General features: G+C 39.3%; 19 protein-coding genes and 1 pseudogene across 25 annotated transcripts; 9 read left to right on the plus strand and 11 right to left on the minus strand.

The window, feature by feature from the left end:
• Positions 1-3354: 3354 nt before the first annotated feature.
• On the minus strand, positions 3355-5588 carry LOC146483011 (actin-binding Rho-activating protein-like). The gene is made up of 2 exons (XM_085106213.1): positions 5475-5588; positions 3355-4796 (listed from the first exon to the last, which is right to left on the minus strand). The coding sequence occupies exon 2, from the start codon at positions 4790-4792 to the stop codon at positions 4418-4420; it is 375 nt and encodes a 124-aa protein (XP_084962339.1). The 5' UTR covers positions 4793-4796; positions 5475-5588; the 3' UTR covers positions 3355-4417.
• A 1001-nt stretch (positions 5589-6589) lies between these two features.
• LOC146483012 (kelch-like protein 12) lies at positions 6590-10780 on the minus strand. The gene has a single exon (XM_085106214.1). It carries the CDS (start codon positions 9170-9172, stop codon positions 7400-7402), a length of 1773 nt encoding a protein of 590 aa, XP_084962340.1. The 5' UTR covers positions 9173-10780; the 3' UTR covers positions 6590-7399.
• A 3741-nt stretch (positions 10781-14521) lies between these two features.
• LOC146483013 (homeobox protein HB1-like) lies at positions 14522-23287 on the plus strand. The gene is made up of 2 exons (XM_085106275.1): positions 14522-14799; positions 21639-23287. Exons 1-2 carry the CDS (start codon positions 14550-14552, stop codon positions 22067-22069), a joined length of 681 nt encoding a protein of 226 aa, XP_084962401.1. The 5' UTR covers positions 14522-14549; the 3' UTR covers positions 22070-23287.
• A 2205-nt stretch (positions 23288-25492) lies between these two features.
• Positions 25493-33163, plus strand: LOC146483014 (homeobox protein Hox-A9-like). Of its 2 annotated transcripts, none has more exons than XM_085106442.1 (2): positions 25493-25826; positions 32798-33163. In XM_085106442.1, exons 1-2 carry the CDS (start codon positions 25550-25552, stop codon positions 33136-33138), a joined length of 618 nt encoding a protein of 205 aa, XP_084962568.1. In that variant the 5' UTR covers positions 25493-25549; the 3' UTR covers positions 33139-33163. The 2 variants fall into 2 exon arrangements, with proteins under 2 accessions (XP_084962568.1, XP_084962569.1); XM_085106443.1 differs by having other exon boundaries at positions 32831-33163.
• Positions 33164-34577: 1414 nt separating this feature from the next.
• On the minus strand, positions 34578-60875 carry LOC146483015 (uncharacterized). Of its 2 annotated transcripts, XM_085106277.1 has the most exons (18): positions 60735-60875; positions 60496-60642; positions 53007-53111; positions 46835-47515; positions 45424-45548; positions 44839-44931; positions 44186-44252; positions 44021-44079; positions 43065-43348; positions 42254-42393; positions 41287-41418; positions 39831-40356; positions 38793-39662; positions 37955-38074; positions 37170-37272; positions 36545-36612; positions 36144-36294; positions 34578-35740 (listed from the first exon to the last, which is right to left on the minus strand). In XM_085106277.1, the coding sequence occupies exons 2-18, from the start codon at positions 60607-60609 to the stop codon at positions 35449-35451; spliced, it is 3930 nt and encodes a 1309-aa protein (XP_084962403.1). In that variant the 5' UTR covers positions 60610-60642; positions 60735-60875; the 3' UTR covers positions 34578-35448. The 2 variants fall into 2 exon arrangements, with proteins under 2 accessions (XP_084962403.1, XP_084962402.1); XM_085106276.1 differs by lacking the exons at positions 60496-60642; positions 60735-60875 and adding an exon at positions 54020-54263.
• Positions 60876-62456: 1581 nt separating this feature from the next.
• LOC146483016 (snRNA-activating protein complex subunit 1-like) lies at positions 62457-68699 on the plus strand. Of its 2 annotated transcripts, XM_085106278.1 has the most exons (11): positions 62457-62601; positions 63466-63496; positions 63954-64085; positions 64159-64224; positions 65041-65115; positions 65235-65342; positions 65660-65781; positions 65989-66034; positions 66619-66744; positions 66835-66903; positions 67710-68699. In XM_085106278.1, exons 1-11 carry the CDS (start codon positions 62480-62482, stop codon positions 67794-67796), a joined length of 984 nt encoding a protein of 327 aa, XP_084962404.1. In that variant the 5' UTR covers positions 62457-62479; the 3' UTR covers positions 67797-68699. The 2 variants fall into 2 exon arrangements, with proteins under 2 accessions (XP_084962404.1, XP_084962405.1); XM_085106279.1 differs by lacking the exon at positions 63954-64085.
• On the minus strand, positions 68552-75656 carry LOC146483017 (uncharacterized). The gene is made up of 4 exons (XM_085106280.1): positions 75504-75656; positions 74794-74825; positions 73519-73590; positions 68552-70589 (listed from the first exon to the last, which is right to left on the minus strand). The coding sequence occupies exons 1-4, from the start codon at positions 75591-75593 to the stop codon at positions 70268-70270; spliced, it is 516 nt and encodes a 171-aa protein (XP_084962406.1). The 5' UTR covers positions 75594-75656; the 3' UTR covers positions 68552-70267.
• Positions 75657-79416: 3760 nt separating this feature from the next.
• Positions 79417-89050, minus strand: LOC146483018 (TNF receptor-associated factor 4-like). 2 transcript variants are annotated; one of them, XR_014863908.1, is made up of 8 exons: positions 88180-89050; positions 87837-87891; positions 86906-87010; positions 83764-83928; positions 83193-83270; positions 82535-82609; positions 80964-82186; positions 79417-80924 (listed from the first exon to the last, which is right to left on the minus strand). XR_014863908.1 is itself a non-coding variant. In XM_085106282.1 (7 exons), exons 1-7 carry the CDS (start codon positions 88347-88349, stop codon positions 81605-81607), a joined length of 1230 nt encoding a protein of 409 aa, XP_084962408.1. In that variant the 5' UTR covers positions 88350-89050; the 3' UTR covers positions 79417-81604. The 2 variants fall into 2 exon arrangements, 1 of the variants encoding a protein (XP_084962408.1); XM_085106282.1 differs by having other exon boundaries at positions 79417-82186.
• A 120-nt stretch (positions 89051-89170) lies between these two features.
• On the minus strand, positions 89171-96861 carry LOC146483019 (uncharacterized). The gene is made up of 6 exons (XM_085106281.1): positions 96300-96861; positions 95439-95721; positions 94708-94868; positions 93750-93990; positions 92287-92360; positions 89171-91586 (listed from the first exon to the last, which is right to left on the minus strand). Exons 1-6 carry the CDS (start codon positions 96798-96800, stop codon positions 91368-91370), a joined length of 1479 nt encoding a protein of 492 aa, XP_084962407.1. The 5' UTR covers positions 96801-96861; the 3' UTR covers positions 89171-91367.
• Positions 96862-97974: 1113 nt separating this feature from the next.
• On the minus strand, positions 97975-102919 carry LOC146483020 (INO80 complex subunit C-like). Its single transcript, XM_085106284.1, has 5 exons — positions 102733-102919; positions 102526-102651; positions 100985-101084; positions 100729-100796; positions 97975-98207 (listed from the first exon to the last, which is right to left on the minus strand). The coding sequence occupies exons 1-5, from the start codon at positions 102823-102825 to the stop codon at positions 98082-98084; spliced, it is 513 nt and encodes a 170-aa protein (XP_084962410.1). The 5' UTR covers positions 102826-102919; the 3' UTR covers positions 97975-98081.
• LOC146483021 (coiled-coil domain-containing protein 148-like) lies at positions 102905-111901 on the plus strand. The gene is made up of 12 exons (XM_085106283.1): positions 102905-103044; positions 104512-104952; positions 105971-106289; positions 106876-107020; positions 107740-107946; positions 108410-108550; positions 108713-108831; positions 109086-109203; positions 109637-109687; positions 109902-109991; positions 110292-110431; positions 110690-111901. The coding sequence occupies exons 1-12, from the start codon at positions 102984-102986 to the stop codon at positions 110697-110699; spliced, it is 1842 nt and encodes a 613-aa protein (XP_084962409.1). The 5' UTR covers positions 102905-102983; the 3' UTR covers positions 110700-111901.
• Positions 111902-113499: 1598 nt separating this feature from the next.
• LOC146483022 (protein downstream neighbor of son homolog) lies at positions 113500-117423 on the minus strand. Its single transcript, XM_085106215.1, has 3 exons — positions 116412-117423; positions 114689-115137; positions 113500-114032 (listed from the first exon to the last, which is right to left on the minus strand). Exons 1-3 carry the CDS (start codon positions 117346-117348, stop codon positions 113730-113732), a joined length of 1689 nt encoding a protein of 562 aa, XP_084962341.1. The 5' UTR covers positions 117349-117423; the 3' UTR covers positions 113500-113729.
• Positions 117424-118663: 1240 nt separating this feature from the next.
• Positions 118664-145164, minus strand: LOC146483023 (uncharacterized). Its single transcript, XM_085106428.1, has 8 exons — positions 145055-145164; positions 143238-143518; positions 143040-143145; positions 142417-142489; positions 141922-142030; positions 141596-141740; positions 139763-139846; positions 118664-120603 (listed from the first exon to the last, which is right to left on the minus strand). The coding sequence occupies exons 2-8, from the start codon at positions 143516-143518 to the stop codon at positions 120457-120459; spliced, it is 945 nt and encodes a 314-aa protein (XP_084962554.1). The 5' UTR covers positions 145055-145164; the 3' UTR covers positions 118664-120456.
• Positions 145165-145242: 78 nt separating this feature from the next.
• LOC146483024 (sterile alpha motif domain-containing protein 9-like) lies at positions 145243-154535 on the plus strand. The gene is made up of 4 exons (XM_085106350.1): positions 145243-145538; positions 145741-145878; positions 148008-148438; positions 149929-154535. The coding sequence occupies exons 2-4, from the start codon at positions 145862-145864 to the stop codon at positions 153555-153557; spliced, it is 4077 nt and encodes a 1358-aa protein (XP_084962476.1). The 5' UTR covers positions 145243-145538; positions 145741-145861; the 3' UTR covers positions 153558-154535.
• A 2646-nt stretch (positions 154536-157181) lies between these two features.
• On the plus strand, positions 157182-165569 carry LOC146483025 (uncharacterized). Its single transcript, XM_085106285.1, has 4 exons — positions 157182-157466; positions 157671-158835; positions 159335-159765; positions 160924-165569. The coding sequence occupies exons 2-4, from the start codon at positions 157688-157690 to the stop codon at positions 164559-164561; spliced, it is 5217 nt and encodes a 1738-aa protein (XP_084962411.1). The 5' UTR covers positions 157182-157466; positions 157671-157687; the 3' UTR covers positions 164562-165569.
• A 4619-nt stretch (positions 165570-170188) lies between these two features.
• LOC146483026 (ribulose-phosphate 3-epimerase-like) lies at positions 170189-174273 on the plus strand. The gene is made up of 7 exons (XM_085106439.1): positions 170189-170345; positions 170478-170554; positions 171798-171829; positions 172113-172173; positions 172755-172936; positions 173447-173533; positions 173825-174273. The coding sequence occupies exons 1-7, from the start codon at positions 170212-170214 to the stop codon at positions 173948-173950; spliced, it is 699 nt and encodes a 232-aa protein (XP_084962565.1). The 5' UTR covers positions 170189-170211; the 3' UTR covers positions 173951-174273.
• Positions 174274-174612: 339 nt separating this feature from the next.
• Positions 174613-197319, minus strand: LOC146483027 (extended synaptotagmin-2-like). Of its 2 annotated transcripts, none has more exons than XM_085106382.1 (24): positions 197161-197319; positions 188187-188228; positions 187609-187746; positions 187067-187143; positions 186738-186804; positions 186526-186615; positions 185927-185982; positions 185461-185578; positions 184846-184945; positions 184384-184454; positions 183906-183991; positions 183037-183085; positions 182774-182863; positions 182496-182576; positions 182290-182364; positions 181821-181907; positions 181441-181590; positions 180568-180692; positions 179239-179286; positions 178583-178663; positions 177742-177876; positions 177256-177361; positions 176989-177038; positions 174613-175932 (listed from the first exon to the last, which is right to left on the minus strand). In XM_085106382.1, the coding sequence occupies exons 1-24, from the start codon at positions 197200-197202 to the stop codon at positions 175896-175898; spliced, it is 2001 nt and encodes a 666-aa protein (XP_084962508.1). In that variant the 5' UTR covers positions 197203-197319; the 3' UTR covers positions 174613-175895. The 2 variants fall into 2 exon arrangements, with proteins under 2 accessions (XP_084962508.1, XP_084962507.1); XM_085106381.1 differs by lacking the exon at positions 197161-197319 and adding an exon at positions 191213-191809.
• A 2073-nt stretch (positions 197320-199392) lies between these two features.
• Positions 199393-208246, minus strand: LOC146483028 (protein disulfide-isomerase A4-like). Its single transcript, XM_085106387.1, has 8 exons — positions 207909-208246; positions 206704-206909; positions 205363-205501; positions 204826-205031; positions 203627-203931; positions 202887-203046; positions 201504-201740; positions 199393-200191 (listed from the first exon to the last, which is right to left on the minus strand). The coding sequence occupies exons 1-8, from the start codon at positions 208205-208207 to the stop codon at positions 199779-199781; spliced, it is 1965 nt and encodes a 654-aa protein (XP_084962513.1). The 5' UTR covers positions 208208-208246; the 3' UTR covers positions 199393-199778.
• Positions 208247-214802: 6556 nt separating this feature from the next.
• On the plus strand, positions 214803-227951 carry LOC146483029 (hypoxanthine-guanine phosphoribosyltransferase-like). Of its 2 annotated transcripts, XM_085106286.1 has the most exons (11): positions 214803-214929; positions 216221-216327; positions 217174-217307; positions 217474-217523; positions 217778-217843; positions 224687-224704; positions 225506-225588; positions 226187-226233; positions 226640-226686; positions 226824-226853; positions 227852-227951. In XM_085106286.1, the coding sequence occupies exons 1-11, from the start codon at positions 214906-214908 to the stop codon at positions 227897-227899; spliced, it is 654 nt and encodes a 217-aa protein (XP_084962412.1). In that variant the 5' UTR covers positions 214803-214905; the 3' UTR covers positions 227900-227951. The 2 variants fall into 2 exon arrangements, with proteins under 2 accessions (XP_084962412.1, XP_084962413.1); XM_085106287.1 differs by lacking the exon at positions 224687-224704.
• On the plus strand, positions 218811-224215 carry LOC146483030 (uncharacterized; annotated as a pseudogene).
• Positions 227952-230000: the final 2049 nt, after the last annotated feature.

The following is a 230000-nucleotide window of genomic DNA, read 5'->3' on the forward strand; positions in this document are numbered from 1 at the left end:
ACATTTTACTGTAACGTTGGCCGGGACATAGAATATCGTTCGTTATATCGAGGACTTCGTTAAATAGAAGTTCGTTAAATCGAGGTTCCACTGTATAGTGGGGCCTCCCAACTCCGCTACCCTCCCCTCGGTAGTTTAGACACTCTCCCCAGATTGTGCTCGCTTTTACAAACCAAGATGGCGGCAGCTCCATCGAAGCGTACCAGTCTCGAAAATCCCACGGAAAAATAGGGGGACTGTGGACAGTCTATGCTTACCCCGCTTGGCTTGAAGGAAACGGAAACGACTGCTACGCTAACTGCTACGCAGGCTACTTTGCCATTTGAGACCATTCTCGTCCCCAGAGCCCCAACGTTTTTTTGAAATTGCAATTTCGTACTCAGAGTCCTCAGGCTTTTTGGTCAGCGGATGGGGGCCGGCCGGGAGCAGGAGAGGCTCTCAAAATTTTTTGATTGGCTGTTCCGTAACAGTTTCCTATGTTTTACCGCAGAAATCCTGCGGTAATAAAATTCTATGTCCCCAGAGTCCCTCCTGGTGAGTTCCTGGCGACTAACCGGCTGGGTACGAGATTGTTTAAATACGATCCAACCGGCTGATCAAAAGAACGAGGATGATTTGCCCTACGCCCAGGTTAAAAGAAAACGCTCTTGGTACAAGTATATGGCTGGTTGAGGGCCTATATATGTATTCACACATGTGTATAACCTTTGTCTTTTTGAAAATTCATAATCATCTGTAAAAAAGAGCTGTGTAGCCTGAATAGGCGAAACGAGCTAGCGAGTTCTTGCTCCCACAGAAAAAGATATGTACTGCAGAACTTTAGACTAACGCAACTAAGACACGATGCATCTATTACCTAGATACTCTACTGAATGTAACGCATCTCCATAGTAACCACCCATATTTTACTGCCAGCCTGCTATTTGAATAGTCAGTCGTTAAAAATTGCCTGATGAGTGTGGTCCGATAACTTCGAACCATACGAAACAGTATTGTCTCAGTAAACGATGAAAACTCCTGAAGCCTGAACTTCTGTGAAGAATTATGTATACACAACCCAATTTTCTGTAACTAGACTCAGTGCAAGAGGCAAATGTGACAATTGCTGAGTTCTGTGGTACGCGTTTGTTTCCTTGGCCGGGGAGACTCAGGCATGCGCAAAACTGTGGCTGGCAGCTCTGCGCATGCGGACAACAACTATCAAGGAACTTTCTATTGCCTGTACGGCTTTCTCCCAGGCCGCCACGATCAATTCGTTTTGATGACGTAACCGAGGTAAACGGCCAGGGTCCAGTTGCTCGAAGCATGGTTAGCGCTAACCCGGGTTAAATACCATGACAACCTATAGGTTTTAATACCTCTTGACCAATGGTTAGCGCTAACCATGCTTCGAGCAACTCAGCCCTGTGAGTGACCCAAAACGGAATGACCGAGATGACAGGCAGAGAGAGGCCTGGGGGCTAGGCAAGACTCTCTACAAGTTGACCGGAAGCTAATTTGGACTCTGATTCACACAGTAGTTTTTATAAACACCTTCAAAACTCTACAGATCTTTTCAATACCTTTGTTTTTGAGCCGTTCCTTCGTTTAAACCCACCCCGTTATGAACAACCAGCTGTGCAGTTCCGTCGGACAAAAATTGACCGGTTTAAACTCCCCACCCTACCCAGACAAAGTTCATATTCCCCATTCATGGAAGGAATTTTTGCGTCCAGTTTCGCTCCCTACTTGCCGGGCACGGAAAACAGTCAAACATCAGTAGCTTCTTTTTTCTTGCTGGATTATTTTTGGGACAAATTTGAATTTGAATAAATAATTGATCGGCGCATTATTTTCAAACTTTTCATGCCATTTACAAATAGATCACTCTGGCCGGTCAATACTAATCGTGACAGAAAAATATTGACTTACTGAAGCGCTCTTACTGTGAGTTCAAATCTACTCAGACACGGTTACGTTGGTAAGGCATTCTTTTACTCGCCATCGAAATCTGAAAACCAAACACTTTGACAAACTTAGTATTGACGTTCTAGAACACTGAAGCTTCCAACCTTTAAGGGTTTATAAATTTTCTCCTTTTCACTTATTTTTCGAAACAAGTCAGAGGCCTCCCGCGTGGAGAGTTTGTTTGTTTGTTTGTTCTCCAAACACAAAACAACAAAAGTTCAGTAAAAGTTCCATGCAAATGAAGAGAGTAATTCGACCACTTACCTTGGAATATTATATTCTGAAAGAGACAACGGCGTCTTCTAATCTTCTTTTGATCACATTGTTCTGAGTCCAGCTCCTCAAGTCCAAATTGCCTTTCACAATGCCAGCTAATATTAGTCAGCCTTTCGAATTAACGTAACTGAGTCTCGTTGAGAACTGTTCTAGGGAAGTTGATTTCTTTCTTTCAATATAACTCAGTTGAAGAAGAACAAAGGAACAGAAGAGGTCTCAGATGGTTCCAACAAGCTCAACGGGAACGGATCAAAGATGTATGCGAGATGTCTGAGAATTGTGATTAAGCGAAAAAGGGACATTTTGCCACCCGAGCCTTTGTTGAATTTCAAATTGGTACCCGTAAATTTTTTTCCATTACAATGCTTAATTGGACACCCACCAAGAAAAAAACCTGTACAAGTTTTGGTTTTCCTTTGGCTACCTTTAGTAGAAGTTTTCGCACGAGTTCGAAGATCTGTCCCTCTGCAGAGTACTCATTTCGAACCCGCTGTAGTGCGAACTGTCTGCTTTCTTATAGTTCGCTGTTTTGGTCCCGCTTTGAACAATTTTTCCACCCGGTTAGAAAAGGGATCACATTGCGATGCCCGTATCCCGAGCCAAAACTTCAAAGTCCCGTACACATCCCTCGGGCCACACCGATCCCCAACGTACTCCTGCGTAATTCTGCTGTATTTTCACGAGCCATCCTCGGAGATCCAGATAGACGGGGCGGGGGAAACACGCCAAAACGTAGGTTTGAAGCGCAATTGTTCAAATACGAGGGAGACCATATGAGACAAAGAAAAAAATCTTTGATATCGGCGGGAATCAAACCCACGACCTCCGGATCTGAACATCAGTTGCTCTACCAATTGAGCTACGAGGCCAAACGGTAACAAATCGTAGGTGATGATGATGGGAATTGCGGTATTGTGAATGTAACATAACACAACTTTGTTTCTTCGACATTCTAAATCGAATAACTGGAAAAATACATCGTTACACTCTTTTCTTTTTATGAGAATATTGTTTTTCCTGCCCAGGCTGAATATTCTTATTTTTCTGCCGATGTTAGGTTGTAAATATTCTTGCGAATATTCTTAGATTATAGCCATCGAACTTTCATTAGCATTGAACATTTCGCTAGTGCAGGTTTTTATCGTTTTATTGGCAAGTTTTGCTGTTTAGAGAAAGAAGAATTTTACACGGTTTAATTTAGTTAAAAACATATAATTGTATTGTATTTACAAATTTGCAACACGCAAAATTAGATTTTTTTTCAAAATCTTAGCCTCGGGTTTATTCTTAAAATGATCTTAAAATTTCGCAAATTTCAGCCTCGATATTCTTATAAAAAAAAATTCTTATAAAAAGGAAAGAGTGTATTTGGTCTTATTTAGGAATGCTCAAATTGATCGCATGCTATTGTATCCCGCGTAGGCAACTGCACACAGATAAAAGCTATATAAACAGTACTTGTTTTATCTCATAAAGGAAAAGAAAAACGGGATACAGTTTCACCTTTAAAAAAAGTGATGGAAATCCACCACTTTCGATACTCTGTCAATGCAAAAGTCTCAATTCAAAGGCAAGTCCACTAGATTTGAGTTTATGCAAGAAATTCCCCAGCACTGTGGTCAGTAGGGGTTTCCGTTCTGGAGTGAATTATCCTGAAGCCAAGTGTCTCTCAAGCCACTCACCTTCCCATCACTTAATGTTCTACATTCGGTTGCCTCACGTGATTTTTGAAAGTTCCATCGGCAAGCATGTGACGTAAGCACTTCCTTCATCAAACGTCATGCCCATTACTGAAAAGTCAATTTCTCAGTTGCTGAAGTAAAGAAGTACATTTCGTCCGACTTCTGTGCAATGTATGTTTTCATACAACACTCTTTCATACTGACAAATCTGAATCATTCATGGTTTTCTATAAACAGGTTGAAGTGACCCTTAGCACTGAGCTCTTTTGGAGTCAGTTTTTGGCCATTTTGAGATCTTTTAAAAACCTCTTTAGCGACCTTTTTGCCACTATCAACTAGCCAGTACTGTGGGAGATGATTGTGTAACAAATACATCATCTTGGAAATTTTCTGCACAACATGTTAATAGCTCTCTTAAGTGGGAATGGTATATCATATACCATGCAGCCCTGTATATTCATCAAATGTATCTGTCAATATATTAGCATCTGGTAAACTATATCACAGTACATTCACTTTGCACGGATGTTCCAGTATTCATCACTGTCATTTTGTACATCTTCAGGCATGCGCAGTAAAGTAATCATGACATCATCATCTCGTCTTTGGAACAACATTTCACCCTCAAAATCAACTAAGTTCTGTTTCCGAGCCCTGAGTAACATGCCAACAACTTTGTTAGAAATTCTGGTGTATCTTTCAAACAAACGACCAAACGTGACTACCACGGTACCGTCTGGCTGCACGTCGCCCATTTGCAAGATGACTCTACATAAGTTTTTGACTTCTTGGCTGATGTGAGCGCCAGCAAATTTCCCACGAGCTTCAGTTTTCGACCCTGCCTCTGGGCGGCCATATTCTTTGCTGTGCCTGTAAGGTGCTGCCATTTTTCTATAAATACAATTTTGTATTTAACTTTTGGAAATACAGTCAGGCCTTCTGTAATTGGTAAGTGGTCACCCATGGAACCAAGTATAGGTATCTGCTTACAAAAGGTGTTTGCTTACGGGAGGTTAGAAATCATCGGGCTCCGCTGATGGGAGGTGTCCGCAAATGTATTGTTGTTGTCGAGGTTGTTAAAATCTGGAAATGAACGAACCCCAGTCCCAAGCATTAAAAATTTGGGAAAACCTGATAAAATAATGCCACCAAAAGGGACTTCCTGCTCAATATTTTTCGTTTTGAATCGTCGCGTCGTGGTTTCTCGCGTCCGGTGGAGAAACAACTGCTCGCAGGGTACGTCGCAACTTTTAAGTAAGAGGATCAAAATGAATTCATATAGAGATTTGCTTGGAGTCTGAGAAAGTTCTAAAACATTAAACGCCACGTAAAACAAGAATCTACAGGAAACATTTAAACTCAAAGCATGCAATGAAGCTGTGGAACAGATCTTGAGCAACGTGGACCAGTATAGATTGAACTTTATCTACAAACAGCTGCCAGTTTAGTACAGCAACTGAATTTAGAAAACATCGCAACACCGACACAAGCACACTTAATGCTGTTTCTTCCTAAACGGGTTACATTACGACAAACACAATTATTCTAACTAACTTAAGGTTAACTCACCTCCCTTAGACTGTTTGGAATACTGAAGACTGAGGCTTTATTCTTTCAGGAATGGTGAACAGAGAAAAAGATTCAAGCAGTCCGCCATCTTTGTTGTAGTTCACGCGATCTGTCACGCGATGATATACGTCACGCAACTTTGGGAGCGGTGCCCGAGGAGAATTGGGAACTAGCTGAAACACCTCGCAAAAGGAAGCAAAAGGAAGCACGGAAAAATGCTTCCTTCGTTTGAAACAACGATCGTTTATCAACCAAAACTTGCAGTCGAAATGACTGAATTTATATAGGTTTAATATTACAGAATCACACAATAGGTGGTTTTCACCTCACACATCGTCACGCAAGTGAAAAAATAAAATCCTCAACCATTCAATAGATAAAGTCAAGAAATGATATGTTGTAGAAGAGTGATACATGAACAACGTGTGAAAGCCACAGGGCTGTGCGATATCTCCTAATCGAGTTATTCGAGAAAATGTACCACGGAAAATTACAGAGTTTAGTATGGGACGCCATGTTGGTGCCCTGTCTGATGGGCACCAACATGGCGGCGGGAAACCAGCAAAAACATCTGGAGTTTACCTTGGCTATTTCAAAGCCTTTCTTCTCTCTGCTGAACTTTCACACATTGACATTAACGCTTCTATTACATGTTAGCTGATCAGAACTAAAAAAAGCACGAGGCGAATCGATGTTTACATGTACTTGACATGTTTAGAGCTGCAATCCTTCTGCCACGCACTGCGCAGAAAGCTAAAATTCAAACTGCTCTATTTTCAAAACAAAGAATGCTATCCTGCTGAAAACAAGCAAGCCGATGGAAATTTAGATTTTCTTATATGTGATGAAGATAAAAACCCAAAATTGTGTCTAGTTATGAATTTCAGTTTTTTATGACGTCATGTGAAAACCAAGAATAGCTTCGTAAGAGGAAATTAATAAAAAATATATATATACAAAATATATAAATTTAAAAAACCATTTAAGCGATAGAAATTGTTGACTTTCAATACATCCAGCTGAACGATTTCTTAAAACCTATCACTGCGACAAGATGGCATAAGGGAACTGGTCATAACAGGGTGCTCGGAGAGGACCCCCCGCCCCACCCCCTTATCGAAGACACATCTCATGAACATTACCAACAAAATTTTATTGGCTTTAAAATTTGAGTTGACACAGAAATCTTCAGCTAGCAAGAGTCAGCACTGCCAGATAAATAAGCTAGAAAAGTGAGGTCTAAACCTCATTGTCATTTTTACTGCTGGATAGAGGGGTGGCTATGCAGTAAAGACACCATCTTTAGAGGTTGAGGAAGGGGGTGCAGGCAGAGACCACCATCTATTTTGTGGTTAAAAAAAAGCTTTTATCACTTCCCTAACATCACGATACTTCTTGAGTTCCTTAAATGGTATTTATTAAAGAGTTGGAAGACTATTGACTTGAAATATTGGCCCAAATAAATTGCCCTTTGCCGTAGTGTCAGCTCTGCAATCAGTTTGGTTTACTTACACGTAAAGTGACTTCTGGTATGTGCATTTGCTGTTTTGGGTCCATAGGCGCCTATGGACCCAGAACAGCACGGGTATGTCTTTACAAAAATTATGGCTACCTTACCACTTTTTAACGGGTCCGTACTATTTTTTGCCTGTCATGTAAACATACTTATTTTTTAGATGCTATTTCCCTTCACCGGCATTTCGTGTAGCTTTTTTCTTTAGTCCCAAGAGAAGAAAAGTAATCGAACTCGTGTTTCAGTGAGGCAGAACTGTACTTTATCTTACGTTTCGCGTTGAACAATTTCAGAGTCATGGGCTTTTGACAATTTGCCGAATTTTAACGGCATACCATTAATGCAAATTGTTTTAAAAGCAGCGACCGGCCCGCTATGATCACTTCGTGTTGCATTAATTCACTTTAACTCATCAGTTTTTCGTGATCGAGCTGTAGCTAGTTTGTAACACAGATTTTGGAATGCTGATCGATGAACACTGCATGTGCGTAGCGGCTCGAGGCATATCACTCTCCATTGTCCACTCATACTTTTCCATTGAGTAACTTTCCACACTGTTAAAATTCTCGCCAGCAGATCCTCCTCCAAACACATAAACTTTATCCCGAACCTTAGCTACACCCGCAGCGAATCTTGGGACATGCATGCTAGCAATTTGGGTCCAGACTCCTGTGTGTGTCTCATACATCTCACATGTGTTCAGCGCGTTCTCCCCAAGAACATCAGTGCTTCCGCCGATTATGAATATTTTAGTTTCCATAGCGACGCCGCAAGCGAAAGCTCTGGGAGTGCTCATGGGAGCTGCTTCACTCCATGCGTTTCTTTCCAAATCGTAAATCTCGGCTGTAGATAGAAAATCGCCGTTTTCTTGCAACCCGCCGATTGCGAAAACGTTGTCTTTGTTTGCGACTGCGCAAGGCGCACAACGGCAAGTACTAAGAGGCCCGACTAGTTCCCAAACGTCGTTTCCAGGATCGTATTTTTGAACGTCTTTCAAAGCCCCACTGTTACTGCCACCAACTACAAATAGACATTCATTGTAAACAGCAACTCCTGGTAACGAAGTCGCTTTCTTCAAACTCTTCACATCCGACCACGCGTTGGTTTTTGCGTCATACTTTTTACAAACAGACGTTGCGTCGCTGAAAATGTCCTTACAGTTGTCGCAGAATCCGCCCAGGATATAAACAAAGCCGTTGTGCGATGCCATACCTTGACCCCAGAAATTACGGTGATCCTCCGAACGAACAGGCGCAAGTTCATACCAACGGTGTTCCGTTGTGTCAAAGCCCAGCGTTGAAGAGCATGTGTCTTCTTCATAAAGCCCGCCACAGGCTATAACTACTTCCACCCGTTGCTGAAAGCATTTTCTTGGCCTGAAAGGTGGACTCGACGCTACACTTTCTGGAGGCATTAACGAAACCACTTTCATAGCATTGAGAAGAATTTCAATGCAGGGTCTGTTGACTTTGACAAGCTCCTCTCCGCCAACATTTGTATGTAAGTAATATTTAGACAAAGATGTCAACCGAATGTGCTGAAACAGCCTGGAAAAGTGGATGCTTCGAGATTTTATGTCATGTTTAACCCAGTTTAGGGTCGCTTCGTAGACATCTTCCTCTCTGTCAATCACAATATTGTCATCTGAGATAAACTCTTCTACTTGCACCGAGCTTAGAGTCAAGAAAGCGTCCTTCTTTGACACATACCTAAAGTATTTATTGATGAATTCCTTCGAGGCTCTTCTTAAGCTTGGGCACTTGTTTTTATCCGCAAAATGAAAAGTGTCGACACAGTTTTCTAAGTTGAGTTCGTTCAGTAAAAACTCGCAGCCAAGATCCTTGAGCCGTGCTAGTTCCAAGCTGTTGGCCGCTTGAATTAACCCTTTGACGTTTGAGATCGTAAGCTCTACAAAACCAGTGTATAAATACTGCAACAGTTCTTCAGTAATACTCAGCGAGATTTCAGGAAGCGCAACGCAACTGTGTGATTTCTTTTTCTTGGAATCACGCCGCGAAAACAGCTGATGGAAGAAGGGGCAGCTGGCAGACAGAATGTTGCGATGGGCGTAAAATTTCTTCCCTCCTACCACAAGCGTAGCGTCACAGTACAATTGATCTTTCCGAAAATTATGCAAGGTTTTAATCAATCCTTCCGAGTACGATTCCTTAGTTTCGTTCGCCATTTTGTCTCTGTTGATGCGCCACTTCACGTCAATTTAAAGCCAGTCTTCAGATCCTCTTTACACCGCTTGTTAACGAGTATAGGTTTGTTTTCTGCTAGTTCAGTGATAACCGCAGATAATGACACATTCGCGCGCAAATAGTTTCAAAAAGTCTAAAACAAAGTGCTTTCACAGATCAAACACATCGCCCGCAGGTTGGACTTTTTACAGCTTTTCACTCCAGCAAAAAAGCTATAATACGGCTTGTAAAATTCAGAGGACGCGTTAGGGACTACCTTCACAATTCAAAAATTCAGAAGTCGCGATAACCAGTCCTAGTCTTCACGGAGACAGTTTTTTGATTTCAGCAACTGAGGAATTGAATTCCAAGTGTCCTTTTGTTTCAACTTAGATTATTTATCTGCGCAAGTGGATTATGAAGAAACCTTTGTTTTACACAAGTTATTAGCCACCCTGTTTACCCAAGACTTAACTGCATTTAAGTATCGTGGACCACACAATGCGGGCATTAAACCCTGGCGTCTGTCTTTGACCAGAGTCAAGTTTGTATGTCTTGAACTGTGACTTTTATTGAGTCTCAAAATCGATTGTTAAGTCTTACATTCCGGCTAAAGAAAAGCCGGATAAAGCAATAGCTTTTGTGGTGCTGTTTATTATGCTGTGTAAGCCTGTTTCGCCTTTGGTCGCAAGCTGTCACGGACCGCTCGAAGGAAAGCTATCGGGCAGTACATTCTGTAGTTGTTTTTATGACACTTTCAAAGGTCTTTCTAGCTTTTAAATTTGTGGATAACACCCCGGTAACGCAAATTCATGATACCAGCTGTTAAGCAATGCTAAAAGGGTAGTTCTAATGATTTTATACTAGGATAGTCTTCAAGTTTGACTTTTCAAGCCGAGAGCTACTGAGCAGGACTCTCTTGTGTTCCCGCTTGACGTACTGTAGAACATGATTCCGGCTTTTGAGCCTGAGATGAACTGATATAGCTATTGCGACCATACTTTCTTTTAGATGGTGGTTAAAATTTAATTTAGTTTCATAAAAGAAACTGGGACTTTTTTTTATTCTTCTCTAACTTTGGTGTTAAATATTGCGGACCGACAGAGAGCAGTAGTAAATCCTTATTCAAAAAGCTGGGTGGCCCTTTCTGCTCTAGGGCAAACAAGAAGCGATAAACGCAACAGTTATCGCTCATTGAAAAGCCCTGATATGGGTCGTAATAAAATAAACATCTTGAAATGCGTGGCGAGCGCTGCGGCAAAAAAAAAGAAGAAGGTTTTTTTTGCCAATATTTCAACTCGAAGGCATGTGGATCCGCAGGGTCAGAGTCGTGCTGAGGAGCTTGCATTTCGACTGCATGAAGTTTATTATTTACATAAGTTGACAGATAACTCAAGCATGAAGAGAAAAACGTGACTACAAGTAATCCTGTATTAAAGGAAAGGCCAAAGGATGGACAATAATGCTTCAAAGTTTCATGAAGAAGGTCAGGACCCAAACCACAACAAAGCTGAACAACAAAGGACGCTTAGATAATGACACAGCTTTATTACCTTTATCATCAGTCTACGCGCACGATACCCAAAATTTATGGTCTGGTCGCTGTAGATATGCATGACATTAAATTTGGTTGCTCCGATCTACGAAATGTACTAAAAACTACTTTTGTCCGTCGTTCGTTGTCCAATGTAGGTCCGCAGTGCATGCAAATTCGAACATCCGATTTGCTATAAATAGAAGGATCAAACCCGATGCATACCGCAGTATTTTTACGATAATTTTTACATTTTCTCAAAAGAAGATGAAAGACGCGGCGTTTTATCATTTTTATCCTGATCGGCAACGGAAGTACTCAGAAAAAATGAAAATTTTGGTAGTCAAGATGAGAAAAAGAGATAAAGCACAGCAAAATATAGCTCTCGTTATTCCGTAATAAACTTCCCAACAAAAGAGTGATCAAGATATAAAAAAACCTCTGCAATCAAGAAGGAAAGTACCCCAGAAAATCGCAAAACGAAACGTGAGTGATTGAATATTTCAAAGAATTGAGGTTTTTTGCGCTAGGATAAACTTTCTAAAGCTTCGCCTCTTTTGTTTACACTGCGCTTCGATTCAAAACAGTTTTGTTCTTATTCTTGTCTTTTGTTATTCCTTGTTCTTTGAGAATCGTATAGACTGAGGTATCTATTTAACGGTAAACAAGGCATCTGAAGCTGAAAATAAACTTTCAGGATGACAAATTCTCCTTTGAATAAACAAGACTCGATACCAGTGTCAAATTAAAACAAGTTTAATCGCGGTGGAGGCGAATTGGCTTAGAGGTTGACGCGTCGGAGTTTCGCGGGAGTATCGAATTAAAGGGTCGGTGGTTTTATGCTGGCTAGCTTGGGTACTTTGTTGTTATATTGTGTCATTTGATTTTTACTCTGCATATTGTCTGTCTCCACACAATTAAGTGTATAATGCTTACAAAACGTTTGACGTAAACCTGGAATATGCAAGCATCACATCCAGCGGGAGTAGCATTACTCCTAGTTACTTCATGTTACAGAAACCGTGTTATGCTCCAGCCATCTGAGGCACCTTGGCCTAAATTGTTACGTTGCCTCAACTATTGTATCTTGAAACAGAATCCACCAAACTGAACCCAGCTGTTAAACGAAGAAGTGTGCGGGATCAGTCAGCGTTGCTGGTAGTATCTGTTTCAGCATAAGATAATTACTAAATCCTTAAGACAATAAAAAATGGCTCCTCCGTGAAAAAAGGATCCTCAAGACGGAGTGAAGACAGGTGAAAACAAAATATAAATATTGTTTTAGCCGCTGTTTTCGTCTGTCTCTTCGCTGCCGTAAGTTTAATCAGTCTGTGTCGTTTTCGGACGAAATTTTTTCTTCGCTTGTAATCATTTTGTTAAACTAACCGGGCATTCATCCTTCATGTAAATTGGGAGCAAGCGGACACGAGATCAGTGAATCCGGAAAAAGCTCTGCTGTAACAAGTCTCCGCCCCACAGAACATTCGGCTGAAAAGAGGGGGAAAATCTCGATCCAATCTCGATACAATAATTAACTTTTCACAAGAATTTCGTAACCTTAAAAGAGCATTATCAACAAGTAGGTTAAAAAAGCGACAGTGTCGTATTTTATTATAAAGCTGTCTCTTTACGGTTTAATTAAAGAATTTCGGGGTGTGTTAATGTGATATTGTTGTTTCTTGTTGTTGTTAAAGGAAAGGAATCAACATCCGTGAATATCAATCGCAGTATAACCACTTGAACAATTATTTTTATGAACTGAATGGCCGGGATAAAGGGTACAATATATTCAGACAAAGTTTCGTAACTTCACTGGGTCAGATTTTGTTTCTCGTGGTCGACAATAGAAGACCACTTGTCTAATTTTGTGTTTGCGTTGGCTGCCTGTGCAAATGCATGCGTTGGCGGCCATTTTGTTTCTCTGTCGCATAAATTTACTTCGTTTTGATGCAAGAATCTGGCCTCTTTTTCACGAGAAGATTCCACCCACACAAGTCCCTCTCTTCAACATACAAATTGGCATGTCGACTGCACTTTTTAATCTGTGAGTTTTTATTATAAAATCGCAAACTTACCAGCTCCCAGTTGGCTTGATAGCTCAGTTGGTTAAGCCGGGAGGCTCCGCCCCAAGGTCCATACCCTTACCCTTTTATATACCATTTTTGACAGGGAAGGTAACCTTTTCATACACCTACATTAGAAAATGGTACCCCTCAGTCTACATACATATGTAGAAACATTACAGCTCCCTTCGTTGTTCTGTTCTGTTCGTCTGTTCGAGATATTTTGACAGGTCATTCCTACCTTTGACACTTCAATTCATGAAATCCCTACCGTTTTATATACCTTTAACCTGAAAAAGGTACCCCTTTGGGCTGGAGCCTCCCTGTATAGTCCATTATAAGGAGTTCCCCCCCCCCCCCCACGCGCCTCAATCTTGTCTACTCAGTTCACGTGACTAGACATGCGTTCATGAATAATTAATTACCCACTCCGGTGGTCACAAACGTGGTGCTTGCAATTACACCAGCCGCGGTTTAGACGGTAGTAGAATAGTTTGTAGCCTCAAGCAAGCGTTTCTGTCAAGTTTTCCGCACTAATAAGTCGATTTCCGTATTTTGCATGCGCCCGAATGAAAGCAGCTTTTTGGTGCGGAAAACTCATTGGAAACTCTTACTACGCAGGTTTAAGAATTTGAAAACATTTCTGCGCTTAAAATGTCTTGAAAAGTACTGGAACGTGTAGCCTACGAACGCAGACGCATTTTCGGCTGTCGGCCAGAGAAGCGACAGCCGGAAATACGTTCGTTAATACGTTCGCAAGCTACGGAACGTGCGGTGCAAAATTAAAATGCAAAATTATTTGCTAATTTTATACTGAATTTTCTGGAAAATTGTTCGTCCGCCAATGGTGATGTCTGAGCAGATTTTATCAAACGCGTTCACAAGCACGCGATTTTTGGCTGCGAGTGTTTCTCTTTTTGACCTATATGATCGGCGTTTTGTGAGAAACGAAGCGTTCCTTTCCTAATGGGTGTATGGAGTTTGTCACATGCGCTGGAGACGTAGATGACAAAACGGCGCCGCCTTTATCAAACTTGAAATCAAAGGAGATGAACAGCTAGCTGTGTTTCTCTGCATATGTATGACCTGTTCGACGACTGAGAGAAGAGCTGTGAAGCACTTGAGTGAACAAACTACAAGGAAACGATAATTATGAGCAATGTTTTACAATTGATTGTTATCAAACGATGCTTGGGAGCCAAATTAGATTACATGAGCTCGCAGAAATTGGATGTCCTTGGGTTTATTGCGGCCAGGAGTGATTCTTCAACACCCAAATGTGATACTCATAAAATATGACCCTTTGAAAACATGAATAAAGTGGTTTTGATGTGATATTAACCAGACAAATTAGGGCCATCGATTGATTGAGCAGGGCGGATACAGGTGCTGGGATCCGCATGTTACATACGACAGGTTTCTGGGGAGCGACCTCTGTGTGGTAAAAAACACGCCACGCTGCGCCTTTTCGATGTAACAGTTGATTCAAATGGCAATTGTATTAAAATGAACGCGAGAAGGAGTCGATTTGTAGCAGTTTCCGACGCGCGTGTTACCTTCAACACGCTTGTCAAATCCGGTTATCGAGGCCGCATTTGGAATTCCCGTGACATAATAATAAAGACGTTAATATCCTCAAGCAGACGTTGATGCTGGAGATAAGAGGTATTTGCTGCCAATCTTAACTCGGCTTTATCTCGTAATATGGGAGGTCTGTAAGTAAAGTTATATGGTGTCAGCGTTGCCATGTCACTTGAGTTTCAAGCGCGCGTCCAACACACCATGTACAGCTCACCACACTTGATTTACTGTAACTGCGCTTCGCTGTCTGTAATGCACTGTTCAAGTGCGTACACACCATGGAGTTGTCCCGTTCCTTCTCCCTCATCCGGATATGGGACGTCTTTGAACGGTATGGCCACACACAGCGCGCTTAACAGCGAACAATTCAGTGAAAACAGCGAGCAAAGCACGAGTCGTAGACTTAAGTTTGGGATTGAAAATATACTGTACGGGACACCCTCGCAATCAGGTATGTGCCTTGCTAGTTGTTAATCACTGCCTATTGGTTTGTACAGGTTCAGCTGCTATTCGTCCAACGCCCAAATATCGTTGCATATGCAGTATGATGTTCCACGAACCGGATGGAATTCCTAAATGACTCATCACAATACCATTAAACTATCGCCTGATCAGGATGGTTTATTGTTATAGCGCTTTTTATTTAAATTGGATTGCGCACGGAATAAATGCGCTGCGTTTCCTTATTACAACTTACGCACTTCACTTGGTTAATTTATTGCCCGTTTTCACGGCGTTAATTCTGCGGTTTCAATGATTAGGTTTCTTCACGACCAGTTTTATGTCCGTTTTCCTTTATCCTTCGGTGAAACTCATAGCTCTGATGAGATAAGATAAACTTCTGTTTACCATTTGCTCTAAAATGTTATTCTTGTTGCATTTGATGACCATAAACGCTCGAATTGTTGGACGACCTAGCGAACACAAGAGAAACGATCAGCTTCGGAGCTAAGCGCACACATGACGATCCGCGCGGGGTCTAATTCTCTTGTCCGCAAGATAGAAAATTTAATTTGCTTTCCCCAGGAGTCTGACCAAAAATGTCGTCCCATTGAAAGCTTCGATCCCAAAAACCTTCAAGTTTGATGTTTTGTGGTGCAATTTTATTGCGTCCACTACAGATGGCCCGCATTAAATGCTCCACCGACAAGACTGAAAACGATCTGCGGTCACAAGAAGTGTTAATTGTTCGAGTGGTTGACAAATAACACACGATTCAAAATCTACAGGCATTTTATTATCTATCAAACTCACACTGGGCTCTTGCCGTCTGAGGTAACTTTCAGGAAACACTGGTAAATCATTGGGTTGTTGACAGTAATCTTTGTACTGAATGCAATAACACTTCGACCAACGTCCATAACGATATTGACTTCAACGCCATGTTGTCCGATCCTTCTCGCGGCGAAATTGCGCTTTATTGAGTTTGTTTTTATGGACAGGTGATAACCAAACGTATTGAGAACATAGATAATGGATTTCTTTGCTAGAATTAAGACAACAGGGACTTGGAGAAGAGCGAAGCAAGCTTGTAACAGCCTGCCATCACTTGTAGTCTTGAAAAGTGTTGGGATTGCTTTCAAAGAAACTCAAGAAATATGTTCTCTTTATTCCACTGTGCCTGTGTCATTGACTGAATGATACTTGATCACTCTCATCTATATGAATCTCTTTATTCTTGTCGAGCAGAAACTCCCATATGTTTTATCTGTTTTTCTTGTGTGTTTATCAACTTTTTATATTTTTAGTAAGTTGTAGAGATGAAAGTCAGACTCCTCGGCAAGTATGCTGCAAGTTCAATTTTTGTTTTGCAAATTCAACTCTGAATTAAAAATTTATGGCTTCGTTTGCATTCTGTTCCACTTTGAAAGCAGCCCACGATGTTAAAACAAGAAGATAATATATAAAAAGAACTAAAACACCTTGCCCAAAGTGCCGATGCAGGCAACACTGAGTTGTGGTTTATTGATGTCTTATGGAATTGGTAGTGTGTTGTGTTTTCCTGAACATTTGACTCTGTAGATAGTTAAACCAAAAACAATACTGTGACCATTCAAAGGAAAGCAGTTTGCTGAACACAGTGGTCCTAACTTTTGCATTTCAGTGTTGATGAAGAAGTCCAACAGGACCCAAATCATTGCAATGAATAAGAATACTTAATACTCTTCGTCTTCTGTTCGCCTATTCGATTGTGTACGAACTAACATTCAGTGAACATTTGTCATTTGTATAGTTGTACATGTACTAAGGCTTTTTCTTAGAAATTGAAAAAATATAAGTACAATAACCAGTTCGAATTCCAAACGCTTAGCTTGTGGACGAAAAGAAAGATTATTGACTACGGAAAAATGGGGGCCGGAAAATAACTGGGAGCTGGAGCAATCTAGCGAAGGATGATGCTGTTAACATCGTCTTTTCTTTCCGTTTCTCTCATTTCGTACCTCGAAATGTTTTTTCATCGCCCGCAATCTTTTCTCGTACCTAGTAATCTGCAAGCTTCAAACTATCTTTTGCGACGAAGGCATCTTGGCACCAAAACACATCCGCTGGTATTGCGGTTTCGTTGTGTAAACAGGGCGTGAAGTTTCATGTTCATTTTATTTGTCTTAATGCACTTAGACTAAAGACAATGCCATTTACAAGCAGAAGTTCAATATAACGTTTCGCGAAATCACATATCGCCTCGAAACAGAGGCTCAACTGAAGCAAGGGTACCTTTAAGCCAGCCATTTCGTGTGAATGTATCTAAATACCCCGTAAGCAATGAGTGTTTTATAATATTGAGCCACAAAATGTGCTAATAGTATTAGCAATTTTAAGTGCATTATAGCTATAAATCATAAACAGTATGTTCCCAAGAAATACAATCCGAGAAACCACGCAGAGATCACGACATAGTATTTTTATTCTCAATGTTATTCTCTATTATTTTAATGTCGGACCTCCAAATCTTCATCATCTGGTTGTAAGTACATTATTAGCATTCTCATAGGGTCGTAGTTCGCCTCGCTGCTAATTTCACAGGCGCATTAACTTTGTTGGTGGCAAGATTTCGTGAGTTACAAAGTAATTTGTTTTCTGTCTTGCGGGTTTTAACAGATTTATAGTTGGAGTGCTAGGCTTTCGTCAGAGTGAAATGACGAAACGCCGAACACAGAACACAACGTAAAAGTTTGACGACAAGACGTCTACGAAAGCGAGTGCTCTAACGTCTCCATGAGCCGTTGTTATTTGTACCGTTCTCCGGGTAAAATATAGCAAATTCTTAATGATATAGTTGGCAATCCATCCCACAGACACTCCGGCAAAGCAGGCGAATTAATTTAATGTCTGTTACGATCACAGAATGCTTTGCAGTTTACTTCACTGGACCCTGTACTTTAAATCGCGTGCATCATCCCATTTTTTAGAACTGATTTATAGGGTGTTTTACAGATTGCATGATTCCTACATTTGCGCTCAAGAATCTGAGGAAAAAGGGTCGACTGCGGTTATTTTAGGGAAACTAGCATCTATCTAATCACTTGTACTATTTTGGGATTTATCAAGCGTTTGTACACTCGTCTCTTTATAGAAAACACAAAACTCGTGATTCCGTTGATTTTCATTGTAGTCATGTGAGAGAGATATGATGTTATGGTACTCGAAAGAAGTAACTAAACAAAACTGCTTTACAAAAAGCCAGACTAGTCATCAAACATTACCCATTCTAACACCTATTGTAGCCTGTTCGAAGTGAAAAGACAAACAAACTATTATCATTGGCTGGTATTAGTTTCAGTTCAATTACAAAATAAAAAGCTCCCATTGTCTCAGCTAGATAGCCAGCCCTTTGGCTCGCTAATAACACTCGACCTTTTTTCATAGATCCGCAACCACGCCTAGTTTTATTTATTATTGCGTTTCAAAATGTTCCACAAGCGGAGATTCTCCGATAACGCAGTCACGATGCGTTTATTTGTCTTTAAACGCTGAGATTTTTCTCAATCGAACGTTAGAATGTTTCTTTTTCTAGCGATGATATCGTCGAATGACTTAAAATACTTGGCCGTGCGATGATGAGTGACTGAGTGCGAAGTTCCTTTCGATTACTGACACCGCGATGGATTTTAGATCAGATACGGGGAATAAACTTAACAAACGTCAGGAAAAGAATCTGGACTACGGCACGAAACAGATTTATAACCAAGATAAAGGACCACAGCTGAACGAAGGTTGTCTAAAACGTGAAACAGTACGCTTCTTGGAAGCAAGTCTCGCGTTTGGTAGAACGTTCACCACTTTAAAGCCCCGCCCCAATTTCGACAAGTCTTTCTCGCCCTGAAACAAAATTGCGTGTTAAAAACTCTTAGATATATACTGCAAAGTGATCCTTGATATAATCTGTCTTTAAAGCGAAATCTGTTTAAAACATTTAATGGTAATCGGAAAGATCCCCAGTTTTTAGGAAAATATATCTCATGTCATTTTATTTCTTCACGATATCAATAGATGGAATTCTCGCGTGTTTTTTGTCGACCGGCTATTTTGTTTCAAAACATCAAATTTATTTTTGTTTGTATACGTCGAACGTTAGAGATTGAGAGCAGGAAAGGCTATTGGTTTGTGCACTTTTTAACGAGTCCAAATAAAATAAAATGAATAGGAACATATTACTCCCCTCCGCTATTATCCTGATAAGTGCCCTGACCTTTGTGAAGAATTAATTAGTTGGCATAGGGCCTCGACCCCTCCTACAAAAACACTATTGTTTTTCTGGGCGACTTGTCAACTGAAAAGGCCAGCTTTATCTAAATCTCTCGTTGGAAAATGATTTTCGTCCTTTGAAATCGATAGCTATAAAATCCTTGGCAATATCAACAGATTGTTCCATTCTAGTAACGAATGAGTGTAAACTGAAAAGGAACGCATGATCGAGAGCTGGGTCTTCCAAGTTGTCCCTTTTGGTGTGCAGAAATTAATTCGTGGGACAGTTTATTCCATGTTATAATTAGCCACCACAAAGTGCTAAGGTTATCGCAAAAGAATTTTTATACCCTAATAAAGTCTTCGTTTAATTAACTCGCAATGATCTCAGGGTATAGAATCACAGTAAGCTTTAAACAAAAGTGGAGCATTGGCATTCGCTTATCACTAGAAGTCTATGTAGGTGAAAATTAGATTACATTGGCAACGCATATTAGCGAAGGGCGAGTTAATTTCATTGTAGAGGATTTTGACAAATTCAAATCTCTAAATACGGTGCGAACACTATTTTAATTAACAACAAGTTTGACTAAACTAGAGTTCAAATTATTCCAGTGTTTGTGTATTTCGTCTCTAACCTTTGAGTTTGTGGATAATATATTAAAACAAAAACGTGGGATGTATAGCTGTTTATTAGTTGTTTGTTTGTCTGTTTAATTTTTGCTATCATGCAAAGGATGAAATTTGAGATTTTTTTTTTCAATTTCAAACGTGGCCATTTTACAAGGAAAATTTTTTGCAATCATAATCCACTATGGCCGTCACCCAGACTGCTTTCAGCTCAAAGCAGTAAGAGTTTTCTTGAACAGACCACCTTTGAGGACTTAGGGGCTGTTTACATAGAGGGAGGAAGATCCTTGCACTAGGAAGATCTTAAAAGGCGGATCATCCCGTAACGCCATATGTTTTCTTTATTCAGTTTACATGCAAAAGGTTGTACTTGGTCCTTGTGTTAGGACCTTTTAAGCGATAGGATCTTCCTAGCTGAGAGATAGGCAGATACGGCTAGCACCACGTAAACTACATTCACTCAGAAGGTCTTATTACTTAAGGGACAAGAAAAAACAAACATGGCGGCGGCCGGGCGTTCAGCTGCTAAAGACCGACAACTTTTCTTCTGCGTATAAACCAAACGAAAAGTTGTTTCGTCTTCTAGGATCTTCCTAGTGCTAGGATCTTCCTTCTTCCATATCATAACAGGGCCTTAGTTGATCGACGAAGTGAATTCAGTTTTCCTGCATGACCAAGAAGTGATTCAAAAGGTGATCGCATGTTTGCCATTACCAGTACAAACACAGTTTATTGCACTTTACTGTTCTTTACGCTGACCCAATTACAATTATTCTTTGAACATTTGAACCGCTTTGGTCGTTAAAACGACCGTCGTTATACAAGAAATTCTAGATATTGTTGGACCCGCCTATAGACAACAGTGGGACAACCAACTGATTCAAGGTAGTCGATAGTGGCTCAAGTCTCTTCAGGGAGATTGGATTCAACTGGAAGTATCGCAGCCATTGCTTTGTGCCGTTGTTTCTCTCATTAATTGGAAACACGTCAAACATGGCTTTTTAGCACTGATTAAAAGGTCACTGTATTAAGTTAAATCGTTCAAGTCGCTTGTTTCCTTATTTAAGGAGGAGCCCGCTAAAAGCTTATGACATATACCAGAGCGGTTTTTCGTATTTTCGTTTGTTTGGTTTGCGGTTGTTTAAGCTCTATAATTTCTTCATAAAAATGAGCAATATTCGATGGGAGGAAACTAATCTAATCCTACATTAGTCGCAACAGGCGGTGAAGCGCAAACTGATGAAAACCGATCGACAATTTGCTAGTTTGTTGATATTCTGCGTTGGTACGCAACGCGTGCGACGCTTTGGACGCTTTGCGCTCGCTTTACTCCGTAAATTTCTAGGAGAGGAAACGACTGCTCCTCTCATGCGCATGGCAATGACGCATGTTTTCCTGCGCAATCACACAGGTTGCACGTTTTCCCGCAATTGGCACCGATCCCATATTTTCCCGCGCATGACACTTTGCATGACAGTTTTTGCAAGTTCTTCAGCGCATGGTACTGAGCTGGTTGCTTGATGCTCGTTGTGTTATTTGTATTGATAATGCTAAGCTAGAGAAGGGATCTTTAGTTGTGGTTAATTAGTCACTTCAAAGGAAAGTACTGCTCAGAAGCTTTCATTCGAATGGCAACACTTAAGGATTTCATCCACTGCGTCCAAAGTTAGAACCACCTTGTACATATTAAATACCATGACAGAAAAGTACTGCTAGTATACGCTAAGTACTACGGTTAACATCTTCGTGTAACTTGTCGTTGTGTTGGAAGTTGCGATTGCTTTTATGTTGCTACAGATGTTTTGCAACTGAAGAAAATTTGTTGCGCGCGAGGTGGTAAATACGCGCAAAAAACTATTCTCGCTCTTTATCGTGACTAAAACCTTTGGTGTAGTCCTGCCACCGTAGATTTCCCAAGCTCCAAACTAAATACGGCTAGCCCACTAACAGGCCACCTTTCTGATCTATTTTCAGATCACCATGTAGTACACAATCAATTCCCATGCAATCAAGAACTGAGTTTCCTTGCCCATCAGTCTTTCACTCCGCCCATGCGCACTTCCACCCGTCCTTGGTGTCGCCCAGTCTTCACGCAACTGCAGCGGAGAGGCCTGGAAAAGCGTTTCCAGGTGACAAAGTACGTCACAAAACGGGAGCGACTTCAGATCGGCGCCATGTTGGGCTTGTCCGAAACACAGGTCAAAGTTTGGTTTCAGAACAGAAGGACGAAATGGAGGCACGAGGCGGCGAGGAAAGAGGAAAAACAAAAAGAACAAGCCTTAAAAAAGGCTAAGAGTGATCAGGAACAGGAATCGAAAAGTATAAAAGAAGAGAATGAAGGGAACGATAAAATGTGCTCGCCTACAAAAAAAGACTCTGTAGAGGATGAGCCGCAGACGGAATGACTGAGACAAGAAGTACATGAAAAATGAACTTTTCAAGTTAATTCAACTTGCGGAGTAGATAATTAAATCTATACGACTATAATTTAAACTAATCCGTCACTCGTGATGAGTAAAGGATGGAATTCATGACAAACTCAGTGATGGACCAGCCACCGTCAGAATAAGATAAATGAAATTTTAAGAACATAGCTTTCTTCTCTAGCCGAAGTCTGTCCTCGGATCTTATTCAGTGGTTTGGGGCCCCATAGGACTCAGAATCCAACCTTGGAAACCCCTCTCTCTCGCTCCAGGGGACAGGAAGAGGGCAGACCCTGTGAATCAGAATCTTGTGGTGACCGAGTTTGGCTCGCTCCGCTCGCCCATTATTCTTTTTGCTCTATACCCCACGTAGGAGCCTGTTCACAGGCGAGGGCTGACTCTGTTTTAGATCGAATTGCATAACTCTTCCCGTACTTATCATACCCTATTTCAAACCCAAACTGTAGAAATCTATACCCAATCACAAACCATAGCAACGGCTTAAAAACTATACGCTTTGTGGGCGCACATGCCAATCTAACTCTGGAACAATCAAAACAAACGCACAATCGTGATTTAATATTGCCATAATATTTTAAAAGCCTCGAATCAAGCGACGTGGCTTCTTCCAGTCTAGCTGTTGGTCAGATCGCAGAGCACAAGGTGAAAAAATTGACGCGAAATGGAAGACTGCCGAACAATACGTAAGCTGAGGCGGGCTAAAAGCCAAGTTATAGGCCAGAACTTTCATGTTACTTGTTACGCAGGAAACGTTGCTTTGTTAGCTGCGTTTTTTTTTTTGTTGCGCTAATTATCACCTCCCTACACAACAAAATTTGTAGTTGGAAAAGGTAAACGTTTGTTTCAACATAACAAAAAATTGTTACTCGTGGATCTAAGGTGGTGATGGAATCTAGCGCCACAAACAGGGTCAACTTGCCCCGCAATATTTGTCGTGCGACAACTTCCAAGAAAATGTTGCCCGTGTTTCTTGGCCTTCGTTGTGCTGTTTCTTATCGCGCGCGCTTTAAACGCTTTTCATCCTCGCGTGAATTGCGTGGAGCGCGAAAAAACAAGGGAGCTCTTTCCCGATTTCTTGCATTTTCATGAATAGTATGCAACATATCAATCAGAGAATAAGGTAAATATTGTACGCTAAAGAAAATAAAGATTAAGGACGAATTTACGTATTGCAAATAACTATAAAAACAGCAATTTCGAATCATGTGAATATTTTTAATTAAAAAAACAACGATCAGTTGAACAGTTCGAAAAACAAATCCTGTTAAATTGAAACCTTCAAAAATTGCTTCTCACCTGTGTCCAAATTTTAATTATTTCGCTAGTTCTATGGTGAGAACTGTAATTTGTTTTAGCACTGTTTTTTTACTCACGTTCTTTTCATCAGTGGCCAAGTGGGTATAATGATAATAATAATAATAATAATAATAATAATAACAATAATAATAATAATAATAACTTATTAATTTATATTGCGCAGTTATCAATAAAAAAATTCAGCTGCGCATTGATACTCAGAAGAGAAAGAAAAGTACGAGAGACAATACATTTAAATGATATGAAAACTAATTTTTAAAAAAAATAAATAAAATATGTACAAATTATAAACAAATTGATGGTTATTAATTACAAGTTATTTTGGTATATATTTTTATGTGCAATTGAATCTCTTTATAATGACAACAAAGTGAAGCATCGACATTGTTGCGGTGTATTATGGGAAGGGATCTATGACCATTTAACCCCGTCCCCCAGTGTATTTCACCCATTCGCTCCTGACCCTTCCCTTATTTCGTTACCCAGCGGAGGGGGGGGGGGAGGGGGTTATATTCCTTGACGTTTTAGGTGAGGGTGTGCGGCTCAGCTCTCCAAACCCTGACCTTATTTCAGACAAGAATAGATAATTTTCTGGTACCCTTTTTTACACCTGACCTGTCAAATTCATTTCATACCCATTTTCAGACCTGGTCTCTAGAATCCATCTGCAAAATTCACACCCGTTTTCTGTCTTTCAGACCAAAATGGTTAAAATGTATACCCGATTTCAGATTAAAATGGCTCAAAAACCATACTCTTTGGGACAGCACATACCTACATAGCTTATGTAGGCGAGTACCCCGAGGCTCCCAGGGATTTTGTCTAGCCTAGCCTGCAGAACAGTAACCTGGGTGCCAGAGGCTACAACAAAGCTTCTCGTCGCAGTTTCTTCGCCGCTCGTGTCTTCGGCCGAACAAAGCTCCTCGTCGCACGCGAGGAAAAACCTCTGGTACCAAGGGCCCATTTGTTCAAAGCCCGATTAAGCTAATCCTGGATTAACGTGAACTTTGATTCGAGTTTAATTACTAATCAATAAAGATTCTTCAAAATGATTTTTGGCTCTCAGTTTTGACTTAGACTTTTCTTTACCTTTAGCTTGAAATTAGGCTTTGAAATCACTTTTAAAGTGCGAGATGAAAACCTTGATTAACTTTTAATCGTAGATTAGCGTTAATCGCCTTTCGAAGAAACCGCCCCAGGGTAGCAGAACAGGCGTTATTTTTTGCGTTTTTTTCAGGCGCGGAGGCGAGCACGAGGTGAACGTGGAGCGTGAATCGCGCTCCGCACTCGTCTCGTGCTTGCCTCCGCTCGCCTGAAAATAACGCAAAAAAATAACGCCTGTTCTGCAGGCTAGTCTAGCCGAACGGAACATATCAGAAATGCTAACAATTCTTTTAGATTACATGGTTTGTGCTACAGGAAACCATAACTTTTCATAGACTGATAGACTATAATAAATTTCGAGCAGGATACAAACAATAGAAGAAAAAACACTAATCAAACTTTCTTCCCCTCAGCGTGCACATCAACGCGTGGCCTGATCTTATCTTCAGTTGGGATCATAAGATAAATAGCATTGTGAAAGAAAAACAACATTTTAAAACTAACTTCTGGCGGTCACCCGCTGAAGGGAACAAATATATGAATGGCTGTTTGCACGGAATCCTTGTTCCAGGAAAATGGCGAGAAATTAAGAGCTATTCAGTAATACTGGCCTTCGAGGCTAACTCAATTATGGGAAAATGAATGCATAAATTCTTTCAGTTCATTTCATTAACGCAATCTAGAAATTGAGGTTTCCCTTGCTAACAGACTGGAACTCCTCCAAATTCAGTAACAAAGTTCTAAGCTAACTACTATTACAAATAACTGGTTTGAAATCTCTGTTTAAACTGAACTGGGTTGTTTTTGAACAAAATGCTGTATCACTATTTTGACACCCAGGTCGAGCAATAATTGTGGTTCCAGACTGCAGCATGATGCAGATGGAGATAACTTGATTGGTAACGACATGTGTCCGGTCGCGGTGAGTTCACACTTTAGAGCTGAATATTTATAGCTCTCGTATCTAATGCGTGGGAGGTCTGCAAAGCATTTCAACCAGGCTGTTTGGAAAGGACAAATATGAGCTCATCGATGATCTATTGCTCTTGTAGCTTCTGCGGAACACATCAACAGGCAAGACCTACTTTGAACAGCTTTTTAACAACAGCAGCGCCATGCTCTACCTCGCCGTTGCGTGCAAAAGGTTCCACTTCTTTCACGGCAGCCACAACTTCAGGTGACGCATTTATGCACAAAGAGCGGACTGGGCAGATAATGGTAACAGAAGCTAACCCGAGCAAATCAGAACAACTTAAGTTTGGAATCGAGAAAATCCTCTGTGGTTCTTCTAATGCAGGTGAGAAAGAAAGTGACTTTTTGCGTAATTTGAAAGGAGCTAAGGCCAAGTTCTTTTGTTAGATGTCATTGACCTGTTTATGTGTTTTTACATGGTTCTTTAATCCGGTCAGTTTTGCATGCAAGCTAACACGTGTTTACGTCTAATTTTCGGATATTTTCAACAACGTTAATGTGCTGGTGCACTCAAGAGAAATAATCCCTTATTGGCCACTCTTTCATGTCGTCTTACAGGTTTGCGAAGCGAGTTGAAGTGTTAACTTTTGCGTTTGCAAATGGTTAGGAAACGGGGTGTATTTCGAATTAGTTCTCGGTACGACAACTCACTGTTCAGAAAACTCGCTAACTTTTCTCTCGCTGATCTCTAAACTCGTTTTAAAAACGCAATGACTAGTGTTCCATTACACGGCGATGTTTTCTCAAAGATGTTTTGCCATTAACGGCTTATAAAAGCTCTTATAGTTTGGTTATAATTTGCTATAAAAACGGATCACTCAGACAACACAGAACGCCGATCGAAGACACCCACGAAGACTTCAACACGAGATAACTGGAAATTGTCAAGCACAAATCAACATGTATTTTTCTCGCTGCGCACATTGAATGTAACTTTTTAAAAATCTGGTGTTTTTTAAAATAGCCTGTCATTTCTTAGCCTGCCGTGAGTAGCAGTCGTCCTTTCCAAGCGAGCGCTTTCGGTTCTTCTGGGCGGAAGGAACAAAACGGAAATTAAATTTTAAAAAAATGGGGAAGGGGAGAGAAAGGAAAGTAACTACTTGCTTTGAAAGGCTATGGTTTTTTAGCTCTTTTGGTTTCAAAATGAAAAATTGGTGTAGATTTAACCTTTTTGTTTTTCAAGTCTGAAACTTGGTAAGGATTTCAGGTCTGAAAAGGGTATGAATTTTAGCGTCTAAAATAGAGTCAGGCTTTGACGAACCGGGTGGTAACAACTTTCGAGGGTACCCCCCCCCCCCTTCCTCCCTTGTTCCCCCGCGTGGAAAATCCTAAAGATGGAAGAAGTATATCAAAATAATATTACTAAAAAGGGGAGGGGGAATGTAGTACTTTCCTTTGATGCTGTTTGTTGAGCCATAAAAGGAGGCTTGAAATTTTGATTCTGGATGAATTTCCTATTCATTTGAAAACGATTGAAATACTGTAGGACCCTGTAGTTTCCTCAAAAGTACAAGAAAAGTACAAAATGATTCATTTTGACTTGAAATTACTGTACAGTGACTATGGTTGCCTTGTAGGTGCCGTTCTCATAATTTTTTATTATAACTATCTCTCCGAGATAATTTTCAGACTGATTACATGCTAATTAGGTATAGGCATTGTTCCGGTGTGTGTTCATTTATAATTAGAAATCTATCTTGTTTCGGACAAGTAGACGCATCAACTTCCGGCATCCTTATCATGCGTCTGACGTTATCAGACGTACATTACCCAGAACTAGTTTTCTTTAATCCTGCGCACATACGTCTTACTCAAAGGAAAGAGGGGACGTTTTGCGCGCAAGTAAAGTCACAAAGTACTGACGACAGTAAGAAAGGGTGACACTACGTAGAACTGAAAAACTTAACGCGATTATGACATGATAGAGTCCAAACTGAAAGCCAAGAAAGCAGACTCTGGATAGCTGTTTCGACCTGGGTTGAGTCTTGGAGCTGTCACTAGCTCCTACGTATGAACAGCTTGTCCGTTCACGGTCCTTTGCCACCAGTATTCACAAGTATTGAGTATGTTTTACGCGATTCTCTTGTGCAGGCTGATTCTTTCTGACAACAGGCTGGTTTTGTGAGATCTAAGTTTTGCGATTTCAACCCCGTTGAAACAAGGTACCTCGAATCGATACTTAGACGAGGACAAAGACTGCTACCGCGCAGGGCTTTCACCACCTTCACGAGCTTTCACGAACTGACACGAGCTTTCATCGCCTTCACGAGCTGACACCGGAACTTTCACCGCCTTCATCCCCTCTCCTCTCCCCAGGGACGGAAAAGGTGCCTGTTTCTGAAACGCCCTCAAGTGAACTTGCCGTAGTCGAAAATTATTTTTTGTACACAGTATTCCTCAAAGGAAATTCCATTTGTATCGAGTTTGAGTTTTTAAAACCCTTTTAGCCCCAATGGTAACCAGCGTGTGATATTTCCTTGGAACATCGCCACCTGTTCTAGCGTACAGCTAATGAGAATAAAGGAAGTGGTCACCAAAGATAAAATGTCTTTGTATTGAAACCAAATTCTCTCAAATAGTACCATAAGAAATATGCGGAGAATAGTGTGGAGAATTTGTATGTTGATCACTCTTCGAAGATCCGCCTTGGCGACCACCTTTGACAACGGATATCCCCCGACCACTGGTCTTCAGGAGTGCGGACTCTGGAAACGAGATTGGTAGCCAGCTGCCTAACAAAGGGTTGAGATATTTATGTCGTATGCGCGTCACCGGCGTGAACTTGGCACACGTAACCATCGAAGCATGCACACAGAATATGTCAAACGCTGGCTTCGTATGCGATAACAAAGGTTGCCCTTGCGCAAGGTCAAACTTAAAGCGGCTTTAATGTGCCTTTGTCTCTGTGTCAAAAGCATTTTAAGGTCTGCAAATGCGGTTTGCTCCTGGGCATAGCGATGAAGGTCTGCTTGTCAAAGATTCCATCATAAGTGTTCCTCATCTTTCACGCTGACTTTCAAAGAGCTCTTGAGCAAAATTCAGAGGTTCGTTAACTTAGAACAAAAGCGCTTATTCTCCAAGTGTTGGATCAAAAATTTGTTTGGAAAGAATGCTTGGAAAAATACATTCCACTCCTAGCCTAACTTTGTGGGATTCAGCAAGTCTTGTTCAAGGAGAAAGTTTGACTTGATAGTCGCGTGAGAATTTGACACGTGACTTCACCTTCGAACCTTTAAGCAAGGATTTTCATCATTATACCTCCTTTGAAATTATCTGCTTAAAAATTTTAATTAACGTTGAACTACTGACATCCACCTGTAATCCATGTTGCGTGTTCCGGAGTTATTTCATTGCCACGTAACTTTCAAGGGTTATTGCACGTCACATCACCATAAACGGATTTTAAAATTTTACTGTTGTTTAGACGTCCGTAAAGCTCTTTTTACAACGCTTATCTTCATGTTGATTCCTTTTATCGATATGTAGGGTTTGGAGATAAGGCCCTTTGAAAATTCTCATGTTTTCTCGGAAACGTCTAGAATGTTATTTTCCTAATCAACTTAAGTTTTAAAGACCCATGTTCACCCAAGACTGAGGCATTGCGGTATGTGGCACAAACGTTTGAACCCACAGCCTTTCACGGGATGTTTTCACCATCAGAATTGAATCGATTTAAATGCATGGAATACCATCCCAGTTAACAGCAGTCGCGAAAAGAAAGCCTGAAAAATATTAAGGCTTAAACGGGATTCGAACCCATGACCTCTACGATTCCGGTGCAGTGGTCTACTAACTGAGCTATCAAGCCAACTGGGAAGTGGGTATTTTTATAAGATCGTGACAAACGATATCTGAAAAGTTGAAATACGGTCATATATTCACTCTATATAATGTAATCGGTAGCATGCGATTCAACCTCCCTGCGTAACTTCAAGATGAGAACGACAACTCGAAGAATGTATGAAATTTGCTCGCAGACAATAAATCTCAAATTCCCAGGAAATAAGCACTTCATTTAAATATTTAATCTTAAAGCTTTCCGAGAGACTGAACGGCTATCTACGCTAAGCATTAATAAACACGTTTACTTTATCACCCAGCAAGGCTTTGGTCGTCTTGTCTTACTATGTAAGCTCCTAATTCGCAATTGACCTTTTTGTATGTATCTGAAAGTTAATGAAATGGAGAGGGAGTTTATGACGAAGTTAAACAAGGGAAAAAGACATGAACACGACCAGACAGTCCGCTAACCACGCCCAAAACAATAGGTTTAATTAGCAAAAACAATCGCTCTGCAGGTGCGTTTTAAATTTTGGTACATTTCTTAGCCCTCCTCTGCAAAACAACGGGGAGCAATATAGTCTTTATTTCATTTGTGCTACTTCGCGATTGTTTCAACTCGCTCAACTTTTACATAAATGGCGAACTATCCAAGAACCAAATTGGTAGGAGTGGCGTACAAGTTAAGGAAGAAAAATGAAAAATTCAACGTCGTGCTTTCACGTCCTCCACAAAACCTTGAATGTGGTCATTTCACGTTGTTGTTTTGCAGAGGACGGCAAAGAAATCTACCAAAATGTAAAACGCACGTGCAGAGCGATTGTTTTTGCTCATTAAACCTATTGTTTTTTCTGACACGTATTTGGGACTATTTGGGACAAAACTATAATGACATTTTTGGATTGTGTGAAATATTGAGAAGATGATTTTAAAAGGACAAAAAAAAAACCGTAGGATTGAGGTGTGTTGCTCCCACACACAGTTTTTGCCTCCTACTTTGAATGCTCGAATGCTTACTCTTGTTGAAAGAACAAACTACAGAATTAAGCCAATGATTCTAGCCCGGATGTGTATGATAGCCCACTAAGTCAAGTACAGTTACAGTAGTATAATTACTGGTGATTGGTTTTAAGGTCTCGAAGGCCGGGTGTACAAAGTATAGTAAGCTCGGCGCCTCGGCGGAGAGTTATTAACACTTAATGAGCATGGAATATGGTTCCAGAAACAACATCCCGTCTCCTCCAGACTTAAACTTTTTATTATTTATCTTTTGGCATTATAGAGATAGAGTCGGTGATCCGGTCCTGTTGTATAAAAACAAAGGTTATGTCCACAGTGTATCGTAATCAATGTTGCACGAATCCATCTGTGCTGGTACAGTTTAGATCAGTAGCCAAAACGTTTACTCTAACGATTCGGCAAGGTTTTCACGCATGTTCACAAAGGTGCCAGTGTGGATTTGAGAGAGGTTTGATGCAAAACTGCACTGCTTCTGAAACAGGTGCAAAGCTTACAAGGAATGGCGAGCCGGATCGGCAAGTTCAGTGTGAGCAAAATTGAGACCTATCCATGCAAGTTTTGTTTATGATCCAAAATGGATCCGCTAAAATGTCCTGGGGGGAGGGGTACTTCTCGTAAGTTTTAATAAGGGTGCCACCAGGTTGTCCAAACCCTGAACCTATTTCAGACAAAAATATGTAATTTTTCAATTCCCTTTTTCTTTTTTCTTTTTTTTTTATTATTGATTCGTCAATATATGACTTACAGCTTCACGAATTCCCTTTTTCATACCCGACCCACTTATTTTCAGACCAAATTGGTTAAACTCTGAACCTGTTTCCAGACCAAAACAAGCTGACAAAAACCACACCCCTTAAGGCGGCACCCACTGCAGTGTCAGCTGAGAAACGTTACGAAGACTGTTGACCGTGAGAAGGTTAAATTTTGCCTGAGTATAGTGTAATTTTTACTTGGAAATAACTTGCCAACAACTGTGTAGTTAAAGCCTGGAGGATAAATTGCTAACGAAGATTGCTCCGAGCTCCTCACAATTTGTTTCTAGAATATGTGTGGTCGTCAGAAGATGATAGGCAGTGTTTGTTAAGTCTCGAAAGAGATTGGAATCGGTCGAACGTTCTTCGGAATCTTCGGATGATACTCAACACTGTTCGGCGAAGTTAATGAGAGGAATAACTCAAATTTCCGCAAAGCTGATCGGACTGCGTAGAAAACTTAACACGACAGCGACATGATAGAGACCAAACCGAGAATCAACAGAATGCGGCAACCGTGGACAGCTGTTTCGAGCTGGTTGTCTCTCGTCAGCACGGTGTAGCACAGCAAAAAGTAGAACACCAACGCGAGTCGAGTGTTCTACCAAATGCTCGTGGTAGCCGATATCGGATGGACCCAAATTCAGACATCCGTCCACGTCATAGCGCGTGACTACGAACAATGAACAAAAGAACTGAAATATCATGTCGCTTTCGCAATAAGTTAAATAAGAAAAGCAAAACTTTCCTTCACAGGTACATGGCCAAACCAGGAACACCGCTGATACGATACAACACTGCAGAAACACATGAGAATTTCAAGTTAACTGAGTTCCGCCATAAAGAACAAATTCTCTTATCTTGCCCCCATACTTTTCTTATAAAAGTACTGGGGAGAAGTTGTTTAAATATCAAGAAAATTCACTTTGGGTGATCATAACCTTAAATCTCATGACCGCAGGGGTTGAATAAGCATTGATATTACAAGAAGAAATTTGATGCTGATCACTGTTAGGGCTTAAAGGGTTAAATTTTAACTTGGCATGACAGGTGAGAATCCAGCAGCCCCATGCAGACCCTCAGAAAGACATTAGTTAAAGAAAGAAATAATAATAATAATAATAATAATAATAATAATAATAATAATAATAATAATAATAATAATAATAATAACAATAATAATAATAATAATAATAAAAAAAAACGTTACTCATTAATTTGACAGTTGCAAACTTAGGCCCAGTTCAGACGCCGAACTTTTCATGAGCCGAACTTAATTCAAATTAAGGTCGGCCCAAATCACGAAAATCCCGCCTTTTGATTCAGACGTCGAACTTAATTAGCCGAACTTAATTTACTTGAAGCAAAACCAATCGAAATGTCAGCGTCTTTTTTTTTATTTATTTATTTTGTTTTATTTGAAATACGTTATAATAATTTATGCATTAGGTTCGGCTCATGAAAAGTTCGCCGTCTGAATCAAAGCCGTTCCAAAGCCGAAATTCCCGGCTGAGCCAGGCGGGAAGAACGGCTGAGCCGTTCCAAATTGAAACAGCCGTTCTCAAGTGATTCAGACGCCGAACTTTTCATGTACTTAATTCGAGGTATTAGGTTCGGGTCATGAAAAGTTCGGCGTCTGCAGCGGGCCTTAGGATGGGAAATATGCTACACATATCCCCTAGCCTAACCCAATACGATTTTAGCTTTTACAGTTTTTTTTTCTTTCCTTCTTTTTTCTTTTTAGAGTGTCCAGAGTCACAACGTTACCTTTTTTCAGACCAATCTGGCGCGCAGCTCAATGTTCCTAAACCTACCCCCCACAGAACCAACAAGCGGCGTTTATCCCTACCCTGGTCCCGTCCGGTGTTCACCTATCACCAACGCATGACGCTGGAAAGTCGCTTTCAACTTCACCACTACTTGAACAGACGAGAAAGATATCATTTGTCACTGTACCTCGGACTTACGGAACATCAAATTAAGATCTGGTTCCAAAACAGGAGAGTCAAGTTCAGACATCGGCAAACGGCGGAGAAACAGAGAACAAACCTGTCCCGTGGGAGAGCTAGTGCGGACATCAAGTGACATTTCAACTGGCCCCAACCCCCCCTCCCCCCACCAAAAAAAAAAAAAGAAAGAAAAAACAATTTCCAAGTAACGCCAAGAGAAAGGCTATGATTAACATGGAACATTGGCGGATGTTAATTGACTAATGCAACTTATTTTCAATGAATGGACAAGTTGCGTTAACATGTTCAGTTAAAACTTCAGTTTTGGGAATCGTGGGAAAGAAAAAATTTAAGTTAGACAAGGAAATAAAATTGTTGTTAATTTTCCACAAGAACTTTGTTGTCGTTTGCACACTGGCCCTGAACGTTCACGGTTTTCGTCATAAAAGTATTGTGATTGGAGAGTAACAGCTCCAAGATCTTCGCCATTTCGCAAATATATATCCAAGTGAAAAACAAACAGTTAGCCTGCAATGCAGGCGTATTTTTGGAGCGGGAGCGCTGAATAATCCTTCGTTGCTGTCATCTTGGGCGAGGAAGCGCGAGAGGGCTGGAGCGAGTCTGCCCCCCCCCCCCTCCCCCTCAGCCCCCTTCAAATACGCGAACTAAATTTATTATTCAGCGCTCGCCCATGAAAAACGCCTGCACTGCAGGCTAACAAACAGTTGGAGGAAATGTTAGAACAACCTTGTACAGTACTCAGTAGCTTTCATCAGAATGGTCATACTTCCAAGAGCTCATCCACAGGCTCAAAAGTTTGAGACACTTTGCACAAACGTAATAAACAGCATCAAAGGAGAGAATGGTCACAACCGAGTATTTTACCAGACTCAAAAGTTCGGCGAACCACCATTGTATATAATAATCGTGTATATACAAACGTCATGGTTTGGTATGGTATGGTATAAACAGTGAACCACACGTTTGTTTCGGAATGTTGAAGGGATAAGCAAGACTGTTCGTATTAAGCGGGTTATCAGAATAAATGTCACAGACACACAGAATGATGCTTAAGTTAACTTAACTTTAAACTGAAGAAACCTTACCCTCATTCAAATACGTATAGCCTCGAAACAAAATTAATGTTCTCTGCGTGCTTTGAACGCGACTGACAACGTAATTTTTTAAAATAGTGACTTTACTCTGTACTGACATTTTCAGTTTGTGGTTCAGCCAGCCAGGCTAAATATGAAATATTTGGCCAATTTCTACAGTGCGCAAAACCAGTGTTCGTAAAGCGAGGTTAATTTTGTACGAGTGCGTGTAACTCTGGTCACAGAAAAGCGTTGTCCCTATTAATTAACCGGTAAAAAAATATGAGTTTTTCGTCGGGACAAAAACAACCGTCTTAACAAGCGGGTGCCCGTTAAGCGGATTTTCACTGCAGTATACAAATAGCACCAAAGAAAAGATCTGCTTTGGCAGAAATAAGGGGTTACTGGAAAGTTTCGTTTGCGCACAGCGGATAAAGCAATGATATGAACGCAACCAATAATAAACCAAGAAACGACCAAGGATTAGAAAACTAGCGTTTATTGTTGGCACAAGTGATCGTTCAGAGGAAAAAAATGCGACCAACAGCGTCGAGAATGGGTCCTGAATGTGATCCAAAACTTAACCGCAAACAAAGTTATTATTATAAACCTACTAGCATAATCTACATATGATATCAATTGGTATAATTCTAACAAAAGCCTACTTATTCAATTACAGATTAATGACAGTGGTGGTATTTATATACAAAGTATAGATATAGATATGCTTTGGGGTTATTTTACAAAAATGCCACGCAAAATACGTCTTTTTATCCAAAAAAATAATAATCGATTATTTAGGAATTAACTCTACAATAGAAATACATCACTTAAATTTTAGCCATAATATACCGCCAGGGTATGGCATAACTATGTTATTTAATTACACAGGGATGGAAAATAACCCTCGTATTTTCATGGAGGTATAATGATTATTGTAATAATCTAAGATATGAGAGCATTTCCATCACTTGGATAATTATTTCTTTGTTGATATACAGCTAAATAAGGCCTGGTAGGTTAGCCGACGAGAACGCACGACCGTTGACGACGAGAATATACGACGAATTTACTCGACGGAAAGCACGAGTTCTCGGGGCTTGCTGTTCCAGCTTGAGCTGAGCTAAATATAAATGATACACTAAGAAATCGCTTCATTCCCCTTTCACAAGCGCTTTGCAACCCAAACGAATTGTAGCAGAGTTCTCCTGGTCAACGAAAATATAATCTTCAATCGCTATGCCCTTCCACAAATCACCATTTGTTGTTGCTACCAAAGACCCAGTGTTAAGTGACTTGAGAAACTGCCAATCTTCTGCAATTCTTCCGGGTCGGAGCAAATATCACGTGCATCAAACCCTCGTGGGCGCAGTTACAATTACTCTTCCAACTTTCATCATCGGAGGCGGCGGCGGCGCTCTTCTCTCTTCGTGTTCTTTCTCCCTGGCCTCGCGCTTCTTTCGGCTACGACTCGGAAGTGTATTTGCGCGATCCGAGGGCTTTTCTTGGCCGTAGTGATTGACAAGTTGACGGTATCGTTGCTCAGCAGGGAAGTCGATTAGTGCTTCTTTGTTGTACGTGTGTTTGAAGGCGGGACTGTCGTTGTTCGTAAGGCTGTAATCCCCGCGCCTGGCTTTTCCCATTCTAGAAAACACGGAACAAAAGAGTTAAAGGTGCTAGGTCCGCTGCATGTCTGCATCCTCGTTCCCACGGTCTCTCTGAACGGGAAGAGGAGAGACCCTGGGAACGAGTTTGACATGTTTGCCGTTACATCTATCCTTCTACTCTATTCTGATTGGCTGGGTACGTACGTTTATCATAAATTTGCAACGGAAGATTAGAGAACGAGTAAGTAATTATTGTTTAGTGATCAACACACACAGGAGGCAAGGGCAAACACCGCAGTTGTGTTAAAAACCGGCTTCTGTGGCAAGATATTAAACAACCCCTCCAAACCCCACCCCACCCCCGGACGAGATTCTCCCACAAGCTCCAGGGCATCACTCTTTTCTGAAGATAACAAAACGACAGCAAAATGAAGCCTTACTTGAACACGTTGCCGATTCCTTTGTAAAAAGGTTTCTTGACAGCAAGCTTCTGTTGTACTGCATTGAAGTCCGCGTTACTCCTCATCGTGATTGGGACCTCCTCCTCAGACTGACTAGTGCGTGCGTGACCATTTGCTACGTCACCAGTTGCTATCGAGTCACGCAAAGAAAACGTAAGTCACTCATCAAATGAGAAAAAGAAAAGCGTGTCACGCAAGCAGGGCGGGGCACTATTTTCTATTCTTTGGAAAACCCCGCGCAGTTTTTGGACTTATAAAGGAAAAACATACTGGTAAATGGCTGCAAGGGAAAAAATTTTCTATAAACTTGAACAAAGATAGGGGAATTACGTTTGGCTGAATTTCTTCAGTCGCACATAAACAACAGAACCCCGTCTTACCTGCTGCGTATGCGAGATTGGCGTTCTCCACAGTACTTGTGAAACTCAAGTTGTCGTTACTCTTCGACCTGAAAACATGGAGTTGAAACATGTGAGCGAAAAATGGGTTGTTTACCGTGGAGCCGGGTGCACCTATCCCAAGTTGCCGGTATCGAAGATATCAGCAAGCTACTGTTTTTCGTTTAGTGTCCGAATTTATCACGGTACCAAACCTCGATATACCACGTTGTAGCAAACACTTGTATATGATTGAGGTAAAAATGGGAAAGTGGAAAAGACTTTCTCAGGTGTGTTCGCAATTTAAGCAACTGCGAAAAGAAAGCCTGAAAAAAATTGGCCTTTGAACCTATGACCATTGGCTATTTCCGAGATGGTATGAAACTCATTATAAAGCGAGGCTAAGAAAATTAGTTTTGTTTGCATATGAATGGAACTAATTTTCATAATAAAAAACTTTGTACTTAGACTCGCTTTTATAACGAGGTTCAAAGCAACTTGGACATGGCCTATTTAGCTATCAAGCCAACCGGGAGCTGGTCATTATGTGAATTCGCAACATTACATGTATACCCGTAGCGGTAAAGCGATGAAAGTGAAAAAGATGAAAAGTGAAAACAATTGTTACCTTTTATTTTTAGCGCCCTTGATTCCGACAAGCTTCAGTTGGCCCGTTGATTTACTCTTGTGCATCCGGCTGTGCGGTAGTGATCGTCTTTCTTGTTTAGCACCTGATTAACAAGACAAGAACATTGTGATTACATTGAACATTGGCTTAACTCTGGAAATTGTGACGCTACTGGTTAGTAAATGAAATCCTAAGGTGTGACCAATTAAATGAAAGCTACTGAGCAGAACTTTCCTGTGGTGCTGTTTATCGTTTTGAACGTGATGGTTCTAACTTTTGAATCTGTGGATAAAATCTCAAAGTGACGCCAATCAAATGAAAGCTACTGAGCAACACTTGTATCTGGTACCGTTTATTTTGCTGTACAAGTTGGTTCTAACTTTTGAATATGTGGATGAATCCTAAAGTGTGACTATTCAAATGAAAGCTACTGAGCAGTACTTTGCTCTGGTACTGTTTTTTATGCTGTACAAGGTGGTTCTCACTTTTGAGTCTGTGGACGAATCCTAAAATGTGACCATTCAAATGAAAACTACTTTGCAAAATTATTTTTCTGTGGTGTTGTTTATTATGCTTAACAAGTTGATTCTAACAATCGAGCCAGTGGTAGAAGATCCTACGGCGTGACCATTCAAAACATAATTCTTTGGCCCACTTAACTGCATTTTTTTTTACCTTACAATATCTCTCAAAACGAAGTTGGCAGACGTTGTTAAGCCTCTTACTTAAGCGTTCTTGACGAAAAAAAAAAAGATTTAAACAAGAGAAATTATTTTCCAACTTACTTTTATCGAATTCTTGTCGTAGCAACTCTTCCGAGTCAGCTCTCCTAAGCGGGGGATGTGTATTTGTCGAATCTGGTAACTTCACTTCCACTTCACCCTCCTCTGAGCTGTCAACTTCATCTATAAACAACAAAAATAAGAGTTCAGCTAGGGCGTTTTCACTCGTTTCTCGGCATTTTCGATAACCGACTTGTTTAACGTTAAAAATCTGTAGGTCACAAGTAAAACACACCTCCTGTGGTGCTGTTTATTACGCTGTACAAAGTGGTTCTACCTTTTATATCTGTGTTAGTGGTTCTAACGTGTGACGATTCAAATGAAAGGTACTGAGCAGTACTTTCCTGTGATGCTGTTTGTAGTTCTGTACTTCCCAATGGTGCTGCTTTTTACGCTGTACGAGGTAGTTCTAACTTTTAAGTCTGTGTTAGAGATCCCAAAGTGTGACCATTCAAATAAAAGCAACTGAGCAGTACTTTCCTGTGGTGCTGTTTAGTCTTATACAACGTGGTTTAAGACTGTATGAAATCCTGAAGTGCGATCTTTCAAATTAGAGCAGTGCTTTCCTGTGGTGACACTTGTATTATGCAGCGCAGTGTGTCCCTAGATGAACCAATGTGTTTCTAATCCTAAAGTGGAACCATTCAAATGAAAGCTACTGAGCAGTACTTTCCTGTGGTGCTGTTTATTATGCTGTACAAGGTGGTTTTAACTTTTAAGACTGTGGATGAAATCCTAAAGTGAGACCATTCAAATGAAAGCTTCTGTACAGTACTTTCCTGTGATGATGTACAAGGTAGTTAATTTGTATGAGATCCTCAACATCTATGAACATCTTTACCTTCACTCCTATCTTGATCTCGTTTGCTGTAATACTCAGACTGCCTCGCGTCTAGGGTCGCTCTTCCTCTTTTCTCTGACATAGATATTCTTCCAAACCCATCTCTTTGAAACGGAGTTGTGTCATCCGTGGTAAACGGACTTGGCGGTCGGATAATAGGAGTGTCTCCATTCATATCCTCGCTCCACGACTTCCGCTCCTCTCTGCTGGGAGTCGTGGGTTCTGAGCTGACAGACGCATGAGGCGACCTTCCTAGCCGGGCAACCGCCTGATCGTAGGAAGGGGGATACTCTCTCGTGGGTGACTGATTCGAGAACTGTTCGGGCGGAGGGGGTGGGGTGGTGGGAGTAGCCCCCCTCTCCGGTGATCTTTGTCCGTCTGGCATTTTGAGCCGTAACTGGAGCCCTGAGGGCAATCCGTAATTAACCTTAGAAGAATCCGCTTCTGAGTCCCATCTCGGAGGGGGCTGAGGCGGAAGTGGTTTCGGAGGGGCCTGCGAAGGACTAGCAGGACCCGAAGGCCTCTCGTCAGTGCTTTCTAAAGGTGGCGTTGGCATGGCAACAGTGCTAGTGGGCCTGTCTGTGGGAAAATTTGGAGCCTCTCCGGATCGATTTTCCACTGGTGTTGACGTCATTGTCGGAGCACTGGAACCGAGGGTTTTCGCTCGGTTGTTTTCCATGGCTAAAGGACTGGGCCGATGAACTGGGCGTTGCCTGAAGGGACTGTAAAACGGGCCACCTGGACTTTGGCTCTTATTCACTGCCACGCAGTAAGAGTCGTTACGTTGCACGGCATTTCTTGCACGCAGAGGTGTTAAGTTCCTGCTGACGATCGATTCATTAAATTGATCCTCTCCGCTACTGGGAAGTCCTACGCAAAATTAAACAGCAAAACAGCATAAATTAGAGTTTCGAATATGACGGAGGTATTCAGGAAGCTGGCGCATTTAAAACACAGTGTGAACACGCTGAGAAATGACGAGCAAAGGAACATTTAATGCCAAAACCATGAGAAAGCCATAAAGTGTATCATACTTACTTCCTTTTTTCAGAAAACCACCGTCAGTCTCCGATGTTCCCTTCTGTGGTTCATCAACAGGTTTTTCCTCGGATCCAGCCTCTATCGGTCTCTCTTGATCAGGCGCGTTGAGCTTCTCAAGAGAGCTACTATGAAGTAACGCCCCAGGGGGAGGCAGAAAGTCCTCCTTTTCTCGCGCTATAGTGACGTCAATAAAAGCTTGATTAGGACGCGTGGACTGCATCGCGAGCCGTAGCGTTTCCATTGCTGATTGGTTGGTTAAACCAACCAATGATTTGCCATTCACGCGTAGTAGCTGGTCGTGAGGGCGAAGGCGGCCATCTTTTGCCGCCGCGCCGCCAGGAATTATGGACTTGCAAAAGATACCTTTGTCTTGTGGACTGTCCCTACCCTGGTCAGGAGTCCCACGGCACTTGCCTTTTACACTCACTCCCAGGCCAGCCGCGCCTGACATGTCTAAAGGAATTTTGAATGTGAGTACTTGAAGGCCCTCCTCTCTGAAGTGACGTAAACTGTCCTCGTTGACCTTGAACAAAAACAACCGCAGATAAAATTAGCAAAGGCTACGACTAAAAATAAAATCACTTTGCCTGGCCGATGGATAACAGAAGCTTTCAAATTGTCTTCGAAGTAACCAAAAGTTGAATAACAATTTTTGTCTCGTTTTGTTTTGTTTGTTTGCATTTGTGTATATGTGTGATTTGTTTTTCATTACTTGGTCCAGTCTAGAATGCTTTTCCGTGCGACATTTGACAAACCAAATCAAACGACAAGGAGCCAGCCCGAAAAAAGGTGCCAAGCGCTAAAAATGACGTCAAATAAAAATTGCCAGCCATTTTCGTGTTTTTCACTTTCCGTAAGGCACACGTGAATAACAAATAGAAAATAAAAAGGCAGACATTTTCTATCTCTGTCTTCTTTACGAAAAGTGAAAAATTGTGAATACGTAACAATCCTTTAATTTCTATCAGCTAGCGAATCCCTTTTTTTTGCGTCACTTGTTTGTTTACTACTTATTTCACTTTTATTTTAGTCAATTCAGTTGCAAACACCAAATGTATTTGTATTTAGTTAAGTATAAACATACCTACCCGCCTCAACTAGCTTCAGCTATTTGCAGGTAGGTATATAAACACCTTGTAACTGTCTATTTTTAATAAAGTGTTGTTGTTGTTGTTGCTGGCAATTGTAACTTTAAATAACACGTTTGACAAACGTCTAAATGCCAAATGCTATTTGCGATCCAACACTGCTTAAGACGCTGACGAGACTTATTATATTTCTTGACAAACGTTTGATAAAGAGAATTCTTCATCCGCGTCTCGCGCTTCAAGCTCACATCCCACCCCCCACACCCTTACCACACACACACCCACCTCCCCCTCCCCCGCCAATAACTTCCTTTCGCTTGCTATACAGCCTACTTTTGAAGGTGTATTGTGTAGACACCGCTTACCTCAATAGCTGGAGTCCGGGGCGACTGTATCATTTCCTCTCTTTGAACTAAAATCTTCACCTGACCCCGAGTACTTCGCAAAACATTCACAGCTTCAGCCTGGCTTTTACCGCCCATCTTCTGCCCGTTAACCTGGAAAAAAGAAAATAACACATTCAATATCAGCGAATTTATCACAAATCTTAAAGTACATCAATGACCATTAAATGATACCCATTGAATACTGTGGTCAGGTTCAATAGTTCGATTTAGTTCTCATTTCTCCCAAGTGGATGTTTCGCTAAAATACCAGGCCACTCCAGAACTCTACTTGAGTGGCAACGTAGCCATGTAGCTACATAGCCTAGCTTCGTTTGGTTCCAAGAATTTCGCCCGGAAAGCAAACCGGTATATGTCTACGTCTCGTTCTTAAAACGTGAGGAAAAGAAGATTCACAGGGTAGCCACTTATCAGGATAACAAAAGTTCCCCGACTTTTTACTGACCATAAACAAGTTTTCGAGGACCATAGAAGACAAATTCTTTGCCAATAAAGACAGCAATAAGGCCACAGAAACCAATTCCGTCATTAATGTCTTTTGAAACAACATTGCCTTTGCCTTTCCCAAACCTGGTGGTTAGCCAACAAATACAATTCCCTGACCTTTCACTGACTCTGAAGTACAATTTGGTATTTCCCTGACTTTTCAATGACCATGAAAAAAATTCTGTTTTTCCCTAACCGTGGCAACCCTGAAGATGCGGCACAAAACAATGCCTAAGTAGCTATTTATGCAACTTAAGCAGTTGAGAAAAGAAAGCCTGAAAAAAAATTCAGACTTGAACGGGATTCGAACCCATGACCTCTGCGATGCCGGTGTGCTTTACCAACTGAGCTATCAAGTCAACTGGGAGCTGGTCATATTGTGAGTTCGTAATATACCCGTGACGGATGAATAAATAAATATGAATTACTAGAGGAAACCCACCTCCACAATTTGATCTCCACTTCTCAACTGGCCTTCTTCAATAGCGGCGCCTTTTGGTAGAATACTCTTTACAAATATGGGCGTATTCCCTCCGGCTGGATTGTCGCGTGTTGTGATGCTAAACCCGAGACCATCATTACCTGGCAAAAAAGAATCTCGTGTTAAAAGGCTACAAAATTCGTATCACCGTAATGATTCGATTTAGCGCCCGGGTGCTTATCCGAGACAAGGGCGCTTATTCGGGATAGGGCGCTGCGTAAATATAAACAACCGAATGTACAAAACAAAACTTTAATATCTATTTAAAAAGGAACAATGACTGAAACTGTAACCGTGACAAACATACGGTGAATGTTCAGTTAATGCAAGGGAATTTTGAGAATCACTAGTCTATTCGACGTCGATAGTTTCAGAGTCACTTTCTGGTGCAGTTTCTGGCGCAGCATCTTATCTGAGCAGTTAAAGGAAGACGAACCACGGTTGATCTCAATGTAATCTGAGGGAATTTAAACAGAATAGGGGCGCTTACGTAATAGGGTCGCTTATTAACAAAAACACATTTGAATGGGGGCGCCAACTAAAAGGAGGGCGCTAAATCGAATCATTACGGTAAACCAAATGACGCGGGTCACCGTTACGTAATTTAAATTATATCTTAGGCCTACAGTAGCTAAACTAGGAAATAAGTGGCTAAGTGGCTAAACTGAGGAGTATTTCTAAGTTTAGATAAAAAATTGCGACAAGGAAGCAACGTTTACAAGTGACTTGCATCAAAAAACGATATGTTCATGTTTCAGAGATGCTTGCTAACCTTTCATCAATTCGATGAGAATTCTCTTGCTAACTTTCTTGAAGCTGGAGTCGGGTATGGAAGGTGATCCAATGAGCGATTGCGGCGTTGGTGGTAACATAATTTCCTTTTGTGGCTGTTCTTGTTGTTTTTCTAATTCATTATTTTCAGGTTTGGGTGTTGCCCGGATGACTTCCTCTTCAAGGGGTTCATCGTTCTTTTGTCCAGGTACAAACGAATGTGACCGGGATACGCCAATGTTGACCACTGGAGCTTTGATGGCTGCTGCAAAAAGCTCCTCAGCTCTAAACAAAAATAACCAAACAAACAAAAACTCTATAAAGAAGAAAAGATTCTCGCAGTTATTTACGCAACCAGACTGTTGTGAAAAAAATTTGAAAAAAAATTCAGGATTGAACGGGATTTGAACCCATGACCTCTGCGATGCCGGTACTGGGAGCTAGTCATGTTCTGAGGTTATAACATACCCGTGAAGAATAAATACAATGTGTAATATAAAATACATCACATAAAAAGGGCTAAAGAAGTCTAGGAAGGGAAAACGTGTGGGGCTTTTATTACAAACTGGGTACATTAGAGGGTGTGTGCATTTAAGGGAAGCATTTAATTGCGACAGTGTGTGCATTTTACACAATTTTTTAGGTTTTCAACATTGGGACACATTCTGTGTATTCTGAAAAAGGAAAACACTGAAAAATCTATGATATATCTGTTCAAACTGCACAAAATTGAACTGTTTCAGATTTTTCTGTAAAAAAATCATATCCAAATGTTTCAAGTGTTTGTTACTTTTGAAGGTGGTTCATTGTGGGGGGGGGGGGGGGGGGAGGGTTAATTCTTGAGGGGTGTTTGACTAAGCAATGGCATTTAAATGTTAAGTAAACATGCTCCTGACTCTAATATTTCGAAATATTATTGTTCACTATTTTGTTGACAGTCTCAATTCAGTAAGTTACCTTTCATTAGGCATGTCCATAAGACTCCAACCATTAACCTCGACAATCCTATCAGCAATCTATCAATTAAATTTTCACATTAATAATTTAATTAACACTGTTAAGAAAAACGATCAATTAAATTTAACAAAACAGCAAATGAAGTAAACAATGAGAAGTAATTACATCAAGTCTGCCGTCTTTTGCTGCACAGCCATCTGGTGAAATGTCTCGAACGATGAGACCAAGCTCCCTGTAGAAGAAACATTTTGATGTAAATTATTTAATGGAGCACTTGCTCTTCATTTGAGTGTTGCTGGACCAAAGAAATCACTCTGACTAACTAATCACAATAATTATTATTCAACACATTGTAACACTGCCCAAAGATGGTCATGGTGCACTGAATATTTGTCTGTAGTCAATTAACAGATATCCTGCGATATCCTTGTGTGAAAGAGAAAAATGAGAAAATAGAGATTATTTTCAGCTTTTCTGTGACAAAACTGTGCTTTTTTTATCAATGTGTTGAATAATAAAACAATTATCCTGCTCAACCTTTTGGAATATCGCCTGATTTTAGCCAACTCAGCCTACGGTCTCATCAGCTAAGTAACAGGTGATATTCCGCGCAATTTCAAAATTTCAAAAACAATTGTTAAATACATGTAAACAACACAAGGAACCAATCAGAACTCACGGTAAGCCAATATGTTTGGAGTCACTTCTGTCACTATTTACTAAAAAAATATTTTGATTGACGCTTTTAGGGGGTGATTACTAGTTCGGGAATTATGCAGTGACAGGGATGGGCATCATTCTAAATATCAAATACCCACCTGCCATCTGCTGTTCTGTATCCTGCTACAGTGAATCCTAAACCTTCTGAAGGATCATCTCGCTTTAACTCTATCATAAGCATATCAGGTTCCCTGAAAATATAATCAATACCAAAACATCAAACACATCAGTTAGAAGTGAATAGGGGAGAGAAGTAGACTTCAGACATTGCACAAGATTTAACTAAAAATACTGCTTTCTTAGTCCTGTGGCCCTCAGATTCTGGATCAAATTGGAAATGTTGGTTTTTTAGGAGAGGGGAAAACAGGAGTACCTGAAGAAAAACCTCTCGGAGCAAGGACGAGAACCAACAACAAACTCAACACTCTTATGACTCCACAACTGGGAATCGAACCCGGGCCACATTGGTGGGAGGCGAGTGCTCTCACCACTGTGCCATCCCTGCTCCCCTCAGTGAAAGTGCCTATTGTTATCCTATCAACAGTTACACCCACCTTTGTGCCATCTACAGTCATATGCATTCATAGTAATTACTTTAACACACTGAAAATTACATGACAGACAATGGTGGTAACTGTTGTTAATGTGTGACGCAGTATTGTGTGGCATGTATTTTATCTTACCCGCTGCTTTCAGAAGCATTGGAGTGTTGATCGTCGTGATATTTTACAGCAAAGTCAGGTTCGTTAGAGCTTGGCTCTGACGGCGATGTAACAGTACTCACTTGTCCCTGTCTGTGGTTATTTCCCTAAACAATAAATGGTGTTGAAATGAAATTACTTAATAATTACTGTAAACATTATAACATATTGACAGGCAGTTTGAGACTTTGAAAGCAGTTGGACAAAATCATGTGGCGAAACTTTGACAAAAAAGTTAATTTTCACTTAGCCGGCAGTGGTGTACAAAGCCTTGTCTACCTGGGAAAATAATCAACTACCACAAAATGGATAGTGCCTTATTTTTATGCATATTTCCTCCCAGATGAGTGTCTACTAAACAGACTCATAAATTACTTCCATTCTTTAGTAACAGCTGCTTTCATTTGGGGTCACATAGGAATTTCAAATCAGGAATGGTGCCTTTAAAGGGGAAGTATCACGGGAATTTGGTGTTATATCAAAAACTCCAAAACGTTTAATTATCAACAAAAACCGAAAAGTATTGCTCAAATTTGATGTAAATTAATACTCAGTGTACTAAGACTATCGATGAGTGTCTCTGACCACAGATGGACTGGGTTAGAATGGACTGCAACTTGAAAAAAGTTAGGCTAACTGTGTTCAAGTTCGCGCATTTTCGTTTCCAAAATACACCAGAGCAGGTCATGAGTTATTCCTTTCGAGAATTCAGTTGCTTTCTTTTTCTTGACATTCTTGAATTATTTTGTAACTAAGTGAAGATGTTGTCGCACCATTTTCACGATAAAAGGTCAAAATCCCCATGATATTTCCCCTTTAAACAAGTTATTTTGAAAAGATACCTTAAAGGCTTTACTTGAAGTAATTTCTAGGCAATAAGGTCCCTCCCCACAAACATCTGCTCTCTTCAGCAAACATTTGTGATGAAGAAATATGCGAGGAGCTGAGATGTCTGACTTGGCCATTGCAACAGCTTAATGCCTAACTTTTAATGAAACGCCAAGGCTGAGAAGTTTCATGTAGGAACTCAACTTGTACAATGTTAGGTGCTACTGACAGCAAAAAATTTAGGCACTAGAGCAATCCCTTGAGTGACCGACAGACTACAGGCTCCTGTAAGGCACCATACAATGCAAGTACTGTAATGCAACTTATCCTCTAGCATGCAAGCACTCCAATCTGGGGTCTCAAGTGAGGAAGTAAATAAATTGTCGTTGCTGTTGTTGTTGAAGTGAGCGGAGAGAGTAGCGAGCCGCAGGAGGATTGGGGCAGGGACAGGGCTCCTTTTCCTACCCCAATCCTCTCGCAGTTCACTCACCACTCGCACCCCAAATATACATCTCGTGCGAGACCCCAGTTTGAGAGCTTACTTGCAGACTACTCGTCCTCTCACCCCAAACATTCTTTCCTCCTGTAACTCCGCCCATCTGTCCAGTATTGGACTGTCCACAAACATAGATTTCCGCGTAGAGTTCCGTCCCAATGAAAATGTTTCCTCTTCTGCTTCGCTATGTTCATTATCAGCATGGTCAGAACTCGTAGACGAAAAACGTCTCCTGTCTCCATTTAAGTGGCCATTATACACTGGACTTTTGATAGGCCTCCCTATTGCTACAAATGTCGTTTCTCCTGTTTTACTACGGTAAATTGCAGGTTTGACGGACACATTCTCAGTTATTTCAGACTTTGATGAATCTGAACCAATTCGAAATCTGTCACGATCGTCATGCGTAGATATTCCAGAATCTTCTGAAGGTATAGATTCAATGTATGAAGACCTACTACCATTGGTACTAATTTGCCTGACAGTTCTGAAAGGTTTCGGTGCAACCGGAGGTGGTGGACTTTTTGTTGTCCTGGATAAATTTTTAACTTCTCCATTAGTGTTTTCAACTTTGTTGTTGATTGAGATAAACGGTTTTATTGGCTGTTGTTCCTCTATATATTTGGATGTTTCATCTTCATGTGCGGAGAGATCTGGGCTTGCTGTTCCAACTGACGATGTACTTGTTGCATATCCCCCATTTTGTGCTGGTCGGTGGATGGTAGAACCCTCTTGAAAAACAGCAAGTAACTGGGATAACAAAACATTCTCATTAGCAATGAGATTTTGAGGAACTATTAAAATAGCCCTTTAAGCCCTAAGAGTGATCAGCATCAAATTTCTCCTTGATATATCAATGCTTATTCAACCCCTAAGGTCACGAGAATTAAGGATATGATCACCCAAGGTGAATTTGTTTTTTGATATTAGGGGTTAAATGGTCAAGTCTGCTGCTGCTAGATCCTAGCCATCTACTCAGAACCTAATGAGTTGTTGTTTAAACATTTTCAGTAGTTTAAAAATATCACTTTCCTTTGCACCAGATTGTAGTAATGGCTCCAAGACAAAGATAAAATGCTATAATATTATTCATGTGGCTTGAAAATCTTACAACCAGAAACCAATTTAATAAAAACCACAAATCAAAATAATGTCTATTACATACTTTTCTTTCTTTTTTGTTTACCCAATTTTTATGTGATTAGGGTGGACTTGCTTGGAACAAAGAAATAAAATGTCTCTGTTAATACTATTGTATAAGATGAGTTACGGACTTGCTGACATCGATGTTAACCATTATCTTCTACCCCGTACTGGTGGGATCAGAACTCACATTAGCCATAGTTATTATAAATTATTCATGATAAAAAGTCCTACATGTACAAAGGACATTAATCATTTTATTTTTGTCCTAAAACTATTAGAGCATGAAGTAGCCTTCCAAAGCATGTAGTTGAAAGTAATTCCCTAGAGATTCTTAAATCTAAACTGTTGCAGTGCTTAGCTGATTAATTCTGTTAACTTTCTATTTTGAGTTTGTAATTGGTATGTGTTATGAATATTTACCGACTAAATAAATGTAGATTTCTGAAGATGTTACCACAATTTGCTGCTCTACGAGTTACATGTAAAGAAGGTAGATATAAAGCTATTTTGTATGAACCCATCAACATAAAAATCTTGAGAACGTATTTCCTGACAGTTCCAAGTTTTTTTTATATCTCACTGTATGTAAATACATTAATGGATGTTTGCAGAGGTTGAAAGTTGTATGCTTAACAATTTAAACATAATAGAAATAATTCTTGATCCCATTCAGTTACCATGGTAATGCAATATTCTCCAATATCATTTTGCAAATTATAAACAAGCTTAGTTATTAATTGTAAACAACTGTGAACAGATATCTGACATCTAAATGGCAGATTGTTTGCGCTGTCATAAATTACGATATAAGAGAATGGTTCTGACTTGCAAATTATTACAATCTGCATAATTTTGAACCTTTCAACCTCACAGACATTCATGGTTCTAACTAAATTGTTCTGCAGAAAGTGTGGCCATTCAGCACTTTCACAGTGTGCAGTTATTACAGTAACTGTACAAGAAAGTGTTCTAATCTATCTGTAGATAAAGATCATGTAATCATGAAGTCCTGTGATTAGAAGATCTAAAGGCTGATTTAGATGGTACAACTTTTGCTTACCGCTGTCACATGCGATTTCTAGAGCACGTGCTGCTCACATGCAAAAAATCACACACAACTCTCGTCATTCAACATTGCCTATACCTACGATTGTCGTAGGATTTTAAAACATGTTTAAACATGTTTAATCTGCTTTAAAACATGTTTTAAAATCCTACGACATTTATTGTGGCATACAAGACAGGCGTAAGTGAGTTATAGGTTTGATTTACATGAAACAATTCATGTTGTAGGCCTGTCGTAAGCTTGTCGCATGCGACAAAGTCGTACCATGTAAATCGCCCTTAAGAGTGATACAACAACCTTTTAAGCCAATGGTGATTAGTATCTAATTTCCTTTTACAGTACCTCTGCTGAATCCAACACGGAGGTCATGAGAATAAAGAGAATGATCACCAAAGACAGGTTCTCACCTGATCAATACATTTAAACAAATTTTTCCAAGTAGTACCCAGAGGTTTCATTAAGAGCCAGGCACTGAGCAAATTGACCGTCTGTAAACATGACTTCACTCAGCTGCATTAACATTATGTTAATCGATTTTTTTTTTCACAAAATAACATCATTATCCAAGTCAACTGTCTTGCCTGGGTGCACTAATCTCTTTCCTACCAGTTTAAAATCTATATGATACCCCTGAGTACCAAAAAAGAGAGACAGAAAACAGTGACAGCTGTAGGAAAAGATGCAGTTTGATGAACACCCTTCATCAGAGTGTGAACATACACAATGTACATCGTGAAGAAAAAGAATGAAGATGATGCATTACAAGACTTATTTTTTCAGTTAAAGTGACACAGGCATACTGAGACAAAGAAAATTATCTGAGTTGTTCCAACAGGAGTCAAACGTATGACCTTCAGACCTACCACTGAGCTACAGGAGACTCGTGGAAGCTAAGGCCATTAAACTTGATTCATGTGACAAACATCCTGCACACTGCTAGGATTTGAATATCAATGAATGGTATGTGAAATAAAATAATGTGTTTTAAGCCCGGTGAAAAAATAATACTAAGGCTTTTTTTTTTTAATCGGTGACGTAGGTATTCTCAAAAATGAAAGATACTGTATTTGCTGGAGAGCGGAATCTTGTAAATTTAGCCCTCAGGCTGCACACAAAGAAGAATGCTGAACTCACGTTAGCTTGAATTTGGTCCAATCTTTTATCTGCTGCTTTACGCTGCATTTTGTGATCAATAAAAACAGAAATCTTGCCCATAATCATAGGTTCTTATTGCAAACAAAGAGCAAAACAGCGGATTAAACATTGGAGGAATGTTTCCTGAAGGAATTTAAGGTCGCATGCAAAACCTCCAGTCAATCTGAGGTAAAACAACAAAATGCGATCTGAAATGTAATTAGAGAGGTTTCACAAAAATAAACTGTGACATCCAAAAATATCCAGACGTAAATTCATAATTTGTCCAATAGCTGAAGTAAATAACAGCTTTTTATCACATCTGACAAAGCAATTCTCTGTTTTGTTTCAGAGTCACTGATCAACAGATCATGACCCTCCTTCAGTGACACAGGCATACTCAAGAAATGACGATATTCACTGGACAGCAGAATCTCGTAAATTAAAATTAAGCACTCAGGCTGCACGCAATTGGAAAATTATGAACTCAGTCACATTCTTGAATTTCGATAAGAAAAACAAACAATTTACAGAGGCTTCAAAAAGATAAACTGTGACCTGAAAAAATACCATTACATTTGAGTTTGGTATGGTATCTCTGGTTTGTTTTGGAGTCACTGATTGACGGATCATGATCTTCTGGAATTATAAGAACATTATGATGATAATATTCCAATTAGCAAATTATGTAAAGAGATTAATAATTATCAACTTTGCAAGAGAGATTAAAGCAGCAGAAAATTATGTTGATGAGATGAGTTATAATAATGAAATTTTAATTAATAATAAAATTAAAGTGGCATCTTGGTTGGTAAGCATTGATATTAAAATTATCTAAAGGAGGAGCTGACAAATATGGGAGAAAACTGGCATTTGACTTTTGTGATCGCGAGAAAGCAAGAGAAAAGGGAAAAAGGACAACATAGGTGACGTTCCATAAATAATTTACTATGGAATAAGCTCAGATGTGGCTCTTTGGCACCAAAAAGAAGTTGGAAGAAGGAAGAAATGTAAATGGAATTGAAAGCAGGTTGTTCGGACACCACTAACTCCCTACATGTACATGCAAGGACACCTCTACTGCAGGCATCTCAGTTTGCCTTGAGACCATCTGCCTCAGCTATAACACAAACACATTCCTCAAGACTAAGCTGCAAAGACTAACAAAAATTTACAAGTGTGAGTTTCACGCCCATATCTCTGACGTCTTTCTATTCATGCAGTTCACATGGCCCTCAGAGGCTACATGTACATTGCAAATAACATGGATGCACATGCAGACGTCCATTCTCTTCTAGTCTGTGTATTATAGGAGGTCAACTGTTACTTTAAACATGTTTTGATTAACATTGCGAAAAGAATTGACAACAGAGATAAGCCTTTCAGGTGACGTAAACTTCAAGTCCATAGGTCACAGAGGAGCGACAATGGAAATGAGTTGCTGGAATGTGACATCCTCCAAGAATTTAATCTTGTCAGTCATTTGTGCATCATGCAAAAACTAAATAAATTTGAAAAATTCAACATGGTAGGGATCCTTGACTGAAAATCAGCTGTCGTACTGGATAATTTTAATTAAAGATCAAAGACTACAAAACAACAAATAGGCTTTCATAAAGTATAATTAATATATGTCTAGAAAATGAGCAAAAGCATTCATGGCCATCCTTGGCAAGAAGGCAAAATCATCTTGGGATAATGAGTTCTGATGAGAACAAAATTTCAAAGAGAACTTCCACAAAGTGTCTCAAAACAACCCAAAGACATGTAACACTTTGCTCTCTTTCTCGACCATTTTAGAACAATTTCTGTTAAGTGAAAGATCATTAAAAGCTTAGGACAACTATCAATTTGCTGATCAATGTTTTGTCTTATGTTAAGTGCCTAACCTGCCTCCTGTATCTAGTACAAACAACTTTGATTTTGGGAAAGCACTCAAGAAGCCTTGCCAAACATTCCATAGTTTTCAAGATATGACATTAATGACCTTCAAGTTTAACCAAGCTGTAAAGGCTGTGCAAGCTGCGCCAGCTGTCCTTGATATATTTATGCAAACGTTACATTTAATAGGCTGTACAAACATGCAAACATGTTCTAGAAAACATATACGTCCAGGCCAATATTACATTTTACACCTGAAGAGAGTAAATTTAACTTAACAAGTACAATCAATTAAAAACACCTTACTATTAATACCACATAACACGACTCAGACCAAGAATTTATTTTCCAGCTGAGTGACTTTTTCTTCAAATTTACAAAAACCCATTCATTATATGGAAATTACGAAACTAGAACCTTGCAAGACAAATGAAGGCAATTTCATAATATATGTTGGCAGAACGTTAGTAATAAAAGGAGAAACAAATTTAGAGGCTGAGAAAAATGTGTGCAATCCCACAAACATATCAACTCTGAGTTAACGGCAGGAAAAGATGCCCCAGTGAATTCTGGCAAAATTATTTGAAAAAGAATGAAATTTTCTCACGGTCTGTTCATACACGGACACACTGGAGCGCCCAACATACTTTAAATTCACTAAACAAACAACAAAGCTCAGTGATCTTCTTAAAACCGCAATGATTCTAAAATTCCAGGACAATACCGAATGCTTGAGACATGAATGTGCAGGAATGATTGCGAAATAACTGAGAAATAAAATAAACAAAAACGCACAGAGCAGTTCTCGTAGCTAGTTTTCATGACATGTCCAACATCACGCTATGCCAATCATATGTCCATTTCAATGTTGTAAGTTTCAATAAAAATAGAATACATGATCAAGACGAATTTTCTATCGGGAATATTAATCTCATCCGCGGTTATTAAATGTGTAGGGAAAACATTGATTTAGACATGAAATTGGAGATCTTAAAGGCAGGTATTAATTCATACCTTGTCTTTATCATCGACCACATCGGAGAGGACGTCGTCTGGGTCAAGTATGCCATGGTCGTCGCTTGTCTCCAAAAAGTGCACCTGAATAAATTCATCGGCGGACTGAAAAAAAGCGAAGTGAAGATTTGATTAAATGGATCTTTCTCTGCAATTATAAGTGTCAATTATAATTTGAACGCTTCTTGCCATGCCACGGATACCTTGTGTATACTATTAAGATCCTAGAAAACTTATCAACGTGAAGTTGGATAATTGCGGTTGAAATACAAAGTACTAAATTGACGTACACAAAACGCTGTATGATTGATCAATATTCCACGATGATAAGTAGATCACAAAAAAGAAAGCTTCAAACGGTACCTGAAACGTCATTTACCTTTACAAAAATCAGAAAGCAAGCAAGGGGAAGTCGTAGTTTTGCTATATTTATAAAATGCGTAGTATCTATGCTGCAAATGATTCATGACGCTTCATGAAATTTGTCGACATTTCGGCGACAAATTGTTCCCGCGGACACGCGAAATTTGCAGTTAAATTCCGTATTTCTTATTTATTCAAGGCTACTAGTGAAAAACAGGAAAACATAATCATTAAGAAACCGGTTTATAAATATTATTCGAAACCGCTGGTTCGATACACACTTGGAAACCTTGAATACATTTGAAATTGAACCACTAGTACTCGCCGTCGTGGGCCTGCCGGAAATCGAACGATTTAACACTACACGCTCTCCACAAAACAACTTCGAAAGAACGTGAATTCGATCAAATAGGAGTTGCAAATCCAGAAAGAAAACGGAAAGCTTGACTATCCAAACTAACATAGAAGGCAAAAAATCCGGCGATAGTAAAATGAGAAATAAATAAACCCGCAGGCAAATCCAAAACGCAATTACCATCTATTCAAGGTCACTGTCCGTGTTTGGATACAAGCTACTTTAAAACCTGAGATATTTTTATAACACCAATGTTTGAATGTCAAGATACAAGCTTAACAGAATTCACACTTGCCTTGTTGGTAGCTTTGCGATATCTTGAAACAGCGCGTTGTATAAGTTCGCTCACAGTTAGCTCGCCTTTGCCACAAGGAACGATGACACAAACAGTATCAAAACACACCGTAACCTTCATTCTGGGAGCCTTGATTTCAGCCCAAATCCGTTACCGAACACCACAATATTACAACACAACGAAAATTCATCCCCAACGACCAAAACTTCGACTTCCAAATAATTCTGTTATGAAGCTATGAATATAAATTGAGTTCATTTTGCGGTTACTGCCTCCCACGTGACCGAACATCCACCAATCACGAACCGTGATTCAGGAAACATTAAATTTAGGTCACGTGCACCTGACCCGGGAGGAGTGGGTGGGATTACATTCAATGACGTCACTACGGGAAATAGTTCACCTTTGAATGAGTCGCTAAGTGACTTCAGCATGCTAAACAATATATCTGAAAGAACTTTCATTCGAGACCTTTCCGGTTAACTTTTGAAGGCGCTTCTTCACAGTCAGTAACTAACAAATTTAATCTTTTGAATAAAACCGTCTGCCTTTGTTATTCATTGTTCTTCCATTTCCGTGATACATCCGTACAATTTTGGCTTCCAAAGCCGCCTTTTTCAAAAAATCTGATTTTAGAGTTGATGGATTGCATAAATTTATGACGTCATTTTATTGCTTAGCACATTCATTCACGCACACATACACTATCACAAAATCGTGCCATTAGAAAGATTCAACAAAAGCTGGGACATTCACTTTGTTTATTTTTTACATTTCCGGCAAAAAAAATGACAAGGCCATAACGTAATGTCTTAGAATCAGCCCAGCGCTGAGACGGAACAGCACGAAGCGCCAATAGCTTTTGGCATGGAAACGAAAAAGGCGTTTTCAGCGGTGGAAAAAAGTTCTTCCTATTTTTGGGAGGTTTTTTTTTTCAGAGAGAGAGTTGATAGCTAAGAAAAACTCGCTCTGCATTCAAGAGGGAGGGTTTTTTTTATTTAATTACTTTTTTCTTCCTGAACGTCTTTGATTATAAGGGACTTATCATAGAGCTGGTCAGTATGGCGGATTACTGACCCACCGGCATGCCCAATTTGATCTTTTCCGGTCACTTTAAAAGCTCAACAAACTGACTCAAGTTTTCACGGAAGTAGTTTGGGCTGTGATCCAAATCGCACACGGCTTACTATTGGTGAGTACTTCAAAGCCAATAGCCCTTGCAAAGATAACGCAAAGTATTAATGGATAAGTCATTATCCGGCTTGCAAAAGTTTCCCTGAATTCGCCATCAGATAAAACGAGTTTTTGGGGGTTGGGTGGGTGAGGGGGCTTTATACGCATGAGCATGCGGCATCAGTCCAGGGGCTTAAGGGTCCATCAACCACAGCGTGACTTCACCAAAGAAGGAAACCCGTTTCAAACAAAAAACGGCTGAAAGACTATCGTTTCCTCCGGAAAGAACCGCTTAATATATGGGTTCATTTGAATAGAACCTTAATTTACGATCTCATACAAGCTGAGAAGCTACTGAAAAGTGCTTGCACCTTAGCTTTTACTGCCAATGAACCGAGCAGCATTGGAAACAATCGCTTGACGGGTTCTAACTATTCCAGTTAAATCACACACCAAGTAACATGGTGTCCAGTTGAGCTTTTAGAAAGAAATTTTTTTCCGGTGCCCGTTTGTTTCAGTTATATCTGCGTGAGTTTTCAAGAATAAACAAAACAATAAAGAGGGAGTTCGATAATTTTGACGTTGACAAATTGCTTCATATAGAAAACTATCGATCACATCAAAGAGTTGCATATGATTAAGCGCGAGTTTTGCACGAGACAAAAAATTTGGGCCTCTTCTCCGAATCCTGACCTATTTAGAACAAATATATGTCACATTCCAGGAAACCTTTTCGGTTAACCCGACCATCGGTTAATTATAGAACATCACAGAAATGCATATGATTGAGCGCGAGTTTTGCACGAGACAAAAAAGTTGGGCCTCTTAGCTTCACCAAATCTGACCCTATTTTAGCCGGACCAAATATATGTCACATTCCAGACCTGACCTCATAAATCCATGCCCGTTTTCAGACATGGCTGCTAAAACCACTGATACCCGTTTACAATGAGACTTCAGACCAAAACTGGTTCAAATTTGTACCCATTTTCAGTGCAAAACGACTTAAACCTGTTTCCTTGGGGGCTGCACGTACCCCGGTTTTAATGCCAAGGTGAAGTTAAACCCAGCTGATAAGCTAGCAGGCGGAATACTATTAAAAACTGAATGCATAATCCAATCAAGTTTGTTATCCTAGACACAAGTCTCACGCCATAATGAATGGAAGCTTTCTTTGCATAGACAATCACTAATTGCGGCTTTTGAGCAGGTATAGAGCCATCCCAATAAAGCGCTTTGTTCAGTTTTCAACCGACTCTGTGCAGCGCGAAATAGGGGTTAGAGGTCTGGATAAATATAAAATAAAAAATAATAAATAATTCTAACTGGAGAACCCTGTACCATATGCCCACGCGACTGCAACTTTAAATTGAAGGTCTTTAAAACGAGGCGTTATCGCCTTAGAAGACGTGTGACGACCATTACAGGGCCGATGTACAAATGAGTTAAGTTCTAATTTGTTTTTTCTTAAAATAACTGAAAGAAAAACTAAGAAAGAAAGTGGAAAATGAATCAGGATTTTCTGTTTTGGCCACATTTTTCAAAAACAAACAAACAAACAAAACATTGAGTCGATTGGGCGATCACGGGTAATAAAACAAAAACGAAACTTGAACATTTTATTAAAATGGCCTAAAGGGCTGCTCAAATTTGAATAAGAAAAAGCTTTTGTAGTCGCTCACCATTACAAGATATTAACTAGAACGAAATTCACAATAACGTGAAGCAATGGTCATGGTGAAGCAATGTTTTAACTCTGACAGTCCAAAAAAAAAAATAATAAGCTGTTCACTCAGCTTTTATTGAATGCCGGTCCTTCTTTAGGATTTTATATCCACAGACTTAAAAGTGAGAACCATCAAGTACGCCTTGTATTATTTCATTTAGACACTCAAAGATTAGAACTTCCTTGTGCAACTAAATAGACAGCATCGAAATTTCTGCTCAAATAGTAACTTTTATTTTAATGGTTAGACTTAATGATTTCATATTCACACTCAAAAGTTTAATCACCTTGCACAACGCATGTGCGGTAAACAGCACATCCCAAGACAAGGTTTGGCGTTATAAATAGCTAGGCCGCCGGGGAAGAATTATTTGTTCACGGTCACGCGTCATACATCTTGATCCGTTTCCCTTCAAAACGTCTTTTCCTTTTTAGGTAAAAATCATCAATTCTTTTTTCTACGCCCAGCGACTTCATCGGCAGTCGTGCATGTAGGAATGAATGATCGTGAACTAACAGGGAAAAATAATCCGTAACCGGAGAAATTTTTAAAATAGAGAGACAATGTACAGGAAGTGATCCTTTTATTCCATCCATTTAGGTGGGAAATAGGACGCACATATTGCAAAAGACCACAAGCCGGACTATTTATAGTGTTCTCCGGTACAGGCCAACAATAGGCTGTCCTGCCGTTGTCAACTCTCCCGGATAATCCGGGAGTCTCCAGGTTTATGTTTTTAGTGTCCAGATTTTGAGCCGTATCTTCTGGTCTCCAGATTTATGTCTGTAATCTCCCGGATAATTGACAAAGTTTGTAATTTGTCGTATACTGGACTCTCTGACAAGAAAATGTGAAATGTTTAGAGTTGTTTCGGGTACTTTTTGACGTACGTCTTCCTCACTGAACCCGTGAATTTGGCCTAGATTCGACGCCTCTGTAAGGCGCTTTGTTTATATCGGCTGCGCGGGGAAGTCATATTCTTCATATTTGAAGACGTATGAGGTTGACAGCCCTACGACACATGACCAGTATCCTTTCATTTCAAGGGCACTCCCTTCTCACCACAAAAACGTAAAAACAAACAAACAAACAAACAAACAAGAAAAGTTAAACAGTTCGATCTGTTCTAAACTTCGTTATGACGTCAAACGTCGAGCCATCTGTAGACTGCTCAATCGGCCGCTGTGTAAGTAAATACTTGTGTTCGTCACGAGGCTAACTCTTTCCGATCGTTTTCTCTCTACGTCAGTAGCCTATTTATAAATAGATTACGTCTGCTCGCAGGCTGTGTGTGAAGGGAGCGAATGGAATTGAAGCGATGAGTGATCAGTTTAAAATCATAGATTATTGGAACAGAAAGTCGATGCTGTCAGTACTTTATAAACACTTGTCATCTATTTCTCTTCACTTGCTCGGTAGAAGGAGATAATAGCCTATATCACAAGACCGATAACGGGCTGTCGGCATCCACTAAGGACTTCTGTGCTGATCAGAAAACCATTTCCTCGCAGCGACCAGGCCCAGTTGCTGAAAGCCTGATTAAGCTAATCCTGGATTAACGAGAATTTTGATTCGAGTTTAATTACTAAACAATAAAGATTTTTCAAAAAGATTTTTGTCCCTCAGTTTTGACTTTGACATTTCTTTACCATTGGCTTAAAATTAGATTTTAAAAACATTTTGAACGAGCGAGCTGAAAACCTCGGTTAACTTTTAATCGTGGATTTCGAGCAACCGGGCCCAGTCGGAAAGACGTAGTTTCAATACTCTTGTAAATTTCAAGCAAACTTTGTGCTTACAGGGTTGTTGAAAGCAAAAACAAAAAATGCCTAAAATGCATAAAATTTTCATAGCAATTATATTGACCTGTCCCTAGCTAGCAAAAAGACACATTTCCCGTTGGTAAAAAAAGAAGAAGGTGTATTTGTAATTCCGGCCTTCGTCTGGAGTGTCACCTCATACGAATGGAAAGATCTTTCTCCGTTCTTCAACCAATATAGTTTATTTTACAAAGGGTGCTTTTTTTTTTACAAAGAGTTCAAAGAAGCTTAAACTTTGGCTTTCATTTTGCTAAAACTGAAGTCGAAAACATCAGTGAGCAAGTTATTTGAAGAAAATACTTTACACTCTGTGGCTAACTAACCAGCTTTAAGCCTTAAATTGAGCGGTTTACAACTGAGCGATGAGCAATTTTGCGTTTGCTCTTGTTTTGCTTTTCTATACTCTTTTTTCGACCAATAAGAAACAAGACCAAGTCCAATCTTCGTGACTTGCTTGCACGCGTTTTCCCGCGGTTGGCGCTGGTTACATGTATTTGGTTGGAGTTCTGATTGGTTCATTGCGCTGTTTAAGTCTGTTGTGATTGGCCAGAATAATTGTTTTGGTTCTGGTTTTGCGCTCTGACATTCATCCAACAAAACATGTTGAGCAAACATCGTCCAACAGCTGGTGAGATGCTAAAGTTTCAACATTGTTGAACCAAATATCGTACAACAATGCAACGGCGACTTATACTTTCTTATTTTACAAATTAATCTAAACTGAAACGTGTATTACAGCAGTTAGACCAAAACCAAAGTAATTACTCTGGCCGATCACGAGAGATGTTAACAGCGTATTGAACCAAAGTAACGTACCGGCGCCAAGCGCGGGAAATTAATTGCTGACAGACGCGTGTGAGCAAGCCATGATTGGCTCATTGGGTTGAGAAAGTAACGCGAGTTTTGCCAACCAATCACAGAGCGAACTAAAACAAAACCAAGGCAATTACCAATTAACAAATCGACGACAGCTTTCTGACTTTTCTATGGTCTATATTACTTTCGGCAGTCGATTGAAAACCGCTTTATTTGCCATTATTATTTACAGTGTTTTTAAGGCGTTGTACTTGTGCGAACTGTCATGACGTTTATCACGATACAAGCTCTCTCTGACCTTTTTGTAAGCGACCTTGTCTCCTGAATTAGCTAGTTTCCTCGTGATTGAAATTTTAAAGCACGGATAAGTCATTTCATGTCAAGCATCCGTTGAAAGAAATCAAAAATACCTGTGGCTTGCAAAGATTGTAAACAAGCTGTGCATTCAGTCGACCATAAACTATGGGCGAAAAATCAGATTTAAATGCTCAAAAATATAATATCAGATAAAAATTATGGCTTAAGTATACAGGACATTCCGTCTGCCACAATTCATCTGAAATATATCACATTTAAGCCACAATTTGACCCAAAAGTGGTTCCCATTTCCTCCAGTCAACGTCGTTTTAGTGGGAAACGATTCCTTTCGTCATTGACAATCGACAAATGTGTAGAATCACCTAAAATAGTTTCCTATGACATTTCTAAAAGCGCCATTTTAATTTGTTGTTCTCTGCTGAATCATTATGAGTAATTGTATATATAGATGTAGCTCGAACGACGTCTCGGTTGAATCAGATACGAACTCGCCGTTTTTAAACATGGCATAAAGGAAACGTCAAGTAGTTTCGAAGATATAGCTTCAGAATTATTCGCGTGTATCAACGGGGATTTCATAAGAATTAGTGGCGATTGATTTGCTGATGAAGGTAAAACGTACCTTTGTTTCAGACCCCTGGTCGCGGCTCAGTCTCCGTGGCTTTTCCTTGGACTCCAAGGACGATTCAAGCTTTTCAGCAATCATTCTGACCTGGCCCTTACACTGAGCAGCCATCGTTGTGGTTCACGCTTTTCAGCTGCAGGCAGCCTTTAACAAAACAATCGACACTTAAGAACGATAATAGCCCCAGGAATGTAAAATTGCTGAATTGCTTTCCGCCCGTCAACGGATTAGTTCACCTTCAGGCAATTGTGCCACTACTTCCTGCCAAAATCACGCTTTCTCTATTACTCTATCCCAGGAGAGCTATTCAAAGGTATTTACCATTGCGACATTTATGCCCCTCATCATGGCATTCTAATGTCCAGAAGTCCGCAGACAACGCAAGTCCAAATAATGTTATATTTGACTCCCGTAAATGAATGTGCTGAATTTGTAACCAATACGAACGTTAGATATATTGGTCATTATATTTGAAATGCATAGCATATTCGATAAAAATAGATGACCCCAATAAATTAAACGAAGCCCTGTTATTAAAGTTTGCTCGACTGTCAAAAGCACATTGGTTTGAGAAGATTCCAAACTATTTTTGTGCATTCGCTATATTTTTCTGTTTTTCAATTTTATTTTATTTTTCCGACGCAAGCGCGTAACCATAATGACATTTTTCGCCGTTTTTCAAGTCGGAAAAATTAAACGATGGATCAATGTTTCGCCACAACCGCCAGTACAATGTGCGACTTACTCTTACAACCGAGTCAGCAAGGCTTTCCTATCCACCCCTCTACCCTCACTTTTCAATTAGAGAGTACAACAACAACGACTACGTATACAATAGAATAATGATTGCTTTCTTGCTCATCCTTAATCACAAAAATTAGCCTGTTTCGCATGTTCCAAAGGACAAAGAAATCGGTTTACGGGCAGATGTTTTTCAGGGAGGCTAAAGTTATTTTTTCAACGTAAAACTTGTTGCCCGCTGGTGCACAGGCAAGGTGGCACCGGGGCCACGTGCCTCCTGTTCATGAGCAATAATTAGATAGAGCTTTTCTTGCACAGGTACATTGATCTTGACCCCTTGACTGTTCCTACATTTCAAATCCAGGCAGTGATAGTCCTGCACTACTCGCAGACTCGCCTTTCAACGGTTTGTTCCACAAAATCTCCTAATGAAACTACCAGAAGGGCATTTTAAATTTCCGGGCTCTCATCTAAGTAAACTTCCTCAAAGTCCTTTGTTTCTCATTTCTGCTCAAGTAGCTGTTGAGCCCTCACTGCCCAGTTTGCTCACACTTTGCAAGCGTGCCCCCAATGTAAGCTCAAAGTATAGAAAACGGTCTGCGACCTTCCCTATTATCTCCTCTGTATAACTGCGATATATCGGAGTAAACATCACGCGATAGAAAGCTTTCACTTCATGAAAGATGAACAATGAAAGTGCTGAAATAAGGGAGCAGTTCCTCTTCTTCCCAACTTGAATTCAACCAGTGACGTCACAACTCCGATTAAACTCGGTCCCAGTGGTCTCCAGTGCCGAGACATGTTTTTTCTGAGTCTAAACAGTTCGTTTCGGTGGGGAAAAATATTCTTCCTTGATAAGCACCTTTCAAACTATAAATTATGATAATAAAATGCGTATGAAAATTTCGTTTCAGAAGCACCCCGACTAGCGCTTTTCAATAGGCCATTTCCGAGCTGCTTTGAACCTCATTATGAAAGCGAGGCTATGTGCGAAGTTTTTGTTATGAAAATTAGTTTTCATTCATATGCAAACAAAACTAACTTTCACATGAAAAGTTTTGCACTTAGCCTCGCTTTTATAGCGAGGTTCACAGCAACTCGGAAATGGCCTCCGGGTCATAAGCTCCTGCCTACACTAGGTAAGAAAGGAATTTTACGAACGTCACGCACTGGTGACTAGTCTCATTTTGCGGGTACATTATAATTACCATATATGAAGTATCTACCAAAAGAAAACAAGATGGCGGAAGGATTGATCACAGATTGTCGTTTGTTGTTGTCACGTTTTGAAAACCACAAAAGTGTCCGTTTTGAGACATTTTGTGAAGTATGGAGAGAGATGAACTTTTCCTTGATACACTGGTATGTACGCATTTTCTTATGAGCTTTTTGTCATGATCAGAGGCCCTGGCAACGTGGTTGTTCATTTCTCCAATTCATGCATTTTTTTAGATAGTGTGGCACCAATACGGTACACGCGCGATTATCGTTCGCGCACTGACGTTGCGCGTTCACGTTATATTTAGTCAACTCAATTATGTTGCTGAAAAGAGCCGTTATAGATATCATTCAGAATATTAACTTCCCACTCTGACTACAAAAAAAATACGTAGTAAATAAAATAAAGAGTGCAACCCTACATAATAATTAAAATTATCTTAGAAATAAATAAATTCAAAATGGAGACAACGGAGAATACGGAAGAAAGACTATGATTCAGAGGACGTTATTAACATTTCTTTAGGATAAGTTGCAAAGATACAGATTGTGGTTGAAGATCTCCAACCTCCAGGCCTGGGAGTCTTGATCCAGATCAATCTCTTTGGCCAGCGGTTGGTCTCCAGGAGAGACTCTGGGAAAGTGAAAAAACTAAATTTTTTGATTCGTTGCCCTGCAACAGCTCTACATGAGAGTGTCTCCTGGCAACTTAAAACTGCTGGCCAAAGGGCCTGAGGACTCGGGGCAAGAGATTGTTTTTATACTGAAGTGTAGCAACCTGTACGCAGTGCATGTTAGCCTTTCCACCCATGAGATATTGTCAAGTTATGCGAGATTAATATGAATTGAAACATTCTCTCCATTCCTGATAATGATCTTGGATATATTGAAACGTCGAAATATCGTTACTTTTAATTTTTCTTGTATTTGTTTTTGCCATACTCTGCAGGCTGGTTGACAGTAAACTGTTTAGTGAGCTCAGTTTTATTCATTTCTCTTTTATTGTAGTGGTGGAAGGGACACCAACCTAAGAATTCAGGTTTGAAAATGGCTGTTAAGCTATCTTATTGATTTGTATTTATGCATCTGTGATTCCCTCCCTTCCCTGAGATTAATCTGAAAATGTTAGCTTTTATAAGTCAAGAATGAAGGTTTTCCCAGAAAAAAATCAACTTGTTTTTTAGAGGTGCCAATTGAGGCATTTGCTAATTTATTAAAAATAAAAATCCTTTTGTCTCAGTCTGGGGGTTTAAGTCTAGGGGTCAGTATTTCATCATTACAATATAAGAAAGTTGCTCCCCACCGTTACTGAGGACTGTTGACTAGTTCAACGTAATTATAGAGAATTGGTTGGTTCTCAAGCTTACAAAAGCTCTACTTCACACAACGACGTGGCATAGATTAAACACCCTATACTTCAACTTAAGATGGTTAATATGCTCTTAGTCTTTTAATAATTGACCAACAAATTTATTGCTTGTTTCTATTTGTTACAGCTTGTAGACTATCTCTTTCGCATCATAAGCACGTACCTTGACTCCACTCCATGTAGTTTTCAGTACCGCATTGGAGCCTTGTATGCACTATACGCCATCTATCAAACCCAGCTTAATCAACCGAAAGTGAAGGTAAATCTAATTGAAATTATTTCGGTGGAGTAGCACATTCCAGATGTTGATATTTGTTCTATTCTTATTGCAGATCCGTATGACACTGTCCATGATGAAAGATCTCAAAGAACTGCACAACCAGATTATTGAACAACAGGTAGTGTAAAATTATATGTTTGTAGAATACTGTTAGTAGATATACACCCAATGCAAAAATGGCTGACATTTTAATATAATTCTTTTGTCTGTATTCAAATTAGCCTCACTAGCCTCGTCCAAGGTACATGTAAAATATTCTTTTGATATTTGAACTCAAGAACGAGGTTAGTGAGGCCAATTTAAATGCAGACAAAAGAATATTAAAATATCAGCCATTTTTGCATTGGGTATATTTCAATGGTAGAATTACAGTCAATTACAGTTAATTAAATTAATTACAATTAATTAATAAGTGAATTACAGCAATTTGATGATAGATGAATTTTTCAGTGAGCGGCACAGGCATACTCGGAAAAAAGAATTCTGAGTGCTCCTATCAGGAGTCGAACCTAAGACCTTCCGATTACTAGTTCGGATGCTCTACCACTGAGCTACAGGAGACTCGTGGGAGCTAAGGCCATTTCCATGTAACAAGGTTCAAATGAATAGGAATATTTGAAACATTTATTAGAACTGCAGGTGAAAGATTAAATAGAAGAAGCAGTTGCAAAAAGAAAGCCTGAAAAAAACTCAGACTTGAATGGGATTCAAACCCATGACCTCTGCGCTGCTGGTGCAGTGCTCTACCAACTGAGCTATCAAGCCAACTGGGAGCTGGTCATAATTATTGTGAGTTCACTTCAGTTGTCAGGAAACCTAGTAATTACATTTGAACCTGTTATTCAATATTACATGTAGTCATACTTACTTTCAATCGTAAAATTTTGTTATTGAAAGACAGGAAGCTATCAGCAATATATTTCTTCCTTTGCAGCACCATGACGCAGACTACATTCTCAGACTTCTTCACAAAGAAAAGGCATTCTTGTTTGTTGCCATGCCGATACCGGTACGAAGATTGTTTTCCTGAATTAGTAAAATAATAACAATGTGAAATATGAAGCCCATTTCTGTGTTGTGCTACACTTATATATTCTAGTCTGTTTCCTGTTTTGTTTTTTCAATTAGCTTGCTTATGGATCAAAAGAAGCCATCACTAGCCAAGAAGAAGGCCAAAGTTCTGCTGTAATCGATGATGTTAATGACAATGTAGAGGAGAGGTTTAGAGCTCTTGAGGTAGAAATCGTTTTTGCTCAGCAAGTTCTATTTTGTGGTCAGTCAATAAGTTGAGGGTGAAAGTTAATAAGGGAAAGGGCTTTTTCGATTAATACGGTACTATTCTCACTAGCCTAGTATAGTTTAAAACTTTACAGTCAATCTACATCATGCGATTAATATTTTTGAAAGTTGAATGGAGTTTTGAAGTAACACATCAATTTTGAACATCACCAGCATTTCTTATGATGCCACAACTTAATATTATGAAATAATACTGTTGTTAGTACATTTGCTTTTTGGGTAACCTGCTTAATCTGTTTTTTTTTTTTTCACAGTATTTGGAAGAGGCTCACAAGAACTACATAGAGATGAAAACTAAGTTGCAAGAAACAGGGACCATTTCTTCTGATCGATCATTTAACGCCATCTCTAACGATCTTATCCCAGATATTGCTAGGTAAAATCACTCAGCCCATTTCTAGGACATTTGTATGGTTTGCAATACATCAAAGTCTATGTGAACCTTTGTGATAATAATGAACTTTTCTATTATTATTATTTTTTGTCTTTTTGTTGTTTTAAATCAGTGGACTTGCCCCATAAACATTGTTTGTTTGCATTTCTGAGTTAATTTAATTTTAATACTTTTTTGTACATAATTAAGTGAATTGCAGAAATTTGATGACTGGAAACGAACGCGATGTCAGAAGGTATGAGGGGTTTCTCCTAGTTATATAGTTAAATGCAATCTTATTTAATAATCAAAATGAATTTAGGAAGTCAATTTAAATAAAAAAAGCTTAGAAAATCAGGTGTGATGTGGAAGAGTTTTTTTTAGGGTATTAAAAAAGCCTTGATTTTGAGCAAAAAAAAATGAAATCAGTTTCGCTAAGGGCCTTCCTACTACAAGCCCTTCAAATAGTCTGACAGGCAGGGCTTGTTCAAGTTATTTCACATTCCAGGTCTGCTTTATGCCAAGCTACTCAGTGTCTTTCCACCTCCCCTACATGTATGTTATAACCCTCTTTATTTGGACGTCTCATTTAAAGACACCTCCTGTTTTGTAGTCTCCCTCACAGCCGTTTTAGTGCCATCACACAACACTCCTCCAGTGCATTGCTTGACGACACTAAAGCAGCTGCGAGGGAGACTTTACCTATTTTGATGCATATTTTCATTTCATGTGTAACTGAAGTCGCTATAAGTGCAGGCCTCACTTTACCGCTCTGCTAGTCTTGCTGAAATAAACCGTGTCACTATTAACATACTGCATTACTGATATTTACCTTCAAAGCATGTTTTGGAGAGAAAAACTGGAACATCGTTATCATTACCAGACACTGGCAGTGCTGTATCAGGAAACAACCAAACTGCGACAGATAAAGAAACAAGTGCGACTACAGCCACGACTGCCGATGAGGTACAAATGAACTTTTTCAGTTCTAGACTCTCTACCCACTGCAAAACAGTTCTCTTGTGTTTAACTTTGAGTGTCATTTGTGTCTTAAAGGGAAATACATCAACACCTGGGTCCAGAATAAAGGACATCAAGAAAAGATCATTTGCTTCAGTAACTAAGGTTTGTAATATGCAGTTCCAGAAAAAATCCATACTCACCCCATGGAAGGTCATTGGAAATTCCTAGGAGGAGGGGGGTCTTAAAAGTCAAAATTTTAGAAGCAAAGTGTAAAGGTAAACTGGAATTTCCTGGGGGGACGGGGGTGCAAAACAAAAAAACTTCCATGGGGGGAGTATGGATATTTTCTGGAACTGCACAAATGCTATTTAATATTAATATATAATCAGATCTATGACACCCAAGAAAGTCATGTGCTTTGTCAACACAGATTCCTACTGCTACTTTATCACAGTCAGTCAGCCTTTTTGGAAGGGCTGTTGAAAATAGGACATGGTACAATACCCTGTTTGATAAGGAATTTGGGGGATGTACTGTTATTACTTTCTAGGTTATTAAGTAATGTAATGATGACTGTCACAGATGGAAGGAACGGAGGGGATGGGGATGCAGAAAACTGAGAGAAAAGACAACAAGGCGACTATGGGTTTCCAGCGTTCCAGATAAGAGAGGGGTCCCAGGTCAATTGAAAACCCGAGAAAGCTTGCTTCCTGAGCAGACCAAATTAATGGTAAACTTAAGAAGATTAGAAAAGAATTATTAGAACTGTTGACTCTGCAAAATTCTTCATTAACTCCCCAACTTTGAAGGTTATCCGGAACATTGGCACTTTTAAGTAATGCCATGCACCGTATTCTTTCTGTTTTTTTACAGAGCAGATGGAAGACAAAATGAACCATATTAGTCCAGGCCAGGATCTTTGTTATAAATTTATACTAACTTTAATTTCCAAAATTATTTTTTCACAGGTTTCCAGGGGCATGAGGCATCTTCAACCAAGTAAAGATTCACCAGAAGAGGATAATAAAATAAAGAAAAAGCGTAAAAAGAAATAACAACTTACATCGAAACTGCCGTGCGTGTTGTATAGCCTCCTTTGCAGGATAAAAAGGTGTGATGGTCTTGCACTGAATGTAAATTCTGAAGGCCGATGGGTCTAAGCCTGGTTTGACAAGCCTTGTGTCAATACAGAGTGCCCTAGAAGATCCACGTTATGTTTCTTTGGATATCGGTAACATTAATGTTGGGGAATAACCTGCAATGCAGCCCTAGTTTCTCCAATGTGGAACAATTACACCATGAATATGACATATGACAGGCAAGTGAAACATTAAAGCTTTTGCCCTTCATAAGGGAGTGTTGGATTGACCCTGGTGTGATAAAAGCCATAATAAGATGTTCTGGTATACATATATGTAGCCTGCGAGAGTAAGGCACCTTTTTCAGGTGATACACCTGTAACGCGAAGCATCCATTGCCAAGCCAAACAAGACACTTTCAGGAACATATGTAGACTCAAAATTTCACCTCAAATACTGTTATTATAATATTCCTTGCTCTTTCATCAAATGCCCAGCCAAGTGAGACATAAATACTACAGACCTTAATGAGCAGAAGGTATTCCCAATTCAGCAAATTTTCAGATTTAATCTTGACTACTGTTGAGTTAAACTTTACTAAACAATACATTGAAAAAGTGGCCTCAAGTTCCAAAGTTCCTGTTGGCTTTTATTTTAAAGTAATTTTGGAATGGTATTAGGAAAACTAGAAATATTATATGTAAATTAAAAACAGTGAACACATTTTCAAGTATATTTGTAATTTTCCTTTATTTAACTTGCTGCCAAAACCCTACTGGGAAGATATTGACAACAATATTCATTTTTCTGGAAAAATTCTCTTTTGTTGTCTAAACCTGAGGAAAATACGTGTAGTTTCAATAAAATATATTGAAAGTACTCATTCTATCTGAATTACCTTTATTTATAAATTCTACAAATCTGCACCAGTAATTTAATAACTTCTTCTCTAAGAAAACTATGACATCTATTTTTATGAAATTCCTGATTCCAAGAAACCCCCAAAACACACTCCCATGTGAAGATCATTGGAAAACAAAAAATTAAATGGCTTAATTTTGAAGGAAAGGATTTGACATAAATTATGCCGCAAAATTAAAAGAAAAACATCATTTGTACATTCCCAGTCACTAATAGCTATATTCATTTGGTAAAAGCTCTTACCCTGCTTACTCAAAGAGTAGACAACATTTCTTTATCCAGCAGATAAATAGAGGATATAACATGACTGTGCAGAGATATGAAATTTCTCTTTGGGTGCTGAAAAATATCTTTCAACACTCGAAGAGAAATTTTGTATCTCCAAGCAGCCACGTAGTGTTCAGTTTATTATGTAAACACCAATGAAATACCAAATTATTGTAAAAGGAGCGATTTATTATGTAACCATAGCAACAGCGATCTTTTCACGTGTGAAGATAACATGTTTTTTTCACATGTGAAGATATCATGTTTTTGCGCTAAAGCTCACCTGGTAATTCATTGGTGTTTGTATAATAAAATACATTATTTGCAGACATGACAGTACATTTCATCCACTGAACAGGAATTTACTCATTGGATAAAATTATCTACTCTTTGATCAACCAAGCTCCCTGGAATATAACAAACTGCAAAGGAAAAATAAAAAGGATCGAGCTGATTCCGACCACTAATGCTGAACTCGCGTAATATTCTGATCAGTTTAAACTGCCAACTACACACCATACGGAATAGCAAACAATAACCAACAGTCTGGATTGTGCATTTAAGGATCTTGCTTCCTAGTACAGAGGTGTTTTTGCATAGTTTGTGATTCTGTGGGAAAAGCACATCTTATTAAAATACAAAACATACAATGGGGGCAACCATGCATTTTCCAGAACGAATATAAACTGTTTAGTAAACAGTTGTCTAATAACGAAGGATTTGGAAAAATGTATCAAAATAAAAAGTAGCGAGATAAAAACATGATGTTTCGGCGAACTTATAAGCAACAATTATTCTAAAAAGCTTGAAAATACATGACAATGTATAAAATTTTTCACCCAATTGAAGCTCAAAATTAATATCTCTAAAAAATTCTTGGTTAACCCCAATTTTCGTTTTGGATATTTCCAATAGCCCTTACTAAGATCTGCTTTTCCCTATAGTTGCAACCAGCGCAAAAGATACCTTTGTAAAATAGGCACTGTCCTTAAGAAACCCAAATGTCTATATACGGCAATTTGGAGATACACAGAATGTATGCGCAGTAGCAAGAGGAGACACTGAAGATTTCCGTAGATGTTGCATCACTGGCGGATCTAGAGAATATAAGACTAATAGGACCTGTGTGGCCCCACCTTGCGATTTTTCCGCACCAATAGATCTGCCACTGCAAATGAAATTCCCACTGTACACTCTCAAAATCACTAAATATATGACATTATCACAGAACAAACCAGCAGTGAATTAAGTGATATCGTTTAGGGCCCCTCAGGTGGGGCAGTTGGGGTTCTTCTTTCAATAAAGTTGTAAGGTGGGGGGTAGTATCTTGAACTCTCATGTTGTTGTTGAAATTCAAACTCTCTTGCCTCTGCGTACTTTGGAGGTTCTCGTGCAAATGGGACTTGTGGAGGTTGTTGATGAATGAAATACTCATCTCCATATGTAACCATTGCACCAGGTACAGGCATGTAACCTAATTTACAATTTCTAGCCTCCACGGATTCTACTGAATGGTATCTATGGTAACGCAACCAACAGCAAACCAGGATAAGCGAGAACACCAAAAGTCCTGTCATCAGCCTAGACAAAAAACATTATTTTCATTAACATCTTGTTCTTTGAGAATGGTGTATTTATTCAGTGAGTGACACAGGCATACTCGAAAAAAAAAAAAGAAATCCAAGTACTCCTATCAGGAGTCGAACCTAAGGGCGCGTTTTTTTATCCACAATTCTGGAATAGGAATTTTTGGTACGGAATGCTAGGAATAATTTGGATTGTCTGCATAAAAAAAACCCCGTCGGTCCTGGCCGAGTAAACGTTGCGTAACAAATATGTCGGCCGATGAAGAGGCTGCCATTGCAGCCGTTATCGCAGCAATTTTCCTTGTATTTTTGGTACAATCAAATTAGAAGCAATGTTTCATTTTGTCCAAAAGTGTTACCTAATTTTTTCCCTTGTAGAGACGTATTTGAATCTGCAGCACTCATCTCGCCGTCCGCCATCTTGGATTCTATTCGCAACATTCTGTTCATTCTGCCCCTGGGAGCAGAATGGATGGAATGGCATTCTGTCCATTCCGGAATAAGAATGCGGAATAGAAAAACGCGCGCATTTTACGTTCTGTTCATTCACATTCCAGAGTTGTGAATAAAAAAACGCGCCCTAAGACATCGCGATTACTAGTTCGGATGCTCTACCACTGAGCTGCAGGAGACTAGGTTTATGGGACAAAAATATGTAGTAAGCAACAAGTCTCCTGTTTTTCTTTTCAGTTATTAATTGCCACAAGAAAATTGAATACACTACACACACATAAAACAATAGTCAGTGAGGAATTCCAGTATTGGCTCACAAAAGGAACAATAAACATTGTTTTAAAGTAATTTTTTGTTTATTAATTATATTAAATGAGAGAGAAGAGGAAGAAGGCAAAATGGTACCATGACTATAATGAGAGGAAACAGAGTTGTTTTCTTTCTAGACTGTTCACAGTCCCCCTATTTTTCCGTGGGATTCTCGAGACCGGTACGCTTCGATGGAACCGGCACCATCTTGGTTTGTAGGAGCGAGCGCGATCTGGGAAGAGTCTCTAAACTACCGAGGGGAGCGGGGGTGAGTGTTAGTATAGTGATTGAGGGGAAGCGAAAAAATAGAGGGACTGTAACAACTTCTCACTGTCTCGCGTTCCAAAGGCCCGTTGCACCAGCAACGGCAACACCTCATTGGTCAATTAGACAATAGAAGTTCTGAAGCGTTGACAGCATGACTGACGTACCCTTCACCGCCAGTTCTAAAACTGGATACGGGCTGGCGTGTAATGCTGTGAAGATCGTGGGGAATATTTTGATTTTCATCGTTTGTCTCGTCGGCTTGGAGGCCTGATAGTTCTCAAGCATCCTCATCGCCGCTCTCATCTTCTAACAAAACGTTAGTGTAATATTCGTCTCGGTACGGGTCGATACGGTGGACGGAACTGTTTCAGAACGGCTGAAAATCAGCGGATGTTTGGCAGGCGGCAGACTGCAGTTTTCCGTCTCTTTGGACTGCTTTGAAGTAGATGGCGAACTGTGGGGACGACTTTTTTAACAATTCTCCGAGGCAGAACAACACACACAAAGCGCTTGAAACGTTGCTCATCGTGGCTTTCGTCGCAAGCGCTTTTGTAAACACGTGAAAATTTCCCATCTTGTGGATCCACTTCAACTTCAAGATGTGCTTTTTTAAAAAAGATCGGCTAGAGGAATGCTGGCAACTCCGGCTCTTTCTGGGATCTTAAACAAATTTTCTGTGGAAATGTACTTGTTTTTCTTCCCGAAATCGCCGACTGCTATTTTAAAATAAATGTTACAAATGCGGCATGCATCTGAAGGTTTCGCTTTTAGCTTCACTACATGTGTTCCGCTTGTATTGAAATTCACCTTGCAAAAAGCTGATGTACTGTACTGTATTTTCATGCCTATCCTCACTCGGAAGACTTTCGCAACCTTATTTTATTTCGCAATTGTACTTTGTTTCGAAATGGTACAGAAACTGTACTGTAACAAGGACTATCATATTTCCTTCAATTTGACATGTTTATCTCTGGGGAGCATATTTTTTAGTTGATTCAATTAGTCGAGGCGACAAAGTTTCGGCACGCCCATCGAACACGAGACAGTGAGAAGCTGTTACAGTCTCCCTATTTTTCCCGCCGCCTCCCAACTCCGCTCCCCTCCCCTCGGTAGTTTAGACACTCTCCCCAGATCGTACTCGCTTTTACAAACCAGGATGGCGGCAGCTCCATCGAACCGTACCGGTCTCGAGAATCCCACGGAAAAATAGGGGGACTGTGAACAGTCTATTTTCTTTCAATTTAATTATATTCAGTTTAGTTTTCAGCCTAAAATCCAATATATGAATGATCCAATTATTTCCCACCTTTGATAGTGTTACAGTGTATTTGGGTGCTGTACACAATATAAATAAATATTTATTAACAAAATACTTTATATTATACAGCTATTTCAAGTAACATTATATTGTCGGAAAGCTAGTATGTAATTTAAGCTATGACACACACCCACAGAAAACAAATGACAAAGGCATGTGTTTTTGCCATTAACTCCAATATTCTTGTGTTACTTAAACAACTGCAAAAATTACAACTGAATTATGAGATTAACAGTAACCCATACTTAACCTTTGTTCCATAATTAACCTTGTCAGGCTTCAAACTCTGACAGCATTAATTGAAAAAGCCATATCCAAAATTGAACTAAGGCACCCCCCCCTCCCTTTTAAGAAGTTCTTATACTGTGTGTAATATTGTTTTCCATTGCGACCATCCACTAGATTAGCCTCTGCTATTTCGATGATCCCAACTCACGCCCAAATATGTAGATGTCATAGTCTTTATTCTCTTTTTTTATAATTTATTTATTTGTATATGTATATTTCTAATCTGGTACTCTGTTAATTTAAGTTGAGTTAAATAAATTATCTGATTATCTGATCTTTGATGACTCACCATATATACCAGTAGCCTGTCAGATAATCACAGCAGATATCATCTCCACAGCAATACTCATTGTAATTGCACCTTTAGAAGAAAAAGTGACGTTCACGCCGTCTGACTGTTTCATTCATTTGATATGTTATTAAATGGGATGCAATCAGGGATCACAGACATGGGAATACAAACCCGTGACAACCTTCAGGATCATTTGAAGGGGTGCCTAGAAAAAAGCCTTAAGTGACTTCTGATAAATAACAATTATTGTTAGATTATCCTTCCAAATTGCCTTGTATTCGCTTGTGAAACGAAAGGAGAATTTGGCCTTACATCAAGGTCACTTAGGGCCTTGTTCCATGCACCCCTTCATTTGGAATCCACAGATCTCTTTAGGGATGAGAGACTGGGGATCAGAATTTTCTCTGCTTTAGGAATTAGGAAATACTTATATTGTTATCATTATAACAAGAGACCTATCCTGGGAGATTTGTATATGCAAGCATCCCTTACAGATATTTTAGGTCTTGTTGGTGAATGAGGTTAATTTACGCTTGTGAAATTAATGTTAGTTGACAGTACCTTCACCTATCCCACCTGTGATGGATTCATGAGTTCACCCTTCATTGATCCTGTCTATGTGGGAGGGCTAAAAATTACACACCTTTTAACACCCCTATCCTGCTTGATTTTTAAGTTAAGTTTAAAAATGTTGGGAGAGATAGCTCTATTAAAATGCGTTACCCTTGTTGGCATTCTGGGTTAGCTCGCTGCCATGTCTATACCCTTTTCTGCCCACGGTGGGCACTCCCCGAAAATTTGGGCGAGTGTGTGTGGCATGCAGTATGCTTCTTAAAACCCTGTGTTGCCCTAATTCAGACCAAAAATATGTGATTTCCTAGCTTCCCTCGCAGATGTCCTTAGGGGTTCGTCATGCGCCCCATGGGGCAGGAATGCGTGATGAACGGAACCCCTAAGGTCATTCTGCGGAGGAGGCTAGTGATTTCCCTACCCTACTTCAGACTATGCCAAAATCCTCCAAATCATCATGTTAACCTGCTACAAATATACAAGAAGCTGAAGACCTATATGGCTTGGAAGCCCCCCCCCCCCCCCCCCCTTCATCCTCCCAACACCAGGGCTTTTGGTATAATCCTTGGCCAAGTAGCCACCTTTATAAACACTGCTTCTGGCCCTAGGAGACTTGCAGCTGGAAGCAGCAACGAGAGGCAGATTTTTCACACCTAAGTATTAATTTTAATCCATGTTGCGAAAATATAACCATTTACTTACCAATCCTTTCGACAATAATATGAGCCTTCAACCTGTGTCAGAGGGGAACAGAGAATTAATACATCTAGGTCAATATTTGACCATACTCAATGATACGTCCTGCTTCAAGAATTCATAGCTGATATAACAACCAACTTGAATTTTAATGTTTTATTCCTTACAGCGCTATTGTTACTTTAACATTGTCTATGATCTCAGAATTTTTGGCGGGAGGGCGGTTGAATCAAGTGCATTTTTCTAGCGAAACCAGAAGGCTATAGCAACGGGTTAGGATGAACAGAACTGTCTCCTGAAGTAAAAATAGAAAACGACATTCATAGATCTTTACCGTCCGTCTTTATATTGACGATACTGTAGCAAAGCAAAAAAAATTCACAATTCTATACTAAAAAGAACGTACGTCGACTTTCAAACGCTCAAAGTTCAAGCGAAAGGACTTGGTTTAATTTACTTCCTTTCGTTTTTATTTTTTAGTTGTAATACGTAATAAAATATCCCTTACCTTCTCCTTGAGTTATTTAACGTAAAGATTACTAGACTGGCTAAAACTTACCAAGTAACTTACTACCATAAACTACGTTAAATTAACCTGTGTTAAAATTTAACAAACCGAACATGGCGTCGCTCTAACCAGTCAACTCCAACACGTCACAACATGATTATATTTTCAGGAGAGAACAGTAGATTACAACACGTTTTATAAACCTTACCCAAAATTTGGACATGGAGAATAGATTTACGGTCCAAATACACGAAGGAAGAAAGCGCAGTGAACGAAATATCCAAATGTCCCCAGCCATCAGATCTACATTGTCTCTTTGGCGGTGTGACGCTGAAAACTACTCGGTAGAAATTAATGCGCATATTTTAAAAACCAAACATGCAAATATAATGTCTTTCTTTCAAGTCACACATGGTTGCTAAGCGTTTTAGAGGGCTCTTGGGTGAACTTTTTTTAAATCGGACTATGCAGATTTGCAAACTTATTTCTGAAAAGGAAAAAATAGCTATTTACATTTTGCGTATACTGAGTAATAGAAGCATTGCCGTCGGTAGCTTTTTTACGAAACGGACTTTAAATTTTCTCGTGTGCGCATTGGTCGAAACGCGTCACGTGAGCTTGAGGACTTTTTTGGCCCAAACTATGTCCCCCGTGCACAGTCATCCGTTTTCACATTTTTACGCGGGATGCCCTGAGGGGGCATACCGTGTCTTAAAACGGGTCGATTTCTTTTTTACGCGGGATGCCCTGAGGGGGCATACCGTGTCTTAAAACGGGTCGATTTCTTTTTTTACGCGGGATGCCCTGAGGGGGCATACCGTGTCTAAAAACGGGACGATTTCTTTTTCTTCGTCGTAGCTTCAAATCGGTACATTAATTTATTCATTAAACTCTCCCCTCTCCTACTCGGGGTGTATTGTTCTGATTGTCTTCAACAGAAGCAGGCCAATCAAAATCCATTCTTGTCGCTTAGATCGCGAGGGAGGGGACCCACTCACCCCTACCTGTGTGACGTCAACGCATCATTTGATCTATTTATTAAAAAGGGATTAAATTTGGCACCATATTGTTTATAACATGTTCTGGACTCAAGTGTGCCGTTTTCAAACGGAAATTTCACCATTTTGAAGCGGCAAATCAAAAGAATAACTTCTAAGAAGCACTCGACATTTAAAACGGTAGAAATTGGTGAGTTCATGGTGAAGGAATCGTGCTTTGTTTGACAGTCCTTGACAACGACGCGAGACTAAAAAGAGGTCATTGAGGAGCTTACGTTATCGTAATGGAATTCCACACATTTCCGGTGAAAGTCTGAGTCGCGTAACACAAGGAAAGCAACGTAACGCGATCGTCGTGACTCAAACTATTCCATTAGCAAGGATAGATTTATCAATCGGCGAAGCATACAGTTGGAATAAATGAATGAGCCTCAGCATCACGCGTAATGCCAGTGTAGCAGGCATCTTGTTTTTTCTTCGTCGTATACACAAATCGGTACATTAATTTATTCATTAAACTCTCCCCTCTCCTACTCGGGATGTATTGTTTTGATTGTCTTCAACAAAAGCAGGCCAATCAAAATCCATTCTTGTCGCTTATATTGCGAGGGAGGGGACCCACTCACCCCTACCTGTGTGACGTCAATGCATCATTTGATATATTTATTAAAGACGGATTAAGTCGCGCCATATTGTTTTAACATGTTCTGGACTCAAGTGTGCCGTTTTCAAAGGGAAATTTCACCATTTTGAAGCCGTAAATCGAAAGAATAACTTCTAAGAAGCACCCGACACGTAAAACGGTGGAAATTGGTGAGTTCTTAGTGAAGGAATCGTGCTTTGTTTGACAGTCTTAGACCACGACGCGAGACTGAAAAGAGGTCATTGAGAAGCTTACGTTATCGTAATGGAATTCCACAAATTTCCGCTGATAGTCTGAGTCGCGTAACACACGGAAAACAACGTAACGCGATCGTCGTGACTCAAACTATTCCATTAGCAAGGATAGTTTTATCAATCGGCGAAGCATACAGTTCGAATAAATGAATCAGCCCCAGCATCTCGCGTAATGCCAGTATAGCAGGCATCTTGTTTTTTTCTTCGTCGTATACACAAATCGGTACATTAATTTATTCATTAAACTCTCCCCTCTCCTACTCGGGATGTATTGTTTTGATTGTCTTCAACAAAAGCAGGCCAATCAAAATCCATTCTTGTCGCTTATATTGCGAGGGAGGGGACCCACTCACCCCTACCTGTGTGACGTCAATGCATCATTTGATATATTTATTAAAGACGGATTAAGTCGCGCCATATTGTTTTAACATGTTCTGGACTCAAGTGTGCCGTTTTCAAAGGGAAATTTCACCATTTTGAAGCCGTAAATCGAAAGAATAACTTCTAAGAAGCACCCGACACGTAAAACGGTGGAAATTGGTGAGTTCTTAGTGAAGGAATCGTGCTTTGTTTGACAGTCTTAGACCACGACGCGAGACTGAAAAGAGGTCATTGAGAAGCTTACGTTATCGTAATGGAATTCCACAAATTTCCGCTGATAGTCTGAGTCGCGTAACACACGGAAAACAACGTAACGCGATCGTCGTGACTCAAACTATTCCATTAGCAAGGATAGTTTTATCAATCGGCGAAGCATACAGTTGGAATAAATGAATCAGCCCCAGCATCTCGCGTAATGCCAGTATAGCAGGCATCTTGTTTTTCTGTTTTTCCTTGCCGTCCAGACGAATCCGATGAAAAATGGTTACCAAAGCAGCCAAAGACGGAACTTTTCGAAAACTGATGGCCGTTGACGTCGTCTTTTTCGAAAAGTTCCGTTTTCTAGGGCGCTTTCAATTTGGCCGAAGTTTTACGAAAATTAAACGAAAACGGATACTGTGTACGAGGCCTTTGAGTTTGGTCGTTTCACGTTGTTGCTTTGCAGAGGACGGCTTCCAAAAGACGTTTTCGTCTGGTACACCAACTAAACATGCCGTCTCTGATTAATAGCTCGATCTTCAATGCGCGCTTGTTTCAAAAAGTTATTAAGTTCGACGCTAAACGTATTAACTTTGCTTTGCGGGTCTTTGCGAGACAAGAATAAATTTGTATCATCAGGGTGTCTCGATGCCCCCGAGATTCTCATTAATTCACCGCTGGGCGCACGGGTTTAAGGCTTCGTATGAGCAAGCGTTTTCAAAATTTCGATGAATTAAAGCTTGCACCGCCTTCATTATATTTACAATCATTGTTCAACGAGTATTGTCCTCCTTACATTCAGGAACTTTTTAAAAAAAATAAACTTGATTTTAACCTATTATAATCCCTAGGTTTAATAACGTTACATGTGGAAAGCACAGTTTTTAGGTATGTCGGCTATTTTCTATGGTCTAAGTTAAGCGATATTGCCTGAAATTCCAAAGATATATTTAAGAAACTTACGATTAAGGAAACTAAATCTTAAGAGACCTTATAACTGAAACATGTAATTTCTGCTTTTTTGTGCAACAGTTAATTGATTTTTTTACCACTTCTTGATTCAATCTTACTGTTCTTAGATAGACTTTGAAATAGATGTCCCTAATTATTTACTTCTATCGTAAACTAGATGTTATTGATACGTCATGCAATAAAGTTGTTGTTCTCAGAGAGGACCAATTGTGCATGTTGACATAACCTGAGTATCAGGCTTTTCGGGGAGGGAAGGGGGGGGGGGGGGGAGAGGGGGAAGAGAGGAAGGGGAAAGGGAAGACACAGACTTCAGAAAGGTTCTGTGTTAGACCTTCCTCTCTTCTTCTCCCCCTTCCCCTCCCCCTCCCCCTTCCCCCCTCCCCTTAGGAAGGCCTGATACTCAGGCTAATGTTGACACATTGGCCCAGACTCTTTCCCAGGCCTCAAGGCGCTTATCGAAGTAACCGAGTTTGTTTATGGAGACTTGGGCCCTATCATCTCAACCGGTGACGTCACATTTGATCGCGTGTAAAGGACGACGGGGGACGAGGCTGACATTGGCCAATGAAGTCACTCCTTTCCGTCAATTGCGCGAATTACCATACCGAAGCCCGATATGTAAGTCGTAACTTGAGTCGCGTCAAATCCAGAAAAACTGGCACAAATCACAGCAAATCAGCCCAAACGAGTAATATACTTTATTTTGCGAATTGAATGGCGTGAAACTCGAACAGAGTACATATTCCAATTTTATGTATAACTTAAAATCAAGAGTCTTGATTGCTCCTGATGAAAATATATTTCGTTGACAATGGAATGCGACGTAAAGTTCCAAACTGTCTTCTGCATTTCTTTTTATCCTTTTACGACGGAACAAGGCAATTTTACTTCCTGAAAGAGCGTGCACATGCAATTTTACTCACCGCGGTAAAAGGACTTTGTGTAACCGCGGCTAAGTCGTGTATACACACAACGCTTAGCTCAGTTTAAAGCAAGTACACCTCGCAGAGTACAAAGCAGGGCAGAACCTGTTTATGAGTTTGTATTAGCCCTTAGCGGCTTCTTTATAACATATTACTTTTTTTAGCTACAGAAAGAGAACTTGACGACAACAAAAACCTTGTATTTCTGCGTTGACTGAGTTAGATTGTACCCCTCATGCACCAGGCCAAAGCAATTCATTTCCTCGTTTAGACCGACCTAACCCAGTCAGTTACTTCATACAATTGATTGACGGAGAACAACTTGGCAGAGATGATTGGCAATTTTAACACGCAAGAATAAAATGTTTCGATTGAATGCCGATAAGCTTTGTCAGCTTTGAGTTCAAATTTTCCCATACAAGATACGCTCATGACCGATCTGATCACAATAAATACATACATTTTTTTACAACTACTAGGGCAAAACCAAGAGCAATGCTAACTTTTAAACCACCCATGTTTTCCCGGTCTTGATAACCGGTTTCATGCTTTCCTTGGACCTCTGGCCTCAGTTGTTTAAATCCCGATTAAACTAATCCTGGATTAACGTGAACGTTTATTTCAGTCTATTGACTAATCAATAATTAAAGATTATTCCGAAAGACTTTTGTCCCGCAGTTTTAACTTAGACTTTTTTTGTAACATAAGCTTAAAGTTAGCTTTTAAAACCACTTTTAACAAGCGAGATGAAAACCTCAGTTAACCTTTAATCGTGGATTAGCGTAAATCAGCTTTCGAACAACCGGGCCCAGGTCGAGTTCGACTGTACACGTTAGAGAGGTGCTAATCTAAGGGTGCTTTCCACTGATCAGAATTGGCTGGTAGGAACACCGAGGCGGTATGAACAGCGCCATTTTGAAGGTCGAGATCTACAAATTCTTCGAAATTGCCAACCTCGTCCCCAGGGATTTGGGGAAGTGAAATCCAAGATGGCGGCATTCTTCTTCGTACTGATTGCCATTTCAATATAGAGAAGATCCTGGAGATGAGGTAGCGAAATTGCAAAATGTGTCATTTTGAAGAAATTCCAAGGACTGACATATAAACCAGTCACTTCCAAATGGTTCACCCAGTCCGTGAAATGCCGGCCCGATCTGATTGGTAAGTTCTAGCAAATGGCACACGCCCTTAGACGAAGATGAAGCCAAGGTCGGACAAATTACATGAGGCACGTACGACAGGTTAACTCCACTTGTCCATCTCAAAGATGTGCCCTTATAAAGAAATTAAGTAATCGACTAAAGTGCAACTGGGACCAACTCCATGTGTCCATCTTGAAGAGGTACCCATAAAGAGAGATGAAATGAGGGACTGATGGGGTCCAACTTCACGTGTCCAGCTTAGCTCTATAGGAGTCCTTTTATAGAGAGTGAAAACGCGAAGGACAGCAGGGACCAACTTCATGTTTCCACCTAAGGACCAAAACCATGTGTCTGTCTTAGAGAGGTGTTCATCTTAGAGGAAGACCAAGCAATGGACTGGAGGTCGCCAGACACCAACTTCATGTACCCTTACTCCTGAGAGAGGTTTCAGTCTTGAGATGAAGTGGAAGAAAAACGTGTCCATGTTAAAGGAGGACTTCTTAGACAAAGACCAAGCAATAGACTGGAGCTCGCCAGGCACGAACGTACTTACCCTTACTCCTCACAGAAGTGTCAACATTGAGATGAAGTGGAAACTGAAAGACCAGGGGCAAACTCAGCGTCTCCATTTTGCTTCGCGCAGAGGAAAATAGTGCCAATGGGGACTAGCTCCTCGCGTTCTTCTTAAAGAGTGACAGTGTCCGCCGCGTATAAGAGCTGACCTTAGAGAGATTGATTTCGGTCTCAAACAGAGGATGACCTCCGATAGTGCACACCTTTAAGTTGGTTATCCAAAGGTTATGAAGAAGTCTTTGCTGGCTCGACGACCGCTTTAATGAACAACGCATCGTTCTTGATAAACTCCCCAGACTCTAGTGCCTCGTGAGGCACAAAACAAGGATTACCGATGCCAAGATTCTCTTTCATAGTGGGCCGATTGAACACGACTTTAATATTCGGTAACGAGCGGTTCGGGCTCAGCTGATGTGTTCGGTGATTCTTCTGCTCGCTCTGATCAATGAGGAAAAACGTAATCTTCTGCTTGAAGGGCCAGTCGAGAAGTGCGTCGAAATCTCCTTTCATTATAATGATGTACAGAGACAAATGCGTGGCCTTGCCGCGGTCACGACCTTGCAGATATGCTTTGAGTCGCATTTTATACCCGTACTGAGATGTATAGAAAGGCGGGCTAAAGATCGCAAGGTCCTCGGGTGAGGCTACGGCTTGTTCATACTGCTGTTTGTAACTGCTGATTTTCCAGATAAACACGCCGTTTGTACACGTGCTGCGACTTTCGTTCTCTCGGATCTTCTGCATAGCTAAGCTGAGATGCGTGTGAACCGCGGTTTTGGAGTGGTCCTCAAGTGTATCGCGTTTCCCCTGTAATTGAGAAAAAGAAACTGGGTGAGTTTGTTTGCCGTTTCGCAGTACCAGTGGTACGGTTCGGTGTTTGCTTTCTTGAAGTTAAAGATAGAAAACAATTTCGTTCGGCGTAGAAAGAACGCACTCCTAATACAGATTGAAGTCGAGATTGTATGGGACAATTAACGTTCATTCCGTGAGTGAATGGATTTTGGGACGCGTATCTGGCATCCCCCCGCAGATTTTGCAAGGGCGGATGACATCATCACCAACTTGGCAAAGGAGAGAGAGCTTGGGATCGAGAACATCGAACGCATTCCCTAATCTTTGATTATTTCTAGTTTATAAATTAAAGGAATCACTCACCTTAAAATTACAACCAATGTCTTGGTAACAGCAGGGGTGAATTGCCAACGGACACTCGGTTAAGTGAAAAGACAGCTATGAAAGGATGGAAGAAACAGGTATCAGAAGAGAACGACTTGTAAAACCCAAAGAATAATCGAGTCCAATCTACTTGAGGTAATTTGTCCCAATCGTTTTAATTGGGCAATTTTGAGGAGGATTTTCCGTGATCACGTCGGTTTTGACACCTTTTCCCATTTCATAAGCCAAACAAAACAAAATCGAGAGTTTCGCGTAAGGCTTCTTTACTATTTCGCTATTTTCTCCGCTATTTGAACACTGATTAAAAATAACAGACAACCTTCAGAGCAGACACTTTTGATGAAAGTCTTACCATGGAACGCGACACTCGGCAACAGGCACGTAAAATCAACTTTTTTATTAGCGAGGGTGGCACGTATGAAAACCAACAGCAAAAATCAACCCACATATGACGTGAGATCGGGAATCGAACCTGGGCCACTCTGGTGGAAGGCGAGTGCTCTCACCACTGCGCATCCCTGTTCCCCGGTGGCGGAATATCGGTGACGATATCGCAAGAATATTGTGTTCTATAAGCCTTCGCGAATGAAAACTAAAGTTTTGTTTATGAACATTAATCAGTTTAATTGCCACTCACCTCCTCACGGGGGATGTCTTTGGCGCCACATTTGTTCACGCATTCCAAAGGTATTCGCTTGCAAACTTTCATGTGAAGCTAAGTGATAAAGAGAAGGAACACTTTTCAGTGCAATACTCCCGGTGGCTCTCCTTATCTTCGTCTTCCACGGATTATGTTCATGCTTCAAAGGAGAAAGTTAAGAGAAAGAGGATTGCAACCTCCAACACACCATGATAATGCTGGACATGTTGATATCCCTGACTGCCCACTAGAGTTTCGCCTCGACTTCCAAAGCCCGCCTCCCATTAAAATCCCGAGTCTTGACTCCGTATTCCATACGAATGTTTTAATACAAAACTGAGCGATGGTTAGCGGTCATATGGAGATCAAACTAGAGAAAAGAATGCTATTTCGCTAATGAGCTTCCTATCACGTTTGTATACGATCACTCCCATTGCTGATCACATTTTTTTTTTTCAGTTTTCCGCGTCGGCTAAGAGAATCGAGCAGTCCTGGGAACAAAAACAAAAAAAAAGCCGCCATTTTGAAAATCGAGAAAAGCCTGGGCCCAAGGATTGCCAAACCTCACCTTACTATCCTTGTAGGTGTACATTTCGGCGCAAAAGTGACACGACACCACCCTCCAGCGGCATTTTGACACCAGATGGTACTGCAGGGTGCGGCGAGGCATGACTTCGGTACACTCGGGATTTGTACAGTGCACATCTTCATACACACAGTTTTTCATGTGCTCCTGTAGAAAAAAATGTTTTTTAAGCACCTAGTTGTCGTAAATGGTTTCCGTTGCGGTGAGTGTATCTAGTGAGTCATTTTTAGCCTGTCAGTTAGTTGATAAGTCAAAGAGTCAATCAGTCAGTCATCCAGTCAGTCGGTCAGTCAGTCAGTCAGTCAGTCAGTCAGTCAGTCAGTCAGTCAGTCAGTCAGTCAGTCAATCAATCAATCAATCAATCAATCAATCAGTCAGTTAGCTTAGTCAGGCGATCACTTGGTCAGTAGGCTAGGCGGCCTGTCAGTCAGTCTGTCGGCGAGTCAGTTGTTTGTTCGCCTTTCCGTCCACTCGTTCGTTTGATCTTTCAGTGAGTTCGTCAGTCAGTCAGGTAATCACTTCGTGAGTCAGTACGTTAGTTAGTAAGTCAGTCAGTCAGTCCGTCCGTCCGTTAGTCAGTCCATCTGTCAGTCAGCCAGTAAGTCAGTCAGGCGGTCAGTAAGTCAGTCAGTCAGTCCATCAGGAGGCCAGTCATTCAGTCAGGCGGTCAGTCAGTCAGTCAGTCAGTCAGTACGTCAGCCAGCACGGCCATCAGTCAGTCAGGCGGTCAGTCACTTAGTCAATTAGTCAGTCAGTCAGTCAGTCAGTCAATCAGTCAGTCAGTCAATCAGTCAGTCCGTCAGTCAGCCTGGCAGTCATTCCGTTATTCCATAGTCAATTGGTCATTCAGTCAGGACAGCCAGACAGACAGTCAAACAAATCGACAAACATATACTCAATCAGTAAAACAGTCAATGATTCAGCAATTGGACCAATCTCAATTAATAATTTGATTAATTTTTTTTCCGTCCTTCATGTCAACTGGAATACTCTACGAGTCCTATGAATGACTATAATTTCCACAAGTCGTTTGTTAAGGGAGCCAGTTAAAAAGGTAAGGCCGCGTAAAAGTTTCGTCAGTCTGATTTACGATGAATAAAAATGAACAAGTAACAAAGACAAAAGAAAGGCTTACCAAAACCTTTAACAAACAATAGTAGAACTTTTATTAATCTGTTCACTTGTTTGGCCCAATTTTCAGTAGTTGATAAGAGAAATCATTAAACTACAATGCCGATATTGTTGTTGATGAAAATATGTTTGCCAAGAAAGTAACTTGTAATTGAGTGAATTGACGTTTTTAAAACAATCCATTGAATCTTGGTCAGAGATTAAATGAATGCGATTAGCAAGATGAAATTAAATATAAACGTGGTAAGAAAACAGGCGCATTCATTCTTTTCTTCAAGTTTCTAGCGTTTTGATCGATGATGTTTTTTAGTTTACCAATTCTAAACTAAAGATTACATCCAACTAGAGCAGGAATCAATCTTCGGCTGGTCTGGCCACTGGGTTAAACCTTCCGCGTAAATAAATAAAAAAATAAAAGATAAAAACTTCCGGCGCGATTCAAATGAAAGCTGATGCATGAGCAGTAATGGTGTTGGAATCTATCCCAGTATATTTTCTTGTTTTGATGTCTAACGAATATATGAGCGAACCTTTTGACAAGAATCAACGCATTTTGAACGACTTACCAATACAAGATCTTGATGTAAACGGAGCATTAGAGAAATAATCGAGTCTTGTTCGGGGCAACTGCTTATATAAAGGAATGGTACGATTTTGGAGAAATTCCGACCGAGAAAACGAAAGACATTGAATCGAAAAGCCCATTCGTTCGTTCTCAAGTCATGGCAAATGCCAGATTTTAGTATCGGATTGCATGCACTCGGCTACTAGTCAAAGACATGTGTCCGGCGTTGATTAGAAGGAGTGATTGCAAAACAACTTTACGATTTTTCAGTTGGCAAATGAACGATTTCTTTTCTCAAGCTTTTAAAAATTGAGATCGGTAGATTTCTGTTGACTTTGTCGTTCATTTATAAATTATAAATAACAAAATGCCACAGCAGTCACGAATTTCGCAGTCACAACACGAGTCGTATAAAATATTAAAGTCCATTAACACCAGACGCGAATCGTGCAACAAGAAATTAATACTGCATTCACAGACAAAACTACACGTGTTTATGAAGCGAACAGATGGTGTTATCTCTTAAAATATGTGATCAGTGAAACTACAGCCAAACAAATCAAGGCACAACGTGGCTATATTGAGGAATTACATTTTACCTTCACCGTCTTGAAGAATCTTAAGCTCAGTTTTGTCCGGGACTTGTATTATGCAAAAACAGTTTCGTTTTTCGTTATTTCGTTCATATATATCAGTTGTTTGCTTTGCACAGGAATCGCAGCACTAAACTGACAATTAAAAAGAAAGGAAATCCATTTTTACGGGAGGCCATGTCAAAGGGGGAAAGAGATTTTGGCAAGAAATGTAAACAAAGGTCTTCTTTTTTCTGAAATAAGTTTTCTTACCCAGCAAAAACGAAAGAATTAGTGGAATTTCATCAAGTTCACGATTGGCTTCACAGGATGTTTTTTTCATATTTGTTTTGAATCTTTTTATCATTTATCCACGGTCTCGGACCAATTAAAAATTTCTGTAATCGTTGAATGAAATCAATGCCATGTGCTTGAGTGATGTGTTAACGCCAATTAAATTTATTGAAGCACAGGAACAGTTCATCATTTAGGTGTGTCGTTTACTTTGCTTTAGAAGAAACAAATGTCACATCGGTTTTGTTGATTTCTTTGAAAGTATAATACAATATTAATGCAAGTAAGGAAAAAGGAGGAAGGCCATGCTTTAGAAAGCCATTCAAAGCCGGCGGTCACGTGATTTCGATGCTAAGGCATCTGTCATATTAGCGAGAAGCAAATGAAATTGGCATGACTGCAAACGGCCGATTTTTATTCCAGAATGATTTTACAAGTACAATAACTCAAATTAAATAAAACAAAAGAACTGAATATTTTTTTTCTGAAGCTGGACTAGCATTTCAGGAAATTAGAGATGAAAATTCAAAAAAGAATCTCGTAGGGTTAACTTGCACCTTACCTCAACATAGCTTAAATCTCCTGTCCAATCGCACTTTCTTTTCCAGTTCACACATTTGACACTCAGAGATAAGACTGCGCGTTTGGCTGCCTTGTCAACGAAAACCTACATAAAAGACACTTTATATCAAATTACGAACTTTCAAGTTGAAACTGGAAATTAAACTGGCTTTCGGTAACTAGTATACAACAATTAATAAAGCGGCTTAGTATATATTCCTTTTTCCTCATAATAAAAAGCGGAGAAATCTCTTAGTTAGAATTATAATATTGAAACACCTTCCCTTCCGTGCAAGCAAATCGCTTTTTCGCGCAACCAAATCATGCATTTTGCCGTAACATTATTCAAAACGGCCTTAGTGATGGGGAAAGCAAGTGTTTCATTACATTCAGGTCTTTTCAGTTGTAATAAAATAAGCAAAAAATAAAGAGAGCTGAATCAGGAAGCTAGCGAGGGTCGACATTTTCTGTCGACGGCTTCCTTATTTTATTTTCAGCCACTAAGGAAACCTTTTTAAAAACAAAAAACGCATACATCTCATGATTTATTTCACAGTTTGAAACAAGAAATTGTCGGAAAGGTGATATAGAATGCCATTTGTGGTTTACATGTATACATAATTCGTTTAGCAGTATATTTATCCTTTTCTCGCTAGCGGCAGTTTATACGTTTGGTTATCTGGGGTTTAAGGTAAAAATGGGCCGAGTAAAATCGAGAAAATCAGATAACGAACGCTTATATCACTTTCATATAGATTAAAAAACAGAAGGATTGTCGTCATAAATTCAATATTTAATTCATTGTAAAAATATTTCGTCTGCAAGTTAATGTGACAGAAATACCAGAAGGGAATACGAAGTTCACAATGTATTTTTTAAATATACCTTTGGTAATAAAGAAAAATATCATAAATAGCAAAATTCATATTTACCTTTGAAGATGCAATGGGCTTTCTGTCCAACGGACATAAACAAGGGCTTCCTTGCCTTAATTGTTGTGAGCATAAAAATATTAATGGATTATTTCAGTATCAACGAACTTGTTTTACTGAAAACGGGAATAAGCTAGCTTAATCCAATTTTCACCATCTACAAACGCCTGAGGAAACGAATTTCCAACATATAGAATCATTTACTGGGTCAGAGAAAATACGTACGTCAAACTTTGCGCTGTTATTTACTACGCTGGACATGGCTGACTTCTGAATAATAAATACTCACACATTTTGCGAGTCATGTAAGCATTAATAACGAGGCATATTCTAAAACTAATACCTTCGCTTCAACTCCTGCAGACACGACTGGCAGAATCTGTGACCACAATCTTCGATTTGTACAGGATCGCGAAAAGCTAGCTGGCAAATTGGACATTCATATTCCTCAGGTAATGGCAGTACAAACTCAGCTTCAAATCCACCGGTTTCTCGATCAACACGATCGGCCATATTGTCAACTTCCCGTTTTAAAACAACCTTAGCAATGTCATTTCTTATCCAGAATTTTTTTCTCGGCCCTGCTTCGGAGGGGAAATTAAAATGACGCAAAATTGACGTGGGATTACAGATAAGCGCTCCAATGTTGGGGAAAACATATAAATGCTAATGAACTCTTGGCAGACAATAATTGTCAGTTATTACGTGCCGCGCATCTGTTTTGGCAGGAACAATTTTGCCTCACATCACTGGCGGTATCTCAATAAGTAACACTCGCTAACAAAACATGACATTTCAAGTTTATCATTGTAATATATTTGGTTTGAACTTGACAACAGATCAAAGCACTGAAATAAAAATGATTACGCGTTGCTAGGGAATTAAAAAAGAAAAAAGAAAATTTATTCATATAGGTTTTTCCTCCACCAGGTAAAATATATTGGGTTGAACAAGTTTCAAATTTAAAGAAAAAGGTGTTTTTTTAATTTTCAAAGGAAAAGAAGAATAGTTTTTTTGAATAATTTTGCTGTTGTACTCTGCCAAAAGCATACAAACGACTCACTGAGAGCTGAAAAAAGTAACAAATTATTATAATTTTACAATTTTGTGAAAGAAAATGAAAAAATCGGGCATTAAGTTTAATGTTTTCAAAACAAATGTTAAACGATAAAGACATTCAGAATAGCGGGGCTTTGTGGTGGCAAAAAATTTTGATCTTCGCAGGGATACAGCGATACGAAAAAGTATCCGAGGGAATAAAAATTGGAAAAAACAACATAAATAAGTGACAAACGCGTTCACATTAATTGGAAGGCGTTTTGGAATAAAGTAAGTTTGGTTCATAAACCAGTGCTTTAATATTTACACGGCAGAATAATATACATATTATTTACATATACAAAAAGCACGTACATTAAAAAGCAACACTACGAGGTTTCAGGTGAACTTTTTTTACTGCTGTATCCTCGAACGTTTTTGAAACTCGCAGTTTTTCCAAACAATATTACATTTAAGCCCTGACTCGTCCACGATTGGATTGTTTAGCGAAGTTCAATACAGGTCTTGTAGTTTTTAGGTCGTTCCCAGCGATTTGAAGATTTCGTTGAGCCAAGACGTTTTAGTTTTACAGAAAAAGCAATCACCATTGACCACTTTTTCCACGTTTTTTCTTGCTAAAACGTAAGATTAAGAACAAATTTAACTACGCCGTGGAGAGTTGGAAGACTTAAATAAAAGTTTACTCGGATTTGTTTTACATATGTCAGATTTAATCAGGCTCCATTTAAATGACAATGAAATCTTAAGCTTTTGGGGAAAACAAAGGTAAGTTGGTTAAGTCGCACTCGATCATAAGTGGCCCACACGGCCAAAGTTGAACCCGGTTCCTGTGCATGAAGCAACTAGGAATATTGCTACCCCCCCCCCCCCCCCTCCTCCGCTCCTGGATGGGAGGCTATAGTCCATCGTAGGATTACCCTCAGCAGTATGCCACCAGTATACATCTGGGTGAAGAGAGACAATGTGGAGCAAAGTGCCTTGTCTACAGCCTCGAACCAACGACTCTCCGATCCTCCGATCGAAAGAGCGAAGCGCTCACCACAACACCGCCGTTTCATCTCGTTGAGAAAGACCGCGAAGAGCTTGAAATAAACTTAATGAAATTAAGACAACATTTTACATTGATAATATCAATGACTATTTATGTGCTTTAAAAGACTGAAACTAAAGGGGGGAAATGTGAACGAGAATTAAGGAGAAAAATGAACTTGAAAGACATCTCCCTTTTGACAGCACATGAAAGTCGCTGACACCACATGACAGCTACGGGCAAACGAGAGCGCGACTTTCGATGCTAATCAATATTCAAACCCATTTTAAATATTTAAAAGAAAGAGTTTTACAGTGTACGAGTGTCACTCGAAAAGGTGATGTCGTTTAACATGTGCGTGCAGACGATGAACGCTGCTCGCACTTTGAAAAATTTGAAACTGGTTAAAAACTCGCAACATGCTAGCAGCGCAAAAGTTGCGCAGAAAATCGTGCGCCCTCTATGTTACACAGCATCAACTTTCCGTGCCACGTTATAGTGTAAAACTGTGCTGACAATCGTCGCAGCGATTTATCGCGTGTAACATCGGCTTAACGAGGATTTTCAGCGCAGTTTTCGTGTTGATAGTTGGACGTGCTGGTTGCGTGAAAATTGCGCTGGAAGGTGTCCATACGCCTTAACCGCGGTGAAACGTAAGGAAAAAAAATAAGAAAGGGCTGTTAAAAGTTAAGTTTTTTTACTTTGATAAGCTGACAAGTTTTTTGCACAGACCGAGTTTACTAAATCATTTAATAATTTACTAAAAACGTTCCAGGAACCGTCAGGTGAATCGCTTTTCCGTTTCAAACAGTAAATAAAGTCACACAGCGCCGATCAGTCTTCGCATACTTCACTTTTAAAAAAAAACCTGAAACTTTTTTAGTAAATCGTAAACTGATTTAGTCAGGAAACACACAAATTCACATAAAACTTACCATATTCGAGCTCCCAAAGAAAGAAAAATTAGCTTAATCAAGTTTTCTTACTTTTTAGGTTTGGTCGTGGTGAATTGCGCGCCCAAGTTACACGACATCATTTTTTTTCGCGAAACACTGTTTGCTTAAGCCGCCGTTACACGTTGAAACTTTTAGCTGAAACTTCAAGTGTGTGCAACGGCGTTGCGAAACAAGTTTCAGAAGGCGTTGTACCGTGTAACATGGTCGGTTTCGTGAAACTTTGTCGAAAATCCGTTGCGAGACAAGTTTCACGAAAAGTAGAACCGCTTTTCTACTTCTGCAACGGCTCGCAACGGTCGCAGTGGTGGAAAAAAAAAGAGTTTCACCTTGTAACACCACTTCGTGAAACTTGTTTCGCAGCGCCGTTGCACGCAAGTTTCAGCTAAAAAATTCAACGTGTAAAGGCGGCTTAAAAATAGTCGTTGCGAAGTGTCAGCACCGGGCATCGCCATGTTTGGCTCGGGAATTACATCTGTCGTTAATACATTAGTCAATACTGCCATAAAACAGCGATAAAATGTTTAACAGTTGACAGTTCTCAGGGCAGGTGACCACCACTTGGTTTTGTCGGAGAATCTCCTGGAGTCCTAGACTCTCCAGATAATTCCTTGTCCGCGAAGGCTGTTTCCATAAATCTGACAAAGGCTTTTCGCGTTGGTCAAGGATTTTCCAAGGCGAACAGATGCACGCCATCTGCGTGAAAAACTAAAAATAGAAACGTTAAGTACTAATTTGTACAGAGTTTGTTTACACGATTTTCAACGGATAAGCTTCCTGATTAATGTAAACACGCACCACGCAATTACGCAACGAGTCACTTAGAGCTAAACACAAAAATGTGCAACGCAATTGGTTAAAATGGCGTGTTTACGCTGATTGGATAGTCAGCACGTGGCACGTGCTTTTCGGAGAAAAAACGGCTGTGGAAATCTCCGAGGGTGGAGTTTACGGGGACGCAAGCACACTGTTAAATATCTGTTTTCGATCGTTTTTATTTGAAAACGGCGACTTTTTATCAGGTTAGACCTTCAGTGTATACGCGTACGGTCGAAAGCGATTGAAAACGTTTCGAAAACAGACATTTTTTCTGAACGCTAACGAAAGTGGAGATTTTTGAAAAAGGAGATTTATCGTTTAGGTTTGCCGGCGAAAACGATGAACTAACATCATTGATCGAGGTCGCTGGCAAATAGTGGTTTCAAATCTATCGAAGTTCGATGGTTTTAGAGAAAATGATTGAAAACGCACAAGTGAGAACAGGGCCTCAGATTTAAGCGATAACTGGACGTTTTAGACGTTTGCTCGGTGGCAGTACAAGCACGGATTTGCAAAGTTTTTCGAGTTCGAAAAGAAATTTTCCCACTTAAGTTTGCCGTTTACATCCATACATCATCTCCCTACATACCAGTTCTTGAAGCGAAACAACTTCCGTGGCTAGAAGCTGGGAAACGCTTTTTCCTTGCTGTTCGGTGATAACACCTGTAATTAAAAGGCGGCGCTATAAATATTAGGGGCTGTTTACATGAAGCGAGGAAGATCCTAGCACCAGGAAGATCCTAGAAGACGGATCATCCTAGTTTTCAGTTTACATACAAAGGGCTGTACTTGTCCTTAGTGCTAGGCTAGGATCTTCCTAGCTGAGAGATGGGAAGATCCTAGCACAAGGTAAACTACCTTCGCTTGGAAGGTCTTAGTACTGGGTGTTCAGTTGCTCAAACGCAAACAACTTTTCTTCTTTTTCTTCTCCACTTGGTAACTACCCTGAGCGAAATTTCTACATGTAACCAAACGAAAAGTTGTTTCGCCTTTTAGGATATTCCTTCCTCCATGTAAACAGGACCCGTAAGCTTAAGCTTAGTGCAGAATGTCTTGTGCAACTTGTCTTACACCGCTAACATTGCGAAACAAGTTTCACGAAAGAACATCCTCACTTTTTATTAATTTGGCTCTATCGGCACTGACAGAAAAAAACCCTACTATCTCTGGAAAGAGTACCCAGATAAAAGTAAAAGTTGTGAATTTGAGCGTCATATCTCGTCTACATCAGATGCACTCGATGGTTCTTTTACAACCAGCTAGTATCTTCGGGAATATTAGAGAACTGGTCATAACAAGTTTGTTCGAAGAAGGCCCACCTTGTCTGGGGTAGGGAGGTTATCAAAGACACCACCTATCTCATGAACATAACCAACAAAATTTTATTGGCTTTAGAATTTGAGTTGACACAGAAATATTCAGCCAGCAAGGTCAGCATTGCTAGGTAAACGAGGAAAGTGAGGTTTCAATCTCATTGCATTTTTACTGCTGAATAGAGGGGTGGCTATGCAATAAAGACACCCGCCAGCATCTATTCAGGTTGAGGAAAGGGGATGCAGGCAGAGACCACCATCTATTTTGTGGTTTGGTGGGTCCTGTTCGAGTATAGTAGTTTGACCACTTCCCTAATATCTTAAATTAAAAGGGCATAACATTTTGACGGAATGTTGGAGAAAAACATTGATGTTCCGTTGTGTGCCCCGGTGAATTCGATTTTTTTTTCATATGTTGGTGCATACGAAGCGACACTGCTCAAACTAATATCTTTGAAAACATTTCAAAATTCGCCTCCGACTTATTATTCGTCAAAATAAAAATGAAAATAAGTGTATGTCAGACGAGGTATTCCTTGAATAATGCATTTGGGCGAGTTTATATAAAACTTCCTGCAAGATATATAATCCGGCTTAAATACGACAATTTATAGTCGCTTTTATTGGCAACGCTGGTTTTTATATCCAAGTCAATGAAAATACGAAACTTCAGAAAACTGCAAAACGTTTATTAAACTATTGTGGACAAAAAATTGCCAGAAGATGGGATGATAAATACCTTTAACAAGAATTGTGAAAAGTGCTTCCAAAATCCGCAGGTTTTCTTGGCAATTTTCTGGTTGAAATACGATTTGTTCTTCATACCGCTCGCCATCATCAGCCAGTTCGGGCGCCGTCAGGATGATCCCAGCTCCGCGCAGAAAAGACGACAAGATTGACGGATTGGATGCCAAGCATGGAGGGGGGTTAGGAAATACAGACGAAAAGTCGACCAGTTGAATTTCACTCAAGTCTTCTGTCTAAAATAACATGATATGAGCAAACTGGATATTTAATCGTGATGATGAATATGCAAATGAAATTAAGTAAGAAGGCAGGTGTGGTGTGATTAGAGCACTGCAACCTTGGATGGAAGTCAGGGATTGGGTCACATGAAAAACTGATTGATGTAATGCTAGCTTACACATTTCTCTATCATAAAAAGTGATGACGATTATTATGACGATGATGAAATCGAAGATGACAATTGGAACCTTAAGCGACGACGACGACAGCAACGAGAACATCAGAAAACAACAGTTTCAATTAGCAAAACATTCGCTCTGCACGTGCGTTATAAACTTTGGTACATTTCTTTGTCGTTCTCTGCAAAACGACGTGAAATGACCAAACTCAAGGTTTTGTGGAGAACGTGAACACATGATGATTAATTTTCCTTTCTCTTTCTGAACTTCAAAGTCGCCTCTACAACGTTAGCTCCTGGATGGTTCAGCCACATTACACAAACTAAAAGACTAGAAATCATCTCAAATTTATTCAGAAAACGCGAATGTAATTTTTAAATTCCGTTTTCGTTGGCGTCGTCGTCGTCTCTGTTTAAAGTCCCTAATAACGATGACAACGTCAATGGTGATGGTGATTATGATGAGCTGCAGACTGCAAAATGAAATGAAGTAACGAGAGTACATTAATGAACACGATTTATGAAATAAGTTTATTTACAAATTACTACTGACCTGAAACTTTTTCATGGTTTCCAGTAAGAACTGTAGCACCGCTCGTCTGTCATCTGGAGAAGGAATACTAAAGAGCTTTCTCAGAGCAGGCTGCCAAAACCTCTTCGTTCTCGTACCTTGCACCTGTGACGTCAGCTCTTTTACAAAGTCAAAGTCAAGTTCTAAAAGACAAAAGAAATGTCTGAGCTATCGTGTGTTTTAATGAAACACAAACTTTGTTTCCTAAGTAGAGACATGGGATAATGAAAAGCGAAAAGTTGGAGACTAACAAAATTTTCCAGTTCTTTGATACATACACCGCCATCATGACTTTCACCATCATTTCATAATCATGATATAATAATGATGATGTTGATGATCATCATCGTCATCGTCATCATCACTACCACCATCACCATCATCATCATCATCCTTGTCACCATTACCGTCACCATATAGGTACCACTATGATAATCATCACCGCTGACACCACCATCACCATGGGTACAGTCACCATTATCATCATCATCATCATCGTCCCCTCTGATCATCCTCATCACCATCATCATCATCATCATTATCAACAGCACTGACAATTTGCCATCTTGTTCACAACCACCACCACCAATGCATTATTGAAGGATGAAGCACAGGGCTTTGATGGCACACTGCAAATACTTTAAGTTAAGGTTGTGATTTTAGTATTTGCATGTTGGTCATCATACTTAGGATTTAATTACAGGAAACTTTACCTTGAGCACAAAATGAGTTTTCATTGTCAGTTGTCCTGAAGGGATTTGTTGACACAAGCTTGACATTATAATTGGGTGTGTCAAGTGTTCCATCTGCAGACAGTGGAATGCGGCAAACGCTAAATGTTCTTGCATCCCTTCTGTCCAAATTAATGCAACATCTTTCCAGTGATTTCGTGCAAAGTTTGATTTGATTTTCTAAAGATGGTTTGTCATTGCCAAACCAAGCGTAAGACGTATATTCTTTTGATGAGTAGTAATGAAGCCTGTCAGAGTAGCATACCTGCAGAACAGCAACAAAGTCACATTTGGTAGTCTATTTGTTATGGAAGCAAAATGATTCTGATAAAATTCCAGAAATTAAGATGCAAATTTTGGTTTCACCTCAGCAATCAAGACAACAGTTGGTATAAAAACCTGATATTTTTTTGTCTTTTGTTACCTCGCACACTGTTTTGTTGACTGCATGCACACCTTTCAATAACATGTGTACTCTGAAGTTCAAGATTTAACTAACCGCTATGCTTTTCACTGCCGTCAATCACTGCACGAGACCTCTAAGAAAACAAAAACTTGGGCTGTGATTGGTGAACTTTGATCCACTTTGTTGGCTTCTGTATTTTTGCGGCAAGCCGGTAGTCGCCGTAATTATGATTGACAGCAGTAAAACACGCAAATCGTAAGCCACAAACGAGGAGACATTTCAGGAAAAGATCGAAATCAACAATTTTTCTCACCAACGTCTCTTCATTTGTGAGGGACTTTAGTAATCTTCGGCAATAATTGAAGTCCAATTAGATTAATTAGGCGTTACTTATAATCAATATAGAACGTATACTTATTAACCTTATAAATAACTACCTTGTAAACAACGTAAATGGAAGCTTTTCCGCAAAGATAAGGTGAATCTAGGTCAACTTTCAACTTGTTTATTCTTGCAGTAAGTTTAACAGGGTCCACATACTCAATCTGAGTCGTTCCTAAATCAATCCAGCTGTAAAATTTGCCTTCGGGGCGACCAACCAAATCTTCTACCAAAAACTCACTCACATGGCGCGAAAATGGAGACTTCTGAGCGATCAAATATCTGTCAACTTCCTTCTTTGAGCTACTGTGTAAATGTGGTCTTAAACTGTGTAACAGATCAATTGTATCGTCTGCTAAAACACCTCCATTCTTGCGTAAACTTCCAATGTATACGAAGGCGTCTTTGTCCTGTTTGACAAACACCGAGAGCAGTTCGAAGAACTCGTGGTCTGCTACGCGCGGAACTGCAAAAAATTCCCCGTAACCGGGATATATCTGTGAAGCGATGTTTCCCAGAGCGTTTCTTCGATACAATTCGTTTGATTTATCTTCCATTCCCTCAGTAAAACATCGTTTGATTTCTCTGTTTACTTCGTATGTATCACCAACGATGTTGTCACGGTGACGTGTTGCGTGACAGTCTATAATCCATAGTACGTGATGTCAAACTTCTATTTACAGGAGATTGAAACCACTTCTGACGAAAATCAAAATTTCCCTAGCTGAGGCAATCGTGGGCAGTTCTTTGGCCCTTGTTGTTGCTCGTTGGCACAGCATAGCTCATAAAGGACCATACAGTGAGAATCAGTGGCACTTATTGGTAACCAGTCATGTTGAAAGGCCAAAAATCACAAAAAATCAATCTGATCAGTGCCGTGTTAAGAATAAATGGGGGATAGCGGGATAGCGGAAACCATCCTCCTAGAGCAATTTTACTTCATTTTCTTTTGTTTCGTATATACCCTTTTTCAGACAAAAAATTGGCTAAAAACAATACTCTTTGGAACGGCTCATACTTATAACATATAGTTTATACAAGGTGGTGCCCACCCTCTTCTGTCACCTCAGTTAGTGCTGGACTTAACATCAATATCTTAGCAGTGTTCGCCTGAGGTTTGCCTGAATCCACCACTCCAATTTGTTAGTGGAAACACAGTGTTTTGAGGGCTAGGAGATGACTGAATTCTTATAATAGAATTAATGGAGAACAAACCCTTAAAATGTTTGGGTGAAGTCAAGGTTGCCACACTGCGTAGAGCCAGAGGTACTTTGCACTGAACACTGACCGAAACTACCTCTTTGCAAAAACATCCTGGTATGTTATTGAAATGCCAAATCTAATAAACCTTAAGCTAAAATAGCTGTCATTTTAACATTCTTTTGTTTGCATTCAAATTAGCCCTTCTTGTCTAGTTCAAGGTAAAATATTATTTTGATTTTTGAGCTTAGGAACGATGAAAGAAGGGCTAATTTAAATACGAAAAAAAGGATATTAAAAAGGTAGCCATTTTGGAATAAGCTCAATCATTGGCAAATTTAAGAATTGGTTCAAAGTTTACACTATGCAATTGTTAAACCTGGTATGTTCCCCTCAATTTTTGCATAGGGAAAACAAACTTGTTGGAGATTCCACTGATGATTGGGATTTACTACTAAAACATTTGGACTACTGTGTCGACTGTCCAGACTTTTTCATCTAACAAAGACACACACAATGCAGAAACAAGTCTCAAAATAAACTAAGGAATTTTAATATCTAATATTTACATAACTCTGTTTGAATTCATGATAAGTTTTGTTATTTACACATTCTGATTCAAGAACAAAGTGATAAATTTATGTAGGAGCTGCTTTTCTCAGTGCCAGGTAACCACTGATGATATCCATGGGAAGACTCCGAATTGAACCAAACTCCATTGAATTGTTGTATTGGATGCCAGTTCTTGGATCTTTGTACTTTGCCTGAAAAAAGAGAAGAAGTTTACATCTTGTTAACTATACAAAATTAATGTGGAGGTGTGACAGTGTAGAGGTTATCACATCAGACTTTTGATTGGAGGAGAAGGCAGCTTGGCCGAGAGGTTAAGGCATAGGACTTGTAAACTGGCGGTCCCGGGTTCAAGTCCCTCCCTTGCCGCTTGCTGGAGTTGTTTCACGGTAGCCCTGAATTCAACTCCTTGGCTGTGCTTGTAAATAGCCAGCTGGTCTGCCTCCTTCCAGCTGGGATTCCAAACCATGTTATGTTCTATTTGACATATTTGTTTCTGTTCAATTTGATTAATCATCCCTAAAAAGTCCCTCTCGGGGAGAGGATAATTAATTATATTACAGTGTATGAAATTAACTTTTTCCTAAGGGAGCCAACTGGCGACTAACCTAAAAATTTTGGTCGCCAGATGGAAGGGTTTGGTCACCAACAGCAAGTGTTATTGTTTTGGTTTTTTTTTTTGCTTCCTTTGCTTCCTTGCTTGCCACGCCACGATCATGCCTTCGCCTCTTAATTTGCCGCAAACTAAAGAAAACAATCTCTCTGGCCAGGGTATAATTTATCTTAATATATAGTAAAGCACAAAATTAAACCTTTCAAGAAAATGTTATCATTTAACACAATAATTTATACATACAGCTATAAAAGGAGACTCACAAAAGCCGTGTAACGGTACATCTCAAAAAGCGTGTTTGCCAATGTTCTTGCGAAGGCTTCGGATTTCTTTCTCTTATTATTTCCATTTAGTTGGAAGTATGCTGGTATCCTATCAAGTTCTATGTTCAACATACGGGGGCCCTCTTTCTATACCTAGACTCAACTAAGGCACCGTTTATATGAAGAAAAGTTGTCACAGGAAAGAGGGTCACCCTCCCAGCAGCCGAGTCAACTTCAGCGAGCGTTTATATGAGAAAAAGTTGACCCCTTTGCCCGAGCCAACAGCGCTCGCGCATGCTCTGATTGTTTCGCTTTCACGGAGTTGACCTGGTTAGGTGAGCCAAAGCGTTTATATGGAGAAAAGTTGGCCCGGCTAGGAGGGTGACCCTACCATCAAAAAAGGGTGACCCGGCTGGGCGGGTCACCCTTCCAGCCGAGCCAACTTTTGTTTCTCATGTAAACGGTTTGTCAAGTTTTGTAAGGAAATGTAGGAAAAGTTGGCTTGCCCAGGGTAGCTCGGGTACGCGAGTGACCCTTCTACCCGGGACAACTTTTCTCCATATAAGAGTGCAATTAAAGTATCTGTTCTTCCCCGAAACGGAACGAAAACGCAACGACGATCAATAAGCTAGTGCCAGACCCTCACACCTTTTTATTGCTCAAACCAGTCCCCCACTGGGCAGGCCTGTCACTATTTACAGTCATTTCAACTAACGTTGTCGGTTCAAAGCATGAAGCTAAAAGACAAGACCGAAAGTTTACGTGGGATTTTTACGAATAAATTCATCAAAATCAGTCATGCCTGGAGAAAACAATAGGTTGTAATTAGCAGTACAATGACCTGCACGTGCAGGGATGATTTTGATGAAATTATTCATAAAAAATAATCCCACAAAACATTGCAGTCTTGTCTTTTTGCTTGATTTTAATCCGACAACGTTAATTGAAATAGCTGTATATAATAAGGATTAAGCGCAGATGCTTTTGATCTTGCCGGATCTCGCCAGGTCATGCTTTCGCCTGCGATATCCGTATTGGGAGAAGCCGCTAAAACAATATGGCGCCAGGTAAATATGGCGGTCCTAAAATCGTCGCTTTGTTTTACTACAACTGTCCACGGGAGCTTTATGTTTTCTTTTAGAAAAAGCCCTTTTACCTTGGAGTGTCCAAGCCGATGGGAAGAAAGATTAGTCGCCTGCTGGTGACCAGTTCTTAATTTCTGGTCGCCAACACCTAATTTTTGGTCACATTGGCGACCAGTCAGTCGCAATTTCAGACCCTGTATTAGTACATGTATATCTCTCAGCTAGCACACATGGTGTGATTGGTCAATTTTGCATTCCATGTTTCACTGTACGGCCCGCTAGTTTCCTTTCCCGTGCTCCTGATTAACCTCAGAGATATAATAAGTATCTTACTAACCTCATTTTCTCGGTCCATACTGTAAGTGATGGATTCTCGTTTTTCCCATTTATGGCCATAAATCAACGGGGAAAAAAAACAAGAATCTGTAACTTATAGTACGGACCTCAAACTCGGTTAGTAAGAGGTATTTAATTATATCAGGTAAGGTTGGTCTCGCATTATCAAGCTGTTTCCTTAGACAAGAAACTTTAACCCCACACTGTCTCTCCATACTGAGGTGTATACACTGTACAAGGGTACTGCCGAGAATCCAAGGGGTAACTCCGTGACGGTTTAGGACCGGGTTGAAATCCAGCTGTATAGATCACCTAAGCATGAAGTGCAACTTAACCTTCCTTTCAAGAAGTGACATTTCTTGTAGAATGGGAGCTGCTTAAATCCTTGAAAATCAAGTTAAAAAAAGAGAAAACTTACTGGTAAACCAGACAGATCAGCATATTTTTTTGATGGTTTGAATGAAGGCGGAGCATCTATACTACTATCTGCAAGAAAGAAAAAGATGCCTTTAAATGCACAACTTAATACGGATGTGGCCTTTCCTCATGTTCTAAAACCTGTTATCATTTTGGTCCTGAATGTTTGTATGTTATGATAACAGTACCTAGGATCTGCTGTGGAGAATGACTGTATATATATTATTTAATACAAGCGAGAAATTATATTTCCTTACATGTTGGATCATCTTGTTTCCATGGCAACCCTCTTTCTAGGGTCATAATCTGCTTTAAATTTTTCCAGATTTTCTTCTTGCCTGCATTAACACCCGAGTGCTAGGTATGAAATAATGTTAACTCACATTAGTAAATGAAATTGAAATAGAGGAAATTCACACAAAAAACTTTCCCGTTTCTTCGATTTCCCCATGGTCTCTCCTGGTGGCAAACCGCTCGCCAAAGAGCTCCAAGACTCTGGGTATGAGATTGAGTTTTTAAGGAAGTTTTTAAAGGACAGGATTATGCCTTTGCAAGTGAATGGCTCATTCAAACGGCTTCAAAATAGTTTTTTGTTTTTGAAAATGTCAATAATAAATCCCTGTCTGCAAAACATGAAAAGTGATTGATTGAAGCTGAAAATTTATCCTCGAGGAGAGGCCTTGGAGCACTTGAGGGTAGGCCATTTGAACGGCCTTTTGACTCCGGTAGGCAGGCATTTGAACAAGCCAATCTTCAAAATCATCCACCCGTGGGTAGGGTGGGGGGTTTACGGTCGTTTCGCTACAAAGTCGTTTCGCTTCAAGTCGATTCGCTGCAAATATAAGTCGATTCGCTGCACAGGTTAAGTCGATTTGTTACAACCTCATGATACTCGAGGTCGTTTCGTTACAAAATACTATAACGTATATATTAGCTTAACAAACCTTTCATAATAACACGGCTTGACTGAACACAAACCTCCGTTGTAATTGTAATTGAAACGTACGTACCCAGACCTCCGTGAGAATGAAACGTACGTACCCAAACCTCCAGACTTTCTAAAAGTCGTTCGCTTCTCGTTTCCAGTTTGGTAGTAGAACAAGGCGATTTCATGTTGGTTTAGTTTATTTATCAAGACTAAAGAGACTATAAATACATGTGGGACTTCAACTACAACTCAAGCGCATATTATCCCTTCGATCAAGAAATACAAATACGATCAATAATGTCGTGTAACTCGATGTAACGGACCTATGAGGAAACAACAGTTCTTCTGGCGCGTGTAAATTATCATATCAATAGACGCGTAAACAAATTGTTTTTAAAAACTTGCTTAATTTACTCTATTGTTCAAGTGATAGCCTATAAACCAATCCTATTACTTTAAACTAACAGACATGATATTTCGATCCTCCTGATTGTATAAAACACACGAGAATCTGAAGATTGATCATTCGATCTTACGAGTTATCACGAGTAATCACGAGTTCTAACGATGGCGTCTGCGCAGATTTTTAACTGTATTGTCTGCAATGAACCTGTTAAGCCCCGATCGAGAACTTTGGGAAAACTCGAGTTTAATTCTGTAGCGAAACGACTTTGTAGTAAAACAACTTCACTGAAGCGAAACGACTTTACATGTGCAGCGAATCGACTTCTATTTGCAGCGAAACGACTTGTAGCGAAACGACTTTGTAGCGAAACGACCGGACTCCGGGTGGGGGAGGAGGAAGTTAAAGTATTAATAGACGCAGAAGACCTACAGCTACCACCTTGCTACAAATCAGAATTGACTTACTTCAAAATTAGTATCTTTGAAGGCAAATTGTCCATTCGTATTGACGCCTGCCTCGCTTACAACGCTGTACGAGGAAGGACTACTTCGACTGCTGGAATTCGACTCCACTTCGTCCGCTACACAAGGCTAAAACAGAAATAATTGTTACAGATACAGCGTAACTGCCGAATGCCCTGCTACAGTACTTACAAAACTGACTTAACTTACGGTTAATGGCCTTTTTCGTTTGCTCGGGACAGAGCAAGACGCCGAAGCCGGGCTTTGAGAACGTTTCGATTTCTTACTCCTGCTCGACGCCATTTTGGATGATATTGAAGTGAGGCTACATGCTTGAAAGCGAGGTTGCAAAATTTCAAGATGGCGCCTAAATGAAAAAAAATTGTTGTTTACTTTCAAGTTGGTTGTCAATGAGTTGTTATCGAGAAATGTAATGATGTAGCGCGATTTCTTTTGCTTGAATGAGTGGAAGGGATCTTAGGAAGTTCGTGAACTTCCACAGAACTGCCATTGGTGCCCCAGGTATGAATTTGTTGAAGTAAAAAGTCTAAAAAACATTTCATTGGGAGCGGAAAATAATCAACCTTGATGTACGTTTTGAGTAGGCTTGTGTCATCAGTGAAGAGTTTTCCAGTGCTTAAAACTGACCAGTTAATATTATTTCCCAATTATATTTGTTTTAAATGGTATTGCCGTCGAAATTAATCTCTGGAAACAAACCCATTCTGCGGCATATACTTCATGTTAGGGGACCATGTACCCTTTTGTAGAACTCCACAATAGACCTTATCACGGTTTTCGACGCCATTTTGACGAGTAGGCAAACATGTCTAAAATAACAGTGTTTGTATGGAAATCCGATGTCAAATAATTTTCAAACAACATCGCATCTGAAAAATTCATGAATTGGAAACTTTTGGCACTAGGAAAACGATTTTATGTAAAAAACTTTCCATACATTTGTCTGTATAGCGACCAGCCGTGAACTGCTACTAAAAATAGTTCGCGGGAAAAAAATACAGGGAAATGTATGGAAAGTTCAAAACACGACTGGACGCTTTCTGGCACAGCTAGATCCCTCCAATTTTTTTCTTAAAATCCTTTCCCTAGTTCCAAAAGTTTCCAATTCACGAATTTTTTAGAAGCGATGTTTTATGAAAATTATTTGACATCGGATTCCCATACAAACACTGTTATTTCATACGTGTTTGCCTACCCGTCAAAATGGCGTCGAAAACCATGATAAGGCCTATCTTCCCATGCTGCCCTCTCCACACTACTTAAGGTGATTTGCTTACTTAACTTGCGTGGCTTACTTGTGCTGCTTGAGTAAGTCAAGCATCTCAAGTAAACCAGGCACCTAAAGTCTGCCATCAAAATTAATCCCTGAGAACAAACCCGTTCCCCAGCTCGAAAATTCACGTCTGAGAACCCAAACAAGCCTACTACCCTGTGTTACTACGGAATGTTTTAAAGCTGGTTTTATTAAAGGAAGCTTTTTTAAATACAATTCTACTTTTTAACTAATAATGTTAAACATGTAAATATAGGTATGCAAGGTATGTATTTATACTTGTATATTCAAAAATTATGAAGATTCGAAGGGTTTGGGTAAGTTTTCAGAAACAAGGTAGTTTTTCCTGAGACTTGTAATGCAATGCCATTTCCAGACAAGCTGCAGATCAAATTGCCCATGTAACCCCTGTTGGCAGGCCTGGGGAGAGGGGAGGAGAGGGGAGAATTCATGATGCCTTCAAACACACCTGTTAATAGCAGTGGGATGGGGTGGAAAGTTTCTACGCTCCCAATGGTTTGTTGGAACATCCGCATTTTTCGAAAATTTCAAAGTCCAAGACGCATTGTTTGAAGTTATTGACAAGGAAATGACTGAGGTGAAAGGATTTTGATTTTAACAGAAGGATGTGGACAAATTTTTGAATGCCCCAACTTTGCATTCCTCATTAATTTTATAATTTGTTTTGTCTGCAGATAGTTCATTAGTGAATCGCTTGATTGAAGGAAAGGGCAGTAACAGATACAGACCAGCCGATTATGACAAACTTCAAGCCATTGCTCAACTCAGAAAAGCAGCTGGAAATAAAACCTTCCAGAAGGTCGAAAAGATCACCAAAGCCAGTAAGGAGAAAAAGGAACAAAACCTCCTTCAACAACACAAAGCTTGTTGGTCAAAGGAAAAAATAAGACTGCATAGTTTACAGCGTAAATTGCAGAGTGATATCGATGCCTTGAGGCCAGGGAGTCCATTAGACTATAGCTCTATTAAGGAGTTTTTCCAAGATCTGGAAATTTATGAGGAAATTCTCAGTGAAGACATGCAGGAGTTTAAGAAGAACACCATACAACCACTGTGGGATTTAAGGGAGGACTTACAGTTCTGGATTGGAGAAAACAGAGACAGAATCTTGATGGGTTAGTTGACAGGTTTAAATCTTTTAGCCATTTTTAAAATAGCCTCCTGGGCCCAGTTGTTCGAAAGCCGGTTAACTCTAATCCACAATTAAAAGTTAACCAAGGTTTTCATCTCGCTCATTAAAAATGATTTTAAAGGCTCATTTTAAGCTAAATGATAAAGAAAAGTCTAAGGCAAAACTTAGGCACAAAATTCTTTTGGATGAATCCTTATGGATTAGTTAATATACTCGAATCAAAGTTCACGTTAACCCAGGATTAGCTTAATCGGGCTTTGAACAACTCGGTCCTGGACATGACCGCTAGGATCGATTATCAGCCGCTGTTTGGGAAATGAACCTGTGCTCATCCTCGGGGAGAAAAACCAGACCCAAGGCAGTGGCGGAAATCAAGCCTATGACTGTGTGGGAAGTTATTTTCAAAATTACAGGACTTCAGAAGTTCATGACTAGATGTTCCAGAAATATTTTCCTTCCCTCTCTTTAAGCCTGCAAAGACTACATAGGCACTTGAATAACAATAACATTGAAGGGCTTGGAGCATACCTGATCTATATGTGATTACAGGTTTGAGCTTTCTACTTTTATTCAAAAACAGAGAACATTCTGTGGATGAGTTTGAAGGCCATATACAAAAAAAACTAGCAAATAATTGAGCCAAAACAACAAAAATAAATGAGTTAAAATACAAGTTAGTCAGTTATACACAAAGCCTTCAATTGGGGGAACGTGAGAAGCTCACTGAGAACATTGTGTCCTACGTGTATAATTAATCAATCACCTGGTATGCAGTCTATCTCCCATCCTTCAGCCATTTCTCACTAATGCACCTTCTGGCTTGTTCAGACTCGTGAATTAAACATGCACCTCTTGTTAAACATGAACAAGAATTGACTTGAAAGCTTGAATTGACACCCTTGTGTTATTGTGCAATGGGTGAGGTGTGATGTCATTACTTACCTTCACAAATTCCTGCATGTAGAACCTTTTCTGAAAATGATCTTGAATTCCCTCAATAGGTGTCGCTGAGAAAGAGCATGCAGATGTTCTGAAGGTGGTGGAATCAGTCAAGATGCAGCAGCGAGTCGTGATGGAAAAACTCCAAATAGAACAAGAGCAGCTTGAGCAAGAGCTTGACAGCATGGGCTTACATGAAATAATGGGACCAGGATTGGTGTCTGAGATTGTTACAGAGACGGGAATCCCAGAGGAAGCATATGAGCTGGAGTGTCCTGATGAACAACTAAGGATCTCTGTGTTGGAAGAATTTGTTCTGCTTGATAAGAAATACGAAGCTCAGCTGGAATTTCTGGATACCAAATATCAATATGTCAAACAGTGAGATTCTTTTTTGTATGTTAATTAATGATTCTTTATTGCCTTATTGATAAATACATAACATAACATACACACATTAGAGAGTCTGAAACTAACATAATTATTATAATTTAATTTATAGTAAAAAAAAATAACAAAACAAACAAGCAAAAGAATAAGACTATACACTTCATAACACTGTCTATACAAAAGAATAATACTTGTCAAAGAAAAGAAACTTAATATATAGCAATAAAGAAAACAAGACTAAATGTGATGCATGTTTTGAAGAAATCTTGAATGCTTAATGACCGATCACTATAATTTCTGTATGTACATGTACACATGTACTTGTCCCATTTAAAAGAGTGTGTAACTAATTTATTATTTGATTTTGCAATTTTAGTTTCAATTTCATAAACTGGTTGTTAGTTAAATACAGGTTTTTGATAACCCTCTTGAATACTATTAATATCTTTTTGAAAACTTTCTTACATTAATGTCAAGTGGTATAATTTAAATGGTAATTGGGGCAGCATTTAACTAGTAATTGTTATAAATGCTAACCATTGTAATACTGTTATTCTTGTTATGCCTTGTTTGTTAGATCCAGTTCAGGGGGATGGTCCAAACACGATCACTTTCACTTTGTATATTTGATGGAGCAATACCCGCCTGAGTTGCCCAACAGAAGAATGCTTTACATTGACAGAATGTTAAGAGAAATGCCACATAAAGCACGCTCCAATCTGGTAAGGAATGTTGGCACCTTGCTGTAAGTTCTAAGTTGAGGTACGCCATGACCTCAAGCTAACACAGTTTCTTGCTTAGCCCTAACAATGCTTCCCACCAGTTTTTAACTGAGAGAGGGATAGACTGTCCCTATTCCTGGGAAGCATTTGCAGTTAAATGTCAGACAGTAGCCAAAAAGAACAGGCACCATTTAGCTATCAGCCATTGAGTGTTGTTTAAGACCAAAACCAAGTGGATTTCTCTGGCAAGTCACAGCAAATAATAATAAATTAGATTAATATAGCGCTAAAATTATAAAATATTCTAAAGCATTTTACAATGTAAGCATGTATAAAAATAGAATAATTTAAAAAAATTAAAACATGTGATTAAGACGGATCAAACACTAATTTGAAAAAGGAAATCTTCAACTTTGATTTAAAAACAGTCAGAGTTGGACTTTGTCGTATTTCACAAGGGAGATTGTTCCAGAGAAAAGGGGCAGCGTCTGCAAAGGCGCGATCACCAAATGACTTGTGGTTAGATCTGGGAACAGCACGGAGGCTATCTACATGTAATGGTCATTTGGACACAGGCGATAAGTTGGGTTATTCTTCTTGTGTAAAAAGTCCTTGATATAGTCCGGTGCTTGAGCAAACGGTGGTGAATGGTAAATTTGAGACTGAGAATAGCATTTTTTTTTTTCTTCAAGCCCAAGCATTTTTGTTACCTATTTTAGGTTGAACATGAAGAGTGGTTTCTTGCTCACAAGTTTTACCAGGAGCAGTTTCACAGCACGCTTCGTGCCTGGGCCCATGACAGACAGGATTTGCTTGTCAAAGTGAAGGCAATATTTGTGGATGCTTGGACAGCTTACGAAGAAGCAGCCGAAAAAGCTAAAACAAGAAAGAAGCAAGAGAGCATTTGCCAAGAACTCTACAAGAAGGTTAATGTAGAATAACGTTTTATTCAGTGAGTGATGCGTGCAGGCATACTCGGAAAGTAAAGAAATCTGGGTTATCTCAACACGAGTGGAACCTATGGCCTTACAATAGGCCTTATCATGGTTTTTGACGCCATTTTGACAAGTAAACAAACACGTCTTGAAATGACAGTGTTTGTATGGAAATCCGATGTCAAATAATTTTAATAAAACATTGCTTTTGAAAAATCCATGAATAGAAAACTTTTGGCACTAGGAAAAGGATTTTAAGAAAAAAATGGAGGGATGTAGCTGTGCTAGAATAAAGCTTCCAGTCATGTTTAAGGCCTATTACTAGCCCAGCCACTCTACCACTGAGCTACTGGAGACTCACGGGAGCTAGTCCAGTAGGTTTATCTAGCTTTTCCTAGCTATAGAAACTGTTCTAAAGGATATTTACATTAACTGGAGTGCTTTTTATGTATAGGTGCTGGCGTTCCGTGAACAGAAACTTGAAGCTCTAAAGCTCCAAGCCACCATTGCCGCGAAACAGCAGGAAGAAGAGGAAAGAGAGCTGAGAGCTGCTGAGGAGAGGGAACGGAAACGCAGAGATCACCAACAAAAACAAGTATGCTTAGCAGTGTGAAGTCAACTTAAATTAACAAAACTGGGAATCTGAGAGAGAAGGGGAAGGAGGGACAAGACTCAGTGAGGAAGAAAGAAAGAAATTCAAAATGTTTGTTAATTAGTTTTGTGTAATTTAATCTCACTGTTAAAATGTAATCAATAGATCCAGGATTTCAGACAACAGAAAGAAAGAGAAAGAGAAATTTCAGCTGAGTCAGAAAGAAGAAGGTTGGCTGAACTACAAGAGCAAATGGCACAGCAAGCTGTCCTGGATCGTGAGAGGTAAAATGTCAACAACATTAATAATTGAATGCCTTACTTCCTGTAGGCAGTAATTTGTCAATACTCATCGTTTATTTGTAACAAATTTATTGACAATAGTTATAAACTAAGAGATAGTGTATCAAAGTAACTCCAGTTACAATGTGTTCTGAAAGTAGATGGTCATGTCCAACTAAAATTTTTATTCACATCGACTGCAAAGAAATGAAGGAAAAGGCAGTTCTAGTTTTGATTTGATGTTGACTTTTTCTCAGGGTAAAATATCGCGAGGAGCAGTTACAAGTACAACAGGAGGCAAAGCAAAAAGCCAAAGAACTGGCTCTTGAACAAGAACTTGAAAAAGAGCAAAGACTGAACAAACTTCGACAACAGGTACGTTCAAGCACATGACAACTACTTTGTTTGCCATTAAGATTTATCATATCTACCTTATGCAAAAATGGCTGACATTTTAATATTGTTGTTGGCATTCAAATTGAATAGCCCTGCTAACCTTGTGTTTGAGTTAAAAAATCAGAAGTCAATAGTTTATCCTGAACCAGGCTAGTGGAGCTAATTTGAATGCAGACGAAACATCTGAAGCTCCGTGGTTCAAGGCCTTGTTCCTTTGTGTTGTTTTTCCTTTGACAAACTTTGCTCCACATTGTCTTTCTTCACCCAGCCATGTGATGGAGTAGAATCACTGCATACAGATTACTCCAAAGTGTATTACGCAATTCTTCATGCTACGGGAATGGGTTAAGCTCGGGTCATCTATGCCACATGTTTCCTCCGATCATTTACGGTACCTCAATATGTTTTTAAGGTACAAGTTCATGTAGAGGATGACCCTGAGAGAATTTACAAAACCACGGAGGTGGGTATTACCAGTTCTTTTGTTAATCAAATCATAACTTCATTAATTATCCCTTAATTAACAAGTAAGCTCTAACACATTTACTTTGCAAAATGTAAACTATACCTGTCAGTGTTACCAGGAAATTGTAGTTACATTTGTATAGACACCATATTTAGTAAGACTGATTCCGAAACCAACTGTATCATATGGCTGTGAATATTTTGCTCCACAGGCATCCCAAGCACGCATGGCCAGCCTGTATGATGAAGAACTAGAGCTTCAGCACCCTCTCTTTGATGTTCATGGCTATGATGAAAAAAAGGTTAGTGGTTTGTTTGTTTCTTGTTTGTGAGATGGAGTACAGTTTGAGTAATAACAATAATATTATTATTGTTAAAAAAAAAACATTCAGACTACACTGTACAAGTATTGCACACTCAGGCCCCGTTGTTTGAGGCCCGATTAAGCTAATATTTCTGAGTTTATGTGAACTTCTTCAATTACAGTTTAATTGCTAACCAGCTGCAGTAAGGATGCTTCCCAAATATTTTTGTCCCCTCAGAAAATGATGAAATGATGCAATGAATTTTTACAACATTAATTTTGTAAATTTTTGTTGCAGATTGCAGGTGACAGGAGATTGAAAGTGGAAAAAGCTCTGAGAGATGCAGGAATGCATAATTCTGATTATGCAAGAAGGATAATGGCTTCTGTAAAACCACCACAGGAACCCAGGAAGGACCAACATTCAACTTTATTCAAGTATGATATTTATCATCAGCAATAATTAAAGTTAGCAATATTATGGTAAAACGAATTGTAATCTTTCGTACCAAACAGTGATAACAACATTACTTTAAAGTTATGCATTGCAGCTAGTTGTCAGGGACAAAAAATAATTTGATCATTCTCAGAATATATAGACAATATTTCTTGGTTGTTGTAATGAAGAACATCACTCTGAAAAACATTGTCAGGTTGAACATTTTCTGATTAAGTGCTTTGTTGTGTCTCTTGCAGATACGACTGATGATGCTTGGGTTTGCAGACCTTCTTGAAGCTTCAGATATTGTGATAGAGTGCCTCTATTCCGATATTATTAGTAAAGAACTTTAGAATGCTTAGGTCTTTTAACTCACAACAAATACATTTTTATAATTTTTCAGAAATACAACACAAGCTTCTTAAGCACTTATTTCAAGATAATAGATTCTTATTATTTTTTACTTTTCGTCATCAATAAAATGGCTTGAATTCTGGCTATAATAATAATATTCTAGAAAATATCCATCTTCCCACCCTCCACTGTAAAGCGCATGCATTTCAGAAAGTAATTGGAGGGGTTATAAAATAAACAAACCTCTTTCCAGCTTGCTGGTACACCTGTATTTTGGATGAAAATTGTGTAGTAATATGTGACTTCATGTATATGCATATTTATTGAAATGAGTATAAATGCAGGTAAGGTTGCCACTTACCAGAAAACTCACCACACCCTGACTATTCACTGACCACCAAAGACAAATCCTTAAGCAATAAACCAACAATGAAGCCGCAGAGATCAGCTCAGATAATTTTTGGAATGCCCTTACCTTTGCCAACAATGAAAATTGTTTGAAAACCAAGTGGCTCACTCCAAAAATCAAATTCACTTTGGGTTAAGATTTAGAAGTTCCCCCACTGGCAGGTAACTTAACTGGAAAAAAATTGTTTTTCCCTGACTGTGGCACCCTGGATAATGTTAACATCCCCTTGGTGCCATGGATAACATGGTGTGTACAATAATATTATTATTATGACTGTTATTCCTACCCCATTGTTTTAGCGAGGCTAATATATTAAGTTAGTGCAAGAAGGCATAAATTTATTTTAATGTGTAATATTATTTTTACTGCATGTAAATTTATGTTGTAATTTATGTACATAGTTATGTTCACTTCAATCTGTAAAAATGTTAATTTATTTTTAATAAACAGTTATGTCAATCTTATGAGATGGTCATTTCTCACCCTTTCATGTCTTGACCCTGAAAAAATTGATGTAAATCTACTGCACCACCTTTTTGGTTCAGTTGTGAAAATGGATAAGCCACAACCAGCCTCAATGTCTCATGCCTTCAGTGTAATGAACAAGTATAACAATACGATATAAGATATAACAGGTCCAAAATGAGTACAGTCAACTCCCTTTATTGCGGACACCTTTGGGACCGCGAGTTAGTGTCCTTAATTGCAAGAGTCCGAAATAGCAGGAATTTTTTTTCAGTCAAATGTCTGTAATTTATTTTTGCCTGGGTTTTAGCTGCTGTCCGTATTATCGGGGTGTCCAGAAGGCTAGAGTTGACTGTAATATGTAAATCTTATTCAGAAATTTTTTATATAGATAAAAAAAAACTTTAAATCCTCAAATTTCTTTCTTGTCACCTCAAACACTTCTGGATTTATGTGTCTACTGAATAACAGAAAAAACTCAGGCAAATGTCAGTTTGAATACAAGCACCATGCTTCCCTAATCTTGCACCCAGATCTTCTCACTCTTTGGGAGAGAACATCTGGTAAAATCTGTTTTCAGGAGTCAGGAATGTGACACATAGCACAACTGCACAGGCTCAACAGTTGAAGCAAAAAGACTGCTCATGAATTGCCTAAGATAGATTGTCACCATAATGTGGGTAATATGCCACCTAGACCGTATTCAGAAAAAAAATCAGTGATTTCAAGTTTCTGGGAAAGAAGAAAGCTGTCGCTAAAGTTTCATTAACAATGGTGCCCAACCTGCTTGCATTGTATTACATTACAAGTTAGTTGTACACCTCAGATTGCCAAGCTAAACTTTTCACAAACGTTTTGAGCAGAGACAACTATATAGAAAGTTTTGTTTCTTAAGAACTTGTTGCAGTTTAATGAAACATCAAGTTTCAATCGAAACAAGTAACCACTTTCACAGAAGGGCAGAAGTGTCTGCGCACGTGCAAAGCAAAGATCTGAAAAGTCATGTGCACCTGCCATTTTCAATCGCCAATCAGATTGAAGAATGTGGCTGACTTTACCAGATGCTTTCTCCAAAGACAACATCCGGGTACAAGATTAATGTTTCCATGCACCAGGTGTGTTCCAGGCCTGGTCACAGGTTGCTAGGTAACAAGACAACCTATATCTTAATATTTAGTGTCTCAGTAAAGACAGGCAAGGGCATATCATGAAAATGTTTTTAATATGTTGTACATAGATCAAAATTATTGGGCCTGTACAAAGTAATGTCACTAAAGAGTTGATTGATTATGTGGCACACAATTAAATATATTTTACAGTGCATGTACACATTTAATGCATTCTTTTTTTTTCAAGGTCCTTGTGGAAGCATTTCAAAAAAATTCTGTTACTAAAATTTGCAAGAAAAATGGAGTAACTAATAATAAGTAAAAAACTCCTCTGGATAAAATTATCATTAAATGATATATACATATTTCACAGTCCCTTGTTTTAAAATATCATTATGGTACAAAAATGGAGGGGTTCTAAAAGTGTTTGTTTGTGTAAAGTTGTAAAATTAGCATACCTTATGCCACAAATAATTTTAAGTGTGGGTTAAACATAGCCTGTGTGTAGTTGTACCCACCCCTGAGGAAAAATGGGAGGAGGGGGTGGGTAGGTTTGGGTAAACAAGGCACTCTCTGGTTTGCTGGGTTGCTTCCTCTTTTACTATGGAGCAAATTGATAAAATACAACTCAGAAATAATTGTGTTGGCAAGTGCAAAAAGATGATGTGCCTTGCTAGATGAATTTTGATGTCACCAATTGCTTGAACTTTTTTTTTGTCTCTTAACTTGCTGAATACTGTTGAAAAGAATAGAGGTTGGATCACTGACTCTGTTTTCAGTTTCACAACCTTCAACACAGTGAATGTCCTCTATGTATTTAAAAACATTCAGCACATTATATTGACCAGCAGTTGCAAAATTTTGGTGAAATGTGTGTCATTGCCTTTACTCATTCACTCCCAGTGTCTACAATCCATTCAAGAAGTATGGGGGTAAGTCTGGGTCTGTAATTTAATGTTTCTATGTCATCCAAGTGAAAAGGCCATCTTTGCAGCTTAGTTCTTTCAAACAGCTTCCTTTCAACTGCTCCGTTTCTTGGTAGTATTTCAACTGCCCTTGAGAAATGCTGTGCTCCAAACGAGATCCTCTAGGCATAAATTCGCTCCCTGATTCCATGTTCCTGCTTGGGACATTGAAGGCCACAGATGGTTGGTGTGCAGAAAAGGTGGCTTTAAAGTGCCCTTTCTGAGAGGCCTTCAGCAGCTCGGTCAGTTTATACACACACCCAGGCATTATAGGACCAGATATCTCCAGAGTGTACAACTGGAAACAAACAGATTCAACCTTTTAATGAAGGTGCTTCCTTTTAGTATTGAGCATATGTTCTGCATATCTAGGGATGGTTGGAGAACTATGATTTCATAAGGACAATGCCTACTGATTCAAAGGAATTTTGTGCAGCTTATGACTACAGTGTATGCAGGAAAAGAAGATCGTAGTACAGTGTAAGTGTTATTAAAATCTGAAAAGAAAATTGGGGGTAACCAGGTATTTTTTTTTTAAAGATAATTAAGCCCCAATTTTGAAAAATGCCATAAATTATATTGTTTTGTTGTTTATGATCTCTGAAAAATGCCAATTTTCTGTTTGTATTTAAAAGTCCCTTGCTAAAATTTACTTTTCCTTCATAGTCGCAAACTCCACAAAAAAACGTGAGTATCAGGAGGCACCATTCCAACACTGTACCAGATGTAGCTCATGGAATCATGAGTATTGACTTCTGTGCAAGTACAGTGTATAAGTTCTCCCTTGTTCACTAGGCGATTTGACATACAAAGATGAAACGGCTTCTTGATGCAAGGTATCTCTGACATCTTCCCTCCATTAATCAAATCCTTTATTGTTCTAATTTTCACACTATAACTTGTTACAGGAAAGTAAAGAGAACTTACAAATAAATCACTACTCCCATTATTTACCTGTGTCATTCCCTTAGCTTGTTGGTGTTTCAGTATCCCCTGATTCACTCTCAAACCTTTCAAAGCAGCACCATCAAATGCCACAGGAGCCAACAGAGTTGGCGGCACTTGTGCTAGCGGTCCTGTATTGGCGATCAGGCTCTTGCAGTTGAGTAGAAAATTAAACAGAGCATGCGTGTCAGCTCCTTTAACCAGCACAGTGGACGTTGGTTGCTGATCAATGGTTCTAAGGTTGTTTATTTGATCTGGTGTGATGGTTTTTGGGTTTAGCAGTGGAAACTGTTCTCTGTCAAGTCCCATACTTTCTAACCAATCCCGCTTGTCACCGTCATCATTATCATCATCAGAGTCTTCCCCAGGCTCTTCCTCATCAGATTCGTCATCTTGAGATTCAGTTCCAGACTCTTTCTTTCTCTTGTCTCCCAAATGCGGCATAGCAAAGTTGATTCCTGTAATTATTGTTGAGTTTTTAACATGTCAGTTCAGCCCTCCAAGTTGCAACCATTTAGGTGCCATAACAACTAAAATTTTGGTGCTGGTAACCATATAGTTGCCAACTTTGCTACCAAATGTAAAAAGTTACATTTGGTCCCAAAATGCAAATGGTTGCTTGGAAAATAATTAACTTAGAGATATTTATCTATTACACAATAAGGGGGAATTGATTTATAGTATTTTGCTGTTTTATTTGGATGCAAGGTAGGATATCCTAATTCTTGAACGACGATCCTGTTTGGTAGCCTCAGGGGCAAGATTTACAATTTACAATTTGTTTCTTACAATAGGCTATAGTTAGTCTAGCAATAGACTTTTGTCAAGGAACAATACTTAGGAATTAGGATACATCTAACCTTAGGAGGGCTTTGTGGCCTCCTCAGCCATGCTTGTAAATAGCCAGCCCTCCTACCAGCTGGAAATTTTAACCATGTTATGTTCTATTTAAATTATTTCTTTGCAAAGTTCAATGCTTGGCCCCACCAGCTTGTGCTATGAACACTACCACAGGGTCCGAAATTGCGCTTTTCTGGTCGCCAATGCGACTAAAAATTTTGCACTGGCAACCAGAATTTCACAACTGGTCGCCAGCGGGCGATTAACCATTTCATGCCATGATCATTGTACAAATAATAACTTTGATTTTCAGCCAAATCGATTAAAATAAAATTCAAAGCTGCCCGCCAATTGGTCCCTTTCTTTTTAACTTTTCTGCTGATTTTGAAGTAAAAAACCGATTTTCCTGTTGTTATAAATTTACCACAACGTTTCACAGCTACGATCAGTGTGTTTGTATTTAATCTTATTCGTTAGCAGAAAAATCGTCATTGTGGCCCCAAACGCATTCTCTTCGTTCTGATTCTTAAAAGAAAAATTAGCAACCAAAAAGTTTGGTTTTTGTTTCGCTGCGAAGGAAAAATGTTATTGACACTTTTTGGCGACCACATTTTTCCATATGGCGACTGATAAAAAATATTCAGTTGTCAGTTGGCTCCTGCCTAAAAAAGTTAATTTCGGATCCTGTACCAAGGGTAAAGAAAGGTTATATAATTTAATAAGAAAGATGTAGCAATCAGCAGGTTATGTACTTTGACTCCTGATGGGATTGATTATTCAAACCCTGTACTACAGAGGCCCAGTAGTGGGCAAAAGATATTTCTCTCTGCCCCATACTCTTGACATGCCTATTTTTGCCACATCTTTCTTTGGCTTATTTAAAGGTTTATACCTTCACTTCGCAATGCATCTCGAAAACCTTTGGTGGTTGGGGTGATTATAACTTGCATACATTCCTCTCTGTTCATTCCTGCTGCCTGGAAGAGCATCGTGTTTTGATTCGCCACCAGGTAAAAATAAGGACAAAAGCCGACTCGCGTCAGATTGAAAACAGAACGAAAACTTGACGCCCACTCTCGCTGAAGGCTGGAAGCCATTTCATTTGAGATTTGAACATCTCTTTTTGAACCAACCTTCCCATCCACAGATTTTCGTGGAAATAATTCGAGCCATGGTAGAGAAGGATGCATCCAAACTTTCGTAAAGGAACAGAATGGCGAGGGATAAGCGCTCGTTGCATTTTCAAGCGCATCATCAACACATTCGAACTCCTTTGCTTGGCAGCGGACAAAATTCGACAATCCTTCGGCTTCTTCCAAGGTTTTAAGTGTTCCACACCAATTAAACGACTTTAGCGATGTAAATCTAATTTTTGATTTTAAACTCCAGTCCAAAGGAAACGTTTCAGAACCCACGATTTCGTCTTTCGCAGTTTCAACATCCTCGGATAGTTCAGAATCATCATCGAAGGTTGTCGATTTCTTCTTGCTTTCATTTTGTAAGCCTACTTCCTTTGCTGTTTCAAGAGTTGTCGCCGGAGCATTTTGCATGTTTTCATCCAAGCCATCAAGAGCACTGAAAAGTCTGCATTCTAGAGTTTTCCCTTCTGAAGCAAGGTTTGCCTTTTTCCTTGGAGAACACCTAAAAGGATTCTTTCGTTTCAGTGCCGGTCCGCGGCCATCTTGAATCGGACCGTTGATAGGTTTCAGAGCGTTTGAACTCCGCAAAGACGGGCTCATTGTCGCCCTTTTCTTCTTAATCTTCAATTTTATAACACCCGAAGGTTTCACAAGTTGAATGAGTCCAGTTTTGGGGGAGTTTTGTGCCATTTTTCAACGATTTTATGGCGAAACTGATACCCAGCAACCAAGACTGCTCAACAAACAAAGTGAATAAATTTTATAAATTCCGCGCCAAGCCTGACGTCACTACTACTACTAGAGCCCAAGCCTCTGCTCAAAAGCCCTCGTCGCTCCCTTACCGGCACTTTTTGGCCTCTGAATGTTTGTTCCGTTTTTGTTTTCTTGTACAAAATCATTTCTTTTTTCTTCTTCCTTTTTTTCACTGCCCCGTATCTTTCTAGTTAATGAGTTTCCAAGGTGAAACTGGTGAAAGCCATTGAAGTCTGATCAGCCTACGTGTAGCCGTACCCATCCCCCGTAGGCTAGTCTGATCTTATCAAGGATAAAATATATATCGTCCAAGAAGGACATGGAAAATTAATATACCTTGAAGCCCTGCTCCCCTGTTTTTTTGGTTTTATGACAGAACGTCTGGGACAAGAAGAACAAGGAGACATGTGTACCTGGAAAAGAGGAATGGGCAGGAAGGAGCCCCCCCCCCCCCCCCCCACCTCTCAGCCCCTTCACCACAACCACCAACCTCATCTTTTACTCCCTCCTGCACAAAGAATCTAAGCGTCTTGCAAATAATTTTATGGTTGGACCTAGAATACTTACTTACACATGACACTGACCCAGCCCAACATATATGACCAGTCATTCCAAAGGGAAACAGTTACATTGGCATGTCTTAGCATGTAGGTTATGTATTAACACCCTCCAGTCTGCCCTATACTGGGTAGCCTGAGATCATCCATATAGCCTCTCTCTCTCTCTCTCTCTCTCTCTAGACAAGTCAACCTTCAATGCTTGACATTTTTTTTTAGTTCCCTACCAGCATTGTCACAAACTACAAAATCCATAAATAATGTGAAAAAAAAAGCAGACAACCTCAGGCCTTCAGGCAATAGAGAGGTTAAGAATAGTGTTTACGGCAAACGGCAAACATGAGATATGACCATGTGACCATGTTTATCGTATATTTGCCAATTGCTGTTTTCAGTTTCTCAGAAAAATTGAGAAGTTTGGCGTTAGCATCAAAGGTCAGAATTAGTTTGCACTTTTCTGATCTTTGTACTCTTTATTTCAAGAAAAAAACACGAATGCCACGTTTGTCGTTTGCCATAAACGCGATTCTTAATCTCTCTAATATCCAAGACAAGCTAAGCAGTCTCTCCCAAGGTGTACCTAAAGCTTTGCATTGAATGATCATCGCCATGTCATGATCCTAACTAGTCAAGTCATTGGCCTGCCAATCTTCGACCTTCCATGCCAACTTATTAGGACACAAAATTCCAAAACGTTTGCCAATTTAATTTATTTCTTAAAATTTTCAAATATACTTCTTTGATATGAAATCTTTACAGAACTTTGCAATTTTCATATATAATTAACAATATAAATTTGTCTTACAAATTAACTCTGAAATATATAAAACAGTAACAACAATAATATAAACATTTTCTTAACAATACATTAATTATTTACAGCAGGGTATAGACAAATTATCTAATAAAATATAATAATTATTATTATTTCAAGCACACAAATGTTATAACGCATTAAGTTAAATGTATACATGCATTAACTTAATTTACAAAAGGCTCTAAGATCATTTTAGTGGTTAAATCCTCCATGCCAACCTCTTGTGCGAAAATATTGGGATAAAGACACCACTAAATCTGAACAACAACATGAACTTGTAGAATAAATATATGAAAACCTTTTCTGGGGGAGGGAAGGCACTTTCTGGACATCAAATCTGCAGGTGGTGTTGAATATCAAGTTTACATAATTAACTGCTGTCAATATTAATTATTATAACCTATTTGCCAAAAGATAATGCATTGAGTAGAAATGTGATTGGTTTCCTGCTAAAGGCATATTAATAATGACAACTGATATACTGTCACTACTAAGCTTAATTGGAAAGCCACCACTTTGAAATGAAATAGAAAAATTGTACTTTCTCTTTCTAGTCTCGTTTACCCTTAGTTAATTGGTAGTTTTATCCTGTGGTTGAGCAATACATTAAAAATATATAATATATATTTAACAATAAATATTATTCCACGAGCATACGTTGGATATGAGATGATAGATAGCCAACAAAGCACTTAGTGCCAAGTTGGCAATAATCATCTCATATCCAACAAGCGCGAGTAGAATGATTGTTTTTAAGAAAATAATATTGCTAGATCTTGCTGATTTTGCTTAGCAAGAACAACCAGGACACAATTCAATGGTAGCTATTTCTCTGGCATGGTATAATGGCTCATATACCATGGCTGCTATATAAACCAATCAAATCCCAGGTGCATTATACAATGATCCAGTTTTTAAAAAACCATCATCATCTTCCCTCTTCATTTCCTCGGGAACATTACATGTCATAGGAGATACTGGAAAGAGATTGTAGAGGCTCTATGTGCCAGGTTTAGGCGTTATGAAGTCAAGGACTCTGGTTGTTCCAGCCTTGTTGATAAGGCTGGGGTTGCAAAAATTGTCATGGATGGACGGAATTTTTTTGTCAGAATGAAAGACAAAACATACACAATCCTTCAGCACTTGTTGTGGGGGCTTGGTTAGCCTGTGCCCCCCCCCCCCCCACCCCCCAAAACCTAGATTTGCCACTGTAGAGTTAGGAATGGTGATGGAACTGGAAGCGCACTCAGAATCGGAAGCATAAAGAACCTACCATTGCACTGTGAATCAAAAAATGGAGACGGAATCACAATTGGAAGCTCGATGGAATCGGAATCACAAGGATCAGAACATTTCCTTTTTCTTCCAATTCCGCTTCTGATTCTGTCACTTGTGATCAAGTGTGAACTGGTTGATCAGAATTGGAAATGCAAGCACAAGAATCAACCAATCACATAGCTTATTGCCAATCACTTTACACAAGATTTAGAATGGAAAAACATGGCAGCCTTCCACCATTTTGAACAAAAGTGAGGCTTCTGTTATTGCTTTCATTGCATTGATTCACAAAAGGTCAGAATATTCTTCTGATTCCAACTCCGATTCCCATTCTGCTTCTGTCACTTTTGTCGCTAGTGTGAACAAGGCAATAACAACCAATAACTTAATTATCTACTTGTTATTCAGGGAGATATGACTATGATCTTTTTTGACTGAGCAGGTGTGGGTGTTCCCTTCTTGTTGACTGTTTTCTTCTTTGGACTGATCTTTCTCTTCAGCTATTGACCGCAACTTGGCTATTCTTCTTTCTTGTATTTTCTACAAGAATTCAAATCAAAGAAGAATGCTTTTGCTTACCTGACAGCACCAGCATACAAGAGATTGCTTAAATTAAGGATGGTGCCTACTAATACCGAAGTATTTTTGTGCAGTTTGTGACTTTGTCGAAAAAGCAGATCTTAGCAAGGGCTATTGAAATCCAAAAAGAAAATTGGGGGTAACCGTGCATTTTTTGAAGATAATTAAGCAACAATCATTACTCTAACAATTAAGATGCCCGGCTAACGGCATTAACACGGAATGCTTAATGTAGCCCCAATTATTCCCCATTGTATGTTTCGCAGATATCTAAAAACTATCCTCCCTTGGCAATTGAAATAATTGTCTGAATGATTTTATTCAGATATATTGCGTGATACTTATCGTTGTGTTCCTAGGAATCATACCAGAAATAGCCCTGCAAGAACGTCATGACCCCGCTGAACTGGTCTGGCCTCCTATAGCTCTAATCCTTCGCGTTGATTATTCGATCTTTTTTTTGAAACGGAGTTTCTTTGCTGTGAACTCTCCCAATTTCCACCGTTTCAACTGTCAAGTACTACCTAGAAGTTATTATTTCGATTTACCGCTTGAAAAAGGTTTGTTTTCTCTCTGAAAACCGCAGATCAGTCTTAAATTCATAAATGTGGCCACCATTGAACAAAGACAACTTTTCGAAATGATGACTTGCTTTGACGTCACACAGGTAGAGATAAGTGGGTCCCCTCCCTCGTGATATACGAGCCGATAATAGATTTGGATTGGGCTGTTTTTGTTCAAGACAATCAGAACAATAAATCCCTTCTGGGAGAGGGTAGAATTTAATCAAGGTTTAATGAATAAATCAAATAATGATTTGACGTCACACAGGAAGGGATGAGTGGGTCCCCTCTCTCGTGATATGTGCCCGAATAATAGATTTTGATTGGCCTGCTTTTGTTGAAGACAATCAGAACAATACATCCCTACTAGGGGAGGACACATTTTAATACATAAATTAATTTGTCGATTTGTGACTACGACGAAGAAAAAACAAGATGCCTGCTATACTGGCATTACGCGTGATGCTGGGGCTGATTCATTTATTCCAACTATATGCTTCGCCGATTGATAAAACTATCCTTGCTAATGGAATAGTTTGAGTCACGACGATCGCGTTACGTTGTTTCCCTTGTGTTACGCGACTTAGACTTTCACCGGAAATGTGTGAAATTCCATTACGATAACGTAAGCTTCTCAATGACCTCTTTTCAGTCTCGCGTCGTGGTCTAAGACTGTCAAACAAAGCACGATTCCTTCGCCATGAACTCACCAATTTCCACCGTTTTAAATGTCGAGTGCTTCTTGGAAGTTATTCTTTCAATTTGCCACTTTAAAATGGTGAAATTTCCATTTGAAAACGGCACACTTGAGTCCAGAACATGTTATAAACAATATGGCGCCACAATTTAATGCAGTTTTAATGAAGAAATCAAATGATGCGCTGACGTCACACAGGTAAGGGTGAGTGGGTCCCCTCTCTAGCGATATAAGTGACAAGAATGGATTTAGTAGATAGATAAGGAGAGACCTGGGACAATAAACAAACTAGCCGTGGGGTGTCTTAAAATCCCAAGGTCACGAAAAAAAAAAAAAAATCCCAAGGTCACGGAAAAAATAAAAATCCCAAGGTCACGAAAAAAATAAAAAATCCCAAGGTCATGAAAAAAATTCCAAAAAAATTCAAAGGGACTTTCCCTCAGCCTTCGCGGAGGCCGGTTAATGAGAAAAAATCAAAGGGACTTTCCCTCGGCTTAAACTTCCGGTTATTAATGAGAAAAAATCAAAGGGACTTTCCCTCGGCAAGCCGAAATATTTTCACAGAAATTCTGTAAAAATAATTCATTCTCTTTTGAAATCATACTTAACTCCCTCTATAACTATTCCCCCATTTTTAATAGCATCAGCAACTCTATTAGCCGATATTTTCAGTTTCTCCAAGGCTTCCTTTCTTGTGTTGAACTCAAGCCTTTCATTTGAAGATTCAAAAACAAACTTTCTCAATTTTTTACCTTTGGAAGGAAATCCAAAAGCTTTTTTAAGCTCCTCATTAGTGTAGGCCATTTTGTTATGAATTCTTTTTTTCTTTGCCATTTTCAAAAGACTCGCATGAATTGGATAAACTGTGATTTCATCACTTTTTGAAATAATTTGGTTTAAATAATCAAGTGATGAACCATTGAAAGAAATTTGAAAAATATCTTTTCCACTCACTAAAATTTTTAATTCAATTTGTTCTTTTTCCATTTTATTTATTTTTTTAAAAAATTTATTTTTTCAAAAAAAAATTTAAAAAAAAATTTTAAAAAAATATATATAAAATGGCAAGTAAGACCTCAAATCCAAAAAACCAAACGCCTTTTTACTCTCGTTGGTGGGGAAACATAACCAATTATTTGGAAGGTTGGAAAAATTATTTTTGGGATATGTTTAATCCCTCCCCTTATCAAGAGACGCCAACAGAAATTAATGAACCAACAACAAGAGTCACAGAAACAGCAACAGCATTGAGTGGTTTTGCAAGACAATTTCGAATTCAAAGAGAAGGAAATTATGATGAAATAGAATTCATGCAAATTGTCAAACCAGATATTTTGAGAATAATGAGACAAAATCGACAAACAAGGATGAGACTCATTCTCAATTGCTATATGACAAGAACTGATTTGACCAACGGAAATATTATAGATGCGTACCCATATTTTCATTCTCAAACAATTGAAAATCTGGGCGCTATGCGCCCGATCCCTGGAGGGGATCATGAAGGGATAAATGAATCAGAAATCATTGACTCTATGATTGAAACAATCGAAGAAAGATTTCAAAATTTCACTAACAGAGGATCAAACTGGGTTCTTGAAAGAGTTCTGTCACTTGACGTTCAAATGGCACAATACATTCCACTCAGAGGGAGATCATACATCCCACTACCGAATGTTCTCAAAAACAAAAAAGCAATTATCAACATCAAAAATGAAGACAATGAGTGCTTCAAATGGTGCATCACCAGAGCTCTTTTTCCTGTCAATAAACATCCTGAAAGAATTGACAAAAATCTCAGGGAAAATTCAAAAAGACTCAATTGGAATGGCCTGAAATTTCCAATTGATTTGAAACAAATAACACATTTTGAAAAATCAAATCAAAACATTTCAATCAATGTCTTTGGTTATGAAAAAAAAGCTGTTTATCCTCTCAGGCGTTTCAAAGGAGAAGATTCCCGAAGGGGGAATCGGAGCGAAGCTCCAGAAAGACAACACCAAATCAATCTTCTTTTGATTGCTGAGGGTGAAAAAAAGCATTATTGCCTCATAAAAAACATGAGCAAACTATTGTCAAGTCAAATAACAAAACATAATGGATCAATTCATATTTGTTTAAGATGCTTGAATGCTTTTCAAACAAATGAAAAACTTGAAATTCACAGAGATTTGTCAAAGCAATGAATTCATCGAAATGCCAAAAGAGGGAACTTTCATCGAATTCAAGAATTACATTCGCTCGCAAAAAATACCATTTGTCATTTATGCTGATTTTGAGTCACTTGTGGAACCCATCAGCGGATGTCAACAAAATCCAGAAAAGTGCTTCACCAACCAGTTTCAAAAGCACAAACCTTGTGGGTTTTGTTATCACATCAAATGCTCTTTTGATGAAAAGCTTTCAAAAACAGTAACTTATCGAATGAAAAATGAAGATTCAGAAATCTCTCAAATCTTTGTTGAAATGATTGAAGATGATATCACAAGGATTCAAAATATTCCAAAAAAGCCCCTGATTATGACACAAAATGATTGGAAAGATTTCAACGAATCAACAAAATGTTGGATATGTCAAGAAGAATTTGAAAAAGACGAAAAAAAAGTCAGAGATCACTGTCACTTCACTGGAAAATTCCAAGGAGCAGCTCACAACTCATGCAATCTCCGATACAGAAAGCCATGGTTCACTCCAGTAATTTTTCGCAATCTTCAAAATTATGACGCTCATCTTTTCGTCAAAAATCTTGGAAAAACTGAAGGTGACATCAGATGCATTCCAAACAATGAGGAAAAATACATTTCATTCACAAAAAAGATAGTTGTTGGTTGTTACATTGACAAAGAAGGAAAAGAACATGAAGTCAAACACGACATCAGATTCGTTGACAGCTTCAAATTCATGGCATCTTCTCTTGATGCATTAGTCAAGAATCTGGAAAGAGACAAAAAGATTGAAACAAAAAAAAGTCTCCTAAAAGAAAAAATCAGGGAAAGAGGAAAAACCCTTAAGGAAGAAAAACTGACTCCAAAAGAAAAAGATGAACTCGGAGAAAAACTCAACCTTCTTTCAAAAAAAGGAGTTTATCCTTATGACTTTATGGACAACATCAAAAAATTTGAAAAAACAAATCTTCCCCCAAAAGAAAAATTTTATTCAAAACTCAATGATGAACACATCACACAACAAGACTTCGAGCATGCACAAAACGTTTGGAAAACTTTCAACTGCAAAAACATGGGAGATTATCACGATCTTTATCTCAAAACAGATGTTTTGTTGCTTTGTGATGTTTTCGAGGAATTCAGGAATGTTTGCCTTGAAAACTATGAGCTTGATCCAGCATGGTATTTCACCTCACCAGGTCTTGCATGGGATGCATCTTTGAAGAAAACACAAGTCAAACTCGAACTCCTAAATGACATTGACATGCTTCAAATGATTGAAAAAGGCACAAGAGGAGGTGTTTCAATGATTTCAAACAGATTTGGAAAAGCAAACAACAAATATATGGGAAAAGATTTTGATCCAGAAAAACCTTCAACATTTATCCCTTATCTTGACGCAAACAATCTTTATGGCTGGGCAATGTGTGAGCCTTTGCCTGTTGGAGGATTTGAATGGGTGGATGAAAAAGAATTTGAAAACTGGAGAAATTTTCCTTGTGACTCCGTCACCGCCCACTCCGTGGGTTGCATTCTTGAAGTTGACCTTGATTACCCAAAAGAACTTCATGACCCCCACAATGATCTCCCACTTGCTCCTGAGAGAATCATTGTCAACAATATTGAAAAACTAATTCCAACTCTCAACAACAAAGAAAAATACGTGATTCATCACAGAAATCTCAAGCAATATCTCCAAATGGGTCTCAAACTGAAAAAGATTCACAGAATCATCAAATTCAGAGAAGAACCTTGGTTGAAATCTTATATTGAACTCAACACAAAGCTCAGGGCAAACGGAAAGAATGATTTCGAAAAAGATTTTTTCAAACTCATGAACAATTCTGTTTTCGGAAAGACCATGGAAAACATCAGGAAAAGGGTGGACATCAAATTGGTTAACAACAGATTTTCAGCATTGCGATTCGCTGCAAAACCAAACTTTGAAAGTTGCACAATCTTTGATGAAAATCTTATTGCAATTCACATGAAAAGAGTGAAACTTCTTTTCGACAAACCAGTTTATTGTGGAATGGCAATTCTTGACATTTCCAAAACTCTCGTCTTCGACTTTCACTTCAATTACATCAAACAGAAATACCAAGAAAAAGCAAAACTGCTTTTCACTGACACTGATTCTCTTTGCTATGAGATCGAAACAGAAGACTTTTTCAAAGACATTTCAAATGATGTTCATGAAAAGTTTGACACATCAAATTTTGAAAAAAACCATCCATCAAACATTCCAACTGGATTAAACAAAAAAGTCATTGGAATGATGAAAGACGAAGCTGGGGGAAAAATCATCGAAGAGTTTGTTGGACTCAGGGCAAAACTTTATTCTGTGAAAATGCATGAAGGAAAGGAAGAAAAAAAGTGCAAAGGAATCAAAAAATCAGTCATCAAGATTACAAAGATTGTCTCATTTCAGGAAAAAAGCAAATGAGATCAATGAATATCATCAGATCACATAAACACGAAATTTTCACAGAAACAGTCAACAAGATTCCTCTTTCTGCAAATGATGACAAGAGAATCATCAGAGAGGATGGAATTCACACGTTTGCACATGGGCATTATAAAATAACAAAATGAATCCAGAAAACATTCCATTCAATGCTTTGATTGTTGGTCCAACAAATTCAGGAAAAACAACTTTTATTGTGAATCTTCTCAAAGAAACATTCAATAAAAAATTTGATTTCATTTTCCTCCTTTGTCCAACCTTCGTCAACAACAAAACCTGGGATAATTTTGCTAAGAATGACAAAGATTTTTTCATTACCATCCCAGAACACCATCACATCAATGACTGGCTCAAAATAATCTCCTTTGCCTTTGAAGGAACAAACACATTGATCATTCTTGATGATTGTGCCTTATCAAAAGATGTGAAAAAAAGGACGAATGAACTTGTGAAACTTGCTTTTTCTGCAAGACATTCAGGAATCAGCGTTTGGGTTCTCACTCAACAAATGTCAAGCATAGCAAAACCTTTCAGAGAAAACATTGCTTCTTTGATTCTTTTTTTCACCCCATCAGCAAAAGACATGAAAACAGTATTTGAAGAATTCGCAGGAGATTTGACAAAAGATGAAAAGGAAAAATACATGAAAGAGTTGAAAGAAGTCAAATTTTCTCATCTTGATTTTTCCCTCAGGCATCCTTTTGAAATTTCTTTGAACTGAAAAAAATTTCCATTTGATTTAAAATGGAAATCCAAGAACAAGAATCAATAAAAGAAGTCATGGCGCTTCTTGAAACTGAACCCCAACCGATTGAAACAGATCACAGAGAAAATCTTGCCATTTTGGCAGCAAGTGGCCAATGCAAGGAAATGATTGGAGTTGATCTCACACAAGATCAAATCAAAAGACTTTCAAAGAAAGATGTTGAAAAATATTTCAAAAGATATGAAGCTTCTTTGTCTTCGAAAACTTGTGGTGCAATTGTTGAAACATTTTTGCAAGCCAGTGCAAAAGCACTTTGTTTTTTTCTTCCTCTTGATGAAAAAAAGTTTATGAGTGGATTGAAAAATGATTTTATTGTGAACAGAGAACTCAATTTGATTGCTGGAAGTCTTTATTTGAAATACGAAAAATACATGGCTGCTGCGAGTGCAAGTCTTTTGGCAGCAAACAGTTTGAAACTTGAAGAAGGAGCGAAGAGAAGCGAAGAACCTGTGAAAGAACCTGTGAAAGAAATTGAAGAAGAACTTGATAAGAACCTTTGAAAGAAGCTGTGAAAGAAATTGAAGAAGAACTTGATAAGAACCTGAGAAATAACTTGAAAAAAATTCAAAAAAATTCAAAAAAAAGTTTTTTTTATTTTTAAATAAAATGGAAAGTCTTCAAACATTATCAGCCAGAGTTCTTGCAAAAAATGATTTCAACAAGAATTTTTTCCATAAAAAACTCATGTGTCATTGGGAAATCAGAAATGCAAAAAAACAAGAAATTTTCGATCAATTCAGTGTTTATGAAAATTTTTGTCTTGAAATTGAAAAAATCCTTGATAACACTTATGAAATTTCCGAAAAATATTATAGTTTTATTAATTCAGCAACAAATGGACAATATAATGATTTGTTTTATGAAATTGAAGAAATTTTAGAACCAAATTATGAAAAAAATTATCAAGATCCTGATGAAATCAGAGAATTTTTAAATGAGTCAATTGAAATTCTTGATTGGATAATAGAAAACGAAAAATCAATTCAAAAAAAAGTTCAAGAAAAAGAATCGAAGGAAAAAAAAATTGAAGAAATAATTTTGAAATTTGAGGAAGTTCACGATGATTATCAAGATTTTGATGAAGATGAAGATGGATACGACAAAAATATTGCAGCAAAAGAATCGATTGAAATTGAAGAAATTGAAATAATCAAAGATTCATTGGGTGATTATATTGGAAAAGATTATTTGGATGGAATTGAAACTATAAAAGAATTTTTGGAAAAAAAATTGTTTTTTATTTGAGTTTTTCCAAAAAACTGATTTCATTTGGAAACCAAATGAAATTAATCTTCAAGATCAAAAAATGACTCGATCTCTTCATTCGTCAAATCATTAATCAAAAATTCATTTACTTTGACTTGCTTTGCATTAAGGTTGAGAAGCACACCGTTCTTTGAAAATGATGAAAAACACGCCAGAACACAACCACGCATCTTGATTTCTCTGTTTTCATTGAAACATTTGCTTTGATCCATTCTTTTGTTGAACTCATCAAAAAATGGAGTATTTTTGTCCATCGAAATGCCGATGCCACCAAAACAAGTAACATTTTCTTTGCCAGCCAAACGATGGATCCGATCAAAAATCTCGTAATCGACAGGTTTCAGAAAAAGTTGCAGCCTTTGACCATATTTTGTGATGACAAAATCACCCTTGAGTTTTTGGAGAAGATCTTTGCCATCGTATTGAATTTTTTCGAAATTGTTGCCTTTGTAACTTGATGGTATCAATTTGAATTTTTCAGGTTCAAGAGTCATATTTTAAATAAAAAAAATAAAAAAATTATTTCATTATTATTTGCATTGATTTTAACAAAAGAAAAAGAGAAACGGAATAACCAAGAAACTTGTGAAATAAAGGAGTTTTTTTCTCATTTTTAACAAGTTCTTTAACATCCTTCAAGATATCCTTTTTCAACCTCATCTCGTGTTTGAGTCTGTCATTGAAGACTTGCATGAGTCTTGTCTTTGTTTCTCCCGTTTGGTTTCGAAAGAAATGAAATGTTGACTCATGATTTTCTTGAAGATTGTCTTTTTCAAGATATTGCCGATGTTTTTGTCTGTTTTCTTCTGATTCATTTTTGAAATATTCCAAAAGCACTTCAAGTTCTTCTCTGTTCAATTTTTCCATTTTAAATGAAATGACAAGAAATTGAAAAATCATTTAAAATGGAAACTCAAGAAGCTGAAAAAATCAAAGAACCTCAAACAAGTTCTGAAAAGAAAGAAAAACCTGATTCTGAACAAATCACAACAACAACAAAACAAACAGTTCCAAAAAATCCAGGAAGAATTGCGGCTGGAAAAAAACTTGCTGAACACAACAAAAAGCACGTGAAGCAAAGAAAAAAGCAAAAGAAGTCACTCTAAGCGACACTCAAGAACAAAAAGAAAACCCTATATCAACTGAAAATGAAAGCGAACAAAGCAGTTCATTTTCACTCACTCAAGTGCTTTCTGTTGCCAGCATTATTGTTTCACTTGCTGGATTGTATTACAAGAGGGAAGAATTGAAACATCTTTTCAAAAATAAAAGCAAAGTGGGAAGCGAAAAAGCACAAAAAGAATTGATTGATCACATGACGCCGCAGGCGTCGGTGCAAAGCACCATGGTCGAGGTTGAGAGGCAAAATATTGAAAGAAAAAAATCTCCAAAATTAAAACAAATGGATTAATTTGTTTTCTGAAATAAAATGTCAGACAATAAACTCGTGAAAACAATGACTGATGCTGCAACAATCACTGGATTGGCTGCAGGATTTGGGTGGATTGCAAAGAAAGTAATCAAAGAACCCATGACTTCTGATCCTTCCTCAAATCTCATGAATTATGTGAAATTCACTGTAATCATTGCTGCCTCATTGGCAACAAAAGATTATCTTAAAAAACAAAAAATATTGCCAAGTTAAAATGGCAAGCATCGCAATCATGATTGGAGGAGCAATAATCAATGCAACCGCCTTTGTTGGTGGATCTTATCTCGCAAAATTTCTTTCTGGAGATTCAGAATCAGCCTCACTCAAGGAAAAAAAGAGACACAACCTGGCAGTTGAAAAATATCAAAAAGAACTCGAAAAATATGAAGAAAATCGAGCAAAACTGAATGATTGGATTCAAACAAATGACAGAATAAAAGATGAAGCAAAACAAAATTTCGCAAACAATGACTTTGCTTTAAAACTTTATAACAAGGCTCATCAACAAAAAATTGATCATCTCAAAGAACCTCAATTTTCAGACTTTTACCAACCAAGCGAATCTCAAAAACAGGGAGAGTTGATCTTTGTTGGAACATCAGCTTTGGCTATTGGATTTGCAGCAAGTCATTTCCTTTAAAAATGTCAAACAAAAAATTGTCAAAAATTTATTACTCCCCAAAAGGATATTGGAAAGGCTTTCAAGCAGCGAAAAAACTTTCTCAAGAAGCCAATGTTCCAGAAGATGAAGCGAAACTTTGGTTGATGAAACAAGCAATCTGGCAAATCTACCTGCCTGTTCCAAAAAACATCCAAAGACCAACATTTGATGTTGAACTTCCCAATGCAGTTCATCAAGCTGATCTTCTCTTTCTTCCTCACGACAAACTCCCAAGAGGGAGAAAAATATTCAAATATGTCTTGACTGTTGTTGATGTTGCAAGCAGATTCAAAGCTGTTGAACCTCTCACTTCAAAAGATTCCTCTGAAGTTTCAAAGGCTTTTCAGAAAATTTACAAAGGACCTTTGAAATGGCCAAAAATTCTTCAAGTTGATCCAGGAAGAGAATTCATGGGTGAAGTCACAAGGGAAATGTTGAAACATGAAACAAGAATCAGAAGAGGAAATCCAAATGTCCACCGTGATCAAGGAATTGTCGAAAGATTCAATCGAACTTTGGGTGAAAGACTTTTCAGTTTTCAATATTCCCAAGAAATGAACTTTAAATCTGGGGAAAGATCCACGGAATGGGTGAAAAGGCTTCCTGAAGTTGTGAAAGCATTGAACAATGAAACAACTCTCGACTGACAGGAAAGAGGCCAATTGACGCAATCAAAGATAATGTGGTTGATTCGAAGAAACCAAATTATTCCAGACCTGTTGGGAAAAATGAAAAGAGGCTCGATTCTTCAGTGAATGTGAGGTTTCTTTTTGCTCCTGGTGAACTTGAAGGAGGCCAAAGAAGAGCAACTGATCCGAATTGGTCTCTGAAAGTTTTTTCAATTGACAGAGCAATTGTGAATGAGAAAGAACCGGTTCTTTATTATTTGAAAGATGGTCCAAAAAGAGGATTCGTCAGAGAAGAGTTGATGATTGTTCCTCCTGGAACTGAATTGCCTCTGGTTTGAAAGCGAGCGGAGCGAGCATGAGCGGAGCGAAAAATTTCTTTTGATTGATCAAAAAGAAATTCAGTATGCCACACTCTCAAGCTCTTTGTTCAAAATGCTGAATTGTGCATCAGCCAAGATGAACATGTGGCATTTGACATTTCCTGATCCACTTGCTGTTCTTTTGATTGACAAATAAACACCATCTTTTGTGTTCACCAATCTCATTCCACTTCCATGAAGATCATTGTCTTTCATGCTCCTGAGATCGATGAACAATGCAAACTTGTCTCCAGCAAAGAATTCAGTTGCGTTCATTGAAGAGTTTTCCTTTCCAAATCTTCTGAAAACTTCGTCAAACATGTCTCTCGTTTTCATGCCTTGACTGAAAATCTTGTTTGGAACTCCATTCACGTCAACTTTTACCTCTTTGATGTCAGGATTGAATGTTTTTTCTGAATCTCTTGCACCTGCAGTGTAAGGTTCGAAAAAAAGGAGGAGGATTCCCTTCATTGATCTTCTTGGAACATTGATTGACTCGTTGATGATTGAGTCTGTTCCCTTTGCAATTGTGATTGTCTTGTGATGAGTGACATGCTCAAACATGAAACGATCTCCGTTGAGAAGATTTGAATTGACTTCATCTGAAAGCTTTTTGCTTTGAATAACCTCATATTCAAGCTGAATGTTTGTCAATTCATATGCAAGTTTTGTTGCATCCGATCCCTTCACAACACCGCTTGCAGGAGCAAGGGTCAATTCAAAAACCTGTTCATCAGACAAGGCTCTTGGATAAAAAACTCCATGATCTTTCAAAATTTCGCGATCAAGTCTGATTCTGTATTTGCTTTTGAAGATATCATTGAGCTTGTTTTCCTTCACGACTGAAGAAGTTGGTTTGTCTCCAGAATTGGATCTGATTTTTGAGAGAGCCTCAGATTGAATTCCCTCACTCAACATGTTTTCTCGTTCGTGTTTTGTCAAAAAGAGATCTTCCCATAGCTTGAAAAGATCCCAACCGTCTGTGTCAACAAGAATTTCTCCAGCAAACTTGATTTTCAATCTGGAAACCAACGCTCTTGAAACATTGTTCACCAGAAAATTATTTGCATGACCACTCACATTCAAATAAAAAATCAACGCAAGTGAATCTGGAACCAAGACTGTTCCCTCATGAAGCTTTGGGACTGGAATCCTGAGTGTTTCACCTGGGGAAGCTTTGTTTGGATTGAATGTGACTCTGTGAACAGTTCTTTCTGCCTTGAGGGCGTTTGATGTTTTTTTCTCAAAATTCGGATTGATTTTTTCACTGACTTCCATTTTGATATAATATTTTTAAAATGACAGAATACATTCCTTTAGATGAATATGATCCTGATGAAGAAGATAAAAATGAAGATAAAGATGATGATGAAGATTCTGATCAAGAAATAAACAATCCCAGTGAAAGTACTCCAAAGACAACAATGAACAGAGATTATGGAAAAGAAGGAGCAAGACCAAAAACTGCAAAAACATCTTTCATTGAAGGTGAAACTCAAGGTCGAAAAACTTGGGGAAACTCGCAATCCCTCACAAAAGATGCATGGGATGATCTCAGTATATTATACCCAAATGCAAAAGATGATAAACTTGAAGCTTCGTTTTTCAAAGATAAGATAGAAGTCAGGATGAAAAAAAGTGGGAAAAAATTCTACCCATTAATGACCAAAGAGCAAACAACAGGAAAAGAAAGATTAAACCCACAATTGCCAAAAGAAATATTATCTGCTTTAAGAACTGATGCTGAATCTTTGATCGCTAAAGATAATTCTGAAATAAGAGAAAACCGGCAGAGACTGAGAGAAGCAGAAAAACAATTGAAACAAGCAGAAAAGAATGCTAAAGAACTCCAAAAAAATGCTCAAGAAATCAGAGATTATAGAAACGAACTCGAAAAAACGCAAGCAAAAATTGATGCACTGGAAGAAGAACATGGTTCGAATCTTGAAAATCAAACAGAATTGCAAAGACTGAAGCAAATGAAAAAGAATTTGCAAAACGATCTTGAAAATGCAAAAAAAGAAAATGTAGATTTGCAGAAACAAGTGAAAGCGAAAGAAAAAGAACAAGCAAAGGTTGACAAACTCAAATCTGATCTTGCAAAAAAACAAACAGAAGGAAACACTCTTGAAGAAAGGCTCAACACGACAAAAACCATTGATGAACTGAATGAAAGAGAGGCTGAGCTGAGGAAACAAATTGAAACTGACAAAGTAATCCTAGAAGATGAAAACACTTCTTCCCAACTGAGAGCAGAAGTTGAGGCACGAATTGCAGAAAATGAAGAGGAGCTTGCCAGGCTGGGAACACAAATTGAAGAAATAGAAAGAGAAATACCTCTTCGAGAGAAAATCAAAAACATTTTCAAGAGATATGGATTCACAGTTTTTGCTGTTTTCGTTGCTGTTGGTTCAACAATCGGTGTGATTGTGAATGCGCTCTCAAAAGGACTCAAATCTGTTGCCAAAGGAGTTGGAAATGCTTTGAAAGATCTTGGAAAAAAGCTTGGTCAACTTCTTCCTGGATTGATTGGTTCAATTGTCAGTTTCATCTTCAAAACTGCAGGACAAGTTGTTGGATTCCTTGGAAAAAACGCTTGGCTGTTGATTCTTGCTGTTGCAGTTTTCATGGTTGAAAGGATTCAAAAGAAATTTAAAAATTGAGTTAAATCCATTGGATTGGACTCAGCGAAAAATCCGATAAATGGCAAATGCTCCGAGTGATGCCGCAATGATGACTCCAGATTTCAAAGTTTCGTGGTTTGATTCTTCTTTTTCTTGGTTTTCACTCGCTTCCTTAAGTTTTTTTGTGACTTGTTGTGAATCCAAAGACGGTGGTTTTGTTTTTTTGTTTTCATTTTGTTTCTCTACTGTATTTGAAGGATGCGAAGTTGATCTGTTGGTTTTTGAAGACCCTCCATCCATCTTCCTGACTCCAACTTTTTTCAAGTCAACATTGACATCAGAGTTGACTCCGAGTTTCATGTTTCCAGTTGCTTTTTTCAGATTGTTGTTGTATCCAACTGTGCTTTGAGTGTTCATAACAAGATTTGAAGGCATCAACCATGTTCCTGGTGAGATTGCAAGATCAAGCCTGACTTTTGCCTCATCAATCGCAAGTTGAAATCTTTGGATGCTTTTTGACAAGTCAGGCTGTCTGATTGCATCTTCCATGAGGACGAGAAATTCTCTTTGAGCTTCCTTTGCGCCTCCAAATTCACCAAGGATTGATGATCTGACGTTGACTTGTGCTCCAAGAATGCAATAAACGAATGCTTCAATTGATTGATTGAGTCTTGCCATTCCTGCTTGAGAAAGTCCATTGAGAGGTCCGTTTGGCATGAAAAATTCAAACTGTTTGTCAGCTCCTTGATCATTTCTGATGAAATCAATTCTGTTTCCTTTTGCGTCAGTTCCGCCTTCATCGGAGAATCTTTGACTTGATGGGTTTTGAAGGGTTGCTGGAGGATAAGTCCAATGCTTTTGTGCATAGTCTCCTTCTCCTGGATAAAATATGTTAACATATCCAAGTCCAAAATTTTGACCAAAGGTGAATCTGAAATCTGCGGTTGGCGAGATTTGAAATTCTGCACAGATTCTCTTGTATGAAGGAATGTCGAATTTGTTTTCAGTTTGACTGAATGTGGGATCACCTGGGAGAGCAGATTCACTTTGAATTCCTCCCATTTCGAAGAGAATCCTTCTTGTTGTGAAATAAATGTGGAAAAGAAGAAAGGATTTGATTTGAGGTGGGAGTGAATTGACGAGATTTCTTGAAATGCCTGATGCTGTTGTTGCGCACCAAAAGGCAAAGTTGAGTTGTTGCAGCCAATGGTCAATGTTTGGTTGATTCAGCCATTTTCTTGATTCTTTTCCTGTTTTGTGAGAGATCTTTGTTTTCGTGAATATTTCTCGGAATTTTGTTGTGAAGCTTTCATTTGGTTTGACAAAAATTTTGACTGGTTGGTTGAGGATTTCCCCAAAAGATTCGGGGATTTTGGCTGAGAATGGAACAGCTGGAACTGGATTTGAAGGATTTGAATTGAGAATTAGCTCGATTGGAAAGCCTCCAAATCCAAGAGCTTTCTTCATTTCAACAGATCAATCTTTGAGATTGGGTGAAACAATTTGCCAATGTTGACCGGGAACAATAACCAAATTTATTTGGGCTGTTGCGTGTGTTTTGTCGGTCATATCCACTTGTGCAACGAATTTGCTGAGGTCAGCGTTGGGAAATTTGGCTTTGAAGTTTCGCCATGCTTTTTCTTCTGCTTGTTCGGAAAGTCGTTTTGCTTCTTTTGGGTGGGAATCTATCCATTTTAACAAGTTTTCCATTTTTTATCTTTTGAAAAGAAAATGGTTGTTTTGAATGTTTTGACAAATTCAAATGATCACACGGTTTACTTTGATGAACCAATCGAAAAATTTGAGTTCATCAGGTTGACCAGTTGCTCTTTTTATAATTCTTGGTTTAATTTGAAAGAAAGAGGAGAAATCAGCATATTTGATGACAAAAGCGTTAGTGCTGTCAATAGAATTTATCCTGGAAATTACACTCTTTACACAATCGGTAAAGATATAAAGAAAATACTTGAAAAAGAAAACATCAAAGTAAAACTTGATGACCAAAAAGGTCCAGTTGTGATTGAAAATCCTCTTGGGAGAAAAGTTATTTTTGATCGTGACCTGACTCATCTTCTTGGTCTGATTGATATCAGTCAGGACGTTTAGCCAAAAGCCCAACGACGGCACACTCTGAAAAGTGGAGATACCATCATCAATCGTTTGGCTTCATTCAACAACCTCTTCATCAACTGCGATCTCGTTGATAAAAACGAAAATTTTTTCAATGAAAAACCTTCAAATGTTTTGGCGTGTTTTGACATCAAAGGAAGGCCTTTCGAAAGAGTTGAATATTCATCAAAACATAGCCCGTTTCGGAAAATAGCAGGTGGGAAAAAGATTATCGATTCTTTGCGAATCACAGTGACGGAAGAAACTGGTGAGGTCATCGATTTTAATGGGCTTCCGTTGAGATTTGAATTTGAAATTATTTGAGATCTTTTAATAAAATGAGTGAACAAAATATTATTCCAAGTGCTCCTCAACTTTATCCTTCGCTTCAAAGCGAAGTGAACGAAGTTGGCACTGAGTTCAGATTGAAAAAGATTTGTGATTGTCAAAAACAACTCGAAGACGAAATTTCTCATCACAAACGAGTCAGCAAAAAATACAAGAGAGCAAAATCAGTCGCTTCGAAAATAACATCCATTTCAGTTTTTTTGACAACCGTGTTGGCATCAAGCAGTGTTGGAACTTCATTGAGTGGAATCGGGATTGCCGTCGGAGTTCCTTTGAGTTTGACGGCATTGGTGACGACTCTCATATCATCGGCTTCAATGGCCGGAAGTGCGAATTTTGAAAGAAAAGTTAGAAAACACGAGAAAACGGTTTCTCTCGCTGAATCGTCGCTTTTGTCAATGAATCGATTGATTTCAAAAGCATTGAAGGATGGATTTATTTCTGATGGTGAGTTTGACTCGCTTTTGCGAGAGGTTGAAAAATATTTTTCGATGAAAGAGCGTCTTCAAAATAAACAAAGGAAGGAAGTAAAAGCGGAAAGCGAACCGACGAAGCCAGTTGATGTTGATGCCTTGCCAAAAAAAACTCGGATCCCTTCTTGACGTAGCGAGTTAAGAGTTGAATTTGAGAAGAGATCGGGTGGTTTTTCGTTGTTTATTTCAAGAGATAAAACAATTCTGTGAAATGATGAAATGCTTTCCCGCTGACATGTCAAAACTTGGTTAAGCCTTCCATACCTCTGCGTCATTTTTACAAATTAACTCAATGTTCGCACAATTCTTTTGAAAAAAGTTAAGAGGAAGTTTACATTTCAATAGTCTTGGATATTCCAATATCAGTTTGTGAAGTTTCATTAAGAAGTAGGCATGCGACCTTGAGATGTTGATATTGTTTCGCAAAATCACAGTAAATGATTCACGACATAATTCTTTCAGCTCTGAAAGAATGTCGCCTTGCATTGAAGAATAAAACAAAATATCTCGATGTGCGTTTCCAACAGCTCTTGATAATGTGTTGATGGTTTCCACACAGTCTTCAGGGGAGTCCCTTTTTATCTCAATCTGATGGTAACACTTGCTTCTTTCCTCGTTGACTGAAGACTTCAATGTATATTCAATAACAGCAAAGTTACTTCGTCCTGATGAGGGATTAGATGATGTTCCAAGCTCAGGAAATTTCGTCAACATTTCTTTCTTTTCATTTTCAACAAAATCCTTGCCATCTGGAAAGCGAATAACAATCCTCTGTGTAAAAGCTTCGAGGTAATTCGCAAATTCGGCGAAACGCTTCTTGTTCATGTCTTTACTGAAATATTCCTTCCCCTTCAAAATCATCTTAAATAAAGAATCTGTCTGATGCATCAGGCAATTCCTGATTGGTTGATAGAATCGTACGACTGTCATATGACCTTGAACACAATGTAAATTTGCATTTTGATGAACGGCGTTTCCTGAAAAGCATATTTAATAAGATGCGAAATTTTCATTTTTGCAAAGCGGAACAAACTGTCAATATAAAGTCGCTTCGTGTGACAAACATTGTTCCTTTATTGGTTAAAAAAAACAAAGACCTGTCAAAAAAATTTAAAAAATATTTATTTAAAATGGAAAACGATTTTCTCGATTTGAAACTGAAAGTAAGAGGAAAAGGCCTCTTCGATTTGTTTCTCGCCAGAAAGACAAAGAATGATTTAATTGAATTAATCAAACAAAGCGATGAAATCATTGTGCAACCTGCTCGTTCTTCGCTTGTTGAAATAGCGAAAAAGAAGCAGATAAAAACAACGTAATTTTCACGAAGAATGAGTTGGAACAAGCGCTTGGTCTTTCTTCAAAAAAAGACAAAATGAAAAAGCCTTATGTTTTTTCAAACGCCAGAAGTCGATTTGAATTCGCCACAAGAAAGGAAGCGATGAACAGAATGAATCTTTGCGCGGTTGGAATTGCAAATGCTGCGAAAAATGGAAAAATAGTGATTGGCGATGTTAAGTATGATTTCAAAAGAGAATAAATTATTTTTACAGAATTTCTGTGAAAATGTTTCGGCTTGCCGAGGGAAAGTCCCTTTGATTTTTTCTCATAAACCGGCCTCCGCGTAAGCAGATGAAAAGTCCCTTTGAATTTTTTTGGAATTTTTTTCATGACCTTGGGAATTTTTTATTTTTTTCGTGACCTTGGGATTTTTATTTTTTCCGTGGCATTTTTTTTTTTCGTGACCTTGGGATTTTAAGACACCCCACGGCTAGTTTGTTTATTGTCCCAGGTCTCTCCTTATCTATCTACTGATTTTGATTGGCCTGCTGTTGTTGAAGACAATCAGAACAATACATCCCGAGTAGGAGAGGGGAGAGTTAAATGAATAAATTAATGTACCGATTTGTGGCTACGACGAAGAAAAAAAAAAACAACAAAGAAATCGACCCGTTTTTAGACACGGTATGCCTCCTCAGGGCATCCCGCGTAAAAAGATACCCCACCAAAACCTAGACACGGCCTGCCCAGCGGGCATTCCGTGGAAAAAGCGCTAAAATACAAAGCAATGTATGATTTTTTTCCAAATTGAAGCTTAATTATCTCTGAAAAATGCATGGTTACCCCCATTTTCTTTTTGGATACTAAAAGTACTTGCTAAGTTCTGCTTTCTCCACATAGTTTTAAGCTGCGCAAAAATATCCCTGTATTAGCAGGCACCACCTATTAGGAAAGCCGAGTATCTCAAGATGCGCAGAATGTATGCGCAGTAACAATAATAGGCACCGTCCTTAAATATTTATTTTTACCAAGGCAAATAAAAGAAATAACATGCATGATAGGCAAACGTTTGCAGATAGACACCAAGGGGACTGAGCTGAATGCTAACCTTAACAGGTGCTGAAATATACCAGCATAAAACAACTAGGTACTACTCCACCCTAGATAGGATGCAAGTCGGAATCGCAGGATAGCCATAATAAAATGACTAGGAGTGATACTACTTCCCCTGGTTGGGATGCTAGTTGATCACAGGGTACCCAGCATGACAGACTTGCACTCACCTCACGGTATTTAGAAATAGCGATGTCTTTAATCTGCAAGGGATTCAATGGCCCTTGTACACTGCTTTCTCGTCTGATGAACACCTTCAACATAAAAACAAAAGACATCTTTAATTAAAATGCCATGTTCTTACATTTTATAATTTAAAATTTAAAACGTTCTCTGGTTCCTGTTGTCTTCAGATAAAATAAGAAGAGAATATGAAATGAGGACTAATAAATACAAATAATGTACAATACAGGTGATAAGTGTGAAAAAATTATTTGTTAAGAAGAATAAGGTATTGATAAGGAAGTTAGCATGAGTTGTTGTCAGTGTCAACAGTTTTTGCGGTATGCCAGGACTTAATAGGGTCTTAAGGTAATAATTAGTCAATGATTGAGGCAATAATTTTTCATCAATCAATCATCAATTTTCAAATCAATCAATCCACCAATCAATCAATCAATCAATTTTCTTACATTAATTTTATTAAGTATTTGTTGTATATAGTTCTACACCATAGTTGTCTGACTTAAAAGAAATTCCCATCTAACTGGTATAAATATGATGTGAAGGGAAGACTTAAGTACAGTGGTTGAAGTGACAGCTGAGGAGGGGTTTATAGTCTCATACTGCCAAAATAATATTAATAAATTAATGATATCATCAAATAAGACCACACATCCCATATAGTTCCTGATGTACCATTCACACATTGGACCGAGTCTAAGCCAGCTCGGACAAAAAATCAACTTAGTTTATTTTTAATATTTTTTACCTGTGTTTTTATGGTGTGAATTAAACAACAGATTCAAAGATGGATGAAAGCCCATTCATTTGCGTCCTTGATGAGTTTTGGAATAAAATGGCTCCAGGAGCAAGTCTGGGTTCTAATTGAGGAGGTGAAGGCATCAAGGGCCTATGTTGAATTTTAGGTTGATGTTTGTTTCAGTCTTTATTGAGAATACAGCCAAACTACAGGGTCAACATGGACTTGAGGTTCTCGCATGAACTGTTGCAGTCCACATGCCAAAAATGATGGCAATTTAAAGGAAATACTTAGGAACAGACTAAAAAAGGAATTTTTCTTTCTGTTTTCTTTGCCAGATCCAAGACAGTTGATTCAAGAAACTCTGAGGCCCATTATTTTCCCAGAATATGGTGCCAGCGTATCTTTGATAAAAACCCAAAATTCAGCTATGATTCAACATAGGCTTCCCTTTACACCACTAACCCTTCAACTTTTAATCCAGTTAAATGCAATTTAACTAAGTTAACAACAAAGAAAAGCTGGCATTCATTGGGCGGTCAGCGGCTTTTGGTAGGTAGCGCATGTGCAGAGCACTGCTTTGTAGTGGCGTTTAAGCGTGGCGGTTCGTAGCGGTTTTGTGGATTTTGTTGGATTGTCATGGTTTTCTGCTACTCCCTCCCTCTCCCCTTGTTTCCCTTTTCCACTGCTTACGCAGTGTGACGGGTGTCCGGATGACTAGGCGTGGGGGCTCATGGCTGGGTTGCGGGGATTGCCAGCCATGGGTGCGTATTAATGTCTAGGGGCTGGCTGGTCACAGTGGAGGCCCCTGGGACTTCCCGGGCACCCTTCTTCCACTCAGCTTAATGCAGTTGTTAACCAACAGTTAGCAATATACTGTGAGCAGTCTCTCTTTTGCTCGAAAATCCATGAGGAAGAACGTAAAAAACTGAGCGAGCAGAGTATTCGAGGGGCAAGGCGCAAGTCAAATACACAAGTGGCAAAAGCTGTGAGTTTTCGTGTTTGCTCAGTTTTGTTTTTCGCTCTTCCCCACAGATTTTCCATCAAAAGAGAGACTGCTTATTAGGCATTTTTGTTCTACCTCATGTTTTCCTGTTTCATACAACTCTCCCTTCTCCCCAGCCTTGACTGCAATCTCTATAACATAGACATCGTTCATGTATGTAATGCGATCTTCTCTTCTTTCGCGAGAAGTTTGCCTGTAGATTACAGGGATAAACTTGACCCTGGAGGAAAGATAAAAGACCAATAAAAGACCTGATTTCATTACTCACAGTCATCACCATCATCATCACTGTAGAGTTTAATGATTTAAAGCTGATTTGAAATTACAACGGAAAAAGGCAAATGTGATATATTTTCCTTACTGACTGCCAGTCAATTTCCCTTATTGTATCACCAACCAACCTGTAAAGAGATGGAGAGACTTTTGGCAAAAAGGCAGCAAGTTCTCTGTCTATGGTATCTGTGATCCTCCTTCTCATATCAAGAGAGCAACGAATGCCACAGATTTTTCCTAGTAAAGATATCATAGAAATCAGTCACTGAGATGTAAGTTGTTTTTTTTTAACAACAGATGCAAGATCAACACTTAACACCAACAAAAAAAGTCCAGCCAGAAGCGTGTTGTATAGATTGAGGCTCAATGATCTCTTCATTGCATTGTTGTTTCCTTAGACAAGAAACTTTGCTCCACATTGTCTCTCTTCACCCAGGTGTATAAATGGGTACTGCGACATACTGCTGCGGGTACCAACCCTGCAATGGGCTAGTGTCCCATCCAGGGGGGAGTAGCAATACTCCTAGTTGCTTCATGCTTCATGCTACTGAAACCGGGTTAAACTCCGGCAGTGTGGGCCACTGAGGTTCATAGTGTGATTTTCCCTTTCATATATTACTTACCATTGTCCAATATTCCAGCCATCAAAACTCCACCATCAGAGTTTAGGAATGCACTGCCATACTTCCTAATGTGCTAAATTAAAATTAAACAGATATCACCATTCAATTCTGATATTGAAAATAATAAAGAATTGGAGCAGGGAGAAGGTAATATAATATTAGAACCTGTGGGGATTCTGCCAAAAAAATTTAAAAAGATATTCAAACATTGCTCAGTTTTTGCATAGTCAGTGAACTGTGTGCAGAAAAAGAAAAAATAATAATGCCAAATGCCCACAATCTACTCAGTTAGCAGACTTTTGTATAATATTAGCTAGTGACAGATAAATTGACAATTTTTAGCACATGAAATTCAACACAAGCTGCCTGCTAGTTGTACATCCATGTTCACACCCCTTTCTAGTTTAAACAACACAACACAGTGTCCAAGCAAGAGCTGCAACTTTCACTTTAAGTACGTCTGTGATTCATGGCTGTCTGTTTTCTAGCAATACCTTCTTGAGGGAGGGGTGGGAGTGGGCGAACGGGTTTTACCTTTTTTGCCAAGGGATATTTTTGTTGTTGTTTTTGTTTTGTTTTTTTTTTTTACAGAAAGGAAGCAAAAAATATAACATCCTTCATACCTCAGGCAAAATGGTGATGGGGTAGTTTCCACCCCCAGTTTTAAATTCATGATGCCGACTTTCCGTCACTGGTATGACACTGTCATACACGTAATAGGATTTTTGCCTGTGAGGAAGATCAAGAAAAATCGCATTAAAAAACACACACTCATATAAAAATGATCTCTGAAATGCTGTTTTCGCAATCCCCTAACATACCGCCATTCTAAGGAAGCCTTCTTTACACTGAAAGGTTCCAAAGGAGTCATGATGTATCTTGCTGATCTTAATGGACCAGCCGGTGTTGTGAATAAGGATGACGGCACTTCCTGTGTGTACGTTCTACTTGTGAGTGCCTTCACTGCCACTGCTATCTTGTTACGTATACCTTGGCCAACTTTCTTAACGAGCGACACCATCCTTGACTTCTTACTAGGCTGAGCAAGTTGGTTGCCCTCGCTATCATCTTCCTTTCTTTTCCTTTTGTTGAAAAAATTCATCTGTTGGTTTGAAAACAACAAGCAGAAAGAAAGAAAAACGTAATTATGCAAACTTTGATTTAAAGGTGCACTGATACCAGTTTTTTTTTAGTAACATATCAAACATTTAAGGAAGAGTGTTTTATCCCATTGCCAAACACTTAGACGGGGTTGAAAAACTGAGGCACACCTGAGTTTTTTTTTTTTTTTAATTAAAACCAACTCCAAGATGTTTGGAAATCATATGCGAGTGTTTGATATAGCTTCTCAAAACATTAATAATTCTTGGAAAAATTCAGAGCAAAAGTTCACCAAATTTTATGATAATATTAGATCATGTTAGATCACCTTTTCCACAGACTTAATTTCTGAATTTTACAATTTGGTTCCATTCGTCTATAAAAGCAACAGCCGCTAAATTATTCAAAATGGCCACCACACATAGAAATATCTGAGGATAATCAGCTTTTATTCATGTTTTATTCATAATGATCGATGTAAGGGAAGATTTAAATTTTATGACGGGTACAAGTACATTTATGTTGAATTTATTTCCTGGCATGCCAAGAACTTGATAGTGAAAATGAGCTGGATAACTCCTTTATAGCAGCATCCCACCAGTTTCATGGATTAAGGACGGTGCCTACTATTGTTACTGCGCATACATTCTGCGCATCGCGAGATACTCAGGTTTCCTATGGGTGGTGCCTACTAATACAGGAATATTTTTGCGCGGTTTAAAACTATACGGAGAAAACAGAACTTACCAAATGCCTTTTGTATCTCAAAAGAAAATTGGGGGTAACCATGCATTTTTCCGAGAAAATTAAGCTTCAATTTAGGAAAAAATCCCATACATTGCTTTATATTTTGGCGCTTTTTAGAGATATTGTTGCTTAATTATCTCTGAAAAATGCGTGGTTACCCCCAATTTTCGTTTTGGATTCCAATAGGCCTTGCTAAGATCTGCTTTTCCCGCATAGTCATAAACCGTACAAAAATACTTCGGTATTAGAAGGCACCGTCCTTAAATCAGTTATTTACCTGTTGACTGAAAATATTAAATATAACCTTTCTTGTGAGCCAACACAGCACTTATCCAGTGATCTCACGTCAATTAGTCTGTATTTTTTGTTACATATTTAGTAGTACTGCACTAATCTAATTGGGCGGTTGATTGACTGACTGACTGATTGATTTCAAGGGTAATCGATCAATCGATCGATCGATCAATATTGATTTATTCAATGATTCATGCAAATAGTAAGCACAGTTATCCGTATTATAAATAAGTAACAAACAAATAGACAATCTCTCTCCTCCGTCTACAAATATAACAGAATAAACGACAGCCTAAAAAAATGATTACGGTCCATTTTGATCGATGTGATGAAAGTGGAGGGGTATACGTACAGAACAAAAGACGATTAATTAAAGCACAATCGAAGAATCCGTGCATCCGTGCATATCATTATTTCACGGACTGCTTCCTTCCTTCTCTCTACTTGGTTGTTTTTGTAATTTGTCATATCCACGATAAGATGATTACGAGCTTACCTTGACGATCTTTCAGCATAAATATCAGTAAACTTTGAATATGTACACATTTGCTGCAGGGAATTGCTGTTCGGCTCAAATTTGACCGCGCACATTCGCACCTCGACTCCACGTGAGCCGAGAATCTCATACCCAGGACTTTCGGGCCACAGCAGATGTTTCGTGACCGCCCCGAGATAAAACCCGTGATACCGTGTTTGTGCATGATCCGTTTCCGTTGAGTCGAACAAAAATTTCAAGGCCTGATTTGATGCACTGTCTTTTCGGATCGAGTTCAAACGAAATCAAGATTGCTATGGTAACCGTTTCAGAAATTACCCTGCGATGAAATGATAATTGCTTCTAACAAGCTGGAGGACTGAGTGCAGATTACTTATCAAATAACATTCGAAGCCCGGGATTAAAGCCGAAAGTGAAAGCGAAAGAACTCATCTAATTACCTTCATGGAAGTGTGCATATAACAGAGGAACCTCCGCAAAAATCGTAAGCTGTTTCACTGAATTTTGTTTCTATTGTTTCGCTTAATTTTCTCAAACTTACGCTATCTTAAATTGTAAAAACCTGAAGAATAAACCAGTAAAAAATGTCAGTATTCATGTAAAAGCCTTTTCAAGGGTAGTTTTCTAAGGGTATTTAAATGTCTCAACTGAACGGTTTTGCACTGCATGTTATCGAAATCTTGCAGAGATAAAGTGACTGGCAACGAACACACTGATAATGATAATGAAGAACGACATTTCCGTCGAGGAACTGATGCAATGATGCTTGGATTTGAAAATGCCTTGACGCGGAACTGAGAACCAGACATGTCAGACAATGAAGGGTGAGTGTGCGTGTTACATATTTAATAACTTTCACAATTCGTGTTATTACAGCTCTAACAATTCGTACGATCGCCGCAAACGACGCTTTTTATTCGTATCAAAATGAAAGATAGGTTTGATTTGTGAAAATTAGCTAAAATTAGGTGAAAGTGACGTCAATAAATTCATTCCCTTCCATTAAATCGTAGCAACTTTTCTATGCCAACTGAGTCAAGGATTTACATAACTTCCTAAACTGAACCACTCATTATGGCTTCGTAAGTGTAAACAAGCTGCCATCAAGACTCCAAAATCAGACTTTACTTAAAGGGTCAGACGTCCTCGGGATTTAAAAACGAAAGTATTTATATGGTAACTTGATTCGATCTTTGGTGTGTGAACCTGAGAATAACAAAACTGAGTTCGCAGCATGAAAGTTAATTTAAATCAACAGGATGTCATAGAATTATCGCAAGCAGTCAATTTTGATATTCTTAGTATGCCTACAGCCAACTGTTTACAGTTTTCTTTCAAGGGACGTCTGACCATTCATAACGCGACAAGAAGCGATTCGAGAATACTGGAGAGTGTTTTCACAGCGATGAGATCAAGGGGCATTGAACTCCTAAAGCAGTGTATAAATGAAGTCCAGCTGCTCGATAAAATGCTAAAATATCTGTATGGGACCATTTTTCAGAATTCCGGGGCACTAAGAGCTGTCTGTTCCATGTTGTTGGTTATGTGTTGGCTGTTTACCCGTAGGTTGTGTTACTGACACGAATACACACATGATTTATCCACAAGGTCGCTGTCATGGGTTTGAATTCGAACCGCGGGATCTTTTTTTTTTCTGTAAGGTCTAGTATACGTGATATGATAATCACAATACATGTATGAAATTACCGGGTCAGGGGAAAGTAATTTTGTAGCTACAATCTTGGATTATTGAAATTAAAAATTAAGACACCCCCGCCCCCATTTCAGTGATGGAAAAATGGCGCATTTTGCCATGCGCGCGAATTTACCATTGATTTTGGGGGAGAGGGGTTAATTTAGCTTTAATTCTGTCCAAGATTGTACCTAATCTTAGAAATATCAACTATCAAAGTGACTGATAAGAATATAATACCACCCGTACCCGTCACGTTTGTCTTTGTTTTGTGGATGAGTTGTAAGGTGTAACCTGAGCTGGCATCAGGACTTTTGAGATAGGAACTAAGGAAGGGCAGATACTCAGGCTAATTGGGTGCGCTTCATACGTGCATTACTGGTAACTGAGAAACATGGGGCCACACTTTCCTTTCAGCCAAACGTTCCAATTTAAAGTTTCCAAAAATTTAGCGAAAGGAAATTTTTTTTTTTTCGGTTAACCGCAACCGACTTGAATTCAAACCTGTTCCATTCACGAATTATTTCACGTAAATCGAAATAACACAATCTACTTACGTCGGAGAACCTGACCCGGGTAGGACTGGCCAAATGGGACGGAATTCTCTGGTATTCTGGAGAATGTTAGGACAATCTTCGCGAAGTACACCCACAATTCCGAAATTTATTTCGGAAAATGTCTGTTTCAATCGATTCTACACCGGAAATTTCCGGTATTTTTTTGGACGAATAGCAAGCCCCATAATAATAGGGTTGCCCAGTGGTTGTGTTTACCGGTTTGTGAGGCTACGTTTAGTTTCCCAGATGTACTGCATAGTACATTTATGGCATTAAATCATGTAAATCACGTTTTTACTATCACACGGTAATATGAGATTTAAAACTTCCACCCCAATAGAATAAAAAGGGTACTGATTGCGGCCATGTTTCGTACAAATAACTTGTCACGTTGGTCACGTTTGATCGGACATGAACCTTGCAGTGATTTCTAAGGATTTAAAAGATAAAAAAAAAAGAACAAAGTCTTTGGCTGGCATCAAGCTTGGGGTTAGTGGATCCTTGAACAAGAACCATACTGCCACCCCTATTAAAAATTACCTTACGCCTTCACCTATGCACGAAACAAAGACAATTTTCAAAACAGGAGAGTTAATTTTCGCGAAAATTTCCTACCATAAGGTATTCCTCCCCGACGCAAATATCATCACCCCTATTAGAACCATGCTAATTTAGCCCTTTCATGCAAACTTTGTATTTCCAGAAGGAACATTCTGCGTATTTTTAAGTTGGTTTATGGAGTGGGTCTTCGAACACTCAGGAAGCTGTTCGTGGAAATAAATCCCACGTGGACCAATCAGCCTGCAGATGCAGCTGCATTTGAGAAGGGGAAGATGAAACTTAGCAAAGAAGAAGTAACCATTTTCAATAATGGCAACATTGAAGAATGGGACTTCTCATTATTGACGACGGCACTTCTGTTTTCTACGAGATGCGAACAGGAGATAGACAAGAGACCCGGCTTTGAAGTTGCCCTGCAAGAATTAAAAAAGTGTCGTAACAAATTGCTGGGACATCCCTCCTCAGACAAGATGTCTGATGCAGAATTTAATTACTTCTGGCCTCTTCTATCAGCCAACTTCATTAAACTTGGTGCTGATCCAAACGAAGTTGCCGAGCTCAAGCTCAAGTCTGGTAACCTATTATCCTTTTACGACAACGTAATCTAGAAAACTCGAAAAAAAAAAAAAACCCATAAAACTGCAGTTTGCCGTGATTTACTCTTCAGTAATGTTACCCCCAATATCTCATCTTTCAAAATATTTTTGGCCGCATTTTTTCCTTGACGGATCGAGTTATCGGCATTAATTCTACTCTACATGTAATATCTCCAAATCATCGCAGTTCATTTAACAGCCTTACAAACGTTTAAGTATAACCAGTACAACCATATTTGTGAGACTGTAATTACCTGAAACTTGGATTAATTTTCGACGTTGGAGTTGGGATTCTAATTTTATTTTTCTAGCGTTTTGCCACTTGTCTTATCCGCAGATGCATTCACTTTCGTAACTAATATAATACAAAAAATATAATTAACAGACAAGATTTAGGTAAATTTTCCAGCTTATATTTTGACTTTCTCAAGGCCATAATCGTGCTTGTACCGTCGAAAAATCGTTGATCGAATACAGTGTCCCAGATTCACTAGCGCGATTACGGCATGCAAAAAGCCAAAACATAACTTCGAAGATTTGCCCTATGTCAGGCCCGTAGCAGGGGGAGGGGCAGGGGGGGCTTGAGCCCCCCCAGAATTTTTGGAAGTTAAAAAACAATGTGCCAAAAAATGATAATTTATAACAGATTAATGTGCACTGATCAATCAGTCTTGAACTCTGATGCTGCAAGTCCCTTTTCACAACCTTCAATAATTTGTTTACTACCTCAGTGTCATTTTCTTTAGCTAACAGTTTGTTTTTATCTACAACGGCAACGAAGGTACTCCTACCTTGTGAATCGGAAATAAGAACCAAAATGGATCCAAATCAACCAATCTCAAACCGTGAAAGCTGTTGAAATCCGCTCATTGATAGCAATATAAATGCCCTTAGTTTTTAACAATTAAGTATTCGCGCGTTGTCGAAAGCCACATAAATACGTCCTCTCAAGAGCAAAATTTTCCTGCAGTCGGATTCTCACTGCCCAATTCCAAATTTAAAAAGAGAAAGAAAAATTTGTCCTCGTTTGTTTACGTCCTCCTTCAAACGTGAAATTAGGAAATTTCACGTGGTAGTCCGCGTAAAAAAAAAACGGCAAAGAAATGTACCAAAAAGTGTGACGCAGGTGCAAAGTTATTGATTTGCTTACTAAATCTACTCCTTTTTTATGTTCTCGTTGTATCTTAAACTCCCTAATCTGTTTGTCTTTTTGGGGTGACGGGCCCAGGGGGGGGGGGGGGGGAGAGTAGTTTTGTTTAACCATTTTGCTCCGCCCCCCTAGTTATTTTAGCCTTGTTACGGGCCTGCCTATGTCGTGCTTGAATGGAATCACACCTTGATTTGTTCAGGAAGAATATGCTTTTCGGTTCGTGGGGTCTGTGTTTCATGACTGTTAGGCTCACCTGGATTTCCTTGCATCACGATTTCTTCTATTATTCTTGTTGCAACTTACTTTCTGTTTTACAGATGAAGTCTTCATCAGAGAAGAGTCCTACAAGCAGGTCTTTCTTGCCGAGCAAGATAAATTCAAAAACCAACTAGATTCCATAGAGAAAAAACTGGATGCCCTAATTGCAAATCAACCAGGCAGTGGGACCTCTAAACCTCCTTCTAGTCGTGATGAACGTAGTGGTCCTCAGTGGGATGAATGGTTGAAGTTTCGTGATGTGGTTGGTGGCTTTGATACCCAGAAAAATCAGTACATACTTGTCACTGATGCTGTGCCGCATGAGAATCTCGAATGCTATTCCATGTTGAGAAGTGTTGCTTGGAAGATGATCTTAGATTTCGATCCTATGTCGGAAGAAGAAGGATTTTATCGAGAATTTACATCAAAAGAAGGGCAAAGTAATCTAGTGAGCATGTTTACACCCACAGAATTGAATCAGAGTACGATGAAGAGCTTGGTACGTCAGATTGATCCCAACAAAACTCAGTGGGTATTTGTAAATGGAAGGTCTGGTGACAACGATGGTGGCTCTAAGACGTTACAGGATTGGGAGGTCTCCGCGGTAAAGGGAATCAGCAGTTTGTTTCGATGTTGCTCTGATCCAGATACGTTTGATCAGCTGAAGCCAGTGATCTGTCTCATTCTTCCCTTCAGTGACAAGAGCATACCATACCTGCAGATCACGTTAAGTCGACTGACAGAAAACTTTAACAACCTGAACTTGAATTTTGTATCTGTCGACAACAACAATTGGCCAAGTGGTATTTCTGAAAGATTTAATGTTCAAGGGTTCGGTTTGTCTCCAAAGATTCTTAATCTGGGTTTCAAAGACATGCTTGACACGTCAGCAGATAAAAAGCTGCGAATGCCAACTTCCCATGCTGGGGTTCCGGTAATTCTCAGTGCAAGGCAGTACCTTTACATCAAGGAACACCTAGAGATCCTGTACATAGGGTGCGAAGATTTACCAGAGGACGCTGAAAACCCCTCCGAGTCTGAAAAACAGCAAGAGAGCTTCTTGGAACAACAGAGAAAGTCATTCCTTTCAGGAAATCAGATTTCGTTTGCCAGTCTCTTCGACAATCAAGATGCTAGAAGAGAGATTGAGAGAGATATTCAAATTCACGTTCAACGTCTTCTTGACCAAGGATTAGCAAAGCCCCTGATTGTTGAAATCAGGCATTCGCCAGGCTCCGGTGGCAGTACAATTGCTCGTCGAGTACTTTGGGATCTCCACAAAGAATACCCTTGTGCATTTATCGACATAAGCTCCTATCGTTACTCTGATGAGGACAAAACGTTTCCAAACGAACTAGCAGAGAGAATAGCGGCTCTTGAAGAAATCTGTAACACAGCACCGTTAATTTTGATCGACGGAAAACAATCTGGCGCCATTGAAGGGGTATCAAACAAGCTTTCCCGCATACTTCAGAACAAAGGAAAACGAGTCCTCTTATTGCGTTGTTTGCGAGGATCAAAGTCCTCCACAAAAGGAACTGTGGAGTCTTCTCAGGTTCACAAAGTTTTCCACGTCAATGTCAAGTTAGAAGAATCAGTCACTGACCTTCGTGAATTCAAATCAAAGTACAAGGAGTACATTGACACCATTGATGAATCATTGTCTAAGAAAAGTGTAATATCTGGCCTTTGTCGGGTATTTCACTTTCCGCTCCTTGCCATGGTGAAAGAGTTTCGCCCTAAACTTGAGAAGATCATAGAAGACACATTCAACGAACTGGGTGGAATTCAACAAGAAATTGCTGTAGTTGTGGCTTTCTTACAGAAGTACAGTAATCTTCCGACGCCAGCACTACTTCTGCATGAAGCGTTCAAACAGTACATTCGCGTGCCAGAGATGAAAAGTGCCACATACAATGACATCAAGCAACTGTTCTCAGAATTTTTGATGAATTTAATGATACCATCAAAACCGGCACGTTTGGGAAGAGAAAACCCACCAGAAAGATACACTTTTCAGCATCCTTTGGTTGCAGACCTGATCCTGAGGAGAGTCTATCAACTGCAAAAGCGTGATGTGTTTGGGATAGTAGACAAATTTCTTCAGTTCCCGATCTTTCAACAAGAAACACTACTTCCTCTCATCTTTGAACTCTTTGTCTACAACAAGAAAGGAGAGACGGAGAAGCTCAAGTTCTCTATTTTGTTTGAAGAACTGAAAGATATTGATTCAGATCGAGCAACAGAAATATTTTGTAAGGCAGCTGAGAAGCTAAACGATTCCTCGATGTATGCAAACGCAGCACGGTTTTGTGCCAGGAAGGAGCCTCCTTCGTTTCCAAAGGCAAAGGAGCTTATTCAACGTGCCCTTCAAGTTCATGGATCAACAACAAAATCTGGATACAAAAACGTGTGCCATACGAAAGGAGTCGTTCTGTACTTTGAACTGAAGTACATGATCAATCGTGGTGACATCGCAGATTTAGAAAGTCTTGAAGAAAAGGCCAGTAAAGTCCTTGAGGCACATCGAGAAGCACGCAATTTTCCCCCAACCTATCCCCATCCTTTGATTGGTGAGGTTGAGGTTTGGCTGGAATGTATTAAATGGATCATGAACAGCATCTGCAACGGTGACGCTGACGAGACCTTAACTTTCGTGACAAATCTTGCACCACCCTTCTTTAGGACTTGCATAAGTGACTCCTTCCATCTTCTTGACATTGTTGATGGCATAGTGCAAAGTGTAGCGCACCTCATCGATCCTGCCGAAACAAAACGGTTGTGCAATCATTTGAGGTTGGCCTTGATGAAGATATTTCGACGAAGGTATACCCCTCTTGGAAGACGCAAAGCTGACGAAGACGTAGTGCAAGCCTGCAGAGCAATTTGTACATCTAAGCATTTCCGCGAATCATCGCAGTTGGAGCTTAAACGGCTTCAGGCCCATTTTATCTTGAGTTCCAGTGAATCAATCGACAGCTTAAAAAAGGAAAATCTTGATTACTTACTGAAACTCCTGGAAGATCTGGTTTTGAAAGAAAACGAGTACCGCTTAGCTCAGCATTTGATGAAAGTCTGCATGCTTGTTTCTGGGCCACGATGTTATAGTCTTGAACAAGGCCTTCACGTGTGCGAGAAGTGGTTGGTGGCCTCAAGTCATGATTGCCTTCCAGAGTTTTACCAGATGGCCATTTGCTTTCTTCAAATTCTTGATGGCAATTCGCTGGAATATATGCCAAAGTATACCCAGGTCTTGGAGAAGTGCAAAGAGAAATCTCAAAATCATTTGCGATGTTTCTATGCTACCCATTTTGTAGGCAAGGAAGGACAGGGCATGTCTCGCCTTATCAGTCGCCACACTTTGTTCCGCGGGGAAACCGACTACTCCCCAGAAAATGTTGGTCGATTTTGGCGGGTTGATATCAGGAAGAAGTTGCGGGAATGCAAAGGAAGAATACGAATGAAGCAATCATCGGGCCGTACGAAGTCACATCCTTATATCGAATTGGTACAAGGAAATCTTGAGCTGTATTTTGGAAAGAACGCAGAGATCGGTAAAGTGGAGAGGGACTTTACGCCAGGTGCATTGGTGTATTTTGTTGTTAGTTTCAACTTGCAGGGCCCTGTGGCGAATGGCATAACCTTTTCGCCACAGGATCCATCAAATGATAAAGGAGAAACGGACTGAATCTTGTGCTACAAGCCAAAATTTTACTTTCTCATCTCCACTGCTAAAACTCAGTCTTCGACCCCAACGGCTTCAAGAAGAGGTACAGAGCCCGATGAATCATGAACTACGCTATCTGTCCCGTGAATGACCACCAAGGCAATCGCAAGTCTTCGCCAGTGCCTGCTGAGCTGCATTGTCTGACATTCAACCTGAAGACTGAAGAACTGAATTCGGTTAAAGCATTTCCCGTAGACATCAGAAGAAACGTTCCTACCAGAAGGAGACATTCTCCCAAAGGGTTCTTTCTCAATATACTTTTGAAGACTTCGTAACGTGACATATATTTCTCACAGATACGTGACACATTTAACTATTGCATGACTTTTATGATAACGCTGAGGTTGCCTTTGGTTGTTCGCGTGTTTTTTCGCTTTGTATAGCATTAAATTAATGTAAAAAATAACATAAGCAACTAAAAACAAAGCGAAACACTGTAGAAGAAGGAAGCAGCCCAGCTTTAAAACGCTTTTCCGGTTATAATGTAAAAGCAAGAGATCATGATTATTTGGTAAATAAGACTGAATTTGTTAAGCTTGCCCTGATCAGTTCTAGATGTAAATAGCGATCTACCAATGCTCACATCTTTTTATTGTGTAAGTTAAAACAACCAGATTCAAGGTATTTTACTATATAGCTTTTACCCTTTAAATGTGAATTTTAGCTTTGTTGAAACTACATGCTAGTAAGAATTTCAATGAGAATTATAACTGTCCACTCAGTTTGAATTTGGAAACTTTTTGAATGAACAGGTGTCAATTTAAGAAAGATCAGTGTGTATATCTAACTCCTTGCATCTTAATTGATTTTTCCCAAATGTTTACAATGGCGCTAGGGAGGTTAGCATCGGAAGAAAAATTGTAAGGCAAAGCTTATATTGTTATTTTAGTTGTTATCGGATATTCCTAATTAAATTTCACTCGAAGCACCATCACAATATCCACGTTTGTGCTCGTTTACTTAAAAGAGGAGAGAAAAAAGGGCGAAGAAATCCCACCGCCGACTGTAGTCTCATCGTTTATCTTGGCTACCCTAGATTGAAAACCCACTGAGCCCAATTACTGCGTATTTGAATTGGATTCATTTGGGTTATCCAACTTAAACATTGGAATCACTATATTACCGTGAAACCAGCCCTGCTCTTCTTTTTTTTTTTTTTTGTATTATTTGTTGTACAATTTGTTACTGATTAGATACTTCTCTACAGTGTCCGATACTTTTATTTTGTCGCGGTGTTCCTTAGAAACGATACTGGTTTTAAATACAGCTTAGCCATTGTTTGATAGTCGGGTCGACCCAGATAACGGTAACCAGTGGAATTAGCCGCTGATACACCCTCCCCTCCCGTCTAACCTCTGTTCAATGTTGGGGTAGTGCACAGTTGCTGAGGCAACGCTGCCCTGGTGGGATAGGAGGGAAATATCATTAAAACGACCGTCGTTCAACAGACTGTCACTTTATTATTGTACGTTGGAGATCATTTGAGAAATGATTGCCAAATGACCTTTATCAACTCAGTTGATAACAAAATCTATTCATTTTCGCTCCCATACCGGCGCAGCACCCAGTTTCTTTAATTAGACTCCAAGACTCGGTTCAGACACCGTACTTCACATGAGCCGAATCGAATTCGAATTTTGGCCCACCCAAACTCAGTACGTAATTAACTCGGCTAAAATGAATTCATTCAGACGCCTTACTGCACATGAACTTAATTCATTGACTTTGATTCGTCTCATGTGAAGTACTGCGCCTGAACCTAACCTAACCCCCTTATCTACCAGAAAACAGTCCTTTTGCAACTGCCAGCCACCATAGCAGAGTGCTGGTCAATGACCTTGAATTTTTAAATTAAAATAACCCTGTATGACAAAAACTACTACGAAATGAAGCCAGTAATCAAGGACACCTAATAAAAACCTTTAAGGGGGGACTTATCCTAAATTTGAATGAAATTTGAAGAGGTTTAAAGAAGGGATGAAAGAAAGAAAATGATTTTTGGAACACTAACAGACAGTCGATACCCACGCAAGAGTACCCCAGGTTTCTAGTGGACTAACTTGGTGTCCGTCTATTAATTATTGAAATTATTTAAAACTTCATCAATTCTTCAATATTTCTTATTTTTCTTAATTTTACCAATCCTTCTAGAAAAACTATCTCCTCCCAAATATACCCCCAAATCACCCAAAAATTCACAAAACACCCCACAACATAGATTCAAGGGATGAGTGTAGAGTTTTTGGATTGCTTGAAACGTGAACGAGATATTTCCATCAACGCCATGTCAAGTGCGGTAAAATGGCGTTTACGTTAAGTCCCCCTTTAAGGCTTGTACGCTTAAGTTCTCTCACAAGAAAAGACAGGATGAATAAATTTAGACAACGGATGTAGGAAACGTGTTAACAAGAACATTTGCAAAATATAATAGAATCAGCAATCGTTGACAATGGATTTTTAAAGCTTTTTTTTATCTTTTTACTTTTTTTTTCTGAAGGATGCAACAGATGAAGAGTTAGTACTCAGGGCCCAGTTGTTCAAAGCCCGTTAAGCTAATCCTGGGTAAATTAACGAGAACTTTGATTCGAGTTTAATGACTAATCAATAAAGATTCCTTAAAATTATCTTTGTTCCTCAGTTTAACTTTAGATTTTTCTTTACCATTAGCTTCAAATTAGCTTATAAAAACATTTTAACGAACGAGATCAAAACCTCGGTTAATCGGGGATTAGCTGTCGAACAACCGGGCTCAGAAGTAAGAGAGTTGAAAAACTACGATCCTGTTAAAAAACAGAAAATTGCCGGATATTTGTTCTACATACAGTTGAACCTCTCCACAACGGCCACTTTGGGGACAGAAGAAAGTGGCCGTTCTGGAGAGGTGGCCGTTATGGGGTGGGAGGGGTAAAATATGACACCTTTTTTTTTCGGGAAGTACAACATGTTTATTGTGCCAAGTTCAGGCTTACTGTAGCCTATAATGGCAATCCAATCTTAAATAATATATATAGATGAAATACACAATAAAACGTAAATAATGTTTTGAATCAAAATGTTAACAAGACGAAACGAGCAAAGTTCGCAACATTCGCTATATCATTGTAGACAATTTATACTTACTGCAGCATATAAATGGAACACAATCAAAATACGTATACCATTAAAATTGATACAGAAACGTAATGTTCCGAAGACAAATGTCGATTACTGCATCAGCTTATAAAAAAAGAGTTTTTACAAAAAAGAACTGTATACTGGCCGTTGTCGAGAGGTTATTTTGGCAGTTGGGGACGCACTTTAGTGGCCGTTGCCGTTGTAGAGAGGTGGCCGGTGTAGAGAGGTTTAAACAAGAGCTAATGTATGGACTGTCCGCCGGGACAAAAAAATGTGGACGTTGTAGAGAGGTGGCCGTTAGTGGAGGTTTGACTGTAAATCTAACTGAACACTAGATATAATCTACAGAGACTGTTTAAAAAGTTCCTTCCCAGGACTCTCAGCTGAGACTAGTTGCCTAATCAGTCGAACTGGGTACGAAATAGCGCGTTGCGCATGTGGCCTGCATGTTATTTGTATTGATTGAGTTGCGAAGGTTTGTCATTGTGGGTGTCCTCTGTGTTTTGATCAATCTTAAAATCCATTTAACTAGATAGAAAGGAATCGTTATGTCGATGCCATTCGACTGGGGCCATTCCTATGGGAATTTGCTAACGCATTCAAATCCACTACAGTGAAGGAATTGTTTTCTGTCTTCAGTTTCGGTGGTGTTGAAACTGAAAGTACCTGAAAGCGGAAGTAATCGCTGAAGTTTATACGATTGTCGCCTTCGAGCAAAATATCTGCCCAAAAACGGTTTGAGGGCATTTGCCAATCGTAAGTTTGTGATCGTATTTGTTTCTTTCGTTTCTCTCGTCTTATATTGTTTGATTACCAGTGTCAACGCTGATTTTTCGGCGTTGACAGCTTTGACAAGTTTTATTTACCTGAGCCCCGGCGCATAATTAAAGATGTATTTACACGCATGATGATTTATAACAAAATCGCACTAAATTGTTGCATTTTTCTTTCTCTGCATAGGGATTTCTCGTAATGCAATGAAAGGCTCAAGAAACCAAGAGGCGAAAAACACGGCAGAATTACAGCCGGATGATAATAGCGAGAAAAGTAATCATGATGAAGGTTCACAATCCGAGATTACCGCTGTCACACAACAAACTGAAACTACTTCTGGTCCATGTGGAGAGTTGTCTTCCAGAGATAAAGAAAGTGGCAGTACTGTTAAGGAAGAAGAAAAACCATTGGAAGGCAATACAGCCGCCAAGGGCAAAAAGAAAAAGAAGCGGAAGAAAAAGAAGACTGATTCTACCAGTAGTGAACCTGCAAGTATAGATCCCGCAACACCTCCTGCTGAAGAAGCAGACCTGAATGGGGATCCGAGTTTGCCAAATGCAAGTAAGCTTACTTGTGCGGAAGAATGTGAAAAGAATGAAGAACCACTGGAAAGCAGTTCTACTGGCAAAAAGAGGAAGAAAAAGAAGAAGAAGAAAAAGAAAACCCAAGCTTTAACCAATTCCGAGCTACCCAACGTTGATGATGATCACGAGTCAGAACGCGATATTGAAAGTAACAGTGAAGATCCTGTGAATGCTGCAGATCTGTTAATTAGCAAGGTCCTGACAGTTCATGACGAAGACAAGATAAGCACTCTGGATGAAGTGACTCCGCAAACTGATATCACAGTGCAAGGTCATGAAGACTTAGAAGGTATGAAAAAGGAAACCCTCAAATTGGAAGAGAGTAATCACCCCCAAAACGAGGAAAGTGATGCTGTTGTCTTGGACTCTGGTGATGGCAGTCGTAAGTCCTCTGAGAGTACAGCCCAAGCGGGCACAGAGGTAGCCAAAGAAGGAGAAGAATTACATGCATCAGCAGAGGAAGACTTAAGTTCCTCCCCTGAAAACATGGGTCCTGAAGCCACAGCCTATGGTGTCGGCAGTCACAAGGCTTCTGAGAGCACACCTTTTGAAGGCGCAGAGTTGGCCAGAGAAGGGGATGACTTCCCTGCATCAGAAGGGGGAGACAGAATTTTTCCCCCCAAAGAATGTCCTGACAATGAGAGCCCTGAAGCGACAGCCTCTGATGGGGTTGAGGGAACTGAAGCAGCTGGTGGACATGCAGACCTGATGCAAGAATTGGAATCATCTGATGAGGACAATTCATACGTTAAGTTAGATCGTGAAGGGTATGTTTAATTTTTCTGTCAAAGATGTAGAAGGTCTGAAAAGGCCTGCCCTGAAAAACTGTAACTAGCAATCATCATCATCACTACCATCATCATCATTATCATCATCATCATCATCATCATCATCATCATCATCATCATCATCATCATCAGCTTCCCTAAGAAATATGTTGACTATTCACCAATCATTGTCGGCCAATCACATGCTAAATTAAAACAAACGGTCAAGTATCCCATTACCTTCACCTTTAAACTGTGCAGGTCATGTGAATTTGGGAATTGATCTCCAAATTAAAGAAACCACACATTTTGCCAACTACTGGGGTTGGGAGAGCTCCAAATTAGAAGGTCATCACAACAGAGCTGTCTACCAGTTGTCTCAACATTTATTTGACCCAATACGATTTCCTTTGAGTTGTTGCCTTAAAATTATATCAGAAATACTAAGGGGTCTGAGTTTACATTCAGCTAAAGGTGAACATATTTTGCCTGTTTCTAGGAGGAACATACTGTGCATTTTCAAGTTGGTTTATGGAGTGGGGCTACGAGCGCTAAGGAAGCTCTTCATGGAAATCAACCCTGCCTGGTCCAATCAGCCATCTGACGCAGCTGCATTTGACAGGGGGAGGATGAAACTAAACAAAGAAGAAGAACTCATTTTCAACAATGGAAACATCATTGAGTGGGATTTCTCGCTCATCACAACTGTCCTCTTGTATTCAAAGGTTTGTGCATTTGAGATTAGCAAAAGATCTGGCTATGACTTTGCTCTGCGAGAGCTAAAGAGTAGTCGTAACAAGCTGCTGGGACACCCTTCTTCAGAGCAGATGTCTGATGACGACTTCAACATTTTCTGGCCTCTACTTTCTACACATTTTGTCACCCTTGGGGCTGATCAAGTAGAGATTGCAGAAATAAAGCTACAGTCAGGTACCTATATTTGTTATAGCCTGTGAACAGGACAGAAATCGAGCTGAGATAGGAGGAGAGGAAGAAAGGAAGGGACACTCCTTCCCTTTTTTTTCTGGCGACCGTACCGCGCTCCACTCGTCCAGCTAGCCAATTTTTTTTCGCCCTATACCCCACTTGGGAGTCTGTTCACAGGCCATATTTGGAAAGAAAAAAAAGTCAGTTGTTATATATGTTGCCGATGCACGCATAACGACTGACCACTTCTGCAGCCGTTTGTGTTGTCCAACACCAGTATTGTTTACTTGAACTAGGCATGGTTGTCATCATTCTTTAAGGAAGCTGGCACCACAAGCGAAGTAGGTGTTCAGAAACTATGAAACCTTTTCCATGCAGTTTTCTTTTATCACTGTCAAACTCAAGTTGATACTCGTCTTAATCGTAGTTGCCAGTCATTATACCTGACTGCCACCTACTAATGGCAGCTCGGATCATGCACCGTGGGAACATTTTGGAATCTTTATCAAATTGCTTAAATATAATTGGCAACACTTCCCATGATACTGGACCCATGCACACACAGGCTATTATCGTTTCAACCTGAGGACGGTATTGGGAATTTAAATAAACTGAAGTAATATAATCGCCATGACACAGCATTTGCCTGGTCCATGCAACAATGAACGAAGGTCAATGTTTCCCATCAATGAAATGAGCCATAGTTTAGAATTGCGTCTAAATTATGGCGTATATCGAGTTATGGATGCATTAGGAAGTTTGAAGAGCACTCAAGAAGCTACAGTTACTCTCGGCTTCGCCTCGAGCAACTCTTACGCTTCTCTCGTGCTCTCCAAACTTCCCGCGTGCATCCGTAACTCGATTTACGTACACTAAGCATGAACCGATTCTTAAACATACTTAGTGTTGATGTGTTTTTATTACTGATGACATGATTCAAGCGAAACTTTGTAATGCAGTTTCTGTTGCTTTCTTTGGTTTGTTTCGTACAGATCAACCATGATGAATACCGTTTAAGCCGACCACTGAAACATTTAACCTTAATTATAGGTCAAATTGAAGACTTAAGTTCTTTTCTTGAGGTTATTTTTAAGAGTTCAAGGTTTAAAACACCTCAATTTGTTGCTGTAATCTTTGGCTTCTTATATGCTTTCTTTTTAGATGAAGCACTCCACGCAGGAGGACACTACAGAGAGCTGTTTTTGACAGAGAAAGAAAAGTTCCTTCCTTTTGAAAAGAAGTTGGGTTCAATTGAGAGTAAAGTGGACACCGTTCTTGAAATAATGACCAATCAGTTACCTGACAGTGCAAACAAAGCGCTTGTAAGTCCAAAAGATCTCAGCGGTCCAAAGTGGGACGAGTGGTTGAAGTTCTGTGATGCAGTAGGCGATTTCGATACCCGAAAGAATCAGTATATTCTTGTTGCTGATGCCCTCTCACCAGAGACTCTTGACTGCTTTTCCATCTTGAGAAGTGTACCCTGGAAGATGGTCCTTGACTTTGATCCCTTGTCAGAAGAAAAGGGTGTTTATCACGAATTCACTTCGCACGAAGGACAAAGCAACTTAGTCAGTATGGTTACCCCCGCAGAGTTAAAGCGAAGTACAATGGTGAGCCTGACACGTCAGATCGATCCCAGCAAGACCCAGTGGCTATTTGTTAATGGCAGGTCCAGTGATTCAGAAGGAAAACTACATGAGTTTGCGGATTGGGAGGCGTCCTCGGTAAAAGAAATCTCTAGATTTTTCGGATGCTGTTGCGACCCAGACAAGTTTGACAAGCAAAAACCTGTGGTGTGTTTAATCCTTCCATTTTTCCAAAGGAGTGTTCCCTATTTAGAACAAACACTGAGTAGGCTGTTTGAGAACTTTGCTGATCAGTTTTGCTTGAAAGTTGTGTCTTTTAAGCGTGAGAAACAGCTCTCCGTTTTCGCAAAGGTTAAGGTGCGCATCATCGATTTAGATCCAAGTCTTGTTCAGCTTGGCTTAAAACAGCTTCTTTGCTTACCGTCCACGGAGCGGTACCGAATGCCCACATCCCAGGCCAAGGTTTATGCAGAGCTTAGTGAAAAAGAATACCTTTATTTAAAGGAACATCTAGAAATCCTTTATGAAGGTTGTGAGGAACTGCCAGTCCCCGACAACTCCTCCGAAGAGGATATGCAATTACAGAATTTCCTCGAAGAGCACAGGAAATTATTCATCTCAGGCAACCAGATTTCATTTGCGAGCCTCTACGACAATCATGATGCTAAACGGGAAATCGAGAATGACATTCGCACCCATGTGCAACGCTTACTAGACAAAAGATTGACACGCTCCATGATTGTAGAAATCAAGCACTCCCCTGGTACTGGTGGCACTACTATCGCACGTCGGGTGATGTGGGATCTCCACAATGCATACCCTTGTGCTCTTATAGAAATAAGCTCACACCTCTACTTTGACGACGACAATACTTATGCCAACAAACTTGCTGATCGTATCGCAGCACTTGAAGAGATTTGCCACACGTCCCCTGTTATTCTTATAGATGGAAAGCAATCAAGGGCAATTGAAAGTCTATCAAACAAACTTGTAAGGATGCTTGGTAACAAAGGAAGACGAGCTCTCTTGTTGCGATGCCTACATGGATCGAAGACATCCTCGAAAGAAACGCAAGAGCCCTCACGTGTTCACCAGGCCTTCTACGTAGATGTCAAGCTTGAAGATTCAACTGCTGATCTTAATGAATTTCAGAAAAAGTACAGTGAATTCATTGAAAGATCGTTAGGCCAGACACCAGCATCAGGTCCCTGCCGTGTATTTCACTTTCCGCTGCTTGCAATGATGCACACATTTCGGCCCAAGCTTAAGAAAATAATCGACGATACTTGGGACATGATGGAAAGCCTTCAACAAGAAATTGCTACTGTGGTAGCATTCCTCCAGAAGTATGCAAACCAGCCAACTCCAGCCCTCCTCCTTTATGATGCCTTCAAGAAATACATCCGCCTTGGAGGTCAGAAAAATGTCACGTACGAAGACATCAAGCAGTTGTTTACAGGGCACCTACTGAATTTGATGGTCCCTTCAAACCCTTTGCTTCGCAGGGGAAGAGTATATCACTTGCAGGAATCCTCACCTGAACGTTACACCTTTCAACATCGAGTAGTAGCTGAGATGTTGTTAAAGAAGGCTTTTGAGGAACAAGGCTGTGACCTGTTTCGTGTGGTAAACCAATTCCTTCAGTTTCCGATATTTCAACGTGAAAACTTCATGCCACTTCTCGAGGAGCTCTTCATCTACAACAAAGATGGCCAGAAGAAGCGAAAGTTCTCTGTCCTTTTTGAAGAGCTTAAAGCCATTAATCAGGAACGTGCCGCAGAAATATTCTGTGAGGTGGCAGAGAAGATAGCTGATTGCGTCATATTCTCAAACGCGGCACGATTTCACGCTAAGATGGATCCCCCCTCATTTTCCAAAGCAAGGGAGCTCATTGAGCGGGCTTTTGAGGCTAGCAACGCTAAACAGAGGTACAGAACCCTTTGTCACACGAAAGGAGTTGTTCTGTATTTTGAGCTGAAGCACATGGCAAATACCGGTAGAATTAGAGATTTGGCAAGACTTGAAGAACTGGCGAGCAAAGTATTGGAGGCGTATAAAGAGGCTCGCAACTTTCCCCCAACCTACCCCAACCCTCTCATTGGTGAGGTAGACGTTTGGCTCGCGTGCATTGGCTGGATCATGAAAAACATCTGCCATCGTGATTCAGAGAAAACCCTAAAGTTTCTGGCAAACCAGTGTCCTCCATTTTTTCGCACGTGTATCAGTGATTCCTTTTATCTATTGGATATAGTGGATGGAATTGTTCAAAGCGTGCCAAGTCTGCCAGATCCAGAAGAGACCCAAAGAAAGTGTAACGACGCAAGGCTGTCTCTGATGAAGACCTTTGGAACACGGCTGACTTCAACAGGACGTGGACGTGATGCAGAGGACGTAGTTCAAGCTTGCAAGGCACTTTGTAGTGCCAAAAACTTTCCGAGGTCCTCCGCGCTAGAGTTGAAAAGGCTTCAAGCTCTTTTTATCTTGAATTCCAGTGATCCAATCGATTCCTTAAAGCAAGAACATCTGGAATTCTTGCAGAAGCTTCTGGGGGAACTTGTGTTCAAGGAGAATGAACACCGACTGTCTTACCATCTAATGAAGGTCTGTGTGCTTGTGACTGGACCACAGCGCTACTCCCTCGAGCAAGGTTTTGCTGTGACCGAGAAGTGGTTAGAGGTCTCCCATCATGATTGTCTTCCCTACTTTTACCAGATGGCTATTTGCTTTCTTAAGATCCTGGACGGTAATGCGATAGAGTTCATGCCCAAATACTTGAAGGCCTTGAAGATGTGCCGGGAGAAGTCACAGAACCATTGCCGCAGTACACAGTCCACACTATTTGTGAGTAAAGATGGAGAGGGGATGTCTCGCCTTGTGACTCGCAACACTTTGTTCCGCGGGGAGACTGATTACTCTACTGATGTTCAGTCCCAGACCGTGACCAGGTTCTGGCTGGTAGACAGTAGGAAAAAGTTGCTGGAATGCAAAGGAAGAATCCGTGTGGAGCAATCCGCTGATCGAAGAACAAAGTATCCATACATCGAATTACCACAAGGCAAAGTGGAGTTGTACGTGGCAAAGAATGCAGGTATTGGCAAGGTGGAGCGAGATTTCAACCAAGGGCAGCTGGCCTACTTTGTGATTAGCTTCAACCTCCAGGGTCCTGTTGCTAACGGAATAACCTTTGAACCACAGAATCCATCAACCCATTAGAAGGAAATGAGCTTGAAACGATTAAGTACTTTGAAATGAGGACAATCGTTTTGCTACGTAATAAGTTTTGCTTACTTTCAAGATCTACCACGTCTGGCCTCAGAAAACCTGAATGACTTCCATTAAGTCCATGTGCTCATTTCGCTTAACAAATTAGTCAGTTTTCTAACATAATACGTACTTTTAAAAGGGGAAAGAATTATATTTCTCGTAACGGGAATGCGATGAGAAAGCCACATTTGTGAGCAAGAACCAGTACAAAACTTGCCGAAAAGGTAATATAAACATTCACGAAGTACGGATTAAGTGTTAACATCGTGAATGTTTTTTAAGAGCCAAAATACGCTTAGATTTTGCTCACCGAGTGCAATGGGAAGGGACGGACATCTGTAAGTGACTACCAATCATCAGCCTGGCAGGAAGAATGAGCATTCACAAAGCATAGTTTGCCAACAATGTAAATATTTCTGCAGAGAAAAAGTTGCGATTTCTCGTAAGAATACAATGCGACGAGAAAGCTACGTTTTTAAGCAACAAAAGTGAATGACCTTTACTTTCCCCTGGAAATACGAAATGGTGATTCGAATTTTTTGTGTTATAAATTATGATTGCATGAGTAGCTGTGAGCTGTGGTTTTTCATAGTACTTCTCCATGGAATCAAAAATATCTATTGAGCGTTCAATATAAATCGCCACTCCACGGCTCGCTTTGGTGGAAAATCTATGGTGAAAGCATTTGACTCCCCAGAATTTGAATTAAATTGTGAAGCAAAATCGGAACTTTTTCTGTAGCGAAACACCTCAACCTTTCAAAAGAATGAAACTAATCCCTTTCGTTAATGTTTACGGACGGGCAAATGTTTCATATAAAGGGCGAAATAAGGCCAGTTAGCATTTTTCGAAAGCCAACAGCAGCTCCTTAATTTGGGAAGTAAGATTTCGCTCGCTAACATATTCTGCGATTTCAATTTTCACCTGACGAATCCGAACAGCTCATACAAGTTGGCTTTTCAGGAAGACCATAACATGATCTCGGAACTGAAAGGAGACAACAATTTAAGCATTTTGCTTGACCCCACCCTTAGATTCCCCTGCATGAACCGTAGTTTTGTTTGATGCCTTTCTATTTCTAAAAGAGCCTTCATACCAAGAGTGGGCCTGAACAATAGGAAGCTTGAAGAGGGGCGCGACTGAGTAAAAGGGGGCGCGATCTTCTGGTTCTCTACGGTGTGAAAATCAGAGCGACCGGTGGTAATAGAGCGGGAGTCGCAAGCAGTGTTCGTTCTTGACCAGCGGTCGGGACTTGCGCAGTCATGCCAAAGGATCTGGCATCGAAAACGGTGAGACGTGATTCTGAGTTGCGTATTCTAGCTAGGCCCCACACTCCATTTCTCTAAAGCTGGTGACATACGGTTCAACAATTGTTGATCTGTTGCACCAGTTCAACAAATGTTGAACAGTGTGTCATGCAGTGTTGAATGTTGAAGTAGGCCGTTCAACATGTTGAACGTTGTTGAACGCAGTTGAACGAAATAGAGATGAGTTCTATTCCATTCAACAAGTTTCCACTTGTTGAACGGCGCTAACCAATCGTTTTCCAGTCTTAAGAAGCTGGTGAGACTCGGTGTAATTTCGTGTGGCCTTTAGTTAATAAAATTGTAAAGCTTTAACAATTTAGCCTGAAAAAAAAAAACAATGTTGAGGATCATTGTGCAGGTGAATTAAGTTTCCGGGCCGTATACATTTATCGGGAATTTAAATTTGATAAACAGCACCCAGAAACTTCAGCATGTAGCATACTGTTGGTTTTAATATTCCGAAGTTGCATCCAGAGACTATTAAATTATGCCTAATATCAGTACAGGGTCCGCTGTAAATAATACTGACTAGTTCGTATCCTGTGATTGTATATGATGTCTAAGCCAAAGTTTCTTGTATTATTAGGCATTTTCGGATGTAACAACTGTGTTCTAGTTGTTCTCTCGTTTTGCTTGAAATTAACGGAGAAAAACGCGAATCGCTAAAATCAAAGTGTACACTTGCGAAGAGTAAAGCATGGATCCTGATGCACTGTCCCTTACTTGCGTTAGGCTTTTTGTGTGCATTGTACAAGGGACTAAGAGTTGAGAATGGCTATATCACATTGTTTTAAGCCATTTTAATGGCTTTTATAAAAGGTAGTACCTTTTAAAAAAGGTAGTAAGTCTTTTCAAAGAAATCGTGATTGTTTATACGGGCTCTGGGCACCGGAGTATTCAGTAAGATCCATCAATCATCAAGTTAAATAAAAATCAGTTTCAATCAACAAACTTGCGTAAACAGGTCCAACGTTGTAAACTAATGATATTCAATTAACTTATGAGATCGATTTATCAAATCGACTACCATTAATATATAGACATTCCGGGGCATCGTATATAAGTTCACATAATTTTTAACGTATATCATCAATTATATCGCAGTGATAGTAAATTCAACAGAGTAGTTTGTTAATTAGTTTAGTTTTTTTTTCCACAAGGCTCCTGGGACGATCACTTCAGATGTAATGATACGACTTCGCGTATAAATGAAGATTATGGTAAAAATGATATATGTTTTGGTGTGAAAAACGCGAAGGTACACGTCTTTACTGAGAATATTTATTTTTCATTTTCCAGAAAGGTTAACTCTGACATACCTTATAACAGAAACAGAACTTAAAATCAGTGGAATCGTTAAAAAAACACCTGATCACTTGACAGGTGCTTAATGACCACTGAGCTACCTGGACAACCACAGTGGGATAATTCGAATATTAGCTCAAGGGAACAACGATATTATAGCATCAAATTTTTCCCACACTTGTTATTTCTCTTCTGATGCATATCAGAGTTTACCTCTCTGAGGATTAACAATTTTCTCGATAAACGTCATGTTTACTTTTCACTTTAAATTATTGTTTGCAACTGGTCCCTGTCAAGTGGTGTATTGAGGACAAGCAGTTCTAGTAATTCGCAGTCCAAGAACCCCCTGTGAACAAATATCTGGCAATCATTGTTTCTTGAACTGCTAGCTAACATACAAATTACTCCACTGTGTATGGTTGCTTGGTAGCTCAGTGGTCAGAGTCCCAGGTGTCATGCATGTGTTGTGGGTTCAATTTTCCCCTGGGAACAACTGATGTTTCTGAGATTGTTACCAATGTTTCTCTTGAAAGGCGTATCAGAGTTAACCTCTCTGAAGATGAACAATAGGCCTCTTTCAAAATACTAATATATAGTTTAATCGTAAGGCTTCACCAGGACACAAACAAAGGAAATTTTATTAATTTCTGTTGCTTGTATCCACTTGGCCTTGCATTCAATTTGTTTGAAATATCAGCCCTGTCATCACATTTATTCATTTGAAAGTGATATTTTAAGGTCTGGAAGGGGACAATTGGAAAAATCCAAGTTAAGAAATTGCTTCTCCCAAAGAGTCATAACAAATAAAATTTTGAATTTAATAATTAAACAGACCCTCTGTCATCAGATCTTTGTTCATTTGAGTTCAGGAACTGTGTTTTGAGCAGCGAATATTAAATACATAACATTGTTAATATCATTAAATGCTTCTACTCAAACTTTATGTGCTGTGTTGGTCACACCCTCATTGGTCAAGGCAATTTGAGCTTCAAAGTGAAGATCCTAGACTGGGGCACATCAGGGTTGTGTTATGTCATCTGTTTTGTTCAATGTTGTCATTGACTGGGTTCTTCGTCACACAACAAGGAGATGACAGCAGAAGGTCATTATGGAGAGGAATCCGATAGACATCTTTTCAACACTCGGGAACTTTGCTGACGATATGGCCTTGTGGTCGCCATGCCAAAGTTAGTTTGAATTTAAAACCCTGTGCGAGATTTTAGCTCTTAAAATTTCGTAAACAACAAATGCCTCCACAAGGGATTATATCACCTCGATCGTGCTAAATGCCGCGAGCTAGTGAATGAGCAACACTCCATGGAACCAACAACACTAGCACATATAATTCTCGTTAAATTCCAAAGTCGCGAAAATCCGGAAGTATGCAGGTCGCGCAAGTCCTCACGGTTGTCCTCTGAAAGTAGCCAAGTAGCCTCAAAAGCGTACTAAGCGGACAGCGCATGATGTGGAATGGCGGAGGTTACACAATATTATTTTTAAAATGAATTTGGAAAGGCCAGTGTGTTGAGTCTGCAAGTTTGCAAGTCTGCAGGTCTGCAAGTCTGCAAGTCTGCAGTCTGCATTTGTCGCACACCGGGAGACGATAGATTGATCATCAGCTTGATGAAGCTGAAGCCATGTGTGTGAATTTATCTTCACCAGCAACACATTGAAGATTAAGGTTGAGGAGCAAGAACTTGCAAAAAGGAATATGTTCACATACCTTGGAAGCATGTTATGCCAGGATGGCGGCACAAGTACGAATGGGCTGAACAGGCTGAATAAAGTAAGAAATGCCTTTATGTTCCTGAGAACGATGAGAACAGTATGGGGGTTAACAAGCTACAACACAAGCATCACCTAGCTTAAGATCTATCAAAGCTGAGTGTTGGGAAATGACTGAGCATGACTCGGCAAGGTTGGCTAATTCTTTTCACACAACTAGTCCCAGGAACATTCTAAGAAACTTCTGGCCACAAATGATCTCCAACAGCCATCTGCTTGAGCAAACATGCGCACCATTATCGTAAGGCAGTGCAGGAAATGGACTAGCGATTACGATGCACACTTCTGGGAAGGAGGAGGGGAGGCAACCAAAAAAAACTTTGCGTAGAGTAGCAGCGATGGAGCTAAGGGAGCTGGACTGCAACTGGAGCTCCATTGAGAAAGTTGCTAAAGACAGGCAGGGGTGGAGAAACGCTGTTGCCGCCCTGTATACCACCAGGCACGACGGGCAGTAAGTAAACAAGATTAGTATAAAATTGAGTTACAAAGACCTACCCATATTTCACTTCTTTCCAGTAAAACTCTCCATGCCCCCCTCCCTCCCACTCCACACAACCCACCAACCCACCCACCCACCTCACCACCATCACCCCTGTCTGATGTTGCGTGACGTCACGTTCCGTCACGTTACGCTATTTGATTTCATTCATACATTTACTGTACGCAATTCACTTTGGTTCAAGACAATCGTGCGATCTCGCCGATCTGTACAAATACAAAATTATTTTAAAATACTCTACAAAATTCTGCATGTTGTATCTTTTGATCCCAAATAATTTGTGATATACATGTACTGTAAGCCTGATAAATAAAGTTCATTTAATTTACCTTCTGTCGTTAGTGGGCTTCAATTTGATTTGATTGGGCATGCATTTCGTCCACATCCATCTGCTCCGGGTATTTTTAACATGGGCAGCGGCTTCTCCTAGAAAGCACTACATGACTCTTACACCACAATCTCGTACCCAGAGTCTTCAGGCTTTTTGGTCAGCGGGGCAACGCCGGGAAGACTCTGGGGACATCAAAAAAATTCAATTTTTTTGATTGGCTGTTCCGTAACGGTTTCCATTGTTTTACCGCAGAAATCCTGCGGTAATAAAATTCGATGTCCCCAGAGTCTTCCCGGCGTTGCCCCGCTGACCAAAAAGCCTGAAGACTCTGGGTACGAGATTGCTTACACCACGTATTTACCTGAATCCAACATGGCTTCCAGTGGTTGCTGTAAGTGTATGATCGGTCCTTCGATTTTAAACGCTGATCTGTCCTGCTTGGCGGATGAATGCAATAAATTACTGGAGTGCGGGGCAGACTATCTGCATCTGGATGTGATGGATGGGTCAGTGACACTAGACCACGAGATCATTTCTTGCTTTTGCTCGTCAAAACGTGTTTATAAGACCTTTATTAATTTTGCTCTTCGTGTTCCGTTGAGTTTTAATATTCTTACATTTTCGGTGCTGTTCAACAGTCATTTTGTACCCAATTTGACGTTTGGAGCTCCGCTTGTTAAGTGCTTGAGAAAAAAGGTGCCAAATGCATTTTTCGGTGAGTATAAACAACAACAACTACAGCGATTTTTTTTTTGGAAAGTCCCCAGTTTATACGTAGACATGTATATGCAGTGCCGACTGTTGATAATAACGCAAAAAGAGAATAAACAGCTAATTGATTTAGTTGAAAATATTTTAAATATAACAAGTAAAACGTAGCCACTCATTTCTTTCAAAAGATTTTTGTTATGGGTTGCTAGGAGAGGTGGGGAAGAAGCGTAGGGGTCTGGCATGGGTGGGGTGGGTGTGTATGTGTATAGGGGAGGGGGATGTTGGAGCCTTGGGGTTTCAGTGGTGTAAAGAGGTTTCTTTTTTGGGAGAAGTAGAGGGGCTGCAGGTCCTTATCTGATATTTAAATGAATGGGAATTTTGTTGAGAAAGATGTATTCTATCAGTCAGTGACACAGGTATACTAGGAAAAACAGTCTGAACACTTTCAACAGGAGTCAAACCTATAAACTTGTATTGACTAGTCTGGATGCTCAACTACTAAGCTATAGTAGACTCTTGCGAGGTTCTTGTGTTGGTTATGCATCAGTCAATTCCAGCTGTGCCCATCCCCCCCCCCCCCCGGGCAATAGTGGGCCATTTTCCCACACTGTCCATCCCGGGGGTCGGGCATTAGCCTTCTAACCAATTACCCCGGGGCATTTGACCATCTCACTTTTTTCACCCCAAGCATTGTCGCTTTCTTAATGACAAATTCAATGGCAAATACAGTAAGTTTCTTATTGAATGCGTCTAGATAGGACATAAAATGGGACGCTAGAGCTGTAGAATGACCTATTTTTGCACTAACTACGGGAAACAAGACCCAGCTAGGACTTAATTTTGTCTGAATTAGCTTAGATTTTACTGAAAGTAAGACGAGAAACGAAGAAAAGAAAATATTTTTGACATGTTTGAGCCACCACCCCGGGGCATTTGAACAACTATTTTGTCCCGGCGGTGGGCATTTGCCAGTTTATTTTCAAAACATCCTAATTCCCGGGGGTCGGCCCAGGGGGGGAGGGGGGGGGGCACAAGTATTGAAGAAAGGTAATGGTGTAGATTTAAGCCTGCTGAATGACAATCAATCAATCAATCAATTGATTGATCAATCAATCATTAATTCAATCAATCTATCCTCTATTTAGTCAAGCAGCACCTCAGAGCTAGAAAGCTCACCTATAACATGTGTAATATATGTTATGTTGTTTTGAGAATGACTCAGAGATGTGTTGTTTTTTGTTGTTCAGATATGCACATGATGGTGGCAAATCCAGAAAAGGTACATCAACTCTCCATTAAAAGTTTTTGCTATATACCATTGACAGTTAATAAATAAATAAAATTAACTTAAATATTATAATTATAATTAATTTTACCAAACCATGTCAAACTTGGAACAACCTTCCACCCCCTCCCAAAGGAAGATGGTTGACAGGAAAGGGTTGCTTCCAAGTAATTCAACTGGAACATTTTACAATTATTTTACTCTTACCCAGTACATGTACTGCAGTCCTTTGTATTTGTAGTAACATAACAGTTCAATACTGGCCTTTGTTTTCCAGTGGGTTGATGACATGGCTGATGCAGGGGCTGATCAGTACACTTTCCACATAGAGGCAACAGGTAGCACAATGTTTTATATTTCTCCATAATTTACTTTTCTTGAGAGGGAAAGAGTCTTAATTCTTTGGTTTTATCACTGAGGAACAAGTCTCCTGTATAGTACAGTTTACACAAAGGGGACTGGCTGCAAGAACTTGTTTTTGTGCCACAATGTACATGCTGAGATTTTGTTGTCAGTAATGTTGCTACAATGAGAATTTAGTGTAGATGTGGTTATTACCAGTAGATGCTTCATTATTATCAGCTTTCCTAAGGGGTTAAGGCTCAGACTCTCTGATCATCAGGATCTTTAGTCCACAATGTAGATCTTCATTTTTCTAAACATTTGTCTGATTAGAAGTGTTTATAATGTTCAGTTCCAGAAAATATCCATACCCCCCCATGGAAGGTTCTTTTGTTTTGCACCCCCCCCCCCCCCCCAAGAAATTCCAGTTTAGCTGCATACAGTATTTCCCCAGCGGGGAGTTTCCAATGACCTTCCTTGGGGTGGGTATGGATTTTTTCTGGACTACACAATATGTGCAAGATTGCTTGGCAAAATTAATAACTAACAACAATATCCTTATTTTGATTCCAATCAGATAAACCACTTAAATTGATTGAACAAATAAAGAAGGCTGGAATGAAGGTTGGTGTTGGAGTGAAGCCAAAAACACCTGTGGAGTCTGTATTGCCATTTGTAGACCTGGTTGATATGGTCCTTATCATGACAGTGGAGCCAGGATTTGGTGGGCAGAAGTTTATGGCAGATATGATGCCAAAGGTAACAGCATACATGGTTTGATTTGTTTTCGTCTTTATGAACACGAGAAAGAGGAAGATGGGACATGTTAAGATATTTAGAAATATAAATATGATGAAGGTGTCAGTCATTGTCAAAGTGCTAGCAAAGTTGATCATTTGTCTCATGATCCACATCTCAGTGACTCATTTTGAGACAAGCATCTGTGAAAACATTCCTTACTAACTGTAATATTGTAGCAAGAAGTTTTTATTTAGTTTTGTTACAGGCACATGGATGCTCACAATTTTATCAAAGTCCGTTTTCGCTCACCTCGCAACCCTTTCTATCACACCCTAACTTGTAATTATTTTATCCATACTTTATGCAAAAAAAAAAAATTAATTATTTAATAATAATTATCGATACATTGTGACCAAAAGGGTATTTACAAGTCTTAATTAGAGCTTCTTGTGGTCACTTGATTTATTCTAAATAGTGGTACAAGTGTATGTAATTTTCCAAATTAGTTTCTTTTTCTGTTATATCAAGGTTAAACATCTCAGAACAAAGTACAGGGTTTTAGATATAGAGGTGGACGGAGGACTTGGAATCCCCACAATAGAGGCAGCAGCTCAGGTAATTATTATGCATTCAAATAGAAACTACAAATTTGTTGACCTGATTTGTCAGACTGACAGTGTCAGAGTGCAAATTGTATGTGTATTTTGGTACCAAACCCGACTTCAAGTCTGTTCTTTAAAAGAGAGATCCCCTTACCTTTAGTTAGTTTCCCATTACCCTACTGCTCTCCTCCCCCTTGTCCCTCATCAGAAGTTAAGTCTAAATCTACATTTTGTCTTGCACCAAGTGAATTCCAAACTCATTCTTGCCATAATCTTACTGTGCTCTTTTTCTGTTGTGTGTTAGGCTGGAGCCAATATGATTGTGTCGGGCAGTGCTGTTATCAAAAGTGATAAACCAAAGGAGGTGATCGACACTTTAAGAGGAGTGACCGAAAAATGGATAAAGATCAACAGCGAAGAAGGTCAATGACACAGGGTGACAGGGTCACCATTGCTGAGGCTTTTGTTTCTTTCGAATTCCTCAGCTGTATTGAACCATAGTGTGACAAAGTGTTACATTATTTCAACCAATCAAATAACCATGGCGACATTCGTGTCAAGTATTTAAAAGTAAAAATATTATCCGGCAAAGTTGTAATAACAACACAAAATTACATAAATTGCAGATTGTTTTATACAAACAATGCATGAAAATGGCTATGTAAGTTTTCTAAAATCCAATTCACTGTTGATCAGTGCTTTGTACAAAATTAGGAATGTAATTTTTGCAATAAACATTCACTGTACGTGGTATTTCTGAGCCCTGTTGTAGGCATGTGATATTTTTGTTTGCTTATTTCCCAGAATCGTTCATTTCCATGATCATGTAGTAGAAATAGGCTCCTTTCTAAATATTCCGAAATTTGTGTTCAATTTACACGTCTTGCACGTTTCGTAACAGTTCCAGCCCTTTGGTTTTCACAGCGGTGCCAATTATGCTTCTCGACCAAAATTACAGTTTCGTGGGGTCAATGGAACATATTTTATCCCAGATGGAAATTCCCAACTAAAATTTCTGAAAATTTTTGGTAAACAGTTACAAATATGCCATGTTTCAACTAAAAAAAATTAGCAGTGGAGAGTAGACAAATATTGAGACAATTAAATGAACAGTTTAATTATTTCTGTTATCAACCCGACATTTGACATGGAACAACTCCCCCTCATTAACAAAAGTGCACAAAATCAAACTCACTAGTGACTACATAATTCAAACATACACAACTTGAAGATTAAAATTGATGTACAACTCAACTTTTACCGCCATTTTTGAAGCGTGGACCAAATTCTTTTAGTTTTAAATTAGATAGAATGAAGAACGTTGAACTCCAATGAAACTCAACAACAGGCACAACAAGAAACACATTGCGGCCATAAAAACAAAATTTAATTTTAAGAAGTAACTGCATTTACTTCTCTGTTTTTGTTGAACAGTTTATGAGGAAACTTAGCTATGCAACAACTAATTATTTTTAAATATGCAAGGAGGAATATTTAACTCCCAGATTTACCTACTAACTTAATTATTTACTTTATAAATTAGTTAAGTATTAAAAATATTGTGACCCTGGCAGGCCTTTCTCTGGTTACAATACTACTCACTACTGGTGCAGACTAGTAATTACTGTTTAGTAAGTTTGAAGTTTAAATGTAAGAACTTGCATAATTTAATAGTTTATGGCAACTCGGTCTAAATTTTCAGGAACAGCTAAGAGAATCTTGGCAGCTAAATCTCCCACAAACAAAAAAAATCTGGAATTTATCTAATGCAGGCAATTGGTACATTTCTGGAATTAATTTGCTGGGATTCTTAACCATATTTTGTTCTATTTTGAAATATTTGTTTCTGAGTGACTGTTTCATTATTCATGGAAGGCCCCTCAGGGGGTGAGGACAATTAAGTATATCACATCATACAATACCACATCATATCATATCATGCCATATTACACAATGCCATGGCAAACCATACCATGCCATGCCATACCATACCATACCATAGCATGCCATACCATACCATACTATACCATACCACACCACATACCATACCATACCACATATCATATCAATATGATGGTTCATATCAAGACCCGACTTGTTGAAATCTTGTTTATGGGAGATTTAATAGAACTAACACAAATACAGAGTAAACACAAACTAAGGTTTCTTTAGGGAAACTAACTGGACCAGTTTAACAAGACACTCAACTTGATCTTGGTTTTCCACGTCTGTGTCACGAATTGTTTTTTTTTTTTTTTTATTTATTTTTTGAATTATTTAATTTTCCCCTTTATTTAACCACTACATAACTGCAGTTTCCCTCTTAACGTTGCTCAGCCGTGTAACTGTTATCGTTTGCTTCATTTGTTCAATCTTCAGTCGTCTTCCTTTTTCTCATCACGCAGCATGTACCTGTTGAATTCAAGACAAAAAAACAATACCTTAGAATGTTATTGATGGAAGAGAAATATCCGAAAATATTCTGCTAATGAAAGAATTAAGTCTAAATGAGAGACCAATGCAGTTACGTCTGCAACTTAAAGGGGAAATGCCATGGGGTTTTTGACCTCTCTTGTAAAAAATGGTGAAATAAGACCTTCATTTAGCCACAAGATAATTCTAGAACAATGAGAGGAAAGGAATCAACTCAATTCTTGAAAGGAACAATTCGTAATCTGTTCTAGCGCCTTTTGGAGACAAAAATGCAAGAACTTGAAAAAACGTTAACCTAACATTTTTCAAGTTTCAATCCATTCCGACCAACTCTGTATCTGACCAGAGGGACTAATCGATAGTTTTAATGCACTGGGGTGATAATAATTGTAACAAAACTAGACAATTCTTATTGTTATTTTTTTGTTTCTGTTGGCAGACAAACATTCTGAGGTTTTGAAATAACATCAAATTTGCGTGATACTTCCCCTTTAAGCAGTTGCAAAAAGAGAACCTGAAAAAAATCCCCTCCCTTCACCTGTGCAGGCCATGAATCCACAAAATGACCAGCTCCCAGATGGCTTGATCCATGTAGCTCAGTTGGTTGAGCACTGGGTTTGAATCCTGTTCAAGCCTGCATTTTTTTTTTCAGGCTTTCTTTTTGAAGCTGCTTAATATGTTGCATACATAACTACAATCATCATGGTCTCTCATTTATTAAAATTATTAATCAGACAACGTTACTGAGTTTGATGACTTTCAGCAGTCACGAATAGCCAGCCTACGACTTGACCACCTTTTATTATGGCCAAATTTATAAAGTTCCTGACATTCTAAATTATCCTAACTAGTAACCATACGAAATATATGTACAACAGCAACGACGACTTACATTGGGAGCAAAAGAAGTAGTTAAAATTTTTATAAAAAATTAATTAGTTAAGTTTTTGTTCTGCCAATTAAAACAATTTTTTGCAACAAGGTTTGTTCAATTTATCTAGTAGTTTATAATAAGCTATTATAATAAATACTTACCATTCAGTGACAGATTGAGACAAATCCATTTTCCCAAGGTCAAGCAGAACCTACGGGATGACAAAAGCAAAATCATCTTAGTTTGAACAAAGTGAAAAACGAGAATTATGATTGTATTATTCTAGAAAGTGACACAGGCATACTCGGATTTCTTTTTCTGAGTATGCCTGTGTCACTTTCTAGAATAATACATCATTCTCATTCATTCACCAGGCTGGAAATATACCATCACATTAATTTCATAAAGTGAAAAATCTTTCTCATTACCTGGCCCATGGAAGTCTTGCTCTTTGAAAAGAATGACACATCATTCTTAACAGTGATATCTAGTGTGCGTTCCTTGAGTTGATCCTCAGGAACAAACCAGTCAAAGCTGAAACAATTAAAAAAAAAATTGTCATGAAAGCTGCCAAATAAAGGAAGATATGCATTTAGTCAAGTTGTAAATTTAACGAGGGTTGGAAAAACAAAGCCCCAAGTTACTAAACGTCTACATTGCGGATGTTTTAATTGTGACAAATGAACTCAATTCAAGAATTTTTACACTTGGATTGTTTTGATTATTACCCAAAGGAAAACTAGTAACCGCACAATACATCATTCAATAATGACATAAACTCAACTCAAAATTACATGTAAATTTAAAACTCAAGTCAGGAAATCAAGGAAGTTACTTAGGACCTTCTCATGCACTTCTTCCAAAAGGCAATAGCCAACGAAATTTCTATACTGTAAATTAACAATGCTCATTACGTTTCATCAAAAACTGGCTCCAGTGTGTTTTTCTTGACATCACTTCGTCTGCGGCCACTGCGAGATTTGTCAGGAAGAAGATAGGCTCGCACATACGGGTCAGATAGACCATCTGAGTCACAGGCCAACAAGTTCCTGTGAAGGAAGAATATAAAACTGGTTAATTTTAACTAGTTAACTGTATAAATGAAGTAAAATCATGATCTTCTCCACTTGATTTACAGTGTGACGCGCCTCACCGTAACCACCCAACAAACTTTTTACTCAGGATACGTGAATTTGATTAACGGTCATGCCTCCTTGCAAGGTCCAACAGGCAAGTGACGCAACAACGAATAATTTATTGAAAACATGTCGTTTTGTATTTTATGAACAAGGAGGAAGATATCCTGATTGGCTAACTTGTAAAAAAAGTTTGTTGGGTGGCCACGGTAAGGCGCATCGTACTGTAATTTACGCAAGGCATGCTCAAGATTTTTAAAGAATGAAGAAGCAACAAAATTCCTGCCCATCAACTTGGAAAATTGGTTTTGTAGACTTGAAACAGGAAGTGTAGAATGGGTAGAATGGATAAATAATGATGGCTTTATTGCTTTCCCCACGGATTAAAAACTTGACACAAGTAATAGAAACTGTGATTATGTCACTTTTGACTTCAGCACCTTTCAGTTAAGTACTAACTACAACTGTACGATACTAGTTCTGTTGATTTGGATCTTTTCAGTTTGTCATCATATTTGAGAATTTCTCCACTAACATGGTTCACAACCTTTCCTATTATGTAAACACTATCAATAATAAACTTCAGAAATTTTGTCATATATTTCTTTCTGTCACCAACCTTGCTTGGTGTACCATGACCTCCAGCTTGCTTCCCTGTTTGTTATATCGCGTGGTGAGTCTGATGTCACCAGATACTGTCCTGTTTATACAAAAACAAATGAATACTGTTCTGACAGAGTACACAAAACAAAAAAGCTACCCAAGTCATTGATCATATTACTGTAAGCTAGAAGGCTAAGAGTGTAAAAACAGAGAGGTTCATACATGTATGCAGGTTGTATGCAGAGAACAATATTTATTAAAGGACAGCCTTGTACTACATGCTGTCAGCTTCATGTAACCGCTAACCATATTTTCTTTTACTGCAAATGTATATTGAGATCTTAGGCTACACACACCTTCTACCACTTGCATTAAAGCATCATAATCAAAAAGGTATTTATTTACTAAAAAGCAATGTTTGAACCACTACTGATGTACACTACAAATTATTTCTCGACCAAACGTTTGGAAGGCAAAAATATGTCTTATAGCTTAACCCTCTCCCTCTCCTCCAAAAAAACAAACAAACAAAAACAGAAACATTGTTAGCCTGTGTGCAGGCGTCTTCCGTTTTTCGACGTAGGAAGAAATACGAGACGTCTGCACGCAGGCTTAAACATTGTCTGAAAAGGAACCTTAACGCAGGTTCATGGCTAATCAACTCATTCCCACCTTTGAATCTTCTGAGCCGGTTTTCTTCGTCTCACCGTGCTTTCCTCGCTAGGAGCCAAACAAAAGCAGAAAAAAATGCAGCGTTTTAGGCGACCGTTATCTGAAGCAAGACTTTGAGGGTTGCGGCATGCAGGCAGAAGAGAAGGAGTTAAAGGATAGGTTAGTATAGCAAGAGCAGTCAGGATGCTGTTGGTTATTATCTATTAGGAGAAAATTAGCCCAGTTAGTACAAGCCTTGGGCTTAGTTTTACAAATGACACATGTGGTTTTATTGTTACAGTAACAATTTTGTGTTAATTAATTATCCACCAAACCATTACGTGATGTTATTAAATCTATTGTGCCAAATGTGCAGGAATGACTTTTTAATTTTAATACACCTTTACATAATGATTATTATTTTAATAGTTGTTCATCAGGTATCAGTGTCTACTGATTAACTTAATTTGCTTTTTAATTTAACTCATTATTAATTTATTTTAAGTGTAACATAAATTGATGATGAGTACAGTTTAAGTTGGTTTACACAAAGTCTGCAAGTTCATTTAGTTTTTAACTATATGCATGCATGGTTATTACTGTCAATAAATTTACAAAACAATTTAATTTTAAATAAGAATTAAAATTTGCGGATGAAAGAGCTGTCAGTGAAAAAGAGATGAGATAGTTCATTAACTTTAAATTGGTACAAATTAAATACAATTCACTGACTATTCACAACAAATGATTTATTAATTAAAATACTTTACAGAAAAATGTTCTCAGTTAGCTGACATCATGGTCAGGATTTAATATTTTAAGTTGAGACATCTTACAACTACTGTACCCAGTAGGTGCATATGTGCTGATATACAATACAAATTACCATTTTATCCTTGAAAGAATTTAATGATAAGGAGTGGCCAGGTACACTTTGTTTTTGTTTTTTTTTTTAACATGGAATTAATTTGATTATGACATCACTGGCTAAAGACTGTTTGGTGTAATTTTCAAGGAAATATTTTTTATAATCTTTAATACAAAAGGGAAGGGTTAATACCACTTTCAAATAGAAAGCAAGTTAAACATGTTAAGATCTTTTAAATCATTGTTGGGTGGTTAATCAGAAGATCAAAAGCAGCAGGATGGACAAGCATTAAGCAAGAATACTGTCTGCACCAGTTTGTGACAGAAGTGATTACAGGAATTTGCAGAAAATGTGCCATCTTGTCATGTTACAATCCTAGCTATAACAAAAACTTCTTTCCAGATTTCTTATCTCAGTGCCAAGTGAGGGTTTTCGTGGATGTGGTGATATTATATTTATGGTACTCTTAAATGGTGAGTCACCTTTGCTTGCTGCTTGGTATTTCGCTCACGCCGCCAGACTGCAGTTCATCTGCGGCAATCATATCAGGTGACTCAGTGTCATCCTCTTCCTCATCTGAGGTGTCATCATCTCGTGTGAACAAGGCCTGTGAAACAAGCCCAACAACAACAGCTCACTCCAAGTACTGAAAAGGTCACATCATTTACGGTCGGCAAACAAAAGGGAACAAGTTCCTGAGAGCTGCCTCAGGACTAGTCCCAGGGACAACGCCCTCCATAAAAACTTCACAAGGGACAAGCATACTTTTTTGAGGCAAAGTCCTAGGAACTTGTCCCTTTACTTCATACTAGTAAAGTGACTCTAGGACAAGTCACAGGGACTAGATAAATTTTTTTTTGATAAAAGTGGGTAGTTCACACAAGGACGAGTCCATGGGACTAGTTCCGGCAGGCAACTAGACCTGAGGACTTTTCCCTTTAAGTGTGCCAGCCTTTACAGTGTTATTCTTTACTACAACATTGTACCAATAAGGCATAATTACACAGAACTGTACTGCAACAAATTCCTTTTAATTTAAGATTTACAACATGCTACTGACAATTGCATGTACCTTGAATCTTGTTTACCAGCGCGAAATGTCAGATATCATGGTTCAAAATATTATGTCAAAACCATTCTGTTTTTTTTTCTCATGTTGCAATACCACCACCATCCAAGTACACCTTACACCCTCACATTTCTCTACCTGAACACTGTCAATGTAATGCTAAATGTGTGAAAATTGTGGACATGTATTCCAGTAATCAGAACCATTTTTACAACTATGCTCAAATTTACGAAGGCCTGCATTCATATGATTTTAAATATGCACACCTAAATAATATTATTTTTACCTTCAGTATAAACTTGCAGGTGAGAGAACTGTTATGTCCAGAGTCCTTGAGGGGAAAGGGTTGTTCTATTGTCATATTCTCACTTTTGAGCAGTTGCGTCAGCGGGAATTCCAGCTTGCCAATGGTCTTCTCCTTTTGGCTGTCAATGATCTGTTAGAGTTATGATGTGTTTAGGTCCATTAGTATTACACAAAACACACACAAGTATAGATAGTGTTGGAATTCATGCGATGTGATAATTTGCACGTACAACCAGGTCCACCCCCTAAAAGTTCTTTTAATAAAATTACTAGTTTGGGGAAGCATCTGTATGTTAAACTGAAAGTTCTGGAATTTAATATTTACTCCATGATTCTGTTCCTGAAAGTTATAGGACTCACCTCAATATCCAGCTCTTGGTATCTTGGATCATGGATGAGGAAACGGAAAGGTTCCTCCCACACAGGGCTGACGGAATCTTGAATGGTCTGAAGTGCATAAAACAATAAATTAGTGAAACCTCAACGTTTGTAAGCACATCTGACTTCTGTCTACAGATCAGTAGATGTTTACATGTGTGTTGAGTGAATGATGGCCATTCTCGTCTGTCTCAATAGAAGTGGCACCCAGCTCCACATGGTTCTAAGTTGTCAGCCATGAGAACAAATGAGACTCATGAGATGTTCGGAAAACTGAATGTCACATTTGGAGGGAAATGTTCTGGAAGGATGTATTACAAAGCAGCAACAAACCACCTGTAGACTAACCTACAGGTGTACATGTACATAAGGCAGCAAGACGGAATGCTAAAACAGTATCATAGGCTACATGATAGTATCTGCACCACATCGAGATGACAATAGAAAATACCTTGCTCTGGAAAGTAACATTTCCAACAGTAAGCTTGCAGAATGCACTTGTTGTGCCACGGGCAGCATTTGTAACCTGAAAATTATCATAGAAAACAAACAAATTAACAACATTATATCTATCAGATGCCCAGATAGAATCTACTGAACGACATAACTGTTAATTGTGCCATTTATAATTGCACTTTTATTAAATTAAATACTTACTGGAAGATTTTTGGCGGAGTCAAGCTTCACAAACAAAGCAGCTGTTGCTAACATCTCGTCACCCTGGACGGCTTGTTCAGCCTGTGAAATAAACAAATAAACATGACACAGCAGCAACTTGGAGATTGACAGTGTATCTTGATGTTCAACCAATATTCTCAAAAGTAACAGTTCATAGAAATGTGTACAAAGGGTAATGAGAAGTTATAGTTTCTGTTGAAGAAGAAAAATGATTTAAATGTACCTCCAAACGTAATATAGTACAATTGTGTACTTACCGGTGACAGATCCTCAGGTTTGTCAGTTAATGAGAACCAAGTGCACCTTAAGTTGATCTGACCACTTTCAACATTCTCAAGTGGGAGCCACTGCAATGTAACAAAGAAAAGAAACATTCAGTTGTTTACTACATAGTGTTCAAACATAAAAAAAAAACACATTGAGATTAACACACTGTCAGTGACCATCAATATTAATTGAAAATATGCAACAAAAAGAAAAAGAAAGTATATTATAATTTATACAAGAAATCAAAACATACTAGATCAACGTTGCCTTGTTGGACAATGGTAGCAATGTCAGCTTCAACTCTGGGGATGTAAAAAAATATAGTTGCCATTAAGTACAAAACATAAAAAAATCACATTAATTTATTAAATGCACAGGTGACCAAGGGGTTACGTCTCACCACACACTTTTCCCTAGCCAGAAGAGTCATTTGCAACAAACCACAACCAATAAAAATTGTAATGGAACAATATGACAAAAACATTTTGGATACATTCAAGTACACTTGGCATGCAATTAGGTACAACCCTCAGAAATGGTGAACTTTTTTCCATGATTTTCAGACACACTTCCAATAATATTAAAACCATGACTCTTAAATCCTACTTTAGGTAATGGTTTGTGGTGTTACTTAATTCTCTTGTATTTTACCAGATGACTTGAAGGGGAAGTATCACGAAAATTTGCTATCATTTCAAAACCCAAAAATGTTTGACTGTCAGCAGAAACAACGAAATAATTGTCAAGTTTGTTAAAAATTATCACCCCAGTGCAATAAAACTGTCAATTAGTGCCTCTGGCCAGAGACAGAGTAGGCCGGTTTGGATTGAAACTTGCAAAATATTAGGCTAATGTTTTTCAAGTTCTCGCATTTTTGTTTCCAAAATGCGCTAGAACAGATAACAAGTTGTTTCTTTCAAGAATTGAGTTAATTTCGTTCCTCTCGTCATTTTAGAATTATTTGGTAGGTGATTGAAGGTCTTATTTCATCATTTTTAACAAAAGATATCAAAACCCCATGATACCTCCCCTTTAAATTTGGTTTTACATTGAAACCATACAACTATACTAACTGTACACCCTTGCCCCTCCAAATCCCCTTACATGTTATCCATAACTTACGTTCCAAGGCTTTCATCATCAGAAGCCTTATCCTCATCAAACATAGCAATCTTGATCTTCTGACCATGAGAGTTGTCCACAAAAGCCTGCATAACAAAAATGTATTAACAATTCAAATAATAGAAGTAACTTATCTTTGTTACTTACAAAGCGAAGAGGAAGGGAAGTGGATGGGTGGGAAGCCAAGGGATGTGAAACAAAAATGTGCTTGAATTTACATTTCAGGTTACTTCAGATGGATCTGGTTTTGTCTGTGATCTTCATTGAAACAAACAATTCCCTAAGACAAATGTATATGTTGTGGTTCAATTTTATCCTTGGCTTAAAATTTTATTTTTCATTGTATCAAATGCATTATCATACCACATCCAAGAACAATTGAGGAAGATGACATTTAAACCAAGGATAAATTTGAACCACAACAAATACATATAATAAAATAACAGACAAATACTATTGAATGTCATTTTTATTGTACCTCAAAGACTTCATTCCACACTGGGTTCAAAGTGCTGTCCTTTGTCTTTGTTCTGAATGTTTTAGCTCCAACTAGCAATGCAATGAAAATTATTGAATATTGAAGTAAACTGACAAGATAAATAATGCACCATTATAAATTTTTGTTTACTACCAATCTGTCTGAATGTTCATTCATGGCAGGATGTAATGTATGAACCAATACCTGCCTCCTTAATATTTTCAATTGGTAGACTTTTCCAACAATTTAGTGGTACATGTATCCATTCTATACTGCTGAGCAGAAAGAGGTGATGCGGAGTAAAGTTTCTTGTTTAAGAATACAACATTAAAGGAGAGAAAAGACTGAAATGGTCACCAATTTGCTGATCAAAAGAAATCATGCGCTAACTAGTAGACCACTGCATCTAAACTCGGTATTACGATGGCAGCTATTATTTTGAATTTCCTAGGAAAAACATACCTCGGAGTATAACGTATGGGTCTGATGAACCCTTCTTGAACACGCCAATGTCTTTCTTGACTAAATCTTTGGCTTCCAGAACTTCAATTCGAAGTACACCCTGAAACAGCATGTTCAAAATGAAATTAATGGAAATGTTTTTACGTTTCCAATCAAGGACAACTGAACGGTAACACGTGGGCATAAAACTTACCCTTATTGTCAACCATCCCACACTAATACTACATGTAGGTTGTAAGCCAAATGACTTGAATTCAAAAGACCTTGCTAAGATCTTCTTTTCCCACAGTCACAAACCACACAAAATTAAAAAAAAAAATTTAACTCAACACCTGCACTACACTTGTATTTGTGCGATGGGAAACCTTTGCAAATTATGATATATAAATAACTAAAAATATCTTAGAATCAGTAGGCATCTTCCTAAAGAAATTAGAGGTTCCTGGACCATCCCAAGATGCGAAGAACATACACCTGTAAGCGCAGAAGCAAAAGGAGATACCACCTTTAATTTCACCGTTTTGAATGACCAAAATCTGACAAGTACTGGTCCAGTGACATAAAAGAAACCTAATAGTATTGCCCTGTACCACATCGTTAAATACAGACACTTACATCAGGCATTGGGTATTTCAGTTCATATGGGTCAATGTTGGTCAGAGGAACAGTGATTCTGTTAGGAAGAACCACAAATCCAGCTACAACATCGTCGATCACTCCACGGATAATGTCACTGAAAACAAATTGAAACCATTTCAATTACAAACACATGTTGGTCAAAGAAACATAGCCTTACAAAGCTGAATTCAAATTTACAGTGTATTCATTTGGCTATTTTACTGAATCCCATGAAATGTAAACTTAGTGCCTCCAATGTATTAAAAAATAGCACAAATATTATAGTACATTGTTGTTTCTTTTTTTACTGTTTGGCTATTTTCAAATTGATGTTTTCTATATTCACAACTTTGCCTCAGTCTGTTTTTCACCAGAAACAACTATTTGCAGCAAGTAGAAATTTTCTTTTCAATGCAACATTCTAGGTGAAATCCTCCTTCTTAAAGAGAAACAGAAGACATACCTTAGACCAGGGATATCAAGAATATTTGCCATATTTGTTAAGTCAAAGTCTATGTCCTGGAAAAAAAGTGAAAAAAAAATGTTGAAAAGGATAATCTGATAAACCACTGTAAATGAATAACAACATTTAACACCAGCTTGTTAGTGTTGCCTGAATTTAGACTAGTCTACTATTAATAACATTGAACTGTGACGCAACCTATCAAAGGTAGATTTCAACCCATCCTTTTGTACAATGTTGCCCACTGTGATTTGACCAAAGACGGGCCTGACTGCAGCCTTAGGTACAAATATGAGGTCAAGGCTGCCTCCTAACAGGAGCCCAATAGCCTGGGGCAGCCAAGAAAATGCTCTGGGTGCCTAATTTTTTTGCAGCAGTACCTAAACACTTCACATGTTTGGCCTCCTAACTTCTTTGCTTTTGGTCTTGTGGGCCCCTTGGAGGCACGCGAAAGAATACAGAATGAGCTGTAAGCTATCCATCCTAACAAGAGTCTACCCAGCTTCCGCTTCTTCTTATCCCTTCCTCAGAGAAGCACAATTATTATTAAATACTTCCATGACGGTTTTAAATTTCTAACAACTCGGAGGTCAACTTACAGGTCTGTTAAGGAAGAAGACAGAAACTCCACCCACAAGGGGAGCAGCGGGGATGAGGGGCCGCAAGATCACACGCATGGTCCCACGAACCTGTACACAGCAAAAAAGATACAAGGTATTTGAAATTATAAGAGTACAACTGACAATATTCACAGGAAAGAGCTCTCAACGATTTGACACAAATTGCAACAAGTAACAACGGAGTACTCTACCTGGAGATCTTCAATGCCAACAGAGACACCCTTGACTGACAGCTCAAAGTCTGAGTCACCTGCATAACTAGAGAGAGTAAAACACAAATTAAAAATAGAATTGGTTAAATAACTAATAAACTTCAAACAGCAATACACAGTATTTTTCAATTGAATGGTCACTTTAGGATTTCTTCAACAGAATCAAAATGAAAGACTACATAGCAATGGAAAAGCTAGCAATGTTCATGTACCAACGGGTAACTGTTAATTCCACTGCCTGAGCAGTTTTGTAACAAAAACAAAGAAAACACATGCAGTACATAAAAATTCACAGAGCACATACTTACATCAGGTCAATATCCATGATAATCTCATTGCGATCTACATTGTGACTGTACGTCTTGATGCCACCAATACGAGGGGGCTATCATTTTATTAAAACAAAAGAACTTTTTTTACTGAAATCGGTAATTTACGTTATTGGTTTTCACTGTTACCAAGTCCAATATTTTTTTTCGGAAATAACATACATTGCATACACTTGAACTTTCTTTTAAACATCATCATAGAGGGCAGATTGCTAGGGTCATTGGTGTTCCAAACTTCCAGCATATGAATAAACCATCCCATTTTTTTTCTATTAATTCAAATGGTTGTGAAAGAAAAGGGGGGAGGGGAGGTGGGGGTGTGGAAACTTGAAAGAGATGGGGGCTTAAAAACTTTCTTCCTCTAAACAAGGGAGCTTATTAGAGTGAGGTTGGGGGAGGGGGGGGAGGGGGTTGCTTAATAGAGGATTTGTGGTATATTTATATTAAACAACAACATATACAAGTTTGTGAAAATGACACATCAGTCAAGTGAATACAAAACAGTGAAAGAATGTGCTTACCACTTGACCAAGAGAGATTTCTGCAAAGTGAATGGAGCTGAGAAAACCTGGCACATTCTTCTGAATCTCTGGTTCCACATTCTCCTTCAAAATCTTGATGACCATATCATTGATGTACGGCCACAGTTGGACCAGCATCTGAGATGGAAATATGGAAAAAAAAATAAAGCACTGAGTGAAAAACATTGTTATGAATTAGAAAAAATAAAACAACACTGGGAAATAAGCTATGATCTGCGATCAAAAGCTAGAGTTTGGAGGAGTGGGGAAGTAAAAATTAAAGGGAAAGTGCCATGGAATTTTTGAGCTCTTTTGTTAAAATGGTCTTAAAGCTACAAAATGATTCTACAACAACGAGAGGAAAGAAATCAACTCAATTCTTGAAAGGAACAGTCTTGAGGAAGTTTAATTGCATTCTTGGCTCCACAAAACTTTCAAACAAGAGAAATCAGATTTAATTTATATGGTCAACAAAATGTCCACTGCATTGCTTGGACAAGTTATTGACCTTGCTATATGCATGTACATATAATTATTTCCCACTCTCGCTATATATTAAAAATAATTCTCAATTTTACCTTGTTGAGCCATTCTGCTCTCTCCACATCAGGAAAGAAAACCTGAAATAGAATAATAAAAACATTTCATCAGTTGCAAACTAGATTATATCATTTCTTTTTATGCTGCACCATCTTAAAGGGAAGGCACTTAGCAGTTCAAGACAGTAATTTGAATTTTCACGAATTTAATGACAAATTAGGCATTCCATATTGGCTTATCATGTGATGTGTTATGAATCTAGACAAGCCCATCAAGAGCAAGGCTTATCAGGCAATATCTAACCGTGTTAAATTTCTGTAGGTCTTGACAGGTCTTGTTAGGCATTGTATTACAAGATAGTAAGAAAGCATTAGGAACTAGCAATCAACCATATTTTACACTTACTTACTTAGTGATAAATATGGTTGATCAGTGATGCCTAATGTGTTAGTTGTGGGAATAAAATGTCATCTTAGTATCCTGCGAGCCGTCTGGTCTACATTACGGGAAAAGGGGGTTGGTTTCTAAAGATACTGTTGTGCTTCATGGTGGGATAAGTGGAAACAAATGTTTTATTTTATCAACAGAGTTGATAAGGTAATTTGGTCACTGTAAAGAGATTCGAGCGCTGACATTTCAAGCGTTAGCCCTTAGTCAGAGGGAATTATCCAATTCAGACAGAAAACTTTTCACTGAGTAAAAGTAGATTCTATTCTTTAGATGATGAAGGAATAAATGTCAGCACTCGAATCTCTTTATGGTGGCTAAATTACCTTTAGTTATCAACTTTGTTGATAAAACCAAACACTGGTCTAATGGGAGATCAATACAAGTTTATATTCTGGTCACATAGCAATAAGGGAGCAGAGGGAGGAACGCTGAAAAAATAACATATTTCTCACCACCCTCTCACCCCCAACCTCTTGTCACCAATGCAGCCAAGAGCAATGTATTTACCTGTCCTTCTCACTTCACCGTTCCACTAAGTTAATTTATTCATTTTAAATTTTCCATTCTTGTCAATGATGTCATGACAGTAAGAAACCCCAAAGTTAGCTGTTGACATAGATAATGGCAGACTATATCAAGGACCAGCTGTTCAATGCTACTGTATTTTCACTTTCTTTGTTTGGTTGCCTAGTTTAACATTTGTTTTCCATCTTGGAAAATAATAAGGTTAGTCAAACAAAAAATATTAAATTTTTTTTCAGAAGCCCTCCAAGAAATTTTTCATAATTTGACAAAAAAGTAGATTCTTTTCTTAGTCTAAAAGATAGATTCTACTGTATGTCTCTAGGTGTAGGGAACGGGGGGCCCCTTTTGCGCCCAAACATCAAATTCCAAATTTGCCTTACTTGTCCTCAAATTGTTCAACTTATAAATACAGTTTGTAGAAATTGCCTAAAAGTCAAGGAATTGATCTTTCACAGTAATTCTTTTCTTTCTTCCCATGGCTGCTTGTTTGACCAAGTAATAATATTAACCATTTAAGCCGAATATCAAAATGTGTATTCTCCTAACTGTTCTCAATATATTTCCTATGGTACAGGTTGGGAGAATTTGTTTTAACAAAAAATTTTATCTATTTATCATTTACTTTTTTTATATTTTATGATAGACGTGACTTTCATCATCAGATAAGCAATTTCCAATAATTTCTTGCGGAAAAGGTACACGATATCCAAAGGCAATACAACAACCAGTTGTCTTCTTGTGGTGTGTTTACAAAGTAAAACCTCAATTTAAAATGCTAAATATCAGCTGTTTCCAGATGATAAAACAGCTATATGCAATCAGCTAACAAGTCTCACCGAAAATAATAACAGCATAAAGCTAAGCAAAATGCCATAAAATTTAGGGAAGGCGATTCCAGTAATTACTAAGTGTGTTTCCAGACTCAATGCTCATTTAATGCAGTTGCAATGTCTTTAGGATAAAGCCCTGAGTATTAGTCAATTTAAAATGTTAACACGTGCAACAATATATTTTTTTCCAAATGAATGTCTGAACCCATCTCTTAGTAACAACTAAATAAATATTATAATTCTATCATAACATAGATGAACAAGATTGGAGATGCTACACTTGCATACAGGGAGATTCAGAAAAATTTAGAAAATAATTATTCAACTTTCTATCAGTGTGATCATCATAACCTGTCAAATTTGAAGCTTTCAATATTATGCACGAAGATTCTCTGTAAAAACACATTTATAGACATTTGGCACGTACAGCAAATAATAATTAAAATGTCGATCTGCATCGTGGCTATCTCCACAATTAAATATTTTATGGTTTGAACTTTGCCAACAAGCCATTGCACGTGTGAAACTTAATCCCTTTTTTTTATAAAGCTCATAAAACTTGCAGTATCCAAGCTCGGTCTGTGTTTCCGCCTCGTTGTAGTTTAAATTTGAAGATACTTTCTACAATCCATGAGATCATCATCTGGAAGCTTGCCCGCCCTAAGAGCTCTATTATAATGTTTGTGTTTGCAAGTCTATTAGTGACTGTTTCACAAGTATTGGTTCATTATCTCCTGAATATCAATTGTTTTTAACGGAATCTCTGGCATCAAACCCTGCTGTAGAAGGGATACTCTAATGGTTTTGCTGAATTCCAGCTTAAAGAAAAATTCTGAACGAATGTTCGAGCAGACATGTAAGCCACGCCTTGGAACTATCCGGAGCAACAAATTTGTGTGGAGTAAAACTGACGTGGTACATTGCATTTAGCGTGTACCAAGCACACAACAGTTGGTTTTTGATAACATCTTCAAGTAAATTACTGGACAAACGACTTTTTCAAGTTTGTTTGTAAAGCATAGAGGTTAACATGAAAAATTTACGACGATTACAGACAAGAGAAAACGTGTCGGACAAGCTACGGTCGTTTACAAACGAGTCTATGACAACGAAGTATGTAAAAGTTTTCAGAAATTACATCAATCGTTCCAACAGAGGAATAAGCATTTTCACAGTTAAGTTAAATGTTTGCTTGGTTCTTAGAAGTGTATTCTGAGAACAAAAAAAATTTAAGAAGTCTATAAGAGGCAGCAGCTTACCCAAGATGGAAGGTCTTCCATGCGAGCTTCGACGACTTGTTGTTCGTTTTCCGTGGCTTCCCTGAAAGCATCTCTTCTAGTTTTACGCTCATCTTGATTCATTCGCCATAAAACGTAGATGAAAAACCCGCAAATGATCCAGACATAACTTAGTCCTAGCCACCCCATGAACCAAATCAAAAGCGCTCCCCCGACAAGCTTCAGATATTTCAACACAAAGTTCAAAATCGCGAGCTCGGTTTTCTTCGCTGGTTGCTTCTGTTCATCCTGCGGAGCGGCCGTCGCTTCTCCCTCGGGGTTTGCTTGCTTTTCGCTGGGATTGTCTGGTTTTTGCTGTGTTGTTTGGGTCGCCATGGCCGAAGCAAAGCGAAGAACACCGCTCTACCCTCTCAGCTTGTGCTTATAACCCAGGAACTTAGTTCAATGCACCGGTAAACCTTTGAAATGCTAATCAGATTGAGTGATGCGTGTCAACAGAACAATGGGTTTAGTCTGGAATATCAACGAACGCCTTGTAGAAAACTACACCTGCAAAATCCCTCTTTGGCTCGAAAAATTTAAAGCTTATAAACAAACCAAAATTTACAAACGAACGCAATGACAGCACGTACACTCCTTTTGTTGACTTTTTTTCGCCCAATAGCATCCTTGATCTGTGTTGTTTACTGTTTTTCCTTGTGTTTGGTTCAAATTTACAATCCTAGTATCATTTTGTCTAGATCTTTTTTACATCAACGCAACGAGCTTAATTTTAGATAAAATTGAATAAAGAGAAAACAAAAAGTGTATTTTTAAAAAAGAAACCCTGCTTATAGTATGTTGGGACCGCATGTACTTTATTCTTGAGATCAACAAGCTACGTATACTGCGGTTCTAAAAGTTGAGTATTCACTGAACAGATTGCTGGGCGAATGCCCACCTCGCGAAACAATTGCGGGAAACGAAACAATATTTCTGCAGCTGCTTTTTGTTTTGTTTTAAGTGTCAAATGTCTTATAATGGCAAAATAAACAGTGATATGAAGCTATATGAATACTGTATTTTTGCCAAAAAAATTGCGCCAAATCTAAAGGGAAAATATTCCAATAAAGGGCTTGCACTACATTTTTATAAGCTAGTCATATTAGCTATATACAGCTTAAAAAAAAATGGCTAGTTTCCCCCCCTGTACTGACTTTGGCGATTTTGCATGTACGATAGATCGAATTTAATACTGTCTACACAGACAGCATCTAATTTCAGAATCCTTTTCTCGGCGGAATTGGTTTTAGCAGCTGTTTGGTAAAACAAAAAATTAAATAAAAAATAGCTTGGCTCCGTAAATGAGACGCCAGACAATGGAGAAAATTACAAATCGCAAAAACAGGGGATGTAAAACATGGAGCAATTTAAAGTTTCTGAGTCGCACCAAGTAAAACAACAATCATTAGTCATGAAAGCAAGTCATATTTTTTGGTTGATATTTTTAACTCCTCGTGTCAAGCTCGAGGCATATCCGCTTAAGTGTTCCATATAAGTACATTCCTATTATTCATGTACTGGCTTAGAGTTGTATTAAAAGACTAGGAAGGAAGCATAAAGATGTTCCTTTTGTTATGAAACACTTTGTGAAAAAAGAGAGATTATATCAGACTTAGTTTCTTCAAAAGAAGATAAGAAAACAACTGTATAAATGAATGGAAAGGATGTTGATATTAATTTATTACCTGTAGTTATGTTTTCCTATTAATAACAAAATGTCGTATAACTCCATGCCCGTAATTTTGTTCATGCAATTGAGATCTCGGTACACGTTTCGCGCGCGTGGATCGAAACGGAGAACTAAATGAGTCACTCATGAGAATAGAAAAAAAATTTGCTCTCATTGAGTTATACTACAAAGAACAAGAGGCTGAGCTGGATTTATGCTAGTGGATGTTTTTCTTTTTTTGCCAATCCATCTTCCTATTAAACTGAATCCAGATTTTTCCAAATCACAATCCACCCTCGCGTTTGGGTTGCAATGTTGGATTGGCTTGTTGCAACCAACTGATTAAAAGAAAGGAAAATCGCGAATTTGTGATCGCGATTTAATCGTTGCCAGTGTAAGATAGGATCATATGGATCGGCTACCTGACTGAGCGCAGTCTAGCCAATTCTGATCCGTTACTAACTGTTAAGGTTTAATTACCGTAATGCGCACTGTTTGGCTTTTCAAGTAAATAAGATTCTGATAAGTATTGCAGGGATTTGATATTAATTGTCGTTCTTTTACTTTTCGCTTTCACTAAACTGAAAAAACAAAACTGCAAAGAGACAAAGCCAAAAAGACGGCAAAATGCAGGTATATCATTCAAGCTTGGTATCCTCTTTTTTTTCATGGAACAAGAAATTAAAGCAAGTTACGGATTTAAACAAATCAGTGTTGCTAATTTCTTTTTGTCTGTTGTACGTTCTGGTTTAAAAAAACCAATTATGATGGTTGAGTGTTTTTTCTGTTCATAAATATGCAATGACAGAGAAAAATGGTCTGGACTGACGAAGACGGGTCTAGCTGTGCATGGCCATTAATTGATGTACACATCGATACACAGCAACGTAATCTAACTCCCTTTTTTAATTGAAGGACAATTAAATGATTATTGAATTTCAACTGAAAATTATGGTAAAACGCCGATCACAACTCCAGAAAATTAACACGAATGTGGGTTTAATATATCTTGACAGCAGATTTTAAGGATTTTATACGGTTTTGAAACGAAAAAATAATCCATGTGCGTTCCGCACTACTCGCTTCTATACCACAATTTAAAACAAAGCTCCATTTAATTAACTAATCAGCTACTTGCTACTTGATGTCAGTACTAACCTGGTTCGTGGGTTTAAGTGGCGAAACTCCAGGAACGGAGCACGAAATTATTACCAAGCATACAAGAGTAAAATATCCGGTCTCCGCTCCGACCATGTTGAATGCCCAATTTCGTCAAATGGTGAAAAGATAAGCTCTGCGCCAAGAATATGAAGGGAAGAAGTTCTGTGCTAACAATGGTGTGTTAAATGTGTTTTGTTCCAAGGTGGCCTGTCATATTTGACTTTTTAGTCTTTTAAACAAAAGAAACACTTAATATTTGCTTGATGAAAAGAATAAAGGAACAATGAAAGGGCGGCAAAGTTCTTGCCCACCAAAAAACAAAAATGTAATGAGTCAAACCAACTTTTCGGCATCATCATGAAATTGCACCATCAATGTTGTTACGAGACTAGTAAACGCAGCAGGTATACACACCTTATTTCTTCGCAGTTCTGGCAGAATTTTTAAACCTCACAACAAATGCCCAAATATTAAGCAAACAGTGCTGTTACATCAAAGAAACAGAATCAGAATAGTGTATTTTGTAAAGCAATTAGATGAACAAATTGCTTTGTTAAAGACAAAGCTGTGTAAATGTTTCATAATGTGTTATGAAATACATTAAGGGAACGATTGAATTAGAAGTTGTATAGAATATTATCAAGTTTTAGGGAGAAGATATTACGTGGGAGGTTTATTTGACAGGAAATAATTCGAAGTTTCGTGGCAGTGTGCTTCTTTTTTTTGGCGGCTCCCTATCTACATATTCCCGCCTACAAAACTATGTAGGTAAGTGAAATATTATTAGGAAATAATTTCACGCGTGTTTTGTCAAAAGGCAAGTTAAATTATTTCTTAATTTTACGAGTATACCATTTGATCACCTCTTAATCTCATGGGTGACAAATTACGATCACAATCGTGAGTTTTTGACTTGGAACTGAGATATTAGAAACGTTACCTAAGCAAAATTAAGGAGTAATTTGTCATCCATGATATTATCAAATAAATCTCCGTATTCTTCCAAATTACTCAAAAGAACGTTTTTTTTTTTTTTTTTTTTTTGGGTGGGGGGGGGGGGGGGGGTGGTTGGACGTTCGACGTTCAGATGTTGCATTTAGTAGATTCTAGAGAGAGGATCTCTTGGCGGTCTTCTTTCTTGGTATAATATTGATAAAATAGAGCAGTGTTTTATGTTCAGCTGATGTCCAGTTTGTTTTCGTTTTTTTTTGTTGTTTATTTTCGTTTTTTTCTAAAGAGAGCTGACCGCTAGGTCCAGTGCACACCTTTTGGTGGGATCGTCACAAAACGATACCAAGAGCCGTGTAAAGGGCTCTTGCGATACCAAAGACTCGATATCATCGATGCTGGAGTTTCCTTTAAAATCAAATCGACACTCTTATGGGCAGGAGCTGCAGTTTGTTTCGACAAATTACTGGATAACGAATAACCGGTGATATTCCACCCTTATCACATATTTCCCGGGGAATATCTAACAGTCGTAAACCGGAACGCACGTCTGTGCAGGATGCTAGTGGACCGCACGAAGCACTCTGATACGCGCGCGCTTCTCGCGTGCTAGCCCCAAGCTTTCCCCAGGTCATTCGCAAAAGCCAGACACGACTGGACCATATACTCGACGGTATAGTTTTGTACCCTGAAGAAGGCAGCGTTGCCGAAACGTCGGTTGAAACTCTTTTAACAGCGTCGATTTTATAATCTTTAATTTCTCATTAATTAACTACGCTGCGCATTGTTTTAATCTTTATTACGACTGGACCATGCTCAGCTAAGATATAAGAGAAGCTGAGAAGGGGAGGGGGTACCTAAAATTGATGAATATACCATAGGGGGCGATAGATGTGCTTTTTCTTGGCTTGTTGTTGCTTAGTTGTAGCAGGAGGCACCGAAAAACAGTAAATATTACAACCAGTAAATTTACGGTTTTGATTGGTACACATGGCGAGAAATGTAAACAATTAATTGCTGGTCGAAGCTTGGCGACTCCAAGACGAAAATGAAACGTACATCTCTCCTCTTTTGCACTTGACGCAGAAGGTTTGCGCCTTTCGTAAGAGAGTATTAGGAAACTAAAAAGGCCAGCCTTGTCCTAGGTTCGCCAGGATCCTGGGAACGGAGTTAAATTGATCAGCTGGTCGTAAGGTGATGTGTCAATCAGCAGTAGAGGTGCTAGAAGTTGATGTTTGGCGGTTAAATGAAAAGGCCAGAAGGATGGCAAATTTTCAATGTTTGATGAAGACACTACAAGGCTTGAGGAGGCATATGGCGACTGACTGCAGTCGCTATATAGGATTCGTCGAAAGTTAATTTCTAAATCAAGACCATGCAGTAATCAAAGGTTGACAACTTTATCTAGCTTTGAGAAACTCAGTAGGAGGAGCTGAGGTACTCTATTCATTTCTAGTGCCTCTTCTTTTGATTGACAGGTCACGTGACCACTCAACCTCTCACCTGTAAAAGACCTATTGACCATAGAGCATTTGTTGATCTTTCCACAATTTCCAAAGACTTCTCGTATGCATGTTATTTAAAGTACGTCGCATAGAGATCAATTACTTAGAAAATAAAATTATTCGTTATATCGCCGGATTATTTTTTATTCGCCATTTGTTTTGGAGAAACCAGTCCTTAATCAAGGGGCCCGGGGTCTTCCCATTTATCTTGTCCAGAATACGGGGTTTGAATCAAAGGACACATTTGTCTGTCTTGTCTGAAAATTTGGAATTTGAAAAAAAGTGTGAAAAGAAGTATTTTTGGTCTGCACTAAATTGGACAAGAAATGAAAAACCGCAGCAGTTTCGCACCAAAGCAGCTGGAAAATTATGCGGTAGGCTCGGCTTAGCTTAACGCTCAATATTTTAAATTTATCGCAGTGAGCTAAAACAAAACCAACGCCGTCTATACCCAGCTAGAGTTAATTCGAAAGAGTTTCTACACGAGTGTCAAGCTTGTTTCATGACCCTTCGTTCACCTTTTGTTTTTGCCTAAAAACAAACGCTAACGTCGAAAATTTTAAATTTGGTCCCATACAAAACCTCCGTACAAGATCACATACAAGAAATTACGCTTAAAAAAAAGAACGATGGAATAAATTTACCATTGGATCTTTTGTGCGTTCTACCTTCCACTGAAAAGCCATTTTGTCGTTGTTTTAAAGCAAAGCTCTGTTGTTCTGTGAAGCGGTTTGAAGATTTTTAACAGTCAGCGCACCTTCTGCATGCAGCTCGAATCTTGCAAGACTGCGGGATTGTTTTGATTCCTGATATGCAAAAATGAGCGCAAAACCTTTTAGTGTGACACCCATATGCAAAACACCTTTCAAAAAGCAAATTTATCTCTAGGACACAGCCAATGAAAACAGCTTTTAACAATCACTTACTTGAAACAGGAAAACAGGTGAACACCGTCTGTTTTGAAGAAGTCGGATTTTCCATATCCTTCTCAGTATTTTAATCAAGATTCTTCCAAATTTAAAAATACTTGAATTATTTTTGAACATTTTTATAAGTACGATTTATCATTATCTATATATCCAAGAAAATATATATTACTGAACAATAAATTCTCCGTCAAGACTTGGTCAAAATTCGTTATATGCACGGCGTGATGGTGTGGATATTAACACGTTTGAAAGAAAGACAAAATTGAGGAAATATAAACGTCTAGACTTCTTTGTCTGTATAAATTCTATAAATTGAAATTTTTCTTCAATGAAACAAGTTATCTAAAAAGCATCCCTCAAGACTATAGAGCCACCAGTTTGCAATCTTCAAGTGTTAATGCAAATGAACAAGTAAGCCGAAAAAAAAAATTAATCGTGCTACAAAGCCTTATTAAATGGTGTTACCTTGTCTATATCTTCGGATATCAGAGACAAAATTGGTACTGGGCTTGGTAGTATCAGTATAGTAGTATATTGATTTTAACTATCGAAGAAAACGCGCGAAAGTTTATATAAGATAACGAACAAACTGCGACAGCTAGCCCCGAGTAAGCTAAAAATCAAGTAACTACGTGATCAGTGGTATAGCTAAGTGACAATCTTTTGTCACGTTGCCAAGGCCTTGATAGTCTCCACTGTTGCTCTAAATGGTGAAACTTCATGTAAAAGCTAATATAGCTATACATTTTTAAGTCAACTAGGATGGTCTTCCGGGCCCTTAGGGTGGTAACATCTCATATTTATTTAATTTTGAACAGCTGGAGAACATCGAAAAAAATACTGTTAAAATGTATACAATCAAAACAAATTATACTCTTTCAGTTACAAATCACTACCCCCTTAATGACAAACGGTCGCCAAAGTTACGAATGTTTTGCTCTATTTTTCACCAATTCAAACATATGTACTCAGCTCGTGCGTCGAATTAGCTAGAGGTAACAGGCGTTTTTATCAAGTTATAAATAAGGAGTTTTAGCAACGCGACGGCAACGAGAACTTCAAAAAAGCACGTGCATTACACTTTTTGGTACGTTTCTTTGCCGTCACTGCACGACTAGGAAATTTCTTGATGGCACGTTTTATGGAGGACGTAAACACACGAAGAATTTTCTTTCTCTTTCTAAACTTGGGTGTGCTCTCCAAGAATTCATCTCCAGGAAATTTCACATACATTTGACATTTAAAGCAAGTTGGAATAATTGCGACGACGTTTCAAAAAACGCAAATTCATTTTAATAGTGACGTTCTCCCTGCCGTCGCCGTTACTAAATTTCCCTATTGTTTTGCATAACGAGTAACAAAGTAATAGAATTTGAGTAAGGCCAGCGCTGTTGTACGTGGAATTTTTTTTCTACAAGTTGCAACGTAATACTAACGAAAGCAATGCGTTGCAAGTCGCCGGAAACATGCTACGCGCTGCAACGTATCAGTTTTGAGGCAAGTTTCTGCTAGATGTGACATGCGCAATTTTGTGAGCACTTTTGTCTCGAAGGCGTCGCGTCAAGTTGCAGGTAAAACTGTCCCGTGTGACAACACTACGGTCGGTGTGATTTTCGAAGTTTGCACGTGAATTGTACACATCTTAGCAAGTGCAATAACTTGCCTATTAATCTTCTTTTACTTTCGCGGAATTCAGAATTAGCGAAATTGGAAACGCCTGTTTTATCACAAGGTGGACGATAAAATGCTACCTGAACTGGGTAATTATTTGCCATTCCATCTTTAAATTTGAAGTAAATACACTATTCAAACAGCTCCGATCAACTTTGGTTTTCATAGGTCTTCAATAGTTGGTCTCGAATGTGTACTTTTTAAAGACCTTTTAACTGCACACATTTGTAGCGAGCTTCCCACATTGAAATTTTACAGAACAAAGACGCAAAACAGTAAGGCATCATGGTCTTTATTTAGCAATTATTTTCTTTTTTTCAAAACGCGAAACTGAATCGCTGAAATACAGAATTTCAGTACTGGCGAGAGGGAAGAGACAATGAAAAAATATGGCTCTCTTTCAATGAAGTGGAATTGCAAGATTCTATATTTTTATACCTTCGATAAGTTAGACTATAAGAACTCCCCTTATTAACCCTTAGGTTGCGCGAGGAGCAAGACGCGCGCAAATGAGGGAAACACGCGTGGAAAATCTCTCGCGCGCTCGTGCCTCGCAATTCATTAGCGAAAAGCAAAGACAGGCTCAGCTCCAAAACTGTGAATGTTTTGTTGATTATGTGACGGATGTAAAATACTACAAATGTTTACTACCTAGAATAATTTTAAAGTTCTTCTTTGGCCTTTTTCAGCGAGACCGTCGCCTTTTCCTTTAGAAATTTCACAAAATCGTCAAGTGCTCGCTCGCCTTCGTATTTGACCGGGTTTTTCTTGTCATTTGCCGGTGCAAAGTAGATGGTGGGGAATCCTTCCGCCGTGTAACCAGGAGGAATGTCGTTGGCTGTAGCGTCCATCTTAGCGATGACCACGTTGGGCTCATCTTTAAATCGCTTTCCTAGTTTCTTGTACGTGGGTTCTAGCGCTTTGCAGTGACCGCACCACGGAGCATAAAGCTCAATCAGAACATCCTTTTGGGGATCCATCACAATGTCTTCGAATGTTTTTCCCACGACAACTGTTACGGGACCCGTGTTTTTCTTTGGTACAGGCTGTGACTTCACTTGTGCTTTGACGTTTCCTGCGAAGGAAAACGAAAATGTTTTGTCAGTTATCTGTCAAGAGAGTAAATCATGTGGGAAGGCCAATGATTGACGAGAATAAGATTTGAGAAAACTTCACCTTTTAAATACAAACTCTCGCCCTCTGTTAATTAGAGAGCATTTGCAACAATGACGGCGACGGCAGCGAAAACGTCACTATTAAACTGAATTCTGTTTTTTTTTTTTCAAATGTCGTCGCGATTAGCCCAATTTGCTTTTTATGTCAAAGGTAGGTGAAAAAATTTCCCGGAGTTGAATTCTTGGAGACCGCACCCAAGTTTGCCGGAAAGAGAAAACAAATTCATCGTAGTGTGTTTACGTCCTCCATAAAACGTGCCATCGGGAAATTTCACGTCCTAGTCGTGCGGTGACGGCAAAGAAATGCACCAAAACTTGCAATGCACGTGCAGAGTTCTTGTTTTGGTTATTAAGCCTATTGCTGTTCAGTTTGACGTTCTCGTTGCCGTCGCCGTCGTTGCTAAAGCTCTCTTATTAACAGAGGGCGAGAGTTTGTATTTAAAAGGTGAAATTTTCTCATATCTTATCCATCCGGAGTTTGATAAATCTTCATGAGACCACAGGCTTAACAATCCTGGGCTCAGTTGGTGCTTCTGTTTCTCTTGTTGAATAGGATATCAACTGATAATTTTCGCTTTAAGTTTGAGAGTAGCCAGAGTAAAAATGTAGAACAAAAATAACTTACAGAAACCCACACGGTTGAGCTATAAAACTGAATTTAACAATCTGATACTACCCCGGGTTAACTAAACCCTACTTTGAACAATCGCTCTCCCGTTTTCATGCTGACACAAGCACAAGTGCCGTCAACAAAAAGGGTTCTTTGTCATGGCTAATCGAACGCAAGCACAATAGACACAACACTAAATATCTACAGGTAAATATTTGATCGATTCTGGAAACCAAGTTTTGTGTACAAGTTCTACTCCACCGTGCGGAAAAAAATGGCGACTTTATCCATTCTTAGCAAACGAAAACCCTTAAAAACGCTCATAAAAGCGCACAGAAAAGTTCTAAAAACTTCAAACCTAGCATACACAATGTTGTCATTGAGGGACGAATTTCGCCAAAAAAATATGGCTTTCTATGTGCCTACTGGCTGTTAGGTTCGCAAGGTATTGTGGTAAAGTGCACAGCCGTAGATTGTCATGCTCTTTCACCGTGTTTTAAAACAACATTTACCGGCAAGCCTGCCCGTCTGTATCCCGGCAAACCCGCGTGTGTGCATACCGCGTGCCTGAAAGAAAAAAAAAAGCGTGTTTTAGATCTTACCTTCTTTGAAGTTCTCTACAAATTCCCGCAGACTGTCCTCGCTAAATTCCTCGTCAGGATCCATTCTGTATTTCCTGTCCTTATCGTCAAAGCATCCAACATTTATTTCCTCTCCTGAATCATCCAATCCTAAGTCCTTCAGCTGTTGCTCAAATTCCTGCTCACTGGCGATGGCAAATGTGACGTCACGGTGGTCATTAGCAACCTCCAGGACCTTCTGCCGCCAGTACTGGGTAGCTAGGGAGAAGAAAAAAGTCGATCAGGATCAACTAACTCGGCATACGGCCTTTAAAAACAGCTTCTACACCTCACTATACCTCGCATTTCGTTCTTATCGAATGTAATTTAGGGCCGAGAAAATCGCAGGAATTTTTTTCAACCCACTAACCGCACAAACAACAGATGAAAGATGGAAGTTCAAGATGTATTTTGCAGTCAGTAACACAGGCAAACTCGGGAAAAGAAAATCTTTCAGCAGGAGACAAAATGGAGATTTCAAAGCGTGTTTTAAAATGGCTTCCATTTGGTGCCAAGTACAAATTTTGGCTGGTTTTTTACTGGACACACGGTAACAATAAAAATTTCTCAAAGCATTTTCCGAAGACGTTACGTCATCCTTCTTCGAAAACCTCCGTTTTCGCTCGTCTCAGCACGCACCTATAGGTAAGGGGGGGGGGGGGGGGGTGAGGAGAGCCAACGCTTCAAAGTCTCGGCCTTGTACGTTTTTCCTCTCTTGAGGTCACAAAGATACAGACAAAAGACAAAAGGGGAAAAAACCCTTCAGTTTAGGCACTTTGAGATCATTTGGGTTTAATATGACCGTTTTCATATAAGAATGAATGGAAACACACATGTATATGGGAGGGGGGAAGTATCACGCGAATTTGATGTCATTTCAAAACCCAAAAATGTTTGTCTGTCAACAGAAACAAAAAACTTATTGTCCAGTTTTGTTATACACCCCAGAGCAATAAAACTGTTAGTTCCTCTGGCAAGAGACAGAGTAGGCCGGAATGGATTGAAAGTTGAAAAATGTTAATTAGGCTAACGTTTCTCAACTTCCCGAAATGCACTAGAACAGATCATGAGTTTTTCCTTTCAAGAATTGAGTTGATTTCTTTCCTCTTATTGTTCTAGAATTATTTTGTGGCTAAGTAAAGGTAGACCTTATCTCACCATTTTTAACAAAAACCCCATGACACTTCCCCTAAAATATGACCGGTTTCATATAAGAATGAATGAAAACGCACATGTATATAGGAGGCCCAAGTGATCTCGCAACCCAATCTGGGGTATTCAAAGAGACCATCACTGATCTAAACGCAACCAGAGACACTAGAACTAAACAACTGATCGTTGAGTACAAATAAATCCCTAGCCCACCTGTGCGCTGTTCAAAACTGAAGTCCACATCGTAGTAGACCACACACAGAGGGCGCTTGGTGTATTTCTTTTGCTGATCATAAGAGTTCATCTGACCCACAAGTGGAATACGGTTGTCTTCATAAAACTTCTGAAGGTCTGCTGGTTTGGGACCTTTGCCCTGATGTAAAATAAAACAGTAAAATCAATGTTTAAAACTAAACAGCACTCCAGGAAAGTGCAATAAGAGGGATTCACGTTGCTATGATATTCTGGGGATTACTTTATTGGGTTGACAGTTTTGTTTCTTTTTGTACCAGGCTGAGCGTCGCTTTCTGACTAGCCTCCCACGCAGACATTCTTAGGGGTTCGTCCCTCCTTCCCCTGCCGTTCGTGGGGCAGGAACGCGTGACGAACCCCCAAAAACGTCTGCGTGGGAGGATACTTTCTGACATCTTCGTTTACGTTCCGTGATATGGCTGATTTCAGAGAATTTATTGACAATTTGTTAAGAAGTAGACTAGTAATAATAACAACAATAACAACAAGAAACAATTTATTTAGACGTGAAAATAATGAGGCACAGAAAAGAACTGACATAACTTTTTTGTAAATTTGTCTAGTGCATAATTCGGATAAATTGCTACATTCTCCTTTCAAATTGTCTTGTATTCGCTTGTGAAACAAAAGGAGAATTAGGATTCTTTTGGATGGTTCAAGTCCAGATTGTGCGTTATTTTAAAGTTATTCCTCACTCTCACCTTAAACACAATTTGCTTATCTTCAAACTTTGACCTGAACTTTTCTGGGTGAAACAACACGATGGAGCTCTGTGTGATGCCAAAGTGTTTTTTAGCTGCAGGATCAAATGTGTGCGCGAAAGCATAATCATCTCTGATGTCGTTGTTGGCTTCCAAATACTGCTCCAACAACTTGTCACCTTCACCTTCGAAGAATCCAATGATAACCAGGTCATCTCTTTCTTTCATGAAGTTGGTGACTGATTTGAGTGAAGACATGATCTTGGAACTTGGGCCCACCTGACCACGCATATAACTTGAAATACCTGGAAGTACACAATAAAATAATATAATTATATTTAATATTTTCACTTACAGCCATGTATAACTAAGAAATACATAACTGTTTTAAGTACGCAAATTATGATCATCCGTGTGAGTGTAGTCCTGGGAAGGACTGTCAGATGGGGTGTCTTTGACTGACGTTTCGACAACCTGAGTGGAAGTCATCTTCAGAGGAAAGTGAATTGTGGAACGTCATAGATATGGTTCAGAAGCAAACTAAGTTTGTATCTTGGAAGAAACAATGATTATGGCCTGGTTCAAAAACATGATCTTGCTTCCAACATGCACAATTTACTTCAGCAATATTTCTGCCTTCAACATTTTGTAGAAAAGCAAGGCCCTTAAAGGTATACAACATGAGAGATCTAGCTCCCAAACCACGAGCATTCAAACATGTTAGTACACAAGGCACATGTAGAACTATTAATCATCCACAGCAATACATGATAAAGATGCAAAGAAATGGTATATGGCATACCATAATTTATTGACGCATCAAATTTGCAACAATGGATTTTTTGAGAGATAATAATAATAATAATAATAATAATAATAGCCGTTTATTCACAAATCCAAGTAACCTTTGATAAAATTTCTGAAACTGTTCTTTCTGTAGATACAAATCATTGGAAAGTTTGAATTTGAGACTGTTTTTAAAAGGTCTCTGATTGAAAGTTCACCAGTCACTCGCAAATTGCACAGTATCTTAAAAAAAGACCTTCATATTCCAGAAATCATTTATCTTGAATACTTGTCACACCAATCAGGTTTCCTGCTGGTGAGAATGCCCAGCAAACGTTTTGGAAATTATTGCCAATCACTATGAAAAAGTAAACGAAATCACCTACTAGTCAGAGAGAGCTACATGTACGTACCCCATTGATTTCTTTCACCCTTGTACTCAGTGGCCTTGCCCTTACGGAACACTTTTAAGGTGGGGTACCCCTGCACCTCGTATTTCTGAGCCAGTTCACTTTCAACAGTAGCATCAACTTTAGCCAGCTTGATAGGTGGATCATTCTCCTGCAACTCTTTGGCTGCTTTCTCATATTCTGGGGCGAGTTGTTTGCAATGTCCGCACCTGTTGAAAAACAAAAATAAATTAATATTAGATTGCTGAAACATTTCACTGTCACATTGTTCAACTATATCAGCCTAGATGAATGTAAAATTAATAATTAAAAATATAACATTGTTTTTTTAATACAAGATCATAGCCCAAGGATTTCATTATAAGCTGGATACTGGCAACCATTTACTTTGAACAAGATGGGGTACCAAATGTCATCTGAAACAATATAAGATTAACCCTCACTTTCCAATAAAAGGATCAAAATTATTCTTATTGCTTTGGTACACCAAAGTGGTTTAAAATGTGCAGAGGTGTGAAAAAATGAAAAATGAATTCTTACCAAGGAGCATAGAACTCCACCAGCATAAGAGATTCACTGTTGATGGTATCTGTGAAGTTGTCTTTGGTGAGAGTAAGCACAGCCTCTGGAGGTGGCTTCCAGTTAGGATCTGATTGCTCTTTCATGTATTTGACAATACCTACCAAAGAAACAAAAATACTGCTCAGAAAATTTGAACAAATTGAGCAATGTAGTGTTGCGAATAACAACGTGATGTGTTAATGAAGTGGAATTTATTAAGCCCGGTAATGTGTCATGTGCACAAGTCAAGTTTATTTTACAACTTGTTTTACAACGAGAGCAACCACTTGTGCCTATGGATAATAAAATATGTACTGTACAAGTGTCTCCCTTTTCTTGTAAAGTTACCATCAATAATTTATGAGAATGGCCTATCTTCAAAAAGATAATTATAATAACGCCACACTTTAAAACCATTGGTCTTGGCTTTACATAACAAGAAACTACCATTGATAATATTGTTACAAATTAAAGAAACCATGGTGATGCACTTTGCCGCACATAATTTTTGTTTGCAAACTTCTGTATACAGTTTCCTTAAAAAAGCATTAAGTTTAGTGATTACCCAGCAATTATTTTTTTCATGAAAAAAATGGAAATTTCATTACATGTACTTGCTAAATTTAACAGTCACTAAAATTAATAATTCTTTTAAACAGCCACTAAGATACGCAAATTGATTTTTTTTTTTGCATTGAAGGCACTTTTAACAGTTTTGATAAAATCTGAAACCTTTTAAACCTGAAAAATTGTAGTCATCACATCTGACAAGGTGTACAAACAATAGTTCATTCTGGATAAATCTTGGAAGACAGACTGTCATACAATGTAAATTAGGAGGTTTTGTCCTTGCCACAAAAATGCTAAATAATACCATTATTTCTTGTTGAGAGTTAGAGAGATTCAAAACGAGGTGAACAAATACAGCTTGAAAAAAAAAAAAAAAAAAGCTAAGTGACTTTTCAATCATATTTCTGTGCTGTATAAATTTTATACTATTTAAACTAACTTTATGACTATCAAATTAATTTTACACTTCTACAGCAATCAGGCTTCAAGATGCTGGTGTTAATCTCTGTGCAGTAATACCCTGTTTAAAGGTTTTTAAAGTTTCAAGTTTCTTTATTTCCACATATTAGTTAAACACAAAGAATAGGAATTAGGAAGAAAGGAATGTAGAGGTGTGAAAACGAAAACAGCGACCTTGGTGTTTGGGTCATATTTTATTTGACTGAGTTCTGAGGTATTAATTGATGGAAATGAAGCAATTTGAAAATGCACAGAAATTTCATAAATTTATCGCAAAAAAAGAAAACGTACCTTCCTCATTGCGGGGACCATCATACTCATATGCTGTTCCCTTGCGGAATATTTTTAGAGTAGGATAGCCGCTGACCTCATACTGTTTTGCCAGATCAGATTCTACTGTAGCATCTACCTTAGCAAATGGCACAGGGGGTATAGCCTCTTTCATTCTCTTGGCAGCTTTTGCATATTCTGGGGCTAAGGACTTGCAGTGACCACACCTACAAAATAGGAACAATAAAAATAGAAGCAACTATCAGAGTGGAGAGATGTACTCTATTAAGTCTATAAGGATACTTAATTTGAGTTGACTCCTTTCTAAATAGTGCAGTTCCTAAAAAAATCCATACCCACCCCATGGAAAGTCATTGGAAATTCTTAGGAGGAGGGGCGTACAAAACAAAAAATCTTCCGTGGGGGGAGTATGGATATTTTCTGGAACTGCACAATGGCCTCTTGTACATGTCCCATGCCCCACTTAACTGAAGAGATCGGTTGGAGTTATTCTATACTGGACTAACAGTACTCTGTAATTTCCTTCAGGGATAAGAGAGACTGTGAAACACACAAACAGGTGTGAGGGTAAGAAGTGACATAGGTCCAACACATTTCTCTTTATATGTCGAGTGCAACCCACCAAGTAAAAGAAACTTTGGAGAAAAAGGTTACAAAGAAAATACATGGCACTTTCACTTAATAAAATTGTTAGTGGAGGTTTGTTTTCGTAGAGTGCAATCAGAATACAGTGTATATTTTAAAATATGGAAACCAATAATTGGTTCTGCACAATGGCCTTGTAATCCTTAATTGAAATTTTAATGTAACAAAATTAACTATATAGTCTCTTTTGACATTACATCAGATCAATTATCGTGAAAATGAATCCTAGATTTGACTTTAAATAGCCATCAATTTTGAAAAATCTTGCATTATCAACTAGTGATTGTTTGCATGCCAACATTTCAATTTTACCCGCTGATCCCAAAGCTAGCACATATATTTGCAGAGCACGTTTTGATAAAACTCGACAAAGGTTCATAGTGTCCACTCACAATAAAACTTACCAATGTATTTAAGTAAAGAAACTCGAAATCAATCAAGAATTTGAAGTTAATTGAACGCTGCCTGAATCTTTAAAAATAAAATTTGAACAACAAACTTGAATGCAGCATTGATCAGCATTGTGCGCAAAAGAACAAACATTAAAAACTAAAACAAACCAAGGAGCGTAGAACTCGACTAGAATCACATCTTTATCTTTCACCACAGAATCAAAAGTCTTGGCAGTAAGAACCAACACATCGTCTTCCTCTTTGACTTCATCAGAACTGCTCTCTTCTTCAGAAGATTGCTCGTCTTTCGTTCCGCTTTCTTCCGCAGGTTCTTCGGTTTCCAAACCCTCGGCGTCTGCCACAGTTTCTGTCGTTTCACTACCACTTTCATTCTCGTTAGCAAGTGATAAAGCCGCAGAAAATGCGAATAAAGCCACTAAAAGGAACGAAAGCCTTTTCACGTCCATTCTCACAGTGAAGTTTACACGATAAAATGTTGTGGAGATTCCCAGTTCATTTCAAAGAGCGTGAACAACCAATCACAGGCGGACAGGTTAGAAACGTTCTGGCCAATCAAATTGCGCTACGCGTCTTCCCGGGACAATCAACATGGCGTGACATTAGCGTGACACGAGTGTCCATTTTTTTTCACAGAGTTTTTGCATGTAAAAAGAATTTGACCATAAATCATGAAATTTTTCTTGGATTTGATTTTAAGGGGTCTGGAGGTTCACTTGTTTTTGCTACTTAGTGATACGTCATCCTCAGATACCTACGTTGGAGTTTAATTTTTTTAAAATCTAATCATCAATAACTCGATTTATTCACAAAGAAGAAACTAAAATTCAATCAACAAAAAACTTTAGTTTAATCGATGGCATACAAGCCAGTTTGAAGCTAAATCACCAAATAATTAGCACATACCCCTACGGGGTGATGGTTTTCGGAAAATATTTTTGGAAGTTACAAAATGTTTGAGGGAGCTTTCTTTTGCTAATGGTCGAAAATAAAAAAAAAAACACCAAGGCTTTCCGCTTCATTTCGTTTTCTTTGTATTTTATTTTCACCTTCGCTCTTAATGTAATGAGCATCCGTGTTCTTACCGCCCATTGCTAGCCTGAGTAGCCGGCATAATCGGCCCGGAAGGGAGGGGGAACGAGGGAGGCGGGAAAAATAGCCCCCTCATTTTTTTCCCGCCTCCCTTGTTCCCTCCCTCCCTCAGTCGTATGTTGCACTAAACACTAGCTGAGTGTCCCTAGGTAAAACTTGGTTACTATTTAACGTTCCTGGGGGAAAAAACCCGCTCTTCATTGCCAGCGAGCAAGACTTTTAAGAAATGAAAATCTCAGCCAGTTGTAACTTCAAGGATGTCTGTCAACTAGCCAGCAAGCAAGTCAGCTTGTAGGTACGCAGCATCTTCCTGAGACTTATTTGTTTATATATCTTTGTGTTATCGGCAAACATAGCATCATGGTTCGTCAGGACCGAATCGGGCAAGTTAGGCCGTACATAGATGAGAAATATCATCGGGCCTAAAATGGAGCCCTGAGGTACTCCAGAGCTAACAGGCAGCGGATCAGAGGTTTCACCCAGCACTGTTACACTTTGGTAGCGACCCATCAGGTAAGAGCTAAACCACTGCAAGACGCTGCCTCCAAATCCGAACTCGTGCAACTTTTGCAGCTGACAGCCATGGTTCACCTTATCGAAGGCCTTAGACATATCCATATAGATCATGTCCACCTGTTTTCCGTCGTCTGGTAGCGAACCCACGTGACCCAAAACTTTCAAAAGGTTGGAGGTGCATGATTTCCCTCTAATGAATCCATGTTGACAATCTCTTACCACTTCGTTCCAAGACTTTCGTTACCAGTGACGGTAAGGAGATGGGCCTGTAAATCTTTGTGCACTCAACCTCACCCTTTTTAAAAACAGGAACAACGTTAGCTTTCTTACAGTTTTGCGGGAACGAACCAGTGCTTAATGACTTGTTAAACAGCTTACAAAGAGATAGTGCAATTACAGAGGCTGTTTCCTTAAGAAGTTTCGCCGGGATTTTATCAGGTCCTGTGGCTTTCGTGACATCAAAAGTTTCGAGCACGGAGCGTGAGCGTTAATTCCGACTAAGCATCAGGAGAGGCCGGTGCATTGGCAGCGCTTCCAGTGATGGGGGGGGGGGGGGGGGGGAGGGATTGTCATGGGCGAAGACTGATGCGAAGTAGGCTATTTCCCGAAGATTTTCAGCTGAAGATCTTAACGGCGTACATCTGGGTCAGCGAATGCACTGCTGATATTAGCATCGTGACTCGGTAAGGAATTGTATGCCATTTGGAATCCAGCTTCAATACAGACCAAAAACGCTTTAGGTTTGTGTTGAGGTCAGACTCGACGGAACCAAGAACTCTCATGACGGCTGTTCCGCAGCATGGGCTTAACTGTTTTGCGCAAGTCTTTTAAACTTCTCCCTTAGGTGGCTCGAGGGAGATAATTTCAGCTTTTGTCTCATAGATTCCTTTTTCTTGATCAAATTAAGTATGGCACCAGACATCTAAGGTATGGGATTCCGTCCCTTAACCTCTTGGTCTGTATATAGTTAGAGACCGCTGCAAGAAACGTGTCTTTCCATTGATGCCAGTCAGTATTTATATCGTCATTGGCTATGATCGAAGAGAGGTTAATTGCTGACAGCAGACCCTCAAAGTTTCCTTTTGCATAATCATAGACAAATCTCAGGATTTTTGGTAGGGCTTTTTATAAAAGTGTTAAACTGGAAAATAATGACGCTGTGGTCTGTAAAAAAACCCGTATTTTTTGGAAACAATCAGTGTCGGTTACATTGACACGGTTCGGCACGCTCGTGATCATACAAGGTCAAGTATGTTGTTGCCACAAGTGCGTTTTTTGTTGAGTTGTGTCCAGAGGTGGTCGTGGAGGGTTTCAATAAAGGCTAGTTCGTTAACACCGGTACCCGATACGCTGTCAATGGAGTCCCAGAGGATGTCTGGCAAATTAAAATCACCGGAAATTACCATAATGTCGAACTGGTCACAAATGCCGAAAATTATCGAAGACATCCATCCAACTTGGGTCTTCATTGGGTGGCCTATAGCAAAAACAGAATAAAATTCTTTGACCAGTAAGCGTAGTAACCGAATTTTAGCAAAATGATCTCAAGCTGTTGCACCTCGGCCTCCGATTCAGTTTTAAATTCTTTGACAGTTTTGAAGGAGGCCGTTTTGATTGCGATAAGAACTCACCACCTCGATCAGACCGATCCCTCCTAAATATTGTTAAGCCGGAATGAAATATTTGAGAGTTGCTGATTTTTTGGTTCATGTCTCATTGACGCATAAAACGTCGTTGTATTCGGCGTACACCAGGTCCTGGAAGTGATGGAGGTTACACACGGATTGCCAGTTTGTTGTGCTATCTTTGAGCAAACTTTTTAACTTCTGGCATTCATCACGAGGCAACTGATCTTACCAGCAGTCGAAGCAGAAACCGCGGGTCCAGGGTTAGGATTGATGTCACCAAACATCAAGAGGCGAAAGGTATCATCTAGTAGCAAACGTTTCACATTTTCATTACGTGGCACGGTAATAAGTGTTAACTTGATAGCCAAAAACAGAAAAATAGCAACGACTTTCACAGAGCTCTTCGAGTGACGACCTTATTCTCTTAGCAACGTCAACAATCCATCAAAGGAGCAATTATTTTCGGGAAAACGGCAATAAAATTGTAAGAATGAAATAAGGTAAAAGGAGTCCAAGACTAGCGGTACCTCCAAGACTACAGGTCGTTTGACCACGAGTCATCCTTCTGTCATTATATCGTTTTAGCCCCTGCGCGTGCTCAAACCCCAAAACGTACCATATGGAAGACAAAATGACTTCATTGTCATATATATACATGGCTGAATCTCAGTTTAAGTCAGTAAGGTGGAACTGAGGTGCCAACGAAAGGGGTCTGTCTCATATGGTCTAGAGGACAACTTTTCTCTACCTCACTGTCTTGTCGGGGACAAGGTATCGGAAAGCAGCGCGGAACCATCTCCAGCTAGCATAAGTGAACCGCAGGCCCAATTTAAGTCTCGTGGTGCATCTTAATGGTACAACCCTCCGGCAAAGTGTACAGAGGTACCGCTATTGGCTGTATTTTTTCTCTTTTTCAGCCAATTTGATATTATGGCTGACAAGTCGCCCGAAGACAACGGAGGGAAAGAAGCGGTTCATTCATGTTCCTTGTCATGTCCTTGTAAATTGTCGACGGGTATTGTATTCATGGCCTTCAAGCCAATTTTGCACATTAAACACGTTCCCTTGAAAATATAACGTACGTCGGTAAATAGGTTTACGCGCCAGGGGGATTGCAACCCTTAGGTGTCCAAGATCAAAGGCCTGTTTCACAGGCAATTCCTCTACGAATCTGGAGAGGTTTCCGGAAAAATGTCAAGGAATCATGAAATAATTACGGTTCAGCAGGATATTAAAACTCGGGAATTCGAAATCTTTTTCGTGAATGTCACCGAAAAATTGAGAGGATATTCCAAATTTCCGGAAGATGGTAATTTTATTGGACAAAAATGCCTGGAGAGGCCCATGTATATTTTACGGCCTTTTCGAGTGGAAGAAAAGCCTTGGTCATGTTCTGTGTAAATTAGTTGGCGAGTATTACGATTTCTCTTTTGCTGATATATAATAATAATAATAATAATAATAATAATAATAATAATAATAATAATAATAATAATAATAATAATAATAATAATAATAATAATGATAATGATAATGATAATAATAATAATAATAATAATAATATTATCTTTTTTTAATCGAAATGAAATGTGAATAGGTTTTTAATAGCTCTTTTTTATATACTTTTAACTTGTAAGTAGCAATTTGTGTGGAATATTTTAATAAAGAATTATTTTTATTAAAATAATAATAATAATAATAATAATAATAATAATAATAATAATAATAAACGATTTGGAGAAACATTTCAACAAGAAAATTAACGATAGCAAAACAGCATGACGTTTCGACGATTTCATATCATGCCTTTCCGTTATTTCCATTTTTACTCATTTGACAATGACGATATGAAGTCGTCGAAACGTCATGCTGTTTTACTATCGTTAATTTTCTTGTTGAAATAATAATAATAACGTCGATAAATAGAACACGGCGACGTCACGTGTAGACTGTGTGGGAAATCTCCTGAGACTCTTGCGCATGTGCTAGCGGGGTGCTCTGCTCTGGCCCAGTCTAAATACCTAGAAAAACACAACGCAGCACTGAATTGAAAGTCCTCTTCTTCGAGATGACGAGGGATCTGAGGTTAATTGTAATTGATTCAGTCCCTGCCTGGTACTCGTGTGCAGTGCCCAAACCAGTCTATAAGTCATCTGCTCAAGTCATTAGCGTTTTGGGATGTTCCAGTTTATGCGGAACACACCATCGTCAAGGCTAACAGAGAGGACGCTCGATTTGTGGCCACAAGAATAAGAAGGTGTGGGCTGTGGAGATGTCCTGTCCGTGGAGTGGAGCATTAGGAAAAGAAGTCCGAGGAGAAGACGGTCAAGTACGGGCCACTGCGATTCGAGCTGAAGAAGCAGTACCCTGGCTATGACGTTAAACAATGTAACATCATCATTGACGTGCTGGGCGGATGGTCAAGGGATGTAGACCTGACAATGAGGAAGCTCTTTGGCAGCAGGGGTTATGACGTATTGAGAAGGTTGCAGAAGGCTACCATCTCGAGTTCTCTCAACATAGTTAGAACTTTCAAAGCTACCGTCAATTGACTTTCCTTTAGGGAATAGCGTAGAAGCTCTATATAGTTTTGGTATTAGAGAACTTTTATATTTTACGAGATTTTTATATTTTATCGCTAATTTTTTTTAACTCAGCAGTTTTCTTTTTATAGTTCCTTCAGATCGCATAGGTTACGCTGCGCTCCCTATATGGTTTTATTTTGGCATACATATGTTTATTAACTGCACGTAATAATAATTTTGTTAAAATGAGCTTTGGTGAATAGCGTAGTGAAACGTTGTCTTCAGAGCCAATTTCAGCGATTACTGCCTGGTAATTTTGTCGCCTCCAGGCTGGCTTCAGTTCCCGGACACCACTCACTGTCCGCCTAGCTCAGAGGGCCTTTTCTTGCTCCAAATATTAAAAAAAATAATAATCTGTTTCAGGGGCGACCACAAACCACTAATACTAATGTGAATAACTCCTGACTCGTGGGGATTTCAGAGGTCGATGTCTCGACGACTTCAAACAAAAGAGACGCGTTTGTTATCACTTGTGGGCTTTTAGCCTGCGAATGAAGACGGATTTCCGGCTGACAGGGGTCCTGGCAGGCAGGAAAAACAAACCAGCGTTTTATTAAAAAATCTCAGCAAACAAGATATTTAGAAACGTTCCAGCCAGTTAACGGTCTAATGTATTCAGTTCGCAGCCAGCTCTATTCCTCCTATTCCAGCCTGCAGAGCGGATTTTTAGTCGAGCGGCCCCACCGCGTACTTCTGTAATTTTCCCTTTTCTCTAATTAAGTTAGTTCTTCGGCTGGATTAACCTCCGTGGAGCGTGCGTTTTTCTCAGTAAATGGCATTAAAATAATCGCTCTGTTTCACATAAAGAGCATTTTGTCAGTCAAAAGATAAATGCATTTTTTTCAATCGTCGTCGTGATTATTCCAACTCGCTTTAAATGTCAAATTAAGGTGAAATTTCCTGGTGCTGAATTCTCGGAGACCCCACCCAATAGTTTTGAAAGAGAACGAAAAAATTAATTCGAAAATCGTGTCTTTGCGTAACCGCTTTGGTCCTCCCGAAGACGTCCCATCAGGAATTTCACGTCTTAGTCGTGCAGTGACGGAAAAGAAATGCACCAAAAAGTGTGATGCACGTGCAGAGTTGTTGTTTTGGTTATTAAGCCTTTTGCTTTTTGACGTTCTCGTTGCGTTGCCGCTGCCATTGCCGTCGTCGTCGTCCCGCAAAATGCTGGAGCTCTCTTATTTGCAGTAGACACATGCACTTGTTGCGTACCTATTTATTTTCTCTCTTCAGTTGATAATTTTTGCCACGCGAGGAAAGGTTACCCAGTCTTCCCGGAATTACGTAAACGAGCGAAGTTTCCCGCGGATTTGAACATTAAAAATGGCTGCAGAAGATTGCATCAAGGTAGGCTCGTGAACTAGCCTCTTAGAATTCCTTTCTTAGCCCCAAAGCCTTCAAAAATGCAAAAAGTGCGATTACGGGATTACTATAACCATTTAATGACGAGCTTACAATGCCGAAGACTGTCACACGTGCTTAGCTTTTCCTTAGCTTTATGCAAAATCAAAAATTATTTTCGGAGAAGCTTAGTTGAAGTTTACTTGGTTTATGTGTTAAGCTTAATTATAAGCTTAATTGTTAACAGATATTGGTCTATATTTTGTGTTTTTTGTTTGTTGAACGTGTAGTCTAAAAGGTCAAGCCAGGATTTTGATTTAGTGATTGCATGACTACCCAAGAGTGATTACTGAAGGGTGTGTGCTGTTTATCCAACAACGCCTGATTGAAAGAACTGTTCTTCTCGCGTGAACTGATCAACTCTATTAAACAATGCATGTGTCAAGCCTTACTTTAATATAATCTTAAAATATGTAGTAAGGTTATCAGGGCTGCCATAAGCTTTAATACCAAACAAATTGTTGCATGTGGCGAACTGACTTTGTTACTTTGTGATCACCCTTGAGTCAAGGGTATTCAAGTGTAACAGGTGTTATAAGTTACGACTATTTATGACAGCTTTGGACAATAATTGTCCAAGCGACGAGACATTAACTGGATAATTTTAGGTTTCTAGGTTAAGTAGTATGTCTTTGGAATGGAATCACTGGATTTCAATTACCTTAATCCTTCACTCGTTTTATCATGCTAATTGCAGCTTTTGTTAGTTAAACCCACCAGGATTAGAAATTTATGCAAGAAAAGAAAAGCAAAATTAATTCTGGCAGTTGTGGTGAAATGATGCTATCCCTAAAAAGTGCTGTACATGTGTTATGGTTTGTTAAAAGCTGAGGCCAATTTAGCATCTGCACTTTTTTCTCAGCTGTTAACTGTTGTGTTGATGTTGTGATCACCCTTTGGCAACAGGACTCCACTGGCTGCTTGACATCTGGGCAACTGCACTTCCAATAGTGAAATCTTCCCTAATATTTACATGGTATTTTAGATGGGAGTCAAAACTTAACAGGCACCATGGAGGAGGCGTATTGATTGATGTGTGTGATCATATAAAACTTATTCCTTGTGATACTCCCTAGTGCTACTCAGGGTTCATTTTTGTTGACCTTTTATTCCCTAACAACTGTAAAATTACATTAAGGTACGAGATTCCAAAGAAAGCTGCACCAACAGTGATCTCTGCAATGCCACTAAGTCCTTCAATCAGAAAAGAACCTCAATATTCACATTTGATACACAGATTGCCGATGACTACAGAGGTTATTCTCTAGATATGTTTTGCTTGCCTAAACACTACGAGGAAGATGTAGAGTCTATTTTAATACCAAAAGGACTTATCTGTGACAGGTAAGCACTAAACACTGTGACAAAAAGGTAATTTTCGCAATCAAATCTATATTTTTTAACAGTGGCCAACCAAATTACCTTTTACAGTGATAAACTCTGTGATAAAACCAAACATTATTGTTTCTACTTCCCACCAACACAGGACTGCAGTTTCTTTAGAAGCTAACCCTCTTATCAATGTCCCTGTTATTTTACTTATTAAGTAGTTAGTCTGTAATACGTACTCTCAAGTTATTTTATGCTGTGGAAACTGGGTTAAAGGGGAAGTATCATGGGGTTTTACACCTCTTTTGTTTTAAAATGGTGAAATGAGACCTTCACTTTGCTACAAAATAATGCCGGAACAAAACAACGAGAGGAGAGAAATCAACTCAATTCTTGACAGGAACAACTCATACTCTGTTCCAGTGCATTTTGGAAGCAAAAATACCAAAACTTGAAAAACATAAGCCTAATGTTTTTCAAGTTTCAATCCATTCCGACCTACTCTGTCTCTGGCCAAAGGCTTTAATTGACAGTTTTATTGCACTGGGGTGATAATTTATAACAAAACTAGACAATTATTTTTTTTGTTAATCTGTTGTCAGACAAACATTTTTGGGTTTTGAAACTCCAGCACTGTGAGCCAGGAGTGGCTCTTGTGCGACCTCACTGTTATATCCTGTGCCTTGTTCTTCGTGAAATCACCTTACTTATTAGATAGCATGTGGATCCCTTGCTGGATTAGTCTTTGACAGGGAAGGGAAGTGGGGTCTTGCTTTTGTGAACCATTCTCAGTTGCCTTCATATAAATAGGCTGTTCTCTGAACAGTGGTCATCCTTGAATGTCTGTTTAATGTCTTTTAGAATTGAAAGATTGGCAAGGAACATCTGCCGTGAAGTTGGACAGGGCCCACTCATTGGACTGTGTGTGCTGAAAGGGGGATATCAATTTTTTGGTGACCTGATGGATTGTATCAGGTCAATCAGTGCTAGCGGAGGTAATTTTAAAACATTGCAATCACGTTTTTTTGTCTAGCCTACACCAGGAATCTTGGAAAACTATGGAGGCATCTCTTATCACAGCTAATCATTGGTATCATAATAAGTATTGATTAATTTTAATGATACTATGTCTCTTAACATGTGTCTTTTCTAATTTCACAGACCGGTCAGTCCAGATGTCTGTCGATTTCATCAGATTGAAAAGCTATGAGGTAATTTCTACAAAATTAATGTACAGTTATATACTTTCCAGGCACATATCCATAATCTCCTGAGATTTGTGGATGCCAACACAGTTACAAGGCTTATTGACCCAGTTCTATATACATCACTTTCTAAATGTCCAGCACAAAAATGTTAGTGAATTAATAACACATTGTTTTGTATGAGTATGCGACATTTTCTATACAGATTACAGTTTAAGTTTTATTTTTTCTTTCTGTTTTTGTTGCAACTTTAACTGCAGGATGACCATTCTTCTGGCGAAGTTAAAGTGATTGGAAGTGATGATTTGTCGTCATTAAAGGGAAAGGTAACTTAAGATTGATTTCCTTCGGCATTCAACTTGTAGCTATGATGCATAGAGTGGTGTTGTGACGCCCACACTATGGAATATTGGTCAAGTTGCATTTCTTGTGAGAAGGCTGTGGACCGAATCGGAGACCTTGTCCTGTACTTGATAAAAAGAGTAAACTAAAAGATGGATGGAATAAGCTTCAAGTCTCAATAAAGCTTTACTATCAGTATCTTGGTACAAAATGTATAATTTTGATTCTGTTTTACATAATTTCCATTGAAATGTAACATTAAGATCCTTATGTAAGGAAGGTTATTCTCAGGCAGAGTTAGATCACTTGTTTTCAAGTATTGTGCTTCCTAGCATCACTTATGGGTTGCCGGTATATGGTGCTTCTGAGGCGGAGCTGACAGCTATGCAGTGTTTTCTAGATAGATGTTACAAACGTAAAATTAATATACATCTAAATCTTTTTCTATCAAGAACCTTCTAGAAAAGCAGGATAGAAAAGTATTTAGTAAGGTATCTGGCATAGACCGACACCCTCTAAGGGGACTATTACCCAAGAAGAAAGTATCGACTTACAATTTAAGGAATCTAACAAGTCAGTATCCGAAAGTTAATACAGCACCAGCAGTTATTGGAGGCGCGGTGGTGTAGTGGTTGGCGCGTCGGACTTTCGATCGGACGGTCGGAGGATCTGAGGGTCGTTGGTTCGAGGCCAGGTTGGTCTCTTCATTGCTGTGTTGTTTCCTTAGACAAGAAACTTTGCTCCACATTGTCTCTCTTCACCCAGGTGTATAAATGGGTACCGGCGACATACTGCTGGGGGTAACCCTGCGATGGACTAGCATCCCATCCAGGGGGGAGTAGCAATACTCCTAGTTGCTTCATGCTACAGAAACTGGGCTAAGCTCCGGCCGTATGGGCCACTTAGGCTCTTGTGCGACTTTACCCCCCCCCCTCATGGGCTTGCTAATTTACTCCGCCATCTTGTAAAAGGCTTTGTTGTTCTTAGTAAAGTGTTTGTTGTTCGCTTACTTCGTGTCGTCTCTCCTCATTACTGGCGTGGTGGCAGCCGTTGGAACTTACCCTCGTCTCGTACTTAGAGACAGCCAGCTCATAACGGATCGTCGACCGATTTCCAAGCGAGGAACTAGCGAAACAGCTTAGTCGATAGCTGTATCAACAATACACAAAGACTCACAGCTTAGTACACATTCTGCCTTTTCTCCGTTCATTCAAGAGCACGAAATGAATCCAAGAGCACCAAAGCAGTGGTCCTTAACCAAACAGGAAACGATAACGTCGTTTGAAGCCTGGAGACAAAATCTTCAGTACATTCTTTCCCTCGACCGCAACTTCGCGGGTTTTCTCGCTGATGGCGTAACATGGTTGAAGAAATCCCCTGGCAGCCCTGGTCGCGGCCTCCAGGACGACCCGGAATCCGTACCTCAAGCTTCTCGTAGAACTGCACAACAAAAGTCTACCCATCTTGAATTAATGCTTGGACAAATTGCGAACTATTGTCCCGTAATTTCTCGTAACACCATTGTCAAGAACTCAACCTCCATGAACTCCATCTGGCAAGCGATTCGCCTTCACTTCGGTTTCCAGTCAACCGGCGCTCACTTTCTCGACTTCAATAACATCACACTTGCCCCTGCTGAGCGCCCTGAGGATCTTTATCAACGTCTAATGTCCTTTATCGAAGACAATTTGTTATTGGCAAATGGAAGTATCTCACACCATGGCGAGGTTCCTGGCGCCGACGAGGAAATGTCTCCTACTCTCGAAAATCTTGTAGTCCTCACATGGTTGAGATTAGTCCACCCTGAGCTCCCCAATTTGGTCAAGCAACGCTACGGTACCGAGCTCCGGTCCAAGTCTCTTGCAACCCTCAAACCTGAAATTTCTCAAGCATTGGATTCCCTCTTGGAAGAGATCAACAGCAACGCCGATGCTAAAATCTTGCGTTCAACAGCATCGAAGTTCAGACAGCCGCCTCTGAGGGGTTCTTTTTACCGCTTCCAAAAGGCATCCACTAAACCACAAGTCAAGTCTTGCCCCTTGTGTAAGCAGGCTGGACGTAATGACCGTCACTTCCTCAGTCAGTGCACTTACCTACCTGCTGAAGACCACGCTTTCCTCGCCAAAGCACGCCTTGCAAGTTGCATCGATGATGAAGATGACCCCACCGATTCTGATTTCTTCTGTTCACCTGATGTGGAGGACTTCGCTTCTTCTCCCCATTCCTCGGCCAGGGTTGTGTCTCGACGCATGAGTACAAAGCAGTCCCCCAATTTCAATGCCTTCTACCGTCACCACTCACTTAAACTCACCTTGGACACTGGTGCCGAAACCACCATGATCAAGGCCTCCGTCGCTCGTAGCATCGACGCTCCTATCGTAAAATCTTCCCAGCAGGCCCTACAAGCAGATGGAGTTACGCCTCTCGTTGTTGATGGCGAGACTCACCTCACTCTTTCTCGAGCTGGCACGTGCCTGACCCTTGATGCCCTTGTAGTGGAAGACTTAGATGTTGATGTTTTAGCTGGAACCCTATTTATGATCACTAATGACATATCCGTTCGCCCAGCAAAGGGACAGGTTCTTATCCAAGGCTCCGAAATACTGGCCTACCATCCCGAGTCAAGTGCCAGTTCCCAGGCTCACGCCGTCCGCCGCACCCAGTCTTATGTGTTACGCTCGTCCTCACCTACAACAGTGGTCCTCCCTGGGGAATATCTTGAGCTGAGCCTACCACCTACCATGGATCCTGATTGTACTTTAGCCATAGAATCCCGTACTGATGCACCATCCAACAAATACTCCAAAGGTTCACAACTTTGGCCTCAGCCCCAAATTGTGGACGCAGTCGCTAGCAGAGTTCGATTAGTCAACGACACTGCTGAGCCAAGGACAGTCCGTTGCCACGAACATCTCTGCCAAGCTCGTCACACCACAGCCGCGGTTCCCACTTCACCTGTCGGACCACACCCACCACCTTCCCACCCTGGTGGAAGCTGCTCACCCCAGTCTGGGTTCTTCTCAGATGCTGTCGTCATTGACCCTGACAACATCTTACCCGACACCTTCCGCAACAAGTTCCGCGAAATGCTCCAGACTCATGACGCAGTCTTTAATCCTGAAATTGTTGGTTACAACGGCATGGCCGGTCCTGTCCAAGCCTCTGTTAATATGGGACCAGTGCAGCCTCCGCAACGCAAAGGCCGTGTTCCCCAATATTCCCGTGACAAGCTGGTTGAACTGCAGCAGAAATTTGATGAGTTGGAACAATGCCAGGTCTTCCGTCGTCCGGAGGACATCGGAGTTACAGTTGAATACCTCAACCCTTCATTCCTCGTTAAAAAACCCTCCGGCGGTTTTCGTCTGGTTACAGCCTTCACAGACGTGGGGCGCTACAGCAAACCACAACCCTTCTTTGATGCCCGACGTTGACTCCACTCTCCGTACCATTGCCCCATGGAAGTACATAATCAAGTCTGACCTCACCTGTGCCTTTTACCAGATACCTCTATCAAAGGCCTCCATGAAATACTGCGGCGTGGCCACTCCGTTTCGCGGCATCAGGGTATATACCAGGTCAGCCATGGGCATGCCCGGTTCAGAGACTGCATTAGAGGAATTAATGTGTCGTGTTCTTGGCGACTTCCTCCAAGAGGGATGTGCTACAAAACTCGCCGACGACCTTTATTGTGGTGGTGATACCCCGCAGGAGCTTATCGCTAACTGGTCTCGTATACTTGACGCCCTTGCCCGGTGTAACCTCCGCCTTTCTGCTACTAAGACTGTCATATGCCCCAAAACAACCACCATATTGGGTTGGATCTGGTCACAAGGCTCCTTATCTGCAAGCCCCCACCGCATTGCCGCACTCGCAACCTGCCTCCCTCCTGAGTCCGTGAAAGGCATGCGTTCCTTCATCGGTGCATACAAAGTCCTTAGCCGTGTCCTCCCTCACTGCGCACAACTTGTGGACCCACTTGAATCATCCTTGGCCGATCTACAATCTCATGACCACATTCAGTGGAATGACAACCTTCGTCAGAAATTCTCCGCAGCACAGGATGCCCTTAACACACACAAGTCCATCGTCCTTCCTCGTCCCTCTGACCAGCTTTGGATTGTTACTGATGGCTCAGTCACCCGACGTGGTCTCGGAGCCACCTTGTACGTTACACGCCAGGACCGCCTTCTCCTTGCCGGCTTCTACAGCTCTAAACTACGCAAGGATCAGGTCACATGGCTACCATGCGAGGTCGAAGCGCTGTCTATAGCCGCTGCTGTGAAGCACTTTAGCCCCTTCATAATCCAATCCACGAACCGTGCCTGCATTCTGACAGATAGCCAGCCCTGCGTCCAAGCCTTGCAGAAACTTTGCCGAGGTGAATTTTCTGCCAGTCCACGCGTTACCTCCTTCTTGACCACGGTCAGCCGATACCAAGTTAGCCTCCAGCATCTTGCTGGCGCCGCCAATTTACCCTCTGACTTTGTCAGTTGCAATGCTCCTGACTGTACTGAACCGAACTGCCAAATTTGCTCTTTCGTGCACGAATCAGAGTCTTCAGTTGTACGTGGCATCTCCGCTCAAGAAGTCCTTGATAACACCAAGCGCCTACCCTTCACTAACAGACCTGCATGGTTCAGTGTTCAAAACGAGTGCCCCGATCTACGGCGTGTCTGCGCTCACTTGAAACAGGGCACCCGCCCTTCCAAGAAACTGACCAACATCCGAGACGTTAAGCGCTACCTTAATGTCACTTCCATTTCCAAGGATGGCCTGCTCATTGTTCAGCGTCAACAACCACTCTCCCGCCCTATTGAGTTGATCGTCGTACCTCGTTCCGCACTTGATGGCCTACTTACTGCTATTCACCTCAAGCTTGACCACCCCTCTAAGGACCAACTTCAAATGGTCATACAGCGTCACTTCTTCGCCCTGGATATGAGTGCTGCTATCGCTCGAGTATCAGACTCCTGCCACACTTGTGCCTCACTCAAGAAGTTCCCTACCTCCCTTACCAGCCAGTCGTCAGAAGATCCTCCTGAAGTCGTAGGCGTGTCATTTGCAGCCGATATCATTAGATGCTGTCGCCAATTCATCTTACTTTTGAGAGAATGTACCACCTCTTACACTGCATCGTGCCTCGTACCCGACGAGAAGAGTGATACTCTTCGTGATGCCCTTGCCCAGTTGGTAGTGGGTCTACACCCCCTCGATGGTCCCCCAGCTGTGATTCGTGTCGACCCTGCACCCGGATTCGTCTCGCTGAAAAACTTCAACGCCTTACAACATCTTGGCATCTCCGTTGAAGTTGGTCGCATTAAAAACACCAACAAAAATCCCGTTGCCGAACGAGCCGTGCTGGAGCTTGAAGAAGAGCTTTTACGCCAGGAGCCCGGCGGAGGTCCAGTTACTGAACTCAGTCTTGCCATTGCCACTGCCCGACTCAACTCGCGACTCCGCAGCCAAGGCCTGTCCTCACGGGAGCTTTGGACGCAACGGAACCAGTTCTCCAATGAGCAGATCCCTATCAATGACTTACAACACATTTTAGCGAAACAGAAAGCCCGTCAAGCCAACCATCCTTTCAGCGAAGCGGCCAAAGGCGGTTACCGGCCACGAGCTCCTGTCCCACCCTTGCAAGTTGGAGACCTCGTTTACATAAAGTCTGACCGAGACAAGTCACGCGCCCGTGACCGCTATATCATTGTTAGCATCGATGGGGAATGGTGCTTCATTAAGAAGTTCTCTGGCTCGCAACTCAGGGCTACATCTTACAAGGTGAAACTAGTCGAGTGCTACGCTGTACCACACACCCTTCCAACTCCATCATACCAGTCTGTTGTCCCTCTTGACGACGACGAATGTGAGGAGATTGCTGAACAGCCCCAGCCGTGCCAGCAGCCCTCTGCACCACCGGACCTGTTACGCCCGCCTAGCCCAGACCCTTCAGCCTCCACCCCGCACCACACTGAACGGCAAGATGACACCAGCGCCTCTGCTACTGATCCCATTCCTATCCCAGTTCCCTCCCAACCAAGACCCCAGCGGGCCCGTCGACCTCCAGCATACTTACAGGAGTACATTCTCGACTAGCGTTTTAGGCTACAGTTTCAAAAATAGTTCGTTTAACTATTTGCTGCAGTGAACAGTTACGATCCGTTACAACCCTTTTTGTTAAGTTTCTTTTATTTTGTTCATGTTAGTTTTCTATTTACACAGAAGAAGAAGAAGTTGCGCCAGCAGTTATTGTCAGCCGCGCATGCGTATTACGCGCGTCTCCTCGTGGGCTTGCTAATTTACTCCGCCATCTTGTAAAAGGCTTTGTTGTTCTTAGTAAAGTGTTTGTTGTTCGCTTACTTCGTGTCGTCTCTCCTCATTACTGGCGCAGATAGATTCAAGAACTCTTACGTTAATCACCTAATTTTTGAATACAATTTAGCTATGTGAGCGTATTTTAATTGTAAATAACTTAGATGTATGTACTTTTTACTCAAATATTGTGACATGAGATATGTATTTTTTAACTTGTGAGGAAATAAAGACTTTATTATTATTATTATTATTATTATTATTATTATTATTATTATTATTATTATTAACTAGCCAGACACGCAGAATACACTGTAGGTTCCTGTCTCTTACAAAACAGCTTGCTTTTAAATATAATTTGTGAAAACAAAATGATTAAAGTAATGAAATCATCAGGTAAACAGTTCACCTCCATATTAAAACTGTTTTTAGAGAACCAAAAAAGTGTAAGAACAAAAATTCACCCAACTACTGGGTAATTCTGATGACTTTGTTGTTGTTGTTTTTTATTTTTGCAGCATGTTTTAGTTGTGGAGGTAAGTTTTCAAATTTCGGTCACTTATCAGATGTTTCAAATCTTTCATGTCTTAATTTTTTGGCCCTTTGACCCTCCAGGAACAGCCCGTCCTCTTAAGTGTAGGTTACAGTGTCAATCATTATTCTATTGTGTGTTGTTGTAAGTTGTGATTTGTAGCAGTTAATGTTGTAAACCTTTTTACTTAGCTGAACACGAGGACAGTACTTGGTGTCATTCAACTTTCAAGTATCATAAAATTCTAAATATACATTGTATCCCCTCCAGCCCCCCTCCCTCTCCCACCCAATATTAGATGTAAACACCCCCCCCCCCACCCCCCACACACACACACACAATAAAAGTTAATTTGCATGTACCAATAATAATTATTGATATTGGGCTAATTTGGCCCAATTTGACAAAGAAAAAGAAAGGAAATGAAAGTATGAAAATCAGCCTGATTAACAAAAATCTGTCACAGATGTTTTGAATTGGCAGATATTCACTCCACGCTACACCAACAGAAAAAGAGAGTAGCCGAGTTCGGCAAATAATTGTAAACGTGTAAATTGGCCAGCATGACTGAACCTACTAATTGGGCCATGTAAATCGGCCTTTGCAAATGCAAGGTGGTGGGCAGCTAAATGAGTTTGTTGTTTTATTGTGTAAGCTTTGCTGCCCTCACTATGATCAGAATGAACCCATTTGAAACAAATTAAACTCCCCTGAACTTAAACCCAAGGGCTTGTCTTCAAAATTTCAGCATTCGTTGTTTTTCAGCTTAATCATTGCTCTGTCTGTTTGGTTTGAATAAATGTAGGATATTGTTGACACTGGAGCCACTATGCAGAAACTGTTAACGACTCTTACAAAGTTCAACCCAGCTTCTGTCAGAGTAGCAAGGTACATTAAATAGACGAAGGGCAAACCCTCAAAACATCAGCACCTGAATCTCTTTACGGTGGCCAATGCACCTTTAGTTGTCAATGCTGTTGGTAAACCAAGCATTTGTTTCTACTCCCCACCGACGCAGCACCACAGTTTCTTTAGAAACTAACCCCCATATACATTAAATAATAATTTATTGACAAGCAGATCCATTGGTCAGGAGTGCTTCAAAATAGCTGTTGTTTAACTATAGGATGACAATAATGTAGCAAAATAATTTAGAATACAAATAATGTGGAATTGTTCAGGGGTGTATTGGTAGTGCCCCAAATTCACTACAGTGTCTAGAAGCAGTGTTCCAGATAACTTTCAAAATCAGAAAGTCCATGAAGAATTTTGAGGGGTCAATAGCTCTGGTTCTCTCTAAATCTTCGTAAGTTTGCCATTCATTTTGTTGGGCCAGGAAGCCAGGCTTCTCGGGTTTTTGACCGGAGACCCCTGTCTTATCTGGAACACTGCTAGAAGCACTGGATTGTGTTGAATTCTTTAAACAAATGCATGTCTTTGGTGGTCAATAGAGTCTTAAATAATGATCTTGTGTTCTTACCTCTAGTTTACTGGTTAAAAGAACTCCTAGGAGTACTGGCTATCGGCCGGATTGTAAGTCATATACTCGTTTTTTGGTTGTCTCTATTTAAACAAAATTCAGTGATTTTAATTTCCTTTAATTACCTTTTAATTAACCCAATCATTGACTGCAGACCCTAAAAAGGTCTTTGCACACCCCTGTCTCTAATATACCTGAGGACTCCTAACATTGAGAGTGGGGCTCTTATTTGTTAAGGGGACACTTATTGGAAGAAGAACACTTATTTGAATGGCTATATAACTGATCTTGGCAAGCATGCCATATTGCTGGGGGTAACTCTACCTGTAGTAAGCTAAAATTGAGTCAGTGAAGCTGGGGATTGAGGAATTTTCAATATGCTTAGTTGCTTGAAGTTGCTGATAATATGTGTTTGGAGAGATTGAAGGAGAGCAATTTTGTTTTCCTCTTATTTTGTAGACATTGGTTTTGAGATTCCTGATAAATTTGTTGTTGGCTACGCCTTGGTGAGTTCAACTTTAATGACATTGACGTGATGTGTTGTTCATTTTTTAAAAAGTGAAATTTAATGTCTTGAGAGTCGAATATTTTTTATTGTATATTTCATCTTCAGACTTTAATTTATATTTTATCTATTTTGCAGGATTATAATGAATATTTCAGGGATCTTAATGTAAGTGTTGAACCTTTTTGCAAAGAATGTTGGCCATTGGCCTTTGCCAATAATATTCATCCCTTGGATGTTTTGGCAAATTCAAGTTCGTCTATCTGTTTCTGCACCCCTGCCCTCACCTCTCCCCTCCCCACCCTTGAGATATGCCAGCCATGCAACATATGTACAACGGTAACTTGAAGGCTGCTTTTGAGCTCCTGCTTAACCCCCCCTCCACCCCTCACTTTTCACCTCACCCCCACCCCTTAGGTACACCTGCCATGCAAAACTTGAATGTATGACAGTAACTTGAAGGCTATCTTTGAGCTTCTGCCTTACCCCTCACCCCTCACTCCTCACCTCACCCCACCCCTGAAGTACAGCTACCATCCAAAATTTGAATGCATGACAGTAACTTGAAGGCTATCTTTGAGCTTCTGCCTTGCCCCTCATCTCCTACCCCACCCTCTACCCCTCACTCCTCACCTCACCCCACCCCTGAAATACAGCTATAACCATCCAAAACTTGAATGTATGACAGTAACTTGAACGCTATCTTTGAGCTTCTGCCTTACCCCTCACCCCTCATCTCCTACCCCACCCTCTCACTCTCGCTCACTGCTCACCTCACCCCATCCCTGAAGTACAGCTACCATCCAAAACTTGAATACATGACAGTTACTTGAGCACTGTCTTGGAGCTTCTGACAACTGCATAGTTAAGCCACATTAGGCAAATTTCAAAAAAGTGGTGGACATAATAATTACAAATTAGTATTATTTAAAGAAAATGAGAATCACGTTTTAGTTGACTTTGTCCTTGGTGCTATTTTCTGGGCTGTTTGAAATCACTTTGAAAGGCATTTTACCTTGCACCTTGGCACTGGCAATTGTCCTGGTTCAAGTTTCCTAATGTCTGTGTGGTAAGCATACAGTGATAGTACTAAAACCACCAACAGTAAGGTACTGGCCTGATTTAACGTAATTTTAATACAAGTTTTTTTGTTATTTTCTCAACAGCATATCTGTGTTATTAACGAGAATGGAAAAAAGAAATACGCCTTGTAGCTAGTATAACAAATAGTATGCCAAATAAAAATCCTGACTTTTTCAACACAAAGGTCTCCATGAACATTTCCTTTTAACGCAAATATCATAAAATAAAATAAGCACCAATCTGTCTATCTTTTCATTTGCTTTATTTTCCTACATCCGTATCTAATACAAACAGACAGTGAGTATGCTTACCCTTTTACAGACGTAAACTGAACCAATCCAAATGCAAAGCAAATACATGTAGCGCAGGCGGCACCAAGCGCGGGAAAACATACACGAACAAGTCACGAGTGGTTTGGGGTTTGCTTCTAATTGGTTGAGAAAGTGGCGTGAGTTTGCTAACCAATCACAGAGCACAGCTATTAGCTTTTTTTTTTATATTGTCAAACACTTTTATCATGATCCTGTGGCTCGGGGGACTGGGAGACCAACCCCTGTGTATTTGACATTAAATAAATTACTTACTTACAGCAAACAGTGAAATGAACCAATCAGAAGTTGAAGCAAATACATGTAGCAGGCACCATGTAGCGCAGGAAAACACGCACGAACAAGTCATGAGTGGTTTTGATTTTGCTTCTCATTGGTTGAGAAAGTGGCCCGAGTTTTGCGAACCAATCATAGAGCGCAGTAAAGGAAAACCTTCATTATAGTGATAGTAATAAAGTGCCAACAATTATAAACTCATATGCAGCAAATGTTACCCAAAAGTCACACTGTAGCTAAAGTTTCGGTATTCAATTAAATACAGCGGTTGATCTGACTTTTAATTGTGGTGCTATTCGAGTAATGGATAAACTACTTTGAGGCAAATGGGCTCCGTCCGTCCTCAGCCAAAATGCTGTCAAAAACCACGAAAGAGCCTGTTTACAGTTTAGGCTTGAGTTGTTCAACCTTCTCTTCAAAATTGCCATGTGCCGCTGAAACGCGCACAAAACGGCGATGAAGTGTTTTAAGATGGGTGTATCACAGGTAACAGCCTCGTCTTCAAAGCACTTGACTTACTCGTGGTAGCCTGCATTGTTTTTGTTATAATCGTTGAAGTGATGCTCAAACCTGACCTCGTCTTCTTTGAAACATTTGCGCATAGCTTACAGTACTAATTGTGTATTTTAGAGGGATGCCAATTCTGGATATCAGTCCAATACTAGAATGACTGAATCAGTTATAACAAAGACCAACCCGAGGTGACTTTTAAGGTGGCTGGCATTGGTTTCCAACATTTACTTCAACGGATCAATACTGCCACTCTTTATCAGTTGATACAACAATAATGGAATGAAACAAATGCCTAATCATTGGTGGCTTATTTTTGTGTGTGCGTGTGTGTGTGAATGGTAAATCGTGTCCTTATTTGCAAATTTTTCCGCTCGGCCCAGCCACTTAGCTCGATTAGCTTGCTATTTCTAAGTGGCTGTGCCCTCTTCTTTAGTAATTTTTCTTTCTTGTTTTAATGTAAATCTGTATAATTTCTGGGCACAAATAAAGATTGTTGTTGTTGTTGTTGTTGTTGTTGTTGGTGAACAAGTTATGGTCGTTTTTCTCGGCATAATAGGTCGCCCTAATAGCAACAGTATAAGCAGTTAAAGACACCCCTAATTCTAGCTTTAAGTGGTTGTAACACAAAAACGAGCTAGGTGACTCTCATTTTCATTATCTCATTTTCGCTTTAGTTCTTTCTCGCTTGCTTACTAAAATTTACAGCACATCCAGTTTTCCTCCATGGTTAGTTCATCCTGTGACCAGCCCCCAAAATTGCTGATATACAACATCTTTGATATCTGGTACAGCGCAAACCTGAATTTAAACTGTGAACAGGCTCGTTAAACTGAAAGGGCTGTCCGAATCTTGAAGAGCGCCATCAGACATTTCATTTTACGGGCGTCATTTTAGCGATTGAACAAAATTCACCCACCGATATTGGTCAAGTTCTCTTTTTCCATTATTCCTATGAAAGAAAAAAAAAATGGAGAAATGAGAAAAGTAAAAAACAGACATGTTTGATGGGGGCTCGAACCCATGACTGGATCTGATCCTAAAGGTAGTGGTTTGGGCGTGGTGTATGTCGTTGCATTGTTTCCTTGGACAAAGACCTCTACCGAGGATCAAAAAT

This window comes from Pavona decussata, unplaced genomic scaffold, assembly GCF_977016875.1.
Source record: "Pavona decussata unplaced genomic scaffold, jaPavDecu1.1 SCAFFOLD_40, whole genome shotgun sequence".
Lineage (NCBI taxonomy): Eukaryota > Metazoa > Cnidaria > Anthozoa > Scleractinia > Agariciidae > Pavona > Pavona decussata.

Coding starts and splice junctions, on each gene's coding strand:
- LOC146483011 (XM_085106213.1), bottom strand. CDS start 4,792: ATGGCAGCACCTTACAGGCACAGCAAAGAATATGGCCGCCCAGAGGCA.
- LOC146483012 (XM_085106214.1), bottom strand. CDS start 9,172: ATGGCGAACGAAACTAAGGAATCGTACTCGGAAGGATTGATTAAAACC.
- LOC146483013 (XM_085106275.1), top strand. CDS start 14,550: ATGTACAGCTCACCACACTTGATTTACTGTAACTGCGCTTCGCTGTCT. Junction 14,800..21,638: donor CGGGACACCCTCGCAATCAG/GTATGTGCCTTG, acceptor ATCTATTTTCAG/ATCACCATGTAGTACACAAT.
- LOC146483014 (XM_085106442.1), top strand. CDS start 25,550: ATGAGCTCATCGATGATCTATTGCTCTTGTAGCTTCTGCGGAACACAT. Junction 25,827..32,797: donor CTGTGGTTCTTCTAATGCAG/GTGAGAAAGAAA, acceptor TTTTCTTTTTAG/AGTGTCCAGAGTCACAACGT.
- LOC146483015 (XM_085106276.1), bottom strand. CDS start 54,139: ATGAAGGTTACGGTGTGTTTTGATACTGTTTGTGTCATCGTTCCTTGT. Junction 47,516..53,006: donor TGGTCGATGATAAAGACAAG/GTATGAATTAAT, acceptor TTGTTATCCCAG/TTACTTGCTGTTTTTCAAGA. Junction 38,075..38,792: donor AGATCAAGATAGGAGTGAAG/GTAAAGATGTTC, acceptor TGTTGTTTATAG/ATGAAGTTGACAGCTCAGAG.
- LOC146483016 (XM_085106278.1), top strand. CDS start 62,480: ATGGCGGAAGGATTGATCACAGATTGTCGTTTGTTGTTGTCACGTTTT. Junction 64,225..65,040: donor ACCAGATTATTGAACAACAG/GTAGTGTAAAAT, acceptor CTTCCTTTGCAG/CACCATGACGCAGACTACAT. Junction 65,782..65,988: donor CTTATCCCAGATATTGCTAG/GTAAAATCACTC, acceptor TACATAATTAAG/TGAATTGCAGAAATTTGATG.
- LOC146483017 (XM_085106280.1), bottom strand. CDS start 75,593: ATGGCTGGGGACATTTGGATATTTCGTTCACTGCGCTTTCTTCCTTCG. Junction 74,826..75,503: donor TCTCCATGTCCAAATTTTGG/GTAAGGTTTATA, acceptor CCTCTGACACAG/GTTGAAGGCTCATATTATTG. Junction 73,591..74,793: donor TATTATTGTCGAAAGGATTG/GTAAGTAAATGG, acceptor TTTCTTCTAAAG/GTGCAATTACAATGAGTATT.
- LOC146483018 (XM_085106282.1), bottom strand. CDS start 88,349: ATGGCCGATCGTGTTGATCGAGAAACCGGTGGATTTGAAGCTGAGTTT. Junction 87,011..87,836: donor AGCCCATTGCATCTTCAAAG/GTAAATATGAAT, acceptor TCTTTTATGTAG/GTTTTCGTTGACAAGGCAGC. Junction 83,929..86,905: donor GAGATTTAAGCTATGTTGAG/GTAAGGTGCAAG, acceptor TTTTTTCTACAG/GAGCACATGAAAAACTGTGT.
- LOC146483019 (XM_085106281.1), bottom strand. CDS start 96,800: ATGGAAGATAAATCAAACGAATTGTATCGAAGAAACGCTCTGGGAAAC. Junction 95,722..96,299: donor CCATTTACGTTGTTTACAAG/GTAGTTATTTAT, acceptor GCTGTTCTGCAG/GTATGCTACTCTGACAGGCT. Junction 91,587..92,286: donor TTGTTTCGCTTCAAGAACTG/GTATGTAGGGAG, acceptor TTCTATTTTTAG/TTTTTCACGCAGATGGCGTG.
- LOC146483020 (XM_085106284.1), bottom strand. CDS start 102,825: ATGGCGTCGAGCAGGAGTAAGAAATCGAAACGTTCTCAAAGCCCGGCT. Junction 102,652..102,732: donor AACGAAAAAGGCCATTAACC/GTAAGTTAAGTC, acceptor TTTCTGTTTTAG/CCTTGTGTAGCGGACGAAGT. Junction 100,797..100,984: donor GAAACAAGATGATCCAACAT/GTAAGGAAATAT, acceptor TCTTTCTTGCAG/ATAGTAGTATAGATGCTCCG.
- LOC146483021 (XM_085106283.1), top strand. CDS start 102,984: ATGAGTGGAAGGGATCTTAGGAAGTTCGTGAACTTCCACAGAACTGCC. Junction 106,290..106,875: donor AAATATCAATATGTCAAACA/GTGAGATTCTTT, acceptor CTTGTTTGTTAG/ATCCAGTTCAGGGGGATGGT. Junction 109,992..110,291: donor ATGGCTATGATGAAAAAAAG/GTTAGTGGTTTG, acceptor TTTTTGTTGCAG/ATTGCAGGTGACAGGAGATT.
- LOC146483022 (XM_085106215.1), bottom strand. CDS start 117,348: ATGGCACAAAACTCCCCCAAAACTGGACTCATTCAACTTGTGAAACCT. Junction 115,138..116,411: donor AGATGCATTGCGAAGTGAAG/GTATAAACCTTT, acceptor CAATAATTACAG/GAATCAACTTTGCTATGCCG. Junction 114,033..114,688: donor AAGCTAAGGGAATGACACAG/GTAAATAATGGG, acceptor GTTTGTTTCCAG/TTGTACACTCTGGAGATATC.
- LOC146483023 (XM_085106428.1), bottom strand. CDS start 143,518: ATGAATTTTTTCAACAAAAGGAAAAGAAAGGAAGATGATAGCGAGGGC. Junction 143,146..143,237: donor AAGGCTTCCTTAGAATGGCG/GTATGTTAGGGG, acceptor TCTTCCTCACAG/GCAAAAATCCTATTACGTGT. Junction 141,741..141,921: donor GTCTCTCCATCTCTTTACAG/GTTGGTTGGTGA, acceptor TCTTTCCTCCAG/GGTCAAGTTTATCCCTGTAA.
- LOC146483024 (XM_085106350.1), top strand. Junction 148,439..149,928: donor CGAGCTCAAGCTCAAGTCTG/GTAACCTATTAT, acceptor TCTGTTTTACAG/ATGAAGTCTTCATCAGAGAA.
- LOC146483025 (XM_085106285.1), top strand. CDS start 157,688: ATGAAAGGCTCAAGAAACCAAGAGGCGAAAAACACGGCAGAATTACAG. Junction 158,836..159,334: donor GTTAAGTTAGATCGTGAAGG/GTATGTTTAATT, acceptor GCCTGTTTCTAG/GAGGAACATACTGTGCATTT. Junction 159,766..160,923: donor AGAAATAAAGCTACAGTCAG/GTACCTATATTT, acceptor CTTTCTTTTTAG/ATGAAGCACTCCACGCAGGA.
- LOC146483026 (XM_085106439.1), top strand. CDS start 170,212: ATGGCTTCCAGTGGTTGCTGTAAGTGTATGATCGGTCCTTCGATTTTA. Junction 171,830..172,112: donor TGGTGGCAAATCCAGAAAAG/GTACATCAACTC, acceptor TTTGTTTTCCAG/TGGGTTGATGACATGGCTGA. Junction 173,534..173,824: donor CAATAGAGGCAGCAGCTCAG/GTAATTATTATG, acceptor GTTGTGTGTTAG/GCTGGAGCCAATATGATTGT.
- LOC146483027 (XM_085106381.1), bottom strand. CDS start 191,566: ATGGCGACCCAAACAACACAGCAAAAACCAGACAATCCCAGCGAAAAG. Junction 182,864..183,036: donor AACAAGGCAACGTTGATCTA/GTATGTTTTGAT, acceptor GTTACATTGCAG/TGGCTCCCACTTGAGAATGT. Junction 175,933..176,988: donor TCTCAATCTGTCACTGAATG/GTAAGTATTTAT, acceptor TGAATTCAACAG/GTACATGCTGCGTGATGAGA.
- LOC146483028 (XM_085106387.1), bottom strand. CDS start 208,207: ATGGACGTGAAAAGGCTTTCGTTCCTTTTAGTGGCTTTATTCGCATTT. Junction 203,932..204,825: donor GGGTGAAAGAAATCAATGGG/GTACGTACATGT, acceptor GTGTACTTCCAG/GTATTTCAAGTTATATGCGT. Junction 203,047..203,626: donor ATAAGCAAATTGTGTTTAAG/GTGAGAGTGAGG, acceptor ATTTTACATCAG/GGCAAAGGTCCCAAACCAGC.
- LOC146483029 (XM_085106286.1), top strand. CDS start 214,906: ATGGCTGCAGAAGATTGCATCAAG. Junction 216,328..217,173: donor AAAGGACTTATCTGTGACAG/GTAAGCACTAAA, acceptor AATGTCTTTTAG/AATTGAAAGATTGGCAAGGA. Junction 226,854..227,851: donor AATATTTCAGGGATCTTAAT/GTAAGTGTTGAA, acceptor TTTTCTCAACAG/CATATCTGTGTTATTAACGA.